The sequence below is a fragment of the Rhinolophus hipposideros genome, assembly GCF_964194185.1.
Source record: "Rhinolophus hipposideros genome assembly, chromosome: 1".
Taxonomy (NCBI): domain Eukaryota; kingdom Metazoa; phylum Chordata; class Mammalia; order Chiroptera; family Rhinolophidae; genus Rhinolophus; species Rhinolophus hipposideros.
Genome location: NC_138047.1, coordinates 25,013,650 through 25,266,445, shown reverse-complemented (window position 1 = coordinate 25,266,445; position 252,796 = coordinate 25,013,650). Strand labels below are relative to the sequence as shown.

At 38.3% G+C, this 252,796-nt stretch overlaps 1 protein-coding gene across 10 annotated transcripts; it reads left to right on the top strand.

The window, feature by feature from the left end:
- The first annotated feature begins 38,687 nt into the window (after window positions 1-38,687).
- ZNF438 (zinc finger protein 438) lies at window positions 38,688-218,700 on the top strand. 10 transcript variants are annotated; one of them, XM_081049831.1, is made up of 6 exons: window positions 38,858-38,960; window positions 76,868-76,927; window positions 129,491-129,568; window positions 142,556-142,593; window positions 214,368-216,177; window positions 217,544-218,700. In XM_081049831.1, exons 5-6 carry the CDS (start codon window positions 214,379-214,381, stop codon window positions 218,169-218,171), a joined length of 2,427 nt encoding a protein of 808 aa, XP_080905957.1. In that variant the 5' UTR covers window positions 38,858-38,960; window positions 76,868-76,927; window positions 129,491-129,568; window positions 142,556-142,593; window positions 214,368-214,378; the 3' UTR covers window positions 218,172-218,700. The 10 variants fall into 10 exon arrangements, with proteins under 10 accessions (XP_080905956.1, XP_080905957.1, XP_080905959.1 ...); XM_081049833.1 differs by lacking the exon at window positions 142,556-142,593 and adding an exon at window positions 105,658-105,735; XM_081049834.1 differs by lacking the exon at window positions 142,556-142,593 and adding an exon at window positions 43,153-43,215 and having other exon boundaries at window positions 38,859-38,960.
- Window positions 218,701-252,796: the final 34,096 nt, after the last annotated feature.

Sequence of the window (252,796 nt, the reverse complement as noted above, 5' to 3'; positions counted from 1 at the left end):
CATATTTATCAAAACCATGGAAATGATGGCACACCTTTCATGGTGACTTATGGTGTGTTGTAAAGATATTTGTTTTGTCCTCTGGCCCTGCAAGATCCATGGATCTCTGTTGAATACTTTTTTCTTGAAGGGGATGGAAGGGAAGGGGAGGAGACGGAGAGTAGCCTAATGTGGGCCACAGACCTTCCTCAGTGTGAGGGGAGTGATGGGGTGTGGGGTGCAACCATCACTATTTTATGTTTGTTCCCAATTTACAAGTTAGTTAACAGCAGAGCAGGAGAGAAAGGAGAGGACGGTGTGTCTGTGGCCAGCATTAGGTTGCAGGGCTGATGACCCTACTCCTTAAAGATAAATAAATAGAAGAAGCAACATTTGGAGCCAATTATGAGGGACAATCACAATTCTGCAAATATGTGGTAGAGAGGGGAAAAGAGCAGTGAGAGAAAAATAGAAGTAAATTCACAGGAAAGCACCTGGAAAGGCGTTGGAAGATGCTGCAAATGCTACTGAACAGGGTGTTTGGGAGCTGAGTGGGAGGGTGGAAGGGCAAAGCAGGGGTGATGGAAGAATTTAGAAGGGAGCAAAGCACTGTTCCTCTGCTGCCAAAGAGGACACACTCTAGTGACACGTTTTGTTGTCAAGACATTGTCATCAGCAGTAAGAAATAATATAAGGAACCTAAAAATGTACTTTAGAATGAGGGCAAAGAGAGGATTATTTAGAAAAATATTCTAAAATGCTCAGGAAAATAGAATTGAATGAGTTGAGATATGCAGAGTGTTAGCTAGTCAATAAAATGTACGTGTTTGCTCTTATTATCAGCAGTATCACATGGGCCAGATGAGGAAAACGCCAGAGGAAGGGGAAAGGTTCAGGGGGAGGACAGAGGACGGACAGCGGGAGGAAAAGCGTCCAAGCACGCGTCTGTCTTAGGTCTCAGGGGGTTCTAGGCCACAGGGCAAGTTGATAAGAAAGTTGGCCCAATATATGCAGGTTCTGAAAATAGTTTTGGCCGGGAGCCCAGGCAGTCCTGAGCTGGTCCTCCTCCCAGATCTCTCCGGAAGAGGTGGGGCAGAGCCTGCTGACCTTTTCAGCTCACCCACTCTGGTCATACTAAAAGAAATATCAATCCAACTGAGCACACCTGGCCTCGTACAGTTTCACCCACTCCATCACCCAGTCCTCTCCTTCCTGCTGCCTCCAGCCTGTCCTTTTAATTTAGGACACAAACTTTTGCTCCACAATTGAAGATAAAATATCTTTAAACGAATCTTGAGAGTAGTAACATTTTGCCTAAAACTTATGTTCACTGGGTGTAATTAATCCATCAGTAGCTGTAATTCATTCTTATTAGAACTTCAGCAGAGTGGTAAAAAGCCTGGTCGTTGGTGTCAAACAGATTTGGATTTAATTCCCAGGTCTGCCAGTTGCCTGTTAAGTGAACTTGAGCAAGATGCTTCATCTTTAGGCGTCTCAGTTTCCTCGCCCGTAAAATAGGGATAATAATACTAATAATGCCTACCCTTGGGATTGTTGCCAGGATTAAACTACCTGTTATATGTAAAGGAGGTAGCACATACTAAAACTTAATACATGGGCATGGCTGTTGGCTATGACTACTCACAAGGTGAGTGGTTTAGAAGGCAGAGTGATGCTGATCACAGAGAAGGGAAAGGTATAGGACATGGACCCTGGATTGCCATGAGGTTAGCCTGTGCAGGTTGAGCTTTGTGTGACTGAGCCTTTGTGATGCACTTTGGTCATTTGGTTATGTGATGCCCACCAGTGTTGCTCATGTAACTTATGAACATAATTTTGTTTTAAAGGAGTTTTGTCCCCAAAGGCATTTTCAGTTAAGGTATAGAGGCCTGGAGAACAAAGAAGTTGGAGTTTAAGTTCTAGGACTGTTCACTTAAATCTCACACTTGGAAAGGTTCTGAAGAAATGAGAATTCCCTATTAACTCAGATTATTATGGTATAAACACTGCACCTCAGAAGACCTGCAGCAAGGTTATTTGCAAAGTCTTTAAGCTAGACGGTCCATCCCACATCACATTGTTGTCATCTATTCAAAGGTACGAGGTATCCTCTTTCTGTTCCCTGGCTGCATCCTGAAATATTTGCCCCAGTGCATCTTGCTGGCCACTTCCCCTTCCCCACCTGGTCCTGATTGTCCCAGGTCATGGCCCTAGACCTGTTTCCTGCTCCTCTGACCTATGGTCTGATACTGTTTCCATCAGGCTGACCTCTGGTTTCCTTCCTTAGCTCCACTGTTCAACTTGCCCCTTTATCATGTTGCTGCATGGCTGCTCTGAACCTCTGCCTGGTACCAGTTCTCACGCTAGAGTGCCTGCCTTCCAGGTTCACTCTGCCTTCAGGAATGGACCCCAGACCCCCATCAACTTTTCTCCTGTAATAAATTAGTTTTGAGCCACTTTAAAGAACTAGCTGACATTAAGACTTTAGAATTTGGTCATCAATGAGAACATAAATATGGATCATGTAGCTAGAAAGGCGATGTTTACATAGAATCGACTTTCCCCAGGTGTGCACATGGTAAGAAACAGACCTCACTCATGTACAATTAAAGAGCAGTGTTACAAAGTAGAGCTGTGCATGGCAGTAGTCAATCCAATACTCAGAGAGAAAGTAATAGCAATTGGTTGATTAGAAAATTATCTCTATGTTGATAAAAATAATTTTAACGACTTCATATAATATGACGTGGTGTTCTAGTCCTATCTTATCATGACTTTCCAGGCACCCTGTCCACGAACCAGAATATGAAAGATTTTCTGACCACTGTTCTCTTTTACAGATGAGGAAAGTGAAGCACAGAGTTTAAATACTTGCCCAAGGTCACAGCTTGTAAATGTTGGAGCTGGAATTTAAACCTGAGTAAAAAGTCATATTTTCAAACCTTGCATTATGCTACCTCTCAAAAGAAAAATTTCATTGAAACATCTTGCAATAGCAATTATTTTTATTTATTTGCTTTCTTTATTGGATTCCTCAAGCTAGGAGTGAAATTATTGGACAGGTGGCACTGTCTTTTTCAAGGTGGTTACTTTCTGTTTTCAAATGCGAAAAGAATGGAGTGTTAAGGAATCAGAACTATAAGGAAGTGTGCTTTTTAAATTAATCCAGGTTTAGTACCTGCAATCCAAGAAAGAGTATAAGTTATATCACATATTCAATAGTTTCAGGTTCTAACCTCTCATTTATGTTTAGGCAACTAGACATAGAAAACCCTAGAATTATCTATTCCTAGTGCACCAGAACCCTCAATTACTGGATTTTTTTTCTTTAACTGGTCTTTTCATTAAGAAGTCACTATCAACAAAATATTCTGAGAGCCTGGGTTTTTTTATTTTAATTTTTTTAGAGCAACTTCTAGTAGCTGCTTTGAGTTTACGTAGTTCTGACCCAATGTTCCCCATTCAAATGATCTTTAGAATGAGGACTATGAGATACTCCCACAGTCTCCATTTTGTCCTTTAGGGTGTGTTCACCATATTAGGAAAGTCGACATGTATGGGTTCCCAAAAACATTGTCTCTGAAAAAAATGAATCATTAATATTGCATTGCCTGAAATTTCTGGTTGAATACAGTTTTACTATTGATCAAAATTTATTATATCGTATTAGTACAATTAATAAGAAAAATATTTTGTGTCCCTACTCTATATTGAGTGGTATATGGACCTAGGTTGCCATGGGTGTCACCTTCATGACAATAACTGTTAAGAGAGCATACAGATTAGGAGCACTCAACTAAATGGTACGTAAAGCAATCAGATTGTTGAGTCTCCGTCAGTGCAAGACCTGACCAGGCTAAATGATGTAAATCAAAACTATGTAAGATACAACCTTACAGAAGACTACAAAACAGATGACTACAACATAAAGCAAACTGAAGAGCTTCAACAGCAAAGAACTCATAGAAATTATCTAACTCAGAAACGGCAAATATATGGCAATGCACTGTCACACCGCTTCCCATGTCCATGGCAGACATTATCAATCAATCATAGTACTCTTTCCACAGAGCCCAAATTAGCCTTAAGGAATAATAATCCCTTTCTTGTTCACTTGCATTTCTTTCTTGAATAGGACAGAAAGGAGTTTCATTACAGCTACCAAGCTGGGAACACCCAATGGGTCATGCATGTAAACGTAAATATAGACTGTCACATGTGTCACAGTAATGGAGAAGATTGAGACATTTGGGAGGAAGAGCTGTTTTTGGTATCCAGGCTTTTACAATATTCATTTAAAAAACATGGTGGCTTCACTTGCACACTTTTGGAACTTTACTATTAGTAAGAAATTACCGCACGCCTCACAACTCATTCCAACATACCAGTTTGTTGGGACATCTCCATTGAAAACTTGCTCTAGAGGTTTAAACTCCAAAGACTATTTCAGACCAAGGTGAAAGAACAAGCTAACTAAATAAAACCAGCTTACTATACTGAGAAGTAACTACAGCAATTCAAAGCAAACTATTCCCTTCCCTCCACATTCCTGAGCAACTACGCATGTTCTTCCTACTTTTAGATGCTTACAATTCTTGGTCACCAAGTCAGTTGTGACAAGTAAGAGCCAACACATTGGTTTTTTTCCTTTACGGACACCCCCTATAAAATATGAGTAAGGCAGGTGTGGCTATCCTCTCTGGCAGCCTCGGTGTTCTAACCTGATGTAATTGTTGGCGAAGTCTCCCGAGCTCTTTCCTACTTTCTCTAAGAGAAAAATCTCCACAAGGAAGCGAGGTAGTTCACTGAAGGTGCTTGAGCATCAGTGTCTGCCTTACTTCCAGTATCTAGCACAGAGATGCTCACACAGCAAGTGCTCAGTAACAATGTCTGAAAAAAGTGAATCAATTAAGGAATGAAAAATCAATAGAAGTCCCCGTTGCACATCTCTGTCCCCACCCAGAGCTTCTTTTCAGCCACGGGCAGCCTGACTTTGCTCTCCTTGTTTCACCCTTCACAGCAATGACCCAGCCTTTCCCAAGGCTGCCAGTCTGCGACCCTCCCACCCTTCACTTTGCAAAGGGTCCTCTTTAGGATCCTCTTTCTTTCAAAAGCAGCCAAAAACTGGTAAATAACAGGGTACTTTCCCTCTCAGAAATAAAATTGTCACTCATGTATTTGTCATCTTCCTGCACCCCAAATGACTAATCTCTTTCGAGGCAAAGGACCTTGCCTTTTACTTGTAATTCAACGTGATCCATGTGAGTTTGTGTGTATGGAGGGAGGGTAACTATTCATGTAATACTCTGCAGAGAGAGGGTTCCTTAGATGTGTTATGACTCTCAGGATAACAACAACAACAAAAGCCTAGACATATCGATATTGTGTGTAAATACCGTGTTTCCCTGAAAATAAGCCCTAACCGGACCATCAGCTCTAATGCATCTCTTGGAGCAAGATTAATATGAGACCCGGTCTTATATTTTATTATGTAAGAACCGGTCTTTTATAGTAAAATAAGTCCAGGTCACATGTTAATTTTTGCTCCAAAAGACACATTAGAGCTGATGGTCCGGCTAGGGCTTATTTTCAGGGAAAACCGGTATGAATGTGTTGGCAATTAGAGGGAATTCAGTTCTGATCTTATCTCCCCATAGACAGAAAACTTCTTAAGAGAAGTGGATTTCACGGATTTGGAGTAAAGAAAACATGAGTTTTCTTTTCTTAAGACAGTAATCTAATGAGTACAAACACACTAATTTTGGTAGACTTTGTGAACGCTCCCTAATTCTTTCCAGTAACAGGCAATGAGAAAAAAGAAATTCCTATTTTGCTAGTTCTTTTATCCCTTTCTCCTACCTCTTGCAAATGTTCCCCACCTGTTTCTTTCCCTCCCTGACATACACCCACATGCGTACACAGAGACAGAGGGAAGATGGGTTCAAGTTGTCGGGTAGAGAATTCAACAAAGTCAAAATTGTATGATTTATGGTTGAAAAAAATCTATTTTTCTGCAACAATTTTCTACTAAGTTAGCTAGTTCCAAGAGCTCAACTCCTTTTCAAATACACTTTATGTGGTAATATCTCCATCTCATTCCTTGGAACTTAATTTTTATTTGATTTTATTGACGCTGCTCTATTGGAATGTGTATTGCTTGAGCCCCCACGGAGAACTGAGCAGGTGTGAGTAAAGCAAAACATCTTTTGTTAATAGAAGTACACCCTGGGAGTTCATGGAGACGCTGTAATTTCAATTGCTTTTATGAAAATTCTATAAATTCCCATGTTGTGAATTTCAAACAGAGCTTGGGAGACCAACAGTCTTTAATACAAACCAAAGACACGGTTATTTCTATGACTGAAATAAACGTTCTGCTCTCTTTCTTCCAAAAAGTAAATTCAGGTATTTAATTAGAATGTTTAAACTGCAGAAAATCACATTAACTTTGAGTTTGGCTCTCATAGGTAACATGGAGCCCTTACTGTGATCCGCTTACAGATAGATGACTTTGGGTTTCCTGGGCAACTTCTGAAGCATGAAAGAGAGCACATCCCACCTTAATTTGGGCCCAGAACGATTTCACATCAGCATTGCTCACTCCCAGCCCAAGTTTTTGCACATAATTATATTTAGAAACCAAAGAAATGGGAACAGGTCCCCCAAACCTCTCGGCTTAGGGGCTGATGTATTAATTATCTGTCTGTGTCTAGGCCTCTTGTATCAGCTGCCACAGAGAATTGAGGGGTAAGGCCAAGCCCAACTTTCTTCCTGGTTTGGGGCCAGACACCTATGGTGTTGCACTCTCTCAAGCTAGAAGGAAAGTCATAAGTTTGGTCGATTACAAAATTGCATGTGTCATTAGCAAAAGATGTCAGAATGCTTTATTTAAAACTTTGTTTTCTCAGGTTGTATTGCCCAAGTGTATCTTGGCACAGACAACTTTAGCTTCAAAAATTCCAAGATGCATAAAGACTTTCGCATAGCTAAAACTATTATATTTGGTTATATGCCACTAACACCTTCCCCCCCCCTCATTCTTGCAGAGGACTGAAGTGATGACTGAATTCCCACTAAAAATGTCATTCTCTTCTCCTTGCAACCATGGGGTCTATTCTTGACAGGAACATTTAGCTGCTCCAAAAAGAAAAATGTAGACTTCATGATGGAATGGGACCTTGGGGGATTTCTTGGATAAGGTCTTTAGAGTCAAAGCTTTCACCATTCCAGGACAACTTTTAGAAGAATTATCTAGTAGTCTGCCCTGGTAAACTTGCCAAATTGCTCGTTCTTGGCTGGAACCTGGGTACTTGGAGGCCTCCCTTTCCCCTATATAGCAACCAAGTATCACTTGACAGGAGCTAAGCATACTCATGTGATGTTTCTGGGAGTTTTTCAGGCTGAGGATAAACTCTTGTAAAGGACCTGTTTCAACTAACAGCTAGACATCTTCACATCCACTTAGTCATGCTGAAACAAAACTCACCTATAGAGAAGAACAGATGTGACTTTTAAAAACATATGCCCTCATGCTTCCCTGTGCTATTTGGAAACTGGATGGAGAAGTAACTAGCGATTTGATTATTTTTCCTCCAAACTTCTCCAGCAGGCTCTTATGAAGCATGGCTATTCTTAAGTGTAAAGGTTCTGATAGACTTGAGGACACTCCTGTACAACTCTTAAACTTACCTGGAAACAGCCCTCATTGGTAGGGACCAAGTCTAATCTCCCAGGGAGTTCCCAGCCCTTGCTGATGACCTAAGCATAGAAACTGAACCAGACTGCACTGAGTGGAGTAACATCTGTCCCCAGAACCTGGTTTTATTTCCAAGCTACATTACCTCAGCCTTTCAAAGTTAACACAAGCAACCTTGGAATTTAATTTTGGTCCCTTTGGCCACAATGGGTAAGAATATTTGCTAAAAAATAAAAATGGGAGTCAGAAAGCGATGTTCCACAATCAGCCAAATGGAGAGTAAGAGATGTGCCATGTTAATTTTGCAAGTGCTTAAGATTCTGCCGCCAATACTGATTCTAAGTGAGTTGTGATTTAAAGATATGCCAGTAAAATGGGGTGGTCCCTAAGAGGAGTGATCTGGTGAAGAGTGGCTGGGGAGGGAGAGCAGGAAGCTATTCACGGGGCCCAGCTATGCCTGGTGTACACTTCTCCTGAGTCACCTGCTCACCTTCTGCCCAGTCAGAGCTAAACCAGCTCAGGCACGTAATGGAAAAGGAGGAACAACATCGTGCGAGGAGTTCCAAGGTGCCGAGCTGCCCGGAATGAGCCCTGTGCCCTTGAGTAAGTCATTTCAATTCTCAGAGCCTCTTTTCTCACCAGCAAAATGAGAGGTCTGGACCAGACAGCATTTGACTCTTCTGTCCTAGGATGTGAATCTTCCTGCACTGCTTGAAGTGCTGTACTGCTCATGATGGCCTATCCAACCATCCTTCTCTCCAGGCAGGCCATGGGAAGGGAGGAGCAGGGCTCTGGAAAGTTCAATGATGAGTATGCTGGTGTTGTGCAGGGTCTCTGGTCCCGCTCCCAACATAACAACGCAAGACATGGTGAGGCCAAAAAGGAACACCCAGGGAGCCATAGGTAGGGGAGCCATGCTACTATGTTCTTGCTGATGGCTGGGTTGGAGACACAGGAAGCAGGAGTCACAATGTTCACAACCCTCACTGCGCCGCTTGCAGGCTCAACCACCATCTTCCTGCTAGCCCCCATTTTTCTGCTAGCGTAGCCACAGCAGTTATATTAGTGGCCAATGGCTCACTGGTTACAGCTGATGGCCAACTAGCCACAGCTGATGGCCATCCAATCACAGTTGATGGCCATTTACTACCTGAGCCAGCACCTTTCCACGTGGGGCCGAGAGCCTGGAAACTGCACTTCTGGCTCTGTCCCCACAGCTGGGCTTCTGGGAAGGAATCGGGGACCTGGAGCTTTAAGAGGGCCCTTATCTGGGACAGGAAAACCGAGAGTGGTGAGTGGCTGGCTCTACCTTCTATCCGGGAAAGAAAGAGACTAGTTATGACTTCTTGTTTCTCCACTATCTATCTCACCTGTAGGCAACAGCAGTCCTGACCTCCCAATCCTATGCTAGAAAGCGTTGGGATTCTTCAGCTGTGTCCTTACAACAGCCTTCTGGCTCATGCCTCTCTTTCTCTCCTGCTGACTGCAGAAATGCTGGGGAAAAATGTTTTGAAGTAAAATGAATCACAATCATTTAGGGAAACAGATTCACATTTACGTCTAATTACTATGCCGCGAAATAGCGTTTAGGTGTGTTAGGGTCGTTGCCATCGTAACGAGGTTTGTTCAGTTTTAACCCTATGGCTTGTTTATGGATGCTCAGTCTCATGCTTATGGTAAATAATTGGATTGTTGTTCTCATTTACTATCCAGGCACCCACATTTCTAGATGACAAATAATAAAAACCAAGCCAGTGGTTCTCCAGTACTCATATGTAGACGAATGTTAAAGTTTTAGCATTTTAAAATGCAGATTCTTGGGCCTTGCCACCACAAGTCCTGGGTTAGCAGGTCTGGGGAGGGGCCCACTAGCACATAACGTCAGTCCTGTGAGCACGGTCAGGGGGACACAGCTGGGGAGATGCAGACCTTAACCCCACCCCTCTGCCGGCTCCCATTAACGAAATGCCCATCTCCTGTCTTTGGCTGTTTCTTCCTGTCTCCCATCTCTAAACCTAGTAACATGGACTTCCTGAGCACTGATCCTAGATTCATGGCCAAACATCATCCCTGGTGGCTAACAAATCAACTCTGATAAAACCGAGTTCCAGTCTTTCCCATTATATCTGTTCTCTTTCCCATATGCCTCATCGTTTAACTGTATTGAGCTAAAAAGTGGTTCCTTGAATGGTTTTCGTTTGTTACATCATTTGTGCTTACACACCCTAATATTTGCTTTGGGAAATGCCGTCCATTTTTAACATGGGATTCCAGAATCTCTGTCCTTTGTGCAAAGGCCCCAGGGTCTCCTGGGTCTCCCCATCTTTCTCACATGTTGGAAACAGGGACCACTCACTCCCAGGACCCAGTGAGCAGTTCCTAAAGAAGGGACCACCCCCTCCCCAGGATGGTGTGGGATCACTGCAGGGGCTTGGCCTCCAGATGGCTGTCCCCTGGGCTGCTTCTTGGCTTTGGGTTAATTCTTTTTTTTTCCCAAGAATTCTTGGGTTTGTCCCATTGCTTTGATTTCCACTGTACCCACCTGTTTCTTGGGATCAAGGTTTCCTTCCTTCTCTGACTCCTAAGCCTTAGGATCAGCCATAAATACCCTCCTACTCTCCAATTCCTCATGAGCCACAATCCTTTAATCTTTTTGAAGTTGGAAACAGCTGGAAACAGGCTGCGGGTAAAAAAAGCAGAGACCCATGGATATTAAGTCCAAGCCACTTAGTTCCTCGGGCTCCTCAGCCCGTCCCTGGAGCCAGGCCTGGAATTAACCTGAAGCTCCTTGCACCCAAGAGACCTTCCTCCCCCGCCCTGCTGGAATGCCAGGCGGGTCCTCCTGGGTGCTCTGGGTCTCTCTTCATTCAACAGTCCTTCCTCTATTTCATGTTATTTATTTCATTTCATGCCCCCCGCCCTGACACCTCCCCAGGAGAGAAGGAAGTTGGCGAAATGTTAATGATGCATTTGGAGATTCCCAAAGATCCCCAGAAAGATCCCTTTGTACTTTAGAGAAATAGTCAAACTGTTCTTCCAGTATCTACTTTTTTTTTTTTAACCAAAGTAACGCTACACTCTCTTCCTCCCAGGAGCCAGGGCTGGTATGAAAGCATGAAAAAGCATAGGAGTTTAGGGGCTGGCATCTGTGAGGAACAAGGAGTGGGAGATGACAGCACACAAACTGCTATACGTGGGAAGCTGCGGTGTCTGCCCAGCATGCTTTCTCTCTTCCTCCATGCTTCAGGTAACTAAATTTTTCTCACAACTGCTCCCTCTTAATATATGTCTCCCCATGCCTGGGGAGTTCTACATCTGCCTAATTCAGGGATTCACCGGGAGCCTGCAGGCAGAGAGACTGGGCCGTCCTTGGGTTCAAATCCCACTTTACTACTTACATGATCCTGGGCAAGTGATTTAACCTTTCTGTGCCTCAGTTTCCTTAGCTGTGAAAGTGAGGTGGTAAAAACCTAACTTATAAAAATGGCTATGAGGATTAACTGGGTTAATCCATGAAAAGCACATAGACCTTGCCAGAAATGCATTAGATATTATTATCAAAGTATTAATTCCTTCTATTATTATTTTGGCTCCATCACCTCACTGTTTTACTTATATCTCAGTTACCTCAAAGATCCTCAGCACTTTAATTCAAATTATAGCTCTTTCAGGTAGTCAAAAGCAACACATTCCTTAGTAAGTTGCTTTGTAATTTTTCTAAAAAATGTGTAAAGTTTCCTAACACCATTTTGGTTACATTAGATAACCTACAGGCAAATTAATTCACATGCAGTTGATCAATAGGAAATGAGCTTTGTAGAACCAGGAAAGTGCATTGGTTCACGGTCTTTTTTCCAGTCAACGGACACTGTTATAGCAGCAATCAAATTATAACCTTCAGCAGAAAATGAAAAAGAAAACTCAGCTTGATTACCACACGAGCACTAGGAATGTATAAATTGTATTTTTAAAAAAATAAACATCACCAGCCTCCGAGGCAATCCCCCTAGAGAAGTGAAGGCCCGAGGGCCTACCTTCAGTCACCCCCCCCAGCCTCCCTCCTCCTCCTGGACTGTCACAGCCCTGCCAGCTCTCCTCTAATGTAAATGTTACCAACACTGCCAGTCTTTTGTTCTGCTGTGGCATTTTCTAGACTCTCTGAGAGCTGCCTTACTGGGCTCTTGAGGTTATTGTTCCAGGAACAATTTTTGTTTTTCTACTGCTCTGGTTACAAAGTTGCATAGTTTTGAGTGGCCTGCTCCAACCTTATTTCTTCATAAACTCCATTACTTTAGCACATGGTTTTGCAGAGCACAAAGTCTTGTAAGGCAATGCAGATCACATTACAGGAGAAACACCTATCTTATAATCATTATCTTGAAGACACATTTCAACACTTTATGTATCTACATTATCTTTTGTAAATGGATTTCAAGGCCTTACTCTAAGTCATGAAATTACTAAAAAGAAAATTTATATGTGCATTTGCTTGGAAATGAGGTGGTGTGCTAATACCCTTTTAGCCTAGGTAATACTGAATCAGTGTTGACTAACTTCTAAGATCAATTGGAGATACCATCTATTCAGTTTCTAAGCTACATATTGATAATATTTTTGTGAAACTATTTATTTTTATGTCCTATTTGTTTACTCTCATAGTCTCTCTCTCTCTCTCTCTCTCCCCCCTTTCTTTTTTCTTTCCTTCCCTCCTTCCTTCCTTCTCATTTTTATACAGGAGGGCGAATTTTACTAAAGCCTGTTTCTTGCTGATTGTTTTGTTTTCAGTGTTGTCAGTATGATCCATCATGTTAATGGAATATTGTATATTTCTTGAATAAGAAATGAAGAAGATCCAGAGTATTAATAATACAAAAATAAAGAGATCTGTAAATACTTCATACATAAGGTGTTCGTTATCTTGTCACGTGATGGGATTCATTTGCTCTAAACAATGATGACCTCAAATTGGAAAAACTTAGTTGGTGTTTATATAGAATAAACCCCTTGCTATGAAACATATACAGATCAAATCCTTGTTATAGAATTTATTGAACACTTATTATTTTCTTTATACACATTATTTAATTTAAAAATCATAATAATATCTAATAAATTAGTAGCCAATGTTGTTTTAATACTTACTGTGCCGCGTATTCATCTAAGCATTTGAGTGCTATTAATTAATTTAATTCTCAAATCACTTCCTAGAAGATAAGTATGAGGTATGATCAAACAATATAGTCAATGTTTAAATAAAAAAGAATTTATTACATTAAAAGACACATTGCCATTAATCCCCCTCAAAATACTCTCCCTCACTTCGAACACACTTATCCCATCGCTCTCACCACTTTCTGAAGTAGTTCTGGAGGTCCTCTTTCATGAGTCTCTTTAGTTATGCTGTTATGGCTGCCTCGATGTCCTGAATCAATTCAAAACATTTACCTTTCATGGACATTTTGACTTTGGGGAAGAGCCAGAAGTTGCATGGTGCCAGATCTGGTGAATAAGGTGGATGAGGACACATTGTAATGTTATTATTTGACAGAAATTGCCTTATCAGAGCGATGTGTGACATGGAACCTTTTGTTGTGATCAAACAATACAGTGAATGCTGCTGCCCAGTGTCATCCAGCTGAAAGGTGGGGATTTTCAATATGGGAGGCAGCACGTGGAAACTTAGTACCATGTTTCCCCCAAAATAAGACCTAGCCAGACAATCAGCTCTAATGTGTCTTTTGGAACAAAAATTAGTATAAGACCCAGTATATATTATGTTATGTTATGTTATGTTATGTTTGTTATGTTATGTTATGTTATGTTATGTTATGTTATGTTATGTTATGTTATGTTATAACTGGGTCTTATAGTAAAATAAGATTGGGTCTTATCTTAACTTTTGCTCCAAAAGATGCATTAAAACTGATTGTCTGGCTAAGTCTTATTTTCGGGGAAAGACGGTAACAGTGTGTGACAAGTTTCAACTTGTTTGGTACAGTCAGTTGGGTGTGAGCTACGGTTGAGAGAAGGTGTGTTTGAAAGTGTGTGGTAAATCATCCTCCATCATGACAATGCTCCATGTCACACATCGCTTCTGGTACACAATGTTGGACAATTAAGTTCTGGAACTTGTTGCAACGTTGTTGCTAACCTTTTTTCATATCACAGGGATTATTCATTATGAGTTTGTACCAACTGGACAAACAGTTAACCAAGTTTACTGTTTGGAAGTGCTGGAAAGGCTGCATGAAAAAGTAGGATGACCTGAACTTTTCACCAACAATTCATGGCTCTTTTATTTCGACAAGGCACCAGCTCACACGGCACTGTCTATGAGGGAATTTTTATCCAGTTAACAAATAACTGTATTGGAACACCCTCCTTACTCACCTGATCTGGCCCCCAGTGACTTCTTTCTTTACCCAAAGATAAAGGAAATATTGAATGGAATACATTTTGATGACATTCAGGACATCAAGAGTAATACGACAGCTCTAATGGCCATTCCAGACAAAGAGTTCCAAAATTGCTTTGAAGGGTGGACAAGGCACTGGTGGTGTTGGTGAATAGCTTCCCAAGGGGAGTACTTCAAAGGTGACCATAGAGATATTCAGCAATGAGGTAGGTAGCACTTTTTCTAGGATGAATTCGCCAACTTAATTGTCCGATCTTTATATGGCAATTTCTGTCAAATACAAATATTACGGTATGTCCTCTTCCACCTTATTCACTGGATATGGCACCATGCTATTTCTGGCTCTTCCCCAAAGTCAAAATGATTCAGGACATCGAGGCAGCCACAACAGCGCAACTAAAGATACTCACGAAAGAGGACTTCTAGAACTACTTCAGAAAGTGGCAGGAATGATGAGATAAGTGTGTTCGAAGCAAGGGGGAGTATTTTGAGGGGGATTAATGGCAATGTGTCTTTTGCTGTAATAATTTTTTTTAAATTTAAACACCGTATTTTGTGATCATACCTTGTACTCTTATTATGCTCATTTTTCAGAAAACGAAACTGAGACATGGAGCGACTAATGTGCCAAAGGTCATACAGCCAGTGTGTGGTGAAGCCAACATTAACATCCAGGCATTCTGACTCTAGAGCTTTCAGAATAAACTCCCCTGGCTCTCACCACCACCAAGCTGCCCCAGGGAGTAAAGAAGTACCATTTCCATTATATAGTTGAAGAAACTGAGGCTTGGAAAGAGAAAGTACCTTTCCAAAGTCACAGATGTTCAGTGGTAGAATGGGGATTTGAATTAAAAACATAAGTACTTGATCACTTCAGCCCTTCCTGAGTTTTTATGCTTCTCCATGATCTCAGGTTCCACTTGAGTTCCTTTTCCTTTGACTGTTTTTAAGGCTTCAGATGGAAAAGCCTCATTGCTTTTCACTTACTACTTTTGAATTTGTATATTTATCATTAATTTCTAAAGTGTATATAGAAATAAGAATATCTGGTTTAAACAGAAAGTCTTTAGTAAAAAGACATCACTTTAAAAGAGTTCTCAAAAGAAATTCTCAAATGTGCAAATACCTTTTTCCCCCCGTTTAAAAACTCTTCTGAACGAACTTGGCAGAAGACTGACCATTCCTGACAGCTTTGAGATTCTTCCCAATTTCTCTTTAAAATTCCCTGGAAGATAAACAAAAAGATAAGAAGTGGAAACTAAAGCTAAGAAGACCATATGCAAAAGACCAGCCAGATTCTCCACTACCTGTATCATTCAATGGGGTGCATAAAGGAGTACATTTTTGGATTAAAAATCACACACTCCATAGCTTAAACCAAAACAGGGCAGATGCTCCCAAAGGAGACTGGACAAGCTCCTGACTCACCCATTCTGTTACTGTGATACACCAAACTGGCACTAACAAGAAAAACAGACATACCGTATTTTGCCATGTATAATGCGCACCCTTGTTTTTTGGCCCAAACTTCCAGGGGGAAAATCTTTCATTTTAATTTTTTAATTCAAATTTTTATTTGTTTACATTTAGGTATTATTTTTTGTATTGTAAAGCATTTGATGCATCTGAGCATTTACAAGAAATTTTACATAACAAATAAGTACAAAACACAAGAATAGAGACAAGGTAGAAGAAATTTTATGTACTGGTAACAAATTTTCGATATGCATGCTTCATAGAAGGCCAAGAATTCTTCCTCGTTGCACGTTTGTCGTAAGTTCAACAAAACAGATTATCATATTCCAGTATATTATTTTGCATATGGATATCATTATTGATTTCTAGAGTTACACTTTTAACTCATAAGCATAAATAAAAGAATTAAAACATTTGTATAGATACAGAATTAGAACTACCCTTGTATAATGTGCATCCTTATTTTTCCTTCACAAATTTGGGCAGAAAAGTGCATATTATACATGGCAAAATACAATGTGGTCCAGTTTTCGAACCATTCTACACTTCTGCCTTCCATGTACCAGTGTCTCCCCCCTACACACACACACACACACACACACACACACACACTCACACACACACGCACACTTTTTCTTGTCAATTTCTTTAGCTAGCCATTTCTGGGCAGAGTGGTAGTAGATGGTGGGGTGGAGAGAAGGGGATGAAAATATTGAAGAAACAATTTAGCAGTTCCCACTGGAAGAAGCCATTTGCAGAGCAAAGGGCATTCTGTTCCTAGAAGCAAAATAAATAACGTTAGGCTGATAAAACCTGACTGGCGTCCAGGAGTTCTGCCTTATATGAATACGAAACTTTATAATTGAGAAGGATTTGTCCTATCAATCATAGTCTCCAACATGGAGAGGAGAGGGGTGCTTACCAGTGTCCAGACCCCCATTACCAGAGCAGTGCCTCCATCTACCACGTGCTGTGAGCTGAACCCTTCTCCAGAGTGAGAGAAGCTGCCTCGTCTGGAAATGCAAGGATGATTTTGCCCGTCAGCCAATGACTGACACTGTACAAAATGCCAGACCCTTGTTCAAGAGACAATCTATTGAGCTGTTCACACTGCAGAGCTCCCTGTGGATTCAGGCTGAGGCTGGACTTTAGCTGAACCCACATACATATTCAAATTGCTTCTTCCTCAGTCCCATCCTGGGTCCCTTGCTCTCTTGTAGGTTTTACCTGCAAGTACTCTCACTAAATCACTGCACAACAACACCCATCTCAGGCTCTGCTTCTAGGGACACCAACCTCAATAAGCTACTGAACTAATTAATAGCCATTCTAGGTACACTAAATATCTTGTAAATAAAGGTGACACAAAAACATTTATACATGTAGTTCCCCCCCCCCTTATTTTACAGATTTCAAATCCAATTCCAAAAACTATAGAGCCAGGATATTTTGTGGTTCTTGAAATGCATTGCCAAATTACTTTTCTATAGAGTTTGTCCCAATTTAGGACCTCCAGCACTGTTTCACAGTAGAACTAACATCAAAGCAGCCATCATTAGAAACCAGCATTATTCCAAACTATTCAGGTTCTCTTATTGCTGCTTTGATTTGTATATCTTGGATTGGTAATGAGGTTGAACACTTCCACATATTTGTGTACTAAGTGTAGATCTTTCTTAGGTGAATTTCAAATCTAAGAAGAAAATTCCATGCCAGGTTTCCAAAGTTTCAACACCACGAGATTCATCTCATCGTGTGTGAGCACTTTTCAGTTCCAGGTAAGACAATTCCAAGTTTAAAAACTGGGCAAAGTCGTCAAGACTGTTTTTCCTGTGTAGAAAGGTTAAAGTAAAGCAGATGTAAAACTAGCCTCAGATCTCTTTGCTCGTAGTGTATTATTATTTGTCAGGGAATATTAACTCTTGAACCTACATGCAAAAAGAATGCTGAGGAAATAATTTAATAGCTATTAAAATTACTTTTTATGTCACTTTATTAATAAAAACAAATGTACTAAATAACCTGAGCATAATTTTAATAAATGGCTTTGTTCCCTCAGTTTCCATGGCAAACTCTCCTTACTGGTTTTATGTTCTTCCTTTTTTTCTCTTCTAGTGCCCTGAAAGTAGGTGTTTCCCCCAAAGTTCTGACTTTGGGTCTTTTATTGTTCCCCCTTTACATTCTCTCTGGTGACTTATTTATAGTGTGAAATTAAACTATCGGGAGTGATTTTTCCAGATCTTTCCATTTCACTCAGGGCTATGAAATTCCTCAGTGCTCTCACACTGATGTAGAATATTAGCGATGAGAGCACACTCTCATCAGAAACTGCTGTTCACTGGGAAATGCCCCAGAGATAAAAATGGTTGTTTCTAGATCATTCCCAAACCTGACCACTGACCTGATGTGTCATGGCAGCTTGTTTTCCACAGTTTATATGTTTCTTGCTATAGGCATAAAACAGAAATCGTTAGATAAGTTCAGCCCAAGGACACATGTTTCTAGCCTGCGTTAGGACTTTAAGTTTCTTACCATTATCTGAAAACTAGGAGGTTTCATATCCAATTGTGAGCTTCTCTTAAAAAGGAAGATATGATAACATTAGGCTTCAAATTTCTATATGAAAAGCACGTATAAAAGCCTTGTAATGGCTCCCCTCTTTAAATGAGTCATGTACCGTCTGGTTTACTACAGTTTCCACCACTCCCCATTGCCTTAAATCTCCTCATACTTCTTTGCCTCCTTGTTATTACTTTCCCTTCCTTCTTTCCTTCCTTCCTTCCTCTGTCCCTCCCTCCCTTTACATACTCTTTACCTATCTGAGATTCTCTCCCTTCATGCTTCCTTCAACTTCATCCTCTATGTGGCATGGCCTGTTCAGTTTTAGAATCCTGTTTGGTGTCCCCTTTTCTGTATAGCTTTTCCTGACTGCCCACCATCACTACTATCAAGTTAATCATTGACTCCTCTCTACTTATTCTCTGTGACTTGTACACCTGCATGTAGTTATCCACCAATATTAGGTAACCATTATATATTGAGAGACCAGTATGCAACTGACATTCTAAGAGGGGCTGCATTAAAATAAAATAAAATAAAATAAAATAAAGTAAAATAAAATAGCCCCAGAGTGCACAGTTCGGGGAAAATACTAGGATGAAAGGTTGAGTAGTGTGTTGTGGAGGATAGAAGAAAAGCCACTGTTTCTGAACCAGGCTCTTTAGCGTCAGCGACATACTTGATCTGGGATTTGAAGGTCAAGGAAGAATTAGCTTAGTGAACAAGTTGAGGAAAAGTGAATTTTAGGGAAGGAAAGCATAATCTGACAAGGCACAGAAGCATAAAATATACAGCATATACAGGAAATTGCCATCAGCTCTATATTGCTACAGATAAGCGTGTATTCCCTGAAGTAGCAAAAAATGAGGCAAGAATCATTTTAATTTACTTCCTTCATTCAAAACCATGGTTTCCTTTGATTCCATTTTAAATTGTAGAATGAATTAAGTATAACAATTAAAATTAATAAAAGCAGTTGTATTTTAGAAACAAGATTTAACTTTTAAGTTGAGACCTACATTTTTTACCTTAGTTATGTGACTTTATGTGTGTATTGAGCCGGCTATTGACCTTTCTTTGGAAGCAAGAGTTTGGAAAGACGGTAGAAGCAAGAACACAATATAAGGCCATTTTTAACATCAAGCCTATCATGCTGCTTTGTTTTCAGAGCCAGAAATATAAAATTAAAAAGTTTCACAAATATAGTTAACAAATTGGATAAGGACATACAAAGCCTACTCACTTATTTGGGGTAAAATAAGAACCTACTTTAACCAAAAATTTTCCAAATTATTTTCTGGAAGTTACAACAAAATCAAATTTGTTCCCAAATCTTCTCTTGGGGATTGGTTGGAAATATACACTGTTGGGGAGTAAAAATTTCCTCGCAAACTTCCAAATTGAATTTTCTGCCACAATATCAGGAAAATATTACCTGAATTTATCTTGAAAGCAGACTAGATGATATTTTACATTTTATCCCTGAAATCCCTTTTAAGAATTAAGTCAAAAGAAAAGAGACCATTTTTAAGCTGTAGTTTGTTCTCCCTTAGCTGGATTTTCGTTATAACTGCCTGGAGTATACTTAACACATATTAATATTTGTGTTTATCTCTTAATATTTCAGGTTCCATATACAGAATTCTAAATATATCTGCCAAATTTGGCCAGCACCAATGAAAATTATTAGTTTTGAAAGTCTGAAGTAATTGGTAGTTTCCTGATGTTCTAAAAATAAGACCCCTTCATTCTTCAGCCAAAGAGCCTTCCTTTTGTTAACTAATAACTTCAGGATAGAACATAAGAACGTTGTCATGAACATTCAAATATTCACAAAATAAGGTATATACTCTAGCACTTTTCATGGGGTTGGCTACTTTCATAATGATATGAATAATTCTAATTCTCATAAATTGCTGGGCAGAGTTTTAGGCGCGTAGCACTGAATAACTGATTTTTTTTCCCCTGCCGAATTCCTCGCTGTGAATCCCGTGTTACTGGAGCAGCATGAATGTACATTCCTACCAATTTTTTAAAGTTCATTTGTCCTGAAGAATTGTGACAGGGCTTCAAAGATATTATTAGGTTTGGTTGTAGACCCAAAGCCTTGAGAAACAGCTTCTTTCTTCCACAAGTGCACATGCACACACATGGTGTAGCACAAAGCTCTTGGAGGCAGCCAGAAGATGATTACAACTCACAGGAAGAAAAAGCCGTGATCTGATCTCTTGCAAAACTAAAGTGTGGTCTCAGTAGGTAAGACATTCAAATGCCTAACTATAGAATGCAAGAAAGAAAACTTCCAGAACAGCTTTAAAATATCTTCTCAGTAAACTTTTGACAGCACTCTAGAATGCATAGGTTCCTGAGATTTTCTCCAGTGTTGTAGTTTGGTCCCCCACTGATTAAAAGGACTACTTTACACAAAATCTTCACAGCCACTACAGTTTCTTCTTATGGTATTCTGATATTTAATATTACATACTGCAGAGAATTGAACTCTAATAATAGAATTGAACTCTACCCATACAAAAATAAGGTTTGTGTGAATCTGATTTAAAGGTTGTTAAAGCTGAAATAGGGGCTGTATGGTTCCTTGATCAGAGTTTTTAGGCATAAAAAAGTGGAAGCCTTGTTGTTTGCAATAAACCTGGATCGAACCTTGATAAATAAGCGAGCCTTATCAGATTTGTGTTTGGCTGCCATCTTCAGTTGACTTATAGAAAAAAATTAATGAGGAATAGTTTCAAGAGTGCCAACCTGGTTTTGAAGAATAAAGTGATGCTGATGGCAGAAGATAACTGTCTAGCTTCTCCTCATACCTGAGCCCAATAAGCAAATATTTTGCTATGCATATACCTCTGTCAGTAGCCTAAAACATGCCATCTTTCATGGAAACATACACAAGATTTAAAATATTTTCATGATTCTCTGATTTCTTATTTACTGTTGGACTAAACTCCATTGTCTAACAATGCAGAGATATAAAAAGAAAAAAGAATTATTCCCCTAGTCTCTTATAAACTCATCCCTCTGAGGTAAGTCAAGTGAGGTAAGTCAACCTATTCACCCTATTCTTCATGCTCCCATAAACATATTCACATTTACATTAACACATAAATATGTAGTGTTTTTATTTTATAAAAATAGTATTATATTGCACATTTTCTATAACTTGTTTTATCACTTAACAGTTTCTCATGAATGATCCCGCTGGCCCATGACATATAATTCATTTTTATTTTAAAAAACACCAAAAACTAAGATTATGATTAAATTTGCATTAAAATGTATTAAAAAGGAATTTAAAAATCATCCTGTATTTCCATCTGGTAACATGGTATAAGTTTTCATTTTTTGAGTTTTTATGTCTTTCAAGAAAAAAAAGTTTTCATGTATATAGTATAATTTTTTGTTAAATTTATTCTTTTTATAGTATTTATTTATTTATTTATTTATTTTGCTATTGTGAAAAGGAGGGTTTTGTTTTCCAACTTTATTTAACTGGTTACCACTAGTAGACTGTATTATTGGTCATTATCTACTCCCCCTATAATAAGAAAAGAATACATTTCATGTTCATTGGATATAATTTGCAATGCCTTCTTAAAGATGAAGCATACTTTCTATCCTCATTTGGGTTGGGCAGGTGACTTGCTTTGCCATATAATGTGAGTAAACATAGCATAAACGTATCCCCCCAGAAGCCTTAAATTCAACTGTGTGATTATACTTGGCCTTGAGCTTCTGTTATGTGGCATTCAAGTTTCCAGGTAGGGGCTGCCCCATTAGCCGAGATCCTGGAACGAGGATACTTGTGAAGCAGACCTGTAGCCAACCCATAGTTTGGAGCAGTGTAGCAATCAAAGAAATATTAACTAGGTGCCAAATTAATCACAAAGGTTTTAAAAAGAGAGAGAAAGGGATCAAATATATGGTGATGGAAGGAGAACTGATGCTGGGTGGTGAACACACATTGTGATATATAAATGATGTATTACAGAATTGTACACCTGAAACCTATGTAACTTTACTAACAATTGCCACCCCAATATACTTTGATTTAAAAAAAAAGAGAGAGAGAGAGATCTTGTGGTCACAGAGATAGCAATTGTAGAAAGCTCTGATTGAGACCTGTGAAGATCTCATATTTTACCTTACTTTCAAGTGAAGATATTAACTTGCCAGTTTCATGAATGCTGACAGAAGACACTTAACTCCTGGATCAGAGACAAAAGATTTTTGTTGGGTTACCTGAGTCTCCATTCACACATTGGCGATGTGAAGGGGCCCAGATGGATGCCTGAACACATAGCAGGTGACATTACAGGAGAGGAACACTGAACTTGAAATCCCATCATTTCATAACAAGCAGTGAGCAAGCCTGCTCTTTGTTCCAGAGGCAGAAATTAACTCCTCTCTCAAGGATGCTCACTGCAAACACAATCTTGAGAAATAGGGTAAAAAGAATAGTCAGGGTCTTGAAGGCTTGGCATACCCAGCAAGACAGGTAGAAACAGGAGAAACTCATGGAAGAGTGTCCCCCAAAACAGCCCTCAGCCCTCATTGACTATTAGTGAGAAATAAATGTTTGCTATTCTACGCCATTGCAATATTAGGGTTGTTCTGTTACACAGCCAAGTTAACTGATGCAATAAGTACAGAGAAAAATTCATTTACATTTGTATATTTGTTTTATATCCTGTCATCTTACCCAACTCTCTTATTTTTAAAATAATTTAACATGGTTTCTTAGGTTTTACAGATATAAAACATCTTTCACAAATAAATGAATTGCTTTTTTCCTTCCTAGTATTTATACTGAATATTTTGTTTTCTTATCTTTGGCATTAGCCTAAATCTCCAAAACAATTTTAAATAACAATTATGATAGCAAATGTGTCATTTATTAAGCTATTATCTTTTCGTGCCAAACCTACCCTTGGATACTATGCCTATGATGCTGGGGCTGGAACTTTGCAAACCCTGTTTTTACTTTGCAAGTTGGCTCCCTGTTAAACACAGCTGATGCAGAGTTCACAGGCAGAGATATCACAGGCTGCAGAAGGAGGAAAGGACTTGTTCCTTCCTGTTTGTTTTCTTTGGGCTTCTTGTTTGCTCCCTGTTCTTATGAGCATCATCCCACCAATGCTTCCTCATCTTGGCAGCAGCGGTTCCTTCCTATAGCAGCAGGAGGATCCCAGGAATAGTTTTCCAGCATGTGTAGAAACTACCTCATTGTACCCACCCCCAATCCCCCACTCAGAGATATCAGAGGTGAGTTTCATTTCCACAAGGGCCCTTCTCCAGGCTCCTAAGTTTTAATAAATCCAACTTCTCTTCTTGATCCCACTCAATCATAGAGTGGTAGCTGCTTTCTACAGTTCCTGCCTCTGGGACCCCAAGACCTCTCTTCTTTTTAAAACTACTTTGTAAATAATTTGGTACCTAGTTAATATTTTTTTTTTACATTAAATTCTCTCTGCTAAAATAACTGGTGTGGCTTCTGCCTGATGACTGACCACTGATTGATCAAGTAGATACAGTATTCCTATTTATTTTCTAATTTCAATAACGATGGCTTTAGCCATTTGCCTTTTAGCATTATAATTGCTGGTTTTTGGTTTTTGGTGTTGCTGCTGAAGCTTATCAAGTGTGTTTTTGTATATATTTATACAAGCATTTTTTTTCTTTTTAAATTGTTAATGTATAAACTAGATATTTTTCATAACGTTGAATCATCCTTTTATTTCTGGAATAAGTAGCTAATAGTTAACAGATTTGTAGCACTTACTACATATGTTCTAAGAGCTTTATATGTACTAATTCAGTTAATAAACCTACTTGGTCATGGCTCATAATTACATTGCCAAGTTTAAATTGCTAAGTGTTTATTTAAAACTTATAGTCATAACTGAAATTTAGTAATACTTAGTTTTATATTGTATATTATTATTACTTGTTTCTTTCTATCTTATCACCTCTATTGAACTGAAACATCCTTGAAAATCAATGCCTTAGCATATTTTTCTCCTATATGTCAATATCACAATATCTTGCAAGAACAATGATTGCTATATGTTGAATAAATACATACACTTAATAGATGTATGTAAATCTACTTTTTGAAAAATTAGCATTTATTCTGTAACATAAATCCTAATTTCACATATTTAAATGTATTTGTAAGAAATTAAAATATATAACAAAACATACATTTAATATTAATTTAACAAGATTTTCTGGGCATATTTGTTCTTTTCAGAATGCTGACATCTTTTAAATTGTTTCTGATCCTGTCTACTTAAACTCTCTTTATAGCTTTAAAATTCTCCAATATTTAGTTAATAGCAATGATTACTGTTGCATACTTTTAAGTTATTGTGTTATGTTTCATAATGTAGATTATATCAAAATTATTTCCTTTTCCAGAAGATTAAAGACAAATTAGTAGAAGATAAACATCAAGGATTCTTAATGTATGAAACCATTTCCAACAAAATGCTTTTTATTTAATTCAAAATTGGATTTTCATGGTTTGGGGCTTAAGGGCTTGTGAGGTTTTGCTCCTGCAGATTCAAGACTTGAACTAGACATCAAAGGTTATCATGCTGCCCCTTCAAGACACTAGCTAAAGGATTTAACAACTGTTTCCTATTATTTAATTTTGTTTAAATTCTTCCCTTCAAAGCAACTGTTAACTATGTCTTTGTGACTAAGTTTATGGACAAAACACGTTATCGTTATTGTTTGTTTTTTTTAAATTGCATTTTAAGGACCTTCTGTGTGCACAGCAAAATATTGGCAGACAGATAAGTAAAAATGTATCCTCCACTAGCAAGGATCTTGTAATACAAGCCAGAGACCATATGCAGACCCAAATTTTATACAGAAATGGTAATAATGTGGGACAAACTTTTTTTAGCCCCAGGAGCAATAGGAAGGAAAAAACCATAAAATGAAAGAACAGCACTGAAGTGGCATCCTATGTTTTTTTTTCCTTATTTGTTGTTTTAATTCTAGTTTCTAATTTTATGTGGTTTGGGAGGTAATGATTGGTTTTTATGATCATAATCATAAAAGATTTTTTTCTCACATCCTCATGTCATGTTTGGAAGGAGTACTATAAACCATGGTAATAAGAATTATTTTATTACTATTTATTATTTTTTTTACCTCCCCTACTACCTAAAGTTTATAACTCTAATTTTCATTATAAGGAATAATTGATATCTATATATCTATTGACATATATATATATATATATATGGATATATAGATATAGATATAGATATAGATATACATATCTCCTTTATACTGAAACGTTTCATAAAGCTTGGGCTGGATTTATTTCAGAAAATACAGTATTTTAATTTATTATGTAGCTTTAAAGGTGACCTAAAATGCATTTTATCAATTTAGTTGAGTTTATTTACCTCAGCCTATGTGTTTTCTGTGTATAAGCATGTGTGTGTGGGGGTAAGGGGGTATGTGTATGTGTGTGTGTGTATCGTATTCCTGAATATGGCAAAAACCTACACAAAGTTTTGGAAACCATAAATATAGGGAGCTATTTTGATGATATTCATCTAATTTTAGTAGTACATTATGGCATAAGAGTATAGTTCGATTATATTAAATATAGTCTACATTACTATTTTATATTTTAATCTCAGTTTTTACTTTATCTCTGAATATAGATCCTTCTTTTCATAGGTGTTCTTGAATTATGATTTGTGACAAGGAAATACACAGTATTTTACATATAGGTTAAATGAGAGACTCAAGGATCTATTTCAGGAAATTAAAATGGCAACTTGGGGGAATTTTGTGTTTTAATTAGATTTATTAAGAAATACAACTTTTTTTCAGTGACATCAATTATGTGATATTTAAAAATACAAAAAGTTGGTAGTTTAAAATTTCACACAATTGACTTAAAAAAGAGGCTTGTTCAAAGTTTTCACCAACTCTCTAGAATGCTCACTGTAGGATAAAGCCTAAAACATACTATCTATTTTTCATATTGTGCTAGCAGCCCCTTTAGTGTAGGGCTTAAGGAGTGTTCAGTTTTCTGTATAACTTTTGATGGGTTTTATTTGTTTCATTGATGTTTGTTGTTTCATCATGTAAAAAATGTTGATGCTATTTTCACAAGAAAAAAATCATAGGCCAAAGGAAGAAAATTATGTTGAGCAAAATGTTAATGGAGGATTCCCTAGGTTTTCATATTGAAGTTGACACTTTTGAATTGCGAATGTTGGGGTTTTGTTTTATTTAAGTTAGGATCTCTAAAATTTTATGAGAACAACTGACGTCAGGAGACTGTCCTGAATGAAAAAAGACTGGGAAAAAGGTGAAAATAGAATAATGGAGAAGCTTCAGCAAATGTCTCCATTCCACAGCAACATTTTTTCTGCTTTGAAAATAAGTCTTTGCAGGTGTGTTTCCCATCTTCCTTTCTTGCTCCAGGAAAAATGTTTATCATTTTCTGAATTTACCAGCAATTGGTGTGTGCTGAGGGCTCATTTCTTTCTTACAAAATGTCGCTAACTCACTCCTGTCTTCTTAAATTTAAAACAGCTGCTACCCACTGCAGGATCTAAATCTTAACAGAGACAGAATTCCAGACTCTCTGTATGCCTGTATTACACTATTGTTAATAATAATCTCTGTCCGTCAAGGTGACAAGGGGACAATGTACGTCTACGCACATATTTTCTCTGTTCATATATAAAAAGCTAAAGCTTTTATTTTGTTAACAAAAACCCGTGATTTAATTAAAAAATAAAAATCTCTGATTGTTGGTGCCATTTGAAGCACTATAATTTAGTTTTGCTTGAAGCACGGTAACTTTCAGTGTTGTTTCCTTTTGGTGCAGTTATATTTTTAATATTATCTGTGAATTAAAATAGCTTATTTACTTTGAGAAAGTAGCAGAGGAGTCCAAACTAAATGTCAAAAGGCAAAGCAAATTTGGAAAAAGAAACATACTCTTTAATTTAAGTTGGTTATTATTTTATTTTCAGATCACATTTTCATAATTTAGAATTTACAATCTCCTCAACATTTATTTGTAAAGAAGAACAATTCCAATTTTTTCAACAATTGCCTTACTGTTTAAAATAAGAATTTGACGTAATCATTAAATACCTGATTTTCAAAGATACAATCTTTTTTTCATTTTTACCTTGTTATTACATTGTTACCTTGCCAAAAAGAAACCATTTTGTTTTTTCTTTCTCTTAGATTTTCTTGCAGAACAACTGTTCAATTTCTATAAAGATAGATTTATCTGTTTGAAAATGCAAAGATTATTTTCATGCATAAGATAAATCACTGAAAGAGACAGTAAAGTATTCAAAGGTACTTCATGTTCTCCCAGAGTGAAATCCAAATCATTCTTCTCCACAGTGAATTCATGGTTTCCTGCAAGATAAGATGTCATCCTGTTAAAGACTTTATCTTCGAAAAAGGGAACATAATTTCTCAACGGAACTCCAGTATCATAATTCATAAAATCAAATTTATCAATAAGCACAGCTCTTATTTTAAAGTAGTCATCCAAGTCTCTAGAACCTAGAGTCTAAAGTATTAACGTTAACTTGTATTATTCTATAAGAACATAAATATGTTAAAGAGAACAAATGATTGTTTAATCATTAAAAAGTTTCCATTCCCATGAATAAAATTAAAATACCCAGTAATCCTTAATTAATACATTTAGAATCCCTTCCTTAGTGATGAGAATTAACTTTGCAATTTAATTTGACACTTTTACAGTGTGAAAAGGAAAGATAAAAAATAAGCCTCTTGGGAATGGGAAAAAAATTTCCAGTCTCTCACCAGACAACACAATTTAATCAGGTCTCTCTCCCCTCTCTCTCTCTCTCTCTCTCTCTCTCTCTCTCTCTCTCTCTTCTCTCTCTCTCTCTTTTTCCTCCCTTTTCTCTCCCCCCTCTTTTTTTTTTTCTGAAATCATTGATTGTTTCCACCCCCAAGTCCTTCCCAATCTTCTTTTTTTATAAACAGAATTTTAAAAACTTGAGGTTTGGATTTCATTTCATCTTGAAGTTTTTGCCTGGATTTGTTGCTGGTCAACATGGTAGTCAAAAATTCAAACAAGATTAAAAAATAATAAAGAAGATGCATGATAGTCTATATATAAGATACCAGAAACCAAATATAGCAAATGTTTAATACATTTTATAGTGCCCAGGTTATCTTGGTGTTTATTATTCATTCAATCACTAAAAATGTATTGAAAATCTATAATCTACTGAAGCTGGCACGGGGCCCAGAATTCAGTCTCTGTGTAGAAGATTTCACAATTTAGTAGGAGGGTCAGATAGGTAAACAAATCAGTTTCAACGTTAGATGGAAAATTCTTGTAAAAAGGGTTGCATGGTACTGTGGGGGGAAAATGAGACTTCCCAGAGGAGGTGACATCTGATCCCAGGCAAAATAGAAGGATAAGCAGAAGGTGAGAAATTTATCCTTTAGAGAGAGAGGACCATATGCAAAGAAGTGGGTATGGGGAATTTTCAGATATAGATGTATGAAGTTGTCAGAAGGACAGTCAGTGATGGCAAAGGAAGCTGAAGAGAGGAAGATGGAGTGGAGCTAGATTATAAAAGCCTGTGTATGCCAAATTAAGGAGTTAATACTGTAGTCTGTAGGTAAAGGATTTTAAGCAGAGGAATGACATAATCAGCTTTAAGATGATCAGAGCTCAGACTCCCCAAGAAATTGTCCCTGAAACCTTCAGATTTGTGTGCAGCAATTCACAGGGGGAATAATTTTGGAAACAGTACTTGTAAGGGAGTGGAGGGAACTTGGCTGTGATGCAGGTGCTTCAGAGACTGCCGCTGATCACAGGAGGACCTCTGTAGCTGAAACGGCCCTTCAGAGTTGTGCCACCTTGAGACCAGGTGACCAGGCCTTCTTACCCACATTGAGAGGTCACTGGATGTGAGCAGTCGCCAGAGAGGATGGGTAGCCTTGGGCAGGCTGATTGCTGCATGTGAGAGCAACGACTGGAGAGGGTCACAGCTGTGAGTCATCACCAACCAACACATCCAGCAGCTGGAACCAGTGTCTCTGTCCTGAAGAGGGATCTCTTCACAGAACCCATCACAGCGTTTTACGTTCTTTTATTCTTTTTCTTAAATTCTATTTATTTATTTTTTGACTAAACCTGACTATGGTGAGAAGGGTAGTCTTGAGTGAGTTAAGATTGGTTAGAAGATCGAATGGCATTTTGTGAAAAAGGATGATGTCAAAGGTACCATGGTAATCATTGGGGGAAGATAGTCTTTTCACAAATGGTGTTGGAACAATTGGCTATCTATATGGAAAAAAACAATAAAACAAAAAACAAAAAACCTTCAACTCTTACACTATAAAAGAATTTAACTCAAAATGGATCTTAGTCCTAAATACAAAGGCTAAAACTATAAAACTTGTAGGAGAAATCAAAAGGGAAATCTTTGTGACCTTGGGTGAGTGAGTCCAAGCTGTGTTAGATAGAACATTAGAAAATAAACAATAGAAGGGCCAAAAGATTGACAATTCCAAACGTTGATGAGAATGTGAAGGCACTAGAACTCTTATACATTACTGATTAAAATGTAAATGTGCACCCACGTTGCATAACAATTTGGCAGTTTCTTATAAAGTTAAGAACACACTACTCATGAAATCCAGTCCCATTACAAGGTATTTATCCAAGAAAAATGAAAATATAAGAGTTGTACTCTAAAGTTTATAGCTATTTAATATATAATGGAAACAACTCAAATATCTGTCAACAGGTGAATGGAAAAATAAATTGTGATATATCCATAATATTATATACGACTCAGCAATAAAAATGTTTGAACTAATACAACAATATGAAAACATCTCAGAGACATTGTACGAAGTAAAAGCTGCCAGACACAAAAGGCTGTATTATTCTATTTATATGAATCTATTCCTACAAAGGCAAAAGAATCACCGATACCAGGGGCCAGGGTGTGGGAGGGGACTGACCACAAAGTGATACAAGGGAACATTCTGGGTGATGGGAATATTCTATGATACACATCGTAATTGCGTGGTGGGCATATGGCTGTATGTATTGGTTAAAACTCATTGAATTATACATTTATTATTTATTATTATTATTATTATTTATTATTAACCCGAAAAACGTGAAATATAAAAATAAATAAGCAGTACTTAAATGGCCATCAGGCCTTATTTTTTCAGTTCTTGTTTATCAGGAAAGTTCTGTTGTATAACTTTGGGTATTCATTCATGGAATGAGTACTGACAGTGTACCAGGCTCTGTGCTTTTTATAAATGGTCCAATTTTATTTAAAGAGGGGGTAATCTGGGAATTAGACAACTACATTTTTTAAGGTTTTAGTTACTAGTGAATTGATCATCAAGCCCATCTTAAGAAACTGGCCAACTTTAAGTAATAAGGATAATGTAATATTTTAAACAGAAAAGAGCCTCTAAAAGTAATATATAAAAGAAAAAATCAAAGCAACTTAGTATAATATGGGCATCTATTTTCCAGGCTTTGTAAATGTTTATATACAAGTAAAAATGTAGTAAGTGCCCACTTAATTGGATAGATATGACAGAAATAAAATTTTAAAGTGAAAAAACTAATTTTGCTTCTATAAATAGGAAGATACTGATAACAAGGAAAATGCCTAACTAGGAAAATATTTAATATATTTCTCAATTGTTAAGAGTCAGAAAACAAGCATCTCTCTGAGTGACGTTCTCACCATCTATGTTTGGAGCTCTTTAGGTATGTATCATACTGAATTTATACTGACATTGCCTCTGCTTTATATTCACTCTTAAGGGTAACTTTGTAGTCCTAATCAGATGATAAGTAGAGCATGTGAATTTATACGTGACAATAAAGTGTTATTCAAACATACAGTATTTTTCTGCACATATATCAGCTTTTGTCACATCCACTCATAATTTTGTTCCATGATACCTGAGTCACAGCAACTATCACATTTCTTTCATTTTTCTTTTCTTTTCTTTTTATTATTAGTTCCAAGTGTAAAAAAAAAAATGTAATAGTGAGACATTTTAATTTTTCTAAATTAAATACAATCTCAGCTTCCACACTAGCCAGGCAGAAAATGTTATCTATCTATCTATCTATCTATCTATCTTCCTATCATCAATTACCTATCTATCTTTATTTTCCTGGGTCTGATTCCCTTCCTTGGGGTTGGACACACCCTCCCCCCATGCCTCCAAAAATGGGGAATGGCCTCAGATCTCCAGTGTCCCATGGCTGCCACTCTAGATCATTCCTGCCATGGGCCTGTGCAGTCCATTCACAGGTGTGAAGTCTCATGTTTCTGAATCAAGTTTGACCTCAGGTCAATCTGTCCAGAATCTTCGGCTGGGCTTCCCTGGGCACACGTACTCTTTAGGATACAAGTGAGCCGCTAACAGAACCTACAACTGCTGTTACTCTCCTCCCTAGCACCCGGCTCCCCCATCCTGCCCCACAACCGTCAGTTCTTTTTTCACCTTTGCAATTTTCCAAGTACAGCAGTTCCTCGAATAACGTCCTTTCATTCAAGGTAGTTTTGTTCAAGGTTGGTTTACTATAATCATTGATGAGATGCCGTAGGCACTTAACTCTTGTGTATTCATCAATAAGTGAAGATTTACTGTGTGGATCCAGGACCAGCAGCATTACAGGAGAATTGCATTTTATTTCAAAGGTTGTCAGGGAATTCTAATGTGTAGTCACGGTTAAGAATAATTGTTCTAGATTTAAGAACAATCATGATGATGGAGATGTTGAGAATATACATAATATAAGTACATATGAAAGTATTTAAATGACCGAAGCCTAGTACAAGTAGGTTTTAAGTGAATATAGAAGAGAAATTACCAGTTCAGTCTCTTAACTAGCTGAGGAAAGCTTCTGGGAAAAAGTGATATTTAAGCACTAACTGCAGAATATTCTGGCCTTTCTCCTTGCACTCTGGGGAATTGCTAGAGCTAGTTCGCCATCTTGGACTGTGAGGTGACTTTGGGACTGTAGGTCACGCGCGACTGAGCAACAAGATGGAAAGAGCCTAAGTCCCCGACACCTCTATGGGCAAACTGGCCCTGGATCACCTACATTCAGACATTTTTATACATAAAAGAAATAAACTGCGATTTTCTTAAAGCCTGCCATCATAGGGTTTTTCTGTCACTTGTAACCAAACCTTATCCTGACTAATGTCAATAGCATTAATATGACTGGACAAGAAAATCTCACCAAAATAATAAACTAATTAAAAGCCATTTACTTTTAGGTATAATTTGAAAGTGGCTGTGACTACCATCTGTACTACAGAACAAAAGATGAATGTGATAATTAACAAGGAGTTACCTCTCCCTTTTCCTATGTGTTACATGAGAACTGAGAGGCCAAGGGAAAGAAACTTGCATGACTCTCTGCTGGGTAACAGTGTATGTTCTGTGATGCAATCAATACACTGTCTTCTATTTTGCTCTTCCATTTTTTCTTAAGTATTTTTCTTTTGTTTAAATACCCAAAAACGAATATATTATTGGAAAATACCTAATGCACAAAAAAAGTTGCTTCTCTAGAAGACAGATATAAAAATTGTGAAAAATCTATTTGCAGGGGTACATGTGACTATTGAATATCACTCATGTAGAACATTACTGAATTTCTGGATAAAGCTGTTCATTTTGCAGGTTTTAAGCTAGAGATTCTTTAGCTAAAGATTTACAAGTAAATTATCAAGCCCTTTACTTCAAGATCTGTCATAAACTCAAGAGCCAAGTGGGTAGGTTACAGAGTCACCATGTAGGGTTACGGGAAAATGCGGAACATCCCCCCTGAGCCAGGCAGCTTCCCTCCAATGATGAATGCCCTGGGCAAATTGAGGGCCAATATCATCAGAGTTTCTGATTTTTCAGAAGAAGCCAAAATGCTTGCTTTCTAAATGTGTCATCTTTGATTGTCAATTCAAAAATTTAAAAACACAATACGAACCAAATCAAACTCAGATCCAATTGCATTTAGACCTTAAACTAGAAATCAAACCTTTCCAGTTAAAGGTTTAAACGCAATTGGATCTGAGTTTGCAAAATCAGATTTTAAAATATTGCTGTAATGTGACCTTCATATAGCTGCTTTACTTGATTAAAAATTACCTGAACCCTATATAAAGTATAAATAATAAATGACAATTTATCAAGTTGAGAAGAGACATGCTGAATAAATCTCCAAAGGGGACTACCATGTATTTTCAGAGCCAGATTTATCCCTTAACTGGAATAAAACTCACAGAAGTTGTGACTTTGTTTTCCCAGGCCAACAGGGTCTTGGAGATAACCAAAGATTTGGTGACAGTAGTGATGACTTTTGCCTCCTAGGTTGCACCCACCTCTCATACTGTCAGATGACATTACTCCTTCAACTGAATTCAAGAAATTTGTCAAATGCCTTTTATGTGCCAGGAACTGTTTCAGGTGCTAAGGACACGAAATTGAGTAAATCAGTCTCTGTCTTTAAAGAATGCATAGCTTAGTGGGGAAGAAAGAAGCATAAACAATTATAATACAATATACTATGTGTTATTAAAGATGCCATCAATTATAAGATACACCATTATTTTTTGTACCTCTAAGAAAAAAATGTTGTGAAGATTAGAGATTAAAGATTTTACATAGAGTGTTCAGCAGTTCTTTTGGTCTAAGTAAGTGCTCAATAAACACTGGCTATTATTAGTAGAGGTAATTAATGATAGAACTTGAACTTGAAGAAAGAGTTGTTTTTTTCCGAGAGATAAGAGACAAAACAAATTTCAAGGAGAAAAACCGACACAAAGAACTAGAGGCCTGTTTCTGGAACATTCTTTTTGTCTGCTGTGCTGTAATAGACAAGTATTTTTCCTTGAGGAATTGTTAAATCTTTTTGACACTCTCTTCTTTCTCTGCACCTTCCTTCCCTACCCTCCAGTCCAACATACCCATAAAGGCAGCTTAATTTTTTCAGCTTTGTACTCAAAAGCATGCACCTGGCCCTGTACTCAATCATGAACATGGCTCCTAAATGCAATGACACTAGTTACTTGTCTTCCATTTCCCTCCCCACTCCCCCATACCACCCTCTTGCTGTTGGGGGAAGTCTTTGTCCAACATCCTTTGTTTAAGAGGATTAATTGCTATCCCCCAGTGCCTGTCAGTTCTTTCAGGGGACTTCATGTAAATAAGGCTCCAGGTGGCCTGCTCTGATTTCCCAGAGTTCCCCAGAGGGCTAACACCCTATTAGGACATTCACTACAAATAATATTTAGTGAGCCTGACCCCCTTAGAGGTTTGGAGAAGTTATTGGACTTGCACAAAACTACCCAGTTAATAACAGACTGAACCTGTTCAGTGTTTTGCTGCATTGTCACTCAAAATGTTTTTCCTCCTAAAGCATTTTCTTCTCCGTATTATTTCTATTAACATAGTGTCCTCCCTTTTGGGAAAGCAACTATATTGAGTAAGAAACCTAGCTGGTCTTTGAATTTGAGTTCATTCATCCATTCATTCCTCTACACATATTTACTGAGTATCTGCTTAGGGTAGGGTACTCATCTACAAGTAGAGGATTTGAGGTTGTTGAACAAGGCCAACATTGTCCCTATTCTCACAGAGCTTACAGTCTAGCACAGGAGGAAATTAAAATAATTTCCAAAGCCAAGAACAAAGGCAGCTTAGAGAAAGCTTCTCTGAGGAAGTTCCTGCTAAGTAAAGACCAAAAGGATGGGGAGGATTAGCTGCATAAAGGGACAGGGCCAGAGAGGTGATAAAATGAGATATGAAATAATTTGTAAACTGTCTGACAGCAGACGTGTCACATTGTGTGGTTATTAAACATACATCTGTAGCTCTCTAATCTCTGTCCCAGGTCTTCTTTCCACCAAGTTCCCCACCTCTGCTCCTTTCAGAACAACCTCTTTTATTCTGTTTAAGTCTTGTTTTATGAATATTTGTTTTATTGTTATTAGTACACTGTTGGGTTTGTGCTGGAGACAAGAGCCTTTCTGGATTTAAAAGTGACCTGATTATTGTGTTGGTTATCTGGGAAGAGCTCTCTCAGACCAGATTCTGGAGCTGTGAGGGGATTGCAGAGTGGAATTTGATTTCTCTCCGTTGTGATTCTAAAAACTGAAATATGCATAGAAGTCAGGCAAGGGTTATCTTTAATAGTATTTAATTTATTTTTTTTAAAAATTGAGATCCAGAGTAAGAAATACATTAACATAGCAACCCAGAATACACACACATTGTTAAAACACTACTTTCCCAAAATTTGTGTTTTGGAAAAAATTACCCTATTACATGTATACAACCTGATCTTTTATATTTTGGATTCTGATTAGTGTTTTTCAGGGTGGCAATCATTAATGGGTCACAAAATCAAGTTAGTGGGTCATGATGAGCACCTTAAAAAATGAAATAGAAGTAGAGTACGGAGATAGGCTGGGAAATAGTGAAGATGCCCCTACATTGTTATCAGTTTTTTGGAGCTACAATTTCTATATCTTGGGCTTTCTAAGTCTCTGTTTCTTGCATTATATGTACTTTGTCATATAAAACTTGATACAGATCAGCAGTTATGGGTGCGGGTTCTGGAGTAGAGGTTCAAATCTTGACTCTGCTACTCAGAGGCTGTGTGACATGGAACACCTGACTTAGTCTCCTGCAGGCTGCTAGCCTTGTGTAAAATAGAGATAACAGCACTTACCTTATCTAGTTTTAAGGATTACATGAGATAACGCAGTGGCTGGCACATATAAACACTCAATAAATATTAGCCATTATATTTTGCTCTTTTTTATTTTCCCCTAGTATTAAGTTTCAGCTTTTCTCAGTTTGCTAAGTAGGACCAAGAGGATAAAGTAGAGGGCTCTGGAAACCCGTTTGCTGGGGGCAGCAGATATCAAAGTGAAAGAACCACCAGGGGAAATCGAAACCCCAAGGGCCAGAGTAGATAGAGGTAATTAGTCCTTCCAGTACTAACCCTTGCACCTCCAGGATTTTAGTTTCTTAAAGAAAGAAGTTCTTTATACAGTTCCTCTCTCTAAAATCAACACACTTTGACCCTAGATACTGGTGGTTTATCTAGGTCAGTTTGTTATAGAAACTTGACTGAATCTGATTGTGTATTTCCCTACAAATTTCTACTTGACATTCCCTGAGGTTCCTCTCTCTGTTTGAGTATACCTTACTTCTTGCCAGTCGTTTGTTGGCCACATTACTTATTTCCCGCATCTAGCAATATAGGAGGTTTTTGTTTTGTTTTGGGAGAAATCTTGGGGAAAAAAATACTGAATAATAAGATGAGAAGAAAAGAAAGTACTCTGTCATGCCATCTTATAAAGGCAAAAGAATATTAAAAACATTTACTACATTTAGTGTGTACTTCTTAACTGTTTCACTCCAAAAAATGACAGATGACATTCATCTGTGGAACATTCCCTGAGATATGTTGACTCTGAGAGGGAATATACCTGTCAAAAGGGACTCCTTATAGTTAACAGGACCCAAATTCATTATCAAAGCATAGCCGACATTGTTTGCAGAAGACTCTCAAGCACACTGCATATCAGGGAAAAGCTAATGGCTAGGCAGCCAAGCCTCCCGCACTATGCTTCTTGACTTTTAAGCTGATCCTTATAAAGGGGTTCCTGGAATTATACTTTGACCAATGGGTTGAGACCTGCCCCATTCAATTGGAGTTGTGTAGCTATATTCTCATTTGCATCTTTACTGACCAATCAAAGCAGCTTTATAACTACCAATAAGAACATGCTATTTGAACTAATCAGGACAATGCTATTTGAACCAATGAAACTGTGCAAATTTGGGTCCTCATTTGCATAAAAAGGGACTAGTCAGGGACCAGGGTAGGCACAATCTCTATTAGGCAGGACTCTCCTTTGTCTCAGAGGAGCCCACTTTGGTTTCTATTAGAGGCTGTGTTTCCTGGGTTTGCCTGAATAAAGTTTCTCCTTTTGCTGCAACCCAGATTGGGGACTTCTGTTGGCATTGGATTGGTAGCAGGGACCTTTGGTTGACAGGTACACTAGAATCTCATTGAGAAAGAATTCTAGTTTTGAGGATGATATACATGAAACATTTTGTAAGCATACAATAATGTAATTAACAATCTAAAATGTTCTTAAAAATGTTCTTTTGCAAGGAAAAATATAAATATTGCTATTTTAAAAACATGTAAAACTTTTTAAAAGTGCTATTTTTTTTCTGTAACTGCTCAACAGAACAAAAACCTTAACATTAAAATTATCATGTGCAAACTTTGCAAATTTCTTACATCAGTTGCTAATGATCACTAAAACCTTGTATGAAATTATATTAAGATAAAGTGTACAAATACCATCAAAATTAGAAACTTTTTAAAACTTTGATTACTTAGGTTTTTCTTGAATAATACGTGTTTATTTTTACCCAGCCCAGGTTTCAAGAGTTAAAGGATGTCATCATTGTTTCCTATGAAAATACTACAAATTTTCAATGAGAGTGTAAACAAACCATTGTTTCAGATTTTATTTACACTGGATCTGCCTGGCAAAATCCCAGGTCTTCTCTAGCCATTTGCCCTGATTCCAAATAAATGTTTAATAGTGATCCTTGCTACCTTAAACACTTCCTCCTTAGGGTGTATTTCCAAGGCCTGTTTTTCCCATTTAATTATTTTTCCCCAACACAGATTTGTCCAGACCACTTTTTACCATAACCTTTATTTTTCTGCTTGCAAGAGTACACTAAGAATCCTATAAGCTCGAAATGTTAATATATTGTGAGTTTTTCAAGACTTTCCTTCTACTGAGCCATCTTTTAACCAGAACTCATCATTTGTAAGATCATCACAGAGCAGTAACCTGGGACTGGGCACAGAAGATATCCTCATGTGAGATGGAGGTAGTGGAAAGTTGACAGTAACGAAGTGTACATATTTGTTTACACAGATCACCGTTTGTTAAATGTAATACAGGTAAATTGTAGTCTGTAAGTAGCTTCATAGAGCCCAAACAGAAAATCCAGTAGGAGGGGCAGAGGCTAAAAACTCAAAGGAAAAGGAGAGAGGCAGCGACGGGACAGTGCCTGGCAGGCGGGCACTTGCCTACTCAGCTAGCAGGGGCCGGAAGGGCAGATCGAAGGGGCGTGACCAAGCCTGGAGTGGGCGGGTCCGAGTCGGGGCCGGTCCGGTTGGGTGGAGCTTGGGACAGGGGCGGAGCCCAGGTGGGGCGGGGGGTGAGGTCCCTTGGGAGAGCTGACCCCTCCCGTCCCAGGACCCGCAAGCCCCTGATGGAGAGCAAACGGTTGTTTCCACACGTGGAGAATTTTTAACGAACACGTGAGGGAAAGACAGCAGTGTCTGCGGAAAATCTGGCTCACAACTCTGGCGTCCTACCCCAAGCCCCTGTCCAATAGCTTGTTTACTGTGTTCCCGGGGTTTTTCGCCCCCTTCTATTGATCCTCCCTGTCCCCAGTCACACGCTGTGAGCGCAGCTCTCTTGAGCGGCCCCCGCCCTACGCGTCCGGACCCGAGGGCCCGCCAGGAGGCGGCCACGCAGGCTGTCCGCGACTACGCCCAGGGTCTCACTACGGGGGCGGGGCCCTGAGGAAAGGGGCGTGTCTCCCGCCTGCGCGCTGGGGGCGGAGCCGTGGGGGCCGAGCGGCCCCGCGCCCGGCGGCCTGACCTCCCGGAACGCCGGGTCCCGTGACGTCACCTCGCCGTGACGCGCACGCTGTAGGAAAACTGTAAGTTTCGGAGGATTCCTACAGATCCCCTGGCCTGCGGGGCTCGCTCCGCTGCTCGCCTTTCTGCTGTTGGTAGTGGCTGTGGGGCATTAGATCCTGGGGCGATCGGGAGAGCCGCCGAACCTGGTCAAGGGACAGGTACCCGCCCAGAGCGGGAGCGCGCCCTCCGGGGCGGGAGGGCCACGAGTGCCCGGGGGCGCGGCCGCGCCCCGCGGGGCCTGCGCCTTTCTTCCTGGGGCCGAGAGGACCCCGGGCGCCTAGCGCGAGGCCGGAGAAGGGGGACGGTCCAAGTGGAAGAGGCTCTTATTTTTCTTTCTTGATAAAGGGACTTTGATTGCCCTCATTCCAGGAATGTGACATGTTAAATCTGGGATAGAAGATTCCTTCAGAGACTTCCATATCCAGGCTTCCTGTGGGATCCCGCAAGTGAGCGAAACCGTTGAGGACGAGTTTAAAGATAATCACTTACTGCCTCAGTTTCCTTTGTGTGTAAAATGGCGGGAAAGTAGCTTCTGGCCTCTAATTGTCATTCCCACGGGAGCCCGTGAGGTCACACCAACATGTAAAGACAAGGGCCCTTTGACAGAGGTCTTGTAGGTAGGGACCTGTGTCACACGCTTGCCTCAACTCCCCCCAACCCCCCTAAACCGATCATGGCCAACACGATCCTGATGCGCATTCTGAACTATTGTCCCCGAACTTGGTGGAACCATTATCACAATGATCTCAGCAGTTAGAGATCCTCCCTGTCTGGCTTTTGCAGAGAAAACTGTTAGCGGGCTGGAACTGGTACGTTATACTCAACACAGATACCCTGTGAGTTTTGGAGATTCTGCTGTGCCGACACGATCATCATGTCTGACTGCTTGAATTTTTTTTTGGCCTGCAAGGGTTAATACGTTATTGACGAGTTAGTATTCTACTATATATAATACTTCTCAAATTCAGGAACGAGTGTTTCTCAGGAACTTGGAACGGAAGAATATTGTACACACTTCAGGGTGTATTATTAATTCTGGAGACTTGAAGATCACATTTCTGTAAATTCAGTTCAAGGGTGTAACATCCTTCCATCCGAGTTTGAAGAGCCTTAGAGAGCAGGGGTTCTAAGTTTTTGTTCTATCAGTTACTAGCTTTGTGTTCAAGGACAAATCACTCAAACTTAGAACTGTCTTTTTCTCTCTACCATGGGAGATGATGGCATATCTGGGGTTGCTTTTCAAGGATTAAGTGTGATCATACGAGTAAGTGTGAAAATGAAAGGCTGTCTACATATTCTATTGTTGCTAAGAAATTAGCATGGTTCCTTCACCTGTATAAGAGAAATAGAGATGTGTGCATTCAAAGCCATGTTCCGAGTTAGAACTAGGACAAGAGCAGCAAACAAGACAAAATCTCCAACCTAATGGAGCTCATGTTCCAGTGGGAAAATAGGCAACAAAGAGTAAGTACATATTATTTCAAATAGTGATAAGTACAGTGAAGCGAAGGAGGATAAGAGAGCAGCAGACTGGGAGAACGGGGCAGGCTGTTAGATAGAGTCTATCAGGGAAGGCGTTTCAAAGGAGGTGACAGTTGAATCAGTTGAAGTGGAGGAAGAGCCTGAAAATTTCACGGAGGAATCATAATAGCAGTAAACACTTATGTACAGATTACATGTGAGGCATTTTTCTAAACACAATTAAATTTTTGCAACAGCCTTACGAGAAAGGACTCATTTTCATTTTTATAAACGAGGAAACGGACAGAAAGATCCAGAATTTGCTCAAGGACGCACAGTTACAATGTGATAGAGGCAGTATTTGAATTCGGGCAATTCGACTTCAGAGTGTATGTGCTAAACAACACTGGATTGAGTGACAGTAGGAACGAGGATGGAACAATGCTCTGAGGTGGCCCAGGCATCGCAAGGTGAGAGTGTTGAGAACACAGCAGGGAAGGGTGAAAGTGGTGGTAGGAGATGTTGCAGGGCCAGGCAGACTATGGGTGCCCTCGCAGGCTGTGGTGAAATAAAGATGTTATTCTGAGTATTGTGGAAAACCATCGGAAGTTTTACGTTAAGGGAATACCTGATTTCATTTTATTGGCTGGAGAATTAACGGTAGGGTCCCCAGAGGGGAGTATTGAAGCGGAGAAAATAGGAGGGTATTGCTGTGCCTGGTGGTGTCAGGCTAGGGGAGGTAGTTGTAGAGAAGGTAGTAAGTAGAATTCATGATATACTTTTGAAGGAAGATCTGCGGGTGTGAACTTACGAATGTGGGTTCACCGAAAACCTACAATTAAATTCTTAGGTTTTAGGCTGGAACAACTGGGAGAGTAGTGGTGCTGTTTACTGAGAGGGGAGAAGGGATTTGAGAAGAAAATCATAAATTTCATTTTGGACAGGTTTTAAATGCTTGGTAGGCTTAGTAACACTAGTACCAGTGCGGCTAGTAATAATAGTAAGTGCTATGTAAGCATAAACTGTTTACTGGGCAGGGTTTTAAGCATTTTTACGTATCAATTCATTTAATCCCGATAGCAGTTGTATGTGCTGGGAACCATTATAGTCTTCATTTTACAAATGAAAAAACAGGCACACAGAGGTTAAAAGTGACTTGCCTAATGTCACCCAGCTTGTGAGTGATAACTGGGATTCAGACCCAAACAGTCGGGCTTCAGAGTCTGTGCAGTTAGTCCCTGTAACCACCTCCGAGTCACCACGGTGAGTTGGCAGTTGGATCTATGAATGTAGCACTCAGGGGAATTTAGAGCTGGAGACACACATTTATATTTCTGAAGAGAAAGCCTGCTTTTGTTCCTCATCTAAGCCTTGGTTGGCAGTGGGGAAAAAGAACATAGGCAGTGGAGCTGTGCTGTCTGGATTCTGCTCATGCAGCCAAGGTTCAATATCTCCATGAGGGTGAGGTCTGTACCTCTTGTACTTCTCTATCTCTAGTCCCTAATCCAATGCCTCCCAGGTAGTAGATTTTAGGGATGACTTTATATGCAGGACATTTGGTTAGGCTTTGGGAGTTCAGAGATGAATAAAACATAGCACTCTTCCTGGAGGAGCAGAGTATGAGAAAAAACCTGTGGGAATAAAACTAGAGTAGACTAACTGCATAAATGCATGCTGATTAGTTCATTCTGGCCTTCTGTAGCCCCCTCCGCCCCATATACTTAAAGGATGGGGCATGAAGGGGTCAAAGGAGCCAACGAATGCCTAAGCAATTGCAGGGTGAATTTGAGGCTCCCCAAGAGTCCTTTTCAACAAGAGAATTCCTCAAAATCTTGCATATTTTACTATATTTGCATTCATTTTATTTGGCAATGATATAATTTTTACCAAATGAAAATATTCTGATACTTGAATATGATTGTGGAGTGATGAGTTTTTCCAGTTCTATTACTTCAGTGTTGACAGGGCTCACTAGTGAAATAAGGGAGTTGGCTTGAAATGCTGTAGCTTGCATAATAGAGGGTGATGGAAGGGCTGTGTGAAGTACTTCGGCAGGTTTCCACCAGTTCAAGTGTATCACGCCAAAGTTCCACATAACGAAATAAGTTTGAGTTTCTCTGCTGATCTTCTCTAACATTGAGATACATACTTTTTTTTTTTTTTGTCATAGAAAGGGATCTTGGTACTACATGTCATAGGTTGAATTATAGATTACATTATTTCTGTGTGGAACATTGTAGAACATAGAAACTGAAACAATACGCACAAAAATAAGTGTCTTGTTTCTGTAGATCTCTTTCAGGGCATCCTGCATCCTCATCTCATTTATCACAATTTTATTACTTCCTAACATGAGTATTTTAAATTTGAACCATTCAAAGATTAGATGAAATTATACCATTGTAGATTTTATGATTAATTTCAATTTTTTTCTCACAATATATAAAATTATATTTTGTTTAGCCCCTTAGCTTTCAGTGGAAGAGTTGAGCTGAATAATAAAATACACCATAACTCTAAAAGGGAATCTTCCACAAATATAATTGTAAAGATGATATGCCATCTCATTTGGCAGTTCACAAAATTTTAAATCTGCTATTGTGATTTCCCTAAATTTAATGGAGTTGGTAGGCTTAGTATTTATACCACAACTGCAATTAACTTTTTAAAGAACATTGTATATGGTATAAAGTAGCATTCCACCTTAAATGGCCGGTTGATTGCTCAGGCTATGTCATTTTCTAAATTTAGGTTCAAAGAGAGCAGGTTGACGGTTATTTGTGTCTGATATCTCCCAGCAGAGCAGGACTGATGGTAAGTCCTCCTATTTGAAGACAGCAGAAGCCACCCTCACACTGACCCAGATGAACTATAGCATCCTAGACAACTATAAAATCCAAATTCCTTTTAAACTTTATATTTACATAAGCAAATTTAAAAACTACCTTACGTTAAGAGTACAAATGTAAATAAATGGAAATTGTTTCTTGTAGAAAACTTTGTGTCTAGCCCAATGATGGCATGCAGTGGGCACTAAATAGAGTTTTTAAAATTCCACTTCTTGTGGTTTATTTTATTTTTGCATATTACTTTTAACTCATATGTATGTATATATATATGTACATACATATATATCATACATGTCTCATACGTTTGCAGTAATAGCTGAATTCTAGTTTGTGTACTTTCACGTAACGTTGTTGGAATATATTTAATTAAATAATTTAACTGGATAAGTAGCATTTAATTTTGATTCATTCCATATTTGGTTGCTGAGAAATTAAAATCTTGAGGGTTGATTTTTTTTTTCCCTTCTACATAAACACTAATGGGTGGAAACAAAGTTTTAGTGACATGTTGACCAAGCTGTTAACTCCAAAAAAACACCCAAGGAGAAAATTCTTAGACAGTATCAAGCAAAAACAGTATGTTGCTAGAAGGGATAATTTAACCGTAACTTCCTACTATACCTATACTTAAGATGTTACTATCCTACAGGCAGCATTCTTTTATTTGGTTTTTATATTGAAGAACTGCTAGTTTCAAGCTGCATTCTAAGCCATCAATCTATAGAGAGAGAAATGTGAGATAAATACTGGAATATAGTACTTTGGATTTAGCTCAGTGGATCTTAACTGGGGATAACTTTGTCCGCTCCCCCAGCTCACGCTGGGGACATGTGGCAATGACTGGCTATAATTTTGGTTGTCACAACTGTGTGTGCGGGGCACTGCTCCTGGCATCTAGTTGGTGGAGGCTAGGGATGCTCTTAAATATCCCGTAATGCACAGGGCAGCCCAACAGCACACGTGATCTGATTCAAAATATGAATACTGCTGATGTTGAAAATGCAATATGTAACCCACCCACCTTACCTTCCTTCCTTTCTTCTTTCCTTTTTGCTTTCCTTCCTTCCTTCCTTCTTTCCTTCTTTCCTTCCTTCCTTCCTTCCTTCCTTCCTTCCTTCCTTCCTTCCTTCCTTCCTTCCTCCTTCCTTCCTTCTTTCTTCTCTCTCCCTCCCTCAGTAGGTTTCTTGACACTGTAGGGGAGAGTTAGCTCTTTGGGTCTTTGGATGGGCCTAAGAATTAAACTGTCGTAACACAGATTAATAGGAGAAAAACATACACATTTTATTAAACATCACATGTACATGGGAACCTTCACAAGAGAATGAACACCTGAAGACGTTACCAGAACAGAAAGCTTTTATACATTTTAGATAAAGAAACAATAAGTTTGTGAAGAATTGACAAGACAAAGGGATTTGGATTAGAGGTAATACATGATGAAGTAACTGGGAAGAGAAGGGTGAGTTTAACAAGATTTGTTTGTATGGATTTTTCTCCCCAATTCCCATCTCTGGTGATGAGAATGTCTTCCTTCCTCCTGGTACAAGGCAGTACCTTTCATATGGGAGTTTGTCCTTTGCTTTCAGGAAGAAAAAGGAGAGTCAGGGTATCCATGTACCTGTTATTTCTTAAGTACCTTTAATTCAAAATAATATGTCAAAGTGGCATTTAAAAAATAAATTTTTTTAAGGAGGGCCCTCAGTGGCCCATGTGGAGATCGGACCGGCAACCTTGCTGTTATTAACACTAACCAACTAAGCTAACTGGCCACCCGTAAAGTGGCATATTTTGGGGGGACATTCTGGTTTACTTCAATGCCTGCTTCATGTTGTCACTTGAATCAATTGGTAATTGTAATCCTACCCTGACAGGACTTGAGTGGCAACTTAACGGAGTTTTGATAAACTATAAGGTAATACTACTTGCTGTTTAAAATTTATTTTTTGAGAACACTAAGTCGAAAAACAGTCCAAAGGGATGGCTCTTGGCTGTATTTGTATATACTTGGGTGAAATACCCCACCCAGCACGATTCACCTTGCAGTGTGATAGAGGCATTTATATTTGGGGTAGGACTCCCATTCATTCTGATTTTCTAATTAGAATTCCATATTATTCTCTTTAGCCATTTTTTATATCAAATTTGAGGCTATTTCTCTTTTTCGCCATGCTGACATAAAACCTCAGACTTACTTGACTTTAACTACAAAGTGATAACATAATGATTGGTTTTTATTTTCCTTTCTGAAATATTTAGAGTTCATCTTAAGTGAGTACATCATTTTTGTAAGGTGGTAAGAGCTTGTGGTAGTCATTTTATTTTCTAGATTGGAAAATTTAAGAAGAGATTCAGTTTAGCTAAGTAAATCAATTTCAAAGATAGGATTTAGAATTTATGTTTTCAGATCTTACACAACCAAGCCAAACTCATTTACATTAGATCAAAAAGAATATCTACTTAAATATTTGATCAGTTCTTTATTTGTTTGAAGATTTCTTGATGATATTCAATTCTTGATGTAAGTTTAAGTAGCTGGAAATTTTAATACTTCCTATAATACATCCATTGGCTGAATTTGGACCATTGATAGTATGAAATTGTGGGTTTGGGATTGAGAGAAGGAAGAGGTTGTGATTGGGCAAGGATTATAATTAGACTCAAAAGGTAAAGATTCCCAACTTGCTATGAAACTGAATTATTGTAACAATTTTTTTTTTAATCTCTTGATCAAAAAAGTTTAAACTGTGATAAAGAATGAAAGGTATTTATTTGAGTGTAGCATTGTAATCCGAGAAACAGATTCAGGTAGCAACCCCAAATGAGCTCTGGAGAGAACAAAATAGACAGGGTTTATAAAGACAAAAAACACAGGCTGTAAGAAAAGACATTTTCCTGTTGGCTACTTAACATGGTGTGATGGCTAGTTCAAAGAGGACTGGCCAAATCCAGGTAAGGAAACTGAGGTAAGCATTGGCATAGAAACAAGGGTTGAGAGGGCAAGTTTCCAGGATGTATTTCTAAGGCAAGCACAAAAGTCCAAATGTCCTAACCTTGTCTGGGGGTGAACATGGCTAAGTCTGACTTTCCTAATGCCCTTCCAACTGCATTTGAGGACCCCCTGATATTAGTACTCTGTTTTAAATATTTCGGTTCACACTTCCATTAAGAAAAATGCTAATATCCAAGTAACCATAATATTTATCATATTATTGAGGGAAGAGACCACCCCTCAAGTGTGGCTGGAACAAAGCTGAATTTCATACATGTTAAGCAAGAGAGAGACCCATGCTTGCAGAATACAGCCCTCCGAATACGCAGAGATGTACTTAGACAGGATTTTGACGAAGCATGGAGTTTTAGGATTGGCTTGTTTTCAAAACTGAGACAATTGAAGGATCAGCGCACTTTAATCTTGGAGTTTAGGGACTGGGTGGCTTTGAGGAGCAAAGGTACTGAAGAGGGGCGTGGCTTATTGGCTGCTTTCCTCAGTTGTGTACTTAACCGGAAAGGTTGAGTAGAGTTTAAGGATTGATTGATTGTGGAATATTTAAAACCCATTCTGTGGTTACTTGTTCCCAGCTTGTGACAAGAGCCAAAGAATAATCATTTTTTTTTCTTGAAATTAGAGGATAGGTACTTTTTATTTTCCACATTTATGTCAACCATTTATGTTCGCAGTTGTACTAACATATATTTGATTTTGCTGAAACAAAACAAAACAACAGAAAAAAACAAAATCAAAAACAAGGGAGTGCGGTGAATATCATTTGTTTTCCTCCTACCAGACTCAGGATTATATGATATTTGGGACCCAGATTGCTTCAAGGATTATTTTTATATGTAGTTAAAAAGGTAATATGTTATTTATGGAAATACTATAATGCATTAAACATTATGCTGAAATCGGTGTTACTTTTAAGTCTATTTTTCTCTCGTGGGAGTGTCATATCACATACCTGCCAAAATTAGTCTTGATGGATCTGAATTATATATCTAAACGTTTGTTGTTTTTGCTGTTGTTAGAGATACATCTACAAGGGATTAGTTTTGGAAGTTAACTTGCAATTAATTATTCTGATCAACATTTTAGAAGGTTTAATGATTATATTTCATGTCTTTTATATAAGGTAGGTGGAATCATTTTAGTATCTGTGAATCATTTTACCACAATTATTTTATCATAGTACCATTACATAGTATTTTGGTTTAATATTTATTTCAGAATATTTTTATTCTTCAGAATGAAATAAAGAGCTATTTATGGCTACTTACCAGAACTGTAACAAAAAGTAGGTGTTTTTCTAAATTGATCTCCCTCAGTAACATTTTAGTTTTAAAAATATTTTCCCATATAGATGTTAAAATAAACTCAGAGAGTATTCTTTGTCTTAGAAGTCAGAGAAGGCAAAATGAGTTTTTGATATACTTTTTGTTTGTATTGAGATGTTATTTAAAATACCCTACATACTCTGTTTATATTTAAAATAAGATGACAATATTTTTAAAAGAAAGGGTGCTGTTGTGTGTATATGCAGCTCTTCAACCTACACCTTTTGTGTCTTACCTCTCTTCCTTCCAGTTAGGTATTAGCCAGTGATAAAGCTATATTAGTGATTTAGATAAAGTGTTTTTATATGAAAGCTTTTTGAAAATGTGAAGGCCAATTGTTTCTGTTTACAGTCCAAATTTCTGACCTGCTATGATAGTTAATCGTAAGAGGGTAATCTTAATCCAGTATTAAAATTAATATTATGATGTTTATTAAAAAGCTGTTCTTTACTAGATGATATGCAAACGTTTTTATCTTTAACATTTACATTTTATAAATTTGTACATAAATAGGTAGTTAAATTTTCTAGGAAAAACTTGTCTTAGATGCCTGAATATGGTTACTGTGATTATTTCTGTGCTGTCTATAATATGACACAATGGATTTCAAATGTGTTTTTTCTTTGTGCATATGCAGTGAATAGTGGGCCTTTTATTGCCTAGTGATCTGATTAAAAAAAAAATCAGGTGATTTTTTTTTTTTGTAGTAAAATGGAAAAAACAAGGGTTATGTGCTCTTCGATAAAAGCCTTATTTTCTAGTCTTTAATAATGTAATGGATGTAAAATGGTATCTCACAGTTTTAATTTGTATTTCTTTGGTTACTATTGAGGCTGGGCTTATGATTCACTTGTTAGCCATATGGATTGCACAGTTGCCAGATTTAGCAAATAAAAATACAGGACACTGTTAAATTTGAATTTCAGATAAAGAACAAATGAATTTTTAGTATACGCATATAATATACCATGAGTAGTTGGGACATACTTATACTAATCTTTTTTCATTGTTTGTCTTTAATGAGGCATTCTATACTTTGTCTGACAACTTTAATTTTACCTTCTGTGAATTGTCTGCTTCTGTCTCCTACCATATTTTCAGTTACATTTCCTGTCTTTGTTGTTATTTTTCCAGAGTTCTTGGCAAATATTAGATATCAAATCCCTTGTTTTTGTTTTTTTTTCTTCTTAATGTTGCAAACATAATGTTCCAGTCTTTTGCCTATCTGTTAACTTTGTCTGTACTGTCCTTTGTTGCATAATAAGTCTTTAATTTTGATGGAGTCAATTCCATCACAATTTCCCCATGTTGTTTATACTTTTGAGATCTGTCATCACTCAGGGTTACAGATGTATTATCCTACTTTTTCCTTCTTTAACTTCATAGTTTTATCTTTCGTATTTAGATCTTAAATTCATTTAGAGTTTATTTTATGGAAGAGTATTAGGAGATGAGGTGAGGGAGGTAATGAGCGGAGCAGATTGCATGAAGATTGTAGGCCATTGTGAGGATTTTTGTTTTTATGCTAATTGAATAGGAAACCAGTGGTGGTTTGGCACAGAGGGTGTTAGAGACTGAAATATGCTTTCAAAAAAACCCTGATAGCTGTTGAAAATAGGTTGTGTGAGGTATGGCACAAACTGCTAATTCTTGTTCAGTATCTAGTGTTTCCTTCTTTTAGTACTACAACTCTGGCCAAGCTGGGTACATGACTACCTACTTAGAGACTGTATTTTCCAACTTCCCCTTCCTGTAGGTATGAGTGTGTGATTAGGTTTGGGCCGATTAGATGTGAGCAAAAGTGATAAGTGCAACTTCTGGTTTATCTATTTGACGGTAAGATACTTGTCCTGTTCATCTCCCCACCCTAGTGCCCCTTCCTACTGACTGGAAAGCAGCAACAACAATAATGGCAACAACTTCCTGAAACCCAGAGATAGGATAGAAGTCCGTGATGAGTAGAGCAGAGCCATCTCTCATCAGCCTAGGTCCCTGGATGACACTGTGGAGCAGAACCAACTACAACTTACCTTCCTCCCCACCTCCCTCCTTCCCAGCCACCAACCTACCTTCGTATTGTTTCAAGGAAGAGAAAAAACTTAATTGTTTGAGCCACTGCATTTGACATCATTTCATCATAAGAATTTACCGCATACCCTATATAATGCCGAAATTGGTCCCTGAAGTGAGGTGTTGCCATGATAAAAAACTAAAATGTATGGCACTGGCCAAGTGGTTGGTCAGCAAACAGTAGGCACTATGTTATAGTTTACAAAACTGGTGACAGTGCTGCAGTAAAACATTTGGTGAAACTGTCACCTCTAATCACTTGGAAGGCAATGTGTCTATCCAGCTTGTACCTTTAGGGAAGTGGTTAGAAAGACTGCTAAAATGAGTTGACTACTCCTTGCTGCTTTAGTAAAGAACTACAAGAGGGTGTCAAATAAGGAAGTGATTAGCTAGTTTGCAGTTAGAATTGGGAGTATAGTTTTGTTAAAGGAGTTTCTCTTTGCCCATGGCCTGTGCTCTGAATTGGCTGAAAGAACAGTAAAGTGGAGTATTGCAGAGTTGGAAAAAATTGCTTCTGTATCCCAAACCGCAAGAGGTAAGATTCATTCTTAGGAACATGCCATTAGATTTTTCTTGGCCAGACAGTGGAAGCCAGTCCAGGCAAGGATCAAATTAAGGCTTTACCTTCCCACTTGAACCATCAGTTAAGCTAGATAAAGCTCCGGTTACAAATACAAAGTCTCACCTCCCTACAACAACAAAGGTTTACTTCTTATGACAAGTTAATGGCTCTGTTCCACATCGTCTGTTACTCTAAGCTGAAAGAATAGGCTTTTGGGGGACATCGCTGTTCTGTGGCAGAGGGAAAAGAGATATGGCAGAATCAGCTGCTTAGAAGTGGAATATTCTTTTGTTCATATTTTATTGGCCAAAGGAACTCCAATGGTCGAGTCTGAAATCAGTCAGGCAGGAAGGACCGTTTCATGTCGCATGGCATGCCCTGATGTAAATAGGGTGTGATGGTATAATCCTTCATTTGGGAATCAGATGACGTCAAAGTAGCTAACCTTAAATCAAGCGGGTGAGAGATGGAGCTGCCATAGATGCCAGCAAATAAAAGGAGAAATGATAAGCCTAATACCAACGACCAGAGTAAATCTGTAGTTGTCATTACTTTCACATGGCACTGACTTAAGGCAAACAGACGTGTTGAATTTTTGAGAGGATTATGTTTTCAAAGATGCCACAAATTTGCCTTGAAAAGCCTGTGATGGTTTGACATTGACTCCTAAAGCAACCCTTGACACCCCGAGTTTGTACCAGCTCTTTGCTGGCTATTTAGAGCACATATTCTCCCATGTCTACTTTGTATATGGCCAGAATGATAATGGAGAAATGGACTCTTCCAGAGGCAATGCCAGGCTCCAGCAGATAAATTGACAAAGGAGATGATTCCCTATCCCACAGAGAACAGAAATAAGTTTAACCAAGGGAGGAACTTGCTTCCCTGGTAGAATAGGGATTCTTTGCCGTCCCTGTCCAGCAGTATTTTATCATTCCTAAGAATATGTATTTGCTATTCTTTTCAGAATGAAAGACTTACTTGCACTATCTTATTTGCATTCTATTGTATGTTGGGTGTGATGGTGGTGGTGGAGAGCAAAGGTTACTCGCTTTTTAGTTTGTAGCTCACTGGACTGGAATGGAACCAAATCAATATCCGTTGACGAGGTTTTTGCATCACCCAGAGATTGTAGAGTTTGAGCTAAATCCAGCAGCTGGATGGGGCTTTAGGTTATCCCTTTAGAAAGGAGATGATTGTTGCAGAGTGGGAAGGATGCACTCCTATCTCTGATGTTTAGCGAGGCACATAGCGCCTACGTAGACACTGTATTTCTTAGGCTCCTTGTAGCCACATTGAGGCTACATGTCTAAGTTTTAGCCAGTGAATGGGAGTGGAAGTGATGTGTGCAACTTCGAAAGCACATTTGTATTAAAAATCTGTTTTGTCACATTCTTTTCCTTCTACCCCCTTAAACAAGGTGTTGTTGAGCCAGCTTCTATTATCTACACAAGGGCAGTGGCCCAGGGAGTGGACAAACAAGAGAGAAGGGACTGAGGAGAGTTCTCTGCCTTCGTGGGACTGTGGGACTGTTACGTTAGAGAGACATAAACTCCATTTGTTTGAGCCACTACATTCTTGGTTTTCTTCCATCAGAAGCCTACATTCTAGTTAACACAGATGGTAGTGATATAAGGAAACAAAGTTAGATTTGTTCCTAGTGATTTTTTTTTTCAGTTGAAGCTTTTGATTTATATATTCTTTCTATGAAAATTTATTTTTCAAATTGTCTTAACAGTTTAGAAATAAACTCTTTTACTTGACTATCACTCCTATTATGATTATGATATATTCCTTTTTATTTCATATGCATATGTTTTACATGTTTATATAAAATTTTGTATCCTGATATTTTCATGTGATGCCCATTTTCTTGGTCCCTTTGGAGTTCTTATACTTAAGTTATACTTAAGCACAGTTATTGTTATGTAACATTAGTTTTATCATACTTTACTTAAAATCTCATTATTGTTGGCTGCTGTGGACTGAATTGTGTCCTCTCAAATTCATGTTGAAGCCTTCACCACCCTCCCCACCCCCCCATATAAGTATATTGGAGCTAGGGCTTTTAAGGAGGTGATGAAGGTTAAATGAAGCCTAGGGTTAAATGATCTTAGAACTGGTACCCTCCTAAGAAGAGAATGAGACGTAGAAGATCTCTGCCATATGCGGACACAGTGAGATGATGGCCGTCTACAACCTAGGGAGAGAGCTCTCACCAGAACCTGACCATGCTGGCACCCTGACCTTGGATTCCTGGCCTTTAGAACTGTGAGAAAATAAGCTTGTGTTCTTTTGTCACCCAGTTATCGTGCTTTGTTATGGCAGCCAAAGCTGACTCTGACAGAGCCCATGCTTTTAACCGCTACACCACATATAGAGGTTTTTCTCAGTCAACAGCAAACAGACTGTGAAGAAAGCTCCAAAGAAGGAGAACACCAAGAAAGAATAATGTTACTGAAGCCAAGAGACAAACATTTTAAGATGAAGGGTGTTGATATTAAATTGGGGGGTCTAGTAAATTCTGAGTGAATTTTCAGTTAAGAAGTCACCTGTGCTTAGGAGAGACAGTTTTGTGTTTGCAGACAAAATCCAGTTTGCAGAGAGTTAAATAGTGAATCGGGGTGGGGTGGAGCGGTGAAAAGGTGAGTTTAGACGGTCTTTCAAGACACGAAGGGAAAGGGGTAAACAGGAGAGTACAAGGGAGGTATCAGGTGTGGGGAAGTTTCTTAGTTTTGTTTGTTCATTTGTTTGTTTTATGATGAGAGAGATGTAAGCATTCACATGCAGTGGAGGGAAAGCCAGAAGAGAAGGAGAAATTGAAGATGTGGAGGGTAAAGCCGATAAATGATGGCATCAGATCCTTAAGGAGGTGGGTGGGTTGCTTGAGTCCCAGAGCTCTGGTTGAAGGTTAGCTTTGGGCACAAAGAGGGACATCCTTCCTCCACGCAGCCAGGAAGGAGGTCAGAGTGGGTGTATGGTTGTTAGTCATTGGTCAGTTGTTGGTTGTTGGTCAGTGGGTGAGGAAATTGAGGGAGTCTGATCTAATAGTATTCCTTTGTTTCTGTGGAGGTGATGTCATTTGCTGAGTGGAAGGGAGAGTTGGAAGCTAGAAGAAAGTGATGGAAGTTTGGAATTTAATCTGTGAGAGGTGAGAGGGAGCTGATTGGGAGCCCCTCAATTGATGGATAGCAGTAAGCAAGGGCCTACCGAGATGGGAGACCATGTGTTTGCAGAATCCCCATTCACCATGTTTGTGGCTTTTTACAGAAGTGATCTCTAGATGGTTGGGGTGAGAGTGAAAAAGTAGATCCTTAGATTGGTTTAGGGGAAGGGCAAGCTGGTAAGACAATGAAGAGTTTAGGCCAGGGAGTAGGCAAAGCTGGATGATCGCATCACAGGTTAGAGTGGGCAAGAAGTGAAGCTTGGGGCATGGTTGAGAGATCAGGAAAAAATACAGAGGGGTTGGGGAAAACCTGGATACTAAAAATATTTAAGATCAAGTATGATTTATTCATTTGTTTGTTCAACAAATATTGAGCATTTATCTTCCAGGCTGGGTGAACCATCAGAAAAGTGAAAGTCACTTCTCTAATTCAAACCTTCCAATAGCTTTCTCATAGCACTTGAATAAAATCCTAAATCTTTATGGTAGCCCTAATGTATTATGTCCCGCATTAATTACTGCTCTCCTCCTCGTTCACACTCCCCAGTGCCCTGGCTGCTCCTCCAGCAAGCTCCAGGCCTGGCTCTGCTGTGCTATTTCCTTACCCACGTGTGCTGCTGGGTCCTAAGCACATTCCAGTCTCTGCTCAGGGGACTCTTCTTCCAAGCGCTTCTTCCTGTTCACAGTATCTAATATGGCAGAGGCATCACTCTGTAGCCCTTTACCCTTCTTCATGTTTCTTTTTAACGTTTTCTTACAATCTGAAACCATAAATATATTTGTTGTCTACCTCCCACTAGAAGCAAAATCTGCCAGGGCAGGACTTTGTTTTGATAACTGTTTCAGTCTAGGTAGCCATACCACATTGGTTATTTTGTGAGAATTGATTGACAGTGGGACTTAAGGAATCTAGAAATCCAGAAGGATAAAAGGCGGTAGCCTGGAAGTAGCGTATTGTAGTTTGAGATTTCAACAGTTGAGTGCTTCTGGGTGAAGGAGCCCATTGCTGCTCCTTTAAGCAGACGCACCCACTCCACAATAGGCATTCTTTTCAGTGGATAAAGGCCTGACCCCGACCCTTGGCTCATACCGCACCCTTTCCTGTTTTTGACTCTGCTTCTCACCGGCTTCATTATTCATTCTCCCATTTTGTCCTTACGTTGTCTTCCAGATCCGATGGACATTGTTGTCTGCCTGGCCAAGACTTCCTCTAGATTTAGAATTTCAGCTCTGTTTTTCCTCAGTCTGAGTTCAGACTTCAGAAAACTTACACGAAAGCCTAGTACGTAAGACAGGTAGAAGTGAGGGACCTGGAAGTCAGGAGTGCTGTGCTCTGCCCACTGACAGCTATTCTCTGTCCCCACAGAGCAGCCCGAGGCAGCGCCAGAAGACCCCCAGCCTCCCAGTTCATAGTGTGGGGAAGCCCTGCTTGAACTGTGATGCGGTCTGCTTGCAGCAGGCTATCCCTGGGGTCACCTCAGGTCATGCTCTCCCTGCTTGGCCCATGCCTTCTTGCTCCTTAGCACCTAGTTAGTCAAATGGCAGTGTGTGCACCCACCGTCCGGGTACAGAGGGGTGTCTGAGGGCACTCAGAGCCATGAACGCGGCATGGTACCTCTTCCCCAGTGTTAGTTTTTCTTGCTGACTGTTATTTAATTTACTAAATTTGCACCGTTAAAATTAATGTAGTTCTAGTTCCTTCTCAACAAATTCTTATATTGACCCTAATTAAGAATGTTAAATTTTATATATACATACATATATAAAACAAAAGAAACTGGGTGTGTTATTGTTGAGAATGTAACCTTTGTGTGAAATTCTGCGGTTATTTAGCCTCTCTGCTCTGTGTTAGGAATACTTTGATAGACAAGGTTAGAACTACCTTTTTAAGTTGTCAGCTTTTTTCTGTATTCTTGTTTGTATGTTTAATGGAGCTATTAAAACATTTTTATTCAGCATGAGGCAGGAATTGGCCATGATATATACTTTGAACCTTCAGGCTTCCTGGATAAGATAAAAATTATGAGTATTTTCTTCCTTTAGTCACAGTTTCATTTTGACAAATGTCATTAAAGGAAGCATTGCTGCATGATAAAAAGGATTCGTAAGAGCCAAGTGATGGCCTAGTATACTGGAGCCAATACTTAAAACAAGGTCATCCTAGACCACAGAATAAGTTTGACACTTCGGATTTTTTTTGTTTTAAAGGATATCACTTGCATTAAAATCTGTCATGGATCCTGTGAATTGAGGGTGGATCTTTCAGCATTAAGGTAAAAATTTCTTTGGACTATGTGCTATCAAGAAACTGATTTAGGCCTAAGGATTTTGTACAACACTGCCAACTTCTAAGACTAATGAGGGCAAGGACTTGACCATGTTCACTGATGCACCTAGAGCTGGGAGTAGCACCCAGCGCCTGCCATGTGACACCGAATAACTATTTTTCAAGTGAAGAAATGAACCATCTTTGATGCAACTGTGGAAATAATATTGACAGCATGAGGGTTGAATGATGGGAACTTCCTGGTATTCTGTCACAACATTGCTATCAACATATGGCCTCCTTATATTAAATAAAAGCAGGCGCAACTCTAAGCTTTCTTTTGAGTCTGTCAATTGTCAAGTCTATTGAATCACATGACACGCCAATTCTATCTATGAAATGGGGATAGCAGCACAGAATCTGTTGAGTGCAAGTAGCTACACTAAGATGAGATGAGATATATAGAATGGGAGAAAATACATGCAAACGATATACCTGATACTGTACTTGTGTCCAGAATTTATAAAAAACTCTTATAACTCAGTGTTCAAAAGGATCAATCACCCAATTAAAAAATAGGCAAAGGGTCTTAATAGACATTTCTCCAAAGAAGGTATACAAAGATGAAAAGATGTTCAACATCATTAATCAGAGGGGTATGCAAATCAAAACCACAACAGATAGCACTTAGACTCACTAGTTGGCGATATCCAAAGATAATGAGTGTTAAGGCTGTGGAGAAATTGGAAACTTCTTACATTGCTGGTGGAAATGTAAAAGTAGGCAGCTGCTTTGGAAAACCATTTGGCAGTTCTTTAAAAGGTTAGAACAAAGTTATTAGGTCATGCAAAAGTAATTGCGGTTTAAAAGGTTGAAAATAATTGCAAAAACTGCAATTACTTTTGCACCAACCTAATACCATATGTTACCCAGCAATTCCACTCTTGGGTATACACCTACCCAAAAGAAATGAAAACATACATACGTATGTATGTATGTATGTATGTACATGAATGTTTATGGCAGCATTATTCCTAATAGTTAAAAAGTGGAAACAACCCAGATGTCTATCATCTGATGAATGGATACACAACGTATGGTGTATCCATACACTGGAGTATTATTCAGCAATAAAAAGGAATGAAGTACTACTGTACGACATGCTACAGCATGGATGAATCTCAAAACATTATGCTAAGTGAAAGAAGCCAGACAAAAAATTGCCATATGTTATATGATTCCAGTTATTTGAAATGTCCAGAATAGGCCAATCCACAGGGAGAGAAAGTAGGGGGCCGGGAGGGTTGGAGGAGGCAGATGGGGAATGACTGCTAATGGGGAGGGAGTTTCTTTTGGGGATGATGAAAACGGTCTACGATTGTGGTGATGGTTGCAGAACTCTGACTGTACTCAAAGCACTGAATTGTATACTTGAACAGGGTGAATTGTATGGTATGTGAATTTTATCTCCAAGCTGTTAAAAAATGAATGAGGTAATATGTGGGAATATACTTTGAGCGATTTGAGAAGATATCACTGTTACTGTAATTTGACTGTAAGGCCTTTAAATAGTAGCAGGATGACTTAGATATTTTTCCTTGCTTGCAGGCCTGTGATTTTTATGCCATGATTCAACTTGATAAAGCAATATAAAATATTGAAAATGTTGAAACATAAAATATAAAACTGCGTGGCTTATTATTTTTATTTAATAGGATTTTCTTAATCAGTTCATTAGCGATAAGTAGAATGTGTCATTAAGGAATTAGCTTTTAGAATCATTAACATTTTAGAGCTGGAAGAAACTTTAAAAGTCATCTATTCTAGGCCCCCTCTTTTTTTTTTTTTTTTTTTTTGGTGAGAGAACTGAGTGAGAGAACTACAGAGGTTAACTAAGGTATCTTTGTTAACTCACATATTTTACTCACAGAGTTGAGTAAGTCCTAGAACTGAGTCAGTGTTCTTTCTTTTGACTACTATTGCTTTTGGTGATACAGTATTAACAATGATAATATCAATAGCGGCTGTTGAAATGCTTCCTATGTACAGGCATGCTGTTAGGTACTTCATGCATGTTCTCTTGGTTAATCTACACAAAATTTATGAATATGATTTGTTTTATTAATGCCTGTATTAATTTCCTATTAGTTTCCTATTGCAGCTGTAACAAATTAACAAGAACTTCATGGCTTTAAAACAACACAAATTTATTATCTTACAGTTTTGAAGGTCAGAAGCCCAACGTGGGTTGTGTGTTGGCAGAGCTGCATTCCTTTCTGGAAGTTTTAGGGGAGATCGGTTTTCTTGTCTTTTCCAGCTTCTATAGGCGGCCCACCTTTCCTTGGCTCCTGGCCTCCTTCGGTCTCAAAGCCAGCACTGGAAGGTTGAGTCTTTCTCACACGCACTGTTTCTCTGGTTCTGCCTCTTCTGTGTCCCTCTTCTCCCCTAAAGGACCCTTGTGATTACTTATGGCCCTCCTGAATAATCCAGGATACTCTCCTTATTTTAAGGTCAATTGATTAGCAACCTTAATTCCACTTGTAGCCTTAATTCTCCCTCATCATGTAACATAACATAGTCACACATTTCAAGGATTAGGATTTAAATATCCTTGGTGGGGGCGGGGAGAGCACATTCTGCCTACCACAATCTGTTAATTAGATTACCAGGTTTAGGTTCAGTGAGGTTAGGTACATTGTCCCAGGCCATAACATGAAAGAGCTGATGTTTGAAACCAGGCCTGTTATTTAGCATGTCTCTCATGGTAGCATGGTCTTTTCCATAAATGCCATTTGATCTTGGTCAGGAAAAGTAAGTAGGATGGTGAGCAGTGTTCAAATAGTAAATAGCTCTTTCTTATTAAACTACATGTAATTTAATAATATAAAGAAATAGAATCTTTTATTATGGAACAGTTAAAAGCATGGCATAGAAATATATTTATTGATATGGGAAGATATTTATGACTCATTAAGACTTTCGATTCATTAACCCCTCCTCCCATTTCCCATATTCATTAGTTCCTTCTTGTCATCAATTCCTTCCTTATCCAGCCTAGCTGCCTCAATTCAAATTTCTCTCCTGAAAATTCCCTCCCTTTGTGCCTCATTGATCTCTTATCTGGCAAAACCTCAGGACTGGATGAGCTCACCTACCTGCCTGTTGGTTTCACTTTAATGATATACTCAGCAGCCTCAAAATCGCCCAGTAATCTTCCCATGTGCCTCTCACTCCCCACAGCGTACCTCCTTCATTCTTTCAAACCTCTTTCCCGCCACCAGCGATTCCTGACATTTTAGCAACTCTCCCTGCAGGTGCACACGGCTGAACATTGCTCCTTTTCAGGAACACTCTTCTCTGGGCCTCTGTCATGCCACTCTTTTCTGGTTTTCCTTTTCCCATTCTGACTGACCCTTTTTAGTCCTCTGTATTGGTTCTTCCATGTTTGTCTGACTTTGAAAGTGAGGTTCCTTAGGGTTTAGTTTTTCATTTTTTTCCCCTCACTTTGTACTTTGGGTTTTAAATATGATCTTTTTGAATAAGTCTTCCATATTTATGTCTCTAGCTCAGGGTTTCTCAACCTTGGCACTAGTGACATTTTGGGCTGGATAATTTTTTGTTGTGGGCGGTTGTCTTGTGCATTGTGGGAGGTTTAGCACCCTCTCTGGCCTCCACCTACTACATGCCAGTATAACACAACACTTCTCTCCTAGGTGTGACAACCAACAATGTCTGTACACATTGCCAGATGTCTCCTGCGGGGCAAAATCACCCCAAGTTGGGAACCACTTATCTAGCCTAAAGCTTTCTTCTGAGGATCTTAGAATAATGTCTTTTGAACAGCAACACTTGAATTTCTCATAGACAGCTCAAATTCAGCATGATCACAACTCTTCCTCCAGCTTTCCTCATTTCAGGTCATTTATGACCTGCAGGCTATTAAAGATACTTGGCTTTTATTCTTATTGAATGAAGGGGTTATAAGGGAGATTTGGGCTTAGAAATGATAGGCTCTCACTTAGGTCAGCTCTTTGTTGAGAATAGACTGAGTTGGAAGGTCAAAGCAGGAAAACCGGTAAAAAAAAAACTACTGTAGTGATCCACATGAAAAATGGTAGTAGCTTGGACCAGGGTGGTAATAGAGAAGATGGTAAGAAGTGGTATCTTTGATGTAAGCCTTACCTACAAATATCCCTGAGAAGAGGAATGTGTTGTATCATCACGAGATTAATATCTTAGTGTGATGTGTTTATCACACTTAGCGTGATGTGTTTACTGTTTCTGAATTTGCTGGAAACAGATTTTGGTGGATCAGAGTAAGGAGAGTAGCCAAAGACCAGGAGCTTGTGGGGATGTTGCTTGAACGAAAGCAGGCAAGTGAGACACCGCCCAGGAAGAGTGGGCAAGACATCTAGGACAGCCATGTCTACCCACCGTCTTCCCTCGGGCTGTCCTCCTACTGGAAAGCATGTACCTAGGGGAGGGTGGATAGAACAAGTGAGAGTCAGGAGATTTTGCCTTCACTGGATATCGAAAGCAAGACATTTTGGGCTATAAGGCTCTTCGCTGAAACGAGGTGGCTATTGGCATTTGGGGTGGGACAGATTTTTATTGTATACGATTGTCCTATACCTTGAGGAAAACTTATGATCCCTGGTTCCTCACAGATAGCAATGTGTGTTCACTCATTGTGACATCTGAAAAATGCCCCTCCCCTCCAATTTCCAAACTCCCTTGGGAGTCAGACATGCTCAGCTGCAAACACTTGGCGAAGTCCCCTTTTCTAACTGGAAAATTACCTTCCATAACATGAAATCCAAAGGATATGGTGTCCAGGCCCAATTTTAGGGAATTAGAAAGTCTGGCAAGTAAATATTGCCACAATACTTTAAAATTAGCACTGATTTTTTCTTTTTATTGCTGATACATCCCTTAACTGTTTTCTGTCCCTAATATGTACCTTAAAATATTAATTCTTCATTGTTTTCTAGAGAGTGTGGAGTCTCAGGGCCATGTCTAAACACAGTGCACAAGACGACACCAGCTGCAGCTCCTCTCTTCCCAGCATTGTGATTGTAAGGGAATTGGAGGTAAAGTGAATGAGGAGTTTGGAGGAAAGGGAATTCCCTGGCTGTATCTTAGCAAAGGGAGTGGGAGACTGATGGCTACGCATGAATGTTTATGCACATCATGTGTTTATCAGGTCTCATTTTTAAGAGCTAAATACTTTAAAATCACATTTTGGAAAAAAGTAATAGAAAATAGAATGTAATATTCACCAGGTTTATGATGGATTGATAACTCACTATTGGAGCACTGAAAAACTCACCAATGAAAAGATCAACAATTTTGAATATATAAAATTTAAGACTTATTCATAATGAAAACATAACATAACAGACTGGGGGAAATGCTTGCATCAGTGTGACTAAGGTTTAAAATCTGAAGAGTCCTCGCAAATTTGATGAGGAAAAAAAGTATCAAGATTTAGTACATAAGTGGCCAGAGAATTTTAGCAGATAAGTAACAGAGTTAGTAATAAAAATGGGTAATCAAAGATGCATTTTAAGTCAACCTTGAGTTACCCCTTCTATTCTCTTAAAAGTACTGAAAGTTAAAATAACTCCCAATTCTGGAGAGGCTTTAAGGAATTGGGGCCACTCACTCTTATTTGTTTCTTGTGCCATAGCTACTCGCAGCCACTCCATTTCGCCAAACATGATGTCTGATTTCAGACTCTCAGGCCTTGTCCTTATTGCACCTTCTCTCTCTTACTCCTGAGCTTCCTGAGCAGCAGTCAGACATGGTGGGCGGGCATCCCAGCCACTTCAGCTCTGGTGAGCCACCCTCTGCTTTGTGCTCAGCACTACTCTGCAGTCCTGAGTGTTTGAGTCCACCCGTGCCACTTGTCTGGGGGGTTCTTGAGGTTAGGGGTGGTCGGTTGTACCTTAGGGCCTGGCACACAGTAGTTGTTCAATAAATGCTGAATAAATTATTGAACTTTGGTGAATGTTTTAATGAACTGCAATATGTCAAATTGATGAAATAATACAGTCACTGAAATATAATCATGAGTTTATTTTATGGTGAAAATTTGAAAGCAAATACAAAATAGTATGTTTAGTGTGATTTGAACCATGTTGGAAAAGTAATATGCAAAAATGAAATTTTAAAGATTTTAAATTGTAGATAATTTTTCTGTATTACTTAAAGATAACTTTTTAATGTTTATGGTAAAATGTATAATTTAAAAAATCCACTGTCAGACTTGACCTCCTGCACTCCTCACCAAAGGCTAACCTCTCTGAGTCTTGTCCAGTTATCTGTATTAACTATGAGGAAACAGGGTGGGCCGCCCCAAGTGTGGGCTCATTCATGGCATATGCATTACGTCTGCAAGCATATTTGAACTTTTGCTATGCCTGGAGGTATTTTCATTTTTTGTTTTATATTCCCAATGATTCTATCTTACCGATATGTGATAGTTAGTATTTTGTAGTTTACAAATGTGTTCACAGTATCAGTGATAAGTTCTTCAGTTTTTGATGATGTCAGGTATAAAAGGTAGTTGACTTCTTGAACATTTTTTGAGTGTCTACCATCTGTCAGTGATTGAGATACAGAATGCCCTCAGGGAAGCAGGGAAGTCCTTGTCTGGCAGGGAAGATAGACAGCCATGGTCAGTGATGAACAAATTGCAGTGGGAGGGCCAAGCAGTTATTGCAATGGGGACTGGCGAGATAAGATGATTCTCCTCCAGTGAGATGACTCTTGAGCAGGACTTTAGAGGATGAGCAAGACTTTTTCCAAAAGGAGGGAAAAAAAAGAGCAAAGCATGAACAGAAAGGTGGAGGTGGAAGTGCGTGATGTGTTTAGAAGCCACTGAAAGACTTTAGAGAGGGTTATGACATGATCAGGTTTGTATTTTGGAAAGAAAACAGAGGTCAGTATGGAGAATGATCGTAACGAGGAGACATGAGAAGAGTGGTTCTCAATCTTTTTTGCTTTGATTTTTGCATGCTTTTCCATGTTATGTAAGCATCCCTAGATTTTACATTGCAACATAGATAAGATGAGCTTTATATTATGCACAATCCTGGCTAGCCAACCATGCGGCCTCTCTCAAAATTCATAGTTATACTTGCACAACAGAGCATCTCTTCTGAAATGTTCCAGACAAGAGGTGATGGATAAATGATAACAGTCATGGATGGAATATATTTGAGATGTGTTCTTGTTTAGACTTGGTGAGAGAATTGATGTGTGGTGGTTGGGAGAAAAATGAATTATAGATCGACGTTTCTTAAATTTTAATGTGCCTACGAATTGTCTGGGAATTTTGTTAAAAGGTAGTGTCTTATTTAGCAGGTCTTGTGTGGGGCCAGAAATTCTGTGTTTCTAACAGGTTCTAAGAGATGAAAACCCCTGTTGGTCCATGGAGTAATTTTTAAGAAGCACGGGCGAGATCACTTGAGTGTCAAGCTCCAGTAACTGGTGTTGTCATCTGAAAGGGGGGACACAGGAAGAAAGAAAGGTTGGGGAGACCTGGGGATGGAGTGAAGTCCTTGTGGGACATTCAGGTAGAAAACTGTAGACAGCTGGAAATTTGGATCTTCAACTCAAAAGAAAAATTAGGCCTAGAAGATACAAATTTGGGAATCAGTATTTCATCGGTTGTAGTACATGCCATGAGAATAAATGACATTACCTGCAAGAAAGAGATAAAGGTAATACTAGAAAATATACTTACTTCTTTTTGCTAGAATTTTAATGTTCCATTTAAGTTACTTTATAAACCAGCAATGGGGAAGAAATTGGATAAGTAGCTTTCTCTGCAGGAACAATTTGTAGGTATAAATTCAGGAGTGGAGAAATCTTTTCTGGAAAACCCCTTTATTCCTTGGTAATGGCCACAGATCAGCTTAAATATTCCATAGATCAGGTTAAAAAATGCTTTGAAGTACCATCTCTTATGAACATTTATTTATGCAAACTAATATGTATTAAGACATCTTCAAAATGGCAGCTACTCTTCTAAGCTCTGGGGTTAAAATAATAGCAAATGAAATGTATCCCTGACATGATGGAGATTATGGGGGGATAGGCAGAGTGATTACAATACAGTGTGTTCAATACTGTGGTGGGAAGTGTGGCAGAGACACATGACTCAGTGTGGGGACAGCCTTCCTGAGGAAATAGCATTTAAGCCGAGACCCGAAGGCTGAGTGAAGGTGACCTAGAGAGGACGAGAAGGGCGTGACAGCAATGACGTGGAGGGGGGAATAAAGAGGCTGAGGGTGACCCACGGAATGTGTGGAGTGGGGAGTAAGGAGACATGAGGCCGGAGAGTGAACAGAGGCCACTAGAAGGCAGTTCCTCTGGGACTTGGTAGAAGGTGAAGGGAGAAAATGATTTATTTTGCAAAGGAAAGAGTATTATTCTGCCTGGATATGGTTCAAACAATAGTCTTAGGCTTATGGTTTTATAAGACTTTTATGGACTGGCCTAGCAATGCAATGACTCATAGTAACATTGTTCCTATAGGAAAAATATTTTGGGCTTCAAAAACTGTCTTAAATTAAAACACTTTTCACTATTGGGGACTGCTTGGACAGGCACACGATTCTAGTGCTTTTTGTTATTTGCGATTAAATCATGCTTTCTCTGCTGTTCATCTATGTGACTGCAGTGTTGATTTTCCGTCCTCTGATATGAAATCAAGGGTATCATTCCACAGATGTGGTTGAAATGTTTTCTTTTCTTGAACAGATTTAGAGAATATATGGAAATAAAAATAGAGATCTTTTCATAAATTGTTTGGTTTTCACAGTGTTTGTTCTTTAAAGTTAAAGATTCCCTCTGTAAACTGTATTGTGATATAGTTTTATATACTATGAAAGTAAGAAAAATGAAACTGACATGAAAATTGTTATAAACAAAGTAAAAGAGATTGGTATGGTTTCACTATTGAAGTCAAATGGAATGCAGTAGGTAAATAATGCAAGGATAAAACACCTGGCTTTTAAAAATACTTTAATAACCATGTGTTTATCATCATTGCATCATCGTCATCTTCATCATCATCTTCATCACTAGCTATTGTAATCATTAGAAATACTAAATTTTTTAAAGCAAAAATGAGCTGTTAAGACCAGCCCCTTATAAAATAGATGTATATGAGCCATGTTTTTGTTTAATAAATGAAACTTCAGGCTGAAACTCCCATAAATTCCCATGTCTCCAATAGGCAAAGTTAATTCCATCCATACCCATCTCAGTGAAAATATTTTCCTATTATCAGTTAGAATGCTTCCAGCTGGTAAGTAACAGAAGCCCCAACTGAAAATGACTTAAATAACAAGTAAATTTTATAATCTCATATAACTAGAAATCTGGAAGAAAAATGGTTTCATAGTTGGTCCATGTAGAGCTAACTGTTGTTCGGCTCCTGGGAGATTTCTGACGTAGCATTCTGCCACAAGTTAGCTTTTGTCCTCAGGCTTATCCCCTCCTGATCTCAAGATGGTAGGTAGCTTTTGCTCTAAGGTTTTCGTCCTTATTTCAAAGACCTAAGACTGTAAGAAAAGAAGGTGTCTCTTTGTCTTAGTTTGGGCTACTATTACAAAATACTATATACTGGGTGGCTTAAAGACAAGCAGTTATTTCTTATAATTCTGGAGTCTGGGAAGTCCAAGATCAAGTTTCGTGAAAATTCAGTTTCTGGGAAGGGCCCCTGCCTGGCATGCAGACAGCCTTTTTGCTATTTCCTCATATGGCAGAGAGAGAGAGGGAGAGAGGGAGAGAGAGAGCTCTAGTCTCTTGTTCATTTTATAAAGACACTAATCCTATTATGGGGCCTCCACCCTCATAACCTAATTTAACCCTAATTACCTTCCAAAGACCCCACCTCCAGAAACATCATATTGGGGATTAGGGTTTCAACATACGGATTTTGGGGGGATACAAACATTCAGGCTATATTATCGCTCATGTCTTTTTTTAAGTGAAGGAAACTTTCCCAGAAGCCTCCCAGCAGTTGACTTCACTATCCAACTTTCTTTCATATAACCCACATCTAAACCAGTCAGTGGCGTGGGGGACAGGCGTCCTGTGATCAACTTAGACAGTCAGGAGCCCTGCAGCCCTCCCAGGGAACACAATGAGGATTCCTTTGTCCAGGAAGGAGCACAGACAGGGCAGGCAGCCGCAGTGCCTGCCATACCTTCCAAGACCAGTTCCTCTGCTTAGGCTCTGAATCCTTTACTCCGACCTCTTGGAGGACTTGCTTTTTGTTCATCATTTTTTCTCACCTTTGTTTTCAGTCTGTCTCTCTTCTCACCCTTTCTCTTAAAGCTTATTGAAAGAAAAATTTACATGTAGTGTCGTCTCCATTTCGTTTCCTCCAATGTATTCCTTAAACCTCCTGCAGTCTGGATCTGCTCCTTCTAGTAATACACCTCCCCTTCTGTCATCATCAGTGCCCACGTGATTGCCTGATCCTTGGCCAATATTACAAGTAGCGTTTGGTAAGACCAGTGGTTCTCCTAGTACACCAGCATATCTGGAGGGTGATTAAAATACGATCAGAGGGCTCCGTCCCCAGAGTTTCTAATTCAGTAAGTCCAAGCTGGGGTCTGTGGACTTGAACTTACTTAAACTCTCTAGGGACATTTGGTATTATTGGTTTGACTAACTAGTACTGTCTTTCTGAATTTCAGAGCTTAAAATTTACTCTCAGACCTGTACTCCTCTATTTATTTTATTGAACAATGGCAGTGCCCTTTTTCTCAAGTAAGAAATCTGGCACTCACCCTGGTTCTTCATTCTACATTTCCCCCATATACAGCCAATTGACATTCCATGCTGTAAATGTCCCACAAGGACATCATTTCGTCTCCATCCCTATTATTTCTGCTTTAGTTTGAGTCCTCATTTATTTTCCTCTAATCTGCTGTAATGTTCCCTAATATGCTTGTCTTATGTCCAATCTCACTTTCTCTTGTTTATACTTCATATTGTTGCAGAGTGGTGTTTTTAAAAATGCAAATCTGATCACATTATTCCTGAGCTCAAAATTCTTTGCCTCCTACATCTTCCAGATAAAATCCAGTCTCCTTCCTGTGCAAGCAGAGGGCTTCAGGATTGGGTCTCTGCCCACCTGTCTAATGTTTGTTTCTTCCCCCTTCCCTCCCTTACTGTGCTTCAGTACTGAAGTTCCCTCAATCCTGAGTTCTCTTGGGCTGTTATGCTTTTGCATGTTTTCTCTTTGCCTGGAATATTTCTCTTTTCCCCCTTCACTGCTTTGGTAGCTCCTGCTTGTCTTTCAAGACTTAGCTCAAGGAAACCTCTACTACAGCACCAATTCCTTGGCCCTGCTTCTCTTTCTAGGAACTAGATGCTCCTTTTCTGTACAACCACAGAGGTATGTAAATGGTACTCATTTAGCACTTAAACACACTGCTCAATTCTGGAGGTTTATTTGATGCTTGCCCCCTTCTAGAAGATGATTTCTTTGAAGACAAAGATTATACTTTTCATTGGTTTCCTAATGCAGCACCTAACAGAATAATTGCTCAATAAACGTTAGTGATTCAATGTTAAGGACCATTTTTAGCGACAGAAACTAGTCAGAAAACAAAATCTGGAGAATTTAGGGCTGGGAAACTGTTTGGATGGTGACAGAAACACCTCAGAGTTGTATCTAATTGGATTTGTTCAAGATTCTGGTAGAATTAATGGTTCTTAGAGTCCGACAGGGCAGGGAGGGGGATTGGTGATATATTGTAGAAATCACTTGAATGATGTTCATATTAATTTGCCATTTTCATTTCCTTGAGGGTTTGGATGAAATCGGGAAATATGACTGCTGTTAAGAGCTCTTTGGTATATTAAGAACTCTGTTTAATAAGACAAGAGCATCTGATTCCAAACTTCTCTGGGGTGTGTGTGTGAGTGTGTGTGTGTGTTTGCGTGTGTGTGTGTGTGGTGTGTTTAAATAAAAGGATGCTAGGCCCTGTTTATTTCATTGCTCTTTTGAGAAGTTTTTGCAAATTTAAAAACAAATGGTAGTTGTCACAAAGCTGCCATCTCAGTGACATACAAATTTTATTTTTAACATTTTTAGGTTAACATCTATTCTGCCAAAAGTTTCATAGTATTTGTATGCTCTAAACCTGCATTATCCGTGTGGTAGCTATCGACCGCATATGGCTATTTAAATTTGAATTTAAAATTGTTAGAATTAAATTAAAAATTTAGTTCCTCAAATATGCTAGCCACATTTCAAGAGCCCAATAATTACATATTGAACAGTACAGATATATGATATTTTCATCATTGTCTTAACAATAATTAAATCGTATGGTTAGCATATAATCTCAAATTCCTATTTTTAAAAAAATCCAAGAATGTCCCTTTGGAAAAAAAGTGTTTTATTGTTTATTGTGTGTTTTATTGTATAAAATACAGATATGGAAAAGCACCCAAATCAAATATGTGGTTTAATGAATTATTATCATGCCAGTACACCCAGGTCAAGAAATGGAAATGTCAGTCACTCTTGAAACTCTTCCATGTGTCTATGTCAGTAACAACCCACCAGTAACCATTATCCCACCTTTAATAGTAACCACTTGCATTTTTCCTTTGCTGTTATAATTTATGGATCCAATGTGCTGTCTTAGACATGAAAGTACACAACTCAGTGGTTTTAGTATCGTCGCAGAGTTGTACAACCATCACCATAATCTAGGTATGGAACATTGTCATCCCATCAAAAAGAAACCTGTACCTGTTAGCAGTCACTGCTCATCCCCATTTCCCCAGTTACCCTAGCCCTGGCAACCATTAATCTACTTTCTGTCTCTATGGATTTATTCATTCTGACTGGTACGTAAATCGAGTCATATAATATGTAGTCTTTTGTATCTGACTTCTTGTACTTACTATAATGTTTTTGAGGTTTATCTGTGATGTGTCATATTATTACTTCAATCCATTTTCCATTTTTTTGGTTGTCTTTGATTTCTTCAAACAATGTTCTGTAGTTTACAGTATGTGAGACTTACACTATTTTTGTTAAGTATATTCCTTAGTATTTTATTTTATATTTTGATGTGATTGTAAATGGAATTGTTTTCTTAATTTTATTATATTATTTTTGGGTTAGCATTACTGGTGTATAGAAATAAATTGAATTTTGTATATTATTCTTCTATACTGCAACCTTGTTGAACCTGGTTATTAGTTCAAATAGATTTTTTTTTTTTAGTAAATTCCTTAGGGTTATATACTATGTACAAAAATCGTATCATCTATGAATAGAGACAGTTATTCCTTTTCAGTCTAGATGCTGTTTCTGTTTATTTGGCTTTTTTCCTTGCCTAATCGTATTGGTTACAACGAAGTTAAATGCTGAGTAGAAATGGTAAGAAATAGGACATCATTTCATTGTTCCTAGTTTTAAGAGGGAAGCATTCAGTCTTTCTCTGTTAAGTACTCTGTTAAGTATGATGTTAGTTGTGAGTTTTTCGTAAGACATCCTTTATTGGATTGAGGACGTTCCCTTCTATTCCTAGTTTGTTGAATGCTTTATATGATAAGAGGGTGTTGAATTTTGGCAAATGCTTTTTCTGTGTCTTTTGATATGATTATGTTTTTATTTTTAAAATTTTGTTAATATGGTATATATTTTGTTTGTTTTGTTTTTTGTATATTGAACCAACCTTACATTCCTAGGATAAATCCCACCTGATCCTGGTGATAATACTGTTTCTATATTGCTGGATTTAGTTTGCTAGTATTTTGTTGAGGATTTTTACATCTATATCTATAAAGAATGTTGTGGAGTTTTCTTATGATGTCTGTGTCTAGTTTTAGTATCAGATAATACTGGCCTTGTTGAATCAGTTGAGAAGTGTCCGTTCCTTTTTTTTTGGGGGGGAGGGTAAAAGAGAGGGAGAGTTTGTGAAAGATTGGTATTAATTCCTTTTTAAATGTTTGGTTGAGTTTACCAGTGTAGTCCTCTCGGTCTGCAGTCATTTTTGTTGAAAGTGTTTTAATTACTAATTCAATCTCTTGTTATAGGCCTATTAAAGATTTCTATTTCTTCTTGAGTCATTTTCAGTAGTTTGTGTTTTTGGGGAATTTGTCCTTTTCATTTATATTATCCAATTGTTGGCCATGCAATTTTTCATGCTAATTCTTTGTAATACTTTTTATTTTTAAAATTTCTTTTTGTTACTGATTTTTAATTGTATTCCATTGTGGTCAGAGAACAATCTTTGTATTTTAACCACTTTTAATTATTGAGGGTTGTTTGTGGCCTACTATATGGTTTATGTTAGAAAATATTTAATGTACACTTCAGAATAATATACATTGTATTGTTGAATGTATTATGTATATATGTAGAGTGTTATATAGAAGTCTAGTTAGCCTATGGTTTTGTTCAAATCTTTTGATTTTCTTCCTGGTTTTCTGTCTAGCATTGAAAGAGGATATTGAAGTATCCTATTATCATTTTTGAATTGTATGTTTACTATTACTTTGATACTTTGTTTGTTTGTTTTAAAGTCTATTTTGTTTGATTCTTTTAGGATTGCTTTTGCATAATATATATATTTTCCATCCTTTTACTTTTAACCTATATGTATCATTGAATCTAAAATGTGTCTTCTGTAGACAGTATATAAAGCTATGCTTGGATTTAAAACAATAAATCTGATAAACTCTTGTTTTTTGATTGGAGTGTTTAATCTATTCACATTTAAGATTATTGATAGGGTTGGATTTACATTTGCCATTTTTGCTTTTGTTTTTCTATAGGTCTCATTCCTTTTTTGTTCTTTTCTTTACTGCCCTCTTTTGAATTGCGTGAATATTTTCCAATGTGGTATTTTAATTTCTTTATTAATTTTTAAATTATATATTTTGAATTATTTTCTTAGTGTTTGCTCTAGGGTTTACAACATATATCTTAACTTACAAAAATCTACTTCTAATTTTTACTTACTTCGAGCAAAATAGACTTTTCTTCTAAATAGCATTTAACTCTCCCCCCTTTTATGTTACTATTATTATACATATATTATGTCTATATATAGTAGAAACCCAATAATATATTGCTATAATTTTTACATTTTATAATCTTATGTATTTTAAAGCAGCTGATGGAAGAAAGGAGAGCAAGTACATATTCATTGCATTAGTTATATTAACCTTTGCATTTTTCATTCTCTTCATATATTCCTGTGGATTTGAGTTACCATCTAGTGTTATTTCCTTACTCCTGTACAGCTTTGCTCTCATCTGCCTCCTCTGTTATTGTCAAACATAAAATTGCTGTTATTAGCCCCAAAATACAAGTGTATGTTTTTCCATATTGTTTTATTAAACTATTCTTTAATTCAATTAAGAGAAGAAAGGGGAAAGAGATATGCAATTATTGTGTCTTATAATTATGTACATAGTTACCTTTATTGGCACTCTGTTTTTCATGTGGATTCACATTACTCTTTGGTGTCATTTGCTTTCAGCCTGAAGAACTCCCTTTAATACTTCTTATAAAGCAGATCTTCTGGAAACAGATTCTCTCAGTTTTTATTCTCTGGGAATGTCTTGATTTTACCTTCATTATTGAAAGGTTTGTTGCATATAAGATGCTTAGTTCACAGTTTTGGGGTTTGTTTGTTTGTTTGTTTTTCCAGCACTTTTAATATTTAATCCTACTGCCTTATGGTCTCCTTTACTTCTGATGAGAAGTCAGCTGTTAATCTTGTTGGGGTTCCTTTGTATATGATGTGTCATTTTTCTCTTACTACCTTCAAGATTTTCTCTTTTTTTCTGTGTCTTGCAACATTTTGACTATTATGTGTCTGATTGTGGATCTCTTTGTGTTTATCTTTGGAACTTGTTGAGACTCTTGGATGTTTAAGTTAATAATGTTTTTCATCAAATGTGGGAAGATTGCAGCCATCATTTCCTTAAATCTTTTTCTGCCCCTTTCTCTTTCCCTGGTGCTGTTTATTTTTCTTCATTCTTTTTTCTCCCTATTCTTTAAATTGCATAATCTCTACTGATCTATTTTTAATCTCTAAGTCTTTCTTCTGCTGGTTCAAATCTGTTGAGCTCCTCTAGTGAATTTTCCGTTTTAGTTATTGTACTTTTCAATTCCAAATTTCTAGTTGGGTCTTTTATTTTTAAGTCATGTTTGTATTTTGATATTTTCTATTTGATGAGACATTGTTATCATACTTTAATTCTCTCTATATGATTTCCTTTAGTTCTGTGAACATATTTATGATAGCTGACTTGAAGTATATATCTGTTAGGTCTAACAACTGGGACCCTTTGAAATTACTTTGTATTGCCTGCCTTTTTCCTACAAATGGGTTACCCTTTTCTCCCCCCGCATTTTGCAATGTGTGTTGAAAACGACATTTTAGATTACGTTGTGTACTGATAACCTTGGGGATGGGGGTTAATGTTGTTGTTTGTTTGGTCGTCTATTTATTTTTTAGAGACTTCACTGAACTGACTGTGTGAAGTCTATTTCCCCACAGTGTACATCTTATAATGTCCCTGCTCAAATTTATTTCCTTCCTCTCTCTCTCTCTCTTTCTCTCTCTCTCTCTCTCTCTCTCTCTCTTAATTTTAGCCTCACATCCCTTGGTCAGCATAATCCACTTATTGGTCAAAGGCTGTGCGTATGCCCTCCTAGCCAGTTAGATTTTTATTCTTTACTGTTAGAGGTATGTGTGGCTTGGAGAAAGCTATCATAATTGATGGAGTTTAGGTATTACCCAGTGATACAGTGCCTAAAGGAAAGGCAGGATAAATTCTTGATTTTTTCCCTTTTGATTTAATGATTTTTAAGATAATTAATTGGTTATCATCTCTTAAAGGTGACCAGTTTCTTTAAAATTTTGTGAACTCTTAGAATTAAAAATATTTAATGGATTTAAATCCATTTCAATTATTACCATTAATGAAGTTCAAATCATTCCATCTTTGGTCAGTGGGAGCCTCTCAAAATTGGCTCCTGAATAGAGGAATTGTCCACTTTTCTAAGAAGCACTGGGCTCTAAAGGATGTTCATTGATACTTGGTTGGTCATTGTTTCTAGACCTTTATTGTAAACAGAGCCCAGAAACATGCACGTATTTACAGTAAAAAAAAATACATCACAAATATATATTGGTATTTCCAATTAAAACTCTAGATTACAGTACATTTAAATCTTCCCTCTGTCTCTCCTTTTCTCTGTGCCAAGAAGTGATTATAGAATTAGAAAAAAAACATAATTATTCACTTATTTTTATCCCATATTACACATGCAAAAGTTCAGAATAGCAACACTAATGCTACTATAAACATTATGATTACTAAAAACATTAAAGACATACTTTTGCATATACTCTCACCATTTTTATAGAATTTAGGACTGGTGATGTCTTCTGAGACATTGTTTCTTTAGCAACATTTTAGAGCACCTTCTCTGTCTCAGACTACTTGCTAGAAAGGAGATACAAAGAGGAATAAGACATGACCCTATTCTCCAAAAGCTAGGTAATTGGGTTATCTGGTATTATTCTGGCATAGGAAGGTGTGGCACTAGAATCTGGGGTTCTATTCTTCTTTAAGGTCATGTTAATTGTTTCAATTACATGCTTCCTAAAATAAAACGCTTTCACTTTCTACTCTTATCAGGGAACAGCTTCCATTGGGTGGAGTTCCTTAATACTTCCTAATATCATTTACCTAGTGTATAAGGTACTCCAGAGAAATAGACCTAGTAGAATGAATGCACACACATACACACACACACACACACACACACACATGTTTTGGGGTGGAAAAAATGTAAATATTCACATACACAGAGAGAGACAGTATTTGTTTTAAGGAAATAGCTCATGTGATTGTGAGAGCTGGCCAGTCTGAAATATGTAGGGTCGGCCAGCAGGCTGGAAACCCAGGCAGAGCTTCTGTGTTACAGTCTTGAGGCAGAATTACTTCTTCCTTATGAAAGTTCGGCCTTTGCTTTTAATGCCTTCAACTGATTAGATGAGTCTCACCATATTATGAGCGTAATTTGCTTTATTTAAAGTCAACTAATTTTAAATGTTAATCACATCCACAAAGACCTTCACAGCAATGTGTAGACTAGTGTTAGACCAAACAGTTAGGCACCATAGTATAGCCAAGTGGACACATAAAATTAACCATCAGACTTAGGTTAACCATTTAAGTTATTGCCCAAACTTAGATTCTTTTGAGAATAAGGAATACTAAAAAATAATAAAATTATATAATTTTGTTTTTTTACTGAAAAATTATTATATTGATAAACATATAAAATTGTCCAATTAAGAAGTTATTTATAAAGTAAATTTATTTCTAAAAATAACTTACAGACATGTATATCCATGTACATTAAAGGAATCAAAACTTTCCATATTGTCTTAAAAAGAATACAAATAGAATTCTCAGTTAAAAAAAGTTCATAAACGTTATTCAATTTTTTTAGTAGTCATTTGTGCATAATACTGGGTCTGTATTTGTTTTTTTTTTAAGAAATGTAGTTTTGAAATATAGTTGTATGGTTTTTAATCATTTCATAAAATTATAGTCTTCAAAGTTTCATTGAATGTTTTTTAGACTTGAAATTGTCGATTCTTTCCAATAGTTACTATTTGCTATAAATCATAATTTTAAAATTTGGGAATATAATGTTTCTATAGGTACTGAGGTACCTGGTAAATTTGAAGCAATTTCTACTGCATTGAAATTATTCTAAATTTTGATTTTTTAATAGTGTAATATGAAAATATTCCAGCTCATATATATTCACAAATACTGTCTTTTTTACTCTTATTTAAAATACCTTTTTTCAATGAACTTTTTACAAGTCAATAAGTTGTGTGTATTTAGGTGTATTTTGAGCATTTTACCAAATTTAGATGCTTCTAGAATGCAAGCATTTTGAAGTTCATTTAATCCTGTACATAATATAAAAGCTTCAAAGCAAAAGGAGAAAACATGTACTGCCACGCTGAAGTATTTTTTATTCAACATTATCTTTGTCACAAAATATTTTAGTTCTGTTCCTTAACGATGTGTGGGTGTGTATGTTTAAATATATAAATTTTGATTGGCAGACTGTTACATTTTGGTGGATGCAATTGTGAAATCTGTTTGCGTCTACACTGATGGGTAGTATATTGCAGTTTATATGGCGCAGTGGTGAATAATGTGAATCACAAGCATATCCAAGTTTATTTATGTTCCATAATTTTTTTTAATTAACCAGAACATTGTTTTTTACTCTACGATGCTGTGCTTGACCAAAATTTGTATTTGTGTTATCACTGTAAAAACAAACATAGTCTATCCTCATTATTCACAGATTCCAGTTTGCAAATTCTCCTACTTACAAAAATTTATTTGTAACCCCCAAGTCAGTACTCATGGTTTTCTGTGGTCATTCATGGACATTTGCAGAGTGACACAAAATTTAGATTGCTCAACACACATTCCCGGCTGAGGTAAAACAAGGCAATTCTCTGCCTCTCCTTTCAGCTCTGATACTGTAAACAAGGGTCCTGTCCGTGGTGCCACATTTTTTGCATTTTTGTGCTTCTTGTTGGTGATTCCCCTGTTTCAAATGGTACCCAGGCACAGTGCTGAAGTGCAAGAAGGCTGTGATGTGATGGATTTTACAGAGAAAATACGTGTCTTATATAAGCTTCATTCAGGCATGAGTTAGTGATGTTGGCTGTGAGTTCAATGTTAGTGACTCAACAATTTATATGAAATAAAGTGTCTTTAAGCAGAAATGCACATAAAACAAAGTTATGTTTGATCAGTTGATGAAAATGTTATGGCCAGAGGCTCACAGGAACCTAACTCTGTATTTCCTTTAAAAACAATGGTTTGGTTTTCACTAATTCAGTGTCCATGATGGCTTTAGAGAGCTTAGTTACTGTCAATCATGAAAACTGACTGTAATTTTATCTCTGTTGTTGAACTTTGTAACTGAATTTAAATAGCAGTTACAGCAATGTCAGGTGTTTTATGTTCTACGGAATGACCTCCCAAGAGCTTTGCTTTGATTCCATGAATTGGATGAAAACAATCAAACCATTATTGGAATTAACTGATTATTCTAGTTGATATATCTCCTGACACTGAGGAAGCTGGCATCATTTAAGTGTGAATTTGTGCTGCTAATAGAGCCAACAAAGTGACAGCTGTCACTTAATTTAATTTAGACTACTATGTAAACATGGTAATTTGTAATCAGAGTTGAGCAAGATAAATTTAAAGAACAGTCGTTTGATCTTGTAAAACTTCTCCATTCGCTTTTCTTAAATTGGTGTATTCAAGCTAATCACAAACGGGGCAGCAGCGTTGAATATTTCTTCCATCTTCGCCGAAGATTGAAGGAGTTAGCTGTCCCTAGCTACTCCTGAGTGCACTTCCTTTTTCTGTGAGCTGCTTGGGTGCCATCTTTGAGGATGAAGTGTCAGTTACAGCCTATCCAGAGATGGGTTATTGCTCAGGGCCTTTCAGATTTAACCACATGTTAAAGTGTCAGCTGGGTTCGCTACACACGCATCTCACACTACTCAACAAGATCATGGCAGAGTGTGGAAGTAAAGTCCCAGCTTATTATAATGCTGTTATAAAAAATCACCAGAAAATGGAAAAACCAGAACAAATAATAAATTGGGTGGGACACTGGGACAATGGGCATAAATTAGGACTGTCTCAGGCAAACTGACACACGGACACTTTAGCAGGCACATGTTTTTTACAAAAAGCTCCTAATCCCAAACTCTTAATCACTCTTTTTCCATCAAAAAGGCTGTGCTCTCAATATGATTCACTTGTTTATGACTATTTAGTAATTTTTATAGCATTATGCACATAGAAAAGAATGTGAAGCATTCTTAGTTTTATTCATTGTGGCATTTTTTTCTAGAACATTTTCTATTTATCTTAAAACTTTTATTAAGTTTTGCTTGTCTTCATTTTTAAAGTAAAGACATTAGTTTATGGAATTATTCTCTCTTAAATTAGTTCTTTTGTTGTCTTAATAAAAATATTATACAGTAATTAAAAATGAAATTTGGGAATGAAAGGAAAGGAATTTTTACATGTATTTGATAAAACTGGAATATCTGAATATAATTATAATAATACTTTATATTCTATTACAGGATTAATTAAAAGGATTTACCATATATCTTATGACTCTTTACTGGAGCTTTGAGAAATAGGTAAGTAACAAGCATTTTTTGAATAGCTATTTCTGAAACATTACATAATTTGATCTCATACGTTCCTGCCAAAGTAGATAATGGGGCATATCTTACTTTAATGAGTTACCTTTTTTCCTGAATAAAACATTAGTAGAAACATCACATTTCCATGAATCTTCATGTAACATTTCCCTACTAACCAATAAACATATTTTCCAGGGAGCTGTAGGTTTATTTTCTATAATAATTATAATGAGGATATTGTAAATAAGATACACAGGCTTGGCGCGTTATTAAACTTAAGCACTGATGATGATGATGATGATGATGATAATTAAAAGCAACGTGGTACCCTGGATTAGATCTTAAAACTAAAAAAGGACATTAGTATAAAAATAGGTGAAGCCTAAATGAAGTCTGTAACTTACTTATTAGTAATGTACCAACGTTATTTTCTTAGTTTTGACAAAATCATGGCTATGTAAGATTAATATCTTTAGGTGAAACTGAGTGAATGGTATACAGAGACTCTGTGGTAACTTTGCAACTTTTCTGCAAATCTACAATAATTCCAAAACAAATAATTATTTATAGCGGGAAAAAAATCAGGATTTATTGATTTGAAAATTACAGTTTAGAAGTAGCTTTTCTGTGTAGTAGTTTGAAAAATCAAAATTATTAATTACCTAGATTAGTAAAAATCTAGATTTCATGAAATAGAGATATAGGGAAATATGTGACTACAGATTTTACTTTTCAGTTCATGAGAGTTGTGGGAGTTCATTTTTTAGGTATTAGCATTGTGTCCGTAAACATCTGGTTATACTCGGCTACAGCTGTGCCCTTATTCCTTTAAGGTACTTGTGTGTTCTTCGATAGTTTAGTACAGCATTTTCTGTTAACACAAGCCAGGCCCTTTAAGTGGTTCCCAGAACATTGCTTTTTTTTTCTTTTTCTTTTCTTTAGTATGTTGTTAGAGGCAAAAAAGCCAGTGATATGACTCAGTGGTTTGGAGTTGAGACCTTCTTGGTGTAGTTTTGTTCAGTCACACTTACTTGAGCTTCTAGGTCAAGTACTAGACACAGCTGCCCTATTGTTAAAGAATATGAATAAAGATGAACATAAGTCTGATATAGACATTTCTGTAATTGATCTAAAATAATTGATTGCTGTCAGATGATAGAAATTCTCAGTTTCCAAAATGAACTCCAGCAGTATAACTCTTTTAAATTTCTATAAATATTAAAAGAGTATAAGAAGGGAACTCTGTAGTTTGTTGAAACTATTACATAACTTTTCTTTTATTAATAAAAGTAAAATATCCATGAAGGTCTTATAAATGGTTTTCTTCTTCTGTTGCCAACTTTAATGATTTTAGTTAAACTTAAATTTAATAAAGGGAAATAGAAATATATTATACTTAAAGGATATAGACATTTAAAACAAGAGGCCCAGATCTGAATGACTCTTGCAGAAGAATTGTTATTTTGGAGAGTTCTGTTTTGCTTGATATTTACTCAGAATTGGTGTTATCCATCTCATGTTAATAGAATTTGCATCCTTCTTAGTTGTGTAACATAACTGTGCCAACCTTGGTAGAAAAGTGTAGAAAAATGGAGGGAAGATTTTTTGAAGACAAGTTTAAATTCTGTTGATTATATAATAGTTCATACATTAAAAACAAACTGAAAAAAACCTTTTTATTATTCTTCTGTGCTAGAAGAGCATTAAAAGTGTTTTTAGAGACATGCTTTACCATTCAGCTGACTGACTGTCATTCTGTGGTCACCTAAAGTATAAATGAGAATAGCTAACGTTCGAGTATATAGAGCACTTTCTTTGTACCAGGCACTTTATTTACAATGATCTCATTTAATCTTCAGAAACACCTATGAGACAGTTTGGAATCCTTTCATAGATGAGGCTGGGAGAGTAGCAGTTGTCTCCAGGGTAACCCTGAGGAAATGGGGCAGAAAGAACGAGTGCCCATGGTGTGCAGTACCTACAGTTTATTAAGTTACCAGCTTCCAGAGAATCCTGAACCTTTGGACACTTCAGATTACTTCAACTCTTCTGGAGAAAAGGACGTCTGATCACACTGGGTGACCTAGAGCAGATTCCCCTGGGGTAACTATTCTGGAGTAGAATCTGCTGTTCTATGTTCCAGCCTTGATCTGGCTCATTCTACAGTTCCCTGACATGTTGGTTGTTCTTTGTCACCTGATTAATTGCTGAACACTCACTCATTGTGTTCTTCATTGATCATATGCCAAGAACTTTTGGCAGCTCGGGAGAACATGATCTCAGCGTGCCTCCTGGTTAGTGTTGGGCAACTAGAAGTTGTTAGTTGGGGTGAGAACTTGGATCCAGAAGCTAAGACATATGCCAGAGGCCAGGCATGGAATAATTGAACAGCTGACACATAAAATGTAGTTATCCGGACTCAGTCAATAGGCAAGAGTCAAAAACAGAATAGGCACGTGATTTTGAAATGTGGGTTTTGAAGATTATGATGGCTGGCTATGGACTTTGTAGTTTGCAGATATAAAATAATTTCAACTGCTTTGTGAGGAAGAGTAAGTTACCAACTTATTCATTATAGTGTTCATTACACTGAGCAGAAATCTCTCTGTAACTTTCCCATTGGTTCTAGCTATGTCTTTCTATAGCTTTATATCTCCAGCCCCTCTTACATTTGAAAGCATAAAATATACATCAAATTTCAAAATCTCCTTTGCCGTCTCTTCTTCATGGTATTCAAAAGTTGGAATTTTTCAGGGCCCAGCCCTTTTGTGCCTTCTACAGTTATCCTCTATGTGATCTCTTGTGATCCCTTGCTTTCAATGCTATATGTCTTCTTAAATTTGTTTATTTACATTGATCTCTCCCATGTATTCAAGGCTAATATCTATGTCTGCCTAGTGAACATCTCTATTTGAAAGTTTAATAAACATTTTAGACTTAACATGTCTGGAATAGAGCTTTTGAACTCTTCTCCCGAAACCTGCCCTTGCCTCTTTCTTTTTCATCTCAGCAAACGGTCCACCCAGTTGCTCAGGCCCAAAACTAGAGGTCATCTTTGACTTTTTCTTCTTAACCCACATCCAGCCCATCAGTAAGGCTTATATTGCCTCCTTTCAAAATGTATCCCAAATCCTCCTTCGCTGCCAACACCCCACCACTTCTACCCTAATATAATATAACTTATGGTTATATAATATAATATAATATAATATATATTATATAATATATATATAATATATATATATAATATAATATATTATTATATTATATATAATTATATTAATATAATATAATTATATATATTATATTATATTATATTATATTATATTATATTATATTAATATATTATATTAATATATTAATATATTATATTAATATAAGTTATATAATATAATATAACTTATGGTGGTTACCGTCATAAATTACCTCGATGATTGTGACTGGCCTTCTATCTATACTTCTTTATCTCCTCCTTTCACCTCGCCAATCATTTCTCCATGTAGGACCATGGGAAAAAAGCTATTTGTTTTCCTCTTAAATGTTAAACAGTTGCTGTCATTCTCCTGTTCAGAACTGTCAGTGGCTACCTATCACACTCAGGATAAAGCTCCTTATCACACTCAGGAGAAAACCCCCCATCCCACTGTGTTCTGGCAGGTCCTGTTCTATCAGGTTCTGCCTGCTGACTTCATCTCCTGTTCTCTGTCTTGCTCACTTTGCTCTAGCCACAGCTGCCTTCTTGCTGTTCCTGAAATTCTCCAAATCCTTTTAGAATCAGCTAAATCCCTCCTAATCCCCGACCCTACAACCTCATTCCAACCAGCAGTCCCTAGCCTGGTTCTAGTGGAGGTAGATGTAGAGAGAAGAAAAGTACATGTCCAAGGCGGTAGTGAGAGAGGTCTCACTATAAATTTTGCAGTTTTATTATTCCAAATTTCTGAAATTTGAATTGCTTTCAAATGAAGGAAGGACTGGAGATAAGAGCTATAGAAAGATATAACTGGAAGAGAACGAAAGGGGGCAGCAAACCCAGAGCAGATAGAGAAACAAGAAGAGACTCAAGAGACATGAAAACCTGTTAAGGGGTCCAGGCCTTCCTTAGAGAGTCAGAGCAGTGTATTCATTCATCAGATCGCTGATTCTGTATGGTGTGCCAGGCACATGCTGGCATGGGGCAGGCCCTGCTGCTGCAGAAAGCTGTGACTGGAGAACTTTCAGATGTGACATCCTTTTATTTAGGTGCTAGCTACCAAAGCGATCAAATATAAAGTACTTTAGTGTCACAGAGACCCTGAAAGTCTTTCCTGATTTTCAATGGAGAGAAGTTACAGAGAGATTTCTGCTCAGTTTAATCAGCACTACAGTGAGTACGTTGGTAACAATTACACTCGTATCTACAAAAATAGACTGGGCTACTTCACAGGACAGTGAGTTCTCCATTGCTGACAGTGTACAAGTTGAGGTGAACACCATGTGGGATGTTGTGGAGGAAAATTGGGGTGGAGTGAAGGAGGAGCGAGTTGATTTCTAAGGTCTTCCCAATGCTGAGATGTCTTTTAGAATCTTTTTTTTCTCAGAGCTGTTACTCTTAGAGTCCATCTCAGATTCACCCTCCAGAATTTGTATTGGGAAGCTTTCACCAATCTCACGAAGGAAGTAGAAGGCATTTCTAGGTGACGTTTCCAATATTTGAGACGAAAGAATTAGTGTCAATGTTGATTTCCAATCAGACTGGTCAAGTCCTCATCTAAAGAATTTATGTTGAGGCATTTTCATTTTCTCATTTTTTATTGAAAATTTATTTTGATTGATTCTTGGTCTAAACTAAGCTATACTTACATGCACAAATTCCCTAATAGGTTTTAATTATTAAACATTTACTGAGTTTCAGAAGTAAAGAACACGGTATTTGGAAGTAGTCTTTGATCAGTTTGCTACAAATGGAAAATTCACCTCATCCTTACCCTTAAACCAGAAGCTCTTTGAGAAGTACTGACTGCGTGTGAATGTTTCATTGAGGGTGAAATAGCCATTGTCTTATCTTACCTTATAAATGCAAGAATATGATTTAAGTAATAGAGAACTTGAAGTTATAAGTGCTTTTAGTTAGCGCTGAATAAGACTATACATGCAAATTCCAGTTTCTTATCACCATTGAACTGTGCCACTTGGAATTTATGATATAGGAAAGAATGACTTTCAGGGTCTCTGTGACACTACAGTACTTTATATTTGATGACTTTGGTAGCTAGCACCTAAATAAAAGGATGTCACATCTAAAAGTTCTCCAGTCACAGCTTTCTGCAGTAGCAGGGCCTGCTCCACTCCGGCCTGTGCTTGGCACGCCATACTTTATCTGATGGATAAATACACTGTTCTGACTCTCTAAGGAAGGCCTGGACCCTTTCACAGGTTTTCACCTTGAGTCTCTTCTTGTTTCTCTGTCTTCTCCTCTGGGTTGCTGACTTTGCTGCCCCTTTCCCATTATTCCTATCTGTCCTTTCGATTTGAGTCCTCTTTCTTCCTGCTTACTGTTTCGACTTCACTAAACAAAATTGCTGCTCTGACCCAAAATATATAGTTTGGATTACCTCCTGTATTGATATTCCTGTCTTGACTTGAGCCACGGGTCGTCCTAGGAGGTAAGATACTAGTACTTCTTTGATTCTAAAGGTAATATAAGCATTGCACGTGTATCGTGGTTCTTGACCTCCTGCACCTAGGCAATCAAGATTAGTTTTTGCACCTGTATTTAAGGAAGACTAACATATCCATATGCCTTTTAAAGCCCATAATGAAGTAATAAACAAAGAAGGAAAAAAAAAAACAGTTCTCAAATGTAGTACCCTTCTCTCCATTAAACTCAGGTACTTAGAATAGGTCTGAGAACTAGGGATGAAGTGAAAGAGGCTTTTAAGCTACCTTGTTTTCCCCAAAATAAGACCTAACTAGAAAAGAAGCCCTAGCATGAATTTTCAGGATGACATCCCCTGGACATAAGCCCTAATGCGTCTTTTGGAGCAAAAATTAATGTAAGACTTAGTCTTATTTTCGGGGAAACACTGTACATGCAGATGATGTTTGAAAGTTCAGAACTTAAAGTGGTATATTAGGTTCACTTAGAGCCTCTCTATTTACTTGTTTTTCCTCTGAATGACAACAGCAAACACAAATAAGACTGTGTTCTAAGTGCTATATGTATTTTAGCTAATTTAATCCTCACCACAAGTTTGTGAGATAAATACTGTTATAATCCCCACTTAACAGATGAGGAAACAAAGTCTTGGGCAGGTTACATCATTGCCCATAGCTACACAGCTTGTTTTGTCAGAGCTGGGATTTAAACTCAAATGTGTAACTACTTTTTGTTTTTGATCCTTATATTCTCTAACTCATAATTCTAAGAAACCTGGTTAACTGGTTTCTCAGACCACAGCAGATTAGAAGTTTCAAATTTAAAAGAGAATATAATGACCTAGTATTCTCACTTTAATGTGTACCCTTCTAATAAAATAATTACTCAAGAACATAAATGTATATGTACAGGGGAGTTCTGTATAATGCTACCATAGCAAAATAAGTGAAAATAGTACAGAAGTCCAACAATAGGAGATATGGTTAAACTAGGGCACTGCTTTTAAAATTTATATATACATGAGTCACTTGCTTATCTTGTGAAACTGTAGATTTTGATTAAGTCTGTTATATGGCCCAAGATTCTACCTTTCTAACAAGTTCCAAGGTAATGCTGATGCTGCTGATCCGTGGTTCTTACACTGAGTAGCAAGGAATTTCAGTACCTTCATATTCTGTGTTAGGGACAGATCTCACCCTGTTCCAGTCCCTGGTTAAGAAATATGTTTGTAAAGACTATTCAGTGAGTCTCAGTTATGCTTATAACGTAATTGAAAAGAAATTCAAAATGGCATCTCAGTATTATCTCAATTTAAATTAAGAAAGATATTTTGCATGTATGTATGCAGATGCTTAGCAGAACTCTCTGAGGACACTTGCCAAAGTGAACAGTTGTTACCCTCTGAGGGATAGGTTTACAGATGGCATATATTTCCATCTTTCTATATTTGGCATTTTTCAGTTTTCAATAGTGAGCCTGCATAATTATCTAGATATAGTTGATGATTATTAAAGTTATTAAAACTTCTCAGATAACTATATACTCAAACTTGGTTCATGACAGCCTAGCCTTGGAGTAAATATTTGCTTTCTGCCACCCACGTACCTCTCTTCAACCTCCACAAAAACATCTATTCTTCTTCTTTTTTCAAAAAATGTATAAGCTATTTAATGGTTTAGTGGGGGCTTCAGTTAGGGCACATGCCAACATAAATAATAAAGGGCTAATATTTTTTTAGAGTAGGGGTAATGAAGTAAATACTTTCTTATGAATGATTATGGGATAGATGTGGAAAATCCTACTTTTCAATATTTACTGATATTATTACCTATTCAATAAGTGTCTGGAGAGGCAAAATCTGTCTACTTTTTGTGTTGTTTTTTTTTTGTATTCAATTCCTAAAAAATAATAATAATAAAAAATATATATAAAAATATATAATATATAATATATATTATATATATATAATATATAATATATAAATAATAAAAAATATAATTAAAAAAAAATATATATATATAGAGCGGTACCCTTTGCTTTCTTCTCTACTAATAACCTAGGTTTTTAGAGGTAGGTAGTTCTCCTTTCAACCTTTAAAGTTCAGTAACCTGAATCTAGAAGTGAAGTAGGTGACTCTCACTATGGAGCAGGTAAGGAGACAGGATGAAAAAAGCCTAATTATATTTGAATCTCACCCTCCTAGAGAGTAGGTTGTTGGGAAGAGGAGTTCCTGAAATATATATAGGGGTGTTGTTGAGGATCCAGCTGAATACCAAACTGTGCATGTGTAGAATGACACCCCAAGAAACTGACAAGGACAACTTGAGATGAAAAATTACCAGGTCATCGTAATATTGAGCCATAGAATAAAGGTTCCAGTACACACGCTGTAAAAGAGGTTAAAACCAAGCCTCAAAAGAACCATATTAATCCACAAATAACTGTCTGCCAGAAGAAGTCCAACACTCTTTAACAGATACAACAATATCCAGCACTCACTCAGCAACATAAAATTCACAGTGAATTGTATCTAATCAAACTAGTAGGCAAAGAAGAAGGAGTAAAATTCCATAATGAGGAGACAATAGAAATAGATCTTAAAATGACAGAGATGATAGAATTAGCAGACAAGTACATTAAAACAGCTATTGTAAATATGATCCACATATATAAACATAATGAGGACTGAAATGAAAGATATAAAAAAGAAAAATTAGAACATCCAGAGATTAAAAATATAGTAACTGAAATGGAAATTTTACTAGGTGGGATTAGGTACAGATCAGATCTTTCAGGAGAAAAGATCAGTGAACTTGAAAATGTAGTAAGAATTTAACCAAAAGCATAGAGAGAAAAGAGATTGAAAAAGATGAACAGCAAGTCGGCATCCTATAGATCTAACTACCGTGGATCTTATTACCATGGATGTAATTGGAGTCTTAGATTTGAGGAAAAGGGAGAAAGAGAAAAAAACATTTAAATAAATAATGGCTGAAATTTCCTCAAATTTGAAGAAACCTATAAACCCACGGATCCAAGAAATTCAACAGACCCCAGACAAGATACACATACACGCACATCCACACATCCCAAGGCACACCATAAGAAAATTGCTCAAAATCAGTGACAAAAAATCTTAAAAGTGGGCAAAGAGAAAAAAGACATTACATATAAAGGAATAAAGTTAAGAATGGCAGCAGACTTGACGTCGGAAACTGCATGCCAGAATGCAATTTATTTAATGGCATTTTTCAGGTGCTAAAAATTTGTCAACCTACTGCTCATATCCAGTAAAAGTATCTTTAGAAAATAAAGGAAGAAAAAAATAAGGGAGAATAAGAACTTTTTTAGACAGAAACTGAGAACTCATGACCATCATACCTACGTTACAAGAAACATTAAAGAAAATTCTTCAGGCAAAAGGAAAATGATACTACATGGAAATGTGGACTATACAAAGGAATAAAGAATGGTAAAAGTAGTTCACATGTGGGTAAACATAAAACAATTTTTCCTCCTATTTTAGTTTCTTTAAAAGGTAAATGACTATTTAAAGCAAAACATAGTAACTGTGTTCATCTGATGTAAAGTTTATAACGTGAAAGTAACATGTATGATAATAATTTAAAGACTGGGATGGGGAAAAGGAAGCATACTATGGTAAGGGTCTTATACATGAAAGTGGTGTAATATTGTGAAGGTAGGTTGTAATAAGCTAAAGAGACTGTTCACTAAAAAGTTTTTAAAAATGAGTTTTAACTAATAAGAATGAAATCCTAAAATATCCAAAAGAACAAAGGGAGAAAAGAACAAAGAACAGATGAAGCAAGTAGAAAACCCGCAACAACATGGTAGAACTATGTCCAACTGTATAGATAATCACATCAAATGCAAATGATCTACTCTAATTAAAAGGCGAAGATTGTTATATTGGATTTAAAAAAAAAAAACAAAAAAAAAACCCCAAGAATAATCTCTGTCTTGTCCTCAAGAAACCCCAAGGTAAGTTAGAAATAAAAGGGTGGAAAATATATACAATATAAGCACTAAGTATAAGACAACTAGAGTGTCTATATTAATATTAAAGTGGGCATCAGAATAAGTGACATTAATAAGGATAAAGAGGAACACTTTATAATGATAAATGGCTCATTTTATCAAGAAGAAATATTAACCTTAAATTTAAATGAACCAGAATTACAATGTAAAATACATAAAGCACAAACTGATAGAACTGAAAGAAGAAATTGGCAAATCTTTGATTATAGTTGGAGATTTCAACACCCACTTCAGTAATTGATGGAATAAGTAGAAAGAATATCAGGAAAGATATAGATATGCTGAACAAAACAAACAAAATTGACTTCATTGATATTATGGAACTTCCACTCAACACTCAGCAGAAAATACATTCTTTTCAAATGCACATGGCCAAGATAGCCCGCCATATGCTACTATATAAAACAAGTCTCATTAAGTTTCAAATGATGAAAATTATGCAGAGTATGTCCTCTGACCACACATAATGAAATTAGAATTTAATATCAGAAAGATACCTGAAAAATCCTTAATATTTGTAATTAAATCACACACTTCTAATACATTAGTCAAAACAAACAAACAAACAGGGAAATTACATCAAACTTTCACAGCAAAGGAAAAGCATCAATAAAACAAAAAGGGATCCTCCTGAATGGCAGAAGATATTTGTCAACGATACATCTGATTAGGGGTGGTTAATATCCAAGATTTATAAAAAACTCATTTAACTGAACATGAAAAAAACAAACAACCCAATTAAAAAATGGGCAGAGGACATGAAGAGACATTTTTCTAAAGAGGACATATAGATGGCCAACAGATATATGAAAAAATGCTCAACTCCACTAATCATTAGAAAAATGCAAATAAAAACCACAATGAGATACCACTTCACTTTGGTCAGAATGGCTATTATCAATAAATCAATAAACAAGTACTGACGAGGATGTGGAGAAAAGGGAACCCTCATGTGGTTTGTGGGATTGCAGATTGGTGCAGCCACTATGGAAATCAGTGTGAAAAACTCAAAATGTAACTACCTTATGACCGAGCAATTCCACACTTAGGTATCTATCTAGAGGATTCCAAAATGCTAATTTGAAAAAATATATGCACCGCTATGTTTATTGCAGCGCTATTCACAATAACCAAGACATGGAAATAACTGAAATGCCCATCAATAGACGAGTGGATTAAGAAATTATGGTACATTTATACAATGGAGTATTACTTGGCCATAAAGAAGAATGAAATCTTACCATTTGCAATGATATGGATGGACCTAGAGAACATTATGCTAAGTGAAATAATTAAGATGTAGAAAGACAAATACCATATGATCTCACTTATATGTGGAATCTAAAGAACAGAATAAATGAGCAAACTAAACAGAAATAGTCTCAGAGATGTAGAGAAAAAAACTGATGGTTGCTAGAGGGAGGAGGGTGGGGATGAGGGAGAAGGTGAGGGGATTAGAAAGCACAAATTGGTAGCCACAGTATTGCCACAGGGCTATGAAAGACAACATGGGGAATATAATTAATGTTGTAAAGATTTTGTAGTGTGTCAGATAGGCACTTGTCTTATTAGGGACATCACTTCATGGATGCTGTAGATGTCTGACCACTGCACTGTACACCTGAAGCTGAAGCTGAATAATATTGAATGTGACTGTATGTATATATATATATACATATATATATGTATATATATATATATATATATATATATATAGTCATGGGGTGTGGAGTACAGCATAGGGAATAGAGTTAATGGAATTGTAACAGTTGTATATGATATCAGAGGGTAGTAGATTGGGGGAGAGGGGTTATCACTTTGTGAGGGGTGTAAATGTCTTAACTATTACAGTTTTTTGTACATTGGGAACTAGTAAAAAAAGTTTTGAAGTGATTCAGAATGAAAACATCACAATTTGTGGGATGTATCTGAAGCAGTGCTTAGACAAATATTTAACTTTAAATGCATATATTAGAAAAAAAGTAAGGTGTAAAATAAGTGATCTAAATGTCTGCTTTAAGAATCTAGGAAAAGAAGATCAAATTAAAACCAAAGTAAGTAGAAGGAAGGAAATAAACAGAAGAACAGAAATCAATAAACTAGAAAACAGATAAACAGCAGAGATAATCAAGGAAACCAAAAGCAGCCTCTTTGAAGAGATGAATAAACTTCTAGCTAGTGTAATTAAGAAAAATAAAGAGGAAACACATGCTATTAAGTATAATACCAGGATTGCAAGAAGGGGCATCATACCAGATTCTACAGAAGTTGAAAGCATATACAAATAATACTACAAACATCTTTTGGAAATAAGTTCGACAACTTTGATTAAATGGATCAATTTCTTGGATGACACAAATTACTGAAACTGACTCAGGAAGAATTATAAAATTAGAATAGCAACTTATCTATTAAAAAAGTAACATTTCTTTCAGTGAAGTTGGCAGAGTAGGTAAACATTGTGCTCACCTCTTCCCATGACTACATCAAAATTAAAACTGAACTTCAGAACAATTGTCATTGAGAATTGCCTGAAGTCGAGCTGAACAGAAGTCCTATAACTAAAGATATGCAGAAACAGCCACATTGAGACTGGTAGGAGGAGATGGAGATGGAGACTGGTGGAGCTGTGGAACTGGCTGGCCCCACACACATGTGTGCTGATTAAAAATTTGACAGGTAGTGTGGCTACAGAGATCCCCCCCTAAGGAGTGTGGGGTTTCAGCCTCACACTACGCTCTCCAGTCTGCGGTTCCAGTGCCGGGGAGAGAAGTCCCCATAACTTCTGGCTGTGGAAACCATCAGAGGTTGTGGCTGATAGAGACAAAGGGATGCTGGCATCTCAGGCATTCCTCTTACAGGGCCCCCACACAGACTTATTTGCTAATGGACTCACTCACTCTGAGCTCTAGGACTGGGGAAGCAGCTCAAAAGTCACCAGGGACATGCAGGGAGGAACTGAAATGTCTGGCTTCAGAGCAAGGGCTGGAGGGTCAGCTTTCTGTTATACAGAAGTGCTGGCGGAAACCATTGTTCATTTGTTGAACACTCCACCCAACTTGCATGCACAGATGGGCACCATATCTGAGTCTCGATCAACCTGGATAACACCGTTCACCCTGCCCCGGTGATTCCTGGAGACTTTGCCCCACTCAACTTGCAGGGCCACCCAATCCACTTCCAGTGTTTTTTCCATACAAATGGCCTGTCTTGGCTCAGGCTACGGACTTTCCTAAAAATTCTCAAAGATTTAAAAACCCAAAACAAGTAGCATCTGGCCTCACTGTGCCCTGTACCACTTGCTAAACAGCACCAAACTCTGTACTAGCAGGTGCTGGTCTCCAGCTAACAACTTAGCTTCTTCCAGGAACCTCCAAGCCCAGAATAAGTGGCATCCATCTGCAAATCACTTTGTAGCTCATACCAAGTGGCCCAGGGTATATCATGGGCAATGGCTGGCCTTGGTATGCAACAGAACCCCTCCCAAGAAGCCCCAGAGCCAACATATTTGGTGGCCACCTTCAGACCACAACAGAGCGGCACCCAGCCAAAATGACATGCACAAAGTATTGACTAGGTTGGCACCAGAGCCCCACTAAAGCGAATCCTGCTCCATAGGGTCAGCCCCTGCACAATAACTCCTCCACTGTAGTCACAGCCAGTCCTCACAGCCAATCAGCGTGAGGGTCAATATCCCATTTACATGCAAACAACAATCAAGGCTCAACTACAACAGGAGGACACACATAACCCACACAAGGAAAACACCTGGAGCACCTGTTTCACGTGACCAGGGAGACTGCACCACTGGGCCCCACAGGACACCTACTACAGAAGGCCACTCTACTAAGACTAGGAGATGTAGCAGCTCTACCTAATACACAGAAACAAACACAGGGAGGCAGTCAAAATGGGGAGACAAACATATTCCAAATGAAAGATCAGAAAAAGCTCCAGAAAGAGAACTAAATTAAATGGAGACAAGCAATCTACCAGAGGCAGAGTTCAAAACACTCATTAAAAAGATGCTCAATGATCTCAGTGTGAACTTCAACAAAGAGCCAGGAAACGTAAAACTGGATATACAAAACATAAAAAAGAACCAGTCAGAAATGAAGAATATAGTACCTGAAATGAAGAATACATTAGAGGGAATCAACAGTAGATTAAATGAAGCAGGATCAAATTACTGATTTGGAAGATAAGGTAGCAGAAAATACCCAATTAGAAAAACAAAAAGAAAAGAGAATCCAAAAAAAGTGAGGATAGTTTAAGGGGCCTCTGGGACAACATCAAGCATACCAACTTTTGCATCATAGGGGTACCACAATAAGCAGCAAAGAATTGAAAACCTATTTGAAGAAATAATGACATAAAACTTTCCTAACCTGGTGATGGAAATAGACATATAAGCCCAGGAAGTCCAAAAAGTCCCAAATAAGATGAATCCAAAGAAGCCCACACCAAGACACATCATACTTAAAATGCCAAAGTTTAAAGACAAAAAGAGACTCTTAAAAGCAGCAAGAGAAAAGTAGTTAGTTACCTACAAGGGAGCTCCCGTAAGCCTGTTAGCTGATTTCTCAACAGAAACTTTGCAAGCCAGGAAGGATTGGCACAAAATATTCAAAGTGAGGAAAAGAAAGGACCTGCAACCATGATTACCCACCAAAACTATTATTTAGAAGCTAAGGAAAGATAAAGAGCTTCCCAGACAAGAAAAAGCTAATGGAGTTCATGAACACCAAACCAGTATTGTAAACAATTTTAGAGGGACTTCTTGAAGAAGAAGAAAATAAAAAGAACAAAAATATAAAAATAAAATGGCATTAACTACATATCTATTACTTTAAATGGATTAAATGCATCAATCAAAAGATATAAGGTGGCTGAATGGATAAGAAAACAAGACCCTTATATATGCTGCCTCCAAGACTCACTTCAGATCAAAAGACACACACAGACTGAAAGGAAAAGGGATGGAAAAAAATATATTTCATCAAAATGGAAACAAGCAAACAAAAAATCTGGAGTAGCAATACTTACACCAGACAAAATAGACTTTAAATCAAAGGCTATATAACAAGAGACAAAGAAGGACCCAGTAATTCCTCTTCTGGGTATTTATCCAAAGAAACCCAAAAGACTAATTTGAAAAGACATAATATCCACCCCTATATAAATTGCAGTTTTATTTACAATAGCCAAGAGATGAAAACAACATAAGTGCCCGTCAATGGACAAATGGATAAAGAACAAGTGGTGCATATATGCAATGGAATATTACTCAACCATAAAAAAGAATGATATCTTGCCATCTGCAACAACACAAATTGATCTAGAGGGTATTATGCTAAGTGAAATAATTCAGACAGAGAAAGACAAATACCATATGATTTAATTTATATGTGGAATCTTAAAAAAAAATGAATAAACAAAACTCATAGATACAGAAAACATTTTGATGGTTGCCACCTGGGGGTGAGGTTGGGGGTGGGTGGAAAAGGGGGAGGGATTAAGAAGTACAAATTGTTAGTTACAAAATAGTTATGGGGCTGTAAAATATAACATAGGGAATATAGTCAATAATATTGTAATAATGATGTACTCATGTGGTGTCACATAGTTACTAGATTTATCTGGGTAATCAGTTCATAAGTTTCATATATGTCTAATCATTATGTTGTATACCTGAAACTCATATAATATTGTATGTCAACTGTAACTGAAAAATTTAAAAAGATACTTAAAAAAGGATATATTCCAAGTTAAAAACTTCCCTATATAAACAAAACAAAATTAAAACTAAAACCAAAACCAAGGAAACTTCAGGCTCTTACATGTTTTAACTGATTAATTCTATCCAACATTTAAAGGAGAAATAATTCAGAGTATAGTGGAAGAATGAGCACTTTCCAACTCATTTTAAGAGACCAGCATTATGCTAACATCAAAACTAAATAAATACTATATTACAAGAATAGAAAATTGAACAAATATCTTTCATGAACATAGATGAAAAATTTAACTTAGCATATCAAATCCAGCAGTATATAAAAAAGAGATGCAGGCTTGTTTTAACATTGGAAAATCCACTTACATAAATCATCACTTTAACAGGAAAAAAGGGGCGGGGGAAGGCTATCTGAGTCAGTCAGTAGTTGCATAAAAAGCATTGGACTAAATTCAACAGCCATTCATGATAAAATCTCTCAGAAACCCAGAAACAGAAAGGAACTTTTTCAATGTGATAAAAGTCATCTATCTATACCTAACCTTTAGCTAAAAATCTCATTTAATGCCAAAAAGTAGAATGCTTTCTCCCTAAGATAGGAAACAAGGCACGTATGCCTACTCTCCACCCTCTCTATAAGCTGTAGCCAGTGTAATAGGCATACAGATTGGCAAGTTAGAAATGAAACGTCTAAATCATGTATAGAGAAAATACTAAGAAGTCTCCAAAAAAGTCACTAGGATTTGTAATTGATTTTAACAAGATTGTAGGACACACAGTAGATATACAGAATCAGTTGTGTGTGTATATACTAGCAATGAAAAATTGGTAAATGACATTTAAAATTTCTATGGCAATACAAAGGACTTAAAAAAGTCAAAAATTGACAAAGAAGAACAGTATTAGAAGGTTTTTACTGCCTAATTTCAAGATTTCCTCTACATTTTAAAGCGTCCTCTTTAAAATTACAGTGATAAAGTTGGTGTTGGCCTAAGGAAGACATATATATCAATGGAACAGAATAGAGAATCCACAAATAGACCACACACACACACACACACACACACACACACACACACACAATCTTTTAGTTAAAAACCTAGTTAAAAACAACATGAAGGAATCTCAAAAATATTATGGTGAATAAAATAATCCAGATACAAAAGAATACAAACTCTGTGGTTCCATTTACTGCCCTGGATTGTTATATGAGAAATGCTAGAAAAGCCAGGTGTTTATATATATGGTCAATTGATTTTTGACAACCTCGCCGAGGTAATTCAATGGAGAAAGGATAGTCTTTTCAACAAATGGTACTAGAACACCTGGCTATCCAAATATTAAAAAAATAATAATAACCTCAACCCTTACCTTTTCTGTATACAAAAATAACTTGGAAATAATCATGTGTCTAAATATAAAAGAGTAAAACTTTAAGAAAAAAAATGACAGGAGATAATATTCATGAACTTGGGATAGGCAAAGATTTCTTAGGACACAAAATGCATGAACCATAAAAGAAAAATTGACAAATGGGACTCCATGAAAATTTAAAACTTCTATTTTTCAAAAGACATCGTTAAGAAAATGAAAAGGCAGTCTTTAAACAGGGAGAACATATTCTCAGTACATATAACTGACAAATGACTTGTGGCCAGAATATATAAAGAATTCTTACAGCTCATTAATATTCAGACAACTGAGTTAAAAAAGTAGGCACAAGAAAATAATGAATGGCTAGTGCAGCACGGAAAAGGGGTTTTAATATCATTAGACATCAGAAAAGTGCAAATCAGTACAACGAGGTACCATTGTATATTCATCAAAATAATTAAAATTAAAAAAGAAGAAGTTAATTGAGATATAGACCACTTGGAACTTCCATATGTTGCTGGTGGGAAAGTAAAATGATAAAACCATTTTAGAAAACAGTTTGGCAGTGTGTTATAAGACCCAGCAATTTTACTTCTAAATATTTGCCCAAGAAAATGAAAACATGTGTTTACACATAACACTTGGACATGAATGTTCATAGTGGCTTTATTCATAATAGCCCCAAACTGGAAACAACTTAATTGTCCATCAGCTAGTGAATGGATAAACACAGGTGGTATATCCATACAATGGAAAAATATTTGGCAATAAAGGGGTTAAAGTACTGATAACACACAACAACATGGAGGAATCTCAAAAATATGATGGTGAGTGAAATAATCCAGACACAAAGGAATATAAACTCTATGATTCCATTTACTCCTGGATTATTATATGAGAAATGCTATAAAGCCAGATTTAATCTATAGTGACAATACGCAGACAAGTTGTTACCTGTGGCTGAGAGTGGAGTGTGATTAACCTGCATGGGGCACAGGGGAACTTTGTGGCATGATGAATGTGTTCTATATCCTGATTATGGCGGTGATTATATGGATATAGATGTTTGTAAAATTCATGAAAATGTACACTTTAAATGGACATAATTTTATTGTACATATACTATGCTTTTGTAATGTTGTTTTTAAAAAAGTTCTACCAGTTTTGAAAGTCATTTTGCTAGCAAAACATTAGTTTTTGTATAATGTTAGAAGACCTCTGTGTAAGGCTGAAACTGAGTTGACCTGAAAAATCCATTTAGATAAATCAGTATGCACAATGTAAACAATAATGCATGAATCAAATACCTTTAAACAAGGAAAGAGAGTACAGGAATTCTCAGTATACTTTCTAGCCTATGAGTGTGTGTATTGGAATGGGACCCTAGAATCCTTAGAAGTCATTGATGTACTTTTCTAATTTCTTAAATTGATATTTGGTAGTGTTTTAGGCACTAAGAAGAATTCAGCTAAAATGAAGCAAGTACATTTGAAGTCTGACAATTAAGTTCTTGAACTCATCCTTGAAAAAGTGGTACATACCTCATTGCTGAATATCACTACACCTTCGAAGTACTCCCCTTGGGAAGCTATGCACTGATGCCAGCGCCTAGTCCACCCTTCAAAGCAATTTTGGAACTCTTTTTCTGGAATGGCCATCAGAGCTGTTGTTGTATTACCCTTGATGTCCTGAATGTCATCCAAATGTCTTCCTTTCAATATTTCCTTTATCTTCGGGTAAAGAAAGAAGTCATTGAGGGCTAAATCAACTGAGTAGGAAGGAAGGGTGTTCCAAAATAGTTATTTGTTTACTTGCTAAAAACTCCCTCACAGACAGTGTTGTGTGAGCTTTTGCATTGTCATGATGTAAGAGCTCGTTTGGGGCCATTTTTGCACACGTCTTTCTCATGCCAAAATTTTCAGTTAAGATTTTCCTAATGGTTTCTTTATGGATATTTATTTGGTCTGCTATGCTTCTCACAGTCAGCTGATGATTTTGCAATGTTTTCATCAGTTCTGCTTGTTACTGGCCACTCTGACCTCTCTTCATCGGTGACGTGTTCTCTCCCCTCAGAAAAATGTTTAATCCGTTTGTACACTGCCATTTTATTCATGGCATTATCCCCATACACTTAGACTAAAATGTCCCTGATTTCACTTCCACTGTTGGCCAAGTTTAACAAGAAATTTAATGTTTGTTCGTTGCTCTAATTCAAGCTCAGACGTTCTCACGTTGGCACACAAAAACACGCAACATTAATGAACGCCACTCAGCAAGACACCGCCACACATCGACACGAACACAGCGGTGAGACACTCATATACCAACGTTATGAAACCTTATTGAACTGTTTGTACAATGCTGCCAATGTAAGTGCACAGTGGCAAGTTCTCGAACTTAATTGTCAGACCTTGTGTAATCCATTCTTGGTTTTGTTTTATTCTTTTCATTTTTTTTTTAACTAGAAAGAATATGTAGAAGTCACTCATGTACCTTAGAAGTGATTCTTCCTTTTAGGAATAGAGAACCCCTAGATTTTTCCTGAGCACATACATGGCTGTCCATCTAGACACTACATTTCTCTGCTTCTCTTGCAGTAGCAGGGTGTGGCTTTGTGACTAATGAGAGGTGAATGGTGATGTGTGTAAAGTTACCTCCTTAAAAACAAGCCACTTGTCCTGGACTTTATCTTTTCCTTTTCTGCTGGCTGGAGGTTACGTCAGGTATAGCAGCAGCTACTGCTTCCAGAGATGGAAGCCTTGTGGAAGACGATAGAGGCAGCCTGGGTCCCTGTAAGATTTGGTGAAGCACACCTCCTCCTGCTACCCTGTATTTGTGACCTGAAAAAGAAAAAATTCTAACGGGTTACTATATTTCTGAGTATCTGTTATGGTAGAAAGTTTATATCCTGATACAAAATGAAAGTATTTAAGACTTTTACGTTTTTCTCTGTGTACTGTTTGGCCATATCCAATAGATTTTGGTTTATATTCTCAATTAACATAATTTCTAAAATAGCATAGGATTGTATGCCAAGAGTTCTTTTTTATGCAGTCGTTATTTAGGAGAATGTTTCTCAATTTCCAAGTTATGTTTAAACTTTAAATAATTATTAGTAAATTGATATACAGCATTCCACTGGCTAATTTTTTAAGGTTGTCTTTATGGGCTAGTTTATGATTAATTTCATTAAAGTCCCACAGACCTTTTTAGAGAAGTTGTCTTCTTTGTAAGATACCTAAATATTTATCTATTATGTTGTTCAACTTTATTCCTATAATTACTTTTTGTCTGATCTGTGAAAGGCTTAAAGATGTAAGTCAGTGATTTCTTCCATTAATTTTTTCTTTATATTTCTGTCAGTTTTGGTATGTATGTTTAATGTATTATTTACTGTCGAAATCTCAATTGAAGATGATACCTTTTATCAGAGTAATACTGCTTTTCTTCCTAATGTATGCCTTGTGATTTGTGTTTTAGCCAACATTAATATTGCTATCTTAGTTTATATTTCCCTATACATCTTTGTACTTCTTATTATATTTATACTTTCTTTGTCATTTCTTTTAGATATGTTTCCTAAAAGTGGAACATAGTTGGATTTCCTTTTTTTTTTAGCCTAGTGAGAACCTTTGTCTTTTAAGAGATATTTTAATTCATTTATATTTATTGTCAAAATTGATCTAGTTGGTGTTACTTCATTGATCTTGTTTTAAACTGTTTTAAATTCTTTTTTGTTTCCATTGTGTTTTGGACTTTTTGCTATTTGATTTAAAGTTTATCTTTGTTTAATTTTGCTTTGATTGATAGTTTAAATTTGTGATATAGCTAAAAGGTATATATACCCTGCTTTGAAATCTACTAGGGATTATTTTTAAGTTTTTTTTTTAAACCTTAAGACTATATAAGATCTATAATTAACAGTAAAGAACGAGATGGTATCTTTTATTTTTCCTCAGTATGAATGAGACATTTAATAAAGTTTTACTTATCTGCTTCTTAGTTTTCATTAAGATGATTTGAGAATTTTATCACAAACTACTATTAAATTGTAATTTTAAATGATTTATAAAATATTCTTTCATTAATTTTTATTAGACATAAAAATTATGAAAACCACAAGATTGTCACAACTTTAAATAAATTGCCACTGTTTTCTAAGTATATACGAAAAGAACCTTAAGACAGTCATTAAAAACAAACTTGTGTCATATTATCTTCTCATTATTTTCTTGATCTATTTCCATATTACATCTTAAAAAGATACTCTTTTCCTTGTTGTCCCCCTTCAGACCATTTTTTAAAAAGTTAACAAAGTGTGATTTAAAATTAGAATATGAAATTTTGTATTTGGTATTTGCTATAGCAAAGTGTAAAATTCAGAATCTATTTGGGATTATTGGATTCAAGGATTTTATGATGGTGGGTTAGGGAACATCACCAGTTCTTGACCAATAAACATGTTTTCTAAGATGTCCTTGTTTATCATATCAAGTAGCACAAGGCATGGGATGTACATTCTCAGTAACGTCTATTCAATGACAGAAGCTGTCCTCTTGCTGCTTTGAGTTTCTGATAGGCTGTTATCCTAGTCATGTGACCTGCTCAAGTGGGCCTCCTTTTCTGTAATAAGTGTCCTTGTATATGGGGCTTTCCCATTTTTTTCAGAATACTTAAGGACTATTTAGGGAAGCTGGGTTTGAGAGGGCACACTTAGCGGGGCCTCAGCCTTGTCTTGGAAATAATGTGGAAGGAAGAAGCCTTTAGCAATTGCTAGGGGTGATACCTTTAAGAAAACAGTGATGTTGCTAAGTTATTCTTAGAGATGGAAGAGTTGCCTGTCTCATATTTTTTTAGCAGATAATTATGTAGCTGGACTACCAAGATGAAGGGAGTGAGGTGAACATCCACTCCAGGACTGTGGGTCAGGGTGAAATTCTTGGCAAGAGACTCACTTAGTGTGGTATGTGGAAAGCACATGGGCCGGGGAGGCAGGGAGACCTTCGTTCTAGCTTTGGTTCTCTGTTTTCCTTTGTGACCATAGCAAACTCTCAACTTTTCTCACCCTCAGGCTAGATCTATTAAATGAGGAAGATGACTCTGTAAGATCCTTTCTAACCTTAAAATTCCATGACTACCAGGGCACCAGGGATAGCCAGGAAGTTTCCATTTGGCAGCTTTTTTATTTTTAATTTCATCTTGTGAAGTCAAGGGGAATAAATCACTTATCTTACTACTTTGAGTAAGGCGAATTAGAAGAAGGGATCATATTTGACTTGTGTGTTTATGTTCTGATCTAATATTAGGTAAGTGACACATGTTGTGGTGGAGAGTCCCAATTATAACACCTGGAAGTAATCTGGTAATAGAATGAGTCAGAGGAATGTTAGATCACCATTTTCCCCTGAGAACACAGAGAAAGATATTTATCTAGACTCCCAGAATGCTCTTACTCCTTTCATTGGGATACGTGTGTGTCTTGAGATGGAGGATATTGGGAGGGAGCCCCCCTGTGTGGCAGCAGTCAGACATCAGACTGAAGGTTCCACTGCACATCTTTCTTGATGAGCCCTGAGTAGTAAAAAGGCTGCCAGCACTGAATACATGTTTCACAAGATCAGCAGTAGAATGCTGCCCGAGCTGGCTTTTTGTTATAAGCTGAGTTGGGTGTGGTCGCAAGCTGGGTGGGCAGAGAATTTTGAAATAATGAACATGTCACAATTGTGAAAGAGCCAGGGAACAATACTGCCTGAATAAGATCGTACAGCAGTCAAAGGGTGACTCTTTTTGAGGAAGGCTTTGTGCTGGCTAGATTCTGGAGGATGGACAAGGCTCCATCCAGATAAGCATGGAAAAAAGATTGTGCAGCAGACATTGATTGATTCTCTGTCATCATTGCTTTGAGGACTACAAAATTATTGAAAAGTTTTATTTCTCTCTCTGTCACGAAAGCTTCGAGGGAAAAAAAGAGAATTTTTTCATTTCATAAATGCATTTTCTTTTAGTAAATAGAAATATCATGAATAAATCCAAATAAATTAGAAACTTGGATACAAAATATAGGTGATAGGCATTAAGTGCCATTGTGTAGAAGACCATTCTAGGGATGCAGAGATCAACACGTAGTAGCTTCTGTCCTCAGGAACTTAACCTGAGTGAGGCAGACAGATAACTGGCTAATATTTATTATGTTTCATTCAGCGTTTATAGAGCATCTATGCAAGGCTCCGTGCTAGAAGTTGAGACTACAAGGTAAGACAGAGTCCCTGTTCTCAAGACATAGGCCACAGGGAGATGAGTAAACAGGTAACTGCAGCTCAGGGAACGTGGAGGCGTATAGGAGGGACAGAATCATTAGAATGTATAGCAGAGAATGATGCACGTGACTTTGAATGTCCCAAGAATAGAATTAAGCAGTTGCAAGGAACCTATTCCTTCAGTGGTTGTAGTAAGCTGTGCTTAAAGTTTTGTTCCAAGAGCTGAACATTTCTGATGTTAAGGATAATAATAACGGAGAATTTTAAAATGCCTTCACTGTGTGGCAGGCATGGTTCTAGTGATTTACGTACATATAACAAGTGATGTAATCCTTGCAGTAATCGTAATCCTATAAGGTAGGTATTCATATTAGCCAAGAAACTGAGGCCCAGAGCAGTTGAGTTACTTAACCAATAACAATTAGTATGTAGTGGATCTGGGACTTGGCTCCAAAGTTGTTGTTCTTAACTACTGTGCTGTTAAGACTTACAGAATTAAGGAAGTCAGCTAATGGAAGAATCATTGTTGTATGTTTTTGAAAGTACGGCAGCTTAATATTTATTAATGAACTGAGCACCTAAGAGAAAAAAAAACGTCAAAGCATATGCTTTTCATTTTCTAGAAACAAAACTATATATTATTATAATTATATTGGAATTGCCCTGTACTAGCTACAAATTATAATACATTTTTTATATGAAATTATAGGAGGATACCATTTGGTCAAATACTGTTCTCCATGAGTTTATAGAAAAGAGCTTTCTGAATTTTAAATATATCTAAAAGAGATTGTACAGCTTCCCACAATCACTGAATCCCACAGCTCTTTGAGGTAGGAATTTCCTATTCAGACCTGTTCTGGTCAAGTAAGAGGCTGCTTTCTCTCTCATCCATTGAAATGTCTGTCTCTTTTTACAACACCAGAGGCCTTTAATTTATAAGCTGGATTTGTAAATTGATGGGGCCCAGCCTGGTTGGGCCTGTGGTGCATGTGGCTTACCTCCATGCCTGGAGGCCGGCTATTTGCTGCTCCGAGGGAGTTAATAAGAGCTTTGGTGACCTGGTTTGCCCATAGTTTATAGGCTCAAAGCTCGGTGATCTGAAGGAAAAAAAGAATGGAACAAAAAAGTCAAAGTTATGGTTGTAAACTAGAAGGGAAGTTAGAATTTTAAAACCAGCGTCAATATGGTGCAGACAAGAATTAGAAGTTAGGAAGAGCCTAAGAGGAGAGATTTTTAATTAGAACAACCCTCAAGACATTTGAAATTGTTATGATGATTTTAAATAGGCAACCCTTTGGCTTTAGAAAGAATCAAGGATTCGACTTTCTGTATGTAGTATATTAAATATAAACACATAGAAAATTTAAGAGGAAAAGGTAATCTTTTTATGTAAAGCCATTTTGATTTATGGCTTCCTGGCCTTTGAAAGCCTCCTTGCACCTTGATTAAATACATTGAGTGGTTTTAAAATTTAATAAAGTAATTTTTTTCTTTTTTTGCACAAGCAGGTATTTTTAATATAGCAATTAAGAATATCATTAGGAAGATTATTGAAAGTAGTGTGTACAATAAAGCTTGAAATTTCTAAGTAAAGAAAATGAGATTTTAGATCTCATTTGGGCACATTAAAAATAAAAGTAAACTTTTCATGTAATACTGAAATCAGCTATGTAATTGAAGAAACTTACTAAGATAATACTTCGTATGAATATATTTTCTATTTTGGTTTTTAAGACATTAATTTTATTTACAGAAGGAATACAAAAATACTTTTTTATTTTTTTGAAGAATGAAGCATGACAGATCAAAGTTCCCTTTGGCTACTACCTTCCCATCTTCCCAGAGGTCGTCATTTTACCATTAATTCTTCCAAATCATTTTCTGAATATTTATGTGCATATATTTTTTGCATAGAATAGATCTTTGTTTTGCACAGATGTTAAAAAAAATAACCCACAGAATGTATTGTTTGCTGGTTCATTTTAAATATGATCTTCCATTAAATGTTTTATTTCTGATACTTTAATAATGTTACTAATAGCAGCTGGCATTGAGTAGTTACTATGTGCTAGGCAAGATGTGTAGCATTTTTCATATAATTTAGTCTCATAATCTTCATAATAAGCTTCAGAGGTATGAACCTTGAGAAGGAATATATCTGCAAAGAAGGATTCCTTAGGGTTAATTGGGCCCAAAATCATAACCAGAGTCTAGCAGCCATTGCTAGCAGAGGCCTCCAATACATGCTGCATTTCAGGGAAAAGCCATAGACTGGGCTTCCAAGCCTCAGGCACTATGTTGCTGCTGTCTGAGCTGACCCTTGTAAGGGTGCTCCTGTTATCGCCTTTCAACCAACGGGCAGAGTCCTGCCCGTCCAATTGAAACTATGCAGCTATATCCTCGTTTGCATCTACACTGACCAATCAGAGCAGCTCCATAACAACCAATCAGAGTGTGTGAAGCTGACCAGTCAGAACTGTGTAATTTGGATTCCTCATTTGCATAAAAATGAACCAATCAGGAACCAGGGCAAGAACTTTCTCTATAAAAGACATCCTCCCCTTTGTCTTGGTGGAGTGCACTTTTGGTTTCCACTGGAGGCTGTATTTCCCCCATTTGCAAATTGTTCACCTGAATAAAGTTTCTCCTTTTACTGCATCCCAGATTGAGGACTCCTGTTGGCATTGAATTGGTGACAGTGACCTTTTATTGACAGACGTGAGTAAAATTAGTTGATTTAATATCAGTAAAATTCCGCCTTCATTATACCTCACATTTACATTAAAATACTAATGCCAGTAGTTTATTATCCTTTAATAAGATTACAAAACTAAAACATTTAGAATGATGTTTAAAAATTGATAAAAATGTAACTTTTAGTTGTGTTAGTTTTATTATGTGCGGTAAGCCTTTCTGTACCAAGTCCCTGAAGTGAGTATCTTTGCTAAGCCTGGGAATGTGAGAGTGACTTCTGCTCACCTTTTAGGGATGAAGAGGTGTATGTGTCATATCTGACTCATTCTAAATGGCGAACAGACAACCCCAGACATTTCCTTAGTAGTTAATGCTTTTAAAAGTCTACGCCTGTGATGATGTACTTGTTTTGGGGAATAGTTGTAGGATATATGACCTAGGAGGATCTTTTAAAAGTCTACGCCTGTGATGATGTACTTGTTTTGGGGAATAGTTGTAGGATATATGACCTAGGAGGATGGAGGTTTGTTTTTGAAAGATGTTTTTCATTGTGCCCTTAGTCAGACTGGGTATGAGGAAATAAAAGCTGCTGCAATGGGAACTCTGAGAATTTGTATGGGAATTGGTAGAAAGAGTGATATTAGGTGGGTTAAGAGAAAAAAAAAAGGCTGTGCTTATTATATGTACCTTGATTTTGGAGTTTGGGTGAAGATAATTTCAAAATTTCATAACAATGTTAAGAGCTTTAATAAATGGGATAGCTGCCAGAAAAGTTCAAATCTCTGTTCTGCTACTTAACTAGCTGGGTGATCTTGAAAAAGCCACTTTAAACTGTTTGAATCAAATAACATCCCCTTTATAAAGTTATGGGGTTGAAATTACATAAAGTATTTTATACATTGAGAAATGCTATATAAATGTGCCAATATTAGGTGATATTCTTGCTGTTTTCATTATCATAATTATAGTCAAGGCTGTCTGCAATATGCATCTTTTACTATTGCTTCTGTACTGAAGACTTAACCAGTTTGCTTCTATCCTTTATTACTTGAAAGAGAGTGTTATATTACTGCTCTGTTATTTTCAGAATAGAAAAAGAGGCCCATCGCCGAATCACTTAACACATATTGAAGGTGTAATATGTATCAATCAGCATTTCTTCACGCCTAATGTAAGAACTGAAAGTATCGTCTACAGTAACTCTCCAGGAGAGGAGATGCTGAAGGTCCCAACCTATATCATTTCATTGTCATCAATACATTAGTGTTCATAGACATTTTTGACCTTTTGGTCTTCAAGATAACAGTAAACAAATTTTAATATCTGTCTACTTAGAAAAGTATTTGTTAATAAATTTTGTTCTAGTGGGACACTGTTTGAAAAACCAATAAAAAGTATTTTGCTGTGGTTTCTTTTAGGTTATATAATACTTAAATTATTTTGAAGTCTCAAATAACATACAATGAGGGTATGAAGTTTTTATGCTTATCAGAACCAGACATGGGTTTAAAATGGTTAAGAAGCACTAAAACTAAGCTCTCATTTCCAGATGAGTAGAGTTCCATTGAGTTTCCATTTGGTGCACTCCATGCTGTAATGGGGAACTGATCCTTGCTTGGAAGCCCATGCAGAAGTCTGGTTTATTATTTGGAGTTTCTTTATCATTTTGCTCCCTCTCATTCTGCTAATGTTTTTCCTAATATAAATGTTATGGCAACTCAGAATCCATGGAAAGAGCAAGTACCGTTAACCTATTGCAGTCATGGGACTGCCTTCTGTGAGCCAGTGCTACAGAAATTAGACATCAGTTGTTTAGCTTTAAGGCAATTAGGAAGTCTACAATTGAAATCTCATTTGCCATTTGAGTGATGTGCCATTTATTATGTAAAAACACTATTGCTGTAGGCTGTTTCTTCAAGAAGATAGGTGTGCTTTGGAGGAGGCACTTTCCTGGAAAAATAATCCTTTGGTTTTATTGTTTCCTCTTCTTGATAGTTCTGAAAAGCTTACTTCTTTCACTTTTATTGGAGGTTTGCTTTGTCATCTCTGTACTCAGTTTCGTTTATTTCTTGACCTAGTCTTTGTGGCAAACCATTTCTACTCTGAAGTTATACCAATGGAAAAAGTTAAATCTTATTTCAAAGTGACCTATGAAATTCTATTCCATATTTTAAACATAACCCATTGGAAATATCACTTCTTTCTTCATTTTATTTTGCTATCCCAGTCATGCCCTTTATTATCTGAGGACCAGAGGATTCTTTTTGTTTTTGTTTTTTAATTAATCTCTCTCAAATTCATCTGTATATAGGAACTGAGCATTTCCCCTTTGCCGAGAGGCAGTTGTGGTAAGAGTAGCTTGTTTTCTGGAGATCCCAACCAGGGGTCTCTAAGGAGTCTCGGATCTGCACAGTCACATTTGCTTTTCCAAATTAGCAACTAGAAATATTTTAACTTACCTTGACTATAATTAAGTTACTCTTAAAGAAAAGTTCATAATCAGTTAAATTCTTTCAGCTTCTGGCTTATGATACTAAAGAAAGTTTTACATAGGGTAGATAAAGCCTGGAGTAAAATTTTCTGATTCGATTGCATATTATTTATTGTGGAAAGAATGTTTTCCCTCTAGACTGACTAGGAACAAGATGTTTAAACATAAGCCAGGGTGGAGACCTGTTTGTTTGGTCAGCTTCAGAGGAGCCACGTTTCCCTACTTATGATGAGTCTGCCAACTATTCTACCCCCCACCCCCACCTGATTCTCCAAGTTTCTTTGGAATTTTTACTTAGGGCTCTGTTGGATAAGAAAGTGATACAGTGCATATGCGGCAATGAAAAAGGCTAAAGGCAGTTTTCTGGAGCAACGTGATTTTATCCTGTCATTAGGAATTTATGCTGTGCTGTGAGAGTGTGTGTGTGTGTGTGTGTGTGTGTGTGTGTGTAAAATGTCTTTTTTTCCTTTTTTCTAGTCCCCCTCTCCAGTTGGCGTGTGTATTCGCATAGCTGGACTGCAGCAGGACTCCATTTATCACAGGCAGTGGGAGGAGGTATGGAGATATGAAAGGGTTACTGTTCACATTTCCTGTGTAATTCCCTCTGATCTTACTGCGCTGTAATTCCTTTCTTGATGTTAAACATTCCCAGGCTCTTATAACCTTCTAGCCAGCTTGCGCTGGCCAAGTTTGTCCCAGGTGATCGTGTAGGCAAACCTCCTGTTTTTAAAGACTAGAAATCGCTCCTTCCTCCATGAGATAGGCTAAATGGTCATTCCTTTGCAGTCCCAGAAGAAACTCCTTTGATTTAAGACAAAAACAGAGCAGTAACATATTAGTTTTAAAATTCAAATTTAGCAGCCGTTTGTTGTCAAATTATTTGTGTAGCTTTTTAAATTGATTTAATGAATTTTTAGTTAAATGAAAACCCAATGATCTATTAAAGATTACATTCTTCCTTCTAAAACCACACTTGAAGATTGGGCTCTGAGTCTAAAAAGGGTAAATGTTGACCCTACCATCTTTTACTTTTCTTAATAAGTGGATCGTTTTAAGTTGCTTCAGATGTGTAAAGCTGCTTAGTTGAAACATCAACATTTCTGCTTCAGTCCAGTGCAGAAGGTTGTAGTTGGGAATAGGGAGATACTCGTTATTTTCTATCTTTTCTCTGGTTTTGAAAGCATATAGCAGCTCATTTTTATTCCACAATTTTTAAAATATACATTTTTGTGGTTGGCGAAAGGTTTTCTATTTTTGCCTTTTTCCCTTCAGTTTTAAAAGAAAATGTTATGCTTCTGTGATGCATAAGAATGTGTCAACAGCTGATGATGCACTGCGAGGAACTGAATACCTGTGCTTGCACTGGCCTCGTCGCAGGTAATGAGCTTTTGTGTAGACACAGCTCTGGGCAAGTTTACCTTCATTGCTCAGAGCACATCTCTCTGTCCTCATTGAACAACCAGGGAACCTGAGGTTTTGGGGACAGACAGAAACAGCACAGTGTCTCTTTGCAGGAGTTTCTAGGATAATTTAAGTGTGCTGGTGTTTAGGCCAAAGTACACTATTTGCATTGCTTAAAGCAATGAGGTAAAATATTTTTTTTTCCATCTCACTTTAACCATGTGTAATATGGTTTCGCGTGGAAATGGGGAGATGCATTCTTAGATTGATTTTGTTTGCATCTGCTAGAGAGCCGACATGAATGGTTGATATTTCTCATTTACCTTTAGTTCCCCAATGACTAAACCAGTCTGTCACACAGTAAGCTTTCAGTGATGGTTTGTTGAATGAGTCAATGAATGAGACTGCCAATTACTGCTGTAGATTCTTGATTGATCCATATGGGGGTGACTATGTCCATATCTAAATCTGTTACTCTCGCCCTTCCTGTTAGTCTCTAACGGTAGGTCCTATTCATAGTTCTGTGTTATTAAACAGTTAATTCCCTCACAACATTTTGTGCCCAAGTCCTTAAGTGATGCACAACTGGCTGACCTAACCATGACACTACTGTCATAGAAAAGAGTGGCATTTAGTCGTAAGTTACTTTAGTTATAGATAGTCTATTAACATTTCCTGAAACCAATAAGCCGATTTTTTTTTCATAATGGAAAAACTCTTATATTTCCTCCCAGGGTTAATTATTCCTGGGACCATCATAAAGCATTATGAATAGTAATGTCAGTTAGTCAACAAATACTTAGAGAATGTTCATGTCAACAGCATGTGCCTGGAATTGTGGGTTCTTCAAAGATGTATGCGGCCCTGGTCCTGTCGCGTAAAGTCTAGACTTCTCAACAAGCAGGATTTGTACAGTAGTCAAGTTAAACAGCCACTGACTATACATTGATTACGGTTATGTGCTAAGTGAGAGATCTGAGCAAGAATCAAGTCACTTAGGGGAGGGAGAAATCATTTTGACTTGAATTAAAAAGTGGTGAGAGATTCCATAGAGGAAGCTTGAGTTGGGTATGAAATAAATAATTGGGGATTGGATTTAAAGGAGTGAGTCTATTTGACGTTTATAAATATGATAGTTATCACATGTCCTATTCCCAGCAGCAGTGAAGAAACAACAAAAAACTTAAGTATTTGGTGGAGATTTTTCTCCATTGGAGACTTATTTATTCTTTATTTTTTACTGAAGTGGAATTTCAGAACAGCTTCCACTGATGACATACAGCAGCTTTTTAAGGTAGCATAAGGATGCACTTCAGTAGGAAGTCCTCCCAAATTTCTCACCCAATTAAAATTTCAGCAGGAAGACAGGAAGAAGATATATTGAGATGTTAATCATTTATGACTACACTTTGGTAATAAGGCCCCATCCAACCTCAATGGCAAGTTTAACAGTGCTCACTGCTAAATTATATCTTGATTTGAAGTCTAACATATAAGGAGATAGATCCAAATTTCCTTTTTTTTTTATTGCACAGATATAGGTGGCTGTAGTCACTACAGGTAAATCTAACTTCACAATAATTTTTTTATTAACCTATTAAAGGTTCTTCTACAATAAAACAGTTATTAATATCCTAAACTACTTTAATCCATTTTTTTTGGTTTTATAAAGCAAATTAAAAAAAATGGATACAATTTATTTTGAGACCCTTTGATTATATTTACTTATTACTACAAGCAAATACTTGAGTGAGTTAAATTTTAGAACCAAACTTCTGCGTTTCGTTTTATTTTTTTACTTGTACAAAGGAAAAACAACACACCAAAAAAACGAAACCAGTTTTTTTTTTTTCCAACATAGTAAAGATAGATCTCAAGACAGTCTGCTGACTTTATTGTTTAGTCTTTTGACCAGTAGCAGATTTATGTGGTCCTGTGCATATTTCAGAACATCCTCATTTGTTCAACTGCATGACTTGCTGCCAGTGTAATAATGAAGAGGAAACTATAACCAGTGCTTATTTCCCCCACTGTATTTTTGTGACAATCCAGAGTCTTTCAAGATGTTACTAGGTGATCCATGATTTTAAAAATATGATGGTTAGTTAATTTTATAAAAAGTAGGAGCATCTCAGTGAATATTGGTATTTTATTTAACCCAGTATTTTCCAAATGTATTTGACTTTGAAAATGCCCACTCTCTGCCTCCCTCCCTCCCTTCTTTCTGACTTTCCTTCCTTTATTTTTTAAGAACGCTTATTAAAAACCTCCTATAGAGCAAGTTTCAGGAAGTGTCACTATAAAGTTTACATATACATACACATTATTTAGGTCTGTTGCTCATGTCCATTTTTCTCTTAATCTTTACCTTTTCTAGCGCAAAGGATGGACTATAGAAAGAAAAAGAATAATGTTAACATCTTGCTAGCTGTTCTGATGTTATGTTTAGTGGGGAAGAGGGTAACACTTCTATCTGAAACAAGATTTGAGATTTGTCTGAAGATTTCAAGAGTTCATACTGTCTGCATCTTCTATAGCTCTAGAAAAGAGTTGACCAAGCATAACAGAAATTACTTCTTGGGGGGAAGAGTAGTGTGGGTGGGAGGTAAAATGAGAGTTACATTTTAGTGTAACTACTTCTGTTTTATTTGAATTTTTTCATCCATGTACCTTCTTTTTGTAACCTAATAACAAAGAACAAATTACAAGGTCTAACTAGTTGAGGGAACCTCTACTTTATAAAAGGATTGCTTTCTCCAAGCTTTTATAAGTACCAACCTCTCTGGTGTTTTAATACTGACTTTGCTGGGGGTGAAAAAAAACAACCCAAAAAATTTAAACCATTTTTTCAGAAGTAAGTTTATTATATGAAGTAAGATAAATAGAATTAGATAAAATTAATTTCCCTTGCCCTGGCTACCACTGTGTCTTGTACATATTTTTATTGGTGCTCTCAATACACTAGGCCATCAGTCTCCATTTATATGCTAAGTGAGGAACTGTGTCTTATTTGTCTCTGTATCTTCAGCACCTAACTTTACACTGTGCCTGGTATCTAGTAGGCATTCAATAAATGCTTGTTGATGTGTGTGGGGGGAGGAGGGGAGATTAATTGCACTTATTCCTAGGGGAATATATTAGTTATTGTCACTTTCAAATCTAAAGAGGAATATATTCTTTTGAAAATATCTTTAAAATATAGTTTATTTTATTTTTGTATTTATTCATACCTGTCTTCTCTCAAAAAGTTTAAGATGGTATTCATTACTACACATAATATAAAATAAAATTTAAAATAAATGAATAAAATAACAAAGTTGGAAGACTTGGTTACTTCCCATTTTCAAAAGTCACTATAAAGTGACAGTAACCAAGACAATATGGCATCGGCATAAGGATAAGCATGTATATTAATAGAGAGGAATTGAGAGTCCAGAAATAAACCCTTACATTTTTGGTCCATTGATTTTTTTTTGTCTTAGCAAAGCTGCTAAGACTATTCAATAGAGAAAGGATTATCTTTTAAACTAAGGGTCCTAGGAAAATTGGGTATTCATATGCAAAAAAATGAACTTCCTCATAAAAATCAACCATACACAAAAATTAATTCAAAATTAATTATGGACCTAAACGTAAGAGCTAACATTGTAGAACATCTAAAGGAAAGCACAGAAGAAACTTCATGATCTTGAATTAGGCTAAGAGTTGTTAGATATAGCACCAAAAGCATGAGACGTAAGAGAAAAAAATTGATAAACTTGACTTCATTAAAATTAAAAACTTTTGTGCTTCAAAAGACACTGTTAAGAAATTGAAGACAAGCCACAGAGAAAATACTTGCAAATCATGTCTGATAACAGACTGTATCCAGAACATATAACAGCTCAATAATAAGAAAACAAGTAACCCAGTTAAAATATGAGCAAAAGAATTAAATAGACATTTCATCAAAAAGAGACATACAACTAATAAATAAGCACATGAAAATGTGCTCAACAGCATTAGTTATTAGGAAAACACACATTAAAAACACAGTGAGGTACTTCTCTACCCACTGGGATGCCTGTAGTCAAAAAAGACAGACAATGTCTAGTGTCTGGGATGTGGAGAAGCAGGAACTCTCATACATTGTTGATGGGAATGTAAAATGGTACCCCCATTTTGGAAAACACTTTGAACATCTCTTTAAAAATTAAACTAACTTACCATATGCATTAGTCAGGTGCTCCAGAAGAAACAGAACCAATAGCATGGGAATTGGCTCATGTGATTGTAGAGGCTGGGCAAGTCCAATATCTGATAAGCGAGGCCGGCAGGCTGGGTCTCAGGAAAGAAATGCAGTTTAAATCCAAAGCCAGCCTGCTGGGAAACCAGGAAGAGCTGATGTTGCAGGTGAAATCCACAGGCAGTCTCCTGGGGAATTCCTTTTGCTCAGAGAAGTTAGCCTTTTTTTCTGTTCAGGTCTTCAAATAATTGGATAAGGGGGCATTCTGCTCTATTCGAAGTCTACCGATGGTAAGTCTCATCCAAAAACACTTCCCCAGAATAATGTTTGACTAAGTATTTGGGTAATGGGCCCAACCAAGTTGACCTGTAAAATTAACCCAGCGATTCCACTTCTCAGAATCTACCCAAGAGACATGAAAACATATCCATGCAAAGACTTATATGTGATTGTTCATAGTAGCTTTATTCATAATAGATAAAAATGAGAAACAATCCAGATGTCCATCAACTGGTAAATGGAGAAACAAAATGTGGAATGTCTACACATTTAAATACCATTCAGCAATTGGAAAAAAAAAAAGGAAAATACTGACACATGCTATAACAAGGATGCACGTCAAGGATATGCTAAGTGAAGAAAGCCAAATTCAGAAGAATAAAAATGGTTTGGTGCCTGTCACATGAATTGTCTAGGCAGAGCAAATCAGAGCAGGTTTGGGGGTGGGAGTGGGGGTTGCATATGGACTCAAGGGGATTTTGAAGAGAGATGAGGATGTTCTAAAACTGGAATGTAGTGATGATTGCACACCTCTGTAAATTTACTAAAATATCATTTCACTGCATACTTGTAACAGATAAATCTTATGGTATGTAAATTGTACCGCAATAATGTAAAAAAAAATACCGAAGGATGATAAAAATTGGACAAATGGACTAAGAGTGGGACACACAGTGCGTCTCATAAAAGCTCCATATTTGCTCGAGGTTGGGTCACAAATTTTGCTCTAAACTCTCTAATGAGAGCTCTTATGAGATGTGTTTTCTAGTTTTCACAAGATCAAAATCTATTAGCGTTTTAGGAGAAGCCTAATAATTATAATTCAAAGAAAAATATATCCTTTTCGTCATAGTGCAACATACTCAACTCTGTCCTCGGCATCCTCCTTGTAAGACATGGCTGAAGACTCTTCTCCAGACCTGTTTTTAAACTTCCCTTTAGTACTGTCTAGTGGCTTAACATCTAAGGCGGTTTACTAAACAGTTCTGCTGGGTGAATATGCAGGAGAGCTGTAAGAGGACAAAGCCAGAAATGCTGTTCTTTGGTTGGTATGTCTTAATCCCGACATGCAGTTTTGGGAATAATGAATGGCTGGACTAAATAGACGTGCAGCAGTCCTGCAGAAGATTTTGGTAAAAACTGAGTAACGGTAAGATCGGCCTTTTTGCTTCCTGACAAGTACCAGCAGTGTAGTTATTCTTAGTTACAGGTTAGATATGGAGACTTCTGCTTTAATTGTCAGCTAGCTTGGGTATAGGATTGGCATCCTCTTGGGAAAGTTGGGGAGCCCGAGGACAAAATGCATTTGAATAGACTCTCTACCACCTCTCCGTAGAGGCAGCCTGAAGAAATATGTGCTAATAGGTTGTGATTCTCCCCCAGAAATAATTTTGGCTATCTCCAGTGCTTAGACCAAGGGATCATTCAGGCTCCAAAGACAGTAGAACATGACCATGGGCATTAGCTTGTAATGGTGTGTTTTTCGTTGTAAATTTCCACAAGTGTTACATGCCTATAGTAAACATTTCTAACAATTGAATTCATAGGTCAAGTATAGAATATGTAGAATAAAAAATTAAAGTCTCTCTATCCTCTTTTTTGCTATTTTCCTATTGATGTATATTTAAATTGTTTCCAGTATTTAACTGTTAAAACGCTGCAGTAAATACACTGGTGTCAGACAGGCACTCCCTCCATTTAAAAAAGATGTAAGCGTGCATGTACACACATATACCACATTACATATACATATGCCTGTGTATGCACAACACACCACATACACACACATATATAAAATCCATTAACAACTGTTACCTATTGTGTACTTCATAATTTATCTTAATAAACCAATATTTGTTTACATTATGTTTTATAATCACTGTTTTAGACTTCCACAAATAATCTATATTTGTAATACTGGTCTTGCTTCAATCATGAGAAAGCATCTAAGTAACAATCTATTAAATGCACTAAACCTGAGCATGAATCTTTTGGCTTAATTATGTATGTATGATATTTAATAAGAAAATGGTTGGTTTTAGTTATAATAACTTAATTGAAGCTTCCTGTGTTCAAAAAGTAGTTTGTTTTATAATATTTCTGAGAAAGTTGGTCTTTTTATCTCTAAGAAATAGTTTTACCTTGTAATGAACTATTCAAGTTACTTCTGAATTATATATAGGTTTAGGCTACTGCTTACAATTGGGTTGTAGAAAGTGGTGACAGGGCAGTGTGGCCCCTGCAGCAACTTAAAAAAAGATAACTTACAAAAATTGTTGTAGTAATGTATTATTACATAATAAATTTCCCCAACATTGAAGTGATTTCAAACAACTGCTTTATATAGCTCATGATTCTGTGGATTGGGAATTAAGGCAGGTCTCAGCTGAGTGATATTTCTGTTCTATGTTGCATTGAATGAGATCACTGGATGGTATTCAACTGGTGGAGGGAGTGCTCTGGAGGATACAAGATATCTTTACACATATACGTATATGGTTCCTGGGCAAAGGTGGAAAACTAGGTTCACGTGACCTTTGCAATATGGTAGTATCAGGGTAGTCAGACTTCTAATACTTAGTCTTGGGGCTTCTAGAGAGAATTTTCCAGGAGATGGGAAGTGGCAGATGCCAATGTCTTAGGCCTAAAATTGGAAACTGGCACCACATCATTTCTACTATGTTATGTTGGACAAAGCAGTCCCAGAACCCTCCCAGTTTCCATGAGAGGGAACATGGGCATGACCTTCTAATGGAAGAGGTATTAGAGAATCTGTGACCATCTTAGTCTACCACAGTCCACCTCTGGCCACAAATGGTTCACATTCCTCCTCTATTCAAAATACATTAACCACCTTCCAAGATATCCAAAATTCTCATCCAACAATGGCTTTAGCTTCAAAGTTAAGGTCCAGGATCTTGTCATTTAAATGAGGTCCAGATATGTAGGAAGCTACACAGTACAGTTCCTCTCAAGAGACTAATTATTTAGTCAACATACAATGGAGAAGCAGGCATAGAATAACTGCAGTAAACACTTTCATTCAAAAATAGAGAACTAGGCACATAGCTTTTACTGCTCTGTAATAATTTTGAAATTATCATGTTGTCAGTTCCTTCATTAGGGCCATTCCTACTCCCTGGCAGTGATTATTCATAGCTCCTGGCTTCACCTTATCAATTCTGAGTCATCCTTCTTTTTCTATGAGAAATGGTTCATGTTTTCAACTGGGGAGCTTTTCCTGCCTTGTTTCCTGCTTATAGAAGATTAAAAGTCCGAAAGCCTCTTTTAATTTTGTGGTCTCTCTGCTCCTTTCAGTCCAATCTGACATAATTCTTTTAAAGACTTGGTCAGATGCCTGTGTATCAAAATGAAATACACTCCATTAGACAGAAGCCATACCCGTATTTGTTTTTGAGAAAAGCATTTTTCCCCCTACTTCAGACTGAGAGAAGGTATTACAAGACAATACCCATAAGTCTCTTAGAAGCTTTCCTGTTTGAAAGAGTCCAAAAGGCACACCCTCAAGATTCCTTAGAGGTGTTTTATCTAGAAGAGTCTAAGAGGCACACTCTTAAAACTCTTAGAACTTTACTAGATAATACTTTAGTTTTGCAGTCTCACCAACAGTGTTTTACAGCCATACTCTAGAGATTTTTATCATGAAACCATGCTTTATTGATAGAGCCCTAGATGTGGTGTTGTGTGTAGAGAAAGGGGATGAGAAACTGTTTTCTTTTTTAAAAGAGCAATATCTGGCTCCTTTATATTTACTCTGAATTCTGCTTGAGCATGAAACAGTTCTTCTATTAGCTCATTTTCCTCTGTGCATGTCTCATCATACATGGGTAAAGAAGACTACAACACTTTTAACATTCTGCCTAGAAATCTCCTTAGCCAAATCTACAACTGTATTGGACACATTTTCTCTTTTCTATGTTATGCAAGGAATACTGTTGCAAACAGTAAACTTTCCACCACTGTGTAAGAGGAGTTGTCATTTCTCCATCTGTTAACATTTTTACTAATGTCCTTCAAGCTGTCATTGGCAGTCTTCTTGAGGCTCTTCCAGCTTCTGCTTACCACCTGGTCCCAAAGCCAGTGCCACATGTTTTAAGATTTTTATTACAGAACCCCACTTCGATGTGCCAGAATGTGTTATGTTTATGTAATTCTGTAACAAATTACATAAAAAACTTATCATCTTAAAACAACAACCATTTTATTGTAATTCACAATTTGTGGGTCAGTGAAAAGGGCAGGCTCAGAGAGTGGTTATTGTTCTCTGTAGCATCAGCTGAGGTTAGTTGCTGACATTCATCTGGAGAATGGGCTGGTTTGGACTGTCCAATACAGCTTTACTCACATTTCTGGTACTTTGACAAGGATCACTAAAAGCTAATCTTAGCTGGGAGTGCCAACACCTAGATTCTTCAATATGAGTTTTATCATAGTTAGACTGATGACAATAGCACAAAAGACAGCAGGGAGGAAATAAATATATTCCACTGTAAAATTCTTATGTTGTATATGAAATGGCATGATACTATTAGAAGTTAGATTGTGATGTTAAGGGTCTATATTTTAAACACCAAAGCAATCACCAAAACTGCAAAAGAAATAGGTATATCTAATAAGCCAATGTTGGAGATAAAATGAAGTACAAAAAATAAAAAATAAATTTAAAAATTCAATCCAAGTCAAGAAATAAAGAGAAAACAAAGAACAGATAGGAACAAATAGAAAATAAGATGGTTAATTCAAATTTAACCATACACATGATTATATTAACTGTAAATGGTCTAAATTCTCTAATAGCAGAGATTATCAGCCTAGATAAAAAACCAAGACCTACTAGCTACGTACTGTCTATAAGAAATCCTCTTCAAATATGAACACACAGGTTAAAAGTAAAAGGATTAAAAAAGATATACCTTGCAAACACTAATCATTAAGAGAAATAGAGTGGTGAGAAATCCAAGATGGTGGAGTACACAAACTCTGTGTCTGCTTCCTTCTGTGAACACATTAAAATTACAGCTAAATTATAGAACTATCAACTTGGAGAACCATCTGAAGTCTAACTGAGCAAAAGTTTTATAACTGAGAATATAAAGAAGAAGCCACATAGAGACTGGTAGGAGGGGAGGAGATATCTAACAGACTGGCCCAATACCTCCATGTGGCGGTTGAGAATCAGGAGGGATATCTAGCCGCAAAGGTTTTCCCCACAGGACTGAAGGACCCAGGCTCCCCAGACCAGAGTACTGCTGCCAGGAAGAGGAGCCCCCACAACGTGGCTATGAAAAACAGTGTGGATTCCGACCATCCAGATGAGAGGGTAGGCTTCAGATGTCCTTTTAAAGGGCCCACACACAGACTCACTTGCAAGCACTCACCCTGGGCTCCAGTGGAGAGACAGTGACTCGGGGGACATTGGCAGAATACGGGGGACAGATTGAGGTTTGTGGCTGTGGAGCGAAGGCTGGAGGACAGTCACCATTTTCCTTGTGTGGGGTCTTGTTCCTGTGCAGCTGGCCGGCACACACCATCTTTGCTGTGTTGGCCCCACATGGCCAAATCTGAATCTGAATTGGTCTGGTGGGCTCTGCTGGGACCCTGCCCTACCCAACTTCCCCAATGCCTGAGGCACTTTCTCGGTGAACAGCCAAATCCGCCCATAATCCACTCTTTCTTGAAAAACTATCATAATCTGTGTGCTCCAGGTGAGCAACAACTGGCCTCACTGTGCTCTGAGACTTTCACTAAGTAGCACCAGGCTCAGCTCTAACACCACACCAGAATCTACATTAACCTGGCGACCACAACTCTTCCCACTCTAGAGACTCTGAGAGCCTGCCTCACCCAACTTGCATACCGCACGAGGCTTTAACAGTGGCTGAACATTAAGGGAGATGGCAGTGGACAGCAGGCATCAGGGTGTCCTGGCATTTTGCAGAGCTACCCTAGGCCTGGTACTGGTGGCAGATATCCTACTGTGTTTCCCCGAAAATAAGACCTAGCCGCATCATCAGCTCTAATGAGTCTTTTTGGGCAAAAATTAATATAAGACCCGGTCTTATTTTAATATAAGACTGGGTCTGTAATGTAATGTAATGTAATGTAATATAATATAATATAATATAATATAATATAATATAAAAGACTGGGTCATACTAATTTTTGCTCCAAAAGATGCATTAGAGCTGATGGTCCAGTTAGGTCTTGTTTTCGGGGAAACACAATAGCTTCATAGTGTGGCTTTTCCCATGTGCCTCCAGGTTTAGCACAGGCAGCGGACAACTGTGGAGCGCTTTGTAGCTCCTACCAGTGACCGGCTGGTCACAGGTAGTGACTGACCTGGACATGCACCAGAGCCCCTTCCAAGAGGGTCCAGAACCATAAACTTGGAGGTTGGCTTTAGACCACAGCAGAGCACTGCCCAATTAACCCTACAAGCAGCACCCCTTAATAGACACTAGAGGCTTCTGGAGCAAATCCCACTCAGTGGGGTTAGACACCCTCACAGCAGCCTGTAAGCTGTGGACATGGCCAAACCCAACAGACAATCAGTCTGAGAAGCAATCCCATGCACTGACTTACCAATAGCAATTAAGGCTAAGCTACGCATATAATAGGAGGGTGCACACAACCCACAGAAGGGACACTCATGGAGCACCTGGAGTAGGTGACCAGGGTGTCTGTACCAGCACACCTACTACATAAGGCCACCTAGCCAAGATTGGGAGACATAGCAGATCTATCTAATACATAGAAAGAAACACAGAGATGCAGCCAAAATGAGGAAATAAAGAAATATTTCCCCAAATGAAAGAACAGGAGAAAACTCCAGAGAAAAAACTAAACAAAATGGAGGCAAGCAACCTACCAGATACAGAGTTCAAAACAATGATTATAAAGATGCTCAAGACACTTAGAATTTCAACAGAGTGGCAAGCATAAAAAAGGACATAGAAACCAGAAAAAAAGAACCAGTCAGAAGTGAAGAATACAATAACTGAAATGAAGAACGCACTAGAAAGAATCACCAGCAGACTGGATGAAGCAGAGGATCGAATCAGAGATTTGGAAGAAAAGGTAGGTGAAAACACCCAAGCAGAACAGCAAACAGAAAAAGCAATGAAAAAAAAATGAGGACATTTCTAGAGACCTCTGGGATAACATGAAGCATAACAACGTTCACATCATAGGGGTACCAGAAAGAGAAGTGAGCGAGCAAGGGATTGAGAAGTTATTTGAAGAAATAATGATGTAAAACTTCCATTACCTGGTGAAGGAAATAGAAATACAAGCCCAAGAAGCTCAGGGAGTCTCAAGAGGAACCCAAACAGGCCGTCACCAAGACACATTATGATTAAAATGGCAAAGGTTAAAGACAAAGAATCTTAAAAGCAGCAAGAGAAAGGCAACTAGTACCTTAATGAGGGAGTTACCATGAGATTGTCAGCTGATTTCTCAGCAGAAACTTTGCAGACCAAAAGAGATTGGCAGGAAATATTCAATGTGATGAAAGCAATGACTTACAACCAAGGTCACTGTAACCCACAAGGCTATCTTTTCAAATTGAAAGACAGATAAAGTTTCCTAGACAAGAAAAAGCTGAAGGAATTCATCACCACCAAATGAGTGTTACAAGGAATGTGAGAGGGATTTCTTTAAGACAGAAAAAGAAAAAAAATTATGAATAATTAAATGAAAATAGCTACGTATCTAACAACAGTTACTTTCAATGTAAATGGATTACATACTTTAATCAAAAGACATGGGAGAGCTGAATGATAATAAAACAAAACCCTTACATATGCTGCTTACCAGAGACTCACTTCAGATTGAAAGACACACACAGATAGAAAGTAAAGGGGTGGAAAAAATATTTCATGAAAATGGAAATTAAAAAATGTGCTGGGGTAGCAATACTTATACCAGACAAAATATTCTTTAAAACAAAGGTTATAATAAGAGACAAAGAACTATTAATCCCATTTATGGGTATTTATTCCAAAAAAACCCAAAACTCTACTTCAAAATGATGTGTACATCCATATGTTTATTACAGCATTGTTTACAATGGCCAAGATGTGGAGGTAGCCTGGGTGTCTGTTGAAGGGAGAATGGATAAAGAGTAGGATATATATAATATGTAAACATATGTATGAATATATATATTGCTCGACCAGGGAAGGGAATGGGTTCTTGCCATATGTGGTGGCATGAATGGCCTGGAGGGCCTTGTGTTCAGTGGAATATCAGACAGAGAAAAACAGAGGCAATGTGATTATACTTACATATAGAATATAAATAGCAAAATAAAATACAGAAACAAACTCTAGATACAGAAAACATTTTCATGGTTGCCAGATGGGAGAGGGGTTGGGAGTGTGGGTGAAAAAAAGGGAAGGGATTAAGAAATACAAATTGGTTGTTAAAAAGTAGTTATGGATATGTAGAGTATAGCATAAGGAATATAGTCAATAATATTGTAATAATTATGTATGGTGTCAGATGGGTACTAGATTTCTTGGGATGATAGATGGGAGGAGGTTGGAGGGCAGGGTGAAAAAGATGAAGGCATTAGGAAGTACAAATTGATAGTAACAACATAGTCATGGTGTTGAAAAGAATGCATGGTGAATATAGTCAATGATATGGAAATAACTATGTATAGTGCCAGGTGGGTACTAGACTAGTCAGGGGGGGTCACTTCTTAAATTGTACGAATGTCTAACCACTATGCTGTACACCTAAAATTAATATAAAATAATATTGACTGTCACCTGTAATTGAAAATGTAAAATAGGTGGGAAAAGGTGAAGGGGAATAAGATCTCCAGATTTCTAGGTATAAAACAAGTAAGTTTTGGGGATGTAAATATGGCATAAGTCATATATAGTCAATAATACTGTGTTAGCATGGTATGGTGTCAGATGATTGCTGGACTTATCAGGGGGATCACTTCTTGAGTTATATAAATGTTGAATAACTATGGTGGACCGCTGAAACTAATATAATGTTGTATGTTAGCTATATTTTTAATAAAAATCTTTTAAAAATAAAATAAAATATTACATGAGAATGGTGGTGGCAGGAGGGCAAAAGAAATGAATGGGGTGAAAAAAAGAGAAAACTGGAGTGGCTACCTTAATATCCAACAAACTAGGTTTCAGAATGGAATTTTATTAGCGATTATTGATTAATGAGAGATTTCATAATGATAAAAGAATCAATCAAAAAGGCATAATCATAAATGTCTGTGAGCCCAGTAATAGAGCTTCAAAATTCTTGAAGCAGGTAAGCCGGGGACTTCTGGGGAGATGGTGGAGTAGGGAAATGCTGTGCTCACCTCCTCTCACAGCCACATCAAAATTACAGCTAAACTACAAAACAACCATCATTGAGAACTGCCTGAGGACTAATTGAACAGAAATCCTATAACTAAGAATATACAAAAGAAGTCACATTGAGACTGGTAGGAGGGGCGGAGATGCAGAAACAGCTAGCCCCACACCCATGTGTGGTACTTAAAAACTGTGAGGGATATTTCAGCTGCAGAAGTCTCCCGTGAAGAGTGAGGGGTCCCGGCCCCATACCACTCGCCTCAACCCAAGGTTCCAGTGCCAGAAAGAGAGTTCTGCTTGACTTCTGGCTGTGAAAGTCAGTGGGCATTGTGGCTGAGTGAGACAAAGAGCTGCTGGAGTCTCAGGCATTCCTCTTCCAGGGTCCATGGACTTACTCACTGAAGGACCCACTCAGCTCCAGCTCTGGGGCAGCAGCGGGAAAGGTGCCAGGGGCATGTAGGACAGAACTGAATTGTCTGGCTTCAGGGCAAGTGCTGGAAGGGCAGGTTTTCTCCCAGAAAGAAGTGCTGGCAGAAGTTATTGTTTCTTTGTTTAGTCCTCCACTCACCCAGCCTGCAGATGCAGGCAGGCTCCAAGCTGGAGTCTCCACCAACCTGGCTAACATTGTCCTCCACTGGTGATTCCTGAGACTCTTCCCCACCCAACTTGTGGGGCCACCGAAGCCACTTCTTTTGGCTTTTCCATACAAATGGCCTGCCTTGGCTTGTGCTGCTATGGACTTTTCTAAAATCTCTCAGTGGTTCATAAACCCCGTACAAACAGCATCTGGTCTCAGCGTGCCCCGTACCTCTTGCTAAGCAGCCCCAAGCCTGCTTTGATTTGCAACCAGGCTTGATTTGCAGCTTGGTCTCTCCCAGGCAACTCCAAGACCAGCATATGTGGCAACCATCTGCAAATTACTTTGTAGCTCATACCAACTGGCCCCAGCCAGGGCAAAGTAGCAGCTAGCTACCTCTGAACTGCACCTGAGCCCCCCACACAGGCCCCATGTTTCCTATCTCCAGCACACCCAATGGGTAGCTTCAGTCCACAGCAGAGCACCTCCCAACCACCTCCACAAACGACATGCCCAAGAGTGGACTCAGAAGGCACCAAAGCCCCGCAAAAGCAAATCCTGCTCCATGGGATCAACCCCCCAGCACAACAGCTCCTCCACTGTAGTCACAGCCAGTCCTGGCAGCCAGTCATCCTGAGGCTCATCCCCTCCCATTGACATGCCCAGAGTAATCATGGCGGAACTACAGCAGAAGGACACACATAACCCACACAAGGGATGCACCCGGAACATCTAGTTTATGTGACCGGGAAACTGCCACTGGGTCCCGCAGGACACCTATTCCAGAAGGTCAGTTTGTCAGGACTGGAAGACAGAACAGCTCTGCCTCATACACAGAAAGACACACAGGCAGCCACATTTATGAGACAAAGAAACATGTCCCAAATGAACAGAAGAAAACTCCAGAAAAAGAATTAAACAAAATGTCAACAAGCAAACCACCAGAGATGCACAGTTCAAAACACACGTTATAAGGGTGCTCAGCCAGCTCGGTGAGAACTTCAGCAAAGAGATGGGAAACATAAAAATGGAGATAGGAAACATAAAGAACCAGTCTGAAATCAAGAATACAATAACTGAAAGAATTAGGGGGGATAAATAGTAGATTAGATGAAGCAGAGGATCGAATCCATGATTTGGAAGATAAGGTGGCAGAAAGAAACCCAATCAGAACAGCAAAAAGAAAATGAGGATAGTTTAAGGGGCCTCTGGGACAACATCAAGTGTCCCAACGTTCACATCTTAGGGGGACCAGGAGAAGAGAGCGATCAAGGGATTGAAAACCTATTTGAAGAAATAATGTCGTAAGACTTCCCTAATCTCGCCAAGGAAATAGACATACAATCCCAGAAAGCACAGACAGTCCCAAACAAACCAAACAACATGACCCCAAAGAGGCCCATACCAAAACACATCATAAAATGGTAAAGGTTAAAGACAAATAGTCTTAAAAGCAGCAAGAGAAAAGCAGTTAGTTACCTACAAGGGAGCTCCTGTAAGACTCTCAGCTGATTTCTCAACAGAAACTTTACAGGCCAGAAGGGATTTGCACAAAATGTTCACAGTGATGAAAAGCAAGGACCTACAACCAAGATTACTCCACCCAGCAAAGCTATTATTTAGAATTGAAAGAGAGCTAAAAGAGCTTCCCAGACAATGGAAAGCTAAAGGAGTTCATCACCACCAAACCAATACTACAAGAAATGTCAAAGGGACTTCTTTAAAAAGAAGAAAAAAAGATAAAAACAATAGGAATAATAAAATGACAATAACTACATACCTATGAAAAGTTCCTTTAAATCTAAATGGATTAAATGTTCCAATCAAAAGACATAGGGTGGCTGAATAGATAAGAAAGCAGAGAGCACTAAATGAACTGAAATTCCAGAAATAGAAGAGCCGATATGAGCTGAGATTGCTAGCAATCATCTTTCCCAAGTGTATTTGGCCAGAATGGACACTTGCTAAATATCAAGCTTGCTATGGAAGTGAGACTCTACTAGAGGAAAGCGAAACCAATTAGAGTTTTGATGGTTTTTATAGTCTGGTGTGGTGAACTTGAACCCAGAGTCCTCAGACACACAGCTAGTTTTCCCCATTGGTTGTTTGCTAAGCTTTAGGGCAGTTCCGGAGGCTGGGAAGTTGAGCTGGAATTATATAGTGAAGACTTCTGCAGTCTTGCAGTGATTAGCAGGCAGGCTCCATGGCTGGGTGTATGATGCAGCTGCAATAAATACACAATTGAGTTCACCCTTGAGACATTTTATACCAGAAATAAGTTGATGAGATTGAAGTGATCAGCTTCTCACTCTACCTGTCTCATAGAAGAAAGAATGGGCCCTCAATGGGAGAAAAGTGATATCAACCACAGTTTTATGGTTCCAGTCACAATATTAAGAATACACTAAAAAGTTATATGATATACGAAAAGTCAGAAAAAAAAAGTGTGTCCAAAGAAGAACAAACAATAGAAGCAGATTCATCAATAATCCAGATCTAGGAGTTACCAAACAAGGATTTTTTTATAACAAGGATTGTTATGTTATGGGAAATAAAGGAAGAGGTTAACATAATCGATGAAAAGATGAAGGATATGAACAGAAAGTTGGGATCTATAAAAAAAATAATCAAATGGGTACTCTAGAGCTGAAAATATGATATCTGAATTTAAGATTTAAGTTTAATAGCAAAGTAAGCTCAGCAAAAACAAATAACTAGAAGTAGTGAATTCAAGGACAGTTCAGTGGAACAATGACAAGCTAAAGCACAGAAAGAAAAAGGAATGGAGAGAACAAAATAGAATGAGACACATGGGATTCAATCATTTCGTCTAATTTGAATCCCAGGAAGAGATAATAAGCAAAAGCAATATTTGAAGATAGTGACCAAGGATTTTTCAAACTGATAAAAAAAATAGCAATCCACAGACTCAAGAAGCACAGGAAACTGAATGAACCCCAAGTAAGATTAATATAAAGAAAACCATACCTACATACAACATAGTGAAACTTGTGAAAACAAGCTATATAAAGCGAAAATCTTAAAATAGCCAAAAGGAAATAAACCACACTACTTCAAAGGAACAACAATGAGACTGATGGCTGACTGTTCTATGAAAATTATTAAAATCAGAACACAGTGGAATGACATCCTTACATTTTTAGTGCAGAAAGGAAAAAATACTGACAACCTGAAACAGTGTACCCAGCGAAAATATTTTTTTTTTAAATGAAGGCAAAATAAAGATATTTTTGGATAAAGGTGGGAGATTATATCACAAGTAGACCTATAGAACAATAATACTAACAGAAGTTATTCAGTCTGAAGAAAAAAATGATACCAAATGGAAACATAGAACCTTAGGAAAAAATGAAGAATATAGGAAAACACAATATGTGAGCAAATTTGAAATATTTCTGACTATTTAAAGCAACAATAACAGTGTTTAGTGGGGCTTAAAACATATAGAAACAAAATATATGAACACAATAGAACAAAGGTTGTGTAGATGTAAATGGATTTAAACTGATTGTTTTGCTCAGGAAGTGATAAAAGTCAACTGTAATAAGTCAAGAAAGTATAGGATAATTGCTTAAAATCACAAAAATGTTTAAACAAAAGCTACAAGAGATAAAATGGAATAATAAAAAATTAAACACAGAGGAATAAAAGAAGAAAAAAGTACAGATGAAATGTATAGAAAACCAGTAACAGGAAGGTATTCTTAAATATTAGTAATTACATGTAAATGGACTTACTCTAAAAATTTTGGACTAGATTTAAAAAAAGACTCAAGTATATATAGTTTGCACAAGCTGTATTACATAAAGGAAAGAAAAGGTACACTGTGCAAACACTAACTAAAAGAAATCTGAAATATTAATATCAGACAAAGTAGACGGTAAAGCAAGAAATATTATGAGAGATAAAGGAACATATATAATGATAAAAGGGTCAATTCAATAAAAAGACAGAACAGTTCTAAATTTATGTTAACAAAGTAACTTCAAAATATATAGAGCTAAAATTGATAGGACAAAAAAGAAAAATAAACAAATCACTTTGATAGTTGGAAAATTTAACAACCTTCTTTCACCCACTACATAATAAGCATATTTTTCAAAATAAGTAAGGTTATAGACTATTTAAATAATACTATGAATCAACTTGACCTCTTGACCTATTGTTGTCAATGTTATATCACAGAATATAACTGCAGAATGCACATTCTTTTCAAGTGCACATAGAACTTCACCAAAATAGAACATGTGCTGAGCCAAAGAGCAAGTCTCAACAAATTGCAAAGGATTGAAATCATACATATATGCTCCAGAGTGGAATTAAAGTAGAAATAAATAACAGAAAGATGTTTAAACCCTCAATTTACTTGGAAAATAAGCAACACACTTTTAATTGATCTATGGGTCATAAAAGAAATACAACCACAATTAGAAAATATTTTAAAGTGAATCAGTATCAAAACTTATGAGACAGTTAAAGTAATGATTAGAGAGAATTGTATAGTTTTAAATGCATTATTTTTAAAAGTAAGATTGAAAGCTTCCATCTCAAAAATGTAGAAGAAATTCAAATTAAATTCAAATAAACTGAAAGGAAGAAAATAATAAAGAAGACATAAAATAGAAAAAAAAGTAATATAGTTTTCTTTGAAAAGATTAACAAAATTGATAAATCCCTACTAAGAAAAAAGAGAAAGCTTAAATTAATATAGGTATAAAAAGGAACTATTGTTGAAGATCCAAGAAATATCTGAACAATAAGAAAATCTTACAAAAAACTTTATGTCAATACATTCGACAGCTTATATAAAATGGACAGATTCCTTTAAAAATACAACTTACCAAAATGACACAAAATGAAGTAAAAATTCTGAATAGTGCTATATCTTCTAAAGACATAGAATCCATAATTAGTAATCACCCCACCTCTAATAGTATTCTTCAATTGAATTAGGTCTCAGTATTAGGTCTTTAAATGTTTTTAGGAAATTTAAAACTTCTCTGTGGCTGTCAAGTCTACACTCAACCCACTTTCCATATAGTTTCTTTCAGATTGATTTCAATGTATTTTTTTTGCATCCCTTTTGTTGGAGTTTAAGGGGACCAATTATGCCATATTTTTCTTCTTCTAACTTCTGAACCCTTTAAGAAGTAGACATAAGTTAGAGTAAAAATGTCAACTTCATCTGTGGGGAAACGGGGTAAATGAGTGTGCTTAGAGCTGCATCTAGTTTTCTATCCCTTCAAATTGCATTGACTTAAATTGCCATGTTGAGTTTACCATGTGGATGGGAGGCGAATATATGTGGGTTTGGGAAAGCAAGTTCTAAGAGAAAGTGAGAAACTGGTGGCATACATGGTCAGACTTTTGCCTTATCTCACCAAACAGATAAGGCAGAGAGAGAATGGTGTTTTGTCACCTACCAACCTGGATGAAGCCCTACACTTTACTCTCCCCTTTTCCTAGGAGTCAGACCTACTCTGCTCAGATGGAACCCATTGTTTCGCTGCTGACCTATGTCCAAAGGTTCCTCATGTCATCGGGACCCTCTATTTTGAACAAGTTTTTATAACTGTGATCTTTCCCCAGAACTCTTCTTTCCTGTCTTCCCCAGAAATTTAAACCTGGCTTTTGTAGACAGTGCCATTTTTTTCCCCCCGACAGCCATCTCAAGAAAAAGTATTCAACTTTTCTATCTGGATTTTAAGGGACAGTTGATGTGTTCCTTTGCTCTCCACTGTCAGTTCAGTGCTCAGTGCTCATCCACTCCTTCTCTTCTAACTTATGCTGCCATCCCCCTTTCTAAGTCTTGTTATTGGGTGACTTTAGAACATTGCTACAACTTCCTCAGTTATGTCAGTCAGCATCAGACTTGAAACTCTCCACTCCACACCGTGTCATTATAATCCGTTTCTCGTAAGTCATGTTTTTGACTTTCTGATACCCAGTTCTATCAATCAAATCATTCCAAGACCTCAAATACTAAAAGCCCCCTCTCTTTTCCTTTCTCCTCTTCTCTGGCAATACTTTGCTCTCAAATTCCTCAATTCAGATATCCCTTCATTCATATACTCGTTCCATCTCTCCGTCCTTCCCTCCCTCTTTCTCCATCTCTATCTTAATAGATGGCCTTACCATTGGATCTGAACTCCTTCAACTTTACCCCATGACACACAATTTTTATTTATATCCATCACCCATCTTTTCCTCCATTTCTAATCATAGAGAACTGTTTCTCCTCCTCAATATGGCTAACTCTACCACAGTTCTTGTTCCCATTATCTCCTGAATTTGCTCCGTTATTTACCACTCTCCCTCTGCCTATCTCCCTTTTACTAGCATTCTAAAAATGAAAAACAATAACAACAACAAAAAAATATTGTTAGATTCAGTTTCACCTTCAAACTATGCCAGGCTTCTTAGAAGAGCAAAATGTACCAGTTAATTCCATTTCTCCTTTTTCTTTAATCACACAATTATTTGAAGTTTTTGTTCTCTTTTATTGCTTTCCTGAAATTTCTTTCTAAGGTCACCGATGATTGTTAAGTTCTTAGTTTTCCTTCTGCCCTGAAAAGGTAGGACAGGGTGCTTCCTCCTTCTGCTTTTCTTCCTTGACTTTACTGATGGATATCAATTTTTTTATAGAAAACCCCCTTCTTAAATAACTTGCTGCAGCAAGAGAGATCACACAAACGAAGTGTGTCCTTTGAGGAAATGAGTTTAAGGGTTTTTCTTGATTATAGGTTGAGCTCTGAAGTTCTAGGGTAAGATGTCAGAGGTGAGGTGAGTCTTTGGATTGATTGATTTCTTAAGGTAATGGAGATGTGCACAACACATGGTCGTGATTGAAAAGGAAGGTCTGTTGAGGCCCAAGACAGTTGACATTTGTAACTGTATAAATGAATGGTGATAATTGTTCCAGTTTTCGGTCTTGCATAACTGATGGGGTGGTTATTCTGATTCTTATTTTCAAGCGTGTCTCCAGTGAATTTTTAGCTTTTTGCTTTCATTGCAACTGCCTTGGTTTCTTCTTACCTTGACAATTGCAGTAAAACAGGTCTCACTGCCTTTTGAATCTTCTCACAGTAACTCTTACTCCCAAACCAGAGCCATCTTTCTAAAATACAAATTCGAATGTGTTTTCTACTGAAAAACGTTTGATGGCTCCTTTTATGTGTAAAATAAAATCCTACGTGCTGAGTGCGGTATTCAGCCCCTTTTACTCACGCCCAGGTTCTAGTCCTATCCTTCTGTTGGTCTCTCAGTCTCCTGCTTCTCCCTCCTTCCCTCCCTCCTTCCTTCCTTATCTTCCTCTTTCCGGGTTATCTTCCTTACCCCCAAACTGTGCTCTTATTGTAGAAGTGTATTGTCTGTTTTTGAGCTTACACTATAATTTGTGGCCTCTATGCCTAAAATAATTGTTATTTCTTCCTGAAATGTTGTTTCCAAACCTACCTCTGTCTAATAGTTAAAAGTCTCATCTCTTAAAACTCTATTTAAAGTTTTATCTTTACAGAGTATGTTAGTTTTCTAGGACTGTATAACAAAGTACCACGAACCCGGTGACTTAACAGAGATTTATGTGTTTAGTTTTGAAAGCTAGGGGTCCAAGATCAAGGTGTCCACAGGTTTGATTTCTTCTGAGGCATCTCTCCTTGCTTGCGGATGGCCAGCTCCTTGCCATGTATCCTCACATGGTCTTTCCACTGTGTGCACACATCCCTGCTGTCTCTCTTGTGTCCTAATCTCTTCTGATAAGGACACCAGTCAGATTGGATAGGGCTCACCAGAAAGGCTTCATTTTAACTTAATCACCTCTTTAAGGGTCTTATCTCCAAATACAGTGACATTCTGAGGTACTGTTTGTTAGGGCTTCTACACTTGAATTTTAGGAGGTGGGGGACACAATTCAGTCCATAACACAGAGCCTTCCCACACATTCCCTGTCATAATTAACCCTCTCCAAAATCCCATAGCCCCTGTATAACTTGCAGCACTTACTTGTACTATATCCGCTTTGATACTAAGTTATCCATATTTGTCTGTCTCCTCTGGTGGTTTGTGGGCTTCCTGAGGATAGAAGTAATATGTCTTATTCAATTTCATCTCTCCCTGCTCTAGTATTGAATAGGACTTGATTGTTGGCTAAATTTTAAATATGTAATTCAGTATAAATCAGGCTAAGTATCTAACAATGTATTTTCCCGAATTTTTAGGAAGTTGACATAAAAATATGTGAAGGGAATGTATCATATCTCCTAGTTTAGAAGTCTTTGAGCGTAGCTTGAGATTTTTATCTTAAGTCCTTAAATTATATATAGTATAAGTAAATGTTAATTTTATAGGACTTCATATAACTCTTCTATGATCTTTGAGGTTTCATCTAATTGGCTTCTATAAACTACCTATCATTTCTTCAAATTTCATTATTTCCATTAAATTTGTTTTCAGAGAAAGATGAATGCCATGTCTCATCCAGTACTGAAAATTTGAAGTTTAGAAGACATTTGCCAACTCAAATCACTTCAAGTAAGTTTGCTCGCATCCATCTTAGCATCAGCTTAAGACTGATTTAGAATGTAAGGAATTAAGTCCACTCCCTTTGACTCTCTCAACCCTCTGATTTCTCAGAATATCTTATAGTCACCTTGTATATTGGGTCACACGTCTTGGAAAATAGTGGAAAGATGATTTCCTATTAAATTTCATGTTCTTATTAAAAATATAATGTTTAAATTCATGGAATTAATTTTAAAACGAGACTTAACACCTCAGAGTAATCCTTTATTTTGTATCAGGTCTAGTCATCAAGTCTCGACTATGTGCCAAACTTAATGTTTTTAAAATGGTTTTTCCATTGTAACTAATATTTTGTTTTTCAGGTGTTTGAGTCTTTATATGATTTTTCTAAATGATTTATGCATTCTTGGTCATTAAAGGGAGATATTTTGCCATTAACTAACACTTGAACCTTAAATGTTTAAGTATGTATTCAAGCACTTAGCTTTGAAAAGGCATCTTAACCAACCTTGACTATTAGAATTATCTCCTAATGGTCTTCTGTCTTCATTCTCTCTTCCTTCATTCTGTATTCTGCTGCCAGATAGATCTGCATATAGAATTACTCCTGTAATATTAAAACCTTTTAATCGCTCCCCACTCACTCTTAGATGGAATCCATGCCACTTTGCCGGGCATTCAAAGCCCTCTGCCCAGCTCCTAAAAAAATCCCTCACTTTAGCCAACTGGACTATTTGCTACTCTCTAAATTCTCATTGTTCTTCACATCTATGTCTTGTACTTTTTTTTCTTTATGTTTTTCTGTGATGTTCCCTGCTCCTCCCTTACTGTTGTCTGTGCCATTTCTAATCTTGTGCACACTCTCAAGGCTCAACGCAGTGCCAGTTCCTCCAGGAAGCTTTCCCTGACTGCTCCAACTGGAGGTACTAGCTCGCCTCCGGCTGCTGACTTTATCTTACATTTTGTTTTTGTCACTAAGATAGCACATTTTACTGTGCAGCTTTATTACATGTGTTTATGTTTGTCTTAGCTCCCATCCTTGGTTGTAAGGACTATAAAATCAAACCTCTTGTCTGACTTGTTTTTGTCTCTCACAGCATCCAGCATGGCCTTACTAGTGCTCAGTAAATATTTGTTCAGTAAATTAAGAATATGCCTGGATTTTCCTCCCATCATCCGAGCAGTCTTTTATCCTTATAGACACATATGGTTCGTATTCACGGCAACTATTCATTCCTCTTATGCACTCCTGGCACATGTCCGTTCTGCCATCTTATCCTAGGAAAATAGTGTAATTAACAAGATACAGTCAGTTCCCAACCAAAGAAATAAACCGTTTTCCAAAAGTTCATGTCTAATTCTGTTGTTTGGAATGCAGAAAGCATTTTTCCACAAAAACAATGTTATAAATAGTGGTTAGGTTCTCAGCCAGCCCTCCCAAGACAATTTAACTCATCAATACCTGTACTACTTTAACTACAGGGAACCATCCTGTATAACACTGTTATGTGGAGAAATTCTAGCTTTACATGTGAAAGCACATCTCGCATGCCCCAGGGGCAGAACAGGACCCGGCCTGGGCTTGGGCTGTGGCAGTGTCTCAATGCACTTGATACTCGATACTCACATGCCACTAGCTTTATGGTTTTCAAAATTTGCATAAGAGACATTTGCCTGTAGGTTGCTGATGCTCTCGTATCTTGTATATTGAGGACCAGGAACCCTTGCTCTCCTGATCCTCCCCACAGTGGGTTAGGATGGGAAACAGGGCTTCAGCTGTCGTATCACACGTGTGGGTCATTTTTAAGTTAGATACTGACAGATTAGGAACTGTTTTTACTACACCTCCCCTTCCTGTTCTACAAACGTGTGGGAATTGAATCTATATGGAAAATACTTTTATTAAGAAAAACACTTTTATAGGTATCAACCTTATATTTGACATCACGTCAGTTTCTGTGGACCAGTAATGATCATTTCTTCATTTGTACACGGGCGTAGTAATGCTTCCCATGAAAAACACGTCAGTGTGTGCATAAACAGTCCTGGAGGTTGACAGTTTATGCTGTCAGAGTAAAGAAAAACACTTCATAAATTTTAGAGGGTTTAATTTGTTCAGTCATCATAAGCTTGGAGCACAGGAGAATGCCTGCTTCATGCTTTATTCTGTCAAAGATGGTAGGGGCTGGGGAAGGAGAACCAGAGTATTAAGAAAAGTTTGCTTTCCCTCCAGGAGCCTGAAATCCAGGTGGTGAAGTATGAGAGAAACCCCCACAGTTCCAACAATGTTATTAATTGCCATAAAATGCTTCAAGAGGGTAACAAATGTTGTTAAGATGATCAGAATGGCAAGATCATTCTAATTCACCATGGTTGAAAAGATAGCAGTGGGATTTCAGTTAGTCTTAGAGGAATGGTGAAGACTAAAAGAAAGAGCTAGGAGAGGAAATGCTATTCCAGCTTGGATTAACAGCATGAATAGTGGACTAGAGATATAAAAACAAACCAAGTAACAGAAACAGCATTACTGACTGGAACAGAAGGTTTTGTTCGTGTAGGGTGAAATAATAGGTGGGGAAATTATACCAGTGGTTCAACCCTGGCAGTGAATAAGAGTTATCCATAGATACTTTTAAAAATACAAGTCTTGGATCATTCCCCAGAACTAATAAATAGAATTTCTGGGACATCAGACCTACTTGTTTTTCTTTTAAGGCTCCCCTAGTGGTTGAAAACCACTGAATTAGAAGGATGGGCCAAATTGAGGAGAGTCATAAATGCCTTGCTGAGGAGTTGGGCCAATGTCTCTCAGGCAGTGGGAAGCCCTGAGAGATTTCTGAGACGGGTGACATGACCATATTGGTGTGTGCCAAAACAAATGATTCGGTCCCTGCATGTGAATGGAAGAGAAATAAGAAACAGCTTGAATTAGAGCAATGGTGGTGGGAAGAAAGAGAAGTTCACATTTTTAAATGTACTTAGATGTGTGGGAGTCGGTGATGTCAGCCTTGACCTCGGCATGATTTGTTTTACAAAGTGATCATACAACTTCACCCTCATTAATTTGATCTCTTTTTTCTTACAACCTGGCAACTTAAACAGTAATTTCAGCCAGTTGCATTTAATGGAAGGAGACCATTGTCTACTCATGCGCACGTCCAAGTCGTAATAGTAAGTGAAGTTATGTGTATGAGGAATATGACTTTTAACATAATCATTATAAAGCATTTACTAACCACCCACATATGCAGTGACACAATCCCAGTTCTGCAGGATTGTGCCGAGAGCCGGAGTCACCTATGTAAGATAGTTATTGTCACAACATTCTCTAGCCTTAGAGTGAAATTTGAAGGAATATTCTAAATCATGCTATGCATTTTAATATTTTTAGCATCAAATTTGATAATTGCTTAATTTTGTCCAGCCGCCGACCTATGCGTGCCTCCTGAGAACAGCAGTTGTACTTACCTTGAGCTTCTGCTTCTCGCCTGCCCACATGCGTGTGAGTGTAGCCCTCACCTCCTAGTCAGGCCCGTCCCTTGCTAGTGTCTGTCTGTGAACACCGCCGCCCCACCCTCACCCAAGTGAGCTAGCAGGGAGGAGATGTAAAGGAGTCAGATTGAAACTTTCCTTACGGCACTGATGAGTTGGATGCTGGGGATTCTCACTTCTGGCTGCTGTGGGACATGACAGCTGGTAGGGCACCGACGGTCAAGAGTCTCAAACCATGCCATATGCTGGAAACAGTGAATACTTCTTTGATGTGTTTTGAATATTTTATGTTTGGAAACAATGAGCTGTATTAGACAGCAGCGAATACGTTCAAGGTGTGATGTTTTGAGTGACCTGACCCCTTTAAAAAAGACTCAGCATCAAAGAGCCGCTGTCTTGGCTGTTCTATAATCTGTACGTACAGGACTACAGTTCCTGCTGTGATCTCCCTGGCCTGTGACAATGAATTTATTGTTGTGAGTTCCTTTTCTATACCTGCTTAGGTTTTCACTGATCATCCAGATGTGTAATCAGAGAATGGGTGGTCTGCTTAGATTTGAGGGATCCTGTAGGAGACGGGATGGAAACGGGAACTAACATTTGTTGAGTGCCCACATGTATTTTATAATTTTAACTCCATTTTACAAATGACCCACTTGGGATTTAGAAAAGCTTAAAACATTTATCTGACTTCAAAAGTCAAATCAGCAACAGAGCTGGGTTTTGATCCCAGGTCTGTCTATCCAACTGTCTAAACAGCCTGGTCTTACCAGCCAGCATGACTTTTATTGTTGGGAAAGATCACTGAACTCAGAATCAGAGGTTTTGAGTGCAAGCTTTACTTCTGTCACTAACAACCTTGAACAAGTGATTTGATGCCCTCAGCTTCAGTTTCCTCATCTGTCAGATGGGGATAGAACCTGCTTCACTGACCCTTTGGAATTGTTATGGGAATAATAAGCTAGTGATTTTCAGTATGATTTTACAGGTATAAAAACCAATGGAAGATTGAGGGATTTTTTAATTCATGCCAAAAAATAAGTAAACAAGCCTAAAACATTAAATGATATGACTTGGATAGATTTCGTGGTGTTTCATTTCTTAACATTGCTCTACAGACTTTCCATAATAATGTTTGTCAGTTTTACAAGTCCCAAACACCACGGTGCTCCAGACTACCTGACTGAATTTAATATCTCAGTGTAGCAGAGTCCTGGCAACATATCAAGTACCTCCTTTCACTTACCAGAAGCAATCATTAGTTTTTATACCATATCAAATAGGTCTGAACTCTGGTAGATACTGAAGAAATGTTCATGGCCAGTGAGATGCAGATGATTCTAAGCCTACTAAACAGCAATAGACTTAATGGACTAGAATTGATGTTAACATTCTCTATATTTTTGAAGTTTTTTTTAACATGCCTGATTAATAAAGTCACATTTTGTAAAACTGCTTTTACAAAACTTCTGTTCACAAATGTTTCCAGGTTTCTGGCAACTTTCATAGGTTACAGTATAGTGCATACTGAAAGATAACATGCGCTATTACAATCTACTTATGCCTCTTCAAGTACACATAGATGAGATAAGAAATTTAGGGAATTCATTAAGTTATAAGGACAGTGCAATTGAATGAAGTGGCAGTGAGCCTGAGAAGTACCAAGGTCATTTCCTAGGCCTACCCCAAACCTTTATCCAATTAAAGCTCTAAGTTTCTTACAGATTGGATGGACAAGGCAAATGCCTTAGGAAGACCAGCTGACACAATAGAGGAATGATATTAGACTTCAGATATGGACCAGAAGAGGGATTCCTAAATGGGGAAGGCTCTTCTGTATCCGGCACGCTCGGGACATCCTAGCGTGTCCTAGTCCTCAGGTGCTGACTTCCACGCGGCCCGTAGAGCCAGTGCCGAGCCTGCTTCCCAGAAATGGTGGATGGATGCTGACTCCAATTAAGGCCCGGTCCAATGAAGTGAAAGGGAGAGTAGACGTGAAAAGCAAAGAAAATACCCAAAGCAGAGATGATGGCCAGATTTGGTCATAGATGTGTTTTGTTTGGCTTACACAATGTTTGTTTTATACCTTTATGAATTAGTTATTTACTAGTGTTATTTTAACTAGTTTTACTAATTTAATTTGCTGTTAATTAATGTACAAATCCAGATTTCTGGGTTCCCTTGAAAACTGTAAGATCTGGCAACTTTAGTCCTACCTTTCCACGTGGCAGGAATCAGGCCTAGTGGACTAGAAGCCGCCTCTATTAGATTGAAGGATGTGCTTTGCAGCTCTCACAACCGCTCCCCTGTCCATTGATTTTCTTTAAATAGAATTAAGAGGAAAGTTAAATGTTACTTTGCCATCTGTGATAAAATTGGAAATAACAGGTTGATGGGATGACCTCTTTCAGTATAAGAGAGTGTTATGTTAGTTTCCCAGGGTTATCATTAAAAAGTGTCATAAACTGGGTGGTTTAAACAACAAAATTTGTTCTCTGGCAGCTCTGGAGGCTAGAAGTCTGAAATGGAGGTGTCGGCAGGACCGTGCTCCCTCAGAGAGCTCTAGGGGAGGACCCTCCTGCTTCTTTCAGCTTCCAGTGCCCCAGGTATTCCGTGGTTTGTGGCAGCATTACTCCAGTCTCTGCCTCCATATCCTCATGGATGTCTTCCCTCTATGTCCACATTTTCCTCCTAAGGATAGGAGTCACATTGCATGAGGGCCGACCCTAATCCAGTATAACCTCATCTTAACCTAACTGCATCTACAAAGACCCTATGTCCAAATAAGGTTACATTCATAAGTACTGGGGGTTAGGACTTCAACACAACATTTTGGGGAACACAGCAACTAATTAGGTGGCATATTACTTTGTAAAGTGCAGGGTAATAGTTGAAGAGCAGAGATCCTTAAGATAGAGTGCCTGGATTCATATTTACAACTTATCTGCTATGTGAGCTTGGATAAGCTGACCCTCGCAGTGCCTCCATGCCCTCATCTACAAAATGAGGATAATAGGGTTGAAGTGCGGACAAAATGAATTAATACATTTTATAAAATGAATTAATACGGCATTTAGAACAGTGTATGACACATACTAAGTGCTCAATAAACCGAACTATTGTTATTAGCTATTATTCATACTCAATTTCTATATACAGGGAGTAATGGTGCCAAAAAAACCTATTATTTACGATAGCATTATGGAACAAACCAAGGACAAACCAAGAACAATTGATAGAAATGATGCATGGAAATAAAAAAACAACTTGAACCAATAAGAAAAGAGATTGAGAGGCTGTAATTTTAATGAGAGTTACTTTTTAATACAAATAAAATAATTGTAACACATTAAAAATATTTAGCCTCCTTACACTTCTAGATAATCTGCCCAGCCTCTGTATGTACTTGAAACTGATAAAGACCGAAGCCAAACTGCAAACCCAGGAGCTTAGATATTGACTATTGAGTTGGCGAGCACGATAGCCTGTAGATAAAAATGGGAAGTCAGTCCAGGGAGAGCATCCAAGGAACACATGACCTCTAAGCATTCCCACCTGTTTCCTTGGAATCATGTCATTACTGTCTGCCTCCTTCCCATAAATCCATGGGTGGAAATTATCTTGGTTTCCAGTTTCTGGGTCAGAGATTGAGGCTGAATAATTCTTTGAATTTAAAATCATACCTTTCCTCTCCTAAGGGAGCAATTGTTTGGAGATATATTACTTCGTTTTTCCACATAGCCTTTATGTAAGGTAACCATATACCTTGAGTTTTAACAAAAACTGAGTGCTCTGGTAGAGAATGTTTAAAGAAATGACAAGACTTTCTGAAGTACCTGGACGAAAAGTGCTCTGTAGGTTTGTGGGTATTGCGTTTGTTGTACTGCAGAATATATATGGCCCATTCTCAAACGTACTGCTACCCTGAAAACGGAATGTTCAAACAAAATCAAAGTATCTTACCTACGTGGTGAAAGGGGCATGTGTGTATGTTATTGATGACTTGTGATTTTTATCTTAAGAGAAGTTAGACTATTTAATTTGGGGCAAAGAAGTGGTGCTTTGTAGTTCGAGTGTTAGTAATTTGGAACATTTTGATTAACGGAATTAATCAGGACTTCTTCGGTTGCAAGTGAAAGAAAGCCAGTTCAAGTTAGCTTATGTAAATAAAAGAAACTTAATTGTTTATGTAACTATGGTTTCCAGAGGTACATCTGGCTTCAGGCATGGGTGCAGCCAGGAACTCAGATGATCTCATCTGGACTTTTTCAGCTCTGCTGGTTTCTTGATTTGTCATTCTTCAAACAGGCATGTGATCCGTAAGATGACCACCAGCAGCTCAATACGGTCATCTTCCTAGTTTAGCAGTCCCCACATAAAGAGAATTTGTTGGGCCCAACATCCAGCTCTCCGGCCCAGAGAAAATGCAGGGTGACTCTCACTGACCCCACGTGTGATGGCTTGTCACTGGGGCCCAGGGAATGGGGTACTCTGGTGGGCCAGCCCAGGGCATGTTTTTCTGATCCTGCAATAGAGGAGCATGGCCCAGTAACTGAAAGCCCCAGCGGGGGCTCATGGAGTGAGGGAGGTTTTTTCCAAAGAAAAGGGAAGAAAGGAGATTGGACTGTGTGCTCGGCAGACCAAATCTGTAGTGAATTCAAACCAGTACAAGTGGTATGTGAAATGATTTAGAGACTCTTACTTCTGATTTTAAGATGGCAAATAAAAACCTTTTGCCTCTCCTATTAAAAAACCCATCCGAAACAAAAGAAATAAGAACCAGAAATTCCAACTCTTTGATTAAAAGTAGATGACATCAGTAACTCTCACCCATAAATATCAACACGGGAAGTGTGTGTTACTGTGACTTACTAGAATAGAAGAAGGTGAAAACCTAAGCTCCTCCAGAGAAGAATGATAATGACAGAAAGCCATTTTGCCTTGCAGAGCCCTAGTCCATTCTAGGATTAGAGGTATGAGGTTAGGCTAAAGGAGGAATTAAGGCATGGCGCTAGAAACAGATGATCAGCTGAAATCAACTGGTCTGTGAAAGGACCAGCTGGATACTCACTCAGGTCCGTATCCCATCCCAGCCAGCTAACTACCTTCTCCACACCCCAGAAGATGGGAGGTTTATTCTCTGGAGAAGTTGAAACTACAGAGATTCTAGGCTCAGGGACAGTGGGAGGTTGGGTGAAGCGTAAGTCTGCCCTGCCTTAGAGCACCAGGAGCCAAACTTCTAAGTCTCAGAGAGAAATGAATGATCTCAGAGAAAAGCCCCAGAGGGTTCCCCCACAGAGAAAGCCCACTTGTTCTCCATTTGTCCTTCAGTGAAACTCCCTTTCAACAAGCTCATTACCGCAGACAGAGCTGCCAACTGGCTGTACTAATAACTTACACTTACATAGAGATAGTCAGCCAAGGATCATCAGATATTTTGGAATGCTTCCAATATGAAAACAGAGGTAAAATAAACAGAGACAAGGAAATTTGATGAGACAAAAATTAGAGACAGTAGTAGGAACCTTAAGAAACAAGCTACAATTATTACCTTTGAAAACATGAGAAATTTTTGCATAGAAAACAATCGGTTTTAAAAAGGAGAATTAAAGGAAAAATGAAAGAACAAGAAATAACTTGCAAAATTAGAAATATGATGGCTGAAATAAATTCATTAAAGGGGTTGAAAGATACATTTGAGGAAAAAATAATTAGAGACACAATCCAGAAGGTCCAGTAGCTCACTAATACAAAAAGAGAGTAGGAGCCAAACTTTTCCACTTCAAATCACTAAATGTCAGGACATATATAAAACAAGAAATATCAATTCCACAGTACCTTGAGAAAAGATCACTCTATCTGTTGAGTAAAATACTGAATCAGAAAATTAGGAACCAGAATAAGTACCATGAAAATACCCCATATCTCTGAAACACAAATTTGCAGGTATACCTCAGATTACACAAAAATTTAAATAAGTTTCAATAATGGGATATTTTAAGTGTGCTAAAGAACTTTCTATTTAGAGATATTTGACAATAACTCTCTAAAATGTTGACTACTATTTTATACATGTATAAAGCTAAATAATTATGAGTAACAGAGTATCAATATAGCATATTAATTTTTGTTTTATCTTTTATCAATGAAGAACACAGAGTCCTGAATGCTGTTGTCTTCTGAAAATTAGAAGGGGCACTAAAAGTTGATATTTAGCAGACATTTTTCAAATTTCAATTATTTGGAAAAATATTTTTACGGTTCAGTGAATATTATTATCTACTATATAACTGATAAAATATGTTATTATGGTATTTTTAGATTAAAAGTCTTCTCCAAATTGCATTTTGGTTTTTAAAACATTCTAAATTTTAGCCTTTAGTATTACAAAAGAACTGACATTTTTAGGTGCAGTGGGGTTCCTCACCCCAAACCCTTTTGGGTTAATTTCTAAAGCCTAATGAAATGGAAGGCAAGTGTCTTTTCCCACTTAAAGTTATATTTTATTCCTTAATGTATTATGAGACAAAAATAATATAGAAAAATCAAGACATGAAAGAGTGCCAGGAATTTTCTTGCCAATATAACTTTTTAGAATTGTGCTAAATTACGTTTGCTATAAAAACCAGACCAACTAGTCTATTATGGATTCTCCAGGTAATGACATTTTGTAGAAGATTTTTGTAGTTCCTTTGGCTCAGCGAGGTCAAGAATTTTAAATTAGAATTATAGAACTGGAAGGCATCCTCTTATCCATTTTAAAAATGAAGGAACTGAAGTCCTGAAAAATCCTGATTTATCCAGGGTCACACGGTTAATCACAGAGGTTGGATGAGAATCATGCCCCTCTGGCAGTCAGTGCAGTGATCTTTGTAAATGACTCCTCAGGTTTATTCTCACCACCCTCGTATTACATGCAATGTTCATAATTTATTGCATTAGGCCCAATTAGCAAATTACATGTCTGTGTTTAAACTGCTAAAGCTGAGAGAACATTTAGAATTAGGAATATTGACAGTGACCAAAAAACATGGGATGGCGAGAAGCATTTTAAAAAATCCTTGCCTAAGGTAGAAGATATCCTTTGATTAGGCTTTGGGCCTGCTCTCTAAAGGGAATTCCATTCATTATTCTCCAGAATGTGATTCTGACTTCTGGAAAGTTCTTCCTTGCCCCTTTGCTTCCAAGGTCACATTTATGTGAACATTAGGGACATTTATGTGAAATATGCCCTCCTTGGAGGCGATCTGTCCTTTGTTCCCTACTTTCTGCTCATGCAATTTTGGCAGCTTGAACATTGTTTTAAGGGTCAAACAGTTAAAGGCTTATTAGCAAGTCTTGTGGGGTTTTGGCAGTGTTTCTCCGTTAGAAAATTAGTTGGCTCCTAATCTGTCTTCTTGTAGTTAATCCCATGTGCTAATAATAAAGTGACTACATGTACCAGTCTGGCAGGGGCAGTCATAGTTTATAGCCCTTGTGCATGTGAAGTAACAATGCCCTCTTGCACTCCCTAAACTATCCCAATTTAGACAATAAATTGTAGGATCATTCTAGCCGAAAAGCACACCAAAAAATCCCATGCCTAATTGATTACTTTGCTTCCTTACCCATTCCTCTCTCTCATTTTGAAACAGGTTCCATGGGACGTTAACATACTTAACTTGATCTGCAGCAAAGCTGATTTCCCTCTGTTCACCTGAGAAAATATATAATGGGCCATTTTTGCTTAAAACCTTTTTTAGTCTTCTTTTTTACTATGTGAACTCCAGACACATCAGCATGTCTAAATTCTGGGGACCCTAAAGTTCTGCATTCTCTATTTCCTTTCATTTCTGCTCTCAAACCTGTCTGTTCTTGCCTGTGCACATTTCTTTCTTATAGATTCTTGATAAATGCAGCAAGTCAAATTGCTATTCTAATATTCTGTTTTCCATCTCTTTTTTCCTATGGCTAAGGGCTTGGTAGACACTTATTCTGCCTTTAAACTAGCTAAGACATTAAAAACTTTTTGAGGTATAATTTACATAAACACACAGCTCTGAAGCATTCAGGTCAATGAGTTTTGACAATTGTATACACCCATGTAACCGCCCCCCCTTCCCTAATATAAGACATAGAACATTTTCATTACCCCAGATGGATGCCCCTTTCCAGTTTATTCCCCGCTTTGCTCTCCTGGAGGCAACCACTTTTCAGCTTCTGTCACCATGGATTCCTTTTGGCAAGCCGTGTTTTTATTAAGTGTTTTGTGACTGCATGACATAACTATCTTTCCACCCTTTACTTAGTTTCTTCATTTCCTGCTGCCTGGCTGCCAAGCAGGTGCCAGATAGCTTAGATTTTTTTGTTTGGTCTGCACCCCACTTAAAGATGCTATTTTTTCTATTAGTTAGAGGAAGCTAACTGCTGTAATAAATAGACTCCAAAAAATTTAATAGCTTAAACCTAATCAAGTGTATGGCTAATGAAACAGTGCACTGAAGGCGCTGCTGATCAGTAGGTGATCTTCTGTAACCTGGCCTTTGAGTCCTCAAGCAAGTGGGGAAAGAGGGCATGCACATACTTTACCTGCTTCTGAAAAGCCTCAGCTTGAGAACTGAGATTCAGTCACTTCCACTGACATTCTTTTATGGAGAACTATTCACCAGGCCACATTTGGTGCAAGGGGGAAGGGCTTGGAAATGTAGACTGTGGCTGGGCAGCCACTTCTCAGTGACAGCTCCGCACTGTGACACAGGGTTGAAAAGCAAAGTTTGGACAATATTAATAGTCTACATGTTAACAAGGTTAGTGTCACAGCTTTTATTTTGTTTTAATAACTTAATACTGTGTTGCATTTCTTGTGTGTCTTCATGTTACTTCCTTCTCTTTGGGTTATATATTTTTTTATACTTTTTGACTAAACATTTTTGTACTTGAAACTAAAAAGAAATGGTATTGTTATCTCTGTGATAGAAATGCTCAAAGCAAAAGCAACTATTTTCCTTATTTTGATGAAATTGAAATTTTCTGTGGGCATCAAGCGATACAGTTCAACTCTTAAAAAATAAGGATCCCTGATATCACAATTTTTACTCAATAATTTACCAGAAATTCTAGCCAGCAGAGTAAGACGAGGGGGGAAAAGCAAAACAAAACAAACAAACAAACAAACCAAAAAACCTAAAAGTAAAGGTGTAAGAATAGAAAGGAAGAAAAAAACTGTCATTATTGGCAACTTATATAATGGTCTATGTAGAAAATTTTTACAACTCCAAGCTAAAATCTTAGAACTAACTTGAGAGCTTAGCAAGGTTTATGGATACAAAATCAACATAGAAAACCCAACTGCATTTCTGTAGACCAGCAACAACACCACCAACAAAACAGCGAATGTAATTTAAAAAATATTTTGTTTTAAGATAGTTAATAGCTTACATAGCCATGGTATATATTTTTTCAAAAGTAAGAAATTAACATTGTTATAAAGTTAACTAAACTATACCTTTATTTGGATTTTGCCAGTTTTTCTGCTGGTGGCCTTATTTCAAGATCAAATCCAGGTAAGTATATCTCTTTAGTCTACTCTAATTTGTAGCAATTTCTTGGTCTTGTTTTTTTTCAGGGACCTGACACTTTTGAAGAGTAGTGTTCAGGTCTTTTGTAGAATGGACCTCAACTGGGGTTTGTCAGCTGTTTTCTCCTGATTATATCACGCACGTGGGATTACTGTTGATGTTAACCTTGATCACTTTGTTAATGGCGTCGCCAGGTTCCTCCACAGTGAAGTTACTGTAGAAAATATAATTTTCAAAATATACAGTTTGCAATACAATACAATATAAATAACATTTGAGTAAATCTAACAAATAATGTCTACAACCTTTATCAAGAAAGTTAAAAACTTTCATCAGAAGACATTAACTATGATCCAATTGAATGGAAAGAACCACCATGTTAATGGATTGGAAGATTTAAGGTTGCAAAGATGTTAATTCTCTCAATGCACGTAGAATAAATTCCTAACAGATTTTGGGGGTCTTAACATTACCATTATTATTATCATTATTGTTGTTGTTATTGTTATTTTTGTGATATTTAATGTTACAATTCTGAACTTACATGGAAGAGGAGTGGTCCAAAACTTACAAAGACACTCCTGAAGAACAAAATGTTTTTCCTCCCTTATTTTGTGACTTAATATAAAACTACAACAATTAAGCCAGTGTGTGCAAATCGGCCAATGGAAAGCATAGAGAATTCAGAAACAGATCCATCTATGTATGAAATCTTGATTTATGACAAAATTGTAGATCAGTGAGGAAAAGAATGGATAGATTTTTCAATATATGGTGCTGGGACAAGAGATTGCTCATATGCAAGAGAATAATAATGGATTCCTATCTCACGTCATACATAAAATGGGAAATGGATAAATTATAAGTTGTAAATTAATAATTATTATTAAATTTAATCATAAAATTAAAAGCAGAACTCAGTAAAAAAAACTGAAGGAAAAAAGAAAACTACCAAAGAAATGGAAACAAAATTGGAAGGAGTGCAAGAAAAAGGAGATGGTATAGAAAAATAGTGAGGCCATAGAGATTGGAAATGAGAAATAGAAATATTAGCAATATCAAGTCAAATATGTACTTAATAGAGTGATGAAACACCTTTAATTTTAAAGTACCATTGTTTACAATATGCCAAAACATAATTTATTAACTTTTCATCCTGCTGAGTTATGTGCCAAAAATCATAAAGTGATCTGTAAATTATTTTAACGATCTACTGACAACTCAACTACACAATCATTTGTAGACAGGAAAGACTTGGAACCCACCTGACTTGCAAAGAAATTTATTATCACTTTCTTAGTTTGGGGAAGTTTATCAAAAAGGTTTAACTAAGAATTATCAAATAACTGTTGTACTTATGACCATTTTACTTGGCGATACCTTGTTGAACTCAATATATGTAGAACGGGATGTTTCAAAACAGTATTAATTTTAATACATATTTGCTAGTAAATGAGTTTTCAGAGAAATTTTTTGTCTTAACATGTGTCTGAAATACAGTTTTATCAAAACCTTGTAGATAACTCAATTTAGGGAAAATGGTTGCCATTTAATGTAATTGACAAAGCCAGTCTTCAACTTCAAACCTATCTTCCAAATCAGACGTCTTTCTGTCAATAAAAGTCCAATTTGATTTTTCAACTCAAATAAATATGTTAATGTATGTCTCCATGCCAACCATCACACAGCTGAATTCTAATTCTAATGTAGATAAATAGATAAGGCACAGAGCCTTACGATGTGTTGCCTGGATACAATAAGATACTGCTGACATCAGTAATTCTTTGTGCTCACTAAAGTCTCCAAGAGTTGAGATGATTCTTTTCCAATAATAAGGATATGGAAGAGGTATGGTCCTTCAGTACAATGCCCTCACTACTACTTTATTCTACTATACACCTGAACTTACAATATAATAACGTGGGCCCACAGACTCCATTTCTCAATCAAATGTATATGTTATATGTATGTGTGTATATATATATATATATATATATATATATATATATATATATACATATATATATATAAAATAGGGAAAGAACAAATCGTTACCGTATGCTTTGATTAAAGGAGAATTTACAGAGAATTTGACATCCTGGAGAGTTTTTATATTCCAGGGAAATGCACTAAATAGGATTAGTGAGGAGTACACATTTCTTTTGTTAAGTGGGAAAAGGGTGATTGTGAAGGCAGGGGAGTGAGGGGAATGGAAAAGGAGGCTGGCATGATAATGTAGTTGCAGGGACTTTCCCAGAAATATCAGTAATAGTAGGATGGAAATTGAGGATCTGGAAATTGATTGTTTTAAAACTACATATGTGCGCACATATTTCTTGGAAAATCTCTATGTAGCTCCAAACGTCCTTCAGTTTGTGGACCATTGATACAGAAGATAGGCAGAGCGGATCCATTATAAGTATAATTGTAGACAGAACAAAACACTCAGACTAATGAAGTAATGTTTACAGGTTAAGCTCTTCTGAAATAAAAGACAAGTAGAATCTAAACATTGAAAGGACAGATTGTTTTGGGGGGTGGTAAAGTTGCTGGACCTCAGAGACAAAGAAAGATTCTTTTGGAGAGACAGACAAATAAGTTGAGTTTTTTATAAAGGAGGAATTATGTTGGCCTCAGATTTCACCCACTGCAAGAAAATGGAGTATACTTAAAAGATTTTCAAGAAATAAAATGATAACTTACCTTATTGGATTTTTTTGTTTCCATGCAAACAGTCCTTCAAGTTTAAGTCAACAGGCAAATAATTTTAAATTGTTTTTTCAAAGATTATTTCTTTGAGCCTTTATTGAGGCAATACTAAAGGACAGACTTCTTCTTTTTTTTTTTTTTTAACCTGGCTTTGCTAGGTAAAGATGAAATTGGAGCTGCCAAAATGGGATCTGGCAAGACTGACTTTCCTTGTCCCAGTATTGGAAGCTTTTTATCATCTGTAATAGACTTTGACAGATAGGTGTGGGTTCTGATAGTACCACCTATGAGAGAACTAACTGATCTATTTCTCAGGCCTTTGGGTTTTCCAAGAAGTAGTAAAAACTCATGGATTTTACAGCCATCTCATCATTGATGGAAAGGATCTGAGACAAGGTGATCTGAGAAGATCAGACACATAAATGTACTTGTTTGCATGCAAGTTTGACTATTTAAACACAAGGACAAAACAATGAGTGTTCATACCAATCTCCAAAGATTAGTTCATGAAGAAGTAGAATCCTGGGCATAGACTTTTCTAGTATCATGGATGCTATTATCAAAGATCTTCCCCCAAAACGTTTACTTTGCTTTTTCCCAGGCACAAGAAATCATATCTGTAAAAGACCTTGTACATTTGAGCTTGAAAAACTCTGAATATGTTTGGGCTGGTGATAAAAGTAAAATATAACAACTCCATCATTTTGGAATAAAACGACATAGTTTGTGAGCTGTAGTAAAAAATAGTATCCTATATCCTTTCTGAGAAGCCATCTGAAGAAGAGTGTTACATATGTTTTTTTCAGTTATAAAGAAATTTGTATCTAAACTGAGTTTTCTACTGCCTATACTCTGGTATTTCCATTCTTGACTTTGTGGTTGACAGCGACATATGAGAAAAATGGAAGTCCGTAATAAGTTTATCTGCAACAGTGCTAACAATGCTCTTTGCTACTGATACTGCAGCCAGGTATCAGATATTCAGGCCATGAATTGGGTTCTTGAGTTTGATTGCCCAGAGTATGCCAACTCATATTCACAGAGCAGATAGGCTTGCCAAGTAAATGATGAAGCTTTATTAATTTTGCTTCCCTCCAAAGAGAAAAAGGATAGTGCAGCAAGTTCTTGAGAAGAAATTGCCTATAAAGAAAATAAAAATTAATCCAGAAAATCTTATGGACATCTAGAAAAAACCTGGAGTCATTTCTAGCCCAAGATCAACAATTAAAAGAAAGATCTCAAAGGTGTTTTGTCTCCTACATATGTTGGTATACCTGATGAAGGATGAAGAAGTATTTGATTTGAATAAGTTACCTTTACCCAACTATGCTCTGTCTCTTGGCCGTGCTGTGATACTTTGGATAAGATTTCTCAGAAAATGTAGAAACAGCTGACCAAAACATTGTTAATAAGCCTATGGCTCTATCTCCTACCAATGACTCAGTGGAAGAATTTAGAGCTTATTTCAGTAAAAAAAAAAAAAAAAAAAAAAAAATCCATCCTTCTGTAAGGTGGAAAGAGACCAGAAGCAGGAGTGGAAGAGGACAAACTGGCTAATGGCATTAATAATGAAGAGCAGGAAGAAGAGGAGGGAGACAGATGAGGGGGGAAATGGTAAAGAACATAGTACAAACAAAAGGGCCTCAAACTCAGTCTGCTCCTAATACTGAGGAGCACAGAAAATCATGAAGGTCACAGAAACAACAACAAAAAAGTAATGAAACATTTTAAGTGAATAAGAAAGTAACATTTGCTGATGAAGGGAAGCTGGTTCACCAGTGACCACAAATGTAGAAACCTGTTGTGAAGGATACTAAGGAAGAGCATCGTAGTAGTGTCGACCTTAATAAAGCACAAGAAAAGCTTCAGGAAGAGGACAGATTTGACCAGGAAGAGTAGAGGAAGAAAGTTAAGGCATATGGAGAACTGGCTTTAAAAAAGGTATGCCCGAAGAAATGCCAGCAAGAGGCAAGCAAAGACCACAGATGGAGGAGTGCCTTTTAGTGTTGGAGTGGTGATGATGGGGAAATTTGTTCCATTCCCTTTCAGATCCTGATAAATACAGAAGTCTGAAGAATCAGATAGTGAAGATCGAAGAATGAAATTAGTGCTGCCAAGAAGAAGCAGAGAATGAAAAAAGGAACAACAGTGAAGTGGAATAAGTGAAACAAACAAGTTACAGTAGAAAGAAAGCCAAGTGGAAAACCTAAGAGCCTTTGGATACAGGCCTGTCTTTAGCAGAGGAAAAAGAGCTTGTGTTATATTTGCTCAAAAGTCAAAGCTAAATACTTCTTACTCTACTCTTCTTTAAACCTTTGGTCATGATTATGTGGGCCAGAAGTCAAAAAAGAGTTGGCTTTGGAACAGTTAGGTATAACAACAAGAGTCCTATGCTTAAAGGATCTAACCCCTTCTTGCCCCATCACAGAATACACTTAACATGAGAGTGGGTTATAGAAATTTCCTGATCCTATTTCCAGCATGTATGCTCTTGGACTAAATCCATTCCTTTATATTACTGCCAAGTTAGAGAGTCCTTGTCCAATTTTTAGAAATTCTTGTCTTGCTTACTATACAGAATGTACTATGTACTATTAAACAGAATTGCCTAGAATTTTGATGTATTGAATATTTCCAGAGTGTGAGTATATGATGGAGCAGCCCTAATAACCAATATTTTTGAGTTGAGATCAATAATAAGCCTATAACCCATTTTTAATAAAAGTACATTTAAAAACAAATTTAACAAAAGACATGCAATGTCTTTACATTAAAAACAATAAAACATTCGAAAAAAATTACAAAAGACTTGGATAAATGAAGAGAGATGACATGTTCATGGATTGGAAAACTCAATTAGATCACAGTTCTCCCCAAATTGATTTATGGATTCGACATAATCCCTATCATCATCCCATAGGCTTTTTTTCTTGTTTGGAAAATCGACAAACTGATTCTAAAAGTTCTTTGGAAATGTAAAAGACTGAGAATATCCAAAACAGTTTTAAAATCATAGCTGGAGGATTTGACTTCATAACATGACCATAATTCTACAACAACAAAGTGTGGTGCTGCTATAAGGATCAACAAACCGATCAATGGAATTGAACAGGGAGCCCAGAATATACCCACTGTTTATGGTTATTTGATTTTCAACAAAGATCCAAAGCTACCCAGTAAGCAAAGGAAAGTTTCTTAATAAATGGTGCTGGAACAACTGGATATTTATATGGGGAAAAAAATCTCAATTTGTACTTTGCACCATGCACAAAAATTAATTTGAGATGGATTATATTACTAAATGTAAAAGCTAGAACCATAAGACTTTTAGAAAAATAAATCAAAGAATATCTTCATGACTTAGGGTAGGTAAATATTTAAATGCAGGAAGCAATCACCATAAGAGAAAAAAAATTATAAATTAGACTTTATTTAAAAAACAACAAAAAACAAACAACAACAAAAAACTTATGCTCATCAAAGATACCATTAAGAAAACAAGAAGACAAGCCACAGACTCATTAAAAATATTTGCAAAACATTTTTGTCAGAGGGCAACTGGATAAAGAATTTACACAACTCCATAACAAAATACAGTCAGAAACAAAAAAGTAGAGGTGGGGGACAAATGATTTGAAGAGACACTTTAGAAGATATTCAAATGGCCAATAAGCACATGCTCAACATCATTAATCAGGAAATGTTAGTAAAAGTGTTGAGTAACTGGAACTCATACATTGGGTTACATGGTACAATCTCTTGGTAAAAATATCTGGAAATTTCTTATAAAGCTAAACACACACTTACCTGATGATACAGCAATTCTGCTCCTAGGTATTTACCCAAGAAAAATGAAAATATAAGTCCACAAAAAAAGATGTTCATGATATGTACATAGCATGTATACATGTAACTTCATTTATAATAGCCAAAAGCTCAGAACAGCCCAGGTGTCCATCAATAAGAGAATGGATAAACAGCTGTGATGTATTCATAAAATGGAATACTAAGCAATAAAATGAAACAAACTACTGATACCTGCAACAACATGGATAAATCTCATTATACGACACGAAAGAAGTATTATACAAAAGAATACACATTGTGTATTCTTTTTACACATTGTGTAATGTGTAATGTGTTACTACACATTGTGTAATGTGTTACACATTGTGTTACACATTGTGTAATGTGTAATGTGTTACTACATTTTTGTGAAGTTTTAGAACAAGCAAAATTTATCAATGAAGGAAAAGAATCAAAAAAGTGATTGCCTCTATGGGATGGGGCAGGGAATGATCGGAAGGATTATGAAGAGACTTTCTCTGGGTGATGGTAATGGTTTGGATTACAAAGTATATACATTTGTAAAAACCCATGGAATGGTACCTAAGATTTAAGCATTTAATTTTATGTAAATTTTACTTCAAAAGAATGACAAAAAGAGCTTTAAAAAATATCACAAAAAGGTACTATTTTCTACTCACCAGATTGGCAAAAGTATTGGCAAGGAAGTAGCCAACACAAGGATGTCCAGATGTCCATCAACAAGAGAAGGTACAAATTGTGCTATATTCAAACATGGCATCATGGATGAATCTCATAAACATATATGAGTACTTCCAATATGATTTTAACCTATACTAACATCCAAAATCTTGCACAATTAAGTACTATATTGACTAGGGATTCATATGGTAACACTGTAAAGGAAAGCAAAGAAATAAACATTAGGGTTGTTGGGGAGAAGGCATGGAAAAGAGGATTGGAATTGGAATGGGAAAGGCCATAAAGGCAACTCTAAAATTACTGTAATGTCCTATTCCCTAAACTGGGTAGTGGGAAGACAGGTGTTCATTTGATTATTTTTTTAACTTACACATATGGTAAAATATTATTTCGTATATGTTCAATATTTAATAATTTCGTGAGAAACAAAACATACATTTTACAATTAAATAATCTTAAGAATTCTTCATTAGCAATGATATGATATGCAAGATGGAAGAAATTGTCTTCCTGATATCATTAATTCACATGTCTATCAAATGCCTGTACACGGCCTAATAGGGATGTGACATTGGTTAAGCCCTTATTTGGAGACTACTATTTTGGTAGCTGTGTCTTAAAAATGAATGAGGAAAACTACTGAAATCTAAAATGATTACAGCCTTATTTAGGTCCAGCTTGGACCTCAGTACCCTACTGCTTGCTAGTCCACATGACTGTGAAGGCACACTTTTATGAATTGGAATGTCACTTGAACTGATTGTTGACCAGTCATCAAATTACCTTTCAATCAGGTCACGGAGAATGTCTCCCATAGTTTGTTTTCTTACAACTTAACTGAAAAAAAATTTCAGGATTCTTTGACTAACACTTAGATTGTTATTCTGTTGAATCTTAAACATTTCAAGGTATTTATGGCTTTTTCATTTCAACATTTCTTGCAAAATCTGTGAATATTTTCCATTAAATCAACTCACCGAAAATGAAGGTTGAAATTTGTAGCTATAATGTGGTCCTAAATTTGTAGCTTAAAATTAAAAGGTCTCACCCTAACCCTTTACTCTTAATAGGTATTCAAACATTCCTTTGGATGCTAGATAATAAATTCATAGTGCTAGATACCCAGAAAAATGACAGTCTGGTTGCCTATATAAGGTATTTAAATATACCCAATTGCAATTCCAAAGTCTTATTGCTTCATTTATCATGGGAAGTGCCAGAGTTCTGAAATATTTTGTAAGAAAGCTACTCTACTTGCATCAATTCTCATAGGAATGACCAAGAACATTATGGCAATTCAATCCTAAGTATTGAAGTAGGGTTCTAAATGACATGTAATAGTATGATTTATTTTCTATCTTAAATTTTATAGGGCACAAAACAAGACCCTATCCTTTCATATTGCTTTTTGTTTTTAAAGTATCTGAGTGATGATAAAAATCTAAGCTTAAGAACTGTCAAATGATTTATGATATTTCATTTATTTTCAAAGGATGAGGGTGTCACTAGTAAGCCTATTAGAATTGTAGGTTTAAAGTTTCTTGATTTTAAAAAAGACCAGCTGCATAAACAAGTGTGTTAGCTTTGTAATTTAATTCTAAGTGATTTTTTTTTAATACTTCAAAGTACCAAAGAAGGCATTTATTCTTAGGTCATAAATACTTTTTTTATGTCATTATGATCTCAAACTTTCAAGTACATTTCAAGAACTACTTCTTAAAATATTAATATGTTTTTATTGTGTTCTTTATAACCTCAAGACATTTTTACTTTTGTCTACCTAAATCTGCCTTTCTTCATGAGCTGACCCCAACAAAAGAGGAATGTGAATAAAATGGAGGAAGACTACTTTCAAAAACTGGAATTTTGCAGTCAGGGGTGGATAATCCAATTATCTTTGAGAATGTGCTGTGATAGCCACCTTAAAGCTTTTTTTATTAAACTTTTAATTTGGGATAATTTTAAATGCCCATGTTATAAGACATAATATGCATTTCATGTACTCTTTACACAGTTTACCCAGTAGTAACAGGCAAGATATTACTATTGATATAATGCACATCTTATTCAGATTTCCCTCATTTTAGTTAAACTCATTTGTATTTGTACATAGAGTGCCCAAAAAATGTATACACATTTAAAGATAACATCTCTTAAAATGTATATACAACCCCTGGTACTCCTATATATTTAGTTTCCATGTACTTTTTAATAATGTGTAGCTCCTTGTATCTCCCACAGTTAAGATATGGAGCAGTTCCATCACAAGGACTCCTCAGGTTGCCTTTTCATAACTACACTTACCTTCCCTTGCTTCCGATCCCTAACCCCTGGCAACCACTAATTTGTTCTCTTTTTTCTACAATTTTGTCATTTCAATAATGTTACATAAATGGAATCTAAGAGTATATAATCTTTTGGGATTGACTTTTTCATTCAGCATAATTTCCTTGAGGTTCATCCAAGTTATTGCATGTATGCTTATTCCTTTTTATTTTGAGTGATATTCCATCAAAGTCTACTTTGATTTGTAGTTTTCACACACATACACACACATAAAATAATAAGAAATAATTAAAATATGTTTTAAAAGTGCTTAAAACATTGCTGCAAATAAATTATTACTTAAAATTACATGTTTTCATTTAGTCATTAGATTGGATTCATTAGATTTCTTTTAGTCATTTAGATTGGATTCATCTTAACATACTAAGACCAGATGAATAGCCATCTGTATACTGAAAATATATTTCCATTAGGAAAAGAAAAAAGATCATTCTATTTCTTAACAATAATTCATTCTAATAAGAACTGGCAAGATTGGAGAATACACTAGTAGCTAACACTGTGTAAGACAGGTCTGTGTTCTGATTCCAACAGATTTTCTATTTAGTTTTTTTTCCCCCCTTCATACAGCCTATGATTACTCAGGTAACTTTTTTCACACAACCTATTGTTACCTTTGTGCCTTGTTTCTCAAATGTGATCAATAAAGCTGTAGACATGGATGAGATCTCCTAGGGAGAAACTATAAAGTGAGACCTGATGTTTGCCTTGAGGAGCTGCTCTAAGATTTAATGGCCAAGGATGTCCATAAAGGCAGAAGGAAAAAACCTGGGACTTCTAGTTGGTGGAAACTAAGATAAAAGAAAGTATGAAGACGGAAATAAGATGAGGTCTAAACAGGCTCTGTGGATGATTTTGTCAGAAGTGGTCTTGGAGGTCTTGATGGGACTAATGACCATCTGGAGAGGGAATGAGACATGTAGAAATGGCAGCTCTGTAGAAAAGTTTATTTGAGGCATAAAAATATATGTAGGCCTCCGTAGGCCTCTAGACTATAGTAGTTGGAGGGAGAGGTGGTGCCAAATGGTTTTGTATATGTTATTGTTGTTTTAATGGAAGAGACTTGGGTTTGTTTAAAGGCCAATGTCAAAGACCTGGTTAAAAAGAAGAGGTTGTATATTCGAGCTAGAGAAGGTATATTTTCATATTGTTGGGGAAACAAAAGGAAGTGGAATCCAAAGCATAGGCAGAGGGCCTGGCTATGGGAAGAAGGACGGGCATCCCCTTATTGTGTTAAGTCAGAAGGAGGAGGGACTGAAGCACTGGAAATGTGAGTGACTTTGCATCTGATAAGTCTTTTCTCTGGGAAATAGAGGTGAAATGTTCTAAAAAAGGGAGCCGGAGGTTTGAGTTGTTAAGAGGAGAAGGCTTAGTGTCAGTCATGAAGGAGACTGGCTCTTGTGTTTACACAGTTTCTGGGCAGTAGGATTCCTAGTTGACCGCATACACAGTTTTTGAACAGTTGCAGGGTTTGAGGTGATGAAGATGGAGAATACAGATAAATTTTTGGTCTTCCCTACGTACAGCTCTTCTATTGTATGTCCACTGCTCCTGGGAATGAACTCAGTATTAAAGCATAGAGAGAGACAAGGTGTGTAAAGTGCTGTATTGTGGAAAATTTTAAACACATTTTTAAAAGCAAATATTTGTTCATAGTACTCTCTTATAATCCTTTGTATTTGTGTGGTATCAGTTCTAATGTCTCCTCTTTTATTTCTAATTGTGTTGATTTGAGTCCTCTTTTGTTTTCTTAGTAAGTCTAGCTAAAGGTTTGTTAATTTTGTTTATCTTTCGATCTTTTCTATTGTCTTTTTAGTCTCTGTTTCATTTATTTTCACTCTGATCTTTGTTACTTACTTCCTTATACTAACCTTGGGTTTTGTTCTTATATTTCTAGTACCTATAGATATAAAGTTAGGTTGTTTATCTGAGATGGTCTTTCTCAATGTAGACATTTATTGCTATGAACTTCCCTCTTAAAAATGCTCTTGGTACATCCCATAAGTTTTGATATATTGTATTGGTATGAAGAATTATATGCCAACAAATTGGGCAACCTAGAAGAAATGGAAAAGTTCCTAGAAACATACATTCTACCAAGACTGAATCATGATGAAATTCAAAATCTGAACAGAACAATTACTAGTTCAAGATAGAATCAGTGATCAAAAACCTCCCAACAAACAAGTTCCAGGACAGTGGCTTCATTGGTGAATCCTACCCAACATTTAAAGAATTATTAATACCAATCCTTCTCAAACTCTTCGAAAAACATAGAAGAGGAGGGAACACTTTGAAACTCATTTTACAAGGTCAGCATTATCCTGATACCAAAGCTAGACAAAGACACTATGAGAAAAGAAAATTATAGGCCAATATCCCTAATGAACATAGATGAAAAAATTCTCAACAAAATATTAGCAAGTAAATTCAACAGTATGTTAAAGGTTTATCCACCATGATCAACAGGGATTTATTCCAGGGGTGCAAGGATGGTTCAACAGCTGCAAATCAATCAGTGTGATAAACCACATTAACAAAATGAAGGATAAAAATCATGTGATTATCACAGTAGATACAGAAAAGTCATTTGACAAAAGTCAGCATCCTTCCATGATAAACAAACAAACAAACAAACTCTCAACAAAGTGGATATAAAGGAATGTACCTCAACATAATAAAGGCCATATGTCACAGGCCCACAGCTAACATCAGACTCAATGATGAAAAGCTGAAAGCTTTCCCTCTGAGATCTAGAACAAGACAGAGATGCCCACTTTTATTCGACATAGTACTACTGGAAGTCCTGGCCAGAGCAAATAGGAAAGAGTAAGAAATAAAAGTCATCAGAATCAGAAAGGAAGAAGTAAAATCATCTCTGTTTTGCAGGTGACATTATATAAAGAAAATTCTAAGGGCTCCACCAAAAAAATAAATAAAATAACTAAATAAATAAATCTGTTAGTTCTAAATACAACTAACAAATTCAGTAAAGTTTCAGTATACAATATAGGAAAATCAGTTGTGTTTCTATACACTAATTATGAACTATGACAAAAAGGAAATTAGAACTAGCAATCCTATTTATAATGGTATCAAAAATAATAAAATACGTGGAGGAGTAAATTTAATCAAGGAGGTGAAAGAGCTCTATCTACACTGATGAAAGAAGTTGAAGAAGACACAAATAAAAAGGAAGATATTCCATGCTCATGGATTGAAAGAATTGATAAAGTTGAAATGTCCATACTACCCAAAGCAATCTAGATTCAGTACAATCCCTATAAAAATTCCAATGACATTTTCACAGACATAAATCCTAAAATTTGTATGGAACCACAAAAGATGCTGAATAGCCAAAGCAATCTTGAGAAAGAACAAAGCTGGAGACATCATACTGCCTGATTTCAAACTATGTTACAAAGCTATAATATCCAAAATGGTATGATATTACGTAAAAACAGACACATAGATCTGTGGAATAGACTAGAGAGCCCATAAATAAACCCATATATACAGAGGGTGCCAAAACAATGTATACATATTTTAAGAAATGAAAAAACTATTAAAATTGTAATAGTCAATATATACCAATAACAAAAGATGAATACAAGTCACATTTGACTTCTGCAATTGCAAGAGGTGATCAAAGTGGTTACCATCAGTGTCCAGACACTTCTGATTACTGTGATCTACTGCTTGAGCAACATTGACCAAAGTGCCCATTCTTATGAATTTTTTGGCACCCCTGGTATGTATGTGGTCAATTAATTTTTGAAAATGGAGCCAAGAATGTACAATGGTGAAAGGATAGTCTTTTCAACAAATAGTGCTGAACAAACATAATTCACAAAAAATCAACTCAAAATGGATTAAAAATTGAAACCATAAAACTCCTAGAAGAGAACATAGGGCATAAGCTCCCAACATAAGTCTTGACTGTGATTTTTTTGTTTTTGATTTAACACCAAAAAAAGCAAAACTAAACAAGTGGAACTACGTCAAACAACAAAGCTTATGCACAACAAAGGAAGCCATCGACAAAATGAAAGGCAACCTATGGAATAGAAGAAAAAATTTACAAACCACATATGCCATAAGGGATTAATATCCAAAATAAACCAGGAACACATACAACTCGATAGCAAAAACAAAAGCAAAACAAAACAAACAAACAAAATAAATAACCACCAAAGAACCCAATTTAAAAATGGGCAAAGGACCTGAATAGACATTTTTTGAAAGAAGACATAGAAATCGACAACAGATACATGAAAAGATGCTCAATGTCACTAATCATCAGGGAAATACAAATCAAACCACAGTGAGATAACACCTTACACTTGGTAGGATGGCTGTTATCAAAAAGACAAGAGATAAATGCTAGCAAGGATGTGGAGAAAAGGGAACCCTTATACATGGCTGGTGGGAATGTAAACTGGTACAGCCATTATGGAAAACTGTATGGAAGGTACTCAAGAAATTAACAATAAAACTACCATATGATCCAGCAATCCCACTCTCAGAATATATCCAAATGAAATGCAGCCATTGTCTTAAAGAGGTATCTGTACTCCCATATTCATTGCAGCATTATTCACAGTAACCAAGATATGGAACAACCTATGTGTTCACCAAGGGATGACTTTATGAAGAAAATATGGTATATATACAATGGATATTATTCAGCTTTAAAAAAGAAGGAAATCCTGTCATTTGTGGCAACATAGATGAATCTGGAGGGCATTATGCTAAATGAAATAAACTAGAGAGAGAAAGACAAATACTGCATGGTAGTATCACTTATATGTAGAATCTAAAAAAAAAACCAAAACATTGAACTCATAGAAGCAGAGAGTAGAAAGTAGAAAAGTGGTTGCCAGAGGCTGGGTTATTGGGGAAATAGAGAGAAGTTGGTGAAAGGGTACAAACTTACAGTTATAAGATGAATATGGTTTGAGGATCTATTAACATGGTGATTATAGTTGATAAAACTGTACTGTATAATTGAAATTTGCTGAGAACACTTGAATGTTCTCACCGAAAAAGAAAAGAGAAGGGGGAGAGAAAGTGGAAGGGAAAAGGAAGGATAAGAGTACATATGTGCGGTGATGGATATGTTAATTGCTTGATAGGGGAAATTCTTTCACAGTGTACATATATATCAAATCATTGCATTATATACTTTAAATATCTTACAATTTTGTTTGTCAGTTATCCCTTAATAAAGCTGAAAAATCAAACCAAACATTTGTGGTAATTTAAATTCTTTTATTGAAAGAATCTTCTGGTGCTTCACATGTTATCTTACATCTTATTTATCCTAGAACACTTTTTCACCACCCAGACTTTTCAACTACCTTTTTAAGGACAAGACTTGTATGTAAGCAAGCTGCTGGTAGTGTACCCTGCAGGTAGTCACAAAATAAATGGTGAAAAAGGGCTATTGATTATTGCAGCTGTATCGATGCTATGGAACACATTTTATTTGATCAAGGATTTTAAATAAAACTTTGTATTATTTTGCAAACCTTTATTAAACAGATAGGTGTTTTTATTTAAAACAACAATGACCTTCACCTTTTTAACCTGCCAGGAGAATTGCTTTCTCTTACCCAATTGAACTTTTTATTTATTTAATGTAACTGAGAAGTATGAATCTTAATTGGTGTATTATATTTATTTCTTCTCATATTGTTTTAAGTTATGAAAATTTCTGTTTGCTGGAACCATATCACTCCAAGATTTTGATACGTTTTGTTGTGATTCCCCTGGATATTTTCAATTGTAGAACATATAGTATTTAATCTTGATTTTTCATAGGAAAGATGCATTGACTACAATAGCTTCATTTTAACTCTATTATAAATTTAAAATTGGCTTAGGAAAAACAATGTTTATGCAAAATTCTTTTTAAAATACTTTAAAAATTATATTTTATTTTTACTGTTTTTATCAAGAATACTCTAGGTAAAAAAGATAATGTGTTTCTGTAAATCTAAGTATTTTTTACCAAAATAGAAACAAAGATTCTGTTTAAATCAGTTATTCTCAAAATGGAATGGCATATCAGTACAAACAGATAAAGCCCCCCTCTGCTCCCTTTGTAAGATTCTCCATCCTTCATGCTACCAACACCTGCTGAAAATCCTTCATACTGAATAGGTTGTTATTGTCAATATAATCAGATTTGGAAGTGCCTGCAGCTGCCTTCTACCATATCTTTGCCTCTTTGCCCACCTATGTTTGTAGGAGTCTTTTTCTTGAGAGTAGAGGAAAAAATGTTTTGTTATTACCAGGTTTTTCTAGACATGTGCTGGAGAACTACAGGGATCTGTAGCATAGTCCTCTTGTCTATTCCTAAGCACCCATCAGCTCTTGCATTCATTAACCCTAATGTTCTCCATCTCTCTCTCTCTCCAGAGATTCTTGCTGCATGGAATTTGCAACCGTTTTAAATGTGGTCTTTCGTCTTTTCTGTGCCTATCACCTCAGTTGAGTGTTCTTCTCCATTCTCGCATATGGTAATTGTGCTCTAGATCTCCAGGAAGGTATTAGGTTGGTGCACCAGTAATTGCGGTTTCTGCAATTATTTTTAACCTTTTAAACTGCAATTACTGTTGCACCAACCTAATATTAAGTCTTTTTACATCCCGTGTGTCCCAGGTGTATATAGAATGCAGAGAGCTGTAGGAGTGCTTCTCCAGGAGTGCTCAGTTGAGCCAGGGAGCCTCAGGAACTAATGTGAAATAAGATCTAGCCAGGTACATTGTGAATAAGAATAAGTGGGCCTGCCATCAGCTTTATTTTGGTCATGATGACAGTTTCAAAAATCTTTTTACATCCCTATTATTATCACTGCCATTTATATGTACAGTAGTTGTCTGGGTATATTGTGATGTGGTTATCAAAGCTGGAAGAAGGCATGATGTACCAGCATGACAAACATATTTTTAGATTCAGGCTTGTGCTCCATGGTGGTTACCATGACTGCATAAGCCACAGCTCCTTCTAAAATACCTTTGCCATACTTAACTTTTTCCCAGTTAGATCATATAGTTAGTGTCATTAATTTGGAAGGGAAAGCACCTGTCTATCATTAACAGTACTTCTCACAAGTTTGGAAATGATTTGCTGTGCAGTATTAAGAAGTAAAATACTTTAATTACCTTCAATAAGAGGACATACGATACAAGGGTATCTATTCAGAGTGAAAATGAAGAGTGAGAAGGAATGATGAGTAGGAAACTAAAAGTAAAGTAAAAAGTTATTTTTTGAGATTTATCATTTCAGGTATTAGGTTTGAACTTTGGGTTTTATTTGTTGGAAATGTAAAACCTCAGCCCAGAACCAGGAGCTCTGTGTTTAGTTAGAGACTTTTTTTTCTTTTTTTTTTTTTTTTAGTTAGAGACTTTTGATGTATTTTTATAGTCTCATTTTCTTTTTGCCCAAGTAAAGATGGCAGTGATTTAGTAGCAGCTCACAGAAATTATGTGTGAGGTACTGAGTGTTGATTACATAATAATTAGAAGCAAAAGTTAAGTATATCTTTGGATTTAAGTAACTTATATAACTAAGTTAGTAACTTTATGTAATTTAGTAATCATTATTTAAGTAATATCCAAATACATATTCTTTGAGAAATCTTAGTATTTTACTAAAGTGGTAAACTTTTGTGTTGTACAGTAGAAGAAGGCAAAATATCTTTAGGGATTTTGCTTAATATTTCAAATACTATTTTTTTCAATAAATGTAAATGTGCCCTTCATGATATACAAATAATATTGTTTTGTGTTTTTGTCTTAAGTTTGAAAATTCAGTTATTTCTTCTAAGTATGTTGAACAAAGTTAACAAATGTTATCTTCTGGACATTTTGAGGAAAGTAACTACAAACTTTGTACAGAGTAATAAAAAGGTTTTATTAGATAATTTTTGCACATTGATGTAATTGTCATAATTTCCAAATTTGCCTCATAAGGTGTACCTGAAAAAAATCTGAAATGTATACTGCTTCCCAAAGTGTATATCATAAATGAAGTTTCCTAATCATAAAATTTATTTTTGCTTTATCAAGTGATACGATCTTTCGGAAAGTGTTTGGGCAAACTAAATTTCAGTAGTAGATATTTGAAATAACATTTTCACGTTTCACTGTGCACTTTTTTGTTTTGTTTTGTTTTGTTTTGCCTTTTTAAATTTCATGGTGCTTTGCAATCATCTATTTACTCCATGCTCATATGATACATATGAAATTAATCAGGAAAGGTAGAATAGCTCCATTTATTTCCTATTTCCCTTAGAGTTCTTAAGAATAAATGTGTTTAAGAGCAAATCCAAAGTGAGGACTTTAACGTGCATACCTCTTACAATTAGGGTAATATTAAATGGAATGGTGAACACTTAAAAAGGAGAAAGCATCCTTCTGAATACACCAAAACAGTTTGGGCTTTATTCCAACACTGTAAATCGTTTGGATATAAGTGACGTGTATAGAACACTTCACTCAACAAGAGCAGAATATACATTCTTTTCAATGCACATCGATCATTCCCCAAGGTAAACTGTTAGGCCATAAAACAAGCCTCCATAAATATAAAAATGATTGAAATCATGCAAAGTATGTTCTCTGTCCACAATAGAATACAATTAAAAATAAGTAACAGAAGGAAACTTGGGAAATGCACAAATATGTGGAAATTAAACATTCCTAAATAGCCAATTCATAGCTATAAATATCTACATTTTTTTTAAAGAAAGATCTCAAATCAATAACCAAACCTTCCATCTTAAGGACCTACAAAAAGAAGAGTACACTACACCAAAGCAAATATAAGGTAGAAAATAGCAAAAGTTAAAGCATAAATAAATGAAATAAGGAATAAAAAGGAGTAGAGAAAATTGATGAAAACAAAAGTTGGTTCTTTGAAAGATCAATGAAATAGACAAACCTTAAGACCGACCAAAAAAAGAGAGAACATTCAAGTTACTAAGATTATTAATGAAAAAGGGTGCACTACTACTGACCTTACCGAAATAAGAAAGGAATACTAGGAACAATTGTATGCCAAAATATTAGGTGGCTTAGATGAAATGGACAAATACCTAAATGACAAAACTACTAAAATTAACTCAAGAAGAAATAGAAAATCAGAACCTATAATAAGTAAAGCAATTGAATTATAATCAAAAAAGTTATTACAGAGAAAAGCCCAGATCCAGATGGTTTTACTTGTGAATTTTATCAAGGATTTAATGAATTAATTAATTTAATACATCTTCACCAAGTCTTTTAAAATTTAGAAGAGGAGAAAATACTTCCCAATTCTTTCTGCTAAGACAGTATTAACCCTAAGCCCCAAACCAGACAAAGACAATGCAGAAGAACTACAGACCAATATCCCTTAGGATTATAGATGTATAAATTCAACAAAATATTAGTAAACCAAATCAAGTAACATATAAAAAGGATTATAAACAAAGACCAATTAACATATATCTCAGAAATGCAAGGTTGGTTAACATAGGAAAATCATTGTAATACATTACATTAATAGAATAAAGAAAAGTCATGTGATCATCTTAATAGACACAGAAAAGGCATTTGACAAAATTCAAGTCCCTTTTAGAATGAAAACACTCAACAACCTAGAAATATACAAGAACTTCCTTAATTTGATTAAGGGGAATCTACAGAAACCCCACAGTTAATATACTTATTGGTGAAAGACTGAAAGTTTTCCTCCTAAGGTTAGGAACAAGACAAAGATTCTCTTGCCACTTCTATTCACCATTGTAATGGATGTTCTAACCAGGGCAATTAGGCCAGAAAAAGAAATGAAAGGAAAAAAAAAAAAAATGAAGGGCATCCAAATTGGAAAAGAAGAAGTGAAGTAAAACTTTCTCTATTTACAGCTGACATAATCTTGTATGTAGAAAGCCTCAAGGAATCTACTAAAAAACTGTTAGAATTAATAAATGAGGGCAGCAAGTCTGAAAGATACAAGATCAGTATAAATATCAGTTGTATTTATATACACAAGTAATGAACAATCCATAAGCAAAATTAAGAAAAGTTATATTTACAAAGCATCAAAAATAATAAATACCAATAATTTTAAATAAAGAAATGCAAGACTTGTACACCAAAATTTTAAAACATTGTTGATAGAAAGTAAAGACATAAACAAATTGAAAGGCATCCTATGTTCTTGAATTGAAAGACTTGGCATTGTTAAGATGACAGTATTCCCAAATTATTCAACAATTTAATGCAATCTCTGAGAAAATCCCAGCTGCCTGTTTTTTGCAGAATTTGATATGCTGATTTTAAAATTTCTATGGAAATGCAAGGAACCCATAATATCAGAAATGATCTTAAAAAGAAAGGAAGACACACTTCTCAATTTCAAAAGTTAACATAAAGCTATAATAAACAAGATAGGATTGACAAAAGGATAGACATAGATCAATGGAACAGTATTAAGAGTCCAAATAAACCCTCAACTTATTTTCACCAAGAGTGCAAAGACAATTCAATGGAGGAAAGAATAGTCTTGCTAGCAGTGGTCCTCAAACTGGATATGCACATGTAAAAGAATGAAAGAGGACCCCTACCTCACACTACCTTATATACAAAAATTAACTCAAAATGGATAAAAGACCTAAATATAAGAGCTAAAACTAGATAAAAGTCTGAAAGTAAAACACAGGCCAAAATGTTTGTGACCTTGTTTTAGGTCACAAAGTTTTCTTAGATTAACATGAAAAGCACAAGCAACACAGGAAAAATACATAAGTTAGACTTAATCAAAATTTAAAACTTTTACCAACCAAGAAAGTGAAAAGACAATCCACAGAAAGGGAGAAAATATTTGCAAATCATATATATGCTAAGGGACTTGTATCAAGAATATATAATGAACTCTTGCAACTTAACAACAAAAAGAAAACCCAATTTAAAAAATGGGCACAGGATTTAAGAAGATATTTCTCCAAAGAAGACATACAAAATGGTAGTGAGCACATGGAAAGGTGTTCAACATCATTAGTCATTAAAGAATAGCCATAGTGATGTACTACTTCACACCCCTTAGGAAGGCTATAATAAAAATAAAAAAATGGACAAACACATTTTAGTAAGGATTTGTAGAAATCGGAAACCTCATAAATTATTGATGGGGATGTAAATGGACAGCTGCTGTGGAAAACAGTCTGGCAATTCCTCAAAGGATTAAATGTAGAGTTACCCTGTGACTTGTCCTAAACCTATGTGGAATATACCTATTCCATTTCTAGGTATATACTCAAGAGAAATTAATGTCTACACAATACATGTACACAAATGTTCATAGCAACATTATTCTTAATGGTCAAAAAGTGGAAACAACCCAAATATCCATCAGCTGTTGAATAGCTAAACAAATGTGGTATATCCATCCATATGATGGAATATTATTTGGCAATAAAAAGGAATGAAGTATCAACACCTGGTGCAACATTGATGAGCCTTGAAAACATTTGCCAAGTGAAAGAAGACACAAAAGGCCACATATTGTATGATTCCAGTCATATGAAATTTCCAGAATAGGCATATCTACAGAGACCGTAGATTAATGACTTCTAGGGACAGGGGATAGAGTGACTGCTAGTGGGCATGGGGTTTCTTTTTAGGGTGATGGGATATTCTGGAATTAAATGGTGGTGACAATTATACAACTTTGTGAATATACTAAAAACCACTGAATTATACACCATAGAAGGGTGAATTTTTTTGGTATGTGAATTATATCACAAATATAAATAAGCAAATACAATTGAGCTCCTCCTAGGTGTTCTATTATTGTGACAGATGCTTAGGGTACTATATGAACACAAAGGGATGTGAACCCTTCCTTCTAGAACTCCGTATCTGTTGGGAGTACTGGCGTTTTCTAAGTAAAATTACAATTGAGGTAAAATTACAATTGAGGGAAAAGATTCGGGGTTCGCTGAGGTTATTAACAGGGACATCTGAGCCAGACTAGATGAAAGACAGTTCCTCTAAGGAGGTGATATTGCCTGGAGATCCAAAGGATGAATCCAAGTTATTGAGAAGAAGCATTACAGGGCAGGGGACCAGCATGTATAAAGACTGTCGACAGAGCCACGGTATGTTCAGAAAACTGAAGGAAGGCTAGTGTGACTGGGACAGAACGTGAGGCTGTTGAGTGGGGGATGATACTGAGACGCAGGCCAAGACCAGACAGCAAAACCTCGTGGACTCGTTATGGTTTCTAATGGTTTTCAGTCTGAGGTGGCTTATTCTAATTTCTGTTTTGAAAACATCACTGGGGCTGTGTTGGTTACAGAAGCAGCAGAAGGAGAAGTGGTAAAAGAGTATTCTGTGGTCCTGGCTGGAAAGGATATAGTAACTGGTACCAGTTGGCAGTTGGCAGTGGAGATGAGAAGAGATGGATGTATCTGAAAGCTTTTTAGGAGATAAAATGGACATGATTTGGTGAAAATCTAGATCTGGAAAGTGAAGGCGAAAAGGTGTAAGGCAGGACAGCTCGATGTTGGACTTTTGGAAGTGAATGTATGGGAAGACCATTTCTAAGCCAGAGAGTTTCCTTCAGTATACACTTTGTAAGGGCAACTTCAAGTAACATGAGTGGTTTTTGGTTTGTTTTTTTGTTTGTTTGTTTTTTCTATCGAGAAATAGCTCTTTCTTACCAGTGCAGTCACACATAGTACAGAACTTTGCAACTTTCTGACAGCAAATATTTTGGAAAAGGAAAAAAAGGAAAAAAGAAAAAAAAATTTGAAAAAAACTAGACAATTTGTTTTTATATATTTGCCGGATGAATTTTGCTCAGGGGATGGGGGGGGGGTTTCTTTTGTCCTAGTCTATAACCTCAGTGTCTTATTACAATATACTTGGCCTTGCCTATGATTCCCAGTGCTGTAGAGATCATCTGCCATTTAAGTTCCCTCATTTTGATGCATGTAGTTCTAATAGACTCTGAAATAATTTCCTGGCAAGTAACTATCTTCCAATGTGAAATAAATGGAATGAATTCAGTTTTAGTAATTCTTACTTCCTTGCGTAGCCAAAGTTTTTAAATGTCAAATTCTTCAAAGATGTTTCTGCAGTTATGTAGAGCAAAAGTGTTTTACTGTCATTTCTAAAATTCACTTTGGCAGTTTAAGACTGTAGTGAAATAAATTTTTATCTATACCCTATTTTTTCTTTCAAATGACCCTTGAAGAGTTAATTATTGGGCATCCACTTGTATTTGGAACATTAGCACACAAAGCCAAGTGTCACATAAAGACCTGGAGTAGAAAATAAGTCATGCAAATGGGTTGTGATTTAAGTTATACTGTAACTGTTATAAGAAAAGCATCACTATTTCTATTTTATTGCTTAATGTATCAGTAGTAGATAAACATTATAAAACTATAAGTGCCATTTGGATAAACAAAGTTTGAGGTAAATTTAAATAATTTAAATAAGAGAATCAAGAGTCATTTATAGAGAAAATCATATTGACCTGCCTCTTGTAACCCTCTTCTGGAGCATTTTCACTAATGTTTGTTTTCCTGAACAAGCACACACAGGAGGGTGGGAATCCAGAGCTATTGTTTCTAATTTTCCCATGAGAACACTGAAGCTTGCGTCCATTGGAATCAAGTTTCCATTTTTCTTACTGTCAATATAGTGAGCCTCTTTACTGATAACCATTAACTGTATTACATTGTTTTCCAGATGTGCTTGTTTTGTTTTGTGTTTTAATTTCTGAAAATTGTCATTTGAAATGGGAATTTTAAGAGATGAATGGGGAAATTTTTTATGTTAAAGTCACTTGTGGTTAGGAGCAGAACCCAGGGTGTGTCTTCAAACCTCAGCCCCACCGTTTACAAGTTCTGTGAGCTCAGATAAGTTACCTAACCTCGAGTTCCTTGTATATAAAATGGTGATCATAAAATAGCCATCCCAAGGCTGTGGTGAGAATTAAATAAAGCAGGACGCATTTAAAATGCTTAGAACACTGTTTAGAACATAGTAAGCTCAAAATAAATGTTAGCTGCTGCTACTATTATTAAACCAATAAAAGAGCTCTCTAACTTCCATCTGAAAACTAAGATAAGTCAGTTATGGTTGATGTTTCTGTTGATTTTGTTTGTTGTTTGGACTTTTTTGGTGGAGTAAGAACAAAGTTACACACTAGTAACTGGTATAAGTCAAGTTTACTAAAGAGTTGGTTTAGGTCAAGAGATAGCAAACTCTGGCTCTCAGGCCACATTGGGCCTGTTTTTGTATGGCTTGCAAGCTAAGAATGTTTTTTTATTTTATTTTATTTTTAACTTTTATTTATTTAAGTGTGTTTTTCCAGGATCCATCAGCTCCAAGTCAAGTAGTTGTTTCAATCTAGTTGTGGAGGGCGCAGTTTACAGTGGCCCATGTGGGGATGGAACCTGCAAACTTGTTGTTAAGAGCACTGCATTCTATCCAACTGAGCTAACCGGCTGCCCCCTAAGAATGGTTTTTACATTTCTAAATTATTGAAAAGAATCAAAAGAAGATAATATTTTGTGACACATGAAAGTTATATAAAATTCAAATTTCAATATCCATAATAAAAAATGTTTTATTGGTACACAGCCACATGTAGTCATCTATATTGTCTATAGCTGCTTTCTTGCAATAACAGCAGAAAGGAATAGTTGTAACAGAGACTGTAGGGCCCACAAAACAAAATATTTATTATATGGCCTTTTGCACAAAAAGTTTTCTAATGCCTGGCTTGTGGGGTTTTTATATTGATTGAATGAATGAACTTAAGCCTTTTACACTATCCTGCTTTAGACAGAAGATGTATGCTTGCATAAAAAAGCATATGACTTTAATTAGTTAACCTTATAGCAGAAAACTTTTGTTTTGAAAAAGTATAACTTTCCACCTTGGCTAAATTCTGTTGAAACTGGCATACAAATTCATGAGTAGATTTAATTCAACCCTAGTAGATTGTGTGAGTGAAGACAAGCCAAAAACCATACATATTCAGTAAAAAGTATTAGGATTTGGATTCCTCTCAAGAATTGTCAAAATAGAAGTGTGTGTGTGTGTGTGTGTGTGTGTGTGTGTGTGTCTGTGTGTCTGTGTATTTAAGGATATTTGTCATCCCATAACTCTTTTTAAAAGATTCTTTTTTTTTTTTAATTAATTAATTTATTTATTAGTTTCAGGTGTACAAAACAAGGTAATACTTAGACGTTCATCATTTATATCCCTCATACTGTGAACCCCCCTCCCCCCATCCACTATCCCTCCGACCTCACACTGAACCATCACATTATATATATAAAATTATAGTTGGCATTCATTAATGTTTAGCTTCTGATGTACAATGCCATGATCAGGTATCCACAGTATCCCTGAGGTGGTCTCCCAAATAGGACGCATGTCCATCGGATACCCAACAAAATCTTTACAACATTATAGAATACCTTCCCCAAATTAATTTTCAAAAGAAAAACCCTGAGGCCATCTTGTGGTTACCAGCTGCTTCCAAATCCCTTCACCTTTCCCCTTATCCCCAACCCCCTCCCACACACCCATCTAACCACTCTCGGTTTTTTCTCTGCGTCCCCAAAACTGACTCTGATTAGTTCATTCACATAGTCTTTTCTTTAGATTCCATATATAAGTGAGATCATATGGTACTTGTCTTTCTCTTTCTGACTTATTTCACTTAACATAATGTTCTCTAGATCCATCCATGTTGCTGCAAATGATAAGATTTCTTTCTTCTTTATGGCTGCGTAATACTCCATTGTATAAATGTACCACAGCTTCTTAATCCAGTCATCTACCGATGGGCATTTCGGTTGTTTCCATATCTTGGCTATTGTGTAAAGTGCTGCAATAAACATAGGAGTGCATACAGATTTTTGAATTGGAGTTTTGGATTTCTCCGGGTAGATGCCTAGGAGTGGAATTACTGGATCATAGGGTAGTTCCATTTTCAGATTCCTGAGATACCTCCATACTGTTTTCCATAGTGGCTGCACTAATCTGCAGTCCCACCAACAGTGCACTAGCGTTCCCTTTTCTCCACATCCGCGCCAGCATTTGTTGTTTGTTGATTTATTGATAATAGCCATTTTGACTGGAGTGAGGTGGTATCTCATTGTGGTTTTTATTTGCATTTCTCTGATGGTTAGTGAGGTTGAGCATTTCTTCATATGTCTTCTTGCCTTCTGTATGTCCTTTTTAGAGAAATGTCTCCCCAAGTCCTCTGCCCATTTTTTAATTGGGTTGTTTGTTTTTTTGGAGTTGAGTTGAGTAAGTTTTTTATAGATTTGTGATATTAATCCCTTATCAGATATATCATTGGCAAATATCTTTTCCCATAGAGTAGGATCCCTTTTTGTTTTATTGATGGTTTCCTTTGCTGTGAAAAAACTTTTTAGTTTGATGTAATCCCACATGTTTATTTTTTCTCTTACTTCGCTCGCGCGAGGGGATATATCAGTGAAAATCTTACTCCGGGTAATGTCCATGAAGTTTCTTCCTATATTTTCTTCTAGATATTTTATGGTTTCAGATCTTACATTTAAGTCTTTAAGCCATTTTGAATTTGTTTTTGTATATGGTGTAAGGAGGTGGTCCAGCTTCATTTTCTTGCATGTGTCCGTCCAGGTTTCCCAACACCACTTATTGAACAGACTATCTTTACCCCATCGTACATTCTTGCTTCCATTGTCGTAGATTAGATGGGCATATAGGCATGGATTTACGTCTGGACTCTCTATTCTGTTCCATTGATCTATGTATCTATTTTTATGCCAGTACCATGTTGTTTTGATTACTGTGGCCTTGTAGTATAGTTTGAAATCAGGTATCGTTATACCTCCCACTTTGTTCTTATTTCTCAACATTGCTGAGGCTATCCGGGGTCTTTTATGGTCCCATATAAATTTTAGGATTATATGTTCTATTTCTGTGAAAAACGTCGTTGGTAGTTTGATAGGAATTGCGTTGAATATGTATATTGCCTTAGGCAGTATGGACATTTTAATTATATTAATTCTTCCTATCCATGAACATGGAATGTGTTTCCATCTATTTATGTCTTCTTTCATTTCTTTCTTCAGTGTTGTATAATTTTCTGAGTACAGATCCTTTACATCTTTGGTTAGATTTATTCCCAGATATTTTATAGTCTTTGGAGCAATTGTAAATGGAATTATTTTTTTAATTTCTCCTTCTGCTATTTTATCATTGGTATATACAAATGCAACTGATTTCCGAATATTAATTTTATATCCTGCTACTTTACTAAATTCATCTATCAGTTCTAATAGTTTCTTGGTGGAGTCTTTAGGGTTCTCTATATATAGTATCATATCATCTGCATATAATGATAATTTTACTTCCTCCTTACCAATTTGGATGCCTTTTATTTCTTTCTCTTGTCTGATTGCTGTGGCTAGAACTTCCAGCACTATGTTGAATAGAAGTGGAGAAAGTGGGCAACCTTGTCTTGTTCCTGATCTTAGGGGGAATGGTTTTAGCTTTTCCCCATTGAGTATGATGTTAGCTGTGGGTTTGTCATATATGGCCTTTATTATGTTAAGATATGATCCCTCTATTCCCACTTTCTTAAGGGTTTTTATCATAAAAGGTTGCTGTATTTTATCAAATGCTTTTTCTGCATCTATTGATATGATCATGTGATTTTTATTTTTCATTTTGTTAATGTGGTGTATCACATTAATTGATTTGCGGATGTTGAACCACCCCTGCATACCAGGGATGAATCCCACTTGATCATGGTGTATGATCTTTTTAATGTATTGCTGAATTCTGTTTGCTAATAATTTGTTGAGAATTTTTGCATCTATGTTCATTAGAGATATCGGCCTGTAGTTTTCTTTCTTTGTGGTGTCTTTGTCTGCTTTTGGGATCAGGGTGATAGTGGCTTCGTAAAAAGTGTTTGGGAGTCTTCCTTCCTTCTGGATTTTTTGGAAGAGCTTGAGGAGAATAGGTGATAATTCTTTTTTGAACGTTTTGAAAAATTCACCTGTAAAGCCATCTGGTCCAGGGCTTTTGTTTGTTGGGAGATTATTGATTACTGATTCAATTTCCCTGGTGGTAATCAGACTGTTCAGGCTTTCTGTTTCTTCTTGAGTTAGCTTTGGAAGGTTGTGCGCCTCTAGAAAATTGTCCATTTCTTCAAGGTTGTCAAATTTGTTGGCATATAGTTGCTCATAGTAATTTCTTACAATTTTTTGTATTTCTGTGGTGTCTGTTGTCACTTCTCCTCTTTCATTTCTGATTTTATTAATTTGGGTCCTCTCTCTCCTTTTTTTAATGAGTCTGGCTAAAGGTTTGTCAATTTTGTTTATCTTCTCTAAGAACCAACTCTTGGATTCATTGATCTTTTGTATTGTTTTTCTGGTTTCTATTTCATTTATTTCTGCTCTGATCCTTATTATCTCCTTCCTTGTGCTCCCTTTGGGTTTATTTTGCTGTTCTTTTTCCAGATCCCTTAAGTGTGAAGATAAACTGTCAATTAGTGATGTTTCTTGTTTCTTTAGGTAGGCCTGCAGTGCTATGAACTTCCCTCTTAGGACTGCTTTCGCAGCATCCCATAGATTTTGGGTCGTCGTGTTCTCATTCTCATTTGTCTCAAGATATCTTTTGATTTCTTCTTTGATCTGCTGCTTGACCCATTCATTATTTAGCAACATGTTATTCAGCCTCCATGAATTGGTGTATCTTCCTGGTTTTTTTCCCCTGTAGTTCATTTCTAATTTCATAGCACTGTGGTCAGAGAAGACAATTGGTATGATTTCAATTTTCTTAAATTTATCGAGGCTTGTCTTGTGTCCTAACATATGATCTATTTTAGAAAATGTTCCATGAGCACTTGAGAAGAACGTGTATTCTGCAGCATTGGGGTGAAATGCTCTGAAAATATCAATTAAGTCCAACTGCTCCAAAGTATCATTTAAGGCTGTTGTTTCCATATTGATTTTCTGTCTGGAGGACCTGTCCCTTGTTGTCAGAGGTGTGTTGAAGTCCCCTACTATGATAGTGTTGCTGTTGATCTCTGTCTTTATGTCCATCAGTACCTGTTTTATATATTTAGGTGCTCCTATGTTAGGTGCATAGATGTTTACTAGGGTTATGTCCTCTTGTCGGATTGATCCCTTTATTATTATATAGTGCCCATCTTTGTCTTTTAATATTTTTTTCATTTTAAAGTCTATTTTGTCAGATATAAGTATTGCAACTCCAGCTTTTTTTTTGCTTCCATTTGCATGAAATATGTTACTCCAACCCTTCACTTTCAGCCTGTGTGTGTCTTTTGATCTGAAATGAGTCTCTTGTATACAGCATATACAAGGGTCTTGTTTCCTTATCCACTCAGCCACCCTATGTCTCTTGATTGGAGCGTTTAATCCATTTACATTTAAAGTGATTATTGATAGGTACATAGTTATTGCCATTTTTAGATTTGTAGTAAATTGTTTTCATCTTTCTTCTATTTACAGAAGTCCTTTTAGTATTTCTTGCAATGCTGGCTTGGTTGTCATAAATTCTTTCAGTTTGTTCTTTTCTGGGAAGCTCTTTATCTCTCCATCAACTTTAAATGATAGCCTTGCTGGATAAAGCAATCTAGGTTGTAGGCCTTTGTGTTCCATCACTTTGAGTATCTCCTGCCACTCCCTTCTTGCCTTCAATGTTTCTGTAGAAAAGTCATTTGATAGTCTTATGGGAGTTCCCTTGTATGTAACCTTCTGCCTTTCTCTTGCTGCTTTCAAGATTCTCTCTTTGTCTTTAAGCTTTGCCATTTTAACTATAATGTGTCTTGGTGTGGGCCTGTTTGGGTTTATCCTGGTTGGAACTCTCTGCACTTCCTGGGCTTGTATGTTGGTTTCCTTCATCAGGTTAGGGAAGTTTTCGGACATTATTACCTCAAATATGTTCTCAATCCCTTGCTTCTTCTCTTCACCTTCTGGTATTCCTATGATGCGCATGTTGTTGCGCTTGATGTTATCCCAGAGGTCTCTTAACCCATCTTCATTGTTTTTTATTCTTTTTTCTTTCTGTTGTTCAGTTTGAGTGATCTCTGCTAACTTGTCTTCTAAGTCGCTGATTCGATCCTCTGCTTCATCTAACCTGCTGGTCATTCCTTCAAGTGAGTTCTTAATTTTGGTAATTGTGTTTTTTAGTTCTAGCTGGTTGTTCGTTAAGATTTCTACATCCTTTTTTAGCTCTAACTGGTTGTTCTTTATGATTTCTATATCCTTCTTTATGTCTTCTCTAAGCTCCTTAAACATTCTTATCACCAGTGTTCTGAACTCTGTCTCTGACATGTTGGTTACCTCTGCTTCATTTGGTTCCAGTTGTGGAGGTTTCTTCTGTTCTTTTATTTGGGACATGTTTCTTTGTCTCCCCATTCTGACTGACTCTCTGTGTTTGCTTTGATGTATTAGGAAGATCCCCTAGAGCTCTTAGTTCTTGCTGGGTTATCTTATGTAGTATGTGTCTTTTATATTTGACTTGGACTACTTCGTTCTTCTCTGCATGTGCTCCACAGGAGGCTCGTGTGTTTAGTATATCGTCCTGTTCAAGAAGAACTTTGATTGCTTTTTGCTTGTGAGTAGGTGGGCTTAACTCCTAGGCCATCTAGTTGTGAAACTTGGCTCTGCTCACCACAGGGTGTTCTGCTGGGTGAGGGTTGGCCACTTAAATGAGGTTTGGCCTCTATGGGCTCTTGTGCCTTCAGAGAATTCCCTCTGGGTGTGTGACTTGTAGGTCAAACTCGGTAGTACTCTGGTTTGGTCCAGAGTTGGCTTCTGGAAAATGTTGAATCTTGTGCCTCTTAAGCTGGGCCCTGGTAGGGCAGTTTCAGCACAAATCAAGTTACCAAGTACAACAACAACAACAACAACAAAGAAAACAAATCAAGTACATTCACAAATAAAATACAACCGACAATCCCCTCTCAACATAGGCAAAGATATCAAAGCAATAATGACAGAACAAAGCAAATCACTACAAGCAGAAAAAAAAAAAAAAAAAAAAAAAAAAAGGAAGTACCAAGCAAAGCAAAACAGAAAGCAGAACCAGTCTTGGCTTAAGCCCACCAGGTAATCTCCAGGTTGTCCTCTGCTGTGCCAAAGAGTTCCCTGCCTATTGCGCAGGCAGCACTGGTCACCTGGTGCCCAGAGTGAATTTGGGAGTGTAGATTTAAATGCGAGGGGCTGAGGGATCTGGATGACAGTTTTCAGAGAGACCATGCAGTTTCTGTCCTTTCCTGCACAAATGCACGCTGAGAGTAGCTCCACCAGCCCTGTGGTCAGTATTCCTGAGTCTTAGGGCCCTCCTTCCATGGGTGACTTGTAGGTCAAACCCGGTAGTACTCTGGTTTGGTCCAGAGTTGGCTTCTGGATATGTTGAATCTTGTGCCTCTTAATCTGGGCCCTGGTAGGGCAGTTTCAGCACAAATAAAGTTACCAAGTACAACAACAACAACAACAACAACAAGGAAAACAAATCAAGTACATTCACATGTAAAATACAACCGACAATCCCCACTCAACATAGGCAAAGATATCAAAGAAATAAAGACAGAACAAAGCAAATCACAACAAGCAAGGAAAAGAAAAAAAAAGAAGAGAAAGAAAGAAAAAAAAGAAAAAGAAAAGAAAGGAAAAAAGAGAAGAACAAAGCAAAACAACACAAAACAAAACAAAAACAAAAGCAAAAAAACAAAAAAGCAAAACAAAACAAACAAACAAACAAACAACAAAAAAAAAATCACCAAGCAAAGCAAAACAGAAAGCAGCACCAGTCTTGGCTTAAGCCCACCAGGTAATCTCCGGGTTGTCCTCCGCTGTGCCAAAGAGTTCCCTGCCTAGTGCACAGGCAGCGCTAGTCACCTGGTGCCCAGAGTGAATTTGGGAGTGTAGATTTAAATGCGAGGGGCTGAGGGATCTGGATGACAGTTTTCAGAGAGACCATGCAGTTTCTGTTCTTTCCTGCACAAATGCACACTGAGAGTAGCTCCACCAGCCCTGTGCCCAGTACTCCTGAGTCTTAGGGCCCTCCTTCCGTGGGTGACTTGTAGGTCAAACCCGGTAGTACTCTGGTTTGGTCCAGAGTTGGCTTCTGGATATGTTGAATCTTGTGCCTCTTAAGCTGGGCCCTGGTAGGGCAGTTTCAGCACAAATAAAGTTAGCAAGTACAACAACAACAACAACAACAAAGAAAACAAATCAAGTACATTCACAAATAAAATACAACCGACAATCCCCACTCTACATAGGCAAAGATATCAAAGAAATAAAGACAGAACAAAGCAAATCACAACAAGCAGAAAAAAGAAAAAAAAAAGAAGAGAAAGAAATAAAATAAAATAAAATAAAATAAAAAATAAATAAAAAAAAAAAATAAAGACCACCAAGCAAAGCAAAACAGAAAGCAGCACCAGTCTTGGCTTAAGCCCACCAGGTGATCTCCAGGTTGTCCTCCGCTGTGCCAAAGAGTTCCCTGCCTAGTGCGCAGGCATCGCTAGTCACCTGGTGCCCAGAGTGAATTTGGGAGTGTAGATTTAAATGCGAGGGGCTGAGGGGTCTGGATGACAGTTTTCAGAGAGACCATGCAGTTTCTGTCCTTTCCTGCACAAATGCACGCTGAGAGTAGCTCCAACAGCCCTGTGCCCAGTACTCCTGAGTCTTAGGGCCCTCCTTCCAAGGATGAGTGGGAGGGGGCGGGCGGGAGATCTCTAAGCTGCTGAAAGCCGGGAGCTGCGACTGCCGCTTACTGCTGAACTCAGGGATTGCTTCCGCGGTTGCCCTTGCCCCGCCGCAGGCCAGCCAGAAAGGGTGGGGCCTGGGGATGGAGGGGTCTCCTCCCTCCCAGGCCAGCCACTCACACTCCTCCCGCAGGCCTGAAAAGGTGGTGGCTGGGGGTGTGGGAGTCTCCTCTCTCCTCGTCCAGCGAAAATCCCCTCCTCCCAGCCTCTTCCGAAGGTCAGAGCCGGCTGCCAATCTTCCCAGCGCCTGAGCGCAGACGCCCCTCTGTAATCTGACACTGTTTCTCAGTTAGGGGTAGTTTAAGTCTCTGGAAGGGCGGGGGGAGGATTCGAAAAGCGCGGTGAGGGGCCCAGGTGTGGCGTCTCAGTTCTTTGTCTGCCCTAGGGCCCACGAGCTGCCCGCCCCGGCGGGAGCGATCAACTGTGGGACGCAGGGAAAGAGCTCACCTCCTGGACCCTACGCTCTCCGCCACACCCTGGGCTCCCGTGGGACTCTAGAGCCCCGGGTGCTGCCCTCCACTTTTTCTGTGAGCACGCTCCTCCCCCCCGCTCGCCCACCTAGTGCACCTCAAAGCAAACCTTCCATGAGCCTCCGTCCGACCTGGGAGCCGCGCAGCAACGCTGCCCGGCCTGTGCTCCGCTTCCAGGAGTCTGCGCTCCGTAGTCCCGGCGCCGCCGGCCTCGGCTCCGCGTGGGTGGGGGTGGGGGGGCGCGCTTCCACTTCGCTGTCCCGCCTCCTCCCCTGCTTGTAATCCGCGCACACCTTCAGGCAAATTCCTCCACGAGTCTCCCCGCTGTTCTGCGTGTTCTATATCTCCCTGTGTCTTTAGAGCTGCAGTTTACCGCCAGCCGCCGCCGCCGGCTTGATTCCACCGCGCGACCGCGCGTTTCCTCTCCGCTCCCTTCTTTCTTCCCCTGCTCGCCCAATTTGCGCAGCTTCAAGTAATCCTTACACGAGTCTCTTAGGAGTCTCTTAGCTGTTCTGCGTGATGAGCGAAGAGTTGTTTGATGGGTTATATGTCCCGTTTGTAATAAAATCCGGAGGAGAACTCAGAAAATGTGCCCCGCTGCCGCCATTCCTATGACGTCACCCCCTTTTTAAAAGATTCTTGAAATAAATTCTGAAACAATCAGCCAATAAGATGACTATTTCAGTGATAACATGCCTTAAGGAGATACTATTATAATCCCATTTCGGAAGTTACTTGTGGTTATTCTTTCAAGCCTTTGTGACTCAGGGCCTAATATTTATAAGATGGCCGAAACTCTGGAGGCTTTTAGCAATTGTGCATAGAGAACATATGCTTTGATTTTGTCAGATTGATTGTTTAGGCAAATTACTTTTCCGTATGCTATTTTTAATTATGATATGGATCTTTTCCTGGTTGGTTACATAATCTTTATTTAGGATCTGTTTTGCCCTTGACTATCTGTAAATCTTGCAACTCCTTTTGTTTAGGTGTGTATCTTTCAAAATATATTCATCAAATACTTTTGGACGACTTCTCCTCTCTGAGGCCCTGGGGATAACAGGAACAAGACAGACTTGGAACCTGCCCTTGTAGTTTTGAGTCTGTCAGGAAAGATAGACTTTAGATTAATACAAGTCTGATCAGTGTTGGAAAAGGACGATTAAGTTACGCAATAGGAATATGGACTAAGAGGGACCTCAACTAATTGAGGAAGTCAGAGAATATTGTTTCTTTAGAAAAAAATATTTTTTAGTTTTGTGCTGATTTAGAAATCTGTCCTTAACTAAATGTCTGTTACTAAGCTGAAATTATTTTGAGTTTAACAAAAGTATTGAAACAATAATTTTAAGAAATTACATCTCATGTCCATCTTATGGATAAAGGCACAATGTACTAATTGCTTTTTATTGATAGATAGTAGATGGTTGATTGATGAACCTTGTGCATTTGATTTTGATAGAAAATTATTTATTGAGACTAATGGTCACTGTGAATTTGGGATGAGGAAAACACAAAAAGTGAGAAAAGACTACTATTTAGTTTGTTAATTATTTCTTGAAAAATCAAAATATCGACGAGTATTTGTCCTTCATGAACAATAATGTGTTTTAAAGTGGATTCTCACTAGGGTATTTTTCTCTCCCTTTTAAAAAAGAGTTATTTATTGTTTTTATATAGAAATAGATGTTTATGTACAATTGACCCTTGAACAATGCAGGGTTGGGGCGCTGATCCCCAAGCACAGCCAAAAATCTGCGTATAACTTTTGACTCCCCCCAAACTTTACTATTAATAGCCCACTGTTGATTGAAAACCTTACTGATAAACAGTTGATTAACACTTATTTTGTGTGTTATATGTATTGTATACTGTATCCTACAATAAAATAAGCTAGAGAAAAGAAAATGTTAAGGATATTATAAGGAAGAGAAAATACATTTATAGTACTTACGATATTTATCAATATTGTAAGTCACTTGTTTACAGGATGAATCATCAATACGTATATCAATATTGTCTTATATGATACAAAACACTGTAGATGTTACACATATTACTAACAATAGACATCAAAAATGAAAAGATAATATGAAAAAGAAATTTATATTTATTTACAGGTATAACTATTTAAACATGGGTAATGAAGAAGCAATATGATTAGTCTAGTTTAATCGATAATGCTTGTTTCATGGTAGTAAGGAAATCTCCAAAAATCTTCCTGTGTATTTATTGAAAAATATCTACATATAAATAGACCCACGGAGTTCAAATCCGTGTTGTTCAAGGGTCAACTACACACATACACACTCAATGTACAAAGAAAAAGGGAAAGTTCTACCAGCCCATTCGCCGAAGGTATTTATGCACTGTTGACAAACTGATGTTTCTCTGGAGGAATACAACTTTTTTTTTTTTTTTAAATACAAATGGGATCAGAGTACGCCCAGTCTCGCACAATTTGCTTCACTTAAGATTATTTCATGGACATAGTTCCCTGCCAGTTTTTATTGAGAACCACCTGTCTCTATAGATCTTTCTTCTTGTTCACATCGTTGATAATGTTTTAAGTAGCACATCCACAAGGTAAAATATTCAAAAGTTTTACAAAAGAGTATACAATGGAAAGTCAGTCTCCCATTCCAAAATGCCTCCTAATGCTTGTCTTTCCAGAGGCAGCCCCCTTAGCAGTTTCTTATTCTTTGAATCGTCCTTTTATTTTTATTGGGTTGGCGCAAAAGTTATTGCAGTGTAAAAGGTTAAAAACAATTGCAAAAAACGCAATACTTTTGCACCCACTTAATATATACCTTTACGCAAGTCTTAGGGAGCCCAAGAATAGCCTTGCTGCTTTAATTATACAACATTATACAACTCCTTGATGCATTATTTCTCTTGACATATATATGTATAGTATAAGTATTATATATTTTGTAAATATTCTTTAATTTTATTTTTTTCCCAGTTGAACACATCTATACCTGGCTAAAGTCCAGTGTGCTTCCAGTAAAGATTAAAGATTTGTCCACTTAAAACATCCTGAATGATTGCCATTTTTGCCTAAAATTATGTTGTTTACAAGACCTATACTTCTTATCACAAGTATAATCACATTTAGTTTTTTAAAATTGTGATAAAAAGCACACAACATAAAATTTGTTATCTTAACCATTTTTAAGTGTTACAGTTCAGTAGTGTTAAGTATATTCACATTGTTGTGCAACCCATCTCTAGAACTTTTTCATCTTGCAAAACTGAAACTCTGTATCATTAAACAACTCCCCATTTCTCCCTCCCACAACCCCTGGGAACTACCATTCTACTTTCTATTTCTCTGAATTTGACTACTCTAGGTGCCTCATATAAGTGAATCATATAATATCTGTCCTTTTGTGACTGGCTTATTTCACTCAGAATAATGTCTTCATGGTTCATCAGTTGTGGCATGTGTCAGAATTCCCTTTCTTTTTAAGGCTGAATAATATTCCATCGTATGTGTATACCACATTTTGTTTGTCCACTCATCTGTGTACGTGGGTTATTTCTTGGGTATTCTGTATAGTGCTGTTATGAATATGGTTGTGCATATATCTCTTTGAGATTTTGCTTTCACTTCTTCGGACATATACCCAGAAGCGGAATTACTGGATCATATTTTAATTCTATATTTAATTTTTTGAGGAACCACCATATTGTTTTCTATTTCAGCTGTACCATTTTTCATTCCCACTAACAGTGCATGAAGTTTCCAATTTGTCCACATCCTCACCAACACTTGTTATTTTCTATTTTTATTTTTTATTTTTTTTTTGATAGTTGCCATCCTCATAGGCGCGTAGTGAGATCTCATAGTTCTAATTTGCATTTCTCTAACGATAAGTGATATTGAGCATCTTTTTATATGCTTATAGACCATTTTTATATTATCTTTGGAGAATTGTGTATTGAAGCCCTTTGCCCATTTTTTAATCAGGTTATTGTTGAGTTATAAGAGTTATTTATATATTATGGATATTACTCCCTTATCGTATATATGATTTGCAAATATTTTCTACCATGCCACAGATTGCCTTTTCACTCTGTTGATTGCTTCCTTTGATGCACAGTCGTTTTTGTTGTTGTTTGTTTTAATGTAATACAATTTGTCTGCTTTTATTTGTGTTGTTTGTGCTTTTTTGGTGTTATATGAATCACATTTACTTTTAATCTTTTAAGCTCCATTAATTTTTCTAAAATAATAAAAGCAAAATGTAATGAAATAGTCAATAATTATAAAAATACTGGTTCATAGACAAAGATGGCCACCACCTCAAAGTGAATTCTTGGCTGCCAGGCAGCACCTTCATTCATTAGCTTGAAAAATTGCTTCATCAACTAATGTGAAAATATACACATTTGGAGTACAAAAGGCAGTTTGATATGTGAATCTATAAAATGTAAAGAAATAGATTGTGGGAACATGGTCAAATACATAAAGACAGAGGATCAAGAAAGCACTCCCAATCATATCCATTTAGTTGGAATCCCTGTGTATCCACAATAAACCGTGTGGATAATAAAATAAAAAATGGTCTGCTGCCCTCTGCATTCTTACTGTTCTCATCTTTCCAATGTGGTACTCCTCACAGACAGTTAACAGAGACAATTAGAAATTTTTATTCTAAGATTGAGTTCCAAATTTAGAGAAATAAAAGGTATTCTAAAAGTATTTAACTCTATCTCAACTTAAATTTTAATAAGCTATTGCAGGTGATCAGCAACATGATGGTTTAACAGCCAATCATTATTGACTGTTGAGACTATCAGCATTGCACAAAAAGTCCTGTAAGTATCTTTTCTAACTGCAATAGTGTGCATGAAGAAACTGGTTCTTAAATGGTCTGTATCTTCTGCGATGTTAAAAGAAACTGGAATTTTCAGTGTTTTTTTTCATCACAGGCCATTTCTCCTTTTAAAATAGTGTTGCCATTGTTCCTTTTTTCCTCCCACTTCCTTTTTCTTTCTTTTGTGATTGCTACTTATTCATCTTTTCCCTGGTCATTAGTCCCACACAGATGTTGATTGTCATTCTCCTTGCCTCATTTTCCTTTCCACCCACTCAAACTCATCATTCACTCTAGTCTACCCTCATCTCTCTTCCAGCATTTTTGTAAGGATTAAAAGGAACCCAACGGTCTGTGTGGGTATCATTCTGATATCAGGGCACTAGAAGACACACACAGAGCAAATACTTCCCAAGTGTCAGTTCAGGCAGCTTCCACTCCCACCAGCTGCCCAGGCCAGGTGTTAGAAAGGAGGTGGGAACCTGAACTACCAGGAAATCATTAAACTTAGATGTTCCTTTTGGATCATCTTATCTTTCAAACACCTAAAGCAGTTTGAGTCTTGGAAACTTCAGCAGAAAAAGAAGAGATATTTGCTGCCCTTTATTTTCTTTTGGGTTTAAATAAATTGCAATAGTTATGAGCAAGTCCTCAGTCGACAAAATACAAGAAGTATTCGACAAGTGAAAACAGTTATGACTCTTGGCTCAGTAGTCTACCTATGTGAAGTTTTCACTGCTTAAATAAAGCTTTGTAACAGATATAGTGCTTCCTGAAAAAGATTCCGTGAATGCTTGTTAGGCTTTTTAGTTAAGCTTTAGGTGAGTGGAAAATCAGGTTTTTGAGTGGTTTCTCTGTTCAACTAGTCCTCTGGCGAATCATTTTGCTCTATGAGAGGATGCTATAATCTTGTTTGGGAAGGTTTATTCATTAACAAAAGGTACCAAAATAAATTTAGCTAAGGTCACAGTGTTTAATTTAATAGTATAATAATAATAACTACCATAATTAGTTTCAGATTTGTCTTTCTTCCCAGAGGACAAGATTCTTTTAGTTTTTTTGATGCCTATTTAAAGCATGAGAATGACAGGAAAATTAATGTCATGACCTTTATAGCCTGTTCATGGTTTTTTTTCCATGTTGTACCCTAAAGGATTTAAGAAGTAGTGTACATCTCAAATAAACCACTTAGTACGGACATGTAAAAGTTGGGTTAATTGGCTTCACTTGATCCTCAGCTTGTAGCACCTCAGTCAAGACATTATTTATTTTTAGACAAAAGGTAACCATTTTACACTATGAGATTAATATTTAAACTATATCTGTACATTCTGTAATGTCTTGAAAAGAAAAACATCTTTAAAGGCTAGTTTTTCAAATACATAGGATTTTTTTCCTTCCTATTATTCACCTGTTTTGTCTTTTTCAATGAGGAACTCACTTTGTCTTTCCATTTTCGTAGCAAGAATGTTCTGACACCAGCTAATGGGCCATCCTCTGTGACACTAATACACACGTCCTTTGGATAATGCTCAGCAACAGCATTGTCTTGTACAACTAACTCTTTTCTAGTCTGTCAAGGACATCCCATAAACAATCACCCTTGTAAATCCTTGAGATGTGAAACTTGGTTTTTATTCTATTGCCAGGGTGTGTATATTTCAACAAAGAGCAGTGTTTGTATATTCAACTAGAGTTGGGGAAAATATCTAGGCATGCTAGAATCTTTGAAGGTTTGGGATAGTTGATTGAAAAATTCCTGTGGCAATGTTGGCAAATAGTGGTTTTGAGGCACTTCCTACATTGTTGAATAAATCAGTACAACTTCTTTGAATGACAATTTGACACTATCCATAAAAATTTTAAATCGACTCCGAAATTTCTTACTGTGTCTTCATCCTACCAATAGACTTGCACATGTTAGTAAAGATGTATGTATGCGAATACACACGACAGCTTTCTTTGTAAGAACAACAGGCTGAGAACAATCTCACTGTCAGTTGGCAGGTGACTGGTTAATAAATTCTGGTTCCATGCAATGAGATACTATACAGTCTCTAAAAAGAATGAAGAGGATCCATAGGGCTGATATGGAGAGCTCTTAAAAATACGTTCATGTAAAAAGAGTAGCGTGTATAGTCTACTCTAAGCGGGGAGGAGAGAAAGGGGGATAGAGCATATATCTACACGTTAGTTGATGGACACACAGACTGTTTCTGAAAGTATACCCATGAAGGTACCAAGTGCAGTTGCCTCTGAGGAAGTGAATTGGGGTTATAGAATGAGAGGGAAGCTTGCTCATTTTTATTTAGCTTTTTCCATGTTGAACAGAATCATTTTATAGTCATCTAAGTTCAGACAAATGCCATCAGGGACAGGGATTTTTTAAAATGTAGGTAATGCTGAAAAGGTAAATCTGTGACTCTAGTGCTCCAGGGAAAAGATGAAAGTTGGAATTATTTCAAAAGAGGAAGAAAAATCACCAGAATCGTTTGTTAAGCAGTAGTTTAAACACCCACAAAAACAGGGAAAAATATAAAACATGGATGAAGTTAGCAGGAAATCGAGTAGAGAAGCATGTGTTTTTTTTCAGTTGAATAGTCGTAAAGCTAATTGACGGGATTTAAATTTAATGCAGAAACTGTAAAGAAGGAAAAAGCTAGAGGTGGGAGAGAGAAATGGACTGTAGTGGCAGTATCAGGAGTAGGTATGAATGGAAGAGAAGCAGGAGTAAGAATTAGAGTTTGTTGAAAGTCCACTGATTGTTCTGTGGTGATAAAATGAAAACTCTCTGGTGCTTGATAGCAGGTAAGATTTAAGAGAGAAAAAGAAGGCGAGGACTCCAAAATGATCTTATATCAATTTTCTGTAAACCTGCTTGTTTAGAGATGATTTTGTCACAGGATATAGAGAGAAGACCAAAAATGGTGGAAATGCAGTCATTTCAAAGTAATGAATTAAATCCAAACCGATGGAAACACCAGACTGATTGAAGGGAACAGTTTATTACCAAATAGTGCAATTCTTTTGTAAATGCTTTCATCTTCATCATGATGGTAACCTCACTGGCCTGACCAACTTCTTCATTTTTTTTTTTTAGCATTCAGAAGCCAGTCTGGAAATTCCAAGGATGCTCTGATTGATGTAGAAAAAACAAATATATTTTTTTACATCTGTATTTTCCACATTTGAATAAATAAGAAATGGAGGGATATCTGTTTGTTAAAACTTGCCTAAAAGTGGGGCCTTTGTGGATTTAACTAAAACTCACTGGGCCCTTTTAACAGGAAAGCGACCTTGTCAACAAATTGGGTTTATAGATAATGTTGGGAATCATTGTTTCCTACGACTAGACACCTAAAACAATGTTGCTGAATTTTAAAAAGCCCAAACCTGATACTAGAGAAATTGAAGACAGTAGGACATTTTTCACATTTACATAAGAAATTTTAAAATCATTTTAGGAATGGTTCAGTCCTTCTTAAAACACAACCAGGCAATCTGTAGAGATCAAAGGAAATATATTACTTAAAAAAATTAGCTTAAGTCAATTTTATGTCATTTTAAGTTATGGAAAAGTATAGTAATGACAAAATTAATAAGAGTTTTGATTTCTATTTCAAAATCACTATTCATTAATAAAATACTCATAATTTTAGAAATTATCTATTGAAAATAAAAGATTTAAATTGTTTGAAAAGCGCTAAATGGAATTGTGGAAATATTATTAAATAATTTCTAGCACTCTTGTTGTTACAGGATTATTGACATTTGTTCTTTCAATAAACACTTATTAAACCTTACTATATTCAAAGTCACTTGTAAGTTCTGGAAATATAAAGATAAATATGGGATTGTCCTTGCCATCAAGAAACTCACAAATTTAAGGGGATAACGGACAATTTAAACAGATGCTGCATGCCAAGAGTCAGTCAGAGTGTTAGAAGATAATGGACAGATCTATAGAAATTTTTTGAATTGCCCAGGTAGACATTACAAAGAAGCTGAATAGGAATTGTGTAGCAAGATGGGAGAGAAGGCTGTTCCTTGAAGAAGTGTGGAGGCGTATGAGAACTGGCCTATTTGGCTGCATCTGAGATGCAGTTCTTAATGTGGTGGTGATAACCGCACAAGCCAGTGTGTGGAAGGCCTCAGGTGCTGTGTGAAAGAGATTGGCTTTATCTTGTGGCCCAAAGGGAGTCACTGAAGAACTTGAAGCATAGGAAAAACATGATTAGATTTGCATTAAAAAGATCATGCACAGACTATTAGGTAAAGGTGAGGATTGAACTCAATCAAAACCCTGGAAGATAAAGATAAGGCATTTTTTTTTTTTTCAGAAAGAGCAAAAGTAAAAGAGATAAAAGATGGGAAAAGAAAAATACCGGGGGTGCCAAAAAAACGTATACAAGTGGACACTGGTTCACATTGCTCAAGCAGCAGTTCACCGTAATCAGAAGTGTCTAGACGCTGATGGTAAGCACTTTGAGCACCTCTTGTAATTGCAGAAGTCAAACGTGACTTGTATTCATCTTTTGTTATCAGTATATATTGAGTATTACAATTTTAAAACAGTTTTCCTTTCTTAAAATGTGTATACTTTTTTGGCACCCTCTGCATATATATAACTGTCCAGGAAAACATCTGAATAATAAGAGTTCAGAGGAAAAGTAGCAGAGTAAAGTAAATTAGGAAATCTCAGAAAAATTTTGACTTTCAAACTTATATTTTAGATCCTGGCTAGTTTGAGTGATTTCCGCCTCCAGGCTGTAGGGTGGTGCTATTAATAGTTGTTCAGTACCTGGCCCTGTGGTGATTTAGGCCAGGAGAAATATTGGCTTGCTGTGTGAGAGATAAAGGAGGTGGTTAGGGATGTGGACTTTGGATTAGTTGGTTTGCGTCTGAAAGGTGAGCTGACAGGGGAGTTGTTTGCTCTATCTGTAGGATTATCTAGCCTGGAAGGGGCACTCTGACCAGCCGGCCAGGTCTCTAGTATGTCAGAACGTCATACAATATAGAAAAAAGAATGTGATTACTACTTCTATACGGTTGAATGTATGTTTGTTGTATGTAGATCATACCTCAGTAAAGTTGATTTGAAAAGTAAAAAAAAAAGAAATATAATGGGTACATGAAATTACTTAAAACAAGCTAAAAATTGCATCTTCAAATGCATTAAAATTTTTTTTAAACAAGGCCTAAGTATATAAAATGAGAAGAACAGCACTGAATACTTCACAATTACAAGTTCATTCAGGCAGTTCATTTGTTTTCTTCTCTGTGTCATGACCATTTTCATTTCCTTAATACAGCTTTTTCAGTTCTTTGATGTCTGGGGTTAGTTAATCTTTCTGAGTCTTCCTGTATTCTTGGGGGGTGGCGGGGGGAAGCTTCCATCAGCTTCTCTTTCAACTTTTTCAGTGACAGAGATCAATATTTCATATAGCATAATATGGAATCAGTTCCATAGTTGACTATCAGTAGTCATGACAAAGTTCTTCCTTATATCCAGTTGAACCTTGCCTTCTTGTAACTCATCTCCCTCACTGGTCTTAGGAGTCTTAACTGCCCACTGGAGTTACATAGGACTCCTCTAATCTTTCTTCCAAATAACTTCTCTTCCAATATTTGCAAGTAACTGTCATTTCTGAATTCTTTTGTTTGCCAGATTCACTCCTTTGCCAACGTCTCTAAATCACTTTTCCCTATTATTTGTTTCGTTGATTTTCCTTTAATTCTAATGTCCAGCACAAAAACTTTCTATATATAGTTCTTTTGACTTGGTTCACACTTGTATGTGTGTTTATGTGTGCATGAGGGAGAAAAAGAGAAGAAGGATGGGTGGGGAGGGAGAATCTGCATGCAAGACAGCATGAACGTGTATATGAAGTTAGGAATCAGACACACCTGGGGAATTCATTCTGGCTGATCCGAGTGACCTTGAGCAAATTACTTAATTTCTTTGATCCTCAGTTTCTTTCTTCCTTCCTTCCTTCCTTCCTTCCTTCCTTCCTTCCTTCCTTTCTTTCTTTTTTTCTTTCTTTCTTCCCTCCCTCCCTCCCTCCCTCCCTCCCTCCCTCCCTCCCTCCCTCCCTCCCTCCCTCCTTACTTTCTTTCTTTTTGGGTCAAAAATGGATGTTGAATTTGTCAAATATGTTTTCTGCATCTATTGAAATAATTATGTACTTTTCCTTTTTTAGTTTGTTAATATGGTGAATTACATAGATTTTTGACTATTAAACCAAGTGCGCATTCCTGGGATAAGCCTACATGGTCAGGATATATTAAATTGTTGGATGTGATTTGCTAAAAATTTTATTTATAATTTTTGCATTTATGTTATGAGGGATATTGGTCTGGAGGTTTCTTTCCTTCTAGCAGCTTTTTGCTGGTTTGGGTATCTGGATAATGCTGGCCTCTTAGAATTAGTTAGAATTCCCTCCTTTTCAATAAGTGCATAATTGGTGTTATTTCTTTCTTACATATTCAGTAGAATTCACCAAAGAAACTATCTGGGCTTAGAATTTTCTTTGAGGATAGATTTTTAATTAAAAATTCAATTTCTATGAAAAATAGGGCTCACTTCTAGAATGTGCTTTGTCGTTTCTGTCTTTCAGGGAAATTGTACATTTTATTTAAATTACTCAATGTATTGCCAAAATGTTGTTTATAATGATTCCTTGTTATCTTTTTAATAATATTATCTGTGGTGTTATCCCTTTCTAATTCCTGATATTGGACATGTGTGTCTTCTTTCTCCTGATCAATTGAGCTAAAAGTTTTATCAATTTTATTGATATTGTCAAAATGTCTGCTTTTGATTTAATTGATTTTTATCCATTTTTTTCTGTTTTCTGTTTTACTTATTTCCTCTCTGATCTCTTACTTTCTTCTACTTACTTTGGGTTAAATATGCTTTTAGTTTTTAAGGTGGAAACTGAATTTATTGAGTGGAGACCTACCTTCTCCTCTAACATAGATGCTCAGGGCTCTGCATTTTCCCTTGTGTACTGCTTTAATTTAATGGTACTGTGTGATTTAATGGAATCACACAGATCTTCGTATGTTGAGTTTGCATTTCATTCAGTTCAAAACACATTCTAATGTTCTTTTTATTTGTTCTTTGACCCATAGGTTATTTATAAGTGTGTGATTTAGTTAACAAATGTTTGGAGGTTTTCCATGTAATATTTCTGTTCTCTCTCCATCTTTTAATTGGGATATTTAGATCATTTAAGTTTAATATTATTGCTGACATGATTAGGTTTTAATATATAATCTTGCTATTTATTTTCTGTTTGTCTCATCTGTTTTTTGTTCTCTTTTTCCATTTTTTCTTGAAAAACAATACTTTTACGATTCAATTTTTTTTGTTCTTGGCTCATAAACTAAAATTCTTTGTGATTTTAGTTGTTGCTTTGTGGCATTATAATACACAAGTTTAACTTATTATAATATACCTGATAGTGCTATTATACCACTTCACCTATAATATAAGAACCTTATAATAATATACTTACATTTCTCTCCTCTCATCTTTTGTCCTATTTTATCCTACGTTTAATTTTTAAATATGTTATAAACCCAACATTGTGTTGTTATTTTTATTTAAGCAGTTATATTTTAAAGAGAAGTAAATATTGAGATATAAGCCTTATGTGCTTGCCTTGTAATTCCCATTTTTAGTATTCTTCCTTCCCGTATGTACTGTAGATCCATATTCTCATCTGGTATGTTCCCTCTGCCTAAAGGACATTGTTTAACGTTTAGTATAGTGTGGGTGGTGGACATGTGATAAATTTCTTCAGCTTTTGTCTGTACAAAAATGTCATTGTTTCTTTTTTACTTTTGAAAGATCTTTCTCTGGATATAGAATTCTAGATTACCGGTTTATTGATTTTATTTTCTTTCAGTACTTTAAAGATGTTGCTCCACTGTCTTCTCACTTGCATTATTTCCAACAATAAATCTGTTGTCATCCTTATCATTGTTCCCCTCTATATATGTACAGTCTGACAATTTTCGCGAACTTGTTGCAAAGCTGTTGCTAACATTTTTTTATATCAGAGGGATTATTCATTATGAATTTGTACCAGCTGGACAAACAGTTAACCAAGTTTACTATTTGGAATTCCTGAAAAGGCTGCATGAAAAAGTTAGACAACCTGAACTTTTCACCGACAATTCATGGCTCTTGCATCACGACAATGAACCCACTCACACGGCACTGTCTTTGAGGGAGTTTTTAGCCAGTAAATAAATAACTGTATTGGAACACCTTCCCTGCTCACCTGAGTTGGCCCCCGGGGACTTCTTTCTTTACCCAAAGATAAAGGAAATATTTTGATGACATTCAGGACATTAAGGGTAATACGACCACAGCTCTGATGGCCAGTCCAGAAAAAGAGTTCCAAAATTGCTTTGAAGGGTGGACTAGGTGCTTGCATTGGTGCATAGTTTCCCAAGGGGAGTACTTCGAAGGTGACCATAATCATATTCAGCAATGAGGTATGTAGCACTTTTTTTTGGATGACTTTGTGAACTTAATTGTCAGACCTTCGTGTAATAGCTACAAGAGCTCAATTAGTCAAGTGCCTTCATTGTAATAGTCACTCTACCTAAAACTTTACATCTTTGTTTTACTTAATCTTAACAATAAGTTATATATAATCTTTATTTTAAAGGTTCGAGGAGATTACTTATTTTTACCAAGATCACCAATCATTAAGTGACTGTGCTAAGATTTGAACCTAGATCTGTCAGAAAGCAAAACTATTTGACCCCTGTGTCACCCTGTAAATTTATAGAGAATATTTATAATCTATTTTTAGATCATCCCCCTTTTTCTTCTCTGATCAAACATATTGTGCTTAATTGCATATATGAATGTTTAAAGCTATTTTAAATCAAAGTAGGCAGAAATTAGAGTTTGTATCACGGGAAATTATATCAGTGAGGAAAAATATTATAGTACATATGAGACCTAAGAATTGCCCAATTATTCATTAATTTACTCATTTACCTGTTAAAATACTGTCTCTGTGCCCTGGATTCTACTGATATTTTTTAACAAAGAAAAATACCAGATTTTTAATTAGGATTTTGTTTATTCTGTCATCAAATATTTGTATATTCTGTCATCAAATATAATAATTTATGTGACATGAGAAGTTTGCTGGATACATGTCATTTATTAATATGCTGATTGATTTATTTAATAAACCATTGATGGCTATCAATAAATTATGGTCCTTTGGAATTTCAGACTTGTAAACACACACACACACACACACACACACACACACACACACACACACACACACCCCACCTCATACACATGAAGGTATGAAATTCGGTATGACAGTATTAGCAGAGTTGTAGATTTAAGAAAATCCACTGCGTCACATACTGTCTCCTGATAAACTGCCATATGGTGGAAGCAGATTTAATGTTCACCAAGGCAATATTTATCAGGAACTATGTCAGATATGAGATCCGAAGATATACCAGACAGAGCCTATGATTCGACAAAACACAAAATTCTATTAGAACAGCAGACATGTATGTAATTAACTAGAATAAAGCATGACAAATGCTGCTTTAGAAGTGAGTGTAAAGTGAGTGAGTACTTTGAGAACCTGGATGAAGGGACAATGGGTTAAGCCTGAAGGTTGAGGCTGGTCAGGAAACAACAGAGAGGAGATGACATTTGCTCAGGATATTAACATATGTATAGAAGGCAAAAAAGTGGAATTTAGGGGTCAAGGAATCGGGGTTTGAAGATAGAAAGTAACTAGAGGAAACTAATTAGAAATACTAGTGCCTTCTATTTAAATGTTTTCTAATTTTGGATAAAGAGATTTAACGTTATAATATGACTCTAGTGATAATTTGTACTATATTAAAAGCTTTCCATTATAAGTTAGTGTTGTGATTTTTCCTTTCTGTGAAAGTATGTCTTATATCTTATAATTTCTTATTTCTTATATATTATATCTTATTTCTTACAATCTTCAAAAGTTCATTAGACTTGTGTTACAATTTTCTCTCTTCTCATGCATTCAGGGTTTGGGGACAGGATTTATGGTTTTCCCATGACTTCCTTTTTTTGTTTGATATTTTCAAATGATAAAGCTAATAGAAATATAAGGATGGGTATTTTGTGTTGGAAAAGAGCAAATTGTAACAAGTGATAAACCATGTTTTTAAAAAGAAAAGTATGAAAACAAGATGATAAAACCAACTACAGTTGTCATAGTTTCTACTTTAAATTTGTTGAAGGAAAGACAAAACCACCACAGTGATTGAAAATGCAAATGAATGTATTTACTTGACAGATAAGGAAACAAACAAGTGAGCAACTTTGCCACCTGTTTCTCTGACAGGAACAATTTATGATTTTTATGTGCTAGAAAGTTCACTGTGGCTATGCCAGTTAAGGATTGAAGTTTGCACCTTGGAGAAACCAGGATGAATTTTAAGTCCTCACCCAGTCGGTTAAAGAAGTCCCACGCTTCATTAGTCAGGAAAGAGTCTTCATTTAGGTCCAGGAAAAATCTCTTTTACTGGGGTCATTCAAAATTCTTAGTCATTTGCCACCTTCACAATTCAGTTTTGCTATTTCCTAGGCAAGTCAGCTACAGGTAGAAAGATCTTCTTGTACGGGGCTTCTTACACTTCTCAGCTCTGTCATAACATTTATTTTGTTAAACACAGTTTTCCAATTGCGAGTGCTATTTTTATTCAATCAGAGTAATAATAAATGGGGATGAGAAGATAGCAGATGTTCTGAGGCAAGACACAGTGGTCTTAATGACCTTTTCGGAACCATTGCAGTTAGCTAAGTATGCATGTACAACTACTAATTTTCAAAACTTGTACCTTATTTAACTGGGAGGCCTAGCCATTACTGTCTATCATACTGTCAATCATGTGAATTCAGATTTGGATCTGTAAAAAACAAAATCCTGGATTTTTTGATTCAATAAAATATGTTAAAACATAATTACGGCCCAACCTAAAAATATATTCTTATTGTCTTATAGACATAAAAAAATATGTATTACATCTGACAGATATAAACATTTTGGTATTAGTGAATATAGATATCACTTTAGAAGTCTAGTAAGGAACACTTGAAGTAGTTAATTGATACTGTTTTTAAGTTTAGAAAAATGATCTTACTATTTTAGACTCTCGGTATCAGTTGGGTTCTTTATAAACTTCTTGATGAATTTTTTGTCTTGGACAGGCTACATCACCTTGGCATGTAGAGGGTTCTCAAGTACATACCATGTTTCCCCAAAAATAAGACTTAGCTGGACCATCAGCTCTAATGCACCTTTTGGAGCAAAAATTAATATACGACCCTGTCTTATATTATATTAAAATAAGATGCATAATATATTAAAATAAATTATATAATATAATATAGTATCCGGTTTCATATTGGTTTTTGCTCCAAAAGATGCATTAGAGCTGATGGTCCGGCAAGGTCTTATTTTCAGGAAAACACAGTATTAAATTTTGTTGAAAATGCTTTAAACTCTCAAACATTTTTAAAAAAATCATATTACTTAGATGCTCTGAAAACATTTTAATCTTTATTTTTGAATGAAACACCAAGGAGTGCTCAGGTCGGTGTGTTTGTATAACATATTTGTTGTATTTGGAGAAGCAAGGAGCAAAGGGGAAAAAAAGGAAAACAAATTAAGCTCTCTCTTACAGCTCAATGCCAATTAATAAAACTGGACTGCCTATCTAAGCAGGAGTTTACATTTTATGAGGATTTTACCTAAAAACAGTTTATTCTCATGTTATCTAACTACAGTTTCACTCCTTGAAACATGGTATTTAAGTTTCTTAAGCTCTTTTCCAATTTTTCTTCTCCACCTCCCCGCTCCTCTCATTCTGGTAAAAGAACACTAAGCTAAGAGCTGGACAGTTGAGCTCTGGTTATTCTCCTGCCCTTCCTTTGATCCTCTGTGATCTTGGCTAAATCAGTGAGCTTCAGTCCCTTCACCTCTCAAATGGAGATCATTCTCACCCTGAAACAGTCAAATGAGATACAGTTGATTCTCCTCATTCACAATAGTTACCACAAACCCTAAATTAACTGATACAGAATATTCTGGAAGCTCACCACAAACAATTAGCTAATTCTGAACCATTGCTCCTAAGAGAAATACAGATTTAGGTTCCTATAAGCCTCTGGTCACAATACAACATTGTCATCAATACAGAATCTAGTTTTATATGTTTTTGTTTAAAAACACCTCATTTTATATATATTGTTGATCCCTTAACTTTGAACTCACACACACACACACACACACACAGCATTCTAACTCATGCCTGAACAAAGCTTATCTAACACATGTAATTTTCCTGTAAGGCATGTTACAGTGTTCTTATGTTTAGTAACACTGGACAGTATGGTGCACTTTGCTTGAGGGATATTTTAAACAGTGAAATCTCCAACAGAAAAAAAAACAACATGGAAAATATGGCACTAAATAGACTGTAAAAAGAACACTTGTTTATAGTATGAGAGCTGAAGTGAGGATAGCACCAATCACCGCTGAGAACGTGCACATTAGGTGAATCAAATTTTTGGCCTGTGGATCTCCACAGATGACCACGAAAATGCCACCAGTATGGGTTTGGGGATTGCAAATAAATTTTAGCAAGCAGGTGAATTCACAAATACATCATCTGTGAATAATGAGTATCGACTCTATATGCATGCACCTTTTAAACTCTTTCAAAGCACAATATAAATCTCAGAATATTTTGCAAAATAAAAGTTATTTTGGATAACATTTAACTCATATAACTTTATGAAAAGTTGATATTATCAATGTCAGGTTAATAAAGTAATAAACACATTCTTTGAAATGTGTTTGAAATGTCTTTGAAATGACCCCAAGTTCTTAGCTCAGTAAAGCTACTAAGACAACTACTGCAAATTCTTTGGCCCTTTCTCCCTCACATTTAATGCACAGTAGCAAGGAGAACCACTGTAATTTGATGTTTTGTGTTTAGTGGTTAACATGGCTTTGTGACCTCATTATTTGGGGGAAAAACATTCCCTATAAATTACCAAAATATTATGTTTCCAAATATGTGACATTCATATGGAAACGTTTTGATCTTAACTAGTAGTGTAAATGCTGTTCTTGGACTTTTGGTACCATTTTATGTTGCAGACCAAGTACAAATTGACATTTTCAAGCTGGTTTTGGTTAGTTTCTTAATGTTGGAAATTGGAACTTTCCAATGTAATATAACCTCTGCAAAATACCACTATGGATTATTAGTATGTTATGCTGTTGACAGAATTACAAATGGAAAACACACACATACCTATAGAAATGTCTTTGTAGAACAAAATGAAAATGACCTGGTGGCCTAAAAGACCTTTTACTGGATGTTATTTTTTTATTTTGAGATAAAATACTAGAGTTTGGGATATTCTTATTAGTAAATTCAGATTGTGTGTATTCTTGCCATTTGAAATAGCCATATTTCCACTGCTTTAAAAGTAGGCTAATCAGATCATCTGCTTGGGCATGTATCAATGTCAGCGTGGCCATTTGGCAGCAGAGTCTCTGAGAAACTCCAATTAACCATGTAAATAGATTTCATAGCATCACGTCTCACTTTGTCAGACCCCTGCTGCCTTTATATCATTAACATAAATGCAGGTGCAAATAGCGTTTATGTACTTTGATAGAAAGCAGTTGGAGACATTTCACTGTGGGACACAATATTTTCAGATTGTGTACATCTGTTCAAATAATGTATCCAGCCCCAGTGACATGAGCACAAGGATGGAAACATCTGCCCCTGAGACCATTTGCCATATAGCAGATGCTTACATCTTTATTTATGCAGATGTTTGGTATGATGAGTTGAGAAGGGATGAAAGCAAAGAAGTTTGACAGGGGTATTTAGGATGTCGTGCAATCCAAAAATATAGGTTAGGCATTTTATGATTGTAAAAAGTCTAATACTAATAGGAATAGAAATTAATAAATCTAGTGATGCTTTTTAATACAATAAACATATTGTTCTTGTCTTTAAATTTTCACCAAAATCCTAAAATAATGACCGAAGTTCCAATATCCAACTTACACTAGAAACAGCAACTTATGGTTACCTGGGTTTTGATAAAATAATTTAAAATGATATTTAATGCATTTTATTAAAAGTTCTTTAAAAACAGTTCTCTATTTTTTTAAAAAGATTACGGTAGGTACTACCAAGAGAATCTTGTGATGATATTTCTTAAAATTGGGGGGAAAATATCAAATATCATCAATATAATTTATGAGATATTCATGATTATAAATTTCAAGTAAATACAATAAATTTCTGAACCATTACATATTTGTAAAAGTGTTTTCAAGCATTTTATTACTTAATCTGTATTCTAACATTTCCAATTAGTGATATTTTAGTTATAATTGATATTTTTATTAGGATAAATTACCTTTAGGCACTTTATTTTCAAAATTCTGTCCTATGGATCTGCTATATTTTCTTCTCACAAGGAAACAAACGTGAAAGAAACAAAAACTTACGAGCCAAAAGCAAGACATTTCGAGGTTTTATTTTCTATTCTCACTCATACACACAACAAAAAAATCACAGATTTTCAAAAGAACTGGGACATTAGATTTCTTCTAGTTCAGCAATTTTCAAACCTATTAGTTTCAGACTCCTTTACACTCTTAAAATTATTGAGGACCATAAAGAACATTTAATTGTATAGGTTATATCTATTAGTATTTACTATATTCAAGATTACAAACTGAAATATATATATATGTGTGTGTATATATATATAGATATATATGTATATCTATATATATATGTGAATTTATTTTAAAATAACAATAAATTTATGTTAAGCTCATTACAGCTTGTCATAAATAACATTTTATGTAATTGGCTATTTTCCAAAACAAAAAAATGAATGAGAAGACTGGCATGTATTTTGCAAATATCTTTAACATCTGGCTTCATTGAAAATTGTTGGAGTCTCATATCTTGTTCTGCATTCAATATGTTGTACTATGTTGTTTATGTTGAAAAAAATCCCGCTTTATAGTAGCTGGGAAGGGAGGGAGTATTTTAATAGCCTTTTCAAAGAATTATGGATATTTTTCTTTAATACATTACACCAAAACATGTCAGATAACTGGAACTGTCTTTAACAGAGGTAAATTTAAGTTTGGTTGTAATGTGAAATTAGAAGCCATGTCAATATATTAATACTTCTTGTATTATGTTACATTTTGGTCTGTCTTACACTTGTATGAGTCTTTTACCCATCCATGTCATTTAGAAAACGTTAGTTCACTGAGTCATGCAGATTTTCTAGGTATACAGCAGGTCCTCAAATAATGTTGTTTCATTCAAAATCCTTTCATTATAACATTGAGGAGAAGAAAAAAAATTATTCCTAGCCGGGACCACTGTGTGGAGTTTGAACGTTCTCCCTGTGTCAGTGTGGATGTTCTCTGGATGCTCTGGTTTTCTCCCATATCCCAAAGATGTGCACGTGAGGTTACTTGCCGTGTCTCAATTGTCCAGTTTGAATGAATGTGTGTGTGTGTGTGTGTGTGTGTGTGCACGTGCACCCTGGATGGAAGAGCGTCCTGCCCCAGGTTAGGTCCCAACTTGTGCCCTGAGCTGCCAGGACAGGCTCCAGCCACCCAAGATTCTGAACTGGAATAAGTGGATTGGAAAAGCTCTCTCTTACTTGTTTTTATTCATCTTTCTTAAATGTATATATCTATCACTCACATTTATGTAAGTGTTGAATATTAGAAGGGTTTTGAGTCTTTATTTAGATGTTTGGTGATGTTTTTTGATGAGCTATATGCCCTAGGAACTAGACTCTTGTTTCTGTCAGTTAGCCTAAGGTAAAATTGGTTTCATCATATGTCATTTTGCTTAAAGTTCAGTTTCCAAAAACCTGTAGACAACATTAAGTGAGGACTTACTGTACATCACAATATTCTAAAAAATCTAATGTTAGTGTAACCACCAGTCTCATATGAAAAATTATTAAGTATTGACAAGCTTCAAGCTCCTGGTGATGAATTCAAGTCTTCCAAAGTTCTTATTGTCACTTGAAACAATGACTTGTATCACTGGCAATGCTTACTTGTAGCGATTAGCTCCATTCATGAAAATGTCTGCCCAGTACCCAACTCTGAATATGTTCTTTCGACATGTCAGATGTTCTTTCAAGTAAAAATGGCATTCCATGAAAAAAGCAACAGTTCAGCTTAGCAACTCAGTTGCTCAAGTGCTTTTCCTCAACGCAACAGTCATACTTTAGTACGCAGCAGAAGTGCCCTACAAGTATGAACCATTTCATCACTCAGAATTTTAAAAAAGCATGTAAGAATCAAGGTTTATTAAAATTTTGTAGTGCTTTTTTGTTGTTCTACTGAGAGACTGTGGTCATAGAGAATATGACTGTTTGAACAGTTTGTTGTCACTGTGTTAATGCCGGCTAAGGTGCCAAAGCAGTTTCACTCAGTTATCCCTTTTGCACTATTAATGGAACTTGTACTGCGGTCGACATAGCGCAGAAGGCAAATGAAATCTGATTAGTATGAAGAGGGTATTGGAACATTTTACCAAAGAGATTGAAATTTTAAAAATGAACCAAATAGAATTTCTGGAGATTAAGAACGCAATAAAAGAAATGAAGAATGAAATAGCCAACTTAGGTAGTAGAGATGACCGAGTGGAGGAAAGAATCAGTGACATCAAAGATAGAAATCTGGAAATGACACAGATGGAAGAACAAAGAGACTTGAGACTTAAAAGAAATGAAAGAACTCTACAAGAGCTTTCTGACTCCATCAGAAAGAGCAATGTAAGAATAATGGGCATACCAGAAGGAGAAGAAAGAGAGAAGGGAACAGACAGTATATTAAAAACACATAGTCGACAAGAACTTCCCAAACTTGTGGAAAGAACTGGATCCTCAAATCCAAGAAGCAAATAGAACATCTAATTACCTCAATCCCAACAGTCCTTCTCCAAGGCACATTGTATTGAAGCTGTTAAAACTTAATGACAAAGAAAGAATCCTCAAGGCAGCCAGGGAAAGAAGACGGTAACCTACAACGGAAAGCCCATTAGAATATCATCAGATTTCTTCAGCAGAAACTCTACGAGTCAGGAGGGAGTGGAACCAAATATTCAAACTATTGAAAGAGAGAAATTATGAGCCAAAAATAATATACCCAGCAATGATATCCTTTAGATATGAAGGAGGAATAAGGACCTTTCCAGACATACAGAAGCTGAGGGAATTTTCTAATACACGACTTGCACTACAAGAAATACTGAAGTAGGCTATTCGACCAGCATAAATAGGGATAATTTATGACGACCAAAATATAAAATAGGGGAGAGTAAAGGCCTGAACCGGAACGTGGGAATGGAGAAATTAAGCATGGTGAAGACAATGGAATACTCTAAATATGAAACTTTCTTTTACATAAACTTAATTGTAACCACTCAAAAAAAGAAAAATCCAGAACTGAAATACATACTGTAATAAAAGAAGAAACAGAGGGAAAAATCATAGAATACTACCACACAGAAATAATAGACAACAACAAAAAGGCAAAGAAACAATGGAGACAGGCTTATCAGAAAACCAAAGATAGAATGATAGGAAATCCTCACATATCGGTAATCACCCTAAATGTAAATGGACTGAACTCACCAATAAAAAGGCACAGAGTAGCAGATTGGCTCAAACAACTAAACCCAACCATGTGCTACCTCCGAGAGACACATCTCAGCTACAAGGACAAACATAGACTCAAAGGGAAAGGGTAAAAATTGACACTCCAAGCAAATGGTACCCAGAGAAAATCAGGTGTAGCTAAACTGATATCAGATGAAACAGACTTCAGGGTGAAAAAGATAACAAGAGACAAAGATGGACATTTCATAATGGTAAAGGGGACTATTCAACAAGAAGATATAACAAAATAACAGTCATCAATATTTATGTCCCCAATCAGGGAGCACCGAAATATACCAAGGAACTACTAACAGAACTAAAGGGAGAAATTGACCAAAACACAATTATACTAGGGGACCTAAATACTTCATTGACAGCTATGGATACATCATCCAAACAGAAAATAAATAAAGAAATATCAGCCCTAAATGACACATTAGATGAAATGGACATAATTGACATTTATAGAGCACTTCATCCTAGAATATCAGACTACACATTCTTTTCTAGTGTACATGGAACATTCTCAGGGATAGACCATATATTGGGATATAAAATCAGCCTCAGCAAATTTAAGAAGATTGAAATCATACCAAGCATATTCTCTGATCACAAGGCTTTGGAATTGGATATCAACTGCAAAAAGAAAGCAGGAAAAACCACAAATACATGGAGATTAAACAACAGATTTTTAAAGAACAATCGGGTCAAAGAAGAAATTAGAGGAGAGACCAAAAGATACATAGAAACAAATGAGGCTGAAAATACATCCTACCAAAATTTTTGGGATGCAGCGAAAACAGTTTTAAAATGGAAATTTATATCATTACAGGTCTATCTCAAGAAACAAGAAAAATCCCAAATAAATAACCTCATGTTACACCTTAAAGAACTAGAAAAAGAAGAACAAATAAAACCCAAGGTCAGCAGAAGAAAGGAAATAATCAGTGCAGAACTAAATGAAATAGAGAACAACAACAAAAAAATTTGAAGAAATTAATATGACAAAGAGCTGGTTCTTTGAAAAGATTAATAAAATTGACAAGCCCTTGGCTAGACTCTCTAAGATAAAAGGAGAAAAGACACTAATAAACAAAATCAGAAATGAAAGGGGAGGTTATCACAGATGCCACAGAAATACAAAGGGTCATCCAAGAATACTATGAAGGACTATATGCAATAAATTCAATAACCTAGAAGAAATGGACAAGTTTTTAGAAACATATAGCCTTCCTAGGCTGAATCACGAAGAATTGGAAAATCTAAATAGATGGATCACCAGTAAGGAAATTGAATCAGTCATCTGAAACCCCAAAAGCAAAAGTCTGGGACCAGATGGCTTCACAAACCTTCAAAGAGGATCCTGCCCTACTCAAACTCTTCCAAAAAACTGAAGAAGAGACAATACTCCCTAACTCATTTTATGAGCCCAACATTATTCTGATACCAAAACCTGATAAGGACAACACAAAAAAAGAAAACTACAGACCAATATCTCTGATGAATACAGATGCAAAAGTCCTAAACAACATTCTAGCAAATCAAATACAACAATGCATTAAAAAGATTATTCATCACGACCAAGTGGGGTTCATCCCAGGAGCACAGGATGGTTCAACACCCACAAATCCATCAATGTGATACATCACATAAACAAAATAAAGGACAAAAATCATACGATTATATCAATTGATGCAGAAATAAGAGTTTGACAAGATACAACATCCATTTATGATTAAAACACTCAATAAAATAGATATAGAAGGAAAATTCCTTAAAGTAATAAAGGCCATATATGACAAACCCTCAGCAAATTTCATAATTAATGGTGAAAAATTGAAGCCCTTTGCTCTACGTTCAGGAACACGACAGGGCTGTCCCCTATCACCTCTGCTTTTCAACAGTGTTGGAAGTCCTTACCAGAGCAATCAGGCAAGAGAAAGAAATAAAAGGCATCCAAATTGGGAATGAAGATATTAAATTGTCACTCTTTGCAGATGACATGATGCTATATATAGAAACCCCTAAAGACTCCACCAAAAAGCTATTAGAAGCAATCAATGAATACAGTAAAGTTGCTGGCTACAAAATCAACATACGAAAATCCATTGCATTCCTATATACTAACAATGAAATCTCAGAAAAAGAAATAAAAAGAACAATTCCTTTTTCAATTGCAACAAAAAGAATAAAATACCTAGGAATAAACTTAACCAAGGACATGAAAGAACTGTATGCTGAAAACTATAAGACATTTTTGAAGGAAATTGAAGAAGACACAAAGAAATGGAAAGACGTTCCATGCTCATGGACTGGAAGAATCAACATCGTTAAAATGGCCGTATTACCCAAAGCAATATACAGATTAATGCAATTCCTATCAAAATCCCAATGGCATTTTTTAAAGAAATAGAACAAAAAATCATCAGATTTGTATGGAACAATAAAAGACCCCGAATAGCCAAAGCAATCTTAAGAAAAAAGAACAATGCTGGAGGTATCACACTCCCTGTACTACAAGGCAACAATAATCAAAACAGCGCGGTATTGGTGGAAAAACAGACACACAGACCAATGGAATAGAATTGAGAACCCAGAAATAAACACACATAAAAATGGACAGATAATTTTTGACAAAGAAGCAAAAAACATACAATGGAGAAAAGACAGCCTCTTCAATAAATGGTGCTGGGAGAATTGGAAAGCCATGTGCAAAAGAATGAAACTGAACATCTATCTGTCACCATGTACCTAAATTAATTCAAAATGGATCAGACCTAAGCATAAGACCTGAAACAATAAACTGCATAGAAGAAAACATAGGTACTAAACTTATGGACCTTGGGTTCAAAGAGCATTTTATGAATTTGACTCCAAAGGCCAGGGAAGTAAAAGCTAAAGTAAATGAAAGGGACCTATATCAAACTTAAAAGCTTCTGCACAGCAAAAGAAACCATTGACAAAATAAAGAGGCAACCAACTGATGGGAGATTTTTGCAAACAGCACCTCCAATAAGGGTCTAATATCCAAAACATACAAGGAATTCATACAACTCAACAACAACAAAAACAAACAACCCAGTTGAAAAATGGGCAGAGGACCTGAAAGGCATTTCTCCAAAGAGGATTTACAAATGGCAAATAGACATATGAAAAAATGCTCAACATCACTAATCATCAGAGAAATGCAAATAAAAACCACAATGCGATATCACCTCACCGGAGTCAGAATGGCTATCATCAACAAGACAAATAGTAACAAGTGTGGAGAGGCTGTGGAGAAAAAGGAACCCTCATACACTGTTGGTGGGAATGCAGACTGGTGCAGCCTTTATGGAAGGCAGTGTGGAGGTTCTTCAAAAAATTACGAGTAGAATTACCATATAACCCAGCAATCCCTCTCCTGTGTATTTACCAAAAAAATCTGAAAACATTTATCGGTAAAGATATGTGTGCTTCAATGTTCATTGCAGCTTTGTTTACGGTGGCCAAGACATGGAAACAACCAAAATGTCCTTCGATAGGTGAATGGATAAAGAAGTCATGGTATATGTACACAATGGAATACTATTTGGCTGTAAGAAAAGATGAAATAGGAATATATTTGACAACATAGATGGATCTTGAGATTATAATGCTAAGCAAAATAAGTCAGACAGAAAAGATAGAGAACCATATGATTTCACTGATATGTGGTATATAAACCAAAAACAAAAGAACAAGACAAACAAATGACAGAACAAAAACTCACAGACATAGACAATAGTTTAGGGGTTAATAGAGGGTAAACAGGGTCTAATATAAGGTGATGTGGGGAGGAGGGCTCTAAAAGAGGGTAAACAGGGTCTAATATAAGGTGATGGAAGGAGAACTGACTGGGTGGTCACCACACAATGTGAGATATAGATAATGTATTACAGAATTGTACACCTGAAATCTATATAACTTGACTAACAATTGTCACGCCAATAAACTAACATAAATAAATAAATAAATAAATAAATAAATAAATAAATAAATAAATAAATAAAATTTATATGGAAACACACACACACAAAATGTCATTAAACTTATTGTGTAGTTGTTGCCTTAAAAAGTTCCTTTTTGGTGTAAGCCTGATTGATATGTTCACCAGAAGCTCTGTAAAAGAAGGCCACTTTGTAAGAAGCCTGCCTTTTAACGCCTTGGGCATTGTGAAGGGAATCACTGTGTAAATTCCATTACCTACCTCTCCAGCAAGTATGCTATACAGTCTTATTAGAAAAAAGAGTTTTCTCTCTCTCTCTCTGTCTCTCTGTCTCTCTCTGTCTCTCTGTCTCTCTGTCTCTCTCTCTCTCTCTCTCTCTCTCTCTCTCTCTCTCTCTCTCTGTCTCTCGACTGCTACATTCTCTGATTGGAAAAAGTTAGTCAAAACAAAATGATCTTTATTTCCTCAACATAGAGATGGATTATGTGGCACTCACCAGCTATTGGAGGAGACTGACATATAAATGAATAAACTTCAGAACACTTTAGTAAGTTTGGTGTGTTGGAATGAAAGGTGAACAGCTTTGGTGCCAGACAGATCTGGGTTCAGTTCCAATTCTCACCAACTTTGTGCCCTTGCAAGAAATATTCAGTTTCTGTATCTGTGGACTGGAGATGTTAATATGTTAGTATCAGGAGCTGGTGAAGGATTAAGATAATAGGTTAAGTATTCAATCTGACTCCTGACAGAACGTTTTAGTAAATTCATAATGCAATTTAAGGGTTTAGAGGGTTGAGAGAAGAATAGAAGTTGATGGGTAGAGACAGAGAACATACGCACTACCTTCAGTAACTTTTCTCATGAAGAAAAGAAACGAGATAGGGCAGAAGCTTGAAGAGGAAATACAGCACAAAGACTCTTAAATTTTTGGCTCTTATAATTTTGTGTTTAGCAGAAGCAAAGGAGAAAGCAAGACAGGACAGTTGTGAGTTAATAGCTCACTCATTTAGTAACTAACATATTGTGTGACATCTATCAGACACTGATGTAGGGACTGAGGTCCTGGTAGTGAACAAAGAAGCCCCTGCTTTCTTGGAGCTTATGTTCTAGTGGGAAGGGAGAGGTAATATAATCTCATTATAAAGGTAAGTGCCATGAGAGACAGTTAAGGAAGAGAAAACAGCAAGTGATCGCATGGGGTCGAGCAGCTGCTTTTGGACAAGATGGTCAGGGAAGGCCTTCCTCATCTCTGGGGAGCTCACCAATGGTGTGGGATCCCTGAGGAAGCACGAGGGGCCTGGAAAGAAGTGTGGGGTACAGAACAGGGTTGGAAATATTCCGTTTCCTTATTCTAAGATGCATGTTTTTTCATTTTTTAATGTTTCAGGATTTGAGGTGGATGAGTTGTATATTTAGAGAGTTCTCCCTTATTTCCCTCCACCCCCAAAAAAGTAAATTTATTTGTGTTGTATAATTAAAGAAAAGTAGAAAGAAGGGATGGTGAATGCGTTCCTACTTGATGAGCTCTCTTCTCCGTGAGTTCTTAGTCACTTCAGGCTGCTATAACAAAGTGCGTACCATAGACTGAGTGGGTTGTAAACAGCAGACGTATATTTATCACAGTTATAGAGGCTGAAATCCAAGACCAGGTGCAAGCATGGTCAGGTTCCAATGAGAACCCTCTTCTGGGTGGCCATCTTTTCACTGTGTCCTCACATGGCAAAAAGAGGGCAGGCGAGTTCTCTGGGGTTTCTTTTATGAGGATATTCATCCCATTGATGAGGGCTTCACCCGCATAACCTTGCAAAAACCTCACCTTCTAACACCTTCACACCTCGGGTTAGGCTTCAACATATGAATTCTGGTGGAGCACAGACATTCAGTCCATTGTAAGAATAATGCCCCAAATCACTGGCAAGCAAGTAGAGAGCCATGGGGGAAAGGTAGGGAAGAGAGAGTGCCTCAGAAAAGCAATGGGAAAGACCTAAGCTAGCGCCACTGACGAACGGAAGGAAGTCTGTTAGGGATAAGAAACAGATTGTGGAATGGGTCTGCAGTTCGAAACTAGAAACCTTAAATTTGTAATGTGGTCCAGTGTTCACAGTGGTTAGAATTCTCCCACACGAGGTAGCCAGCCATGGGAGTGGAGAGCATAATGTGGGACCAGTTGGGTTAGATACTGTAGGAAGATAGCTGTGCGGTGAACCCACAATATGCTGGGAGTGTCCGTGGATAATCAGCCATGAAACCAACTGCAGAACCAGGACTACCTACCTAAGTACCCACACATCCAAACGTGCAGAGCCTCCAGGAAAAGAGAATGCAGGAGGACTGCGGAATCCCTCCATCTCTTCAAAGAAAATGGAGAGTTAACTCTTACACATTCCTAACCTGTAGATGAGAGGACCGGTTTTGTAGGTATCCCCAAAACAGTAAAGATATATGAGGAGAAGCCAGGCAGCATTCAGAACAAAAGGATTCCTAAGTAGTACCACAGCTTTTAAACTTGGCTGACTTTGCTGTTTGTAATACGGTGGCTCACGTAGGTCAGCATCTGACTGCATTTGGCTGCACCTCCGAATCTGTGCACGCTCCTTTGCTGGGACTCAGCCAGTCTGGTCAACTCCACAAAGGTCACACCCGCAAATCCAGTTACTTCGGTAGCAGTCAGTGCCGAAGTGCTTCATTTTTTTTTTCTTTACTTTCTTCGAAGTGTGAGTATTGTAGGTGGTCTCTCTATGTTAAGATGAGGTATGTCTTCATTAAAGAAATAAGTAACAGTCAAGAAACTTACCAAGCAGGAGTTTTAGGGAACAATTATGAACATAACAGAAGAATACATGGTCCTGTGCATTGGTACTTACAAATCGTGAACTGTTTGACATAAAAGCTGAGGCATAGAGAAGCTTACAGGAAAAAAAAATTATAAATCACTGTGAGTTGAAGATAAATCAGAAGTGAAGATAAAACATGTGTAAAACTATACTATAAAGCAGTGAAACAATTACTTCCATGTTTAAAATGCAGTTTGCACACTCCTTAAAGATAACTGTTCTATACATATAAAGGTAAATCTACTTTTGAAATTACAGTATAAAAATAAGAATACGTTTGTGATTCCAGGCCCCTGCTTTTAACTATACTGTTGTTGAAACTTCGTGACCTTTACCACTTTCATTTCATAATCATGGTATTTAGACCAAAGGCAAGAACCTTCATGTGTCCTAATTTAATTGTTCCAACTGACTGCACATTCTGCTGTTGAAACCTTATCTTTCTGTTTATCCCACTAACGAAAAGATTTTCTTCACCAACTGTTATCTTGTTAGTCGTCCCAGATGCTTAACTGTTCAACTGTTATTGAAGTGGTTGTAAGATTAAAAATAAGGGGCCCATTTTTAATTAGTTGGCGTAAGATATCTTGCCACGAGACATCCATGCAGCTTACTAAAATTCTTTTGCAAGAGATGTTTCCCCGCTCACCAGTCCTGTTAAGAAACAGCTGATCAGAAAATGTCGGAGTCTCCTGGAAAGACTGTGTGCACAGGTATTGGTTATGGGTGTGAGGACGTCAAATGAAGTGATTTGCTGCTTTTACCTGGATGAAGTTCAGTGATCAAGGTCTCAACTGTGTGACTCAACTGAGTATTAACAGTTGTAGTCTTATAAACAAAAAATAAATTTAAAAATGGTAGGATGGGGTTAATACAGCATTTCAGAAGTTTCTTTATCTTGCTTGTGTCGCCCATAGGTCATTAGCTCTTGGTTCAATTTTTATACTACTCATTAATTCTTCGATTTCGGTAAAGATACAGAATTGGCTGTTTTGTAATAATGAATAAAATCTTGTGCATATTTATAATTTGTTGGCCAAAAAGCTAAACAACTTTATCTTTCTAAATGTCTTAAAAATAAAAGTATTTATAAGTTTTCAATTGTTTTTCATCAGAAGCACCTGAAATCAAAAAGGATCCCTCCCAGAAACAAGGACTGATAAGAAGGGGATTAATTAAAAGGAAGGGGAAATTCATTGAAATTGAGGATTAGTAAAATGTAGTATTGTAAATGATAAAGCTTTAAAATTTTTTTTTTCCATTTAGGACATTCATTATATAATTAAGTATCTTAAATTCTTAATGATTTCCTCGGCAAAATGCTGAGATACGTGAGACTGCTTTCAAAATGCTGGTTCTCCTGCCCCTACCCTCAGTGAGAGTCCACATTTTTTTCCTCCTGAACTGAGAAATCTCACAGCCTTGCTCTTACAGTCCTCCAGAAATGTGGCCGGTGTCGCTAGGCTCCCTTGTCACAGGACACTGAGCCCTGGTCTTACCCCAACTCCTGAACCGTCTGCTGGGAAATTTGTTTTCTTCCCTGCACGTTTGAGAGCAACAACAATTAGCATCAATACTCAATATAAACAAAAGCAAGGAGGAGTGTCCCCATAAAGCAGCTCTTTAAAATGCACATATATTAACTCCTATTCAATACAATTGTCCATCTGATTAGCACTTTGTCAAGTGGGATGTAAAAACTGGGAGCAGAGACTAAGAGAGCCAGACAGGATGGGTCAGATGTAGGGAAGGCTGAAGTGGATCGCAGGAGAGAGGCAGGAAAGAAAAAATGGTTTATAATTGTATAGGGAACTTATTCACGAATAATAGCCATTTCTCCCCTCTTTCCTTCATTTACCTCTCAAAAGAGAAACACCACTTGTAAGGAGTCGTTTATAAGTTCAGCATGCAGGATTTGTGTTCTTTTTTTCCCATCGAAAGTAAATATTAGGAACCTCATACTTGTTGGCAATAGAAAGTGGAAAACTAATGTCTGCAGAGCACCTAACATGTGGTAGGCGCTCGCTACCCTGGCACCTTCATGGGGATGTTTTTCATTTAATCCTGATCATGACCTTTGTAGCCAGAAACTATTAGTATGCCCATTTTTCATAATTGAGAACATTTAGGCTCAGAAAGTGACTTTCACAAGACATGAGACAGAACCAAGAGTCAAAACCACATCTGTCTGAACCCCCAAACCTACGATTTTTCCATTTGAGTCTATGATAGTGGCCATAACCATGAGTAATGGTTATTTCCGCCTGTAGAGGTGGAAAGAGCTCTTGGAGTCACATGGGCCAAGGCTTGAGTTCCAGCCTGTTACTTACCAGCTTTGAAATCTTTATTTGTAAATGTGCATCTATATAACTCCCAACTCAGGTTATCGTGGGGATGAAATGAGGTAATGCACGTGAAGTATTTTGCGCAGTACCTGACATAAAATATTCCTTATCGTTGGAATAATGTCTGAGAAATAGTATTGATAAGTGCTAGGAAATAAAGAAGCTCTGGTGCTCAGAGAATGAGAATTCTTTCTCTTGCTAAACTAGGCAGTGAATTCACTGTTTGGCAAGGCAGCTGTCAAAGGCCTATGCTAAAGAGAGGGTGCCCGGATATCGCTGGTGTTGTTACAGGAGTGGGGGTGGGAGAGTCAGGTAAGAGCACAGTTCAGCAGAGTAGGGCAAGTGTGCCAAGGAGAATGGACAAAACTAGACTCAGGATACAAGATACCCCATTGGGAATGAACTTATTTCCTTGGTATAGTGTCAGATTTCCTGAAATTTGGGTCCTGGATATAATGACTCTAGAAGGTCTTGGAGCTACAGATATATGGACTAGAAATGATATTTGGCATTCTACATCCTTAGAAACAAAAGAACATTTGTGCCTATGCCAACACATTTTACAGTGTACTCTCTGCAGTCAGCGCTCAATAAACTCCTGTGACTGTTGCTGCAGAGCCAGGACAGTACCTTGGGGAGAGGGAAGGCAATGGCTAAATGTGTTTATGGGTTTTTTCAACAAAATTAAGTTGAGCTCCCCTGTGTTGTGAGGCATTTCTTTTATCTGAGAAGTCTCCAGGGTTTTACCATATTTGCTTTAACCAAAGACCATCCTGGGAAACAGTTTGAACCCCAACTGGAATTTATTGTTTGAAAGCCAAGTGGGAGGGAAAAAAGGGATGCCAACAAATAAAATTGAAAATAGGGTTTTTCAGTTTAATAAAATTAAAACCTAAACAACACCTAAAACTTTTTGGCTCTTTCGTGGCTAAGACTTGGCAGTACTTTCATTCTGTGCCTGGATCCACGGAGCCCATTTGAAGAGCAAGGACACTCCTGTCTTTTCCTACCTACCCCACTCCCTGTGGAGCGCAGGCCTGTGGGCCCCAGTAGACGGAATCGTGGAGTTCTGCCCACATCAGTGAAAGGACAAGCGGGAATAGCTTTGTTCAGAAGCAGTGAAGGAGGCCTTGGTTCTGCTCCTGGAAACCAGGAAGTGATTTGTAGCTGTCTAGAGAGTTGCCTGCCCCATGTACTTGTTTCTTGTCCTTGCCAGCTTTGTGGTGAAGCAATTTGATCAAGCTGGCTCAGATGGTGGCACTTACTACCATTGAGCCCTCAGTCCTCCCTCTGCTGCCTCTAACAGGCAACTGAGGTGCCTCAGATCAAATTCTTTGCTGGTAATAGAAGACGAGGAGGAAGACACAAATTGCACTACCTCCAAACGAGTATCTGGCAACCTTATTGGATTTGTCAGAATTCTATGGCTAGTAAGTGGCAAGTTCTTTAAAAATCTGCTTTTACCTTCAAATGACTATTAATTTTCCATGAGGTCTCTCTACTAGGTGGGCTTTCAGAATCGTTTAATGGTAATTTAAGTTTTGGGATATGACAAGCCATTTTTATTTCAAATTTTCTTTTTTTTTCCCTCCTACATATTCACAGGTAGTATTCTATTTTGGAATTAATTAGGGCAACTTGTATATAATTTTCCAGAATGCAGGAGTGGCAGATCACTACTTCGGATTGGAATGGGACAGATCTGGGTTACATAGACTTGGGCACATTATGTAACTTCCTCAAGCCTTCTTTTTCTGAATCTATAAAAGGGGAGCAATAATATTTATTTGCAGTGTTGTGAATCTGTGTCTAGCACAGATTCTAGACCATAATAAGGACTCAGTATCTATTAGTTTCTCTTTAATCCACAGTAAGATCAGTTTCTGTAAATGTCACATTTTAAAATAGTTATTTTTAATATGCCTAACATATTAAAAAACAGCCCCCTTTTAAAATCCTAATATTAAGTATTCACACTGTATAATTGTGCAAAATTAATTTTACTGAGTGAGCCTTTTATGTTTTTAGTTAATAAAAGTCCATGTTTAGTGCCTGAGAGTCCTGTGCGTCTCTTAAACTGTGTTATGGGTAATTTTTCAGGATTTCCAGAAATTATGAATGTCAGTGGAAATTTCTACCTCTCATTATTTAGTGCAGAGCTCTATGAGATCTGTAATTTAGTAGGTGACAGGTGAGGGTTTTTTGGTCACGCCATCTCTGAAAGGCCTTGTAAGTGTGTATCGGAGTAAACCACTGGCATAGCTACATTGCAAAGAAAGGTTTCTTACAATCATACCATCTTAGTGTTCTAGAGTTTTAAAAACTTAATGGCATTTTCAGCTTCTTTAAAACTATAATACTTTAAAAGAAAAAAAGAAGTCCATAGCTATTCTAGCATAGCTGACCTTGATTGCAAATTGCCTTGTTTTATCCTAAAGAACCAAACGTTCGTTCGGAGGAACAATCATTAGGACTCCAGTTGTCCTTGGGAGGTAGTGAGCTCTAATACTTCTCAGTGCTTAACTGTGGGGGGTAGTTATGCACTGCCTGTCAGATTATTAGATTGGTTTCCTTGTCATTAGCAGTGCCTTTCATTAAGTAGGCAAGAAAAATTTAAAAAGTGAGACTCTTTGTGTGTAATCTAGATACAATTACTTGTTCACACACTTACCCATCATGAATATCCTAAAAGATAACCTTTCAAAAAACAGATTCAAATAGGAAAACTTTCTTTTTCCTTTCCTTTAATCAACAAATATTTATAAGCATCTCCTGTGCTCCAGGCACAGAGATTCAGGGTATTCAGTGGAAAATAAACACTTATTCCACCCTGACGTCTTAGCCCCCAGAGTCCCCACCCCAAAGCCCACCACTAATACTAGTTTCTTTTCTTTCTTTTCAGAGACTTCCTGTGCATATACAGGAATATATTTGTGTGTGTATCTCACTTTTTTTGTTTTAAATCCAAATAATAGCATACCAAATCTTACATCTTGGAAAGTATTCTATATCAGTCTAACTCATTCTTCTTTTTTACTGCTGCATGGGATTACATTGTTTGATTATATGAGTACCTTGTTGCTAGACATTTAAGTAATTCCTACGGTTTTTTTTTATTTTTTTATTCTTCTATTTTGGTGGCCTTTGCCTTTTTCTCCTTCTTGTATTTCTTCTAACACAACAGTTCCATTTCTTACCTCTTCATCCTTAATGGTTCTGGGAAATGGGACTCAACACATCTTCATGGAGACCCTCACCCTTGTATGTACTTCCGATAGATTCAGGCAAGCATGAATAAGTTAAGTTTAGCCAACAAGGCCATATCTTTTCACCCCACAGATTGCTTGTGATTAGCTTGTGATCGTTGACCATGATGTCGACTGGTAAACGTGTCAACCTCAGTCTCCACTTCTTTAAATTGTAGGGAATTTGAGGAGAACTAACTTTGGCAGGCGCCATACCTGTCATCTAGGACTGTCATTTCCAATTGCCCAGGCTGCTCACGGAACAGTATTCTTCCTTGCTGGGACTCTGGAGGGTTTCCTTTGCTCCTAGGCCATGTTTGGCCTCCTTTTCCTTTGACTGTCATTGCTCTTCCAGTGTGATTTCATTTTCACTCCACTCTAATGTACAAACTTTTGAAGATCAATGGAAGCACATTAACTTTTCATGCATCATAATTAGCTCACTCCCTTGTGGAATAGGTCTATGAAGTTACCGAGTCTCATTTCTGGAAACCTTAATTGTCAGAAGGTTGCTTTCTTACACTTGGTCATAAAAAATAGGAAGCCCCTGCCCAACGTAAGTCTTTAGAGACTTCAAGTTGACCTTGACCACTGGTTGTTGCTTCAGCTGCATCTTCTGTTCTTTGCTATTTCTGCTCCTCTTCATGTTGACATTACCATCTGCTGCCTCTGAGGCTCAGTTTTTCCATTTCTAGTTGATTCTCCTTCTCTGCACTCTAATCCCCCCGTTTTCCTCTCTATGTCTGTCTGTTCTTTAAAGCAGTTTCTTCTTCAGACCTTGCTTGTTTCTTTGACTATTGTAGTCTGTACCCCGGAAACATACTTTACTATTCTCTCTTATTTCCTCAGATGGTTAGTCAGTTAGCCCCACCTATCCCTTTATTTTAAAGGGTTTTATCATAGTACTAACCCATTGCCTTAATCTGGCCATGAGTGAAATTGAATTTAAAAAATAATAATAAACAATTTTCCAGTGATGTATCCTCTATTTCTTTCATAAGTTTTAAAATTTGAAAATGTTAAAATTTGCGTTTAAATTGTCTTTTTTTTTCATTTTTTAAGAAAAAATTCTAGATGCAACCTGTAAGTTCTTTATTTCAGCCATTGATAACTTTATCGCCACTTACAAATTCAACAAGTAATTATTATATTTCTGGCACCTGCCCAACACTGTCCTAGGCCCTGAAGACGGCGCGGACCCACAAGGTGGAGCAAGGGTGGTTGAGAAAACTGAGACAGGAAAGGGAGTAGGGCGTTCAGAATGGAGGTACAGTTAGATAAGGCGGTCAGAGAAAAGCTTACAGGGAAGAAAGAGGCCATTTGAGCAAAATTTGAAGGAAATACTGCAGCAAATACTGGGGCCTTATCTCGAAGAAGAGTGTCTGGACGGTGAGAGCAGCAAGTGCAAAGACTGAGGACCTGGGAATGTGGCCCATTAAAGAACAGCAAAGAGGCCACATGGCTGGAGAGGAGCCAGTACATTAGGCTCCAGGAGGTAGATGGCAGGAGGCCCTGTCGGCCATTGCAGGGACTTTGGCTTTGGCTCTGACATGAAGAGCCACTGGACACTTTTCAGCAGACAAGTGAGGTGATATGCTATGATATACTATTGTTACATATTATTTCCAAGAGGATTTATGATTAAGGACAAAGTAGTCTTCCTTTCAGCTCTTCTTGCTGTAAATTTTTTTAGCTCAATCAATGAGGAGTATGAACTAGATATAAATTACCTGATGTTTTCTCTTATCTTCCTTCCTCACCCCCATCAGTTATGTAGATGCAGAGACCATGATTATTATTAATGTAATGATTTAATGGGCCTGATCTCTAGCTAACCAAAAGCTATCAATAATTTTAAGCTTTCTACAAACTTGCAATTCCAATTTAATATATTTATTTAAAACTTCAGTACTTCTTCCAAAAAGATAAGATGAGGTTTAAAATGAAGGATTTAAATTTAAAGGCTATGAAAATAAAACTAAAATATAAGTAAAATTTTATCAAGTTAGGTGACTATGGTGATGGAACTGACCAATCAGTTTACTCATGAACTTCATGGTAGCAAAGCTAAAAAGGAAAACAACATAATTATCCTTATGTGAGTTTTCCAGACCATAGTATTAATCTTTTTCCTTCTTACTCTAATACAAACTACCATGTAAACTATGTTTTTAACATACTGTTTCTTCCTCAGAGATTACTTCCTAAAATAAGTTGGTCAGTATACATTTCAGTCTTATTGCTACTATGCTACTTATTTGTTTATCTGGAGAATATCATTTTTGCTGAAAGAATCAACTTTCTGCTAAAATTGTTAGTTCACTAGCTGTAGACGTTAAAATCAAGATTGATTTAGAAAAACATTTTTAATGTTCTCTTTCACTGCCGGCTACCTGGGCAGAAGCGGTTCATCTTTGTACTCTTGGCATCGCCTAAACAAATAGTTAATCCTTTATCCGTAATTCTAAAATCTGAAAAGCTCTGAAAACAGAAAATTTTATCAAAAATTGGGTACCAAAACTCATTCAGAGGCAAAATCTGAACTGGCTAAAACTATTTAAAACTACTTGTCCTACTTTTTGTGAATAGTCACTCATGTATTTTGCTACAGAAATGGTAATAGATTTAATTAGGGGTGCTCTGCAGACTCCGATGGGTGTTAGGTAACATTTCATGCATGCATCTGTTACTTTTCTAAAATTTGAAAGTGTAAATTCCAAAACACATTGGGCCCCAAAGTTATTAGAAAAGGGATTGTGGGCCTGTAATAGCCAATCCCTAGAATAGAGGAGGTACCTAGTAAATGTGAAGCCTGACGAAAATGAGGTACTCAGAAATGAGAAACTTTTCTGCAGCCAGGATTTACGACCTTGAGGCCTCAGGAATAAAATAGATGATTCAGTCCTTAGAAGTAGTGCATTGAAATGCTTCCTTAATTGTTCTCTTAGAGTAGTCGTAATTGGTCTTCAGTCATAATAAATCCAGGGAATATGAAGTGTTATTCGATCAGTTAAAATTGTTCCTATCAGTGTCCTAGCAAGTGCTTTTTGTGTGATTTATGTATTTTTTATGTTATCTCTGTATCTTTACTTATCACTTTGTATCTTTTTGTTTTTCTTCAACATTTTTTTAAGGTGTCACATCAGCTTTTTTCATAGTGACTTAATTGCAAAAGCACACATAAACAGTTTGAAAGGTGTGAGAAGAAATTCACAAGTCACATGGGGAAACAGCAACAAAGCTAGCATTCATTCTGGAATTCATCCACTGTGCAAAACAAATCACACTGCCAATGGGTCAAATGGTGTATCCTGAAATTGAGTGAAAAATGAGTTTGATACAAGAAACGTTTGTTGCATACCAAAGATAAAATGGGAAATATCAAGATGAATTAAATAGTGGTTTCAACCGCACAAAGCTTAAGTTTTATAGGGAAACCAAGACATGTATATAAACTACGTAAAATGCACAGCAGTCCCGATCAGAAGGGGAAGACTTTGCCGCTCAGGAAATCAGCAAAGGAGGTGGGGTTGCACTGGCCTAAAAAGATGAATCGGAATTAGGTTAATAGAGAGGATGGACTTGGCGGAATAAAGAAAGGACAGAGTCCAAGCTCTCAGGAAACTCTGTTCAGAAATAGAGACACATAAACAGATAAATTGTTAGGGAAACTGGCAAATGTTGTGATAGGGGCTGTGGAACCAGAGAAGAGAATAATAATTGATCCCTGGGAGAGGTGGGTGGGAGTTGACATTTAACAGGGTGTTGCAGAACACAGAAGCTGGCCCAGAAGAGGCGGGGTGGGTCTAGGAATGTATTCTAGGCCGAGTAAATGATAAGATGCTTATTTGCAGTCTCCACAATAGGACAGTGACACCATAGTGACTTTTTACGTTGTGTTGTCATTGCAGGTGAATTAGTCATGCCTTCTGGAACAATACAGAGTGGAAAAGTTTTGCAGAATAAGAGTCAGTTTAGGACCATTGCACCAAAAATTGTGCCCAGAGTCCTAACATCCAGAGTGCTGTCATGCCATTCTCCATCATTCTCTGATCAGGTGAATCCAGGACCCTCCATCAGCTCCACGCCACTGGAGGTGCCCACCCAGAATTTTGCTCTGATGCAGGTTGCTGGCCAGGAGGGGACATTTTCTCTCATTGCATTGCCACATGTTGCCTCAGCTCAGCCAATCCAGAAACCCAGACTGCCCCTGCCCGAAAACCTTAAACTGCCTATACCTCGATACCAACCCCCAAGAAATAACAAAGGATCAAGAAAGAAACCTGTTCTGAACTCCTCTGAGAGTGGCTGCAGCAAACCTCTTGCCCAAACCCGAACGTTCCCTTCTCCACCTGACCATCCTGAACTCCCACCCCAACCCAGTCCATCCAAGCCAGTGCTGTCACTAGACCAAGCACCAGCCAGTGTCGGAATGGCTGCACTGACCAGTGCAGGTGGCCACGGATACTCTCGACCTGCAGTGACCAATGAACATGGAGATCCGAACCTTCCCAACACCCCAGTATCATCCACTCCAGAGGAGCCCTCTGCTAAGCTGGGCCTCATGAAAATTTCAGGGAAAGAGAACTTTACAAGCAAGCAAACATCTGGTAAACCTGCTGCTGCTGCCAGTGAAAACCATACAGAACAAGTTGATCTTGCAAAAGGCACGATCAAGTTACCAACGGCCATTTTTGGCAATGCACTTCAGTTGATCCCCTCAGTCCCCAAAGGTAAACTGCCCATCTTATCCTACTCAAGAATGAAAATGACAGAGGTTTACAAAAGTAAGTCAGATGTTAACATTGCAGATTTCTCTTCACCTGGGCTCAGGGAAGACTGCAATAAGATATCCTCCAGCACAGACAGCTTCAATGCAGCCACCAGAATGGCCAACAAGGTACTTGATCCACAGCTGTCGAAGCGTGGCCCCTGTGACAGTGTCTTTTGTCCAGCCGCCAAACTGGAGCTCAACCATAAAACAAAACTGAATGGTGGGGCAACAAAGAGAAAAGGAAGAAAACTGAAGGTACCAGATGAAATTTTGACATTTCAGGGGAAAAGGAAAAAATGTAAAAGGATCAAAAACGATTCCCAAGAAACCAGAGACCAAAAACCTGGGGCTTTGAAAAAATATCGTAGCATTATGCCTAAACCTGTCATCGTCATGCCCGCTTTGGCTCCTCTGGCTTCTCCCACAGCTCTGTTACAATCCCAAAGGCCCAGCAGCCTAGGACAGGATGTTTTGTTAAATAATTCACTCACTCCTAAATATCTCGGCTGTAAGCAGGACAACAGCCCTTCCCCTAAGCCTAGCTCTGCATTCAGAAATGGATTCTCTGGCATTAAGAAGCCTTGGCATAGATGTCCCGTCTGTAACCACCACTTCCAATTCAAACAGCACCTTCGAGACCACATGAATACACACACTAACAGACGGCCTTACAGTTGTCGGATTTGTCGCAAGGCATACGTACGTTCTGGCAGTCTGAGCACACACATGAAACTTCATCATGGTGAGAACCGGCCGAAGAAACTTGTGTGCTGTGAATTTTGTGCAAAAGTGTTTGGGCACGTCAGAGTCTATTTTGGCCATTTGAAAGAAGTACATAGGGTTGTCATCAGCACCGAGCCCTCCCCCAACGAACTACAGCCAGGGGACGCACCAAAGGACAGAGACAGAGATGTGACTGTGCGAGGAATGGAGGGACCCGTGCACAGGTGAGGGCCGATGGAACGGAAGCCGAGCAAGAGAGTCTGTTTGGATTTGGGGACCAGGCTATGATTCCCTATTCAGCAAGATGAGTCTGTAAAAACATTTCTCCGATTAAGATTTCTCCCTAGTTCTGTGAAGAATGATCCCATTTCTCGTTGGTGTCTGATCATGATTTGTAATAACTCTAATCCCTATAAGCCAGGTCACAAATGCCTGTGTGAGTTATGCCGGGAACAGTCAGGTGAGAGATTATTTTTTCCATCTGAAATATGAAATAGTAAATGTTGTATATAGTTCCTGGTTCTCTTTACAAATGATTTCCCCCAAAATGATGTCCACAGAATTGGTATCTAAACGCCATTTGCCCCAGAAGGTCACATGACCCGTGGTGGCACCTGGGTGTGAGTGGGCTGCACTGACCAGACCCTCTTCACTGGCCCTGTTTTTCTCGTCAGGCCAGACTAACTTTTTCCTGTGTCATTCCCTTTTGCAGGAACTGCTTCCAGGCAGTATAAACAAACCAGCGAAGTCATTTGTAAGCATGGCAGGCAGGTCTTTCTTAGAGCAATAAGTAAACCAGGGAAATGCCCCCATTTTGTCCACTTTCCGCTAGATGACAGAGGGAGTTTGACTAAACTGAATTAAAATCAGCACCATGAAAAGGAAACATTTCCCAACACTAGATTTTCCAGTCCTTGCCGTTCTTCATTGTCCTAGTTGCTCTAAATACTTTCTCTTCAATTTTAGCTTACTCCGTCACGTTCGTTAAAAATAAGGCATTCTTGTCCTCTTCCTTCCTGGCTTTTCTGTAGTTTCTCTGTTTTTCTTTAGGCATTTCTGTCCCCTTTTAGACACCTTTGCCTTTTACTCATGTACATGGAAGCCTCCTTAAAGAAACTTCACTTTTGAATTGTTTTCCTAGAGTCCATTTTGAGTTTTAGGTGAAGTGTTTAAACTGCACTTGGTTTTCAAGGTTGGGAAGGTCAGCAGTGGATTGTGTGGGACCCTTACCTCCACCGAGACCAAGCGTGCTCCTCACCTGGTGCTACCTGACTCACACATACTCCCACCTGTTCCTGTAGTAACCGAAGGCTAGTTGGCTCTGCTGAGGGAGACACTGAAAGGGAAACACTCTCTTGCTCACTCCATACACCCTGGTAGCTTGAGAAACGTGTGACCCCAAGCAGGAATGACAGTTGGGGTTCATTGTGGCCCCTGCTGAAGGTCTTCCCCTGCTCTCTCTGTCTACCCACCAATTGTTCTCCTCATCCAGGGGGGTGTTTTAGACTCTTGACCGCTAACAGCTGAAGGGAAAAGTTCCGATTCTGTTTTTCTGTGAAATCTTATATTGTTATTTTCCCCCCTTTTTAGGGAAAACAAGTCAAGTCTGGAAGAAGACCTCCTTCTGAACCAGGCCGACGAAGTCAAATTACAAATCAAATGTGGCCGCTGTCAGATCACTGTCCAGTCTTTCGCTGACATAAAATTTCATTTACTTTATGTTCATGGAGAGGAAATTCAGGGCAGGCTACAAGAGGAGCTCTCCCCAGGAAGCCAAGCAGCTCAGGAAGAACTGGTTAAACATGCCTCTCCTTCCTGGAAACATCCTGAAAGAAGAAAGCTGCTAAAGCATTGCCCCTCCGATGAGCAAGTACATGCATTTCCTAAATTGAAAAGACCACTCTACCTTCATCATCAGAATGACATGGAAATACTCACAAAAAACGAAGGTGCCCAGCCAAGACCCAGTGAGCCAGGACCCCGAGAGCCAGAAGGAGTCCCCCAGGGCCCTCCCTGTCCCAGCCCCCGGTCAGGTCTCCTTCTGTCCCATTCAGGCTTTAACTGCGTCCTTTGTGCACAGACGCTAGGAAGGAAAGACGAACTCCTCCTGCACTGGGAACAACAGCACAACTGTGAGGAGCCTCCCAAACTCTGGAGGATTCTAAGTGTACTGTCTAACCCGGGGGAGATTGAACTTCCCAGTGCGACTGAAAAATGAAACACTGGGGCGAGAGAGGAGTGAAAGAGAGTGTTGTGTCACCTTCCTCTCCAAGCTTTTTGTTTTATGGTGGTGTTCAATTATAAAAAATTATAAAAACATGTTAGGATCAAGCATTAATGAGCAGAAGTGATTTTGTACATAATTTTATTTTCTTATGAAATATGTATATATATGCCCTTGATGCATATTTTTAACCATATGCAGTTTTATTTTAAAATTCTATGTACTAACTGTTAATGTCTTACACTTTATTTCAGAATAAATTAAAAGATCCAAATTTGGAGATTGAAATGTAAAGGATTATAAGCTGTTCTTCAAATATAGTTTTGAGTAAAAATGTGTGTGTGTGTGTGTATGTCCTTTTGTTCAAATGTTTTCTGTAAGTAGGTGGACAAATGTGAAAATTTCCAAATGACAAAGTTATTTCAGTCTCACCCATAGTATATTGTTATTTATCAAATTCTCTGATTTATTCGACTATGCTGTAGAACAGTGTATTAAATAAGGTTCTCATCTACCGTAATTTAAAATCCATGTTTTCAGGACTTAGATTTTTTAAAAATTCTATTTTTTTAAATGCGTATCGCCTTGAAGATTAGATGTCAGTAAGTTTTATAGTTGTAGTGTTTCATATCAAAGTAATCAAAAATTTTTTAGTACTTCAGCTAATAAAAAAAAAATCCACTTTTTTGGTAAAAAGTTATTTTCAAATAATCTTCGGGCCAGAAAATTTACAACCTGGAAAGTGAACCAGATAGTTCAGTCCAGATGTCGAGGTGTCTCCGCCACTTTCTCTCCCTCCCAAGTAACTTCAGAGGCTTGTCGCTAGCTGATCAATTTTAGACATAACTGGGCCTTTCAAGCCCAGATTCTCTTTGAAAGTCAAGAGTAAATGATTGCCTCTTAAATTCCTGGGAAATTACCTCGAATCAGAAAAGTTGCCATTAGAAGTTTTTGGCCATCGTGGCTGCAAAATCATTTTCTTGAAATGGGGGAGTTGGAGCACTCATCCTACTAAGATTGCAGCCTTTAGACGAAAGCCCCGTGCATGTGGTCAGCGCTCTTTCCCCAACACTTGGCTCAGGCACCATCATAACATTTTTCTGTGTAAAGTTACTTAAACAGAGGAAGAACCAAATTCTAATGGATAAGCTAGTGGGTCTTAAGTCATCTTTTTAATGTCTAATTTTAAAAACAAGTGTTTATAGACATGCTTTGGCTCGAATAGTACAAAAAGGAAAAATTCAATCTTTGGTTTTTTGCAAATAGTTTTATAAATTTGAGAATAATAGGGTAGGAGTGGAAATCTGAAAAATTTTGTTGTGGTTTATCTGCCAATGATACTCCTCTCAATTTCAGAGAGATAACGTCAGACCTCCACTGTTTGATATTTTTAGAACTGGGTTATTAATTAAACAGCTTTACCATTCAGTACATTATCTAGTATGTTTGGGTCCTGAAGACAGTAAAAAATGAGATCTACTTAGAATACTATTTGAATTGAAGCTACAAAACGATTCAGAGACTGCTTAGTCTCCAGATACTAAGCTGTATTTCCAAAAGACTGGCCAGCTGGCCAAGGGCAGAGGAAGGGGTCTGGAGTATGTATGGAGATGAAGCCGTAGGGGCAGAAGAATGTCTGAGGTCCCCAGGGTCGTGGAGATACCCGCCTGTGGCTAGTGTTTAACTACATACTATAGCAAGAGTGTAGACCGTCTCTGGAAAGAAGTAGAGAGTTAGGAATGGGACAGAGAACAGAAGTAGGGAGGTGTGATTGGCTCATGGTTAAGTGTTCTGGCTGGATCCCCGTCTCATCAGGGCATTGCTCTCTGGGAGCAGCGGGAAGAGGCGACACTCATTTTTTAGACAACTTTTCATAAGAGAGAAGGAAACTTGCAGGGCAGAGAGGCCTCCTTGGGTGCCTGTGTGTATGGGTCCATTCAGAATAAAATGCTCGTTACAACTCTCAGATTCTAGAAACCCTCCCCTGTGTTACCATGGAAGCAGTCCCAGTGCCAACTGAGATAAGGCGTTTCTGGCCCTTAATAGTAGCACTTCTTCGGTGAGAATGGGGGGAAGAGATAGGAATAAAAGAGGGAGTAATTCAGCTAAAGTAGCTTTGGGGACCGTTCCAATTGATCATCTAGTGGGTGATACGCTTTCCTTGGGTATAGGCATGTCACGGGCGTAACCCCAACCCGCACATTTAACCCAAAGACAGTGAGGTACATGAGTACTGTGAAGCTTCCTCCGGGAGACCTCAAGAGAGTCACATTGCTAAGGCTCTGGTCCCTCATCTGTAAGGTGAGCATGATGACGCCACCTCAAGGCACTGTTGTGACCCGTGATGAGACAAGTGAAATGACTGACACATGTGGGCCCGTAGTAACTGGTGGCTAATATTTATTATGCTTTGGGTCAGACTTGAAAGAAGGAGGTTTGTTATACCATAGAAAGATCATTGAAAATAGCTCAGGTAAGCCTCAAGTCCAGAATTCGAGAATGAAAACTACTAGAACCACAGAAATTTGCATCTTTGCATAAAAAGTGTATTTTAATTCTTAAATAATCAAACAAATTTGGATTGTATAGAGGATGGGCATCTAAGGTAAACAATGTGGAAAGCACAGTTCTCTGAATTATGTCCTTTCCAGGCTCCCCTTTGCGCCTTGTATTCTGACCTGTGGCTGCCCCCTTTTTGCCCCTCTGTGGTCCTGACCTAGCTCATCACAGTACCCACCCCCACATCCTGAACTTGACAGTGGACTTCTCTACTCCCCACACTTGACCATAAGCTTCTTGAGGACAGGAATTGTGCCTTTGTTCAGCACCTAGCCCCACAGGGTGCAGTACCTGACAGAATAATGCACACTAAATATTTGTTGCAGAAATGAATACATTAGCTAAATACAAACAAAATGGCCACTTCCCTTTTTATGACTAAATCCGGCTTTAGGAGTAACCACACTTACAGCTAGGAAGGCACAGAGGCAGATTTGGTCTTAAATTCAGCACATTCATTTAGCTTAATGTCTTTTGCTTCTTGGTAAATTGTCCCAAAGCCAGCAAAATGAGATTTCTCTTTTCTTTTCTTTTGGCCCTAAATTATTTCTGAAAGTTACAGCATTTTAGATTTGTATTGCTTTATTAGCTGTCATTTTTATTCATGTCCCCTTTTGTTTTCTCTCTTTCTCTGGCCCTCTTCCTGGTTTAGCCTGACTGTTCCTCTGTTAAGCTGTTCCTCATATGGAAAGTTGTCTCTTCATCAGCACGCCATAAATAACCAACCTGGGTGCGTTCCAGTGCCTTCTCTGGCCCCACACTCCCACCTCCCAGCTGCACGGCTCCAGGATTCTGTGGCCCCAGTGACATGATTGTTGGCAATAAATGCTCAACTTCATTTATTTATTAGAATTCTCAGATCTGAACTGGTGCTCTTCATTCAAGCTGCTGACATGCTTTGTTAGGCATATATTTTATGGTCTCCCCTTTTCACTGAGCTCCTGATAAAAAGTGCCCTGGTAAACATGATTTAGCAGAACAGGTTTTTAGCTTCAACTTTATACTGACTTCCCTGACATTAGACAATCAGCAGCTTATCTAGGCTTGTGGTGCGATCCAATATATATTTTAATGATATCCACCTCTTTAGGAATGTTCCCTTTGGAGGTGAAATGCTTAGTGTAGCTCATATTTGGTCATGGTCATGGTTATCCCCATAAGAAAACTATAACCACAGTTTTGCAAGCATATTTTAAATTTGTTTTTAGTATGCAGACGTTAGCTTAGCAGTACATCACAGTTTCCATACTCTGAAGTGTGAAAATGTTTCAATGTGTTCCCTAGCCCTAGGAGAAAATCGCTGTCTATTGAAGGAAAGCAAGTGTGACGACTAAAAGGGAAGTGAAGATTACTTGTTCTAATTTTGATGTGAAGCTAAACAGATTTCTTTTTTAATTAAACTTGTTCCCATCTTCAAAATTGCCCCCCTCTCCCCCAATCTTGGTTAGCCTAGCAGTAAAGAATTCACCTACAATATGGTGGTAACATTGCCTTTTTATTATGTTCCAAAAGCAAAATTACAATCAGTTTACATTATAATAGATCGTTTTTGATCAATCAAAGAGCCACTGAGTACTACTCAAAAGAATAAAACATTTTACCTATGTCATTAAATATGAATTTAATCACCTAGGAATTGTGAGACCACCAGGTGTTCTATAGGCATTTGCAGAAACAGAGCAATGAACTCGATCTGATTACTGCCTGAGTTGAAATGCAGATCTTACTACAAAAATTTGGCCATGGAAGAGATCCAGGTGGCTCAAACATATGAGCTGCATAACCATCCCAAAGCTCTGAGTGTATCTGGAAGTAATATTTAAGGTTATGTTCTTAGTAAACTAAAACAGTGCCTTTTACCAGTCTAATCCAAATTAAAGCACAGTTAAATTTTTCATAAGGCATTCACTAAAACAAGCCTTTTGGACATGGTAACACCCAAGGAAAGTTAAAATATGCAAGAAGACTAAATAAGTCTTTTGGATGGTGTTTATTCTTTCTTGAAGTGAAGGGTGGGGTGGGGGACACAGGAGGGCAGAAGTGCCATGTCAAGACCAGGCACAAGGAGCCTTTTGGTGACAGATGGCCTGATGAGCACAGAGTGGTGATCCTGGCTCCGGTGTCAAGACAGCAAAGTACCACTCATGTTTTGGTACAATCTCAATTGTACAAAATGGAGCAAACGGAATTTGACAATGTCTTTCAAAACCTAACATGCACAAATGATTTGACCCAGGAACTCTACTGCTAGGAACGTGTCCCATAGCTATGACTGCACACGTGCAGACAAATGTGTGAGGATGTTCATTGCAGCATTGTTTATCATAAGCAAAAGACTGGACCTAACTTCAGTGTTCAGCAGAGCTGGTTTAAAAAAATGACAGCATGGCTACTGTATGCTGGAGTACCAGGCTGCAGTACGGAAGACAAGTAGCACCTCATCTGCTGCAATGTGTGTTGTGTGAAGGAAGCAAGGTGCAGAAGCACGTGTAGTGTGGCCTTAACTGCTTTTTTTAAAGGAGGAAGAAAGGGAGGGAGAGAAGGGACAGATGTGTGCTTGTATATGCAGAGAAGATTTCTAGAAGGCTGCTTCAGGAAAGGGATGCTGTGAGATAGGAAGGAAGGACACTTACTTTTGCGTTATTGGCATCTTTGGCTGCATTTTCTTTCTTTCCATTGAAAAAACGTTTTTTTCTGGATTACGCTGCCGCTCTGCTGTTATTTTCAGGAAGGCCTCCGCAAAATTGTACAGGAGGGAAATTTCATTTTACCCCTCAGCTTTGGTGCCTATGGATTTCCTCACCTGGCCTGACAGTGAGACAGGTTAGTTAGTATGACATCAGGCAGTCAGAAATTCCCTGGTAGACTGAACAAAAACAAAACACTAGCCAAAAAACAAAACACTGGCCATTTCTTCAAAGTTTCAAAATAACACTCTTAACAGAACAGAGACATCAATGATGCCCCAGGGCAACAAAGCCATTTGAAAGGCATTTCGAAAGGCCTCCCCCACGCTAAGCAACAGAGCAAATTTGATAAACACCTTAACAGTAAGCACCAACATCCCCCCTCCCAGGTAGAAATAAAGATATACACACACAAGCTCTTGCCTTAGCTAGTGGGGATCCCAGCTTCTACCCCCTCCCGCTCGGAAGCTGTAACTTTTCTCTTGTTTTAATAAACTGTCCTCTCTTGCAACTCGTTGCCTTTCCCTGGTCTGTGTGTCCCTTCTTCGGCTTCACGACACTACGACCCAGGTACAAAGAAAATATTCTACATCAACGAGTACCGCAGACATTGATCCACAGTGCCCAAGACTTCTTTGGTTTCAAGCCGGGACACACATGCATACATACATAGACACAGTCCTACAATCAGGACAGAAGTTTGAGTTCATAAAAATAATAATATAGTATATGTAATAATTCACATTGTGTTATGATTATGTTCTGCTCTAATTCATTTTTTAATTTTGGCTACCTCACACTAAATTGATTTCATGACCCACTAGTTAGCAAATGCAATCTGAAATTTACTACTATAGACGTTAGACTTTCTGACCCTTCCCTTATCCCGGCTCATCCTTTCTGGGCTGTCACAGTCCCTCAGGTCCCTGCTTTCCTAGACTTGATGAATGACTCTCACTTCTTCCCCACAAATTTGCATTTTACAGGCTTTTTGAAGGGTGGACTCAAGCTCACGCTGGGAATTTCAGACACCCCTTGGCCCACGGGAAGGGCTTTTCGTGCCTCTCCAGTAACACCCTGTGTGGCTTCTGAGTCCCTCTGTGGGAAAGGGTGAGACCATCACTTAGAAATCAAAAGACACTGCTGCCTAGCAAAGGGCTCGCCCCAGTAAAGCCACTGGGTTTTGGAACCCTTTTTCAAAGTGTCACCTGACTACACTTGCCCACTCTTTGGGTTTGAAATTGTCTCTCATTTGCCATCCTAATTCAAATGGAGGCCTCAGAGGAAGACAGAAATTCTGGCAGTATGGGAACCAACAATTTTCCTCTACACTCCACCCACTCCCCTTCTCCTCTCCTTGCTAAAAGCCCCTATCTGGCCCAGTGTTACAAGTTGTGGGTTTGACCCCTTCCTTCTCCTCGAAGCCTCACTTTCCTGTTGAATTCTCTGCCACTTGCCAGGCCTGCAGTATAACTGGGTCACAAAGGTAGAACATGGTCAAAGAAAGACCTCTTAGACTTCAAAGTGGTCTTTATCCTTCTATCAACTCTCCAGGGAGCAGTCTATAATTAGACCAAGTCTCTAATTGATGCAAACAAATGCTAACTGCCCCTCCTATGTCAGATACCCAGCACAACTGGGAGGAGGAAAGTCTGCTTTTCACTTAGCTGTCACTTGGCTTAAACCATTCAAAGGTAACACCTAGTTAATTCACATTCTCCTGTGTGTATTCCACAGAGGTCCCTCTTTTTCAATTTTAGTGTGTTGGCTTGAAGAAAATAGGTCTGGTTCCCCTTTTTATAGCAGCTTAAGTCTGTCCCAAGTTGCTGGAAAACAAAAATAAAAGTGTTTATGGAACTATTCAGACAGATTCGCAAATCAACACGTACGACATAGCTCCTGAGTGCTCACATTCCAGAAAGGAACACACGCCCAGCATGGCCACTGTGGGGGTCACTGGCCTGCAGAGCCAGCCTGGCCCAGAACAGCCCTGGTGAGGAGAAGACATCCAGATGGACTTCTAGTCAGATGGGATTACTTGGGCGGTCCTGCTGCTCGTATTCCTCCACTTGCACATGGAGGAGAGGATGGCATTTGGCTCTCTCATTGATAACAAAAGGCACTAGGGGAGAAGGAAAGAGGCAGGTATTAGCCAACAATTGCACATTTTCCTTTTGGTTTGATTTTCATCAGTGCGCTGAAATACTACTTCCAACATGCTCATCATCTTATATGGAAAATAATAATTACAGTAATAATTGTTCTAATGCTGAGGGCCTTTATTGTTAAAGAGGGCAAGTGTATGCCAGTTTCACAAAAGACTCATGCTTTTCTGGGTCCTGTGGGATTAATTGGGGAGTTCAGTCCGGGTACAACTGGGAAAATTTCCACATCACAAAATCCATTGCTGTCATGGGCACTCTTTGGCCTTCTTGTTGACAGTCCTAGAAGAGAAAGCTCTGGTTCCCAAACCTGGGCGATTTGCTCAAGAATTGAGATCATAGGTAGGAAATCATGTGGTGGAGACCCAGTTTGCTCTCTGGTGGGGACGAGAGAATGTTTGGGGCTGCAGGACGGCCAGTGTCACAGGCAATCTATTCAGAAATAGAAAAGACTTTTGGTATAACAAAGAAATTAAAGTAGGTTCAGGAAGACCTTACTCACACTCCAGCACGAATAGTCTTTTAAGTTAGGGAAGAAAACCACTGAATTTCAGTTGATGGCACAGTGGATAGTGGGGGTAGAAAGAGCTAGTTCTCCCGAAGTAAGATCCTTTCACCGTATTGCAGGAAAACAGGCTAACTGCTCTCTTCCTCTGCGTTGTGGCTCAGAGGTGTTATTTGCACAGACGGCATAAGTCTTGGTTGAGGTGAGGAAGCTCCGCCACACTGTGAGGTTTGAATTAAACCTTTCGCTCTCAGCAGCACTGCCGTCAGAGTGGCAGCCAATCCTTAGCCAGTACCTGCTGATTTCCTACTAAGTGCAAGCTGACCTCAGTGCCAATATAGACAGCAGCAAGTTGTTTTAAATGAACAGTTCTTGAGGACCATTAAAATAAGAACAGAAAAGATCAACTATCACTGAAATCTGTTGAGTCTGAAGCATGCAGAAAATCTGCCCCCAACCCCATACTCCATGGGCTATCTTATTTCCCCCGTTTTAAACCAATATTTACCGTGTAACTGTGGTTGTACAGCCAAGCTATCCTGAACAGGTACCATCCAGGGAATATGGATGAAGATAACTCATCCCTACGACTAAGGTCCCACCTTAGAGCTGACCCTTTCTCCCACTCCTGCTTCCTCCTCTGGTGACAGGGGCTGCCTCTGACTCGGCTCTGCTGGCCTCACCTCTCCGTCTACAGTTGTTCATTTGACAACTCTCCCGTGGTCACTGAGGATGCAGCCACGCCTTCATTGACCTCAGCCTCAGCTGCTCTTCCACTCCAACCACGCAAGTCTAAGCTCACCTCCTCAAACAGTGACACAGCGTTTTATTGGGCCCCAAACTGGGAGGGAACCCTCAATTTTTTACAATGACCTTTTATCCCTTGTTTATCCCCTTTCTGCCCAAGCCTTAGTCAAGCTCTGTGGGGGGGCTCTGTGAGCTGCAGGAGGCCATGCAAGACCAGCCCTCCCAGCAGCCTGCATGCTCTGTGCCCGGCCTTCACCACTTCTGGGTGAGCTTCCTGCATCTGGAGCTCCATCCTGGGCCAGCGGGGCGGCTTTCCCCTCCCACACACGCTCTCATTACCCGCCCCCAGCTACAAACCCTGATATCCAGCCCGGATACCCTGAGATGCCAAACAGGAAGTACTCCTCTCCCGCTGGGAAGCACAGTTGTTTCTTATCTTGTTATGAGTCACACAAAGAAGCACAGAGTGGAGGGCTATCTTCCAAGGGGTTGAGTTCTGTCTTCCACAAGGAAGGCAAAGCCCATACGTAACCTGTCAAACCGACCCCTAGCCCACAGCACAAGGCTCTGGGTTTTATGAACACAGTGCTATGGAGGGATGTTTGCAAGGTATAGGGACCTTGCAACTCTAACCTCTAACTCGCAGAACATATGCAAATTGCAAGTTTCCAGTACTTTTCATTAAGAGAGTGGGGACTGGAGAATGAAATTAAAAAGGGAAATCATTCAACCTGTCCATTCCCAAGATGAAGGTGGGGAGGCGGCCCCCTGGACAGGACAGGCAGAGGCAAGGACACACTATTGAAACTGTTGGCTGTCCCTGGCCTGCCCCAGAGCACCCTGAGCATCAGTGTTTGTAAGCAAAATGCAGGCCTAATGAGAGTCCACTGAACGTCTGTCATGCAGGGTATCAGGCGGGGTCTCAGCTCCCGCTCCCCACATAAGAATGCAGGACATGGTGACGCCAAAAAGGAACACCCACGGAGCCATAGATACTGGAGTCATACAACTATATTCTTGCTGGCAGCTGGGTTGGAGACATAGGAAACAGGAACCACACTATCCGCAACCCCCACTCCGCCGTGCTAACTGCAGTCGCGCTTGCCAGCTGTGGGGACAGAGCCCCAGAAAACAGTTTCCAGGCTCTCAGCCTCACATAGAAAGGTGCTGGCTCAGGTAGTAAATGGCCATCAACTGTGATTGGATAGCCATCAGCTGTGGCTAGTTGGCTGTCAGCTGTCACCAGTGAGCCATTGGCCACTAATATAACTGCTGTGGCTACGCTAGCAGCAAATGGGGGCTAGCAAGAAGATGGTGGCTGAGCTAGCAAGCGCGGATTGCAGAGAGGCGGATGCCGTCAGAGAGAATATAGTGATATGACTCCCCTACTTATGGCTCCGTGGATGTTCCTTTTTGGCCTCACCATGTCCTCCGTTCTTATGTGGGGAGTGGGACCAGAGACCCTGCAGAAGACCCCACATGACAAATGGCGCAGCAAGCAGGGTCCCCTGCGTGACACCAGCCCAGCCACCACCTTCTTGCTAGCCCCCATTTTTCTGCTAGCGTAGCCATGGCAGTTACATTAGTGGCCAATGGCTCACTGGTTACAGCTGACGGCCAACTAGCCACAGCTGATGGCCATCCAGTCACAGTTGATGGCCATCTACTACCTGAGCCAGCACTTTGCCACGTGAGGTTGACAGCCTGGAAGCTGCACTCCTCGCTCTGTCCCCACAACATCTGTGTGGAAATGATCTGTTCTGGAGGGCGAGGAACCCCACGGATGGTTCTGGTTTCCTAAGGAAGTTGTGCCCCTCAGTCTTGAGGGCCTTGAGGTGCTTCTTTTGGGGAACTTGGTTACCAACTTGTTAAACAAAGGAAGGACCTGTGTGCAGCACAGGTGATGTCACGCAGGGCGGCCTGCGGGGTCTCTGCTCCCGCTCCCCACATAAGAACGCAGGATGTGGTGATGCCAAAAAGGAACACCCACGGAGCCATAGGTAGGGAAGCCATACCACTATGGTCTCACTGGAGGCTGGATTCACATGACGACTTGCGACCTGCTGCCCACTTTTCTGCCAACTGACTGACTCTCCTCGACTCCCCAACGTAGCCGCGGCAGTTATACTAGTGGCCAACGGTTCAATGGCCACAGCTGACGGCCATCTACTACCCGAGCCAGAACCTCTCCACATGAGGCCGAGAGCCTGGAAACTGCTCTCTGGGGCTCTGTCCCCACAGGTGACTAACAGAGTTCCAGCTCCAGACCAAACCAATTAGCTGTGTGAACCGCTATTTATGCGATCCAGGGCTGTAAAAGTAATGGCCTTGCTAAGCGACTGAAAATACATGTCCTGAACACTGAGGCATAAGGCCCATTCTTCTCTAAAATAAATGGGTGCTCTCTTCTCCTACAAAGAAAATGTCACCAGCTCAGAGTGAGCCCAGGACTGGGCTCTGGCAGGGACAGCCTCCTATGAGGCAGAGAGCGGGGCATCAGGCCCCCCAATTACTGATTGTGATTGATTAGTGCAGGGAATTTGGAATTGAACTTTACTGCTGGGATTCGCTTGCATTTGAAAGCAATGCAGTTAGTAGTCCGTCTTTCAACACCAAATGGATTTCCTCCACTTTTATATCTTTCTGATGAATTAAGGGCTTATGTAAGGTGAGGGATTGAAAACATTAGCTGCTGAATTCTCTTTGTGGATCTGCTTGCCAGATATGGCTGGATGGAAAAACACAGGCACCAATTTTAAATGGTTTCTCCACCAATTCCCACCAGCCGTGAACTCAGATGCTTTCCTGGTTCAACTATGGGTGGATAATGTGAGTCCCTTGCCCTCCAGTGCGCCAAGCTGTTTTGAACCAGGTCTGCTAATTGAATTCAGTTGTTTGCAGTTTTAAATGTTCCGTGTTCTCCACTGAGCAAGATTATATTAAACTCATTTCATCTGTCATCCAAGAAGAATTGGAGCCTGCATTTTTATTACCAACTGACTTGTGTTCACCTTTATCCTAGATTTGTTTTGCAAATGTTTACAATGTAATTAAAAACAATCAAGTCAAATTATCTATTTGAATTGGTCCCTTTTGAGGAAAATTAAGGAGGAGAAAAGATGTCTATAATTATTTGACTTTTGCTGAGCATTTCTGCCTTCTCACACAGAAATACATGGTCTATCTGGTCACCAAGACCATTGTGTAATGGCAGTGGTGATTTAACAATTACAAAATATTGTAATGAAATGTTCGAATGCTGGCTTACGGTTTCCCATTACACATGATCAGAGAACTTGATTAATTTCAGCCCGTTTAGAAAGGACTTGGCTTTGGTATTGTTGTTTCCTGCAATGCACACCTCCAGGGAAAACTATGATCTGAATCCTGAAGTCAGAACCAATTAAACTCTTGCGCTTTCCTCACTGTGCCATATGATGAGCCACATTTTTCTGGCATGGCTCACACAGGATTGGCAGGTCTCAGGGGCTCAGTGACTCTGGGCACTGCATGTCTACTGCCAGCTGTGAAAACGTATTCCCAGTGGCAAAATAGAGAAGAAAAAGGATAAACCCACAAAGGCTCGGTTGCAGTGGGTGGTACTGGGGTACAGTGCTTATTTAGCATCGGTACAAGAGGTGATACTCCACGGTCACAAACAGGTGAAGGGCTAAGGACTTGTGGAGCAGAAAATGAAACCTCTGTATTAAACGTCAGAAGGGGAGAAAGGCTTCCAACAGAATTTGCCTTTGGGCAGATTGGATGAGGGAGCAAATCCTTAGGTCAGCTGTCAAATAAGAAATTAGCAAGCGGGGGGGGGGGGGGGGGGGGGCAGTGATTAAGTCTCCTGATTTTTAAAGGGAGTTTTAATGATTCCCCAGACTATTTATAGAAACAACTTTAATGTCCTGAGGTTCTCCTCTAGAATCAAATGTTGTGTAATTTTGCTCTATGTGACTTTTTCCCTGACTCTGGTATTAAAAAAAAAAAAAAAAAGCAAACAGTAGCAACAACCAAAATCTCCAGGATAATTAAGATCTAGAAAATAAGTTGTCAAGAAAAGTGTCTCTTTTTCTCAGGAGGATTGCTTGCCAGGCGGTTTACTCTGGAGGCTCTAAAACACTCTGCCCTGCCCAGCAATTAATGTAAACCTCGAATTTGCCACACAGAATGGTGTTTTTTACAAAGAAGATTAATTTTTTTTTTCATTTTTCCCTCTGATTTAAGTAGGTGGTCGTTGACATGTAACACAGAGGCCACCCTCTTCAATCACTCTTAATTTATATCGCAAGTGGGCATGAGGTTCAGAGCGTCAGAGATGAGCACGCGTGGGCAAGGTCAAGGTCATGATGTCTGAAAGAGCCGGGCAGCCCCTGGCCAGGTTCCTGACCTCCAGGCCCCGACCCTGCTCAGAGGTTTATCGGTATCCACTCCGCATAATCTGCCTTCTCTTTTCTCCTTCTGTTCCTCACATCAATGTATGTCCATATATAAATCTTTGAGACGAGCCCAAATACTTCGACATTTCTGCAAAGTTCAGCAAACAGTGGTGTTTTTTAAATGTGATTTGAGTAATAATTGGCTAATTCTTTCTCATTAATGCTATTTCATTATTATGAGTCAAGCAGAGCACAGCAGCATATCCTTTGTATTTGCAAAGGGATGTTACCTGTGATGCTGTGATCCTTTCAAGGTAAATCACTCTGCAGATACCAGCGCACCCCAGGGTCAGGAGGGCGGTCAGTGCCTGCCTCCTCGGCTGAGTGGAGACAGCCTGCTTTGGCCAGCCTGGAGGGCTAGACCGGACAAGCTGTCCTCTCCCATGCCTCAGCCAGAGAGGCCCTCAGCTCTAGCAATGTGGGCCCTTGGTGTTTAGATGTCTGAACCGAGACCATTACGCACCAAGCAGAGACTGGGAAGAGAAGCCAAGGAAAGGCCCTGGTGTTGGCAGGGCTGCCCTAGGCTATGGGAAGGGCTTGGTCTTCCTGATTTTGGGTTCCCAGACTGTAGCATCTCCGAATCGGGAAGCGACTCGGGCCTCCTGCAGTCTGGAGAGCCAGGCTGACCCAAGACCTGAAGCTCTTGTTAAGTCAGCCCCAATTGCTCCAAACCTGTCTCCCACAGGTACCACCAGAGTGCCAGCAGGAATGAAAGAGTGTCACACGGGGTGGCATGAGGGGTGTCGCGCGGGGGACCCTGCTCGCTGCGCCATTTGTCGTGCAGGGTCTCAGCTCCCGCTCCCCGCCCAAGAACGCAGGACACGGTAAGGCCAAAAAGGAACACCCACGGAGCCATAGGTAGGGAAGTCAAACCAATATATTCTCGCTGGCGGCTGGGCTGGAGACACAGGAAGCAGGATCTACATAATCTGCCTAACAGCAGTCCGCGCTTGCCAGCCACCATCTTCTTGCTAGCCCCCATTCCATTCCTGCTAGCGTAGCCACAGCCGTTATATTAGTGGCCAATGGCCTACGGGTTACAGCTGACGGCCAACTAGCCACAGCTGCTGGCATCTGATCACAGTTGATGGCCATTTACTACCCGAGCCAGCACCTTTCTATGTGAGGCCGAGAGCCTGGAAACTGCTTTTTTGGGGTTTTGTCCCCACACTCCACCCCTACAGGGTCTCGCCTCACAATCTACGCGACAAGCGTCTTCTGCGAGGGGCCCTGTGCAAGGAGCCTGGAGGTGAATGCACTATCCTGAACACAGCCAGGCTCTCTGGGCACAGCCAGGGTTTCTCAGGGCACCACCAGTACTTCTGGGCACAGCCAGACTTCCTGGGCTTCTTAGGGTACCACCTGTCTCCCCGGGCACAGCCAGGTTTTCTCAGGGCACCACCACAGTACTTCTGGGCACAGCCAGACTTCCTGGGCTTCTTAGGGTACCACCTGTCTCCCCGGGCACAGCCAGGTTTTCTCAGGGCACCACCACAGTACTTCTGGGCACAGCCAGACTTCCTGGGCTTCTTAGGGTACCACCTGTCTCCCCGGGCACAGCCAGAGTTTCTCAGGGCACTGCCACTCTCTCTGGGCACAGCCAGACTTCCTGGACACAGCCAGGGCCTCTCAGGGCACTGCCACTCTCTCTGGGCACAGCCAGACTTCCTGGACACAGCCAGGGCCTCTCAGGGCACTGCCACTCTCTCTGGACACAGCCAGACTTCCTGGACTCAGCCAGGGCCTCAGGGCACTGCCACTCTCTCTGGGCACAGCCCGACTTCCCGGACACAGCCAGGGCTCTCAGGGCACTGCCACTCTCTCTGGGCCTCTCGGGGTACTGTGCTGGAACAACAGCGGCTCACATCAAGGTGCTTACATATTATCAATGGCGGCCAGTCAAGACACAAAAGCAAACATCAAACCAGTCCCACTACATGGTGGTATGTTCCCAAACGGTCAAGCGTCCATTAAATTAGGGATAGAAGGCAATTCCCCATAGTCCACAGTCATTCGCCAGGGCTGTCCTGGGGGTGAGGGATGACCTTGACCTCACCGTCATGTCCCACGGAGGACTCAGAAAGCGTTTCCTCCTGGGACAAGTCCCGCATCCAGGCTGCGTCAGCAAGCAGTTCCCAGCCCACAGGGCGGCAACAACCTTCGCTTTCTACGCTTTCTCCGGCCTCTGCTGGTTGGGGAACCGTCCACATCTTTCCACCCCTCCATGGGAATCGAGCTCTCCGGCAGCTGCTCCTCCTGGTCTTCCTCAGACTGAGCTTTCTTACGCACAAACTGCTCCACTGCCCTTCGGAAAGCTTTGGCCAGCACCATATCCTGCCGACTACGCCATGTGTCGCGCAGGGGACCCTGCTCGCTGCGCCATTTGTCGTGCAGGGTCTCAGCTCCCGCTCCCCGCCCAAGAACGCAGGACACGGTAAGGCCAAAAAGGAACACCCACGGAGCCATAGGTAGGGAAGTCAAACCAATATATTCTCGCTGGCGGCTGGGCTGGAGACACAGGAAGCAGGATCTACATAATCTGCCTAACAGCAGTCCGCGCTTGCCAGCCACCATCTTCTTGCTAGCCCCCATTCCATTCCTGCTAGCGTAGCCACAGCCGTTATATTAGTGGCCAATGGCCTACGGGTTACAGCTGACGGCCAACTAGCCACAGCTGCTGGCATCTGATCACAGTTGATGGCCATTTACTACCCGAGCCAGCACCTTTCTATGTGAGGCCGAGAGCCTGGAAACTGCTTTTTTGGGGTTTTGTCCCCACAAGGGGTCTCTGATCCCGCTCCCCACATAAGAACGCAGGACATGGTGAGGCCAAAAAGGAACACCCACAGAGCCATAGATAGGGGAGTCTATATTCTCACTGGCGGCTGGGTTGGAGACACAGGAAGCAGGAGCCACACTATCTGCAACCTGCCATCCACTTCTCTGCCAACCAACCAACCCCACTTGCTAGCTGCAATCTGCCGTGCTACCTGCAATCTGCTCTTGCTCGCTCAGCCACCATCTTCTTGCTAGCCCCCATTTTCTAACTGCAATCCACTCTTGCTGGCTCAGCCACCATCTTCTTGCTAGCCCCCGATTTTTGCTAGCGTAGCCACGGCAGTTATATTAGTGGCCAATGGCTCACTGGTTACAGCTGACGGCCAACTAGCCACAGCTGATGGCCATCCAGTCACAGTTGATGGCCATTTACTACCTGAGCCAGCACCTTTCTATGTGAGGCCGAGAGCCTGGAAACTGCACTCCTGGCTCTGTCCCCATAAAAAGTGAAGAAAAAGAAAAGTGGGTGGAGAAGCGGAGGGTTTCTGGAATGGTAAACGACTGGGATGGCCTAGAGGAAAAGGCCAGTTTAGAAGGAAGCCAGCACAGAAGAACCCTGAGAAACCAGAGGCCTCTGGGCCTGGGACTCTCACCTGCCACTGCTCCTGGGCCTGTGGGGCATAAGCAAGGCAAACTCTGCTGGACTCAGCACTGTTTTGGAAAATGACGGATGCTGGCTCTAAACCAGATTCTCCATCTTGGTGCTTCGAGTAAAAATCCCATTATAACTTCTGAAGCCCAGTTGTATTTACGACTGGAGAGGGCTGGATACATAGGAATTGAGCTGTTTGTTAAGCTGGCCCCACCTCCATCCCCCAGCCATCACCCAGCATGGGCTGGATTTTTAAAAACCCTGAGCTGGGCTGAAATGCACCTTGCTTGAGACAGGGGAGATAAAACAGGATTTAAAGGCAATGCATTTCTACAGGCAACCTTATCTGGATTGACTGCTCTGGGTTTTCAGCTAAGTGTAAATGTGAAGGGTAATTACCATCGTGTGCTACCTGAGATTACAGGGTTGTGTTCCAACTAATGACATCAGGAGAACCTAGCAGTTGTTAATACTTAATCAGTCTCTTGGCTTAACAATTGAATAAATGAGGTGTGTAATTACACAATTATAAAAGATGTTTCAGATAGCAAGGATACTGGTATTAATACTGAAGGTGAAATCGGGTGAAAATACACCACCGGGTCATTTCAGAAATACTACCAAAGAAGACCCTTCCAGGGGGGGTCTCCCTTGTGCAATTATAACCACAGATCTTAAATGCTTTTCCAATATGGACTTCTTTATCTTCCTTAGGGCCTCTCAATATCGAACATCAGCCCAGATGTTTTATTGCTATCACAGGTAACTATCACTGAAGTATTTAAATAGGCCCCAAGAGAAAAGCTCCAGAGTTTTCTTAATTACATTCTAAAGGCGAGTCATGTTTAGTGGCTACATGCGTGGGTTTTTGCTTGTTTGATTATTTTTTTACATTGGGTTGCATCTGAAAGAGACTGAGCCCAAACTCAGGACAGTGACTCCAAAAGACACCTTCCTGAGCTATTTCTACAGCCCTTTCCCGCCCCATCTGTACTGCTGCGCCCCATGCTGGGTGGCACTTGTGTACCTAGGGGCCAGTCTACACTGCCCTGATAGAGGATGTTACTGGCAGTCCCCGGGTGGTCTCACTGGGTATTCCAACTTCTCTCAGGTGCTCATAGCTCCTCAGCGGAAAACGCCATTTTTGAATTGAGGGGCTCAGGCAACCAGTTAGCTGAGTGTTCTTCCATGGCCAATGCCTGGAAAATACAGTCAAGAGCCCATTCCAACCACTCAACACACAAGTTCGAGCCATTATCCATCAGGATGATGGCAGCGCCATGACAGGAATCTGAGTGATATACGTAGAATGTATTATGGGCAGCTCCACATCCCGCCAGGACAATTTATTGAAGCTGTGAAGACGCCCTTCTCCCTCTGCTCTATTCCTTGACCATTTTAAGAATCACCTGAACTCACCTGTGCCCAGTGGTAATTGTTAGCAGCTAGGAATACCCATCTCCACCTCTGCATCTGGCAGCCCAGCCCCCACGCCCTTCTCCGGGGCTGGGCCCCCAGGCTTTGTGGCTTTCCTCTCTTTCTGGGCTGAAGGGATGGATTTTAAGAAGCCTCTTTTGTGCGTCACCTGTCCAGCAACATCCCTCAATCTCTAACGCCAGTCCTTTGGCATGTGCTTCGGCGCTGGCAGAAAGCAGAGTCGTCTTCCTGCTTGGGCCTCTGAGGGGGACCACCATAGTTCTGGGCGATGGGCCATGAAGGGAAAGGAGTCTGGAGACAGGATGTCTTGACTCATTTTGCAGTTCAAATGTCACCCTGTCTCTGAGGCCCTCCCCAGCCTCGCTAGAAGAGTCTATCTCCCCATACTCAGGGACCTCAGGTGGCTTTGTGAGGCTCAATGGCCTGGTAGAAAATTGCTGGCCCAGGAGCCAGATAGATCTATCTGGGTTTGGATTCTGACTCTGCCACTTCCTGTCAGTGTGAACTGGGAGGTGGAGGCGGCGAGGGGATTCCCCTTACTAGGCCTCCATGTCCTCAGTGTAGGATGGGCGTGGCACAACTTTAACTGCCAGCCCTGTGGCAGGCCCTCTGGAGATGTCGGTTTTCCCCGCCATTCTGGTGAGGGTTGTCTATTGGTGCCATAGACTATGGGTTTCCAGCTATTAACGCTGTTCAAACCTACAGCAAGTATTGAATAAACACTAGTAATAATTCTCAGCTATTTGGCTCTTATACCTTTCCTAGAAATCAAAGTTTCACCTTTTACCATCTCTTCTTAAAAACCGAGAGAACATACCTGAACTCCTATACCTAAGAGTTTGCTGAATAAATAAATGGAACTGAATGCATGACGTTACCCCCTCTCACTAGAGGATATGCTATTGGTGCTCTGCAGGCACGCAACATAGGCTGGGGTTATTGACATACGGTGTTCAGGCAGGACCTTTGACAGCCCCTCCCCCTCCTTGGCCATGGCTCACAGAGGACACACATCATAAGCAATTCCATCCAGAACAGGCAGATCATCAAACGTTTGCGGTTAGCACCCTAACCATTCAGTTCCGTAGGTTTTGGTTTCACATAGGAAAAGAAGCACATTAAGCAGAAACGCAGGGGTCTGGCAGGGAACATCTTTTAATACATTTGCACTTAAATTGTTGGGGATGTTAGAGGAGAAATATTTAAATCATAATAATCACTATTAACTAGTTGGAAAAGTAAGCTGGCGTAAGCTACCACAACCCAGTGGAGACGGGTTGCTGATGATAACCCCGATTATGCATGTCTTTCGTAAACACAAAAGTAAGAGCTTCCAGTGTCTCTATATTTCAGTTAGAGGTCTGGCCAAGGAAGGAAACCAACAGAGAACCAGTGCCAGTGTCCTTGTAACGCATCCATTTCGTCCCCTCTCCTCTCGTCACACCTCCCCCAGGCTCAGACCTCCTGGTCTTTCTCACCATGCTGGTGTTGAAAGGCAGTTCTCAGCTAAGTAAATAGTATTGGGACAAAGCCAAGGCACTTGGAAGTGAGTTAATCCTTTCCCCATCAAAATCCCCAACAACAATCTGGGTTTGTTTAGCCGTTTGGTACTGGTGTTTCAGGGCTTTTTCATAAACATTAAGGGAATAGCTCACTTGGACAGTGTCCAGAGTGGCTGTCACAAGGCCCATGGTCACCCTTGCTCATAAGGCAGGCCTGCTTCGTGCCCTTCATAGAAGACAGCCATTACCCCGTATGGTCTGCTGGAGCCTCGAAGATAATTAGTGACCTTGTATAGCGCCTAACGTGTACCAAGCACTGAACTAACCTCTTCCCATCTATTAGCTCCCTTAAACCTCTGACATATCCCTCAGAGGTAGGTACTTGGATTATGTCCACTTTACATATGAGGGAACTGAGTCAAGGAGAGTTTAAGTTACTAGCTGTTAAGTAATTGTTACTGGATTCAAACCCCAGAGCCTACTGTGATTCAAGCATAGCCATTACACGGCAGCCTCCTCCACAAGAACACCCTCTGTCCGAAAGCTGCCCATGAGGCCTGCAGGCCTTTCCAGAATCTTGCTCTCTGGGCAGGCAGAGATCTGGAGAGGGGATCCTGGGTCAGAAATATCTGAGAGGGTCTGAAAGGCCTCTGTCACTCTGCTCTTCCTTCCCGAGTCTCTCACTCCCCAGTTTCAACCACTGTCATTAAACCTGACGTCCAACCTCGCCGGTGTGCTGCACTAGACTGGCCATCTATCCATCCACCTGTCTGCAGGAAGACTCCATCTAGGGGCTTTGAATGGGGGTTTCCTGACTCAATTCCAACCTGGGAGGGGGGTTCCCCCACACCGACAACAATTCATTTACAATTTAGCTCAGTTCTGATACTACCTGGAGATAGCATCAGATCCTACAGGTAAAGGTCCTAGTCCTACAAGACTGCTCCCAACACACACACATACACTTCAGAAGCCACACAGAAACCCAGGATCTTACCTGTGCTTCTGCCCAACCGCTGTAGATTAAAGGTTCCAGTGAGCCCCTCCAACTCAGAATGTAAATCACAAGTCCAGATTGTCACCTGTACTTCTGACCAAGTGGCTATAAACCAGAGGGTCTCCCAAACCCCTCCTCGGGTTCGATTAAATTCCTAGAATGGCTCACTGAACTCAGAGAAATGTATTATTTACTATTATAGATCACAGATTTATTACAAAGTATATTAAAGGATATGGATCAACAGCCAGATGAAGAGATACACAGAGCCAGGTCCTGAAGGAAGGAGCTCTGGTCCTCGAGGAGTTTGGGGCCCAGCACAGTGGCACGTGGAAGTGTTCCGGTTTCCTAGTATGGAAGCTCTCTGGGATAAAAGGCCAGTGAATTGTCCTCCTGATTTTTATGGAGGCTCATGACATAGTCATGATTGGCTGTCATTGGCCATTGGTGATTGTTTCAACCTCCAGCCTCTCTCTCCTCCCCAGAGTTCAGAGGGCGGGAAGGAAAGTTCCAATCCTCTAGCCACATGGTTGGTTCCATTGGCAACAAGCCCCCAACCTTAGGTGCTTTCCAAAATCTCCTCATTAACATAACAAAAGACACCTCTTTCACTCTCAGCAATTAGGAAATTCCATGAGTTTGGAGAGCTGTTAGGAACTGTGGATAAAGACCAAATATCTTATAAATCACAATATGGCAGGCTTGCACTTTGCCAGGCGAGGAGGGGGAGGAGCAGGGAGAGGAAGGGAGAGGGAAAGGAGGGGAGGAGGAGAGATGGGGAGAAGAGAAGGGAAGGGGAGAGGGAGTTTGCAAACAGCCCTGCAGGCTCTCCATTATAATCTCAAGGGACAGTCCTGTACAGCAGCATATTGGCATACTCAGCTCTGTCCCTGCCCTGGAAAGTGATCAGAGCACCAGAAGAGGCGCCAACAGCTGACCACAGCAGCACGAACATGTGCTCAATTAAAAATGTCAATCATTCCAAGGATGCAGCTTTATGTTTCAGCAGGTGGGCCCTGGAGTAACTGAGGTGCTGCCTAGTTTTGCACCATGTCTGTTGATATTGACTTTGCTCCTCCACTGAAACATGCACCACAGTGTGGACCCCAAGAAGGAACGTGTCTGCTGAGATGGACTCCCCAGGGTCAACCAAGGGCCCACATTTTATAAATCATAAGAGCTAAATGGCCATTTGCTGACGGGGCTCCTCATGTACTCTGTATCCTGGGAAGAACCTCACACTGAATTCTCGGTTTCCCGTGCTACGCCTGGCGGCTTGTTTACTACACTGCAGTGAAGCCTTGATTTCCTCTTTTTACCAATGGACTGGGTCTCTCAGGCTGCAGCTCCTTTTGCTCAAATAAGTGCTTATAATTCTTTATTACAATCTAAAATTAATTTTGGTTTATAATAGCAACCCCTGCATCATTTATGCTCCTTTGAACCCAGGACTCTTCCTGTGGAAACCTGCCTGTTACAAGGCAGGGACAAAGGGAAGAGCTTAGGATGGGAAAGACTGAAATACCCAAGGTCACCTTGAAACTCACCGCAGAGAATTGAGGTTTTGCCCCATTAATTGAAGAGGACAGGAGGTCAACCTGGAGGAGAATTTGATCCCAGGGTTCCAGGCCCCTCCCATGCCTCTTGTTTCTCTCCTCTCTCCCCACCTACTCTTCCCTCTTTCCTCACCTCCTCTCCACATCCCTTCTTTCTTTCCCAAGTCACTGCCCCCATCTTCTTCTCTCCCTCTATCTTCTTTAGAGACTTTTAGACACCAGAAGTTGGTGGTGGTGGCAATGCTCGTGCACACCACTGCTGCAAGCCTCAGCGTAATCATCTCAAAATGAGATCCTTAGACGGGGTTCTCCCTGGGAAGCTCCCCATCAACATCTAACCCACTGCTGGAGCCACCACCCCTTCACCAGCCCTCAGCTCTTAAAATATGTTTTACAAGTAAGTTTTCCCAAGAACTCTAGAAAAGTAGTAAATCCCTAGGTCTCCAAAATCATCTAGAAAATATTTCTTTAGCTCTTTGGTAGAAAAATGTCACTGCCATAGTCAAATCATCTATTAGCTTATGATTTTTCTCCCCCTGCTAGACTATAGGTGCCCAGAAAGCAGAGCTTCCGTTCTGCTTCACTACTCTATCTCTGCAGTTTAGAAAGTACCCAGCATAAAACAATCACTGCGCATCTACCAAGGAATGAAGGAAATTGATCTGGACCCGGGGGAAGTTCATCAACCTCCTGCATTTGAGGTCAGGCTCTTCATACAAAGCTGGGTTGCGGTCCTGCTGCTGAACTTTCCTGGACTTGAGAGAATCAAAAGGAGGCTGCCCCTTCATCTTCTGTCACAGATAAAATGGAGCTTGCTTCCATCATGGGCGTCCCCTGTCCCCATTCTCCTGGGTGAGGCTACATAAATGTGCTCGGGAGAAAGGGGCACATGTCTGCAGAACATCCTCAGCACTTACAGCGGGAGTTAATAAGCCACACTAACAAAGTTAGTTCTGGGCCTTTGCTTTCAATGCTTCATCAAGCTTTCCATCTAGAAGACCCCAAACAGGCAACGAAAGCTCAGATTGGGTGTTCTTTTGAAATTGTACAGCATTTGGTTAATGATAAACACAGTTATAACGAGTAATTGTGAAACAGATGCTTTCTCAGATGCGTATGGTATTAGATTGACTATTTCTGCTCTAGCCTGTTGAAGTTTGTTCCTAAAAAATACCCCAAAATATATTAATTGAGGCAAGTTTTTGAATATAAAGGTCAATCTAAAGTTGCATTTAATCAAACGCAGTTGTTTTCTACAAAGGAGATGGAGGGCAGGCCTGGAGAAGGGGGAAATGGGAAAAGTGAACTAAGTTGGCAGAAACAAACCATTACTAAATCCAGCTTATTTCAGTAAAAACAGGCATGAGAGTGAAGGCAAGTTTTAAAACTGAATTCTCTCAAGATGACTCAGGGGTTGTCTTTCTTATGCCAATTTTCAATTTGTTTTTATAGATGGATGAATGGAGACCCACAACACCATTTTAATCGTGAAATGAACAATGAGCACATCTGACATGTCAGAGGAGCATAAGGTTGAGGGGGCTCTTCACCCAAACCTAGACAGATATTTGAATACCTTTTGGGGAAAGGGAAATTATGCCCCATTGGTCTGTTTGTGTAATGCATTTGTGTAAGGGAATGGGGGAGGAAGTCGGATTTAAAAATAAAACCATCTACTTCAGAGATGTGGGTTATAAAAGCATAGGTTTCTCTTTCAGGACTCTCTGAAGCTGGGAAGTACGAATGGCATATACTCATTAAAACTTTTTATGTTAAATTCAAAGAGTAAAATTAGAAGCCACGTTTATGATCCAACCATGCAGCAAGTGGCCAACAGATGTGGGAGCCTTATGGTTAAGAGATTACATGGTTCGAGCTGACAATTGACTGTATGTGTCCCTGGCGGAGAGGAGGTGTAGCAAACATATTATCAGACACAGAAAATATGCAGCCCTGGAGAGAGGGAACGTGAAAATCGGACTGCCTGTGACACTTTCAAAGCTGCACTTTTTTTCCACGAAACTGCTATTCAGAGAGCTGGAAGGTGTTTTTTTTTGTTGTTTTTTTTTTCCTTAAGAATGAAGAGTTAATCTCCAAGTTCAGAGCCAGAAACCTGTCATATTAAATCCCAGTGAAGACCGACATTCTTTCCAACTTTCTTACTCACAATGTGGCTGAGTTTTCCAGTGATCCAGGAGCTAAGCAGCTGTCATGCAAAACGGAGCTGGTCATCACCACTTTGGGGTTCTAGGGGGTTTCAGGCTGGGGACAGCTTTCCTGGCTTATCGGGCTCCCTTCTGGAGAAAAAGCCTGGGGAGCATGAAGGGAAAAGCCTGAAAGGCCAGGAGGGACTCAGGGGGCTGTTCTGGTTTACACAACACCCAGAGGTCATAGTTTTAGTCCTCTGCAAAGGCGCCAAGCGCACTGGTGGAAAAGAATCCCAGGCTTGAAGCCCCAGCATTTGATTCCTACCCCTCGAAGCTGCAAATCGCTAGGAAAAGGGAGAGCTGTGAGTGAGTTAGAAGGGGAAGGTGTTTCCATGGGAGGGAGAGAAGGTGTAACCAGGATCCCTGTTAGAGGGTGAGTGTTGGGAAACCTGGCTAATCTGGTCTTTTCCATCGTGTTCCCTTAGATGAGCAGGAGGGACTGGTATGAGATGATGTTGCTTGGTCTCAGTTTCCAAGAGCCTTTCTCTTTCCAAGTTGCTTGCAGCAGTTTAATTCTCTCTTTTGAGACAGCTGGCTCACTGTTTTTCTGGTTTCCAGGATGTGTCCTGTGGATTACCCAGGGTGGGTGGAGAAGTGAGGCCACTCTGAAACATATAGCAGACACAGCTGCCTTCCCTGAAAGGAGACTGGCAGATTCCAAGAAACCAGCCACAAGGCAAAATTTGGGAGACCCATGGCTTCCACTCATGCACCCCACAGAGGCTTTGCTTATGCTGAAAATGTGCAAACAAAGGAAGTGTCCCAGAGGGCATTTGATGGATGCCTCACTTAGCATGTCTACTTATTAGAAAGTCTACTGTGTATCAGGTCCAAGCTGGGCACTGGGCAGAGAAGATGGGCGAGGCTCTGTCCTCCAGGAACGCACAGCCTGGTGAGAAGACACACGTGAAGCCAGAATGTTCCACCCACTCTGGGTTCCGTGAGGAAAAAAGTGCTTCTCACCTGTCCTTCTGAATTTAGTTTCCAGCCCGTCACCTGACAAACTACCAACTACCCCTATTACCTGACAGCTTCTTGAGGTAGCTTCTGCTTCTTAGGCTTCCCTAGGCCCTGGTGAGAAGAGACAAAAGTCCCTGTGTCACAGCTCAGAGTCTCCCCCAATGGACCATCCTCCTTCTTCCCTTTGCAGCTGAAACCCAGAAAGCTGTGACCAAATATAGCTGTGAGCTACCTTGGGACGCAAGAAATACTTGGGGTCAGGTAGCAGAAGATTTTCAGTTTAAAACTTGCGAATCAGAACATTAATTGTCCCCTCTGTTTGAAGAATACATTTCTTCATGATGCCCTGGGGGGAAAGGCAGAACTTTCAGGTGACAACTAGGTGGCAGGTGGTTTAGTGCTTGAAACAGCAGCGACCAAAATGTCCCCCACCCTCTTCCCGGTCAAGAGAGCAGACGGTGAACACAAATATGGACAGTATATGGTGAAGGAAAAAGAGAAACTGTTATGGAGAAAAGGAATCAAGACAGGAGTAGAAGTGCCATGGGGCCAGGGGGGTGATCATTATAGATAGAAAGGCTCAAGGAGGCCGCACCGAGAAAGTGTCCACCAGAACAAGAGTGGAGAAGCGAGGAAGCAAGCTGGTCAGCTGTCCGGGAAGCACATTCCTAGTGGAGGCCGAGGCCCTGAGGTTGGAGCCGGCCTCAGCCTCAGGACAAGCCAGGGGCCGCCATGGCTGGAGGGAGTGAGGGGAACCCAAGGACAGGAGGATGGAAGAGCAATGCCAGGTCATGGCCTTCTGCTCCCAGCACAGGAGAGCCCTGAGTGACAGGGCTCTGGTAGTGAGGACTCCCTCTGTGGACGTGGGGACGCCCTGCAGAGCAGGTAACAGGGCTGAGGCCACAGCAGCAATGCAGGCAGAAGGCAGGGTCTTGGACTAGACGCTAGCAGTGGCATGAGCACCATATGTCTTGAGTGGACAGCCTCGATGTGAGGCATGAAAGAAAGAAATCAAGGATAATGTCAAGGGTTCTGGCCTGAGCTCCTGGGTGGATGGGGCTGTATCAACAGAGGGAGGGAGTAGGGCAGTATGGGGGTGACTGGAGTGAAGATCCCCATTAAATGTCCAAGTGAGGATGCCAGGTGGGTAGTTGAATGTACGCAGCCTGAGTTTAAAGGCGAGGTGCTGGCCAGAGACAGAAAGTTGGACTCAGCAGCCTAGAGACGGTATTTAAAGCACCAGTCCCAGGGGAGTGAGCGTGGCTAGAAGAGGCCTGAGCTGAGTCCTGAGGGCAGAAGACCTTAGACCCATTTTATCCTTTAAGGTCTAGAAAGTCTCTTGTCCTGCACATGCTACTTGGCCCTTTCCAGCTCCTGAGGCCTGAGGAGACAGGCCCCCAGCCCACTGTCTTGCCTGTAGCACTTCCTCCAGGCCACGAGCAGCAAGGATGGCCCATAACCAGGCGTTACATGCGTGGGGCCAGGGTGGACAGGAAGTTGCTCAGTGACCCGCACAAACTCGCAATGCTGCCAACCAGACACCAGCGCTCAGTTGTGAACCCCAGGACCAGCCTGGCTTCCAGGTCCAAAGGACAAGTCAGTAACTACACAGCATTTGCAATTCTGTACAAAACAAGTCCCTGTTATGCCCCGGAGCTGATAAGCAGCAAGTCACATCTGCTTGCCCCTCAGACCTTGGATGCTCCCCAGGGAAGGGCTGAACCTCCTTTTTCTCCTGCTTCAAACCCTAGGACAAAGGTTTGAGAAAGGTTTCTCAACCCGCCCCCGCATCACTACTGTCCCTGTCCCAACTGGGCAGCTTGGCATTCAAGGCAACCAGGTGTGTTTCCTCAGGCATGAGGTCACATTTCTAGAAACCAGTCACCTGGAGATTCCTTTCGATTTTCAGCTTCCCATGTTATTCTAGAGGAAAATTTTGGTTACCTCACACCACATTGAAAATTATTGACTGGAAATCCGCATATCTGGTGTTTGCTTCTTTGTTTTGTGTTGTTGAATGTGTGACTAGACAGGATGTAGGTCCTGAACCTTTTCCCTGGGGGGGAGCCATGTGGTGGTTCAGGGTTCCAAAGCCCAGTTTCACAATTTGCTGGCCATACAACCTTGAGTGTTAGTCTCTCAGTACTTTACTCTCCTCATCTGTAAGGTGGGAATAATAGCCATCCCTGGCTCATAGGGTTAAGTGAGTTGTTAATAATAAGTGTCAGGTTCTTAGAACAGTGCTAACACATAATGACACTAAATCCCAGTGACTATTATTATTCCCTGTAAGAGAGTGATAAATGAGCAAAGCCTTCTTGCCTAAACCAGGTTGGAGCCATAGTCAAAAAATAGAATGTTTTACATTATTTAAGCCTGGCCATTTGCATACGCGGAGTCGTATTACCTTAAACTGCAGCGTTAAGAGACCAAATGGAGACCTATTTTGAGTTACCTGAAGGAGCTCTCTTACATTTCAGTTTAAATACAGCTCTGCCAGGTGTACTTGGGAGCCGTACAAATTAAGATAATCTTGCTCGGTAAATGAAATCCAGGTTTTGGAATCTAAAGGGACGGAAGCCAGATCGTAACGCAGCTGGATGGGCAGGAAACTGCCCATATTCTGGCATTTTCTTTTCATCTCCAGACTTTCTTCCATGTCCTCAGGCATCTGTCACTTTTGGGGACAACCAGGAGAGAGGCAGTTCTTGACTTGGAAGCCTGAATTCGAGATTCAGTGAGCAAAGCCAAGTCCCCAGGCACGTGTGTTCATTGCTACTGCTCTGACAACCAGCTGAGCGCCTGTGCAGCTCGTGGTGACCCCTGGTTGCTGGCTGGAGAAGACCTGGGGGCCAGGAGTGCATGCTGGCGACCCTGTGATCCCACAGCACCCCTTGCGGCCCAGGGACCTGCTCCCTCATGCAGTCAGGAGGCAGTCTTTCCTAGAGGGTATTCTGAATTTTCCTGGGCATCTATAATTACAGTTACCATTTTCCTGGTCACAGTTTTGTCATTTCTGCTCCCACTTGAGTAAAATTCAAGAGCTGAGCATATGCTGGAGACCCTAGGACCTGTTGCTTCAGCTTCCATCGAAGCAACACTATCTGGGAAAGCATAGGCTGGAGGTTCTGGTTCACATTGTTTTTTGAATAAATATTAAAACAAAACATAACTGTGAAAATTAAAAATAAATGTTTGTGTCACCTAGCTTGCCTTGAACGTACCATTATCGCATTTGGTACTTGCTGTGCTGGAAGCTTCCTGGCAGGGTCAGACCTGGCAGGATCATTAGAACCATCAAAGTACCCTGTTTCAGAGATGAGTAAACTGAGACTCAGGGACAGCTGAAGGAAACTGAATGCAAAGCCAAGCCCTGCCTAGTTTCTGCCTGAGTGGAATCTTAGTCACATATTAATTCCCCACTGCCATGTACCCATCTTCCCTTCCCATGAAACTCTCCTTGCTTTCTCCAGGATCCTAAATCCCTTACACTAGCGATCTCTCTCCTGACCTTTCCGGTCTCCTGGGAGCTCTGCACACCAACTGGTTTGGGCACCTCCTCCTTGCTGCCTTTCATACCATCTTCCTATCATCCCCCTACATCCAATCTGACCCACTTTTATGGATGGCTCTCTGTGGGCCACTTGAGAGACAAAAAGGGGAATGAAGCCCAGCCCAGCCTTGCACGAGCAGCACTTGGCCTCAGCCTCTGTCATACCCTCCCAGGACTGTGCAGGGTCTTAGGAAGAATGTTCCTGGAATTGTCATTCCAAAGGCGGAAGGCCTTGGTGTCTGGTCACTTTGAGAAGCAGACCACAGGGAAGATTTCTTCTTGGTTTTAGAGGTTTCCCTACATGCTCTGGAGCTGGGGTTCTATTAGCTGATCCCAGAAGTTGGATTTCATGGAATGCTAGTATTCCTTGCAATGTTCTAAAAAAGCGAGCTCTGTGATCAAGGACACTTGGGCAACACTGCAGACTCTTATTGCCTTTTGGAGCATTATAACTATGTTAGCTTATGAAAGACTCTAAGTAATCCCAGAGTAGAGAAATTTGATTAGCTCAGCATTTTCCACATTATTTGATCATAGAATCCATTCCTTGTAGAGCACGGTAGGAAATGGTAGACAGCACTGGATTATATTAAGAGCACTGGATTATATCTAGGTCCTTTTAGTTCCATACCCCAATATCTCTTTTCCTCTGGTCTGGTGGAAATCTCTCAAAGTTTGGGGCAGATAGTCTAATGTTTCAGTGATGGTAACAATTTCTGATAATTGAATGTTAGAAGCCTTCCTCCCCCCTCTCTCTCATAAGAAACTTAACCATAGGGAAAAAAGTAAATTTCTGGCCTCAAAGAGAAGTAAACAGCTGGAGCTGATGAATTCCAGAAGCAAGTATTCTTTTTTCCATAAGCATCTATGAGAGAGAGAGAGAGAGAGAGAGAGAGAGAGAGAGAGAGAGAGACCACAGAAGCTATGTAAATATAATTATTTCTAAGTAGAGTACCTTCGACATTTTCCATTAGGTAGCAGGGAGGTCACTGTGAGGCCAGCTGTCCAAATATGGCTGCTGATTCCCCTGAGTCAGCAAAGTATATAAAAAAAAAAGGATCATTTGGACAGAAATTTCTTGTCACACATTCTAGTAAGTATCTCAAAATGTATGAGATATATTTAGGGCTGTGGTTTTCAATGTTTCTTTAAAAGAATGCAAACCCCTTTTTTCAAGGCAAATCTTACTCGAAAACCCCCACTACTCCCAGGCTGGCCCCTGTGGCATATTCAGGAAACCCCAGGAATGTAGTCTGGAAACCTGTGGTCCAGGGCTGGGCTGCTCCAAGTGCCATTCTCAGACTACAAACTTCCATATCACCTAGGCTCTTGTTAGAAATGGAGTCTCTGGGCCCATCTCAGACCTGTCAAATCCAAATCTGCATTTTCATTCTGTCTCCAGGGAATTTGTGTACATGTTAAAATTTCAGAGGCAGATCCAGGAAATTTACTGAATATTTCTTCCTCTGTTGCATTATTCTAAATACCTGGATGAAGCTTCTTAAAAATTAGTCTGTGATTTTTGGGGTCCCAACTGAGCTACAGCTCTAAGCGGGTAATCCAGGATAGTTGTGTCATTTGGCTTGACACTTCTGTCTGTATATTGGATTCTGTACCTATCCCTTCACAGAACAATGAAGGAAGTGAGGGCTGCCTCAAAAAAGGTGAAGAAAGAAAACTGGTTGAAAGTATACACTAGTCATCAAGAATGACTCGGACAAGTCTTTCAATCAAGATGGTGGAAGAGGTAAACTCTGTGCTCACATCCTCCTATGACCACTTCAGACTTACAGCTAAACTACAAAACAACCATTATTGAGAATCACCTGTAGTCTAGATAAACAGAAGCCCTACAACTAAAGATATACAGAAGAAGCCACATGGAAATCGGAGAGATGGAATCACGGAACAGGCTGCTCTCACACCCATGTATGATGGTTAAAAATTGGGAGGAATATCTCAGCTGTAGAGATCACCCCTGAGGATCAAGGAGTCTCAGTTCCATACTGGAATCCCCAGCTCAGGGTTCCACTGCGAGGGCGAAAAGTCCCCATAACTTCTGGCTGTGAAAACCAGTGGAGATTGTGGCTAAGTGAGCTGGAGGGAGGCTGCTGAAGTCCCAGGTGTTCCTCTTAAAGGACCTGTGCATGAACTTTCTTGCTGATGAACTCAGTTGCTCTGAGTTCCAGTGCTGGGCAGCAACTTAAAAGGCACCAGGGACATATGGGGAGGGACTGAATTGTCTGGCTTCAGAACAAGGCCTGGAGGGGCACCTTTCTCCCAGACAGAAGTGAAGGCAGAGGCAATTGTTCCTTTTTTGAGCCCTTCCCTCATCTATCTGCATGCTCAAGTGAGCCATAGCTGAGTCTCCAACAACTTGGCTGGCATGTATGCCCCACCCTGGAGATCCCATGAGACCCCACTCCACCCAACTTGCAAGCCCACCCAAGCCAATTTGAGTAGCTTTCCTATACAAACAGGCTGTCTTGGCTTATAGATTTCCTAAAATCTCTCAAAGGTTCACAAACCCCAAACAAGCAGCATCTGGCCTCAGTGTGCCCCATACCTCTTGCTAAGCAGCCCCAAGACTGGCACTAGTGGCAGCCAATCTGGGTTCACATCTTAACCTCCCCTAGGTACCTCCAAGCCCAATGTCAGAGGACACCATCTGCAGGTCACTTTGTGGATTGTGCCAGGTGGCCACAGGCAGGTCACAGGCAGTGGCTGAATTTGGCCCGTGGCAGGGCTCCTCCTGGGAGGCCATGGGGCTGGCACACCTAGTGGCTGACTTCAGACTTCATGAAAGCACCACCCAGCTACATCCAAGGACAACAAGCCCTAGGGGCTGACTGGGTGGGAACTGGGGCCCCACTGGAGTGAATCCTGCTCTGTAGGGTCAGGCCCTGCACAAAGCTCCTCTACTGTAGTCATGGCCAGTCCTCACAATCAATTGGCCTGAGGGTCAATCCCTCCCATCGACATCCCAATAGCAACCAAGGTTCAACTACAATAGGAGGGCACATACAACCTACACAAGGGAAACATTTGGAGTATCAAGCTCAGGTGACCAGGGAGACTACACTACTGGGCCCCACAGGACACCTACTACATAAAGCCACTCATCTAAGACTGGGAGATATAGCAGCTCTACATAATACATAAAAACAAACATGGGAGGCTGCCAAAATGGGGAGACAAAGAAACATGTCCCAATAAAATAAAATAAAAAAGAAGTTCCAGAAAAAGAACTAAACAAAATGGAGATAAGCAATATACTAAATGCAGAGTTCAAAACATTGGTTATAAGGATGCTCAACAATCTCAATAAGAATTTCAACAAAGAGATAGAAAACATAAAAATGGAGATGGAAAAAACAAGAAACAATCAGTCATAAATGAAGAATACAATTACTAAAATAAAGAATACATTAAAGGGAATGAATAGTAGATTAAATGAAGAAAAGGTGGAATCAGCAATTTGGAAGACAAAGTAGCAGAAAACACCCAATCAGAATAGCAAAAAGAAAAAAATAATCCAAAAAAGAATGATAGTTTAATGGGCCTCTGGAACAACATCAAATGTACCAACATTCACATCACTGGGGTACCAGAAGGAGACAAGAGGGAGCAAGAAATTAAAAACCTATTTGTAGAAATAATGATGTAAAACTTCTCTAGCCTGGTGAGGGAAATAGATACACAAGCCCAGGAAGCACAGAGAGTCCAAAACAAGATGAACCCTAGAGGCCCACACCAAGACATATCATAATTAAAATGCAAAGGTTAAAGGTAAAGAATGTTAAAAGCAGCCAGAGAAAAGCAGTTAGTTACAAGGGAGCTCCCATAAGACTGTCAGATGATTTCTCAACAGAAACTTTGCAGGTCACAAGGGATTGTCAGGAAGTATTCAAAGTTATGAAAAGCTAGGAACTACAACCAAGACCACTCTACCCAGCAAGGCTATCATTTAGAATCAAAGGACAGATGAAGAGCTTCCTAAACAAGAAAAAGCTAAAGGAGTTCATCAACGCCAAACCAGTATTGTTAGAAATTTTAAAGGGATGTCTTTAAGAAGAAAAAGAAGAAAAGATTAAAAATATGAATAATAAAATGGCAATAACTACACATCTAGTAACAATTATTTTCAATGTAAATAGATTAAATGCTTCAATCAAAAGACATAGGAGGGCTGAATGGATAAGAAAACAAGACCCTTACATATGCTGTCTATAAAAGACTCACTTCAGATAGAAAGATACACAGAGACTGAAAGTAAAGGGATGGGAAAAGATATTTCATGAAGATGGAAATGAAAATAGAACCCGGGGTAGCAATACTTATACCAGGCAAAATAGACATTAAAACAAAGGCTATAACAAGAGACAAAGAAAGACTCCATAATCTCACTTCTGGGTATTCATCTGAAGAAATTCAAAACATTACTTCAAAGGGAGATGTGCATGCATATGTTCATTGCAATATTATTTACAATAGCCAAGAAGAAGAGGCAACCTGGGTATCCATCCATGGATGAAAGGATAAAGAAGAGGTGGTACATATATGCAATGGACTATTACTCAGCTATAAAAAAGAAGGAAATCTTGCCATTTGTGACAACATAGATGGACCTAGAGGGTATTTTGTTGAGTGGAGTGGATAGACATAGACAAATGCCATATGATTTCACTTATATGTGGACTCTAAAGAACAAACTAAATGAACAAAAAAAATCCAGAAACAAACACATAGATAAAGAGTACATTTTGATGGTTGCCAGCTAGAAAGAGGATGGGTTTTTTAAAAGGTGAAGAAATTAAAAAGTACAAACTAATAATTACAAAAGAGTCATGGGAACGTAAAGCATAGCATCTGGAACATAGTCAATAATATTATAATAAAAAGGTATGATGTCAGATCAGTACTAGATTTATTGGGTTGATCACTTTGTAAGTTATATAAATGTCTAATCACTATGTAGTACATTACACCTGAAATTAATATAATATTGTATGTCAACTACATGTAATTGATGTAATTGTATGTAATTGAAAAATAAAAACTTTTTAAAAAGAGAAAATAAAAGAAGACATTAGGAACCGGAATTTCTGGGTTTGAATTCAAAATTCCCATCCCTGGCTAGGTGGACTTGGGCAGATCAGTTAAGGCTCTGGGCCTATACGTCCCCATTGGCCAAATGGGGATAGGGGATCTTGGTGATGGTGAAGATGATAAGAGTACTCATTAGATTAGTTGATAGGTGAAGTGCCTAGAATTGCCTAGACAATTGGCCAGGGCTTTCACTCCTGAGTCAGGAGGAGCTAGACTCATTCGGATGCCTTACTTTTAGGAATGCACAGAGGAAACCATGGTTCTATCAGACAGATTAAATAGGGGTCACACAGGAGTCACCATAGGGTTCTTTTAAATAGTCCTGCCATTGAAAGTATGATCGACGGAACAAGTATAATTTAAACATTTTAATTTACATGTAAGTTCTTTTTAGACCTAGAGTCAGAAAAATCTGTTTCTATTGGAGCTTCTCCACTTATTAGCTCAATGACCTTGGGCAAGTCCCTTATAACATTTATGTTACTCTCCCCACCCAAGGTCTGGGTGGTAATTCCACTCTGTTTAGCTCACAGGAATTCTAGAGGCTCAGTGATGAGAATAGATGATTGAGGCTGTACGTAGCAGGAGCTCATATTAGGGGCAAATGCAAGGGTGCCCATGCCCTCACCTGGCCTCCGATTTATCATCCAAAGACTGGAGAATAAGAATGCACAGGGTATGCATTTCCAGGGTATGACCATGGTAAAAAAAAAAAAAAAAAAAAAAAAAAGCAGAGCACAAAAGAGAGAAGTGCTGGGAAGAGTGAAGA

Bases quoted from the DNA above. Each gene is read 5' to 3' on its own strand.
- ZNF438 (XM_081049828.1), top strand. From the start codon at position 149,847: ATGTCCAGATGTCCATCAACAAGAGAAG. The intron at 149,875-214,367 runs GTACAAATTGTG...TTGTCATTGCAG, and splicing joins ATGTCCATCAACAAGAGAAG to GTGAATTAGTCATGCCTTCT. The intron at 216,178-217,543 runs GTGAGGGCCGAT...CCCCCTTTTTAG, and splicing joins ATGGAGGGACCCGTGCACAG to GGAAAACAAGTCAAGTCTGG.